A 243,251-nucleotide genomic window follows, 5' to 3' on the forward strand; every position below is an offset into this window, starting at 1 on the left:
GTCATGAGGTGGAAGTCATATGCTGAATGTCATTCTTCCTCAAGAACATTTGAAAGTCGGCAGATGGAAACTGAGGTCCGTTTTTGCTCTCAAGATGTTGTGAGACAGCTGCTCCGGAAAACAACTCCACTGGCACATCGACAGTGTGAGCAGACATGGTGGAGCTTTCGGTGAAGACTACTACTGGTCACTTTGAACAAAGGTCTATAAGCACTAGGAACATTGTGTCTCTGAATGTCCAGAGAAAGGCCTGTGGATCCATTTCCATGACGATGTCAGCCATTCCCATGGGTATTGTAGCTCACAGCTGAGTGTTTTTTTTTTTATAAACCGGCACCCTGAGCACTACATTGCCAGTTGCTAGCTTCTATTCCTAGCCACCACACAAAACATCTGGCTAGTGCCTTCATTGTCATTATGCCCAAATGGTTCTTATGCAGTTCTTCTAGAACTCTGGGTCTTAGCTTTGCAGGAATCGGAGTCTTTAACCTCCATATCACCCAGCCAGAGCTCAAGAGCAGCTCATCTCACTTCGGGTAGCACTCGGCTAGCAATGACTTCTGCTTAGCTGTCCAACCCTTTTGTGTTGCCATGTACACCAGTGAGAGAATCCTGTCAGGTCTAGTGTCAGATGTTACCAAGCCTGCTGTTACAAGAATGCTTTCAACTTGTACAACCGGAAACATGTCCACAGTTCCCTCCTCACCCAGTTCATCCTTGACCTAGCCCAAGGGCAGGTGGGACAGCCCATTTGCATTGGCATGACAATCTCTGGGCTTCTACGGAATTTTACAACGTCAACCCAAAAATAATGTCCAGCACTGCATTTCTGAGGCTATCCCCTTCTGTGGATTAAGAGCTGAGGTCATCTGTTGTGACACCCTTCTGCCCTTAGGGTCACAGATTCAACTGAAACAGATGTCATTGGACTACAGAAGGAAGCAGAAGCACCTGAAAGAAATCCATGCATCAATGCACATACACAGTCATGCATCGCTTAACATCCGGGATACGTTCCCATCCAATAGGACGTTAGGCGACTGGGATGTTGTGCCAAAATCGTATATCCTATGCAAGTGCCACAGGTGCCTATATCTGATATGGAGAAATTGTTGATGGCGTGGATTCAGAACCAGACCCAGAAGCGTACCCCCCTCAGCACCATGATGTTCACGTGCCTTGGCCAGTAACATAGATGTTTAATATCGCTATCAAGTATTATGCATAAATATGTACTGTACCATTACACACCTGGCAGCAGAATCACTTTGTTTACATAGGATACATGCATTGCGTGAAGATGCACTACAGCCGCTTACATCTGCTACATCCTGTTAGCCAGTCGAATTTTCTCAACACTATTATAACGTTATGGGTTGTTGGACGTATATGCAGTCGGATGTCGTGCGGAAGGACGTTAAGCGAGACATACCTGTACTCTACTCACTTTGGCAATGGCTAACAGCTTAATTATAAAATTATCCACCATGCATGACAACATCATGGGAAATATACCTGTCATACTTATATGACTGATTGATAATTTTCTGAGTAGAACTTAGGTCATAAACAAACGTTCCTTAAGGGTACGAGCGTAGTTGAATACCTCCACACAATACATTATATTCACCTCACAAAGAATCGTTGCCTTTTAACCACCGTAATTTCTCCAGAATGACAGGAATCAAGTAAACCTATCTGTTTTACGCAGTTCTTATCCTGATTTACTGCAGGACATTGTGAAAGGCAAACAGACATTGCATGAGACCAATGTAGATGTGAGGTATACTCCAAAGACATGCTGTTCAGGTTCACCCATAGTGTATGAGTGACACAGAGTGTATTCCACTGATATATGGATGAGTGACCCAGTGTAAGTAGTGTATCTAGCACTGTAAGTCACCCTGGTGAATAAGGTGTATGGGCTGATAACACTACATGGAGTTCATTGGAAGTTGCTTTAGAGAAAAGTGTCTGCTCAATAAAGAAATGTAAATGTAAATGTAAGTGAAAAATATCAGTCTTCACTTTCTACTGAGGACTCTTTCAGGCTGAAAAACATCCCCTCACCATGTTCTGTGTCTCAAAATGTTTTGTAAATGTCGAATAAAAGGCCGTAAAGGTCTAAAACTCATTTTCCTTCAACTCATCTAATACACTGTTGCATAACATCAGTACTTCCCCCCCGTTAATAGTACTAATATTAATGGACTTTGAATTGCAATAAAGAGGTAGATCGGACAAGAGTTGTGCTGTACTGGTGTTACCCTGCTCGGTCAGACTTTATCAGCACGCACAGCCCACTTCCGAGCCTGCTGACCAAATCCCATCTTACTTTCTGTTGTATATAGGAAATCATTGTCCAAAACCCAGTGTGGCGTACGTCTTGAAATCATATTTGTGGTGAGTAATAAAATATTATTGCAAAATACTGTGGATTTGTTGCTTAGGTGACCATTTTATCCAATAAAGCATACGATGTTTAATCCATTTATACAGTCTAACGTTCAACAGGAGCCATTCAAAATGATGATCTGTAAATTGTACAAATTGCTTTAGTTTCCCCTGAAGTTAACGGAAAACGTTACAGTCAGAATTATTCTACAATGCAAATATTGTGAGATCTGTCTTTGTAGAAGTCACAATCTCCATGTCATTGTTTGATCACTAATAAATATTCTTACATCAGTGTTTTATGTCACTTCCTACATACAGTAGTCCTTCTATATGAATAATATTTTATTGTCTTTTATATTTAACACCAACTCTCCCTCCCTTTAAAAACATTTTGAATACAGTAAAATTGTTTACAGTATAAAGTATAACTGTTTTATACAATATGTAGAATGCTTGCCTTTTAGAAAAGTTGACAGTTTTTCACTTTAACATGAGTCTTCAGCATTCGTGGGATGACCTTCCAATTTGGTCACTCCCTGCCAGCACCGTGTGCCACAGTGTTAGGTTCATATGCCACAAATACATTATCACAAAAGCTCTTCTCTTACATCTTTCCTCATGCAGCAGTCCTTCATAAATCTTTTTCAGAATTTCTTTGCACATGGTCTTTTGAACTAGAAATCTTGTCCTTTAAAATATTAATCTACTACTGTCAATTAAGGGGTCGCGGTGGCACAGCGGCCTTGGCCGGGTCCTGCTCTCTGGCTGGTCTGGGGTTCGAGTCCTGCTTTGGGTGCCTTGCAGCAGACTGGAATCCCATCCTTAGTGTGTCCCCTCTCTCTAGGTTAGGTTCTGGTTTGCCGTGACCCTGCTTGGGACAAGTGGTTTCAGACTCTGTGTGTGTGTGTGTGTGTGTGTGTGTGTGTGTGTGTGTGTGTGTGTGTGTGTGTGTACACATGTACTGTCAGTTACCCTCTGTGCATCCAGCAAACTTGGGTGGGAAAAGGATATGCATTCTTCTGCACTAGGCCAGGTATTCAAAGCCATAGCTTTCAGAATGTTCATTAATCCATCTTTCTCAGCTTTATGTTATATTTGTTTTGATCTTGGTGCTGTACTGGAAGATATGCAGTAAGAATATTTATATACAGTGATGTGGAATGAATATTTGCCTCTGTTCCAATTTTCCTTTCTTGTAGTGCAACCCCAATTCCAAAAAAAGTTGGGACAGGATGGAAAATGCTAATAAAAACAAAAAAAGCTGTCACGACCCACAGGGACAATACCCATATTGGCCAGAAGAGGTGCCACTCGGTGCCAATAGGCCAAACCCATGCACCTGTCCACAAGCTGGTGGCTAGTAGGGCATTAAAAGAGCAAGTGGCCTTGAACAGTTCGCGGATTCTTATTCAGCGTTTCATTGTGCTCTCTTTGGTGATCGGTAGTTACCTGTTTCCCAAGTTTTGTTCTATAGGTGTTTATGTTCCAGTCCCGAGTGCTCGTCCTATTTACTCCTGCTTGTTGTTCTCCAGTCCAGGTCCAGCGTTCCAGTCTGCTATTTCGTCACGCTTCCGAGTTGGAGTCCTTTTTTGTTCCATCCTTTTCTCTGTTCACTTTCGTGCGAATGTACTTACGTACTTACTACCCGGTACTTTACAGTTTGCACTGTGTACTTATACGTAAATATACTCTGCACGTGGGGGCATTATTATACTTTTCCTCCGTGTTCGGACGTCGTTACAGCAACGCGCGTCCGTGTGTCGGACTTCTTTCGTCCTGACACGGTGACGCTACAAAAGAATTTGACGAGTCAAGAGATTTCGTGTTCGGGCGCATTGTTTTTTGAAGATATACATTTATTCTGAAATTGATGTCTGCACGTTCCAAAAAAGTCGGGACAGTCGAATGTTTACCACTGTGTATCATCACCACGTCTTTTAATAACTTATTAAGCGTTTGGGCATTGAAGACACCAGTTGGTTAAGTTGAGCCCCGTTCCTCCATTATACTGCCAGTCTTCAGCTGTGCAGTTGTACAGGGCCTTCATTGCCGTATTTTGCGCTTCATTATGCGCCACACAGTCCCAGTTGGAGATGGATCGCTGCAGGCAGACCAGTCTAGTACCCGCACCCTCTGCCTACGCAGCCATGCACTTGTAATGTGGGCAGAATGTGGTTTGGTGTCGTCCTTCTGGAAAATGGAGGGACATCCCTGGAAAAGATGGCATCTCATGGCAGCATACGTTGCTTCAAAATTTGTACATATCTTTCTACATTTATGGTGCCCTCACAGAAGTGCAAGTTCCCCATGCCATGGGCACTGACACACCCCCTACCATGACAGATTCTGACTTTTGGACCTGACGCTGATTACAGCCTGGATGGTACTTTTCCTTTTTTGGCCCCGAGAACGGCAGCTGTTTTTTTCCAAGAACTATTTGAAAAGTTGAAATGTTTGTGGTCGTCGGACCACAAAACACAATTCCACTCTACTATTGTCCATCTCAGATGAGACTGAGCCCAGAGAAGTACGCGGTGCTTCTGGACCAGTTGATGTATGGCTTCTGCTTGCATCTGTGGATGCAGCAGCAAATGGTGGTGACTGACCAAGGTTTACCGCAATATTCCCGAGCCAATATCATGATACCCATTAGACACACAACACTTTTTTTTTGGAAAGATGTTCAAAGTTCAAGTGTACTTGAAGTTGTGATACACTTCTTCTAGCACAGAAAGAAATCCTATACAAAAAGCAAAGAAATCTGAATCTGTTAAGAAGCATTGAAGGTGCTCAACTTGGAGCTTTCTTCTGTCAACTTCTTGTAGCGGAAGTCTGGGGATATGTCCAACTTACTGAACAGCTTAGTCCCAGTAAGCTTTGCATGATTTATTCCTTTGTAGGCAGCTTGAAATATTCAATTTTAATAGCCTTGAGGGCCCAGAGATTTAAACAAATTCTTGCATTTATTAATTTAGCTCATTCTTTTCTCCGAGTGATTTAGAATATTAATCTACTTACACTTATTTAACCATTTATACAGCTGGGCAATTTTATTTGAGCAATCTAGGGTAAGTACCTTGCTCAGGGGTACTACAGCTGAAGGTATAATTCAAACCTGCAATCTTCGGGACCAAAAGCAACAGCTCCAAGAATTACACACAATATGCTGTGCCTTGCTATATTTTTCTCCATAGTAACCCAAAAACTCTAAGTCATTAGTTTCATCCAGTCTTTTGATGACATTCAGTTTTTTCCATTTTAGTGAGCTCCTCCTTCATTGTACCTTTCCATGTGAAGGGTACCTATTGACAAGGATGCACCACAGGTATGAAACTGAATCCTCTGAAACCTCTTCATTTGGTCATATTGCACTTCAGTTGAATTCTAATCTCAAAAGCTTGAGATTTCATTTTAGGAGCCATTCATACTGAAATTCAAACAATTTCAAACTTTTTCTCACAACTCTACTGTATGTTCACCAGTCAAGCATTCTAGACCTCTGAACACATTTTGGTACTCTTCAGCTTGTCACCTCCTGGTTCCTTCAATGAATTTGTCTGACATGCAGTAATGCTAAGAGTTAGCCCAACTTAGCTGAATCTTTATCTACAGTTATTAATGACATGTTGTCTACCTTTATAGTTGATAGTTACCAAGCATTTTTATTTTACACTGATCTTTTGATCTTTATATCCCATTAATCTTATCCTTTGCTGTTTGTGTTACGTGTCTTGTTGTCAAAGCATTCTAATCTTTCTATGAAATTAAATTCACTTGTGCTCCAGTGTGAAGCTTAACCTTCACAGTTGTGCTAGTCATTACATCAACCATTACTCATGCTTTACTTGCTGAGTGTATATGTAAGTTTGTACCACACACTCGTATGGACTTTTGCCTCATGTCTTTATGTACCATATGCACTTTCTTGTGGTCATGCATTATCTAGCAAAATGATAATTTTTTGTCACTTTTCTTGCATGTTTTCCATATGGCGGACAATCTCTGCAATTTTTGTTTTCATATCTTTCACAGTTATGGTCATTTTGTTGCTCTCTGTTTTGGATCTACACTGCTCCTCCACAATAATTGTTTCACCACATGCCCTGTGCCTTCACTGGTATTGTTTAGATCCTTAGCTTGCATCCTGGTGATTTCGTCTACTCAACAGGACTGTGCTGCTTTAATGTTTATCTAACATTAAATCCTGTTCTCTTAGCAGCTTTTCTTATAGTTCATTAACTGCAGCAGGAGATATGATTCTGTCTTTCAGTGGATAGACCATTAACTCACAAAAATTTCCATGGTTTACTAACAGTGAGCTTCTTTGTCAAGTATTGATCAGATCCTTTGTCTTTTTTTTTCTCTGCACACACAATTTTGGCCAGATCACCTGTCACACACATTCTTCTAGGTTGACTCAACATGTTACAGCTTTTCAGATTATGTGATTTACTCACAATGATATTCTCAAGAGTTCCACCATTTTCTCCAGCAGTAAAAAAGGACAATAAGCTTTTTGCAGTTAGCTGTTTTTAAGTGGCACACCAACACGTTTGACACCTTGTTAGGCTTGTTTCTTATGAAACATATAACAAACTGTTATGGGTTTCTTTAAATTCATCATGTTACGACAAAAAAATAACAGCACAACCTACTGGCAGACAATGTCTATTATGTTACTTCCTAGGTGGTAATGGTACATAATATTATATACAATCTTGGATCTTTAATATTTAATCCTAACTCCACAATGTAAAGTGCTTTTTAGCCTTTAGATGCTCAGAGACATTACTTGTGGATGAGCGGGTCAAATATCATCATTTACATGTGTTATAATCCAGGATATAAAACAATTACACCAATAATAATGACTTACTTGCAAGAGTTACTGTTTCCTTCAACTAGCTGATTTCATCTTCAGTGTCAAACAGACTTTAAACTTATACCAGAATGAATAACATTCACTGACTTCTGCCATCAAACATCATATAGAGCACAAATCAGTGAAAAATCTCAGAGAATGCTCTGGAATATGCCCACCAGTTCATCTCTACAGTCTTTTGGTCACAACATTAGCAAGAAGTGGCACGTACTGCCATGATAAAGACAAGTACTCTCCAGTCCTTGGGTTAACTATGGACCCAAGCGCTATCATTTTATCACAACCATTTGCCACAATGCCCCACCTTTAAGAAGCTTCTGAAATGTGCATTGAGCCAAAAGATAACTAAACTCATTAAGCCCAGCAGTTCTTCCAGATCCCTCACCCTCTATTTCTCAGCAGCACTATAGGGTATGAAGCACTGAAAGACTTCCTAAAAGGCCAACCTGAATTCAGCCACAGTCTACTAGTGCTATTCAGGAGATGCCAGTTCCATACTTTACTGAAAAGTCTGCGCTAACAGTTATGTGTCACTGTTGAGGTTTTGTCAGGCTACTGTAACATCACAGGGACAGAGGCTGGCATTCTCACAGATAGAGTATTCATAAATCAACCAATAAATGAGTCATTGAGTTACACATAGCAACACTACTAGAATTATGGTTTTGTATGGCCATAAAGGCTAAGCACATATTACTGGAATATGCAGCATTCCAAAAGTGAACTTCTATGACAAACACAGACTCAATTATTGGAACATCTTCCGAAAAAGTTTAACCATTAAACCAAAGAGGAAGTCATATCTTGATAGTCTAAAGAAAAATCATTACCTTCATCTTCTTCCCAAAGCCTGTTTTTCATCAGCGTTTCAGCTGGCATTGCCTTGAGAGGTGTTCAAAGTAACAAGAGAAGTTTTCAATGGCTTTTTAATGGATTTGCATATCACATCAAAGTGAAAAGAAGTTGTCCAATTCTGGTGTGATTTATCTGGCTGTAGGAGAAGGGTGTCACACTTTGAAAGCCCATGTGAAAAAGGACTGGATAATACCTGATGGGGTGGGGAAGTTTGTGTGGGTGACCAGCAAGACAGAGGACCAAAAGGAGGCACTGGGAATCTCTCACCTGTTGACCGCTGCAGCACTGCATAGCCACAGAATTTCAATGTCAAACACTGACTTCTGCAGCTGTTTAAACATGGCACCCTTGGTATTTTTTTTATTTTCAGAAACCCACCCAGCATACTAAATGATTTTGACCTGCCAGGTGCACCTTGTTTGATCAAAGCCAGAAGGCAGGAGAGCTCCAATGTTCTTCCAGTCCACGCTGCAGTAAACTATCACCTGGTGAAGCAGTAGTATCAGCAGCACTTGTCCCCGCCCCTCTTCCTTCCCTGGCTTTATGAGCTCTTGGAAATGCAAAGTGCTCTCTGCTCTCTGAAACAGATAGCTGCGACTCTTCAGCTGACAACATGGGTGGAAAATTATTTCTATGGTTCCTGGGTACTGTCTCCTGCCTCACAACGACAGGTGTCAGTACGAGGTAAGTCTTTATATCTTACCCTCAGTGCTAGACACAGAGTGTCTGTGACAACCTCGTTACCACTTTTTACATCTGTGTCAGTTCTGTAACCGTTCTATCATACCTACCATGGTGGATTTTCATTTATTCGAAATTCTTGCGCAGCTGAAGTTGTTGCTGTTTTCTTTTGCGATTTCTTCACATAGAATGTGCCAAGAGAAACAATTTATGTCCTGTATAGTTATGTGAATGAGTTAAAAAATATATCTTTATTGAATCCTGTAAATTAGCTGCTTTTCCTATTGATTTGTCCTTTTATTTATAGCAACAATGACACAATCCCACTGGTGACCCTTCCAGGATGGAAGCAAAATGCAGGTATCCTTGGAATCTAGACTATCAGCACTTCTAATACAGTACCACTGATGTGATTAATGATGTTACTTTTTTCTTTTATGCCAGTATAAATTTTTTTCTGAATAATAAGATTTAAAATGAGAGATTGCACTTTAGAGAAATAATGTTGACTTTATCAAGAGAATTATTGTCTTTCTGTTGCTACACGTGTTAATATGTAACAATGGGTTTGATGCCGTTTTGAACATATATTGTACTGCTATTTCTTCTGTAGCCATACGATACACTTAATTTGAATCACTTGGAAAGATCGTAGTGATTTTATAGTGAGCTCTTTGTCCTGTTTGTAACACTCATTAGAGTGTCAGTTTCAACGCTTATCGCCAATTTATTGCTACAGTAAGTAAGGACAAACCTGCACAATGCAACAGGCTTCACATTATTGCAGTTTCCTGAATACTATGATTTTCCTTTTTCTTTTATCCTTTTCCTTGACCTAATTTCCTTGTTTTAAGAGTATTTAACAAAGTGCAACTTTAATAACAATCTGGCTCCATTTTGTGGGTGGACATACGAGAGCCAAGAGAGGACTCCAACTACAGCAGGTATTTATAGTGTCCTGTTTATCAAGCATATTGCTGGAAAAACCGCTTTCTGCTCTGAATTATCAGGACTTGAAGTTTCTGCTACACCATGGAAAATTGATTTCGTAAAAAATGTGTTATGCGGTGTATGCTGTGCTACTTATCGAGAGATTTTTCTAAACGTGTGACCCTGTACACTATGTGTCCATAAGAATCTGTGTGCCATGTGTCATTCTCCCAACCTGTTATACTGTGCACCTAATCTGTTATACACCTTTCCCTCCACTCCAGAGCAATTTCACCACGCTCAGAAGAATGTCCTCTTGAACCCCTTTGGGAACGGCCGTCTAAAGAGCGGTTTGCTCAATGTGTCCGATGATGTGTGCGTGGAGTTTTGGTTCCACAAGCCAGGGCAAAATAGCCCAGACATTAGAATGCTTACACAGGATGGTTCTGGGAAGAGAGAACACTGGACTTCACAAGGCAGTATAGCTTCTTCATGGCAACAAGTGTTCATCCCTTTGTCCTACAGTGAGGGGAATAGCATACAGGTAAACTCTTCAAATATTTATACAGTACCAGTTCTTGTTGTACCATATGGAATTCCATAGGTATTGTAAGTAGTCCAAAGGATGAGAATATTGTGGCCTTTCAAAACAAAACACAACATCAAGTCAGTTCCTTCAGTGATCAGTCTCATTCATTTACATTTCACAGTATATTATGGCGGCACTGTAGCTGTTCGACTGGACCGAGGTTTGATCCCTGCTTCATGTGCATGTTCTTGCCATTTTCATGCGGGTTCCCTCCCACAGTTCAAAGATATCCATGTCAGGTGGACAGGTGACTCTCAGTTGCCCATAATGAGTAACCGTGTGAGTCGCTACACTATGGTGGACTTTCCGAGGTGTACCCTGCCTCGCTTAGTATACCTCTGGGATAGGCTCCAGACCACTGCAACCTTGTAGGTTTGTTTTCTTCGGCCTGATCTTCCTGTTCTCTGTTGCCAGGTGGCCACTTCATCCTCCCATCTTCATTTTATCATCATGAAGTACATCTGTGATGACTGTACAGTTTTTGTTAATTTATTTACTTGTTTGGTTTTGTCCTTATTATCTTTATTTTCTTTCATGTATAATGGCTCCACCAAATTTGTGTTATATGCGATGGTCTGTCATTTGTTTTGTCTGTAACCGTGTGTCCGGAATGTCTTCAGTATGGACCACCGCGTAAGAATAAACTGTATAATTGTATGAATCTGATGTGGCATTTGCAGATCATATTTGAGGCCATGCAGGAAGTCTCTGAAGATGGTAATGTAGCCATTGACAATGTAGGAGTAAGAGAAGGCCGATGTGGTAGGTGTTCATGTGTTTTCTTCTCCTTAATTCTAGTAACTTTTCTATATGCTAGGTACAAGTAAACATAAACATCATACATCAGTGTTATTTGTTCTACTTGTTTTCCATTATCTAGGGCTGCAAACTGCATCAGAAGTTCAAAATGCAAATCTTCACTATAGCTTTCAGGTTCACGTTCACAGGAACCCTCGATAATTTATCATTTCTGTTTGACTTAAAAAATAGGCTGAAGTGTAGTGCAGTAGGTTAACTAAACTGTTTTGGGTGTGATTTACTAGGAGAACAGTGTACCCAAGGCTCTGAATTCTGGGTTGATGATGCCTGCACCACCCAGTGCAAATGCTCCAGCCTTGGGTTAACCTGCTCCCCAGCCTCCTGTCCAGAGGAATATATCTGTGAGGCCAACAATGGCCTGTTGGGCTGCTACCCATCCACCTCTCGCACCTGCACTGTCCAGCACAATTCTCATTATAGCACTTTTGATGGGGCTGAATCCCACATTATGAGTACTTGTACCTACAACCTGGCAAAGGTGTGTGCTGTCTCATCGGGCCTACCCTATTTCAGTGTGGAAGCCCAATATAAGAGAGGAGAAAATGGATCAGCCTCCTCCATCCAGCAGATCAGCATTGACCTCCAAAGTTTGAGAGTCTCAATGCTGCACAGAGAGAAGCACAAAGTCATAGTGAGTGGTCCATTTACTATTGGTCCATAGAGAGATCCATCTAAAAACTATTGTTCTATGTAGATGTAGAAACCTGGGTGGCAAGATGAGAAGTAAAAATTCATAATAAGTTAACATGCCAGTGATGTCTTCTTTCATGTTCAAGGTCAATGGGATTTGGAGGAGGCTTCCTTTGACTCTGAATGAAGACCGGGTGATAATTCAGCTCAGGGGAGATTCAGTCATCTTCCAGACTGATTTTCAGTTGATTGTATTTTTCAACAAAGACAATGAAGTACGCGTGACACTTCCCATGCTGTACTCCACCAAAGTTTGTGGTCTGTGCGGAAACTTCAACCGCCTGAGAGATGATGATTTTATGCAGTCAGACTCATCAGAGACAGATTTTAATGTCCTTGGGAGGACCTGGCAGAAGGAAGACCCCAAATGTGAAACATCCTTTCTTCCTCAACTATGTGCTGACCAGGAAGAGGCAGAGTATGAGAGTGTGCTTGGCTGTGGCATCATGCTATCAATGGAAGGCCCATTTGCCAAGTGCCCGACTGTCCTTAGTGCTGATCCCTTCTTTAGATTGTGTGTGTTGGACATGTGCAGCACAGATGGCGATCACAATACTCTGTGTAACGCCTTACAGGCCTACGCAGAAGCCTGCAAGAGGGCTGGTGTGATGCTTCCAGCTTGGAGGAATGAATCTTTCTGCCGTAGGTTATTTCTTCTCTTTGGCCAACCAATTCAGTATCAGATGTCTCATAGTGTTTCCGTTCAAGCTGTAAAGTCCTTATATTTGAATCTGCATGTACAGTTTATTCCAGGCTGCTGGTTCTCTCAGTTATTGAGAGCTCATCTTTGAGACGCTGTGTCTTTGCTATCTGCTGTCTACAGCTATGGTGTGCTCGAGCAACAGCCACTACAATGTGTGTGCCAGCAGCCATCCTGCCACATGCTCAGCAATGGACACTCCCCTGGGCTATGGGAGCTGTGAAGAGCGGTGCGAGTGTAATCCAGGGTTCATGCTTAGCGGGGGCTCATGTGTATCTGCAGAAGACTGTGGCTGCTGGATGAACAGCCAGTACTATAAGGTATCATTACAAGCAAATATACAATTTAATCCTCCACTTTTGAATTCACACAAAAACTATATCGTTTTTAACTGCTACATGGAAGCAGGAAGGTAACAATCCTTATATAATGTGCTTGACTCATTTCATTTTCAAACAGAAAAGAGAGACATTCATGATTGGAGAATGTGACAATCTGTGCCAGTGCATGGGACAAGACCAGATACAGTGCACCCCGACCTCCTGTGCCAGTGGTGAGGTGTGCAAAATCAAGGACGCTGTCCTTGGATGCTTCACCTCATCCGTGGCTATGTGCCAGGTCTTTGGAGATCCTCATTACATCACCTTCGATGGCAAGTTTTTCGATTTCCAAGGTCCCTGTAACTACACACTTGTGAAAACCTGTGGAAACAACACCGTCCAGTTTGAACTGACTGTGCGGAATGAAAATCGAGGAAACCCAGCATGGTCAGCCCTAAATTCTGTTGCTCTGTCAGTGCAAGGGCTGCACATAGCCCTTCGGAAGGAGAGGAAGGTTTATGTAAGTATTGCTTTTTCTATTTGTTTTGTTTGCTTGTTGAGAGTTTATTCAAATCATTGTCAGGAGAGTAAATACTCTGATTAAAACAGGTTAACGGCCATCTGGCAGAACTCCCAGTGAAGCCAAACAGCGAAGTCATAGTGTCCCTAAAGGGACCATATGTCCAAGTTGAGACCACCTTCGGCATGAAGCTCCTGTTTGATGGGGCACACAGGCTTTTTGTGCAAGTGGATGAGCGATACAATGGCGAGGTGTGCGGACTCTGTGGCACATACTCCAATTATCAATTCGATGACTTTGTAACACCAGACGGCATACTCCTGGACAATGCTCAGGAGTTCGGAAATAGCTGGAAGACAGGAGACCATGAGTGGGAGTAAGTGCCCTAAACTCACATTGGAGAGTTTTCAGTTCAGAGCTCAGCAGCTGCAGCCTGAATCTTTAACACTCCTACAGCTATGCTCTTGGAAAACGGTTAATTTAGATATTGTCATTTGACAAACGTGCGGCAGACCTATCATAGTAAATTACGTGCTTCTTCTTTCCAGCTGTGAACCCAACCCCCCTCCACTGCCTGAATGTGATTCTCAGCTGTGGGATGCTGGGTACGAAGAATGCAACATCCTGTTCGAGGACCCTTTCAAACCCTGCCACTGGTTTGTACCTCCGCAGCTGTATGTGAAAAGCTGCGTATATGACTACTGCGCCACTCTGGGTGATATTCAACAGCTTTGCATCTCCCTGGAGTCATATGTGGCAACATGTCAGTTGGCAGAGGTGCACATGGAACAATGGAGAGATGGCACCCTCTGCGGTGGGTCACTGTATGTGGGAGGGAATGTCAGAGGGTACTGGGCAGTATTTTCACATTCTCCTGTGTATAAAAAAACACTCCTTCATGCTTTCGTGCCTGTTATTAAATTTAAAAAATCAATATTTACAGATAGTTTTACACCAAAACCAACAGATCCATCAACTGCAACTCCTTCGCAAGAAGGTAAGCAAACATGTGTATTGTCCCATGTTATAGTTTCAAGTTTCAGTGATGTATTAAGTTGTCCCGAATTCAGAAATGTCCTTTGATGTAATTTCATTTAGCTTCTCCTCTGGACTGCAACTTTGACAATGGTGACTGTGGATGGGAACAAATGATAACCGACAGCTTCGATTGGTTAAGACACAGGGGACCAACCCCCTCAGATCTCACTGGGCCATCCCATGACCACACCACTGGAGGTGAGAAAGCAACAATTTAGCATGTAACATCTAGCATGCAAGATTCACCTCTTACAATCTGTGAAATAAAAAACACAGGATCCAACAAACAAGTTTTTAGGGGTGGCTACAATTAAGCAGAAGATGGCTCACATTTTCAGATATAAATATATGTTATATACACACACACACACACACATTTTCAGAACCGCTTGTCCCATACGAGGTCGCGGGGAACCGGAGCCTAACCCGGCAACACAGGGCGTACAATATCTAAAATATATTTATATTAATACATATCTGTAGAAATATTTGCAACAAGGCAGCTGATTCTTTTCTTAAATCCAGGTTAAACACAGTGAGTAAAAGAGATCTTGGAGCACTGCATCCGTTGTCCACTGTGATGTCAAAGATAGTTTTTCAACACTTTTTGTGAAAATACTGAACAGTTGCATTTCCAAAAGAAAATGAAATTAATGTGAGTGAAAATGACCATCTTGCTTTTGAAGTTTGATATAAATCTTGTTTCCAAATCCATGATTTGAAAACAAGATAAGATGATAAGATTTGGACCAACTTCAGTCCAAGTGTCACTAAACCAGAAGATTCCAAAATGTAACTGGAACCCCTCAGTGAAATCTCAAAAACCACCAGATAATTGTACCATTAATGTGGTCTACTCATGAAGTCTTTTGTGCGGCTTAGCTTCTCAGATTAATGCCTCCAGCTAGAAAATGTGACATGTTTTTTCCACCATCAACAGATAGTCACATACAATGTATTTTATGTTAAGAGATGTCTAATGCCGCCTTGTCATTGACCTCTAAACAGCATCATCCAGTGGACACACATGACAGAGATATATGTGTATATGCAATTAAAACCATTAGAGTATTGATTCAGATTTGTCTATATGTGTGTTTGTGTTTGCATGGCCTCAGATGGGTACTACATGTATATAGAGGGAGATGAGCCCCATTATGGAGACTCCGCACGCATGCTGAGTCCAGTGTGCTATGCAACGGGTGCTGTCTGCCTGCGCTTCTGGTACCACATGTATGGGACTGCGAGTGCTATGGCCTTGACCCTCTACCAGTTGCAGGGAAACACAGCAGTCAAGATCTGGTCAAAGGCCAACAACCAGGGAGATCAGTGGCACCCAGCATATGTAGACTTAAGCATTTTTGGCAAAGTCCAGGTAGGTCCTCAGTTCCAGACAACATTATAAAACCTACTTGTAGTATAAAACCTACTTGTAGTTCAGTAAGTTCCAAGGACACCTGAAATCTGACCAATATTTATTTTCTGTATCAAAAAAAACATTTCTAATACCATGTTTTCTATAACAGATTATTGTGGAGGGGATCAGAGGTTCAAACAACCAATCTGATGTTTCCCTGGATGATATTTCTCTGCAGCAAGGAACTTGTTCAGGTATGGCAGGATCAGTCTAAGGATTTAAAGTAGTGTATTATTGTATTGTATTGTATTTTATTATTGTATGTATTGTAATGCATTATTTTATTGTATTGCTCTCTGAAATTAAGTTGCTATGGAGAAAAGCGTCTGCTAAATGAATAAATGTAAATGTAAAGTAAGTTTATGATTATCCTGTTACTAGAGAAATGATATTTCTGCTGCTTGCTATATTTTTATATGGCAACAATATAGTAAAGATGATTGACTGTACTCAAGAATCACGTGTCTGCATCCAAATCTCTCCTTCTGTTGGTGTAATGCACTCAATGTATTTGTCTGTGAGATGTGTGTCGCTTTGGAGAAAAGCACCTGGTAAATTAATGAATGTAAAGGAATGCAAATGTAAGACGCATTGGTCATTTTCTGGAACTCACTGTTGCTCATAGCAGTGATTTACAACACAAATGGTACCAAGGCTCTTTCATCTTCTTCTTGGGACAGGCTCTTCAAATACAGTGCTGGAGACCACAACTCATTCTGCCATCAGTAGATCAGGTATTGTTTGCACAGATTTATTGTTTTAAGGGTGTTGCCTTGACAGAATTCATGACAAGTACAAAACACACAGGTTATCGGGTACACTGGACCCATCAATTTACGAACAGAGATTTGCCAAAGGCCTGTTCACAATTAATTTTGTTTGTGAGTACAAAGTCACTTTTCCTAAATGACAATCAATGAAAGCTTAATAATAAGGAATAATTTACAGGTTAGGTTACATTTAGATATACACAAGCCGTAAACACGGTGGAAGAAACTTGAATTAATCTGATCTCACTTAATATCTTAATTACACACACACACACACACACACACACACACACACACACACTGCCTGAAACCACTTGTCCCAGGCGGGGTTGCGGGGAACCAAAGCCTAACCCGGCAACACAGGGCGTAAGGCTGGAGGGGACACACCCAGGATGGGACGCCAGTCCATCGCAAGGCACTCCAAGCAAAATTCGAACCCCAGACCTGCGAGAGAGCAGGACCTGGTCAAACCCGCTGCACCCCCCCCATATCTTAATTAATCTCAGTTTATCATTTTGACAACTAAACATACTGCATTGATTTAATTACAAACTTAAACTGTTGAAATTAGGCAAAAAAGTTTTAAAAAACCTATTATTAAAAATAAACCATCTGTGAGATGTTTTAATCTTGTTAAAATTATAACTGGTCTACTCGTAACTTCAGGAGTCAATGTATTGGCTTGTTTCTTTTATTATAACTATTATTATATGCAAATGTTGTACTAGGTCTAAGGTTAGTGGATGACTAACTACAGAATGCACCTTCTTTGGAGTACCTTCAGCCTTTATTGTAATTCACATATTCATTGTGATGTTTTTTGATCCAATACAGTGTGCAGCTTCCACTGTAGCTTTGACAAAGACATCTGTGCTTGGAATCAGATCCAGACAGACAGTTTTGACTGGACAAGACTGAGAGGGTCTACCTCAACCTCCATGACAGGGCCTTCTTCTGATCACACAACTGGAGGTGAGGAGAGATCAATTGCCATCTTATATGGGGCGTAATACATGGGGACATCTGATCTGGGCTGTGACTGTGTGTGTGAAGCAATAATGGTTGCTCTTACAGGTGATTTTATTCCCACAACCATCAAACACCAAACAAAAACATTTGTATGGAGAGATAAAAATAGATAAATAGATAAATGACATTAAACTATTCTTTCACTAGCCTGGCACAGATTTTCTGCATTGAAAATCAAATTAATGGCAGACCTAGTCTGGTGGAATCATGATTTAGCACAGTTCCATGTATATACCCTATACTATGAAGATGTTTTTAAAGCAAAATATGCATAGTTTGGTGACAGACTGGAAAAAAAAAAAAAAAAAAAAAAAAAAACGCACAAAAACTTGCAGGTAAAATAGCAGCAGTGGTGCCATGATAAGAGTGCACCATAACAGAGTTGTGGGTATTGACATTTTTTCAATAACCATCAGGAAAAATTTTTTTTTAAAGCTGGTGGTGAGAGCAGACAAAAAGGTATTCAAAGCTATTATCAGAATTAAGTGAAAAAGAGTTCAAATATTGACTCATTATTCTAATGCATTTAATATGTTTCTAACTGTTAATTTGTTAACCGGCATGATTTAGGGCAGAGTGTCCTTAATATCACTGACCTCACATTTTAGAGAGGAGAGTATAGAAAGGTGGGACAAACACAAGAAATGTTGTTTCCAAGCCTGTTATTTAAATACTGAATGTGTTGTAGACCTTCACTGTATATAGCTTATGGTATTGTTAACTATGAATGCAAAACTGTCAGGATTTGAAAATAAATTAAATCTAATATTTTACAATGGGACCATTCATTTTGCATAAATAGAAGAGGAAACTAAAAGTAACTGAATCAAGTGCTCTTTCTCCTGTTCAGATGGGTACTACTTGTACATTGAGGCCAAGAATGTTTACGACGGGGACACCGCTCGTCTTTTGAGTCCAGAGTGTCCAGAGCCAGGTCCTCTCTGCCTTCACTTTTGGTACCACATGTATGGTACAGCCGACAACATGGGTATAAGCATATATCTATTGCAGAACCACACAGCGCAGATGATGTGGTCTCTGCAGGACAACCAGGGCAACATGTGGCACAAGGCACAGGTGGAGGTGAAGCCCTCCAATATGTTCCAGGTAAACTCATCTAGAGGTGCTATGGATTGAGATATACTGCAAATCTTAATGTTTGCAGGTTCTTTCATATTTGCCTTTTTGTCTTTTCCTTCTTCTGGTTACACTTACCACTTTAATGATGTCTGTTTACAGATTATTTTTGAAGGACGGAGAGGAACTAATGAACACTCGGATGTAGCAGTGGATGACGTGTCCCTTCTGCGAGGCCGGTGTTCAGGTAGGAACGGCATTTATATAACCAGTTCAGATAACCAAGAAGATAGACCCTCAAATACATGCATGACCATTGCAACCTAATTCAGACCCATGATGGACAGAGATTACTTTCAAAATGTCCCTCTTGACTTTTTCTGGCTTGGTTCCTTTTAAGAACACAAAGTGCTTTGCTCATTCCAGTTTGTATTAAGATCTATTAAAAGAAAAAGAGCTCTATCGCATTGCTTCATATTCAAAATTGTCATTTCAGTGTCAAACCTTCATACTACAGCAGCTTCACCAGAAACTACATCAACAGGTAACACATTTGCACTGTGGACATTAGCCTGTTCCAAGAGCTCATCATTGTCTGTGTACCAGACAGTTCACTGCTGTAATCTGTGAACGTGTTCCTCCTCATCCCACCTGCTAAGCCTCTCCTTCAGGCCCCTCCTGCCCCGAGCACAGCCACCATTCCACATGCATGCCCCTGTGCCCAGTCACGTGCAAGACCCTCAATGGTGCAGATGACTGCCCTACTGAAGAGTCCTGCAAACAGGGTTGTGTGTGTGATAAGGGCTTTGTACTCAAGGGGGACCAGTGTATCCCCATCACAGCCTGTGGCTGCCAGGACAACCAGGGTAACAACTACCGTGTAAGTCAATCGTCTCCTCACACATTCACGTATGGCCTGTTAATCATACTTAAAAACTAGAGACATTTTACAGAATATAGAGCAACATATAGATAGATAGATAGATAGATAGATAGATAGATAGATAGATAGATAGATAGATAGACTTTATTGATCCCACACGGGAAATTATGTTACAGCAGCAGAACACAAGTCAGATAAATACTTGCAATATATATTTAAAAAACATATAAAACAAGTGGAAAAATACAAGTTAAAAATACAAGATAAAAATATATGTGCAATTATGTATACTGTTGGAAAAATAAAAGAATAAAAAGTATATTAAATAAATTAAAACAGTATGTAGTGCAACAGTAAAGTGCAAGTTGTACAAAACGGTAATACAATCAGTAACAAGATGAACTAACAATAGTGCTGAATAGTTCGTCTGTCACACAGAGGTGAGCTGTTGTACAAAGTTATTGCGAACAATAGAAATGATTTCCTGAACCGTTCTTTACGGCAGCGGAGCTGAATGAGTCTTTTAGAAAATGAGCTACGCTGTCTCTGCAGCGTGCTGTGCAGTGGGTGGGAAGGAGTGTCCATGATGGAGAGCAGTTTGTTCAGTGACCTTCTATTCCTCACTGACTCAGACATCTCCATGTTCTGTCCAATGATGCTGCCGGCCTTACGGATGAGCTTGTTCACCCTGCCTGTATGAATATATGAATCCAGTGTCAGTGTCTGGATATGAAAATATCGGAAATTGATATTTTCCCACAGAGGCAGTATATCTTACAATAACGTAAATGTGTGCCATACTCATTAGTAAACCATTTTCTAATTGAAATTAATCTAAAAGGAAAGTGATGGGGTAGTACATTATGAACTTTTCTTATTCTTTGACAGTTTGGTGAATTCTGGTTGACCAACCATTGTCTCCAGAAGTGTATGTGTGAGGAAGAGGAAGGTGAAGGGCAGATCACCTGTGAAGACCATGAATGTGAACTCAGTACAGTGTGCCTCACTGACAATGGGCAGTTCAGGTGCAATTCCACAGGTATGGCACACCATAGCCCCTTAGCTATAGCACCAAGTGATACCATGGCAATCCCCTACTCAGTGGACTCTTCTTTTAGGCTTCAGTGAGTGTTCAGTGTCTGGAGGCCTCAAGTTCACAACATTTGACAACCTGGAAAATGAGTTCAAGGGCAAGTACTCGTATATCCTGGTCCAGACGACACCACAGATGACGAATCTCCCACAAGTCTACATTGAGGGCAATATTGAGCGAACAGCAGATACTAAGGACAAACGCGAAGCTGAGGCTGACGATGAGGAAGACAGCAGTGAAGAAGACGATAGCAGTGAAGAGAAGGAACAAAGCGAACTGAAGAGTGTCACACTCAGCGTGTACAACCACACTATAAAATTCATGGCTAAAAGAAGGATTGTGGTAAATATGGAAGAATATTTACGCATTTTCATTGTGAAAATGAAACACACATACGGTATATATATATATACACATGCATACATATATATGTAAGTATATTTATGTGCATATGGTAAATCGCTGTGCAGCACTGTTATTCTTTCCAGTGATTCTGTGTGTCTGAACAAAGCAAGCCATATTAGTTCAGGAGCGATAGCACAATGATCATTTCAACACATACACACACACACATTTTAATGTATCACACCTTTGGAGTATCCACTTGGAAACAACATGACAAAGGTCCTTTTGTTTCAAACAGCAGTCTTGCAACACTTCCGCTATTCGCGTTGCATATGTGTAGTGCTTCTTCTATTACTTTGGGTCAGCGAAGAAGTTCAGCCAATGCAAACAAAGGACGCCAGACTGAATGTGTAATCTGAATTGGAGCTAGTCCAGCCGACGAGAACAGAAAGGATGGAAGCGAGATTCACAAATGCAGCATTATAAAAATGTTTGCCACTCTTTGTTGTTCCCTTTGTGTGTCTCAAAGTTGAATGGAGAAATGGTACATCCGCCAGTCCTCCTCAACAATGGGCTGAAGATCATGGAACGTGCTTCTCGAATTTACCTGAAAACAAATTTTGGCCTCTCAGTGGAGTTTTACAGGGCCAAGGCAGGTGAGGCAGGAAAGTTTCAGTGATTTCAGATGAGTACTGATGCTAGGGATTATTGATGTCGGTGCCCTCTCCATTGAAGTGCTCCTGTCTGAGAGAGAGAGGCACACCTCTAATGAGCACTAGCTTTTTTACTCCTTATAAGATGGTGAAACTAGCATGAGTTTTAAAGGCATGGACAGACATAAAAATATTAATGTCCCACAATTGTAGAAAAAAATGCCCCAAGGAATTTGACTTACAAAATCTTTTATTTATACCTATCTCATGCTCATGTGTTGTTTGTTGCGATTATTTACAGAGATAATCCTTCCGCACACCTACAAGAACCATGTGGTGGGGCTCTGTGGTAATTTTGACGGCAAGAAGAAAAATGACCTTGTGAAGCCAGATAGGAACCGGGCTCAAAATGTGGCAGAGTTTGGAGACAGCTGGAGGGTGACAACACAGCTGCTAACTACCATGGACAGGTACCTTACGTTAACCAGCTGTTCTGTCCACATATACCTGCTGGTTTGTTTTTTTTTTTTTTTTTTTAAAACCAGGTAAAAGCAACAGTTACATACTCTCATGTGGAACATGGATATAGACAGGATAAGTTACTGTATATGACCATGGCAATGAGGTAGAGAAAGAATTACTCCACGTATCCTGTTTGCAGAAATGAGCAAAGTGATAATCTGAGCCCCTACATTTGGAGTTATTGCATGATGTGCAGCAAAATCTAAAATGTCATCCAAAGCAAATACTTCAGCACTTTCATTCAGGAAATTACAATTCCTTGTTCCAATTTCTTGCAGAAAATCAAGTTTCATTAGCAGTGATCTCAGTATCTCAGAGGACAGCAATCCTGACATCGATGCCACAACAGAGAACTAAAAGCTAACCACGTAAGACGCTTTTCCTAAACTGTGGATCTTTCACATGAGCCACATCAAGCACTTGGAGGAAATCAGATCCTTGCGAATACAGTGTGTGTTGTAGTTCCAGCCGCAGTCCAATAAGGGAGTTTCCAGGAACCAACAACGTGGTGGTTCTTCCTCTCCTCTCCTCTCCTGTTCTTGTTATATCTTAGCAGCAAAATGCACTGTGCTTCTTTTCCTCACAGACAGTTGTTATGTGTTCATGCAGTAATGTCACCTAATAACCAAACACACTTGCATGGTGATATTTTTCCCAGTTTTTTTTTTTTTTTTTTTTAAATGTCAAAAACTCAAGAAGTCCTCATATCAACAGCTTGATTATGAAAGAATTATACTCACTTTTGTGGAAATGAAAAAAAATAGCTTGACTGATTTTATGGATGAAATCCAGTTGAAACCATTGTGTGAAATAAATCTGTGAAAAATCAATGACACTTTTCAGTTTTTGTTTTTGTTCAAAGAGGAAATTTTGTAAAATTACAGGGTTTTGGGCCATTTGTATGAAGTAGAAACTATAGATAATTTAACAATAGCATAAATATACTGTATGTGATTTATAACCTTCACCATTATTGCTCAAATGCAATAGCTGCACTTCTAAGATGGTCCGTTACAAGTACAATCCTAATATTTGTCAAATTACCCCACATTTTTACTTATCAAATACTTCACATCAACAGGATGACTACACTTATTGATTTAGCTGAATGAATACTTTCTCCAAAACAACATATAAGCTACTTATCATGTAAACAGCTGGGCAATTTTACTGGAGCATTTAGGGTAAGTACCTTGTTCAGATACTACAGCTGGTGGTGGGATTCAAACTGGCAGTGCTAACCACAAGAGCAGAAGCTGTCTTGTAAACAACTTTGTAGATTTCAGGGTAGCAGTTCAAATGGTACTGAGATCACATATTCTAAAATTAAAGGCCAGAGCCATTTTCATAGTCATTATTTAGCTGAGACCTTAATCTAAAGGAACTTAGAATGTTGAACAAATGGCCTTGCTTTTTTGTCTTGGTAGCTCCTCGGTGAAGTTTGGGCTAGACATCAACAACTGTTTTTTTTTTTAAAGAGGACTTTTTGTTTTCCAAAAGGTTCTATACAATCTTTTAATACAGGTGTGGACAGGAGCACAATAGTCAAGTTTATATCCTGGAAGGGTCTTAATAGCTCAGTTATGAAGTCACCAGCTGTCTGATCTTAAACAGCTTGATGCATATATAACATAGAGACTCACCTTTGTCCTAAGTACCAGAATAAGTTTAAACCCTCCTGGGCTGCCAAATCTTTCCTGTAACTTCAGCACCAGTGCCAGAGGGCTTCTTATTTTCAATCATAAAAGTTTAAATTTTAACCCCACTGAAACTTTCTCTGATCCCAGAGGCAGATTGCTACAGGTTATTGTTAGAGGAATTAAGTTCCGGTGCTGCTAGTTAATGTCTATGCCCCTACTTGGAAATAACTGGCAAATAAGCTTCTGCCCTCTCTCGTCAACATTCACTCATCACCTGATTCATTACATTACATTTACATTTATTCACTTAGCAGACACTTTTCTCCAAAGCGACTTACAATGGATACTATGTAGTGTTACTAGCCCACACACCTTATTCACCAAGGTGTTTCTGTTGATTCTCGGAGTACATCCTAATTTATGTCACTGACCCCCAATTTGATCACTCATGTACAAAGAATCACTTTCAGCTTTGTCCAAGGCTTTTTTTTTAAAAGAAATTTATGACAGAGAATGGTATCACTGATCCATAGCAGTACTTCAGCCTGAATGTCAAGGTGCTCTTTTCCCTTCCACCAGGACACCAATAATTCTCTAGTACTGATTACTTTTTTATTGACCATAAGCTAATAACAGCTGTAGAATCTACCAACTGGCCACTGTTATCTCTGTTCACAATCCTGTATCATTAAACATCAGATTTTCCTTGTTCCACAGAGTGTGACCTATAGAGAGACTCAACTTCTTGAGAAGCGAGAAAATATTATGTACAGCTCATATGATTAACGCTCGGAGGAATAAACTGACAGACCAAACAGATTCCATCACTGAGCTAATCGAATGCTCTTAATCCTGATACAGAGCTACTCAAGAAGTGTTTGCTCTCCAATCTTGGCATAAAATCTACATCCCAGGCAATAAAATCTGCTCCTTCACTCCTCCCTTTATGGATATGGGAACAAAAATAATTGCCCATGAACTAAAGCACAAATGCAGATCCAAGAAAAGTTAAGCACACCTGTGCTACCAGTGGGACTCACTTTCAGCTGCAGACTGACACGATGCAGACCGACCCTAGTAGTACTGGCACCAGAACAATGAAACGCTGTAACTAATGTTGCAGTCACACCAGCAAACACTAACTAATAGGCTATTTCACATAACAAGGTACATGAAGACCTGCAGTTCAGGTGAATAGGCGATGCTAAAAGGACTGTTGTGTGTGTGTGTGTGTGTGTGTGTGTGTGTGTGGGGGGGGGGGGCTACCCTGCGATGGACTGGCATTCCGTCCAGCTAGATGCACCCCCACCAGCAAATCATGTTTTCATGTGGTTCATTCATTGTTCTACTGTAACTTTTTCCAATAAGAAAACATTCAGAAATGAATTACTAAACTCTTCCCTTCCCTTCACAGAATCCAGGAGGAAAAGTGATATTACTAAGGAATGTTAGGGACCAGCGCTACTTCGTGCGGCACCTTGCCGTCGAAATGTATTATGCATTGTTTACATTAGAGCACGTTTCATGAAAGATAGCGTAATGACGTAGTCGCGACGCGTCCAACCCTGCGGTTAGGTTTTTGCTTGCACAAATACTCGTAGAGGTACGGCAGCGAGGGTAAGGCTCGAGTGAGGATACGCCCCCTGCGCTGACAGGCGGCCGGACGCCATCCAGGCTAAGGAAGAAAGAACGAGGTGACAAGTTAATCCCTCTCCTACACATTTCCTGGCGTATTGTTGGTGTTTCGCCGTAGGTATTTGTTGACGGACACAATGAATGCTTTGTAGAAAAATGAAATTCCCCTGTCCGCAGAGCTAGGTGAGCTGGGACGAAGGTCAGGCCTGTTCGATCAATGACAGGTTAATGATCGGCTGTAAGTTACAAACAAAAAGACGGTCGCTGCTCCCTAAAGCAGCTCTTGGGATAACGCTGCAGTGAGCCGGAGGTGTGTCACATTCCCCAGAGTGTGTGACCTTGTGTCAGGGTTACTCACTTGGATGGAAATGGCTGTTGAGTGAACTTTCTGTGGTGAGAGGAAGGGGTCGCTCGTGGGTGCGCGTGCGCGCGCCTGTGTGTGTGTGTGTGTGTGTGTGTGTGTGTGTGTGTGTGTGTGTGTGTGAGTGTGAGAAGTGTCTTAATCTGCAGTCTCTGAGAGGCATCTGCATGTCGATTTCTTTTCTTTTTACTTTTATTTTAATATGCATAAATGCAAAATAATATGCAAAAATAAAATATGCAGAAATATTTAACATAGTGTGTGAGTGTCACAGAGAGAGTGTTTCACTAGTCTGATGTATGCATGAGTGACCCAGTGTAAGTAGTGTATCTAGCAGTGTTAGTCACCTTGGTGAATAAGGTGTGTGTTCTGGTAACACTACATAGTATCTGTTGTAAAAGAAAAGTGTCTGCTAAGTGAATAAATGTAAATGATATCTATTCTTTCTGGATTTAATGTCATTTAATTAAGTCATTGCAGCCTTTGAGGCCCATACCTGTTGAATTTTTTGTAATACAAGAAAAAAATGATTTTGCCATGGTAATTAGTAGTGGGGGCTTTTGCATACTGTTTTGCCGTGTGTGTGTGTGTGTGTGCGCGCGCTCTTAGCAGAAAGTGATAAAAAGCATTAACGGGCTCCAGTATATTGTGTTACAGGTATTAGTGTTGGATAGGTTATTTTTAGTGTGCAGGATGCTGCTGGCTGTCTGCTGACAGCCTGCTCCTTTAGGGGTCTTCGGTGCAGGATCGCACACAGCGCCACTGTCCCACAGCTCCAAGTCTTAACCGCGGCGTGGAGTTACCAGTTGTAGATGTTTTAATATTGTGAGATCGGTGAGGAAACGCCTGCCCTGAGGCATGTAAGTTTGTAGCTTGTCAGCTCTCTGTGCGTTAACAGTTCCTGCGAACCTGTTCCAGTGAAGGTCCGTCTTCCATCGCAGGTGGCCAGTAGCTGTACGGGTGAAATCTCTCTGCAGTAAGGACCGTCAAGATGCTCCACAATAAGCAGGTCAGAGTCCTGATCCTCAATGACATGGAGAAGCTGGAACGAGCTTTGTTTCGACTTGACCAAGGTATTGGAATCATACACTTAATGCTGCAGACAACTGTCCTCCGTGACATTTAAAGCACGGTTTAAATATCAGGCCTGCAAACTAGTATGTAGCTGCTGCTATTTATAGATAGTTTAACATTTGTGTGTTGCCAAAACCTATGTAGAGGCAAATGGTCTTTGGGGTGTGTTTTTAGTAACGATAAAAGAAGTTGGAGGAGAAGATCACAGGAAATTTCCATATTTAATGCTCAGTTTCAACTGTAGTGAATATTCATGTTGGTTTTCATTCTCAATGACAGTTTTCTTTAAAATATTATTTTTTTACGCTGAGCTAGTTTGCATATTCTTCATTTGTCTCTTTTCAATAGTTTGTGTTGTGGAGCGAACGTTACCCTTATGTACAGTTGTCAAGGGCAGATGGTGGTATAGCAGTTAGAGCCATGTAGCTGCTATTATTCATCTTACTGCTGGAAGGACCCATGGGGGTTGATCCCCTGGCCCCAGTGCTGCACGCTTGAGAAAGGCACGAATTCTTATTTCTCCATGAAAAACAGTATAATTGGGTAAATTATTGAAAGCACCTCAGTATGGAGTGTGCAATACTGTAATGTGCCTTGGGTAGAAGTGTCAGCTCAATATATTAATGTAAAAATGTGCTTCGGAAAAATTAACTGTTTTTTTTTATTGTTTGTAATTGAAAATCAGTTCAGTTGTCTCCCCCCCACTTCCCTTTGCAAGGCTTTGAGCTCCAGTTCCGCCTGGGTGCAACTCTACAGGGGAAGAATGTAACGGTTTATACCAACTACCCAGTTCAGGGAGAGATATTTGACCGGCACAAGTTCCAAGCTCTAACATGGGTCAACCCCACGGGAAAGGAGGATGATTCTGATAAGTTTTGTGCGCTTGATCTCCAGATTGCCGGGTCATATCAATATTATTTTGGCTATGGGTGAGACTTTGCCACTCACATATATACTATGTTTTTTTTAATGTTCTGCATTTCTGTTATCATTTTATGTCATAGAATTTTCTGAAACACAGCACCTCAAAAGTATAAAGTTCTTATCTGTCCAAATGTTTAATACAGCATCCCCTCTTACGTATTTCATTTTATATATCTCATGGTGAATTTAAACCAAGACTAAAATGTCAGACACTGAGTAAGACCTAGAGGACGATGCCTAACACAGTTCTATATTTCCAGGAATGAAGAAAAAAATGGCGGTGGCTACATTGTGGTCAACCCTGTCCTGCGTGTGGGAGTTGATAATCACATCCTCCCTCTGGACTGCATCGCTATTCAGACCTACCTGGCCAAGTGTCTTGGGCCCCTGGATGAGTGGCTGGACAGGCTGCGTGTGGCCAAGGAATCTGGTAAGGGGCAGCTGGCCCTCAACAAACTGTCATTGACAAAGTGACTTCATAACAGCTTCAGTTTTTCAGCCCTTTCCAGGCATTTTGGCTAAGAGATGATCAAAGCATGTTTATATAAAATTTTCTGCACAGAGGTGCTATTTCTTGAGCTACATACAGAGTTCTTGAATGAGTTTTTGATTTTTATAGGATACAACATGATCCATTTCACACCCCTGCAAACACTGGGCCTGTCCCGATCCTGCTATTCTCTGGCTGACCAGCTAGAGCTAAATCCGGACTTCTCTCCCTCGAGGAAGAAGTACACATGGACCGAGGTTGGAAACTTGGTGGAGAAGCTAAAGAAAGAGTGGGAAATGCTGTGCATCACTGATGTGGTCTACAATCACACCGGTATGTGTGCCTTTGAAAATCCCAACACATTTTCCCGTTAGAGATGAGGTCAAACTATCATGTCCCACTGCTGTTTCTGTGGCCCTTCAGCCTTTACGTCCCAAAGAAATTTAAATATTTTAAGTTTGCCTTTACTAAGCAAAAGTTCATTATAATACATTTGGAGGGAAAACCTGTTTTGGTAAAATATTGTACATGTATGGCAGCACTCCTCCAGTTCATGTGAACCAGTGTCTGAGAGCTGGTATATTACCAGTGTCAGTTTTGTAGTCTGCTTTGATGGACTGCCATCCTATTTGTGCTGAACCCTGACTAGTGCAGCTCCCTGTACTTCTGGGATAGGCTCCTGACCACAGCGACACTGCAGTACAACAAGCAGTTCAGGATAGTCAGTGAGTGAATGAGTGAGTTTCCCATTAATTGCTTTGATGGTGAATTTTGAAACAGTGGAGTATGACAACTGTGTTAAAAATAACTGCTATACCCAGCTGAGGACTCTGAAACATCTAAGCTCTTGCAGTTGCAGTGCCTTTCACACAGAGAACAGGAGGGTGTGGGGTCCACCTGTCGCAGAGGGGTTTTACACAGCTATGGCACGACTGATAAATGGGTGCACTGACTAGAAGGTGAATTTTGCCCTCTTTCCTACATACATTACTAAACATCCAAATGCTGCCAGTGATTATAGTCACAGTTTGAAAGAGGCTGTTTTGAAGCCGTTCATTATCCATCCAGCTGAGTATTCATGCCGAGCATTCTAAAGGTCAGCCTGTCTGAAATGTCATGTGATCCAGTTTCCTTCACGCAGTTGGATCCTAGTTTCCGTTGAAATTAAGAATATGAAACCAAGCAAGGCCACTGCTGGACTGTATTTCACCTTTAGTGAGCAGAAGTCCACACCCACATTATTTCTGATCTATACTTAATGTTCTAAAGGTCACACAACCAGTGAAATCCACAGCTCTCTATAGCTTAGATATCAGGTTCTGGTATCATCCCAGAACCTAGGCTGAAGCACAGTTCCACATATAGCCTGACAATGATGTATTTATGACATGATTCTGTGAAATTACCCCATCAGGCTAGTTCTCAGTGTGAGGGGATCAAATGAACGTTATTTTTTAAGCAAAAAAAAAGTTTGGTTCCCAGATGGAAAGACGTGTCTCATATGGTCTGTTATGTGTGACAGCGAGGCTCTGTGCAGCATTACAAATAAATGTTTGACTCCAGATTATCTTTGTTTCACTGCAAGCTGTATGGACGTGTGTGTAACGGTATTCATGTTATGAAAGCTGTTTATATGAATTTTGCAGTGTGCATGTGGTTGCAGCAGTACGATGGGAGGATGGACAGTGTCACCATACCGCTTTATTTAAACATGTACATTTACATTTATTCATTTAGCGGACTATTTTTTTTTCAAAGCGACGTACATCTCACAGAAAATACAATTTGTGCATTACCTTAGGAGAAAAAGACATAGCTGCAGATGTGTGTAAACCTTCCCTGACGTAGAAAGGCTTACAACCCCACGAAGGAGCCCAGAACACATGTCCCTCCCAGCAAGAATCTGCTTCCCAAACCTTCCCTGTGTCCAGTCCCTCATTGTTATCCTCACCAGTGACTGTTTGTGTAAATGGCAAGAATAAAACTAAGATTTGTATGCACCTTGAGTCTGCCCTGCTCCCTGAAAGAACCTGGCCTATCACAAAGCTTTAAGTGCGTGATTTAATAGTGACACATTTATCATTTAATTCTGTAAGGACTCAAAGGACCCAGGGTAGTGTCCCACCTCCTGGTATAGTACCCTTGAGCAAGGTACTTTACTCTGAATTAATACACTAAAAGTGACCTGGATTGGTTGTTATTTTAATTGTTACAACATGAAGCTATTAATTATTTTAAGTGGCTTTGGAGAAAAGCATCTGCTCTTTCAGCTGTGATATTAGATTGACATTCAGTGATGGTAGTGATTGTTTCAGACTATTGACATGAGAGGGTGTTGTTGCCCATGTTGCTTTACATTAAGCATTAGTAAGTTTCTGTTAATTAAATTTGTGTTTTTATCATTTTGTTTTATGTGCCAATGAGTGTTTATTCCATGTTTATTTTGTTGTTGTGTTGAATGACTGCTTCAACTCATAACCGGGAATGGCAGTTGTGCTGTCAGGAATGTGTGTGTGTGTGTTAGTGCTCTCATATTTATTGACCTATTGTGAAAGTTGCTCAAAGGATGATGATTACATTTTCAAGTGGTGCATTGGTCGTCTTTGAATGCTAGACTGGAAAAGGAGCGGTGTTTGCTACAGAAGTCCAGTGAAGCCACTGAAATGCATCGTGTTAAGGATCAGGCCAGTTTGATCGGTTACTATGTTGTCTATATGGTATTACATGTAAATGTATGTTGTGTTACACTCTTTTACTTCTCTTCCAACTGTTTCTTCTCTCTCCTGCTTAGCGGCCAACAGTAAGTGGATTCGGGAGCATCCGGAGTGTGGTTACAACCTGGTCAACTCTCCTCACCTGAAGCCTGCCTGGGTGCTGGACCGGGCCATCTGGCACCTGACCTGTGACCTGGCTGAAGACAAATATGTTGACAGGGGTCTTCCTGCGCTCATACAGAGTGATCGGCACTTGAATGTGAGTTGTCGTCACAGGAGCCTGCCAGTGGGTTCAGCCAGGCCCGTCACCTTTTCCAGTGAACCTTGTGTCTCTTTCCTTCTCAGGCCATCAGAAGTGTCCTTTGGCAGGATGTTTTTCCCAGGATCAAACTGTGGGAGTTCTTTCAGGTCGATGTGGAGAAAGCTGTAGCCCAATTTCGGACTCTTCTTCAGAGCGGTAGGAACCAGTACATTGGATATTCCTGTCTCTTAGTCACGGTTTAGAAGTTAATGAACCTGCCTGATTGCTTTTATGCTGAATGGCAAAAAAGTGAAAAGGCTTCTTTACTCTCACTTTGTATATGTGTTGAACAAGTTTTCACTAATAAATGGTCTTTAAAACTTCTAATGCCCTTTTCTGCAGGCAGCAAAGTAGATAAAAGTAAATTGAAAGGCAAACAGCTGAGGATCATCCAAGACCCTAATTACAGGCGCTATGGGAACACAGTGGACATGAACTCAGCTCTAGCACTTTTTATTCCACATGGGTGAGTACCAGTGTCATCTGGTTCTCTCCTCAGCAGATACAAGAAGGTGGAAAAAAATGTGGGTTGTCCCGACATGTCACCGTGGTCAGTCATGGTTAATAGCATCGGAATGGCAATTTTGAAGCACAACATGGGTTAACACTAGCATTCCACTGGTTTCTATTCTTATTTTTGTAATATTTCTCAGAAACAGCCCTTCTGCTGTTGAGGAATGTTGCAACTGGTTTCGAAACAGACTTCAGGAAATAAATGAAGAACGGTACAAGGACATGCAATATCATCAGGAACAGGTAACCTTCTGATGAACGTCTCAGTATTTGCCCATCTGTAAGTATTTGCACTTCAAGTATTTACCATCCATGCTTCTACCCAGGCTGCAAACTGCATTGTGGGAAATGTAGTTTATGAACGGCTTGCTGACCATGGTCCCAAGCTGGGTCCTGTTACAAAGAAACATCCTTTGGTAACAAGGTACGTATTTATGTTAATGTGTTTAAATGGTCCATACTCTGTATTTTAGATAAGACGAAATATATTAATTCTAAATAAATGTTTAAAAAGTTAGTCAGTTCTGTTTTGACAATTTCTTACATTTTTTACGCTGTTTTATGAACATCTATAATTAGATACACGGAATTTACACATCCTAGACTTGACCCACAAAGTTATTGAAACGGGACCAAGAAGGATGGGTATGCTGCATTAATCAAAGAATAGATATTTTGAATCAGAGTGCGCTTTGTGGAAATTTGTGGATTGCACCACATGCTAACATTACTCAGTCAGATTAGTTTTATAGTATCGCATGTACTGGAATATAACTCGCACTTTCTTTCCCAAAATTCAAATAAAAAATCATGGTGCGAGATATATGCGGGAATTTTCGGAAACTAAAGTTTTTCAGGAAAAAATTAAATTGACGTTTATAATTAAATCCTCGGTATGCATAATAATTTATAATTACTCACATTACTTATAAAAATGATTGAATTTAAATTTTAATTATCAACGTTATTTACATGATCAGCCACTCACTTTCATCACAAGATATATTTGAATCTTTAGCGACAGTGCTTCTGTAATTAAATTAAAACAAACGGTTTCATTATTGCTCTTTACACAAACATAGCACATATTCAAATATCTCGTCGTCCAGTACAGGAAACTTTACACATTTAGGTCCTCAATGCTTTTCTTGGCTTATTGGGGCTTTGTAATGCAAGTTTCTGTTTACGCCAATATCACACATTAAACTGAGATACTGTAAACTCACGCCCTGCTGCTTGATTGCCATGTTTTTCTGCAAAATCAATAACTTTGAGTTCAAAACCAGTACTTTAATTTGAATGTGTCTACATATTTCAAGCAAAAATTAACAGTAATTTACAAGACTTCAGATACATTACGAACAATGCTTCGCGAATGACTTATGAGAAGTGATCTGAAAGGTGAGCATGGAATGGACAACAATGGTAGGCCGTTACGCATATGTTTGCGGTATTGACAGAAGATCACGCGACTCTGACGATTGTTGAAATGTTTAACCAAATTCCGAAATATCTGAAACTGCCGTAACAACATTATCTGTTTCTTTCTTATTTCGTATCTCTTCTTTTTTCATGTGCGAGGTATAAGCAAAACGTTTTCATTTCTTTTTCAGAAAGTAAAATTAAGGGTGCGAGATATACGTGAGGGCGAGTTATATTCGAGTAAATGCAGTCATTGCCTGCTCATGCTAATTTATTTCAGTTTTCAGTGGGTTCAATGGTATTTGTATTGGAACAGGTATTTCACGTTCCCTTTTAATGAGACCACCCTGGAGCAGGAGCTACAGCTGATGCACCAACCGGACAAAGCGTGCCACTTCCTGGCACACAATGGCTGGGTGATGGCCGACGACCCCCTGAGGAACTTCGCAGAACCAGGTCCACAGCTGTGCTCAAATCTGCAGTTCAGCAAAGCCCGCAGAGATTTTCTGGATTCTAAGATGTATAATCTGTGTGGTCACTCTCATCTTCCTGTGAGCTGAAATCATTCATTAAATGCTACTGGTAACATTAGGCCAGCTTTTCATAGGAGACCCCTTTCCCTTTATCAAATGCAGAACAAACCAAAAATATGTGACCTTGTCCCTGCTATTCCAGGGTCCAATGTCTATCTGAGGAGAGAACTGATATGCTGGGGTGACAGTGTGAAGCTACGCTATGGCAACAAGCCGGAGGACTGCCCCTACCTCTGGGCTCACATGAAGAAGTACACGGAGATCACGGCTAAGCACTTCAGTGGCATGCGACTGGACAACTGTCACTCCACCCCACTCCACGTGGCAGAGGTATGGTCACTGAAGTGGCAGCGCCCAGGCAGTCCAGTACTGTCAGGTATACTGAAGTGAACTGATGTGTGGAAAACGATTCCTAAATGTAATCTGCTGTTAAAGGAATACATACTTTCGTAATTATAATGCGTCATTCCAAACATCGTTAAAGTTTCAAATTCTTGATGCATTAGGTTTGAATATAAAAAGGTGTTGATTAATGAATACAAAGGTGGTGTTTAAGTGTCCCTTCCCACGTGACCTGTGTTGTGCTCCATAGGAAATGTTGGCTGCGGCCAGGGCAGTCAGACCCAATCTGTATGTGATAGCCGAGCTCTTTACGGGCAGCGAGCTGATTGACAATGTCTTTGTAAACCGACTGGGGATAACCAGTCTTATCCGAGGTACTGCACTGTAATGGCTGCAAAAACGCTTGGAGTGAAGCATTCAGGCATGGCACTTAATTTTGTCTCTGTGTTTGTCTGTTTCTTTCTGTTTGTCTGTGTTTGATTCAACCCCGATGTCTGTTCATGACTTCTTAACAATCTCCGATGACCCTGCACTTACTGTCACTAATCTTAATGGTTTTCATTTTGGTGCTTTTTTTGTTTGTTTAAACTGTATTTTCTCAATTTATTACTTCACGTATAAACTTGAACACGTTCTTTTCCTTCTCTCTCTGGTTCATGCCTTTCTTCTGTTTTTAACACTGGTCTTTTTTGCATTCTTTCTAATACTGTGTTGTTGCCTGGGCTGGTTTTCCCTCCTCCTAATTCCCATACTCTGTAACACCCTCCCCCTCTTCCTGGATACCTGTGGTCCAACCACTTGCGTGACTGCAGTACATGCTGGACACCGCCCGTACACTGAGGCCTGACCTGTATGTGGTGGCCGAGCTGTTCACAGGAAGCGAGGATCTGGACAATATCTTTGTCACTAGGCTGGGCATTAGCTCTCTAATCAGAGGTAGGAATTAACCAGAAATGTCCAACAGTCCATCAGATTGTTAAATTCCGGTCTGCCTGTCACAGCAGGTAGCAGAGTTCTTCAGTCCCCATGAGGACTATGAGATCAGTACTTTGTCCTGAGAACAGTACTTTGCTTCAATAAAAGCTTTGATTTACTAAAATATGCATGATAATATGTTTTTACCTGTAATCAGCTTGTATAGATGAATGCCATAGCTCTGTGTTGTTTGAGCTCATCCCTTTGTGGTACTGGCTATGTAGGGGGTGATACTCTGCTCCAAACTTTTCCATCTACATAGAGGCCATGAGTGCCGGTGACAGCCATGAGGAGGGACGGCTAGTGTACCGCTTTGGGGGAGAGCCTGTTGGAGCCTTTGTCCAGCCTAGCCTTCGACCACTGGTGCCTGGTATTGCTCATGCCATGTTTCTGGACGTCACCCATGACAATGAGTGCCCCATTCAGGTGAGTATGAACGGAGCTGAAAAATAGCGCTACAGTAGATGGTGATTCTCTGGAAGTTCTTGGAAGGTAATTTACCATCATATTCTTTCATTATTCTAACATTATTTCAACAGGTACTGTAGGATTATTTATAGTCTTCAGTTTTGATGGTATCCTAGGGACTAGGTCTGAATCGTTTTTACATGTAACCAGATTTGCCTCAGGTTAGTCGTCCCTAGATGACCCTTACCCCATTCGTAGCTGTCGCCTCAAGGATGAGTGACCTTAGTAGATATGAGCCAGTTATCTCAAAGTTGATGGCATGGTTACAGTTAGCATCATGACAGGGTGAAGATCAAGTGTATTCCAACTGTGGTTGTCTGTTTACAGCTGCGCTCAGCGTACGACTCCTTGCCCAGCTCTGCCATTGTTTCTATGGCTTGCTGTGCCACTGGAAGCACCAGGGGTTATGATGAGTTTGTCCCACACCAGGTAGGTTCCACCAAGCTCCAGATGCCACAGAATCAACGAAAACAAGTGGTACAAGTAGTAAAGCTACATGTTGCTTTGTATACAGTACATACAATAACTTACTGTGCTAGCAGTGAAATGACTAACGACAACAGAAAGTAATCAGTATTGTATTTCATCAAAGGTAAGTACAGTATATAATTCTGCTAATGAAGCCTTTCCTCAGCTCCACGTATCCCATGTTGTCTGCCTCAACGGAACATTAGTTCACTCTTTGCTTTTAGTGTTTTGCGTTGCATGTTTTTTCTCCTCACAAAGTGCTCAGTACAACCCAGTTTTCTATGTTTACTGTGATCATCCTCTATTCATGGTGTCTCGGAAAGTTGACAAAACCTCAATGCCCAAGCTTAAAAGTTGAAAACATGTACATACAAACTGTGGCTAAATGGCCAACATGGAGAGGTTAGACTGTTGACTGACTTCCATACATTGTGTGTCCTTCAGATCTCCGTGGTTACTGAGGAGCGCCTTTACTCCAAGTGGAACCCCCAGGCCACACCCGCGGTGGCAGGGGAGGTCAACCTACAGAGTGGGATCATCGCTGGGAAGCTCGCGCTGAACCGGTTGCACCAGGAACTGGCAGCCAAGGGCTTCATCCAGGTGTGCAGTTAGTGTGTTCTGGGACCAACTGAGAACAATTGGTGCTTTTGCGGATTCTTTTCGGTATAATGTTCTCTATCCCGTCGCACAACCTCTACCCCATTTTAGAAGTTTATGTTGCGTTGATCAGCCTCATTCCTGTCTAACACATCTTTTCATCTCCGTAGGTGTACGTAGACCAGGTGGATGAGGACATTGTTGCCGTCACTCGGCATTGTCCTAGCACGCATCAGTCGGTGGTGGCTGTGTGTCGCACTGCGTTCCGGAACCCCAAGACCTCCCACTACAGTGACGATGTGCCACCCATGTTTATCCCAGGTACTTCCCAGTTGTGCCCAGGAAGGCAGACTTTATTCCATGGCCTTAATTAGCGGTGGCATAGAGATGTAATTTCACTGGACCGTCATTGTGGTGGTTTACACTGAGAGCTTATGCACTTTTGAATATGGGCTTGTTTTCATGACAAGTCCCATTTGTATATTCCATGTGTTGAACTAGATTGTCTGGCTTTATCTTACTCTGCTTCTGTTTGACAACATTGCAACTCTCAGGAAAATAACTACTCTCCCTCTTGCAGGTAAAATTGAGGAGATTGTGCTGGAGGCCAGGACTGTTGAAAGGCCTGCTGGGCGTTACAAAAAGAACGAGAAGAGCATTAATGGCTTGCCAGAATACACAGTGGAGATTAAAGAGCACATCCAGGTAGCATAACAGCATGTGTGAGGTGTCCAGCCGTCTTGAGAGTGCTTTGTGCCCCCTAGAGAACATGGGTCTTTGCTTTTATTGGAAACTGCCTTTGTCCACATAAACTTGAAGTGTCCTTCTAATCCTGCCTTTTTGTGAGTGACACCGTATCATTTGCTTGAAGGCAACATAAAGGGATTGTAAACATTCTTCAGCAACCACCATTTGGTCTGATATGTGGCACTATGTGTCAGGGTGACAGTTTAATTATTTGAATGATTGCTGCCTGGAGTGAAACACTGGAGTTGAATTGACAAAATTTCTCTAGAAATCAGCAGAGAAAATGTGCTTCACTTCCAGTCACTGCAACATGTCAGCTAGTTATCCTGTGATGCGAATTCTCTCTTCTTAAAGCTAAATGAGAGCAAGATCGTAAAGCAGGCCAAGGTGACGTCAAAGGGCCGCAGCGAGTTTGTGCAGGAGATTGCATTTGAGCACCTGACGCCAGGCAGCGTGATCGTGTTCAGGTAAAAAGATGAAAACAGAAAAAATAACCCTTGGAAAAAAATGAGCACCGATCTGCTTGTGCCAAGTATTTCAGTACAACAGTAGACGGAGTTGCATTATGGTGGATTAATCTGCTCTGTGATACAAAAAATTATCATGAAGTGGGTGCCATGGTGCCACAGCAGCACTACTGCCTCACAGTGTCTATTCGGGTGTGGGTTCGAATATGGTTCTGGTCATTAATGGATAAATATTTTGAAGTTTTCCAGAAGAAAAGAGAAGTTAAAAAAGTGCTATTCTGGTTGATTAGTGGTGTTCAGCTTATGATATGATGAATTAACAGCTCCCACTTGAAGCCAGTGTAGGGCTTATCATACATCATGCAGGCACTTACTGAATCACCTGTTCCCATTGATTCCATCCACATCCTTGGTAGCCACTTCCTCCGTTTCGCCTTTTGCAGGGTGAGCCTCGACCCGAAAGCCCAGGAAATAGTGGCTGCGCTGCGAAACCTCCTGATTCAGTTCAGCCGTCACTACGAGTCAGGAAGCGCCGCAGATGATGAAGCAGCAGCCATACTCAGGATGCCACTGACGTCGTAAGTGTGGGCCCTGCTGTCACGCTGCGAGTTTATCTGCATCAATTGCTCTGCTCTTCTGGAATCTGCAATGATCATCTGTAATCGCACCATAATGTTCCACTTCCACCAGGATTATGTCCAAGCTGACACTGGCAGACATGAACGTGCTGCTGTTCCGCTGCGATGCTGAGGAGCAGGAGGATGGTGGCGGATGCTACAGCATTCCGTCCTGGATGGCCTTGAAATATGGTGGCCTTCAAGGTACAAAATGGACAGGAGTGCTGCATCTTCACATATACTTCAGTTTTCTCAGGTGTTGAGCGAGTGAAATGTATGGATCTTTACTGGTGTGCTGTTGTTGCTTTTAGTGTCTCACAGTTTGTAGTTATTCTTTTTCTATGCACTGTTTGTCTTTAACTTTGTTCGCAAAGGTTTCATGTCAGTACTGGCAGACGTACGTCCGAAAAATGATTTGGGCCATCCTTTCTGTGACAACCTGAGGCAAGGGGACTGGATGATTGACTATGTGAGCAACCGTTTGGTCTCCCGTGGAGGTGTGCTGGCAGAGGTGAGAGAGGAGAAGGAGCTCATTGTGGCAGATACTGAAACACATTTTAATCAATACGACATCACTGTTACTGCAACTTGTTATGGGATATTTGTTCATTTTCCAAGACATGTTTAATTGAGCAATTCAGCCTATGTACCCTTTTCAACAGTAAAACAGCAGGGTTTCTTCACATTGACCTTTAAATCATAAGCCCGTGTCTGTATCGATTCCCGTTCTGTCTGTGTGGAGTTTGTATGTTCTCCCCAAGTCTGCGTGGGTGTCCTCTGGGTGCTCTGGTTTCCTCCCACAGTTCAAAGACATGCTGTTCAAGTTCCCCCATAGTGTGTGAGTGAAAGAGAGTGTGTTCCACTGATGGATGGATGAGTGACCCATTGTAAATAGTGTATCTAGCAGTGTAAATCACCTTGGTGAATAAGGTGTGTGGGCTGAAAACACTACATGGTATCCATTGGAAGTTGCTTTGGAGAAAAGTGTCTGCTAAATAAGTAAATGTGATGTAAATGTAATGACTGTATTGCTCCTGCCTGAACCATACTAAAAAAACAGCATGGGCTCTGGTGGCACAGCAGGTAGCTCTGGTGCCTCACAGCACCTGGGCTGCACATTCGGCTTTTGTCACTGAGGTGGTATTTAGCTAAAGACAGTTTGCAGCTCTGAAAATAAACTCCAAACTGACAAGAGCAGTGTGGTAAAATTCATATTCAAATGTTCAGATTAGGTAAAGATTGTTACAGTCTGGAACTCACCTTATGTTTTAAGCGTTCCGATAATTTTGTGTTGTGTTTTTTTTTAAATTTTGTGTTGTCAATACAAAGTTGAATTTATAATGAGGCTGAGAATGCTGTTTTTTCCGACCAAATTAACTCAAAATTCAGCTGTTGAATTTCAGTGTTAATTATTAAACTTGTCATACAATTTAACATTTTTTCTTCAGTACAGTTCAGTATGATTAGGTTTCTGGTTCTAGCATTAGTGTTACTGAAGATGTTAGACCTGTAAGCCAAATAGCATGCAGATTAATAACATAAAATGTGGTTATTTGCCTGTTCATGATTAACCTATAAACAAAAACTAAAGTCTGTCACTTAAAAAATCCCAGTTGGAAAATTGATTTTTATAATTTTTCCCTTTAGGTTGGCAAGTGGTTTCAAGCCATGTTCAGCTACCTAAAGCATATCCCTCGCTATCTGATCCCATGCTATTTTGATGCTATCCTCGTCGGCGTTTACACCACTGCTTTGGATGTGACTTTCAAGAAAATGTCAAGGTTGGATTTAACTCTTCTATTTTTGCTACTGCAAAACACGATCGAGTTATTTATCACGATACCCTATGTTATGACTTCTGATAATTAGATGTGTTTTAATGAAACACAGGCAGCTAGGATATAAAATGTTTTTTTTAAATTCTATTAAACTGATATTCAATGTGGTAGAATAGAAGTGTATCTTCTGACTGAAGGCCTCTTGGGTGGTTAGTTTTGTGCAGAATGGGTCCACCTTTGTGAAGCTGCTGGCCCTGGGCTCCGTGCAGATGTGTGGGGTGGGCCGCTTCCCAGCGCTGCCACCGCTTTCCCCTGCCCTGAAGGATGTACCATACCGCCCGAACAATGTCACCAAGGAGAAGGAACAGTGCTGCGTCTCACTAGCGGCAGGTTGGTCTTCTAGACCCAACCACCAATACCTTATACGCCAGCCTCATCACACGAGATACCAGCCACATAAACTCAACACACTCTTGTATCTCCAGAACCTCACCTGTAGCTAACTGCCAAACTCCTTCCCAACTCTTCTAGGCCTGCCTCATTTTTCGTCCGGGATCTTCCGCTGCTGGGGGCGAGATACCTTCATTGCTTTGCGTGGCCTGATGCTCGTGGTTGGCCGGCACCTGGAGGCAAGGTCAGTGTGTGCAAGTGCCCTAGAAGTTCTTTAAAGTACAGATGTCCTGCCTTGATTTTAAAAAGAGTAACTAGCAATGGCACAGAGGTACAGCAGATACAGTCATGTGAAAAAGAAAGTACACCCTCTTTGAATTCGGTGGTTTTACGTATCAGGACATAAAAAATCATCTGGTCCTTTGCAGGTCTTAATCAGGTAAATACAACCTCAGATGAACAACACCGTGTCATGATTTATTTAACAAAAATAAAGCCAAAATGAAGAAGCCATGTGGAAAAACTAAGTACACCTTATGATTCAATAGCTTGTAGAACCACCTTTAGCACTAATAACTTGAAGTAATCGTTTTCTGTATGACTTTATCAGTCTCTCACATCGTTGCGGAGGAATTTTGGCCCACACTTCTTTACAACGTTGCTTCAGTTCATTAGGGTTTGCAGGCATTCGTTTATGCACAGCTCTCTTAAGATCCCGCCACAGCATTTCGATCGGGTTGAGGTCTGGACTTTGACTAGGCCATTGCAACACCTTCATTCTTTTCTCTTTCAGCCATTCTGTTGTAGATTTGCTGGTGTGCTTGGGATCATTGTCTTGTTGCATGACCCAGTTTCGGCCAAGCTTTAGCTGTTGGACAGAGGGCCTCACATTTGACTCCAGAATACTTTGGTATACAGAGGAGTTCATGGTCAACTCAATGACTGCAAGGTGCCCAGGTCCTGTGGCTGCAAAACAAGCCCAAATCATCACTCCTCCACCACCGTGCTTAACAGTTGGTATGAGGTGTTTGTGCTGATGTGCTGTGTTTGGTTTTCACCAAACGTGGCACTGTGCATTATGGCCAAACATCTCCACTTTGGTCTCGTCTGTCCAAAGGACATTGTTCCAGAAATCTTGTGGTTTGTTCAGATGCAACTTTGCAAACCTAAGCCGTGCTGCTATGTTCTTTTGAGAGAGAAGAGGCTTTCTCCTGGCAACCCTTTCAATCAAACCATACTTGTTCAGTCTTTTTCTAATTGTACTGTCATGAACTTTAACATGCTAACTGAGGCCTGTAGAGTCTGAGATGTAACTCTTGGGTTTTTTTGCAATTTCTCTGAGCGCTGCACGGTCTGGCCTTGGGGTGAATTTGCTGGGATGTCCACTCCTGGGAAGATTGGCAACTGTCTTGAATGTTTTCCACTTGTGAATAATCTTCCTCACTGTAGAATGATGGATTTTAAATTGTTTGGAAATGGCTTTATAACCTTTCCCAGATTGAGTGGCAGCAAAAATTGCTTCTCTAAGATGGATCATTGCTGATGTCTTTCTTCCTTGGCATTGTGTTACCACACACCTGAATGCTCCAGACCAGCAAACTGCCAAAACTTCTGCTTTTATAGAGGTGCTTACACTTGCTGATGATCAATTAATCAGGGGCATTTGATTAGCAGCACCTGCCTGCTACTTACCCTCTTAATTCCTATGGAAGCAATAAGGGTGTACTTAGTTTTTCACACATGGCTTCTCCATTTTGGCTTTATTTTTGTTAAATAAATCATGACACAGTGAAATATGTCATGTGTTGTTGTTCATCTGAGGTTGTGTTTACCTGATTAAGACCTGCTAAGGACCAGATAATTTTTTATTATGTCCTGATACGTAAAGTCATAGAATTCAAAGAGGGTGTACTTTCTTTTTCACATGACTGTAGCTTGCAACCTTTGCAAGCTGACATGGGTTTGATCCTTGCTCTGTCCTTGTAGTTTGGATGTTCTCCCTCTGCTTGCTTGGGGTTTCCTTCAGGTGCCCCAGTTTCCTCCGACAGTCCAAAGACGTCTTTCAGAGGCATTGATTACTCTAAATTGCCCTTTATATGTGTGTAGTCTTTCTTTGCTGTATAAATGTGTGACTATAGAGAGTTTGGAGCAGTGTATCTATCACTGTAAGTCATGGACAAAGGTGTTAACTAAATACTATATGATGAACGTCTTACATTGCTTTTGAGAAAAGTGTCTATCAAATTATTAAACGTAAATTGCAGAGTTTGTTGTTCATGCAAGAGAGGGCTCTTCAAACCCAACTCGGGGAGAAAGTTGAATGAGTTTGGCAAAAACTGTCAATTAAATTTTTGGTTTACTGCTGTTCTGTGGGCTCCTGGAGTCAGCTCTACACAATCTCATTTAAATAGCTTTATTTTAGGGACTAATTATACACTGCTTGTTTAGAGCAGTAAACTGTGATTGACATGTACTGCACCATAAAACTGAGGGAAAAATTGATCTGTACTAGGCTGTGATAACTGTGATCTTGGAAATGCACGTGAAAATGTGTTTTTTTGGGCCTCACAGGAACATCATACTGGCGTTTGCTGGAACCCTCCGCCATGGTCTGATTCCCAACTTGCTAGGTCAGGGCATCTGCGCGCGGTTCAACTGCCGCGATGCCGTGTGGTGGTGGCTTCAGTGCATCCAGGACTACTGCACCATTGTGCCAAGTGGCACAGACATTCTCACATGTCCTGTGTCCCGCATGTACCCTACGGATGACTCCTCGCCCCAACCTGCCGGGGTGATGGTATGTTCTAAGCCCGTGTCTCTTGTGTCTTTTGGCAAAATACTTTCACGGTATGATCGTTTCTGTCTTGGATTCTTCCAGGATCAGCCTCTGCATGATTTCATTCAAGAGGCCATGCAGCGTCACATGCAAGGAATCGAGTTCAGAGAGCGTAACGCTGGTCCCCAGATAGACCAGAACATGAGGGATGAAGGTGACGGAGGCACAGATTCCTACGTGTTCTGTACCTGTCTTCCATACAATAAAGTATATCCATTTATTCTGGTTTTCTGCTTTGAAAATGTCTTACAGGCTTCAATATCCAGGCTAAAGTTAACCCTGACACAGGCTTTGTTTACGGTGGAAATCGTTTCAACTGTGGGACGTGGATGGACAAAATGGGAGAGAGCGACAGGGCCCGCAATAAAGGAATGCCAGCTACACCGAGGCAGGAATTCATTAATTTGGAGTGCACTATTAACATGTTAATGCAAGGAAATGTGTGATGTCTGTGGGAGCGTAGAACCCTAACTGCACTCCTGACCCAGCTCTGTGTGGCTCTAGGGATGGCTCTGCAGTGGAGATTGTAGGCCTCAGCAAGTCTGCTGTCCGCTGGCTAGCGGAACTCCACAAGCAAGGGCTGTACCCCTATGCTGGGGTGACCATCCACAGGGACGGTAAGCTCTGCCCAGGTAACATTATGACAGTAGTCCTGCTGCACAAAGCTTGACAATAGCACTGATAACAGAGCCTTGAGTGGATATATATATATATATATATATATATAGGATGGCTGCTTTTCATCAGTGCACAGCTGATATTGACTCTTCCTCAGGCACACAGCTGAGTGTGACATATGAGGACTGGGACAGAAAGATCCAGGACAACTTTGAGAAGATGTTCTATGTGTCCCATGACCCCATGGACCCGAATGAGAAGCATGCAGACCTGGTGCACAAGAGGGGGATTTACAAGGACAGCTTTGGGGCTTCCAGCCCCTGGTGCGACTACCAGCTTAGGCCCAACTTCCCCATCACCATGGTGGTGGTAAGTTTCCAGTTGTTCCCAGTGAAAGCCTATTCCAAAGCCATCTCTGAGGAGACAAATAAATGGCATGGCCATTTTGACTTGACCGATACTATCAGAACTATTGAAAGGCATGCTTGACTCAATAACAAAAGACCAATAACAAGCTTAGGTGGTGGAATTCCAAAAACATAGTAAAGTTTATGAATCAGTGACACACAAAGGTAGAACAGATAATGTGAAATATTTTTTTGAGTGCAGAGTTAACAGAAAGTAGCAATGATTGAAAAAGATGTACATATGCATGTGTAATAAAACAGAACTGAAAAGGCAGAGGAGCCATTGGTGAAAAGCATTGCTTAGAAAACAGCATTTATTGATGCCGAGTTACAAAATGTGTAAAGATATCTCTTCATTAAGTCCATTCAGTGATTCTGTGTTTAAAATAAATTAATGTACCATGCTGTACAAAGGGGTTTCCCTGTCACTAGTGCTCCTTGGGAACTTCACTAGTTCGACTCATAAAGCAGAGAGCACCCACATCCTGTCCCACCATATTAAAATGTCTGGTCATGGCATGGAAAACACAAGATGTAGACCACGTACGTAGCTACGCAGTAATCTTTCCCTTTACCTTCTTCACTCTGTTCGTGTTGCGTGGCAACCACGGTAAGTGCTGCAGTAAATGCAGTTATAGAGCTTAAACTTGCTGTCTGGAATAGAATACTGTACATACAGGGTTGTTTATAAATATCCCCCTGAACCAGGATGTCCCTTAGGTTGACAAATCTCATGTTTTTAATAATTTAGATTCACGGCTACGCCGGCGTAGCCATACCTCTTATCTGTGTGGTGTCCACCCCAGGCCCCTGAGCTCTTCACTGTGGAGAAGGCGTGGGAGGCTCTGGAGATTGTGGAGAAGAAGCTGCTAGGGCCCCTCGGTATGAAAACTCTGGACCCTGAGTAAGTAAATCCCTTATCCCACCGTACATCGGAGTTCTTTTGCTATGTTTTGACAAGTACAGAGTCTCAGGATACCATGGGTATGAGTGAGCACTGGAGGAGCAACATCTTCCTCCTGTACTCATTCATATCCCAAAACTTCTGTTTGAGCCATTTACCTTATTTACTCCATTCTAAGATGCTCCCTGGCTTTAGAGATGCATGTTTGTGAAAACAGAAAAATACCAACACCTCAACACACACACACACACACACATTTTCAGAACCGCTTGTCCCATACGGGGTCACGGGGAACCGGAACCTACCCGGTAACACAGGGCATAAGGCCGGAGGGGGAGGGGACACACCCAGGATGGGACGCCAGTCCGTGGCAAGGCACCCCAAGCGGGACTCGAACCCCAGACCCACCAGAGAGCAGGACTGTGGTGCAACCCACTGCGCCACCGCACCCCCTCTCCTCAACAAACATATGAAGCAAATTGTGAAACTTTATTTAAGCTCTGTATTGCATTAATTTTTCCAATAAAACTAATAGTGGAGAAAGATGAACTGCAAAAATAAATGGACAAAACTCATCAGTTTATTTGTGGATTTCCTCTCTGTTGGCTTGTGAGCCTTCTTCAAAATCACATCTTTCTGAATCAGTATTCCCTTTAGAACTCCCGATTCCTGTCAGTTTCTTCCCACAAAATATCATTCTCTGTGCTAAATTTAGGTTACATGCAACATCTGGTACTAAAAATAGACAAGTCAGCTGACACAGTAAATAAAGTAATGAAGTGACACACATGTGATTACATCAGCAATTCTAAGGATGCAAAAGATGACACATCCTGATTTTGAAGTTAAAAATGGAAAAGATCTGTATCTTAGAATCAAGGAAATACGGTATATAGATGTCAGCAAGGCAGTAACAGATGAAATGCTATGATGAAGCAGTTAACTTTTTTTTTTTTTTTTTTTTTTTTTTTTTTGGTACCCCTCACTCCCCCATTGCAGTGACATGGTGTACTGCGGTGACTATGACAATGCCCTGGACAATGACAACTACAATGTTGCCCGGGGTTTCAACTACCACCAAGGGCCTGTAAGTTGATTGTGTAGGCAGATGCCACAATGCACAGTGGAGCACCTTGACAATGCTTGCAATCAACTGTGAGGACTGACTGTTTTCTTTTAGGAATGGCTTTGGCCAGTCGGTTACTTTCTGCGTGCCAAGCTTTATTTTGCCCGGAAGATGGGGAAGGACACCTATGATAAGACTGTCTACTTGGTGAAGAATGTCCTGTCTCGACATTATGTACACCTGGAGAGGTGCGTAGGTGCCTTGTTCCTTAATCTAAAATTTTTAACTTGCAAATGATTGAAATGGAATTAATAGTGGAATTAAACATGTCTTTCTCTGTGTTACACTAGACATTAGTGAAAAGTTAATATAATGGTTCATAGTAATAGAGTCCTGTTACATTAATAAAATGTGCCCAGAGTAGAATCAGAAAGCATTGTGCATGTTTCACTCTCTGCTTCCAGATCTCCCTGGAAAGGTTTGCCGGAATTGACCAATGCGAATGGGCAGCACTGTCCATTCAGCTGTGAATCCCAGGCGTGGTCAATTGCCTCTCTTCTGGAGGTCCTGCATGACTTGTAACGCTTCACTTCTATCAGAGCCTCACTTCCTTCGCTGCCCAAGTCTTCACCATGCCTTTCCAGTCAAGTGAATGTCAGACCTTACTGAGTCCCTCACTTCTGCACTTTGTGCGTTTTACGCAAGTAGGAAATTCCGGTGTTAATACAACTGTAGTCTATAGCACTGGTAAACGCCACCATGCTCAATGTTAATCCTGGGTTAATCTTCAGTGTCAGTATTAACGGGATGTGTCACATGTTACCCACTGTCGCATGTTAGAAATCCTCACAGTGAACCACACGTTACTATAACCTATTTTATTTTCTTTATGTGTTTGTCCAGCTTGCTTTCATTTGTGATCGATCATTGATTTCAGCAATTCTGGTGCTAGGAAGATGCCTTTCGTAGTATCACATTTCACAGGTTTGTAGATAACCTATAAAAGTACTAAATGTTGCATTATTATTGTGCTCTCTGTGTGTGATTTAAGAATAGACTACATTTCCTACTCAGACAAGCATTAAAATAAAATGCTTTTTTTTTTTTTTTTTTGTAAAGTCACTGTCCAAATGAACAGTTCACACTAAGGCAGTACAGTATTCATCCAGTCACATGTTGAGAGGTTCAAATAACATTTTATTTCCTATGCTTTATCATGCTGTCTGTATCTGGTATTCATTTCTAGCTAAAAACAGTCCAGCACAAGTACAGTGAAGTCACTCAAAGGCTCATCCCACTTTTTTAAAAATTAGAACACTAATCACAGCAGAGACAATCCACTGGGAAACTGCAAATACATACAGATGTATAGATAATTTAAAGGCAGAGGTGGTCATGTAGCGCTGTCTAAAAGGGTGACTATATGTTCCACAATTCATTGGAATTATAATACAGTTCAGGTGGTGCTTTTTTTTTTTGTTTTTTTTTTTTTTTTTTTTTACCACACCTTGGCATTTCTCAATCCAAATACTGCAATTTCCTATTTCTGACAATGTCTGCAATACCCCAGTACTGTATTTCATTTAATAATCAGATCAGTCCTTATATTTGAATCATACAGTGATGAGTTTAACCTTGTGTCTATTACATTGGCTCCTCCCCTTACAAACACAATTGGGACTGGAAATGGGGCAGTCAAAAGTCCCTTATCACTAGGTCATAATGAATAAAAGCTTAATACAGATGTCACATAATTTAATTCCAGAATAGGTTTTGTAAAAACACACATTTTCTGAACCGCTTGTCCCATACGGGGTCGCGGGGAACTGGAGCCCACCCGGCAACACGGCGTAAGGCCGGAGGGGGAGGGGATGCACCCAAGACGGGATGCCAGTCCGTCGCAAGGCACCCCAAGCGGGACTTGAACACAAGACCCACTGGAGAGCAGGACCCGGTCCGTGCCACCGCGCCCCCCCACCCCCCCTTTGTAAAAACATGTCTAGTGAATAAAACATGTTAACTTCAAGTTACAGTAAAACCAGTTTAAAATGGTTAAAACAAATTATATTGTCTTCATAAATTCTTATCCTATTCATCCTATAAACGTGTTATGTTCCTCGTCTTATTGATCGGGAGCTGTGAACACGAGTTGAGTTGAAATAATGCAATACCACCTTATTGTGTTTGACTTTTACTGCTCTCAGCAGAGCAGGTAATCACGGGTGCATTTGTTTCACCAATAAATAAAATTTTAAGAAATGGATAACTGAAGAGAACAGAATTACAAAGTCAATGTACTGGAAAAAGATTACCTTCAAAAATGTGTAACTTGACCCTTTATAAAACCAGGAGGCAGTGCATGTAAGAACCCTTAATTCCACAATATGTTAAATACTTTTAAAGCCACACATAGAAATTTTATTAAATTTATATTTCTAATAATACAAATTATATTATAATACCTAATATTATCCCAAGCAGAACAAGCAAGCAGAAGTTGAAGTGAGTGAAATTCTGAAAACAGAAGAATAAGAAATATTTTCAGCAATGTTTAAACAGTTTTTTTTAAAATACAATTATAAAAGCAAAATGGAAAAGAGTTTAAATCAGAACATTTACCACTTGCTGTGGTGAGGAACTTGCTTGGATCGTTGAACTATTCACTTGTACCCAGAACTGCTCAAAATCACGGACAAATGTTGCACTGGAAAAAATGACACATCCATATTGCCCGAGAGGCTGTGAAAGGCACATCAGTTTGGGAATGTTTCTCACTTGCGGGATGCAGAGCGCAATACCTGAACTGAACGTCCCCAAGGTGCGGCTCATTCGGAGCCTCCCAAGCAGCTTGAAGCTTCGTCTTCTCTGCTGCAGATGAATGACTCACTGAAGAGTTCTGGAGTAAAAACGAGCAGGTTTATTAAGGGACAGAGACACATGGCTTTACAGATTCTCAAATATATGTAGAAATATACTTGAACCTCAGCAGCAAAATATTTTACGAACTAGGTGAGTATAAAACCTATAGTGTGTGCTGAACTAATATTTAAATGCTGTTCATAATCCCAGTGAACAAAGATTTTAAATGACTGCAATATCTGGGCTTACAGTGATGTTGTTACAGTCAAGGCCTTGTGACAGAGAGGTGTCAATGCCAGTGAATCGTCCCACGGGGACCTTTCCTCCCACTGTCCGAGCCTGCAATAGGAACCCCTCGAAGACCGTTGAATTTCCAATAGCTTCAAGCGTCACTGCAAACGGAACAACAACTCTGTACAGGCAAAGCTTGTTTACACTCATATACACACTGGTATTTATTTGCAAGTTAGAAATTACAGCTAATTCACCTTTTAGGAAATCAACTGCGTGTCACATTTTTGTTGCTTTATGGTTTTGAGGAAAAATATTAGGTGGAAATACAGTATCTTAACTGTCATATTACATCACTTTTACCATGCAGGTTTATTCAAAAAGCAACTGTATTTATCTCACAAAATATAGTGCTGCTTGAAGGTGAAGCCCCTGTGTCACTTAGTCTTACCACGTAATGGTTATTTAATGAGAAGCAGTCTTTGTCATCAAACATAAAAAGTGTCTAATGACCAGTTCCATATGTTGCTTTAGAGGAAATCATGTGTGTAGTAGAAAGGCAGAAGTAGAACAGGTGCAAAAATAAGCGAACAAGTTTCAATAATTTAACCAAGAAGAAGGTGTGTAAATCATAATCATTTATTCATTTTATACATTTAACATGTAGATTTGATACAAGAATAATGGCCATCCCTACAGGGTTCACATACTTTCAAGCAGCACTGTATACCAGCCATTCATTGTATCTCCACTGTTAATCCAGAGTCCACTCAGCAGCAAATCTGTGTACATGTAAAGAATGTTAAATTCAGGGATCAGATTTCCCTTCGCTTGTGCCTGTATGTGGAATGGAGAGAAGTCATCGGCGAGTTACAGTGTGTGGGGTTGGGGTTGGGGTGGTACCGCTGCTCACCTGCGACTACACCCCCGGGGCTGTAGGTGAGGTCGCTCACAGATACGCTGTAAGGAGCCTGGGAGGTCTGGGGCAAGTTGGGCGAGTGTTCGGGGACCATGGAGTAGCAGGCTGGTGTGACCAAGCCACTGGAGAAGGCTTCTGCACCAACAAGCATCAGGTGCAGAACAGCCACAGCAGGCAGCCACCAAAACATCTGCAGTACACATGAAAAGAAGTCCAAAAATGTGATCTTGACACACAGTAACATGCTTGTGATCTGGAACTTTCATAAGCACATTATTATTTTCACATAGGCACCGCTTAGAGGCAGTGATGGATGAGCTGTTTTGGGAAAACAAAAGAAACCCATAAACATGTAAAAGTTCAAAAGGAGCTGGATGGAAGCAAACTCAAGACAAGCATGACATACAGAGGACATGGAGGGAGACAATAGAGGGCAAGAAATCCTGCAATATTTCCTCACAAACTAATGCATTTCTAATGTATTCTTCTGCCGGGTTAAACATTGACCTGTAGAAAGACTTACCATTAATGCCGAGAGGTGAAGACAAAGGATGTAGGCACACCGAGTGTCTGGACAGTGGTCCCCAGCCCAGGGGAGAATGCGTGACACACACACACACAGAAGCTTTCATGTAGGGGTGTGTCACGGAGTCAAGTGGTTATTCCATGCATTATGCAGGTGATTAGATTTCACGTGAGGAAACTCAGGTCGCCCTCCGCAGCAATGGGGCCAGTTCTTGCTCTCCTTCCAATGCCTTTCTTTCACTGAGCTCAATTAATACCTTCCGAGTTCTGCATTTCATCATGGAAAAACATTCCTTTCACACACAAATACATTTTTTACAATCATACGTTATCAGAAAATAATCCTGCTGTTCTGGCTGGTACTGTACTGCACTGGGAATTTTTAAACGGATGCATTTCATATATTTGAAAAAAACACACTTATCCCCCCCCATTCTCTGGTCCTTATTCATTCCTGATGATGGAGAGATTACTGAAAAACCTGCCAACAAAATTACTTGTTTCATTATTTCTTATGGGAAAAAAATCAATTTGTCCTAACCCTATGCCAAGTTCACCCCAAATATGTCTGTCACAAGGAAAAAAATGTGTAACTCTTTAAAATAACAATTAAGTCATTTTTTGTATTTTTTGATCTTGTCTGAACCACTTTTTTGAATAATTCCAGGAGTTATAGTAGCAAACGTGGGCCTGTGTCTAGAAAGCATATTCATCATTGTACATTTGAGTTTTTTAGTCTAAATTTGGAATAAAGGCAAGAGCAATTAATTTTTTTCATTACATTTTATATTGAAAGTCATTCTTCATGTACTGTATAAATTAAAGCAAAACTGCAGAGCGACACAATAGAGCTGAAATGGTACATGGTGAATGAGTGCACTCACACTCACTTGCCGGTAACTGCTTCTACTGGTCAGGGTTGAGGCAATCCAGAGACTTTTCCAGAACCAATGGGCCCAAGATGGGGGCCAGGGGCGGGGTGGGGCCACCGGTCCATTGCAGGGTAACCACATACACAACAGTTACACAAAAAATGGGCAATTTAGAGTGTCTCATTCCCCTGAACTGCATGTTTGCGGACTGTGCGAGGAACCCGGGAGAACATGCAAACTCCACACAGACTAAGCTGGAGTCGATCTCATGCCTAAAAAGCTTCCCACAGGTCATCGGTTTCAAGTGCAGTCTCAGTTTATCACACCGTAGTAAAATGGTTTCACAGTTGGTCACTCCACCGAGATGGCCCTTCTGGCGATGCCTGATGCTCTCCAAGCCACTAGAGCCACCTCCCTCTCCTCAGTCCTCATCCTCCTCAATCTGTCTGCAGCGTTCGACACAGTCAAAGGATCAAAGGAGCAGCACTAAGATAGTTTGAGTCCTACCTATCTGACAGATCCTATCAAGTGGTCTGGCAGAGCTCTCGTTCTTCTCCTCCACCTCTCAACCGGTGTCCCACAGGGCTCGGTACTGGATCCTCTGCTCTTCTTGACCTACACCTCCTCCCTCGGCCCAGTCATTGCCTCCCATGGATTCAAATACCACTGCTATGCTGATGATACCCAGCTCTTCCTCTCCTTTCCACCTGGTGCATCAGACATCTGCACACGCATTGCTGCCTGCCTGTCGGACATCTCTGCATGGATGTCTGATCACCACCTACAACTCAACCTCTCCAGAACAGAGATTCTTCACCTCCCAGCTGGCCCGTCCTCCTGTCACGACCTATCGATCAAATTGGACAACTCACTCATTTTGCCTACCTCCTCAGCTAAGACTCTGGGAGTAATGATTGACACGAGTCTGTCTTTCTCTCGGCACATCGAAGCCACAACCCGGTCCTGCAGATACATCCTGCATAATATTCGTCGGATCCGTCCCTACCTCACAACTGACTCTGCCCAACTACTTGTCCAGGCCATGATGACTTCCCGTCTGGACTCCTGCAACTCTCTCCTGTGTGGCCTTCCTGCTACTGCCATCAAACCTCTACAGCTGATACAGAATGCTGCTGCACGAGTTGCATTTGACTTGGCAAAGCATTCCCATGTATCTCCTCTACTCGTTTCTCTGCACTGGCTTCCTATAGCCCCCGGATCAAATTTAGGACCCTGGTTATTGCGTACCAATGCATCAATAGAACTGCTCCCAGCTATTTACAAGACTTGATCAACTGCTACACCCCAGCCAGACCCCTTCGCTCCTCTACTTCTGCTCGGTTGGTGGTCCCACACACAAAAGGTAAAGCATGGAGGTTCTCGGTTCTGGCTCCGCTGTGGTGGAATGACCTTCCCCTCTCACTCAGAACTGTGGAAACTCTGTCTACATTCAAGAAGGGTCTGAAAACTCACCTTTTCCGGACCCAATTTGCCCAAGATCTCTCCAGCTCATGTATGGTGTAGATATTCATGCTTCGTAACTTTATGAGCATCCCCAGATAAGCCTTTATACAGCTGCTACTCCAGGATTTTATGCGATTGTTTGTATATCTTATTGAAGGAAAAAAAAAACGATGGGAGGTTATTAGGATTTATCTATCCTGCATTTTATGCACCTACTCCAGCGATGAAAATCGATGCATCAAGTGGTAGGTAACAAACTAGGTTTACTTAAGTCATATGTCTGCAGCCATGTCTCTTTCTCTTAATGTAATGATAAATTGTATTTTTGCTGAGATGTACGTCGCTCTGAACAAAAGCATCTGCTAAATAAATAAATGTAAATGTTGCAGATGTGATACGTAAAAATTGGATCAATTGCCGATAAGCGCTATTGATGATCTTGGACTGGATACGTGAACAACCAAATATTGGAAAACTGAATTATGGAGGATGATATATAAAACAAACAAGAAGCCAAGAGAGAATATTTACAAACATCAGACTGTCCTCGACAAGAAATATATCTGCTAGTCTGTAAATTACGTTAAATTATTACATTCACTACAAAAGTTTCAAATAAGGAACGATGTGTTTTTCTCCCTTTGAAATTGCTGGTATACATACAATGTAATAAACACTACATTTAAACTTAATGAGAGTGAAAAACTGACCAAAGGACAGTCTAACACATAAATGGGTTTCAGTTGGGAAGGTGAGATAATATAATCTCATAAATAGCTGGAAATGGCAAGAAGGTGGATTAAGACCTGAATGAACATGAAACGGGTCTACAGTTCCCTTTCCTTAGAGCTTGTGTTGTGAACAATCTGGGGAGGAAACACATACACACACGGGACACTTGTTTTGAGTGTCCATACGCATGCATGCATGTGTGTCCATGAGCATGTGAAAGTAAACAGCCCAGTTTCCTAAAAATAGCCCATCTGGTTTTATTTCAGGTTTTCTAGAACAGTTACACTTAGAAACAATTACACAAAAATGTGTACAGGTAAAATAAAAGGGACAAACTAGGCAGCTTCACCCCAGGTAGCAGTCCATCCAGGAACATGTTGCCCCATGAACCGTCCTGTTCCCTCCTGGGCTCTGCGATCCACTCTTTGTCGGCTGACCCTCAGGAGCTGCCCGCTGGGAGCGGACCCAGCTAGACTGGAGAGCTATAGAGCCCGTTCACTTGGAGCTGCTCCATCTCCCAGGGCAACCCTACAACACACTACAGCGGCTCGCAGGAGGAAACCCTACTGGGCCTTGTTCTTGCATGACAGGCAGCAGGCCTTCCTGTAATACCAGTGTGTGCACAGCTTCACCTTGAGCACCAGAGCGCAGTTCGCTGTCGCCTTGTCCTGGCACGCCTCTTCTGTTTCGGAGACACCGTTATTACAGTCAGCATTAAAAAAAGTAAGCCACAACTGGATTTTTCCGTCAATCCAGTGAATTTACATGCGAAGCACAAGGACGAGACCTGCCGCCCACGTGAGGGGTGCGTACCTGGCGCCTCCGTCGGGCAGGATTGTTCCTCACACACCCGCCTAGCCTCAGGTTTGATCTTGGAGTCGCAGCTGTGGCCCAGCTCCTCACCCTGGTAACACTTGACCTCTCGGACCTTCACCCCACTGCCGCACGTCTTGCTGCACTGATGGAGGGAAAGAGCGTTCGCTGGCGTTCCGCTCTGCCTTGCTCCGAACTAATAAAGCACCCTCAACCCCATCCGAAAACAACTCAAAGCACCTGACACTTAATACGTTTTCACATTTCACAGGGAACAGCTCACCGCATTGTTAAAAAGGGCATTTTAGTCTGTGTCGTTTTTTTTTTTTTTTTTAGAATCGGTCTTTGCGGAAACATTTTATAAAAAACGCGCACAGTTACCTGGGACCACGCTGTGGTAAACCATTTGGAGCAGGGCCTCTCAAAGCAGGCTGCCGTCTCCTCGGGCTTCAGAGCCGGATCACAGGCATGCTCAGGGAACTCCTTGAAGACACCGTTCTCTAGGCCAGAGCAGACCACCTGCCGTGTTTTCGAGCCGCGCCCACAGGTGGCATTACACTGAAACACACACACACCTGCACTGATTTCATTTTTATAATATACTGTATAATAATATAATACATAACTATAATAATATAACAATATTATAAATTATTTTATAATAATGTTAATTTAATCCTCTCACAAAGGAAATTCACCTATCTGGGGGCTAACCTAAGAGGCGAGGGATGGGTGTATTGACTGAGCTGTGAAATGAGCTGAAAGATCAAAATTGAAACGTAGAATTTACTCGGCTCACCTGTTCCCACTCCTGTTCCACCCAGTGGGCGGGACAGTTTCTATCCCCACAGGGGTACACAGCCAGGGGTTTGAGGTCGAGGTCACACTGCACATCGGAGATGACGCTGCCGTGGCTGTTCTTGCACACCACGTAGCGCGTCATGCGGCCCTTTCCACAGGGCCCTGAGCACTTGAGAGCGGAGCGAGCGAGCGAGAGAGACAGACACAGACAGCGATGCTGGACACTGTGACCAAGGAGGACGACCTGCTCAGCCGATTACCTTCGATTCTGTCAAAAATGTCCATTTTCTTCATAGTGGACAATACTGGTTTTCATTCAGTTTGGAGAAGTTGAAGTGTGGTGAAAGCAGACCAGCAACATGCGAACGCTGATTTAACTAGCACGCACAGGAAATATAAACCATGCTGCCGCGGTGAAGCTGTGGTCATAGCAAGAGCAGTGAAACTCACAGGGCCCCAGTCGGACACGGTCCATCTGCGGTCGCACGGCGGCCCCTTGCACTCCCGCTCGGCCGGAGGGCGGGTCGAGTTATTGCAGAGCCGCGTGTCCATTGAACAGCGCACCTCACGGGTCTGCAGGCCCACGCCACCGCAGCGCGCTGAGCACTGACACATTGCAAGGGAGAGCGGCGACCGTCACCAAGCAGCAAACCTTTGTCCGACTTCTTGCGTACACATGAGCATGTAGTGCTTACAGCCACCGCCTCCACATCTGAAGAACTGAGGTTCGAGTCCCACCTCCACCTTTATTACCGTCAATCAAGGCAATTACCGTAAAGTGCTACAGTAAAAAATACCTAGCTGTATAAAGTGGTACTTTAAGTATAAGGATGTTAGAACTGTTACGCACTTTGGTAAAAGCGTCTAAAAAAAAAAAAAGAAAATGTCAATATCTCGCGTCACACATTTGGTTCTTTGTAATATATAACAACAGCAGATATCCAGATGCCATCAACTACCCAAAGAGAAAGTTTAATTCTCTCCTACAGAGATTATAAAAGGGCACATATGATAAAAATGGCATGGTTATAGAAAAGGGATCATAAAAACTGTACAGAAAGGTAAAGGTCTGCAAATACACAGTGTGGTTCTAAACAGGGCCCCACCTCAGACCAGGCAGAGATCTCCCACTGCGGTCCACACGCCTGGCTCCGACACGCTTTTCGAGCCATGGGCTTGGACAGATCAGCTGCGCGGCACAGCTCATCGTACACAGTGCTGTCGAACCCAGGCGCCATCATCCGCCAGCAGCGCACCGTGCGGAACTGGTGGCCCTCGCCACAGGTCCTGGAACACTCGCTCCAACGGCTCGTCTCCCATCTGCACCACACGAACAGGAGGTGTGGGCCGCGCCTTGTGGAACTCAATCCCACCCGTTCAAAGCAACACAGGCTGACCACACCTCAGCAAGCAGACACACAGATCATTGTAAGTGATCTCAAACAGGGATCAGTTTTACATGCCACAGATCTGTGTCTCTCACACACACACCCCAGATCTTAGACATGAACATAGCAACGGGACCATTAAAGCTGTACGGTAACCTACTCTCTTGGATGGAGTACGATATTCCCGGCAGTTATGGCAGCATCCACCTATATCCATCCATCCACCCACCCACCTGGTAATTCTCACCTCGGGGGACACTCTTTCCCTGTGCAGAACTCATGGGTGGGCTCCGGTCTGGTTAAAGCATCGCAGTGGCTCTCGTCTACTTCAGATCCATCAAAGCGAACACACAGGGCATAGGAAATGCTTATCCCTGCGCGAGAACACCATTTTTCTTTAAGTAATGTAAGGGTGAGTGTATCTTCAATATAACTAATATTATTATCCCAACAGTAAGTGTAGCTGTGAGAGCTGCTGCCTTTGGAACCAAAGGTTGCAGGTTTGAATCCTATCTCCAGCTGTACTACCCTTGAGCAATGTACTTGCCCTAAATTGCTCCAGTAAAATTATCCAGATGTCTAAATGGGTAAATAATTTCAGGTAGCTTAACATAGTAAATCGATTTGGAGAAAAGCGTCAGCTAAACGAATAAACGTAGATAATATATGTAGAGAGATAAACGTGTTCTAGGATTTATTTAAAAATGGTGGAAACTAAAAACCTTGAAACTTTCGAGATGCTGCTGTTAATAATCTCATAAAACAACATTTGCTATTTTGGAATTTTAGAGCCAGATTATAAGCAATTATGAACTCTTGCCATCACCATTTCACAGTTAATGGGCAACGCTGAGAGACTAAAAATCTAGCAACTACTCAACAGTTGCTTACAAAAACAGGCACTTTTAGAAATCCAGCAATAGGCTCAAGCCACTGTAGATCTGTTTTACTAGAATTCTGCACATTCTCATTTCTTGTTCCAGGAAATTGTAATCTACTTTATCTTTAGCTACTTCAGGCATTACGGAATATAAAAATATCCTTCTTAGAAGGGGAACAACTAAACAAAATTTAAAGCGTCATACAGCCAGTTGAGAGATTCAGTTAAAAGTTTCTTCCTAACAACTTCTGGCACGAGAGACAGACATTTTGCCAGGATTTTAAGTTGGATCAGTTAAATTCTAGTCCTGCTGGGGTTATGGGATGACAGCAATCTGGCACGTCACCGGCGGTGAGAAACACATGTGAATTGTTGCTAGGGCTAGCAGGGTTTTGGCAACAGAGAGCACGTCAGTGTGGATCATAGCTGCACCTGTGGTACATGTTGAACTGCAGGGTGCATACGCAGATACCTTCCATCTGTACATGTCAGCCAGGCTGATGTCATGATCAAGAGATCCCACCTCAAACTCATTGCTGCTGGCACAAGGAAGAAGGGGTGAGGGACAGAGAGAAAGTGTTTGCAAGGAAACAACTATTCTTCTGAAGCTAAGGAGCATGACAATATTTGAAAGAACCAGCTACGGCTGATAGAAACTTAAGCATGGTATCGCAGCATCACGGTTCCCTCACCTCTCAGTGTCGTGTGCTAGTGCTGGCACCACCTGCTGGAGCTTGAACAGACTGCCCTGCTGAGGAAATGTTCTATTTTGTAGAGGCCCCGTCTCCACTGAGGGTCCAGAAGGGTTCCCATCAATGGGCTCAGAGTCCAAACCCACTGGGCGCACGTCCAGTAACAGGGTGTTGCCTGGGGAGACACCGTTCCGTACAATCTCCGAGTCCTCAGTGCCTGGGCAAGGTGAGGCAACGGTAGAGCCGTTTGCACACAGCTGCTGGGGTGGCCCCGGGCGGGTCAGGCTCCTTAGGAGGGACTTGGGAAGATTATGTGTCCCATTTTGATAGCCAGCATTCCTATAGATTAAGTTTGCCTCCAAATGTGCTAAACAGAAGAAAAAAAGAAAGAAAGAAAGAAAGAAAGAAAGGTTCTGATTGCCACATACATCTTATCATTAACAATTTTACGAGAACTGAGAAATGCACGATTTTAACAAGATCACAGAGTCCCATCCATGGCGCAATATATCATACCAATACAGTGCGTGATCTCTATGTGTCTGTATGCATAGAGTCTCCCAAAGGACTGACATTATGACCTGGAATATGGATCCTAGTCCAAGTACAGTAACATTATATGTTCAGAGACTACAGTAAAGCACACAGTTGGAATACAGGATGACAACAAAGGTGACCACAGGGTGGCTGGGGCAGTTCTCCCAGTCTGACTCACCAAAATCCACCTGGCCCTCAGTACCACGTAGGTCACTCTCCACATTGTTCGGAAGGGATTCTGTAATAGGTTGGAAGGGAGCGATGCTAGGCAGGTTGGTGAGGTTCAGCAGGGGTTCCAGCTCCCACTCTGAGCCCACAAGTTGTGACACACCATCATATGGGGCCTGCAGCATTGTGTGGTTCCTCACCCTATACTCCTCACTAACATTAATCTCGTTGCTGCCATACGAGACCTCTACCATGGTGTCATTGGTGTCCCATTCTGGACTCTGCTGGGCCTCAGGCAGCACTGCCGCTGCCCCATGCTTTTGGAGGAAACCTGAGTCAAGTACCAGAGGTGTTGCCATCTTAGGCTCCACCATTCGAGGAACAGTGTACTCATATGTGATGTGCGGCATCTTCCCATTCAAGTTGTAATACTGAAAGGGAGGCAAAGACAATTGAAAATATATGAGGCAGTAAACAACTAACCAGCTTTCAATGGCAACAGAGAAGACAAAAAGGGTTTAAAACAGCAGAACTACGGGGTATGGACAAAATAACAGAAACATCAACAATAATTAACATAAAGGACCTAACAAGGAGTAGGTCCACTTTTTATCTTTCGAACAGCTTTAATCTTTTTTGAAATGGTGTCATAGAAGTTGAACTGTGTGTAGTGGGATATTGCACCATACATCAAGAAAAAAAGCCTCCAGTTCCTTGACGGATGAAGAAGCCATAAATCACCTTTGCACTCTGTGCTACAGAACGCCCCATAAATCAATGGTCAATCATGGTCAATTGATCAAAGGATCAATGATGTTTAGATCTGGTGACTGGGGAAGCAACGGAAAGCATTTGAAGTCATCCAGGTGTTCATGAAACCATTATTGAATCTGTTTCATGAAGCACTGGGGCATTTCTATCAAGGTATATCATGACAACATCATGAGGGACCAGTATTTGCACTGTAGGGCGCACCTAGTCCTGTAAAATGCCTCATATGCTTTAGCTGTTGTATGAGGCTCCCACAAAATGGTTCCCCATATCATTACAAACCCTATCTATGTTTAACACTTAGCAACAGATGTTGTGGGTTGACCCATACACTTTTTGTTGAGACTGGGTCACAAAGGCACTGATTCAACTCTGTGGTAATTTTTGAGGCTATAATTTTGTGGCATTTAGCAGCTAACCCGTGAAGTGTCCATATATTCTTGTTGGTGAGTTTTGAGTTGAAACCACTGTTCCTCTTTGCCAGTATACGTTGTCCATGTTTGGTGTGTGCTGTCATTATCTTTGAGATTGTTCCCCTTGAGAAATTAAGTTTTCAGTTTTTCTGAGTAATGTACCTGTAAATTGCACACCCACTATTTGGCCTCTTTGATACTCTGTTAGTTGCCTCATGTTACCTTGAAATATCAAAGGACTAGGGCAGTTGGTAGCATACTGGTTAAAACTGATGCCTTTGGAGCCAAAGGTCACATGTTTGAACCCCACCTCCAAATGTTCTTGAGCAAGATACTTACTCTAAATTCACAGTGACTGAAACCACTTGTCCCAAGTGGGATTGTGGTGAGCCTAACCTAGCAACACAGAGCACAAGGCTAGAGGGGGAAGGGACACACCCAAGACATGATGCCAGTCTGCCCCAAGGCAACCCAAGCAGGACTTGGACCCCAGACCTGCCAGAGAGCAGGACCTGGCCAAACCCACTGTGCCCTCTCTACTCTAAATTACCCAGCTGTATAATTTGTTAAATAATTGTAGGTAGCTTATCATTGCAAGTCACTTTGGAGAAGGGTCAGTTAAATGCAAATGTACTGTCAGACCTCTTTATATCTGACACATACTGCAAATTGGCAATCAACCAAGAATGACCCAAGTTCACAGCTGTCATTTGTAACTGATGTAGTTAATTCAAAGTTAAACTTCTTTTAATGTCATGTTTCCACTAGGCTCCGGTTTCCCGTGACCCCGTGAGGGACAAGCGGTTCTGAAAATGTGTGTGTGTGTGTGTGTGTTTCCACTATTTTGTCCACCCCGTTTATGAATGTTACAGTGCAAGACTACCATAAACCCCCAGAAAGAAAATACAGTAAGAGAACTGTCGATAGTTAATTCTCTACGTACATTAAAGTTATCCATTCAGTAAAAATAAACATTTTAAAAATCACATATGAAATATTTTCATTTTTTCAGTTCTAGTGTGTTTTATCGGCATGACAATCTACCAAGGCCATGGTTGAAAATTCTGTGAACAAAATACTTTGTAAAAAATAAATAATAAAAAAAGTATACACGCACATTAAAAATATAGTAGAGAACCAAAACAGAAAAAGCAGTAAAAAATTTGGCATGCCAAAAAAAAGCACACTAAAACTATCAAATAATTCTTTGTGCCTGGCCAACACACTTCCCTGTAGTCAGAAGTCTTATATTTAAATGCCCACCATAACATTCAGTCCCTGGTTGGTGGGGCCCTGGGAAATGATATATTCCAGACCATCAGAGAAGATATTAGCAGGTCTCCTGTACTTGAAGACTGTACCCGCCACATGAAAGTTCCTGGGGTTGTCGATGATAAAGTTCCCATTGAAGAAAAAGTGTCCGGCTTCATCAGAAAGAGCTGAAAAGATGGTGAACGCTCATGCTCACAGCAACGGACATGCCAAGCAGCATAAAGACTTTCAAAACTTTCTCACTTTGGGCCCTGCATTCATGACTGTGGCAACAGTTACACATGTTTAAGCAGCAATTTCACCTTTAATGCACCAACCTCATTTATCGTTTATTTTTGCATCTTGGCTGATGCTCCTGCTACCTGTAATCTGGTCTCAGGTCAGTATGGGTGAACAGGAAGCAACTTGGCTTTTTTCGCAAAATATAATATGGTTGCAAGCCTGAGCACCTACCAAGAATGTTTTCAGTCTTCCGCCTTTCAATGATCTGGATGTCAGTAGCTCCAGCAGGAATACTGGTTATGAACAAGTAACCTGGTTAGAGAAACGCAAACATAAACGAACGAATCTGCTGGGAAAGCAGAGATCGCAACTGTTCAGGCAAAAAACGGGACTCTGAGGAAGTACTTGGGACAGCTAAGAAATAGCAGACAGTTGGTAGCGTAGTGGTTTGAACTATGGCCTTTAGATCTAAAGGTTGCAGGTTTGATGCCGGCTTCCCGATGTAATACCCTTGAGCAAGGTAAATTGCCCTAATAAAATTATCCAGCTGTATAAATGGGTAAATAACTGTAACCTTAACATTGTAAGTCACTTTAGAGGAAAAAGCATCAGACAAATGTAATTCCTTTGAGTCTATAAACAAAAGCACACTGAGAGGTCTGAATTTTAATACAATACATTGCAAGACAAAAATAAGTTTGTGACGTGGCTTGAAATAGCAAGGGAGCATTTCTTTTTTTTTTTTTTTTTGTTGACAACGAAATGTATACCTAACTGTGTGATTCCCTTTCGGTAGGACCCTGAGACGCGGTAGCACGAGTTGCCGGTCCCACCACACACTCCACACTTGTCTACCTTTTTACTGGAGTAGAGCTTCCCGTCACAACCCACCACCTACAATTCATCCACAGGAAAGATGTACAGCAATTAAACTCACGCCACATGCAAGACATGGAGCAAGGCGGGCTTTCGATCCAAGGCCCACCTGACACTGGCCTTCGATGCACACCCCCTGGTAGATCCCATCCCGACAATAAGTGCCATCATGGGCTGGGACCAGGAGCTGTCTCTCCCCAGTGGTGGTGGTACACTGGAGATCACATGGCTTACTGGAAATGCTAATGTAGTCATCTGAACAGGAAAATAGCAGCATTTGACAAGAAAACAGAAATCCAGTAGCTTTCACTTTTAATTTCTAAAAGCAACTTAAAACCTTTCAAGGCAGATTTCTTTTACATCCTCAATTTTATATTAAGGATATTTTATTGTTATTCATCTACCTGGACAGGGAATATGTGATGTGGACATTTTCCAGCACAATGTAAATAATATAAAGACTCATTGTATACCATGGAAGCATATAGATTTTAAGATCACTACAGCAAAAAAGGCCAACCTCCAAGTTCTGTATTAAACTCACTTCCCAAATGACAGGCCCACCTGGGTACAAGGGGACCCATACGTAGTGCCTCTTGCCAAAGGCTTTGCTGTTGAAGGAGGAGCACTGCTGCTGTTTGAAGCTGATTCTGCTGTAGGGACATGGCTAGTGACAAGAGACAGATTTAAAAAAAAAAAAAACTATGAATGAACACTCATTCCAACACCATCAGTGGAATCTGTAACATTTTCAAAATACAGTATCACACCATAAAAGAAATTTACCAAGCCTACATTTGGACTTAAAAGCAAAATAAACCAAATAACAGATGATTAATAAAACAAAATAATACCTAATCCACCTTATTGCCTTTGTTGACAGTGAGGTCATATTTACTGTATAGTTTGAAGCCACCAGTACCTGATGAGGGCACAGCTGGTACTTCTTTGCAGCCCCAACACAAATGGAGATGCTCACATTAGGCACTGCTGTAAGCCTGGACAAAAAAATGATAATCAAAGGCATATTGAGTGGGAATTAGCAAAGGACTTCAAATCCTTTAGCCTCCCTCTGAAGCTTTCATAACCCACTTTTTCACCACTGCCTCCTTCCACCATTTTCCCCAACCCTCAGCCATTCTGGATTGTCTTCCACTGTTGGCCAGGTGTGGAAGGAGCTCAGTAGACTCTACTAGGGCAAGATGGCTGGACCAGACAGTATTATTCAAAGGGTGCTGAAGATGTGTCTGGAGCAACTATATGGAGTTCCTCAGCAAATGTTCAATGTCAGCTTGGAAAATCTCCCAAAGATGTGGAAAACACTCTTTTTGTTACGTACTGCCAAGACAGGGCAACTTACAGATCTAATGACCATCGTCCAGGAACCCGAAAGTCCCACATCACGAAGACCCTTGAAAGGCTGGTTTGGACACTCCTCAAATCCCTGGTCTGGATTGCACTAGATCCTCTCCAGTTTGCCTACTAGGACCACAGTGGAGTGCAAGATGCTGTCATCCATCAGCTGAACAGAGACTACTCCAACTTAGACAAGTACTGCTGCAGTGTGAGGATTGCGTTCTTCGACTTCTCCAGTACATTCACCACCTCACAGCCTGAGCTATTGGGGAAAAGCCGCTGTTAATGGAAGCGGACACATTCGTTACGTCTCGGATTCTGGACTACCTGATGACACCAGTTTGTTAGGGTTCAGGGCTATGTGTCAGACACAGTCTCAAACAGCTCAGGGCCCTTTAAGGAACGGTTCTGGCTCCCTTCCTGTTTGTTCCGCACATTATATATTTCAGGCACGGCATTCAGTGGTGTCATCTACAGAAGTTCCGAGATGATGCAGCAGGTGCATGCAAGAGGATGAGTACGAAGACTTGAAGGACTGAAACAATTACAGCTCATATTTACTTTCTGAAAAGGCTCAGATTTCAGGGTTCCCGACTGAGTTACGGCGAAAAATATTAATTTGCAAGCGATATTGGGCCGTGCAGCACCATGGGTTTGGATAGGGCAAAAAAGGACGCAAAAGCAGCATTTAACTCGAACATTTTATTTTAATACCAACACACAGGGAAATATGGCTTTCGGATCGAGAAGCCCGGCTCAACCAACAGCTACTCTTCTTTTTTTCCCCGCGATCGCAGTCCCCCACTACCAGAAATTGGGCAGTCGAGATTCCCATGTTCGAGGAACTCACAGAGGTCAGCACAGCCCCTTGTACATGGACGAACCGACTTTCTGATCACAGTATCCCCCTCCAACAGATAAGTATCTAGCTGACCTTCCCACACTACTTACTGCACCCCAGCTTCCTCCAACCATACTCGTAGGCACAGTCACCCCATTATTTCCCCCAGAAGTGGCCCAAGTGGTTGCACACCCACATTTCACATTTTTTCCCACAATGCAACTATAACTATTAAGCAAGTCTTCCCGCCTAAACAGAGCAATGCGGGTCGTCACAATATTTTTGCTGAGATCGACACTGGCGACAATATAAATTTGCATGTTATGATTTTTTATGTGCGTGTTCTGTGAGGAGTATCCTATCACATAATTTGTATTGACTTAATTCATAAAATGAGACGCTGCGCGTGAAAGTTTCACTAGAGTGCCAGAATACGGACGGATAAAGGCAAAGCGAGAAAACCTTTCCGCGTCAGGAAAACCATGTCAAAACGAAAATATCAGACTTCTTTCAAAGAATCCTCGTTTCTGTCAAGCGCCAACGCTGATGACACACCTGCTAATTTAAAAAAGCAAGCTCCAGCTGTGCCAGCAATGCGAGAGAGAACGACCGAGACACGCGATCATCTTTCCGTGTCAGTCAATGAACACCTAAGTAAAAGTGCCCAAAGGCATTTCAAAACTTCTTGGATTCAAGAGTTTTCATGGCTGAGGTATGATCATGAGAGAGACAGAAAATATTTTGTGACTTTTGTTCAAAAGCGGGCAGAGAAGTAGCGGGGAAAACGGATTTAATTACCGGAACGAACCATTTCAAAAAGAAAAGAGACTTGAGAAAATACGGCGATAGTCAAAAGCATAAAAATGCTCATGATCATGTAATCGCGAAGAGGGCTCCACAAAAAACACCGTTAGCGCGCGCAGCGTCTCGTGCATGCGAACTGCATGACGAAAATGAATGGAAGGAGCTAAAAGAAAAATTCAACACAGCCTATACGATCGCTCGCATGTGAAGAGTTGCCTTTCACTAAATTTACCTCTCGTATTACTTATGAAGAAAAACGGACTTGATGTGTGCAAGACTTTATGACAATAACACAGCATGTGCTGAGTTTATAGGATGCGTTGCAGATTCTTATGTGGCCACTTAAAAAAAAAAAAAAAAATTATTTGACGCCTGTTTTTTTTCCTATAGGATTGGCTCCTCAGTTGATTTTTTTTTTGTCTGGAGCCCTGGTATGTAGGTCACTGTTGCAGATGTCCTACTGGTCTACTGTACTGGGCGCAGTCTTGCTATGCAGTTGTACATTGGAGCAATGCTACGGGTTATTCACACACACACACACACACACACACACACACACACACACACACACACACACACACATTGTCTGAGACCGCTTGTTCCAAGTGGGGTCGCAGCGAGCTGGAGCCTAACCCAGCAACACAGGGCGCAAGGCCGGAGGGGGAGGGGACACACCCAGGACGGGATGCCAGTCCATCACAAGGCACCCCAAGCAGGACTCGAACCCCAGCCCTACCAGAGAGCAGGACCCGTTGAAACCCCCCTCCCCCCCCAGCTGATTCCAACAGATCAAACAAAGGGTTGACTTGGTCCTGGAAGTTAGTCTGATGCCTCTGGAAGGAGGTGGTATATGGAAGGACATTAAACAGACATTCATTCATTCCATTCATAGACAATAGCCCTCGCTGTCTGCGCACTACCTCGGCTAAACAGAGGAGCATCTTCAACAACGGATTGGTCCGCTTGTGAAATTCTAAGGCAAGTCACCTGAAGTGAGTTCTGCCAACAGCCACTAGGCTTTATAATGAGTACTCTCACTGTCATAGTGACCTCTTAATGGTACTCATCTTGTTTTGTACTGCAGCATGTTCTCTTTCTGTGTCTAATTTCCATATATTTTATTATTTATATATTTCTTTTCTTCTCATTGCATGTGTTTATGTTCTCGCTGAACGCTGTCGCAACCAAGTTCAGTTTCGCTCTGGATTAACAAAGCTTTCATTCATTCATTTTAAAATTGATGCCTAAAACTCTTTTCTGAGCAAGACGACGTGCAATGAGGTATTAACCGTTTCCATTTCACACACATTCTGCCGGTTGCTAAATTTGGCACTGCGGAAAAGGGTTTTGTGCTTACAGGTCTCACTGAGACTACAGATGCTGTATTTTCCCCGGCTCCTTCGCTGTGATCCTGCACCACTCAGAGAGACCAGATGTGGCCCCAACTTCCCCCATCCACCCCTACACAGGGGAGTGCTAATAGGAACCAGCTGGAAGATCTCAAGTCTGGCACTTATCAAGAATGGAATCCCCAGCAACTATGTTAACATTTGCTTTAAAATGTATTTTCTAAATGTACATTCACTTCTGAAAAGGGGGTTCATAGAGACTAGTCACATTTCTCTACCTGCAAAGATTTACAATCATTTTTGTATGATTACGAAGTCCTTAGCTACTCAGTCTTTTGCAGGAACCAGAATGTTTAATTTAATTAGACAGGGGAAGGTTTGAGAACAGAAAAAACAGTATTTGTATTTGTAACACAGAAAAAGAATCAAAACAGATACTTCTATGTGGCTTACAGATAACAGCTGAACATACATTTGAACTTTTTTTTTTTGCTCCAAATGTGACAGATTGTGTAATGAGATTTATACATATTGTCTCATACTGGCAAACAAGTTAAAATTTTAAATTTCATCTTGGACAGAGAAGTGACCTCCAAAGTCTAACCCTATATTTGTCGTGTGATTTAATTGGAGACTGTCCTAAAGAAAAACTGTAGTATCCTAACCTAATGTCCTATACTGGCCATCAATGTGAGGTTTTTATTGAGTTTGTAGTTACTGAAGCCTAATGGAGCTACTCTAATGTAATAACTTAAACCACATCAAACAGGTTATGTGAGGGCTCCCAATAATGAAATAATGTCTGCAATGGCTGTAAATTACACACCCTGGCTTTTGACACAAGTTTGTACATTAAATGTGGTTTATGAGCTACTTGGCAGCTACGAGAAATGCTTTATATAGGCAAAATACACAACTCAAAGACCCCGTCTCCCTCATGGGCCAGAGGAATAAATAAAAAGTGCAGGCTACATAAGGACCACCCAGCTATCCTTAGTTCTCAAGTACACACGTGATAATGGTTATCCTCCCCTAACTGAGGTGTACTCATTTCCTTTTGAATCGGTTTTTTTCCGAAACATTTAACTGCATGTTACACCTATGCCGTGTGTTAACATCTGTACTAAATATCATTTTCTCACAAATCAGATGTGGCATGTCCCATTGGTAGCAATGCAGGGGACAGACCAGGCCCACCGGAATACCAGGCAGTAATGAGCCAAACAGCTCAGTGGTACTCAAACACTTTTTAATCAGTGTATTGAATATCCACAGGGAAAGCAAAGTGGAAGGAGGAGAAGAAATAGAGACGTCGGACTACATTCACAAATGTGATCATCCTGAGCTTTTTTTGCTTTGTCGTTACTATTGACACAAGTTTATATCTTGGATTTCACTGTGAAATACCTCTCCCAGAACCTGTGTATCAAAGATTTAAGAATCCTTTCCGCACTCCCACATTTTACTACCAAACCTGTGTTCAGTGTGTCTGCCTCCTCCACTGTTACCCAGTTACAAAACAGCTCAACACTGGGACATTATGACACATGACATATACCCAATGAGAGCTGCTTTGTTACACGATAACACACCTAAAGCAGTGAAGTATCATCTTTGGTCACATGATCAGACTATAATTTGGAAAATTTAGATAAGAAGGTGACACTGATCTCAAGATCGTGTTATTTTCCCTATTTAACTGAATGGTTTTTACATCCCAGTTTGACAATTGGATATGAAAAATGCATTATGCTCACAAACAAGGTAGAGTGTAAGATAGGTGCCTTTTTGGTCCGAGGAGGTATTTGGATAGCCATCACTTTTTTTTTTTTTTTTAAGAAGACATTTATCATTTCAGCATTCGATTCACCTGGATTGGGGCAATGTAGGGCGAGTATTATTCTTAAGGTCTGTATCGTAGAGCCGCCCCATAAGCTTTTAAAAAAGGCAAGACTGATGCACCAAATAGCACCAAGACAAGTCATACTGTCATTTGAAGTGTGATGCCCAACTAGCAGGAAGGTGAGAGTTGTGCTGTTCCTGTGTTAACCTTAAGCCAGGGTGGGTGTGTCGGTGGGTGGAGGGACAAGAAGGGCTACCTCTGCTGCAGACAATGGCGCTCCTGGGAACGCACCCCTCCTCCACAGGTTCGAGAGCAGGTGGACCAGCTGCTCCACTCCCCCCACCACTGGGCTACCTCTTCAGACTGCCCCGGGGGCTCCTCACTGCTGTCCTGGCAGAGACAGAAACACAGTGCTTCACTTCCACCCTCCAGCCCCCCATCTCCCCTGGAGAGCGGGGGAAGGTTCTACACCCACTTGAATCCCATCTGTGATGCCTGCTTGCTCCTCCACGTAACCTCCCCCCTATTGTGTGAAAGACACTGAAACACAGTTATACTGCTGTTCAGGCAGTCGAAGCAAATTGCCAGTGGAAACAGCAGTTGGATGTTACATTTCCTCAACTACAACAGTCCCGACTTAACTCACTGCTTCTCATATTCTATTGCACCAGAGGGCCGATGTCTGCGTGAGCATCTCGGATAAATCCATCTTGAAATATACACGCTAATTTCAGCAGTGAATTTTAAAAATGGACACTTTAAAGGGTCGTATTAACATTAACATACCGATACACAAGTTGAAGGAGTGATGGACCTGCTGTCTGGACAAGAGCAGTTTACCTCTTGTTGCTCCCTTTTCATCTGACAGGCATGTAGGAAGCTGCCCTCCTTTGTTTCATTGTAAACTACCCATTCGCCATGTCGTTCTCTAAAAGTCCACACACATCTTGTAATGCTTAAAATGCTGACAAACTGTGCTGAACAAAATACTGTGCTTAAACTGTATTTCGACTTTGCTCGTCTTTGCATTTTATTTAATACTGTAAGTTGCTGCTACAGTAACCTGGTTTACCCTCGTCTGTCAAACCCTCTACCCCGCTTCAATTTCTCCATGGGACTCTGGAACTGGCAGGCTGCTGTGAGAAAGGCTAACTTCATACCAGCCTATACCTCTCATCTCTCACTGGACCTCCTGGCTCTAACCGAAACCTGGATCACCCCAGACAACTCAGCCACACCTGCAGCTCTCTCCACTAACTACTCCTTCTCTCACACTCCTCGTCCCTCCGGCAGAGGGGGAGGCACAGGCTTGCTCATCTCTCCCCGTTCGGAATACCCTGTTCTTCCTCTATACCTGCAAGATCTGTCCTCATTTGAATGACATGCTGCGTCTATCACTGCCCCAATCACTCTTGTTGTGGTTGTTCTTTATCGCTCTCCTGGCCCTCTTGGCTGCTTCTTGGAGACCTTGACATCTTGTTGAGCTCTCTGCCAGGGGACAACACTCCGTTGATCCTCCTGGGTGACTTCAACCTACACGTTGATGATATTCATGCAAGCGGCCATCTGTTGCTCGTACAGTCCTTCGATCTCTCCCTGTCCCAATCCCCTGCTACTCACAAAGCAGGCAATTGTCTTGACCTTGTATTTTCCCGTAACTGTGGCTGTCCCGTACTCTCTGTCACTCCGCTGCAAGTCTCTGACCACTTCTTCATTTCCTTTCAACCCTGCCTCACCACTAATTCCTCGCCTCTTTCTGCACCCGTTGTCACCTTCCGCCACAACTTAAAATCTTTCTCACCTTCCTGCTTTGCCTCTGCTACACTGTCCGCTCTCCCTTCTGCTGCACAATTCTTGGATGTATCAACAGACGATGCCACTAACATTTTCCTCTCTGCCCTATCGCCCACCCTTGACTCTCTCTGTCCACTGTCTTCTAGACCAGCACATCCCAGTGCCACCCCATGGCTGACTGATATGTTATGAGCTAACATAACCAAACTCCGGGCTGCAGAGCGAAGATGGCGAAAATCCAAGACTCGCTCGGACCTGTATACCTACCAGTCACTCTTAGCTACTTTTCACTCTGCTGTCTCCCCAGCTAAAACCTTCTACCACAACAAAATATAGTCTGCATCTAAAAAACCACAGACTCTTTGCCACCTTCTCACCCATTCTGTGTCCTCCACTGCCTCCTTCTCCTTCTTCTATCATTGCTGATGACTTTGCTTTGTTTTTCAGAGAAAGTCAAAGCAATCACTGACAAGTTCTCAGCATCACCCGGCCCGATTTGTGCTGGACCTCCCTGCAAAGCTATGCTCTCCAAATTCAAGCCGCTCTCCGAATTTGAAATCTCTGACCTCCTAATATCACACAGAGCCACCACGTGCTCGCTTCATCCGATCCCATCGTCAAGCGGTCTGGCACAGCTCCCGTTCTTTTCCTCTGCCTCTCTCAACCGGTGTCCCGCAGGGCTCGGTACTGGATCCTCTGCTCTTCTCGATCTACACCTCCTCCCTCGGCCCAGTCATTGCCTCCCATGGATTCAAATACCACTGCTATGCTGATGATACCCAGCTGTTCCTCTCCGTTCCACCTGGTGCATCAGACATCTCCACACGCATTGCTGCCTGCCTGTCGGACATCTCTGCATGGATGTCTGATCACCACCTTCAACTCAACCTCTCCAAAACAGAGATTCTTCACCTCCCAGCTGGCCTGTCCTCCTGTCACGATCTATCAATCAAATTGGGCAACTCACTCATTTTGCCTACTGCCTCGGCTAAGAGTCTGAGAAAAACGATTGACTCGAGTGTATCTTACTCTCAGCACATCGAAGCCACAACCCGGTCCTGCAGATACATCCTACATAATATCCGCAGGATCCATCCTTACTTCACAACAGACTCTGCCCAACTACTTGTCCAGGCCATGGTGACATCCCATCTGGACTACTGCAACTCTCTCCTGTGTGGCCTTCCTGCTACTGCCATCAAACCTCTGCAGTTGATTCAGAATACTGCTGCACAAGTTGTGTTTGATTTTCCAAAGCATTCCCATGTATCTCTTCTACTCATTTCTCTGCACTGGCTTCCTATAGCTGCCCAGATCAAATTTAAGACCCTGGTTATTGCATAAAAAGGCATCAACAGAACTGCTCCAAGCTATTTACAAGACTTAATCAACCGCTACACCCCAACCAAGCTTCGCTCATCTACTTCTGCCCACTTGGTGGTCCCACGCATGAAAAGTAAAGCATGGAGGTTCTCAGTTCTGGCTCTGTTGTGGTGGAACAACCTCTCCCTCACACTGAGAACTGCTGAAACTCTACCCACATTTAAAAAGGGTCTGAAAACTCACCTCTTCTAGACTCACTTCGCCCATGATCCCTTAAGCTCACGCGAGGTGTACATGATGTGTACAACTTTATGATCATGCCCAGATAAGCCTTTGCACAGCCACTACTCATGTATTGTACACCTTAAAATAATTTTTTTAAAAATTGTAGGAAGGTGATCAGCAATCATCTATTGTGAGTTTTATGCACTTACTCATGTGATGAACGTCAGTGCATAAAGTGAAAAAAAAAACTAAGTTTACTTAAGAATCACATCTGCAGCTACGTCTGTCTTTCTCCTAATGTAATGCACAAATTGTATTTCTCTGAGATGTACGTCGCTTTGGAGAAAAGTGTCTGCTAAACGAATAAAGGTAAATGTAAGCAGCTTAATGTTCAAACATAACATTATAAGTTAAATCCATGATCACTTTAAAAATATTAATCCCAGTAGTTCTACCCTGTATCAATATACCAGTCGCCAATATAAAAACGTTGTATTTTAGAAAGACAGTGTGAAAACACTGAGGGCAAATATTACTTACTCATATTAGTTTAATTAAGCTATTCTGGCAGTATCAGCTTCTATGGGGCTGTCCACAGTAGCACTGGGTCTGTGGCACACACACCTACGCAGAAAGACACACACCTACAGTCTGTCTTATTGTTATTCCCCTGGCGTTTGACTGGGGTCCTGAAGCCTGTCCAAACACGAATGTGCCAGACCATATGTTTTGTGTCTGGATACCCTCTGGATGTTAAGGAATCTAAATACACAATAGCCCTCCTGACGTTTCAAAGCAGCAGCCAAGGTTTCCCAGCGCTACCCCCGGCTTCGCATTCCAGTACATCATGTACATGAGAGACAGACAGGCAGAGGGACACACAGGCATTTGGGCTCTGTCACTTTTGCGAGCTGGTGCAGGAGCCCAGGAGCCCAGGAGCCCAACCCCCCCCGGAATGTGCTGAGAGGACAAGGAAAAGCCCGGTAATGCGGACAGTGAATTACCAAAAGGGACAGTCGGCACGTCATCGGTGCAGCACTTTGCTACTTTTGTATCGCAATCCAAACGATCAAACGATGTAGTTGTACTTTGTTAAGCGTCATTATATATCAGAAGCGCTTGTCAAAATGCACGTTCTCCCACACTTTTGTTTTTCTCCATTGCTGCACAAATGAAACACTGGTTTTGAAGCGTGCGTTCTGACACCGGCGAAATACTGTACAAGACAAGTGTGTAGACACGCGCTCACACAAGCCACATTGCAATCTTTTACATAAGCCATGATCTGAGCACCGTCGGTGTTTTTTTTTCTCTTTTTTTTTTTTTTTTTTAAGTCTGCAATCAGTGTAGCGAAGTTCGGGGTGAAATCGCTGAATTCGGTGCGTCCCACAACGGCTTCGAGCTGCCCGGCCGGTGATGCAGCCTCATTAGCCGAAGCCCAGTGGACCACAAAGCCTCGTCGTTCTATTGAGGCGCACGAACCGGACGAGCCGTGTGTAGAAATTCCGCCCAGACGCGGAGACTCCAGAAGGGCTTTGATCTCCGATCTTAACGCCCGAAAACACACACACACACAGAGAATCAAGAGTAAAAAGTGAATAATATCACACGACCTAAAAGTCACAAGCGACGCCGCGCGCGCGACTTCTGAAGGTGAGCGTGAAGGGAGCCGCCGAGCGCTGCTTTGTTCGCGGTCCGCTCTGCCTCTTCTCCGTGGGGCTGCAGCAGTGGGCTTGTGGCGCTCACCTACCTACCGCGGCAGCTCTCGCCAATTTCACACAACACGAACGGCCGCAACCTGTGCCACAGCGCACATGGATGGAATAGGAAAGTTAAAGATTTACCTTGAAGCTGGCGCTGGATGCTTCTCCGATGCCGAGAAGTAAAAGGGAGGCGCGGATGAGGGCAGCAGCGCAAGAGCCCGAAGTGGAAAGACAGTGCATGGCTAATGGTTCCAAGGAGGCTCACAGCAGCGGCTCTAATGACAGCAAACCGGACTGTATTAATGGCTTTACAACCTGCTGGCCCGCGGCAGAGGGGGCCGGGCGCGCTACACTTGCGGAACTTGCACCGAGGCGGCTGCGCTTCGTTGCCATAGACGTGCCCTAACCCTAACACTCCGTGTGTGTGCGTTTTATCTGCAACACTTCTCACAAGTGGAGTTGCGACCTACAGCTACAGGAGCTGCGTGAGGAAGGTGGAGAGTAAAGAACCTTTTCCTGAGCTCAAGAACCAAAGTAATGAGAAAGTGTAGATGGAGAAGAACGGTTCAGCCCTCTTAGTTCCCCACACAACGGGAAAACCACTGTAAAAATGCATAGCCTTTTTTCGTACAACGGGATTACTATTCAGAACAACGACATTTTTAACGCTTTATTTTACACCAACTACTCTCAAACAATGGCGGGTTTTTTTAAGGAACTATTCCGTCAGTGCAGCTCAGTTCCTGCGCGGCCTTCAGTCCACCTTCTACACAGGTATAAAACTGTGTAATGAGGTGAAAAGCCATCAAAGTGCAGGCAATGAGCACGATTAACGAAAGAAAACCATTGTCCTATTTATTTCAAATACTTCTGAGAGAAAATGAGTGGGCAGCATAGTTTCTGTGATGCTTTCAGGCTGTCCTGCAAAGTAGTACAAGGACATGAGCTTTAAAAACAAAAAGTTTAAACATTAAAAAGTGCAGTCTTCTTAAATTGAATTTCCAGTGCCTGTTGAGAGTATTTGCAATGCAGTGATTCACAACGTAGTTCATACAACCCCTCTCACCTCTAGAAAATTATAGTGGTGTGCAGCGCTCTGGTCTGGGTTGGATGGGGCGGAAAAAGACAGCGTTTATTTCGAACCTTGTATTAGTACACCGACACAGACCGAAATAATGCGCTCAGGCCAAGGATCCCATTTCCTGAAGAGTGTACACCTCAGCCTGCTTAGGCACCTTTAGGCTTTTTCTGTCTCTCTTTATCAGTCACTCTATTATTTTCCCCATAAATCCCCCCAGTGGTTGAACACTTTATTCACAATTTTCCCATAATCCAACTACACTAGATCCGTCTCCCGCCCGAACTCATACTAACGCGGGTCGTTACCTTATCCTCCATAAGTTAAAGAAAACACCTTTAAAATAAACAGAAAGGGGTATTTTAACAGGCAAAGCACACAGGTTGCTCCATACCTGCAGCAAAATAAAAATGGATTTTAGGAGTAATGTCCTTAATTGGAAAATATTAGAACAGTAACTGGTGAAGCACTTATTAACCAGTCACGTAGTTTAAAACATAATCTGTCCGTGAACTGGTTTAAAACAGTTCAGTTGTATTAAAACATAATATTGTAAAAATAAAACATAAATAAAAGATGTTTTCCCACCATTGTTAGTGCAGTCCTTCCACTGAAGAACGGATTTCGGGGACAACAGAAGGCAGCCAAAAAACATAACCTGTAAAAAGTATAAATAGATACAAATACATACCTGCGCGTGCACAAATATTTGTAAAACACCCCTTAAGAGCTATACGTGTAGACCTATCGCAGCTGTTGTTACATATGGGCCAATCAGAGCAAGTGTTGCACATGACGCAACCAGAGTGCCAACTCGCAAAGTTAGGCTACTATACACAGGTATTTCGCAGCGCTCGTTATGCGTCGTTTTTTTTTTTTTTCGCCCCCCCCCCCCGGAAACATACGTACATATGTGCATATTTATTTACGTTTTAATATCATCAAACATTGGCTACAACGAACTGAACAATATGAATTTTCAAGAAAAATGGACACTGTCTCTCATGTATTCCGTTTTTCCCAGGATACTATAGTCTATATATCTCATTTCCCCCCTGCAAAAAGCTCCTTGGTTGTTTCTTCAATTGTCCAAACTTTTTAAAATATTAAAAAAACTTAAGTAATAAATAAATAATGAAAATGGCCTTGTTCAGGATGTATCCTGCCTAGCCGCTCCATGTTTTCTGGATAGACAATTGATCACTGAAAAAATGACATTAAAAGACAGGCTAGAAATATTTTTTCCTTAAAAATATTATAAAACATGTTTGTTTTAAATTTGTTATGCATAAAATACCTTTTATTTTGGAATCTTACTTCATTTTTGGCATTTGTCCAAAATGATAATTTGACCAACAAAAGTAATTCAACTTATCAGGTCAACTCATGGAAGAAATTAATCTTTTATATAAGGAATGAGTTCAATCATGAACAACACACCTCGTAGTATAAGGCAGGTCTACAGGTTCTTCTACCATGGTACAAAACATTGACAGACTAATGGTACTCCAACATTTTGTTTTGCTAAAAGACACCATTTTCTGGTTCAAATTAGCATCATGGAATAGAAGTCACCTGTATTTGGACCATATTACATTAAAGTTGCAAAACAGCCTAAAAATAAATCTCTCATCTCTTGGAAAACAAACGACAAATCGGTAAAAGGTTAAGCACATGTCCCGTCAGAAAAAATGGTTTGCTGTAGTCACTTTCTGTGCAAGTAAGAAATGCATTGAAAATAGAGGAATCCAAACATTGCATTTAAATTACAGGTAGTCCTCAAGTTACAACACACACAACCACCTAGACTTACAACAGCTGTCCCTTTGTTTGATCGTTACATCTAACATCTAACGATGATCTCTGCTGAACAACTTGCCAGCTGTGCTAAAAAAAGAGAGAGAGAGAGAAAAAAAAAAACAGCATTCTATAACAATCTATCTAGCCTCGAATGTCATTAAATTTCTGGAATGACCTGAAAATAGTTGTCAACGAAAGTAGTCCATATAACTATGGTTAGTGTAACTAATTAGTTGGTGGAAATTTGAAAAGAAGGAGGGGAGGCAGTTCTGAAACCTACATATGCAACACTTACACTGGCAAATGCACAAAGACTTGGAGCTGTAATTGTTGCCATACACCTTTTTATGAAGTATGGAGTTGCATCATCCATCCATCCAATTTCGACAACCACTTGTCCTGAGCAGGGTCACAGTGAAGTGGAGTCTATCCTGGAAGCACTGGGTGCAAGGCTGAGGGGGATGTACAGTGCTCTTTAGTAGCTATTTCCAAAATATATAGGCCTTCAAGGGGGGGTACAGTGGGTTGGACCACAGTCCTGCTCTCCGGTGGGTCTGGGGTTCGAGTCCCACTTGGGGTGCCTTGCGATGGACTGGCGTCCTGTCCTGGGTGTGTCCCCTCCCCCTTCGGCCTTACGCCCTCTGTTACCGGGTAGGCTCTGGTTCCCCGTGACCCCATATGGGACAAGCGGTTCTGAATAGGCCTTCAAGTACATACAAATCACTCCCTATTTATTTCATAATGCTAACAAATACAACACCTGGAACTTAATGAAAAAGAATTTACATGACATACATAAATGCAGACAACTTTCATGAGCATGTGATACCTCCCTATTTTCATAACAAAAATCAAGTATTACTTATATGACATCATGAGCTGGCTAATATGCAATGCTTAGAAATGCAATTAGTGTCATAACAGGTTTAACTGCTAAAAAAATTAGTTATAAAAATAAGTCTAACCAACAGCAATATGCAATCAACTGTACATACACATCTTCCAGGATTTAAGATGCAGTGTCTTGCCTGTATAGCATATGAGCCATTTGTCAATATATCCATAAAAAGGAAACAGAACAGGTGAAAGATGTTTTAAAAATTCCAGCCATGTATTTCCAATGAAGGGCAGTGAAATTTGTTATGAGGTTTATACTTAATATAAGTTTTTAAGCAGAAACAAATAAACCACTGACTAAAGACTGAGGAAGTGCATTAACTGAGCTTAGAGTCATTTCAGCTGTGAATAACCATAATGCAGTATATACCAAATCTATAAATGCAGGCTATTTAGTTGCACAGAAACCACCAACATTTCGAAACAGGGAGGCTAAATTAGTTACGTTAGGAATTTGTACTGAAGTCAAGCAATAAAATTCTGAGGTAATATGAAAATCCGTATGAACAGTAACCTATCATTTCCCAGGCTGGGGACACTTCTATCTACCTGACACGATTGATTATCTTCAGTTTTGATTTTTTTTTCCACCAGAGTTAATACAGCAGAATCAACTGATGAGCTGTAACATCATATCAGGTGCAGTTCAAGTCAGTTATTGCAGCCATTTTTCTCCATTTGCTCCTCTGCAACCACGGGTAAGACAAGGTGAGCGATTCGGCTCCAGAGCCCACCAAACTTGTCCAAATCCATCTGGTTGAATGTACCCGGCAGAGCCGAGGGGAGAAAACGAGATTGTATGTGGTCGCGCACCATTTCCTCCACAGCAACCAGGCTGAGTGTTGGGTCGAGGACCTCCACAGGGAGCAACACGGTGAAAACAAGTAGCACACCTTTGTATACTGCATTCTCATGGTCACAGTATCTGTAGAAAATGAGTGCAGACCCTGGTGGGAGCTCCTCAAACCGGTGAACAACAGCAGCCATCCTTTTGCTTTCAAAGGCACCTGTCAGCTTATGGTCAATTGCCAGCTTTGCTTCGTCACTGTCTAAAGAAGACCAACTGGTCCCATCGATGTGCAGAACGGAGGCATTGGTGCCTGATGAAAAGGCAGCTGCTAGGTGACCAGCCAGGCAGTGAAGCGTCCTCTCAGCTGACCAGCCAGCAGTTAAGATCATGTTGACTGGCCCAGTGGGTTTGGTTGCTCTGAGGTTTTGCTGCAGATGGATCAAGCTCTTCTTCCATAGCTGCTCTTGTTGGCTGGGATAGGCGGATTTCACATCTTCCATTAAGGTACTAAAATCTTTTTCCATGACCATGTCAGTGTTGTTGGTCACACGCATAACAAGGACGAACAGAATCACCACAATCAAGAGAACCACCGTCCATAAGAACCTCTTCAAACCATCTGCTTTGACAAAACAGAACAGGCAGCTATGAGATTAGTACAGAAGCAAATGTTAGTTGTATATGCAAGAGCACATACAGTCTGTAAACATATGAAAAAACATAGGGGGGGGGGGGGGGGGGAATGGGACAGATACCTCCAAAGCATGACACAAGATGCATCTTCACCACAGTTGGTCTTCCATGAAATTCTAGAAAAATTGATTTATGTTCAAGCAGCACTTTGCAATGCTTATTTGAATCAAAGTCAACTAAAATGGTGCAGCATGATTTGCAAAACTTCATGAAAAGAATGCTAAGCATCTACACAAGAGCAAATATATTTTATTTCAAACCAAAAAAGATGTTAACACATGTGCTGCTACCTGAAGAGTTAAAATACAATAGATGATTCTACCTGTTTTTTTAGTTTCAGCTTTCAGGTGTCTGTAGGGGCTGCTTTTCTCTTGGTAAGGAACCGTACTGCTTCTCAGTGAGTAAGAAGCTTTTGAAAAACAAAGCGAATCCAGTTTTGAGGCTGCTTTATTAAAATCGCACACACACACATTATCAGAACCGCTTGTCCCATACGGGGTCGCGGGGAACCGGAGCCTACCCGGTAACACAGGGCGTAAGGCCGGAGGGGGAGGGGACACACCCAGGACAGGACGCCAGTCCGTCGCAAGGCAAAAAAGTATCTGAGGTCATGGTACCTTTAAAAGGAAAAAACAAATATGAGGCAAATTGTAGTTTGTTACCGTTCATACAATCCAATCGGTTCACTCCTTTAGCTCCAGTGACAGACGGTAATGCTGGATCACTCTTGGCTCTGGGCATCCAGATAGGCTGAGACCAGAACTCTGTGGATCTCTTTGAAGAATGGAGGGATGTATCTAAAACAAATTTTCAAGAACTCACTGGCCCTTCTGTTTTTTCAAAAATTTAGTGTATATACAGTATACCGTTTTTCAAATGTATAGGATGACCGAAACTGAAAATTCTTAATAATTCAAAAACGTGACTTAGAGTAAGCCTTATATAACAAAAGGCTGATTGCACTGTCTCAACCGAAGAGGATATACACTGACACGGATTAAAACTGTCTTGTAGGTCTTCATGTATCTAATAAATGTTAAACTACATAAACAGAAGATGCAACAAACCTCCTTCCTGAATTTTAGAATGAATAGGTCTGCGCCGCAAGCTCACAATTTCCCGCTCATCCATTAAAAGTCTGGCTCCATATTTCTCTCTTTTTACTGTCAGGTGTTCTTCAACAGTAGCTGAAAACAAAAACATTTCACATTTTCACATTTCAAGTCTGAGTACTGTTATGTGGGAAAGTGTTGCTGTGGGCCTCTTCCATATATAATGGCTATAATGTAAATTTGAATGGTTTTTAAACAGTACATACTCTGCTATCACAGGTAATTGTCAATAACACTGCAGTTTGGGTTTCTGCTACAGCATAAATGTACTAATTAAGCTTTAGGCCTCTCTTCCACCACAAAAAAGGCTGCCTTCCCTCAGATTAAGTGCTCATGCTCAGTCAGATAGTCAGAAAAATGTCTGTAGAATGAATCAAATGAATCAAAATACACAAATGCATGGGTACGACCACACACAGTGTCGTAGGTGTTATATTTGGCAAGCATTAGTGTACATTCCACAGTCATTTCATTCAAGGGGGTAAAGCCAGCACCAAAATACTGTATCTACAAGTGTGCAACTTCACACAAATTAATGGTGGCTAAAAATGTATTTAGCTGTTTGCTTTCCAGGCACTGCAAATGTCCAACATTTGTTAGTCCAGCTATCCTCATACAATATAAAACCAATGGAATCAGTTATCTACTATTGACTTATCCTCAAAAAGTCACCAGAAATCTTCAGGACTGGACATTGTCTTACACTTACATTCTGAATCTCCTCGACTGTGGTACTGTGACACATTTTTGGTCTTCACTTCACCTCCTTCATCCTCATCGAGGTGCACATACGGAACAACCATGTTCTTGCCACTGTCTTTTGTAGTCCTGTCTTCACCAGATTCTGTGAGCTTACTGACCTCACTTGGAGAGCCTGAATATAAAGGTGGTGTTTAAATGAGACATCCTTACTAAGTACACCACATTTTCATCCAAATTGAGATCGCATATTCTTCTACTGTTTTCTTCCTACCCGTCATGTATACCCAAACAATGTATTTACTCATGATATTCACCTTACCTTCTTTTGTATCTGAGTCTGCCACATGATCCTCAGAGCTGTCACTTTTTTGGATCTCAGCTTTATTTTCCATTTTGGTTGTAGGCAATCTTTTCCAAGTTTTCTTAGCATCTGAAATGACATGTCGGACAAATAGCTGCTGAAAAGAATGAGATCATTGGCTGATTCTGGCGCTTACCTTTTCAGAAACTCAACGAAAGCACACATTATCATGCAGAAGTCAGTGAAACTTCTCAAAATCACCACACAATCGAGACGCACAGGAATACACTGCTGAAACTCACCAATAATCTAATTTACAAAGACATGCATTTCAAGTGAACTAAATCTAAACTGTTCTTAGTGTGTAGGGTTTTTTTTTTTTTTTTTTTTTGTGATGGATTGTTGCAGGGTATATCCTGCCTCATGAGTCCCTGGATAGGCACAGCACCCATCAATGGAATGACAGGTTTCTGGAAAAAGATGGATAGATGGATGATGATGATGATGATGACTTGGGGGAACCTCTGGTCAGTAATGACTTCTAGTTAACTGGACATGAGCTAATATGACCTCAATGGGCTGTACTTCCTCCAGTCAAGGGCATGTTTCAAACACACTAATTATCTTTCAACTTAATAAACACCTTGAACAACTATAGAAACAACTCAGCAAGGTAAACGTGTCACTGTAAAGGTCAGACACGAGTTCGCCTGGACAGGAGGACTGGAGATGAACCTCAAGCAGATGTAGAGCCACCTTCTCTACCACTGCCCACTGCTAGAAAAACCACTTTTAACAGCAGGCCACTTTATGCCCTAAACTAAACTAACTTAAATAATAATTTACCAACGACAGTTTTCACTGCTTTTGTGAGGTGTGCCCACTCTTTGTAGTACAGACACCACGTGCCCGCTCCTGCACACGCGCGGTAAAAAGAGCGGGAAACGCAGCACCACGGAGCGCCTACCCTACGCCTGACACAGCGCGCGCTTTTATGAACTCTTTATGAACAGTCCTTTCATGGATGATGGAACTTTTTCTTTCGAAATGGGTAGTGTGTTCTCCGCAGCGCTTCACTAACCATATTTTGTGTCTCGCAGCTTCCTCCGTATCATTTTCGCCTTAGCTGTGTTAGGAAAATTTCGGCTGATTAACTACGTGCTCTTTATTTCGTCACAAATTCAGAAGAGCTTGAACTTCTGGCTCATGTTGAACCAAGGGAAAAAGTTCGCGGTAGGATCCTTTAAATGGGTGAACCGGAAATAATCGGAACGAACAACAGCGCCCCCTAGTCGAGCGCCTCTATACAGCAGCTACAGCGCGCAGAGCTGACGGTGGGGGCGGTGTGGGGGCGCACACTGCACGTATAAAAGTCTTGGGAGAAGGAGGCCCCTAGATGGCGCTGCTGGACAAATGGAGGCGATGCGTCCGGGCTGTTTAGGGCGTGGAAATGTCAAAACCAAGATGTTCTTTGTACATTTAGCTGACGCTTTTCTCCATAGCAACTTGCACTGATTTACCCATTTATATAAGTAGGGTTTCTTTTTTTTTTTACTGGAGCAGTTTTTAGGGTAAATACCCTACTCAACGGTACTACAGATGGAGGTGAGATTCGGACCTATGACCAGTCAAGGCACCATCTTTAATCACTACGCCCTCTGCTGTCTTTATGGTCGTACTTTATCGTTTTATCTTCCGTTAAACCCAGTGAGGCTGCGTATGGCAGTAGGCTAATAAGGGATTGTTAATTATGCGGCTTTTAATTGCTTTAGGATATTCAGTGTTTTGTGGAAAACTAGGAGACCAGCTATTTTAAGAGATCGCTGAAAGCTTGAAGAAAATGAATAAAATTTTGATACGCGCTTGGAAATATGATGCCCGCGTAACAGTGTCCTGCTACGAATTTAAATAAGACTCCTCCCTAGTTTAGACCGAGCGCTCCTTCCTCCGCACCGGTTTTTCGCGGACCTCATTCGCGCCTTTCACGGAGAGCGGAATACATTTTGCTGAATTTGAAAGTCGCGGATTTTATACCTCATGCAGAGACTGCTCGAGATTAAAAACAAAACAAACGAAAAAGCATAAGAAAAAAAAAAAAAAAAAAAATTTAGCGTAAAAGTGCGGGTCACTGAAATACACGCGCGGGGCGCTCTCTGCTGGGACACAATATGGTAAAAGTGGACTTGTGCTACTTTCTGTTTTTCACTGCACTTACTTGCGGTTTAAACAGGGTAAATGAGGTGGCGTGCAATGACAGGAACCATGATACAGGGTCTAACGAGGAATTTAATGAGCGAAATGTGACGCTTGAAGAGGAACTCGATAATCAGGAAAACATCTTAAGTCAGGTGGGTTGTTTTTTTCCCCTGAATTTAACAGCAAAACAGTAGCATCATATCAGCGTAAATATTAATATGTGCTGTTTTTAAGCGAACAATCTTAGATTGAATCTAACAATTCATATATGTAATGGTGCCTGCTGATGTACGTCTTTTATTATGAGCCGAAAAGATGCGACTTACACGGAAACAACATATCTCGGGACTCTTTTTTTTTTTTTTTTAAATCCCCCATAAAGAACCAACTAAGTGTTGGAGGGGTACAACGAGGGCTGAAATACTGCTATAAATAATAGCTACTTACTATCTCTATTCCATTGAAACCTTCCATTCCTGTGTCATACTACTCTACCGCAGTTTATAACTTCCTATCATCATTCCTTTTCTTACAAATAACGCAAAAGTAGTGAATTTTTTCCACAACATTCTGGTAGCAGAGCGAACCGAACACAGAAGTGGCTGGAGCGAAGAACAAACGTGTCCTGTGTGAAATGCAAAGTGGCGCTGCGGTGTTTTCTGAAAAACACATTTTTTCTAGTGATAAAAGACGAATTATTATTATTATTATTATTATTTATGATGATGATAATAATAATATAGGGACACGTTTTTAGTTTTGTTTTAAACTACATTTCGAGTTAAATCTGCACCCCCGTTTGGGCACAAATAAAAACGACCGAGCGCCGCTACTATCTATCTTCACTACAACGCCGGACAGCGGGACTCACGCCGCCCGGCCGCTCTGTCTGACAGTCAGTCAGGCTTTGACCAGATGATCAGATGTTGCCTGTCATCATGTGTGCTGTGAAACTGTGCCTGTGCTGAAGTGCTACACAATCACAATGCATCCAACGCGTCTTCTCTCCATTGTAGCTGCTGGCTGATTATGACAAAGTGAAAGCGCTTTCGGAAGGCTCTGACTGTCGCTGTAAATGTGTTGTCAGACCCCTGAGCAGGAGCGCCTGCCGGCGGATCGCGGAGGGCAGCGCCAAGGCACACGACTTTTACACAGTGGAGACTGTGACCTCGGGGTCCGACTGCAAATGTGCGTGCATTGCCCCGCCTTCGGCTCTGAACCCCTGCGAGGGGCAGTTCAGGCTGAAGAAGCTGCAGGAGGCAGGGAAAGATGATGTCAAGGTAAAGGGGCACTGGTTTTCGTGGAAATCAGTGTCAGAATGCGTCGTGCAGTGAATAAGTTCTAAGGCTGGCCGCCGTGTGTCGCTGCTGAGTCGCTACGTCGTACGCGCATGCGTGTTGCATGGATCGCCGCGAAAGTCCTATACAGCTGGTCCCCGACTTACGATGGGGTTACGTTCCGGACAACCCATGTTAAGTCTAAAATGTCGTAAAATGCATTTAATACACCTAACCTACCGAACATCATAGCCTAGCATACGTGAATGCTTTTACGCCTTCATGCTGGGCAATTATCTTGAGTTTTTCCCTCAAGAGTAATCGGCCTCCTCTTCTTCTTCCCACCAGTAGCAGGAGACACAGATGCGTTTCACAAAACACAACCGCGTGGCAGACTGGGAGATGCGGATCGCTGCCACTGCCCAGCATTGTGAGAGCGTATTGCACCGCATATCCCTTGCTCAGGAGAAAATCTAAATTTAAAGTACAATTTCTACTGAATGTTTATCGCCAGCTCACCATTGTAAAGTTGAAAAATCATAACTTGAGGAGCATCTGTAATAAACACTGCAATCATGCAGCAGTCTGTCTTGGAACTTAATCACTGCACCTTGCATAAGTACAATCAGTTGACAGCTGGTAGTGTAGTAGATAAAGCTGCTGCCTTTGAACCCATAGGTTGGAGGTTCAGATCCTACCTCCAGCTGTAGTACCCTTGAGCAAGGTACTTACCCTAAGTTGCTCCAGTAAAGCTACCTAGCTGTATAAATGGGTAACTGAGGAGCTAGGTAGGTAGCTTGATACATTTGCAGAAAATTGTCAGGTTACTGTAAATCAGTACTGCATTAATTGATTTCCACATTCATGAAAGGAAAAACTCTCACCCCCATACTAGCTCTCAACCATTATGGATCTACTTGAAGGGTCTTTTTATGGAATGGATCTATTAAAGCTGCATTCAGTCACAACTAAACTACTGCATCGTGTTGAAAATATAGAAAAGGTAAGACCATCTTCCTTAAGCTTTTTAAATCAAAATTGACTCTTGTGAATCTAATTTTGCTGAAACATGACATTTTTAAGATCCAAAAACTGGCAGTGAATCATTTTAGCGACAGCATGTGACATTTAACACTGTTAAAGACAGATTTGTTACAGTGCTTGTTTGTTCAAGTCCCCTTCAGCAAAGTACTTAACCTGATTTTCTCCAGTAACATCTAGTTCTGTAAATTGTTGTGTCAATTATGATAAAGATAAGGCCTTAAAATTTCAGTGAAAGTATACAATTGTGAATCAGGGACAAAATACTTTTTTATGAGTACAACTGTCCATGTTATGTATTGGTCTAAAAACAACAGCTATGATAGTTCTTCAGAAGACATTGCAGCAATAAGACAAGTAGACCAAGGCAGTGAAGTCGTTACCAAGGATTTTGAGTGAATTTAGACAGTTAAGAGAAAATGCATTGCTGTATCATTAATTTATTTATTTATTTATTTTATGTTTGTTTTTTTTTTTTTAAACAGGCGGTGTCCGAGAAAGAAATGGAACAAAGTGTCAGTGTTCATGAGTGGGCTCAAGAGAAGGAAAGAGATTCCAGTGAGCTTTTGACAAAGAAGAAACCTAAGGGCAAATCTGGGTACCCAGTCCAGGGTGATGTAGAAGCATCCAGCACAAGCAAAGAGGTGGGCTACATCCAGGCAGTGCTCTTTATCTGTCTCCCACTGCAAGATGCAATGTTGATATCCAGGGAATCTGCTTCACAGGCTTTTAGAATAGCACAAAGGAACATTAGGACATTCATCCCACACAGAGAGTGTAAGGAATCAATTTTTCACCTCAGGCAAACATGAGATAGTTTGGAGCTGAAAGCTTTATGGGCTGCAGATGCACCTTTCAAACTTCTTCAGTCCCCATTAGTTTTTTGTTATTTTTTTTAATTTATTCATTGGGCTATCATTACATTCAATTTATACTGAAAAGTATAGTCTAAAGACTGTGAGAGCTGAAGAGCTGAAGACGTTGCACAAGTGATCACAGACTATTTTCAGTTTTTCATAACTGTGAGCTAAAATCTACAAATAAAGAAGAAAAATATAGAAGATGAAAGAGAAGTACTCATTGTGGGCAAGATCTAACATTCCCAACTAAATTATCTGGTTTCAGAAACAGGATGTTAAAATACTGCTCAATCCAGCATGTCTGAGCCAGTTTTGCAACTTCTCAAACTATTTTCATTAAGAAACTGTGAATTTGAAAAAAACTGCAGGTTTCCCCTTTGCACCGCTGAACAGGTCCCACTGAAAAAATAGTTTTATAATTTTGAAAAAATAAAATAGTATGATGGGTCGGCAAATTAATTTTGGGTCAGACTAATTTTATTAGATTTTAATAATACAGGTGATCCCCGATTTACAATGCTGTTAGGTTCCGCAAAACCCATCGAAGTCGAAAATGCATTTAATACACCTAATACACACCTCTGCGTGACAGACTAGGAGATGCGGATTGCTGCTGCTGCCCAGAATCGCGAAAGAGTACAGTCTCGCACCGCGTATCACTTGCCCGAGAAAAAAATCTAAATTCAGAATTCAAAGTACAGTTTCTGCTGAATGTCTACCGCCAGCTCACCATCGTAAAGTCGAAAAAAACATGAGTCAAACCATCGTAAATCGGGGACCACCTGTAATAATTTTAATATAAGGCATTTTCTGCATGCATATCTCAACTAAAACTCCTGGCCTTTTCCTTCCAACTTCAGAAAATTTGTGTTTTATTCCATAGCAGAGCAAGTATGAAGAGAAACCTTCCAGAACCCCGCCGAAGACGAGCCAACCTGACATGCGAACTAGGAGCAGAGCAGCTAAATCTGGTCTCCAAGGCGTTGTCGTCAGAGGAATGACGTATTATAAATCTGAAGTGGAAGAGAATGGCGACATGGATGAGCGCAGTAAGTCCACTGCAGTAACCTGCGGACAGCAGTAGGCTTACCCAGGACCATGCTTGAAATTTCTACATCAGCTACCAGTACTAAGCTTCTCATTCAATGTAATTTGTAGTCTGCATTAAGGAAGCTAGACTAGTATCAAATGTATAGGGAGTGGTCTTTATAAAAATGTTGTGAACATCTTGAAATGTTCCAAAATAAACACATGCAGTGCCTGGCCAGGTGCCATGCTAGCAAATTAATTTCAGAAATTAAATGTTTCCCCTAAAAGAGTAAGATGAAACCAGATGATTTGCTGGATTTCATGTTCTACACTATTGCATTTGCAATAGCATCAAATACAGAGTGTTGTGATTCTTTCAGTTAACCATGCTCTCGATGGTCTTAGGGACATGCACAAAGATGCTTTGCTCGTGCTTTTATTTATGGTATTTAAATGCCTGAATTTTAGAAGATTAAGGAAAGACATCATGTGATTTTTCTTAAATTTTATCTTGATGCACTATGAAAACAGTTGAGACTAAAGCCTTTTCTTCTCTGAGCAGCAACAGCTGATGAGGTTCTCAGTGGCGATGGCTCTGTTGACTTGTTAACTGACAATCAGATCAAGAAAAGACACACCTTTTCCCAAGCCAACGAGAAACTAAGGAAGGTGGCTAGTGGGGATGAAGGATCTTTGGGTGCACTGGATCACATGGCAGATCCCACTGCCCAAAGACATGCCTCCACTACAGTAGAGAAGGAGAAGACTGAGCGCTTACCAACCATGGTAACTGTTCCAGTGGCAGAGGAGGGACTCACAAAGGACACTTCTGGAGTTATGGGCCTTCCCCTGAATACCATTACTGGTCTTGAAAACACCACTGCCACCACCACCACCATTGCACCGGCCACGGTGGCCAGTCATGCGACAGCCACACTGAACACAACTGCTAGGATGGCAGAACCTGATGTCACTATACCACCTAATGCTACTGCTCAGGCTGTGCCTGCTAAACCCAAGTACCGCATCAGTTGGACCGAGAGTCCAGAGGATCAGAATATGGCCCAGGAGTTACAAAACAATTCTGGTAATTTTGAAACCCAGGTCTTTTGAAGTTATATTGATTTTGTTGTTGTGAGTGAAGGGCATATTGCAATACTCATAGGACAGGACAGACAAGCTATTTGATTGCACATTCCTTCCATTTAACTCACCTTTGTTGTGTTACTAAAAGAAGTTCAACACTGAGCAAATGAGTCAGCCCAAGCACTATATGTATTTTCTCAGGGCAAGTGGAAGAGTTGAAAGTGGTGAAATTAGAGAGGAATTGGTCATTGTTTGTGGGTGTGGTGGTGCAGTGGGTTGGACCACATTCCTGCTCTCCGGTGGGTCTGGGGTTCGAGTCCCGTTTGGGGTGCCTTGTGATGGAGTGGCGTCCCGTCCTGGGTGTGTCCCCTTCCCCTCCGGCCTTACGCCCTGTATTGCTGGGTAGGCTCCGGTTCCCTGTGACCCTGTATGGGACAAGCGGTTCAGAAAGTGTGTGTGTGGTCATTGTTTAGCCATGTCTGCTTTACCCAGTATTTCCACTGAATGTGAAATTCTTAAGGAAATATCCAGATGAATGTAGAGTGTTCAAAAGCAGTAACCTTAACTTGAAATATGTAATTGGATGTCCAACACATTTGATGGGTAAAAGAAAATGAAATACATTTTTTGAAACAATTTAAAAATAAAATCTGAGGAATGAAAATTTAAAGTGATGATTGGTTTTGAGGACTTGTATAGCTGAGCAGACTTTCATGTTTACAACTTTTTAGTGTCCGAGTCCCAGCTGACCAGGTCTGCTGTTGTCATCTACAGGCATATGTAAAGACACTTTGGCCACCATCTCTGATCCTGTGACTCATAACACGTATGGTCAGAGTGAAGGAGCGTGGATGAAGGACCCCAAGGCCAGTGATAATAAAATATATGTCACAAACTACTACTATGGAAACAACCTGCTGGAGTTCAAAGACTTGGAAACCTTCAAACAAGGTATTTTGGCATTGGCAGTTGTTCCAATTTCATTCACATTATTCTTTTACAGGCCTACTGGTAGTGTAGTGTGGTGTTAGAGCTGTTGGCTTACAAATAATAAACCCAGGTTTCAATTTCACCTCCCACCATCCTACCTACAATCAAGGAACAATTGCTCAGTAAAAATTTTACAGCTGTATAACTGGGTTTTAAAAAAAAAAAAAATTAAGGTGCTTAGTACATAATCGTCTGATTTTAAGTCATTTTGGAGAAAAGCATAAGATTAACTGTTAAGAATTAATGTATAACAATAATTTAAATAAGAATTTGTGTTGATGTCGCATGTCTGCTGGAAAATTCACAGGGCAGGCCGCCAACTCCTACAAACTGCCTTACAACTGGATGGGCACAGGTCACGTTGTCTATAACAAGGCCTTTTTCTACAATCGGGCCTTCTCCCGTGACATCATCAAGTTTGACCTGAGGCTGAGGTACGTGGCGACATGGACTGTGCTCCACAATGCTGTTTATGAGGAGGACACACCCTGGAGGTGGAGGGGTCACTCAGACATTGAATTTGCTGTGGATGAAGGTGGCTTGTGGGTAATCTACCCAGCGATGGACGATGAGAGCTTCCACCAGGAGGTCATAATCCTGAGCAAGCTGAATCCCTCGGACCTGAGCATCCAAAAAGAGACTTCCTGGAGGACTGCCTTGAGGAGGGACTACTATGGGAACTGTTTTGTTGTGTGCGGTGTTCTGTACGCTGTGGACAGCTCCAACCAAATGAATGCTAACATCTCCTATGCCTTTGACACACATACAAATACGCAGATGATACCCCGGCTACCCTTTGTTAACAGCTACACTTACAACACACAGGTTGACTACAACCCTAAAGAACGAGTGCTGTATTCCTGGGATAATGGTCACCAGGTCACATATAATGTAATATTTGCCTATTGAGATTGACACTAGGCAAAAACACAAATATGCAGCACTTTTGTAGAGAAAACAAATATTTTCATGTCTAAATGGATTTTAGATCAGCTTGGAAGCCATTACTATTTTTTTTTAAATGCAATACAAGTAAATGTCTTATCAGGATACTGTGTCTACCAAAGGTGTGGGAAATGTAACTAGCTATTGAGGGAAAAATGCATGACAAGGTGTTTGTTTTACTGCTCCATATTCAGTATATATTGTATATACTCAGATTTTATAATATAGCAAAGTGGAATGAATAAATGTTGGGTAAGGAGATACTCTGGCTATTTAGTTTCTCCAAAGGCACCTGTAGGAAGTTTTAGTATTTTTTGAAAGCTCATATTTTCTTTAACTTTCAGATTACATTGTAAAAAATATTTGCAGCCACTGGCCTGTTCTGTATGCTTGCTTTCTGGACTCATAAGATGTAAGTCAGTACGTGATAATAAAATACTAATTAGCACAATAACAAACTAATTTTTGCTTCTTCCCAGGTTTTATGCTTTTTAAAGTCGTTCTTAGTTAAGTATTTGTGGCTCTTGACTATACACACAACAGTTGAGTCTGCTAGGAGGTAGACACCTGATGTGTGCCTATTTTAACAAGGAACACCAATTAAAAGTTGGAGATTCTTAGAACTATTACCTTTTGCAGGTTTGAATCCCACCTCTAGCTGTAGTAAAGTTACCCAGCTGTATAAACGGGTAAATAATTGTAAGTCACTTTGGAGAAAAGTGCCAGCTGAATGAATAAATGCAAACCAGATATTGGACCAGACTGAATGTATTACTCTTGTCATCAAAATGTCATACAATTTCATTGCTTACAAAAACGAGTAAAATAGTTATAAACATGACATTATACATTGTGTATGTGAAAGATGAGCCTCAGAGAAACTTAAATTTGAAAAGTGCTACACATGGGGCAAGTGTAAAACACACATACACACACACATTATCAGAACCGCTTGTCCCATACGGGGTCGCGGGGAACCGGAGCCTACCCGGCAAGACAGGGCATAAGGCTGGAGGGGGAGGGGACACACCCAGGACGGGACGCCAGTCCGTCGCAAGGCACCCCAAGCGGGACTCGAACCCCAGACCCACTGGAGAGCAGGACCTGGTCCAACCCACTGCGCCACTGCACCCCCATCAAGTGTAAAACAATGCCAGGAAATTGTTGCTCAAAGGAAACTTCAGTATTTTTTTCCCAACAAATTAATTGTAAGTAGCTTAAGTAATTACTTATAGGAACACTTGAATTTAAATACTATGTTCATCATAAACCCAGTCAAGTAAATTTTTCTCATTTGAGAAGCATGATTATTGCATGACTTGGAACCACTGAAATTCCTTTTCCAAAGAAAATACATTCACAGTTTTACTATTCAACAAAGAGTGCAAAAAGTGATATACAAGACTTAAAAAATTTACAAACTGCATATCCTATAAATAGTGGTTACAACATTAAAGGATTTCTACCTGTTGGCAGTTTAACAGTTTTATCGTCGTGAAATCCTTTAACATTACTTAGCAGCCTTTACACAGTGTAGTAAAGGATTCAATTTAAAGCATTTTACATCTATTAACTTGAAACTGGCCAATGATGACCTCCTGATTCTGTTCAACTGAAAATTCTCTTGATAATGAAGTAGCCAAAGGAATACACTTGTTCAGAAAGAACAAAAATTAAAATACAGCAGAGTTCAGTACTGGGACCCATGCCATTTCTCATCAGTTACCCTGAGTTGAATTTAGTAGAGATATATCATATGAAGCCAACTGATACACAGCACTCAACGAACATAAAGCAGCTGCTCATCCCAAAGCTTCTGTTTTACAGCAGTTCAGATGAAAAAATGATCCCGCAGACGAACAGTTTCATTTAACACAGCCTATGTTTAAAAACAACTAGAGAATATTGGAAAGTGTCTTACAGTTGACACCAACAATTTACCCGCTTGAAATGCCTGGAAGTATTAGTTTTGTTTCCAGATTGTATGCTTGTCTTGACTTAGTTTAAGCAGAACCTGTGAGCACTTCTACAGAACCTGTGGGTTTGCTCGCAGTGGGGGCAGAGGGATAGGAGTCACTGTGATTGGCACGAAGGAATGGTGGAATATTGGAGGACTTAATGTGAAGAATCCTTGTGTCCATGACTTCACAGTCAATCTGCATCATGATTTCATACTCTCCATCTTTTATCACAGTCTCTGTAATAAAAAAGTATGGGCACGACAGACAGAAGAGGAAATTTTCATTAACAAAAATACGATATCAACAGTAGGTCAAAGAGAAAAATCAGACCTCACTAAAACGTGGATTGAGACAGTGAGAGAGAATGTGAGAACCAGTAATGTAACAGAAAAACCAGAGTGAAGGAAAGAGAAAGAAGCAGTGAAAAAGGTCATGGAAGAGAGAAAAGAAAAAACCGTGAGAGACACAGACATGATATACAGCAGACGGACTGCTATTAAATAACTTGTTCAAGAGCTGTCAAAACCATTTTCACATTGTCCTAATCTAACACATTTTCAGCAAGGGACAGAGAATTGAAATGGTGCTCAATCATGTGACCTTTTTTTTCACCATCTATATCTATCATGTATAACAGGTTATTAGTAAAAGGGTTACAACTGCAATTCTAATTTCTATTAATGTGTTTGTAATAAAACATCTCTTGTTTAATGACCAAGAAAAAGGCACAAAAACACAGAAGTTCCACACCATTTTTAACATGTGAGGATGTCACACCAGCAGTCACACTGTAAGGACATAAATACAGTACTAGCTTTCAGGGATGGCCTTGTGAAATTCAGGCTAGCCAACCCCAGGGGTGTCCAAGAAGCATTTTTTTTGGCCAGTCTCCCACCAGAGTTTTTCCTTGTAGGAATGGACACCAGACATACCAGGCATACAGTTCAGCCCTTAAGCTTAAAAACACACCTAAACAGGTCTCAGAAAGCATTTGCTGAAGCAATCACTCACCTCATGCTAAAACATATGAAAGATGGCATAATGTTAGCAAAGTACCATAATGTTTTAAATATGAGCCCTCAAAGTATCACTTGCATGCTTTTTATGGTTTTCTGCGAAAAAATACTTATTATACATAGCACGAACTGGGAAACACACTGATTTGTTTGGCATAACCTGTTTTTTTCAAGGGGGATGCGGTAGCGCAGCGGGTTTGGCTGGGTCCTGCTAGCTGGTGGGTCTGGCGTTCCGAGTCCCACTTGGGGTACCTTGCGACAAACTGGCGTCTCATCCTAGGTGTGTCCCCTCCCCCTCCAGCCTTGCGCACTGTGTTGCTGGGTTAGACTCCAGTTCACCGCAACCCCGCTCGGGACATGCGATTTCAGACAGTTTGTGTGTGTTTTTTTCAGTCAGAAGTTACATTTTCCAGTCTCTCATTTATGAAACCTGTAGCAATTGCCATGGCTTTCCAATTTTCGTAAGGCTTTACCTTAAAGGACAGAGTTTGACAGCTCTCTGCTTCTTTTAATCACTTACTGTGTTTATCACCTCATACTGGAACATCTCACGTGGTTCAACACTTACCATTTACATTCACTGCAGGTAGCACCAGTGACATCTTCGGTCTGGTCCCCTTGTTGTGACTGGTGGCAGGAAGAAGAAGATGATCCTAGGAAAAAGAATATAATGTTGATCTATTATGTATTCTGTTCTGGAGCATTCTGCTAACCCTTTGTTCTCACTAAGCATGCAATAGCTACGTATGTGCAACAAGAATGCTGTACCATTCTATAGCTCCTAGAAGGTTGTTCCCCAAGTCAAACAGCGAATGAATTAAGAGTAGAAGAGTCAATGCTGGAAAAGCATGGGGTTAAAAAATGCCTGCAGTTTTCCACAGACAAGGCAGAGGACAGAAACACCAGAAAGTATAAATGGAGGGTGCACTGGTTCTAATTAAACCTGTCAAAAGCCAACCACACAGAGCTAAATAAAGCAGAGTGTGGGGTCCAGACATGTGCAAGCCGGTCCTTTGTCCTTTAGCCAGAGGTGCATCACAGACCTTTGAAACCACGCTTGTAACCTTGACAGCTCAAAAAAAAAATTGATTACAGTGGAATAACAGTAAAATAAGTCTTGATGTCTGATTCCGAATTTTTTTTTGCCAATGAATAAAGAGTGCTGAAAAGTCATCAAGTTGCACTGGATAGGTAGTGGGCCCCTTATTACACTTTTTGTCTGTGGTGTAAGATTCTGTCCTGCAGAAAACGGCTTCACTGGTTGTCAGCCATCACACAAATGGTGACTAGGAGTTTCATAAGAGCAGATGCCAGTAAAGCAGACCTTTCCACCAGAAAAGCACATCTGGAGGAATAGCCATCACCAAGTCCAGGTTTTCCACTCCCACAGCAACGAAGCCGGCCCACAGGAGCCACCATCCTTATGTTTCCATCTTGCAACATGCACAGGCTGAAAGTTGAAGCCCAGCAATTCTCTACTCCTTTATTTAGAAAAGATCTTTATATGAACAGAAGCTTTCACAACATTTTCAGACCGTTTAACACAACTTCACACAGCTGAAGTAAAACAGGTTAACTGAGTTCCTAAACAATTCACTTCACTGAAAGAACACAGGTTAAGTTTTCTAAAGTGTACAAGATCAGGAAGCTGGTCACCACCTATTCCCTAAAAGGCACACAGCAAAAAGAATATGATTTAAAGTATAAGTAAGTGGCACAGCGAGCAGCACTGTGGTCTTGCAGCACCTGGGTGGTATGAGAGGATGTGGGTTGGATCCCTGCTCAGTGTGGCATTTACATGTTCTCCCTGTGTTCATGTGGGCTTCTTCCAAGTGCTCCAGTTTCCTCCCGAAGGCATGCAGTTCAGGTGAATTAAGTTTCTTTAAAATTGCTCATTGTGTGTGTGTGTGTGTGTGTGAGAGAGAGTGTGTTTAAGTGGTGTATAAATGAGTAACACTGTAAATAGTGTAACATAGTATATCCAGCACTGTAAGTCACCTTAGGTGAAAAGGTGTGTGATATTAGTACACAGTGTTCATTGGAAGTTGTTTCTGTGAAAAGTGTCCACTAACTGAATAAATGTAAATGAGTTATGGGGAGGACTAATCTAGGAGCCTTTGGATTGCTGTGAGAGAGCTTGTAAGGAGGACATTAAGATCCAAAAAACACAAGGCTGATGAGAAAAAAGGGCACATTTTTTCACAGCTAGACACAGTTGATGGTTTAAATAAAATTGTGTGCTGAAGAATAACTGCAATCAGACTGCCCACTGAGACTATCACAGGCAAAGATTATACACTTGACCCTTAAATAAAAAATAGCCTAAAAACAAAACAACATTCATGCTTTTAAAAAGCCAGAAGTAAGATCAAAAATTCAGAACACAAATCAACTCACCCTGCGAAATGACACCACATAGAATGTGTCCCCCCTGCGATGAATCTCTTCAAAGAAGTCCTCATAATAACTGTAGCGGGCATAATATACCTGCAGCTCGCTCCCTGAGGTCCTGTAGTAAAGATGTAAAAAAGCATTTACAAAATAATTATTTTTTGCATAGTGTATCTGATCACAGGGATTATCTTTATTTCTGTGGAACTATTTGCTTCTCTCTTTTTCTCCCAAGATGTAGAATGACTTTCTACTCAACATTAGGTATTTTACTGATCTTCTGAATCCTGCTAGATTTTGATGACTTTCCTCTTACTATATTGAAAATGTTTAAGTGTTTATGACCCTTCTTACAGAATCTCACTGTTCTTTTTTATTATGTTTATAATAGATTTACTGGCTTGTAAGTTGTTATTCTTCCATTATTCTGAAATACACATGTGGAATTATATTTCTGTTGTTCCAGAATTTTTAGACCACTACATATTTTTATTTATTGTTTTTCCAATTTTTTTACCTCTATATTTTTATCTTACTTTTTTTTTAAATTTATTCTGTCCTATTTTCATCATTATACAGTCTTTATACTTCTGCAGTATGTTTCTAATTTCTACTTTATTTGTATTGCCTTATTTATATTATTTCTTCTATCAGTCTGTATTATGGACAGTCGGAAAAGCATTTCACTGCATGTCGTACTAAGTATGGTTGTGTATGTGACAAAAAAAAATTGAACTTGAATTACCTTCTATATCAAAAAAATGGTTAAGATTTCTTTAGCTTTCATCTTCCTACTATTAGAGATGCATCAAGATAGACAGTATAGAATCAATAAAAAAAAGACTTCACAAATTAAATGTAACAAGCACTGCTGTTCATGTAATTCAACATCAGGATAGGATTTTTTTATTCTTTATGTTTTAGAGCTAGCACAGTGACAGGATTAACAATGCATCCAAAGACTCAACACAGTCACACCATTTTGTAAAATAGAAGGTGGAAACCATCAATTTTGAGGTTGTGCTGCAGAACTGGGGCAGAAGGAAAGCAGCACTTAGAGCCGCTGCCATACACTCAAAAGAGCCATGGCTGAATTCTGCCTTCTGCTGTACTACACTTCACAGTACTTACTTCAGATTGCTCCAGTAAAAATACCCTGATTTATAAATGGATAAATCAGTATGAGTACATTAACACTGTGAGTAACTTTAAAGAACACACACACACACACACACACACACACACACACACACACACACACACTGTCTGAGACTGCTTGTCCCAAGCGGGGTTGCAGCGAACTGGAGCCTAACCTGGCAACACAGGGTGCAAGGCTGGAAGGGGGAGGGGACACACCCAAGATGGGACGCTAGTCTGTCGCAAGGCACCACAAGCAGGACTCAAACCCCAGACCCACCAGAAAGCGGGACCCAGCCAAGCCTACTCCGCCCCCCCACTTTGAAGAATACTATCAGCTAACTAAATAAAACTAAAGTGGCTTGGTAGATTGGATAGCAGTAAACATCACCACAAACATGATATACATAGAAAACATGAGGTATATCACAACTACCTTTTTAGACAAGTCATGAGTGACAAAACATCAGCATTTCTTACATAGTGATCAAATGCTATTTGTTTTTGTGAATTAAGCAACTGAAATTCTGTACATTTTACTTGTGATGAAGTACAATATCAGTAGCTCTGTAACATCCAGGCATGAAAGGGACATGGACATCTTTTACTGTAACGTCCCGACATGGACGTAGGGTGAAATCATCTCAATAGCAGAGTGTACATACAAGTGCACAGTGTGAATTTAGGAAATAAAGTGCAATGGTGACACAGTGAACACAGAACAGAGACACAGTGTCAGTATTCTGACAGTACGTGAAATGGGTTTTTGTGCACAAAGCGAATACACCAAGACGAGGCGTGGACAGACTTGGGATACAGGATCAGGACAGAATGACAAAGGACAGGCGCAGATGGGACAAGAGAACAGGACTGGAACAGAACCCAGGAAAGCAGTCAGTGAATTCATATTTTTAGGGAAACCATTATAACACACTGATCAATAATCCACAAAGGCAGGATGTGACTTCAGCCTTTTTTATAGGAGTGGGAGCTGGGCAAATGAGGCCAGCTGTGTCAATACAGTTAAACTGATGTAACATGATGCAGCTGGTGGACATCATGGACTCTGCTTTTGGGGTTGTGACAAGTACCTTGTCAGTTCTGGACTAAATTCCTGCTAGACTGCTAGTAGTATGTAAGAAATGCTGATGTTTTGCAAGAACCATTTATGTCACTCAAAAAAAATAGTTTTGGTATGCTCCATATATTTTCTAAATAAATCATGTTTGTGGTGATATTTACTGCTAGCAATAATTTAAGGTTAAATCAGAAGCCCATTTAACAAAGCAAGACACAAATAAATGCTCTCAGAGCCTGTTTTCTAGGTTTACATTTACATTTATTCATTTAGCAGATGCTTTTCTCCAAAGTGATGTACATCTCAGAGAAAATACAATTTGTGCATTACATTAGGAGAAAAAGACATAATTGCAGATGTCGTGTGATTTTTGAATAAACCTAGTTTGTTTCTTTCACTTTATGCACCGATGTTCATTGTGTTTAAAGTTAATGTTTAGTTCTCTACTGAGTTATACAAGCTGTCTCAGTTATACGTGTCAAACCTCTATTGCATCCACCAAATACATTTACATTTAAATCTGTTAATCTGGTAGACTGCTTTCTCCAATTCACATCTTAATAGCGTAGAAATCTAGTAAGTGCGTAAAAAGAATGAGAAAAATACCAACAGGTACAGCAAGTACTATCAATTAAGAGTAACCTCTCTTTGCCTAATGCAACAAAGTGCAGTCCACCTGGTCATCACAGTGATGAACCAAATATCACATTAGAGCAAAAGCTGCATCGTGCAAATCCTTTTTGCATGGCAAACAAAAACTCCGGTACAGTGAAAGTTTAATTTGTACTTTCCTAAAACTACTTACCATATCACCTGTACAGGCAAAAAAATACCAAAAAAATTCATATCAAAACAGTTCTGGAAGGAAATTAAACAAACAACAAGAAGAAAAAGTAAAAAACACTCACTTTTCCGTTGTGTCAGCATACTGGACAGTGACAATCTGAGAGACTTCAGCCTCCTTACCCGGTGTCTTCTGGGAACATAAGTAGAGAGACATATGGGCCATGAACATTGAGCATGACTTCTTTACAGTGTAAAGAAACCACAGTGCAGCGAAGCACTTCCATCACCACTCTTGTTATCATTGGCCTCATGTCACACTGCCCCGGAAAAGCAGACGGAGCCAAAGGATACAAAACTTTTGTATTTACTTAGTTGCTGTGAGTAAATTACTTGTGTTCCACGTTATATCAGGGGACCCAAGGCCAGTCAAAAACTCCTGCTTTGACAAAAGGCAACACATGAGCCAAGTTCTAATTGCTGCAACAGATGTGACAGTTTCCGGGTAGGTATGACCAAAACACATTTAACACATCTAAATCATAATGCACCTCAAACATTCCAGACATTCCCAAAACCTAGAGCGGTCAGCATACAACCATTTCATTCACAGCTAGTCTCAATTCTTATTATACGGTTTCTCATTTACACATCATGAATTACAAGTTGTGAAATGGTGTGTCATGATGCCGTAATTTATAGAGGACGGTAAATTATCAAGGTCCATCCTGAATGTTGTCTTTTACACAGGAAAACAAAATGGTAAAATGTTGTATTATTGTATTTGAAGCCATTATTGAAAAACTATCTACAGTGACCTTGAAGAGAAAATGACAGGCAAGTAATAATAAAAATGCTGCAAACTATAAAGAGTGGAATTGAAAAATGAAAAATAGTGGTGCAAAATAAAAACAGCAAACAAGTACACTTAGCCATACTGAAAACCAAAAAAGCAAAAAAGCAAAAAAAAAAAAAAAAAAAAAATACAACTGGGAAGTACAGAAATGTAAATTAAATGATGCTGAAAACTTAAAAAAAAAAAAAAAAAACTTAAAAGAAGACAGGCCAAGCAATAAGCATGAAGTGTTTGATATTTATTCTTCTTTTTCCAATTTTATCACATTAATTTGTGTTTTTAAGATTAGGACTGTTCTAGAGTAACATAGGACTGAGTCAAAGTGTGTTAATACTTCTTCTATCAGTTACAAAGGTCCCACCCACCAACTCCTATCACAATTTTCCAGCCTTGTTTAGAATTTCAGTTTAATCTGCTTATTCACATTTCTTAAATTACAGTGGTTCCTTTATTAGTTTTTATTTCCACTTTCTGAGTTTGATTACCTTTTTTAATTTACATTTATTAATTTAGCAGCCACTTTTCTCCAAGGTGACTTCCACTGAACTCTATGTAGTGTTATCAGCCCACACACCTTATTCACCAAGGTAACTTACACTGCTAGATACACTACTTGCAATGGGTCACTCATCCATACATCAGTGGAACAAACACACTTTCTCTGTCACTCACACACCATGGACGAACCTGAACAGCATGTCTTCCGACTGTGGGAGGAAACCCCCACAGACACAGGGAGAAAATGCAAACTCCACACAGACTGAGCGGGGATTGAACCCATGTCCTCTCGCACCACCCAGGTGCTGTGAGATAGCAGTGCTACTCGCTGTGCCTTATTTATTTCTATCATGCATACAAGGTGCCCAGTCAAACCTGACCCATAGCGACCACTTGCGTGGATTCCAAGGCAAGAACCAAGGTGGGTTACCAGATCCTTCCTTTGCATGTTGGGGGAAGCAAATGCAGGGAGAAACATGGAGCCACTGTGCACCCCAAACAGGACTTGAACCCAGACTCGCCACACAGTGAGGCACCGGTCAAACTTGCGGCGCCACCACTATTTCTATCATACCAATCCCCAAAAGCAAAAAAAAAATGTGAAAAACACTAAAAAAACTGACCAAGCTGAAAATAACAGCAAAGAAGTGGCTGTTGGTCAACAACCACAAAACACATTCCCTCATCTCTCAGTTCCTCCCTTGACTCTGCTTCCTTAAGGTCTGCATTCCTGCAGTAAAGATCCAGCGAAGTAGGCCATGTGGATATACCATGCCAGACCAACACTGGGCAGGTCATGCACAATGTAAAGTAAATAGAGACTGAAGGATGACCGCTATGGGACTCAGGCCCAGGCAGCGTTTCCTATCGGTCAAGATAAAACCAAATTCATTTTGGGACAGTCCTAAAAATCCCTGTCTGACTTGTTTGGTTGCCGTGGTTCAAGCACAAAATAGACTTCAGGAAGGTGGGAAAGAACACAACAGTGCCCATCAACACTGACAGGACACAGAGCATCACATCAAGGGCAGCTGGCAGTGCAGTGGTTAGAGCTGCTGCCTTTGTATCCAAAGGTTGCAGGTTTGAACCTCATCTACTGCTGTAGCACCACTGAGCACAATAGTTACACTAAATTGCTCCTGTAAAATTATCCAGCTGTATAGATGCGTAAATAACTGTAGGTAGCTTAATATCGTAAGTTGCTTTGGACAAAAGCATCAGCTAAATATGTAACAAATGTGGAGTATCTAAGAATGAGGGCATGTAACAAAAAGTTTGAGGTACCCTGCAAGAGCACTCTTTGATGGAGTAAGGTACTTTAATTACAAATATAAACTGAAAAGATATGCAAGATGTTAATGACCATTTGGAAAACACATCCACTAACCAAATGAAACTAAATACCTGACATTGTCTGGCATAAATGAATAACAGTTCTTACAACAGTTAATACCTTTTGTCCTGAAAACCCATCTGTCAGTAACAGCAGTTTGCTTCCTTGTTCCCAAGACCCAACAAACAATACAACAGCTCATGAAAACATTCACCTTTTTATACAAAGTACTTATTTTCTGTACAACAGCATTTTTGCCCATTATGCTATCATTTTAGTTGCACAACAGGTTTTTATTCTGTACAATGGCATCACTGCTTGTATCAGACCATCTGGGACAGAGTTACACATTTGGTGTTTCAAAAACAAAATGTTTTTTGTTCTTCATTGGTGTCAGTCTGCAATTTTCTAGCTTTCTATAGCATAAGCTAAGTGATCCTAGAAGCAATGACCAATAGCATGCAAGTTGGGTTCAGTGGTGGTGATTGGACTCCTTTTTTAAATATATCATAATGACTCAAAGGAGTTCGGAACCACATTAGGGGTACTCCCAACAAGACTGGGATTTATTAAAGTTCTGAATCATAAGACAGACCGCTGTCTCATCTGCAACCAACGACGGGAACACTCTTTAGAACAACTCTCACAGACCATGCGCACTCCCAACTCACACGGCTCACCTCCCTCAAATCACTCACATGCTCACACGCATTCTCTCAACCACGCCCCAAGACAAAGAACAGACAAAACACAATGTGACAGCAAACTATTTAAAATTAAATAACAAATAATACCGCAAGGGATTATGATATATTTTTGAAAATACAGACATTGGATGGAGTCAGGTATTCCTTCAGGAAGTGTATTAACAGAGTCACATGTTTCATTACAAAACCAACTACACAAGGTCCATGTATTACAAATATCTGAGTTATGAAACTATGAAAATACAAACATTTTCAGTGTTTTTAATTGTATTTTTTTTTCATGTGTCTGTTTTCAAAATGTTTTTATAAAAGAAATAATTAGATGCATTCAACAGGAAGCCACCTACAAGGGTGACTTGAATTGAACAAATTAACCCTCCTAGTTATGGCATGGGTGTGTTGCCTTTCTGTACAGATATTTTTTTCTTTATTTTCTTTCAGGCTTGCACAGAAGCCCTAAGGAACTATAAATAAAATGTGAGCAGTTTCAAAAATCAACTGGATAGAAGATGGTCTCTACTGAACTATTAAACTCCATTTATTAGGGGCCCCAAGAAGTTCAGTGCTTCCCAGGCTCTGACAAATACAAAGAGTATTTTGTCCAAAACATGGCCCTATTGAGTCTGCACAGCTCCATGTTGTTGAACTCGTATACAGTTGTCCAGACCCAATATATGTAATATCTGATAGCTTCCTACCTGAAAGTCACATACAGGGTGGGGACTTTTTTTTTTAATACATGAGAAAAGTTAAGTCAACTGGGGGGGAAAAAAAAAAATTGAAAAATTATTGAAGACTATGTAAAGTCATCAGAACATAAGATAATTTACAAACAAAATGAAATGAGATTGGCCAACATTTCTTCCAAAATTAAAATCATATATTACACTAAAGAAGTAATAAAAAAACAATTTTTTTGTTTGCTTGATGCTGACCTTTGCCTCAGTGAAGAATATTAGTGGACAACATTTGCTAACAGTTCACCACAGTTTTACTTCCCTGCAATAACATAAAACCCATACAAGATTAGAGAAAGCTTTCCATCTATATAACAAGCCCTTGAAGCTTCAGTGTCCAGCACTGATACCTAACTATTCCTTCCTCAATATCATCTAAACAGGAAGTGAGTCACAGATCAAATCTTTAGAAGAAGCTGTTTCACACCAGTTCAGTTAACCTTGTCCTTTCAGGTCAGTTCTAAAGTATTGCATCAGATATTTAATATTTTTCTCATAGCTAAAATAAACACTCATCATTACTTTCAACACTGCAAGACAGACGTACTGAGGCAAGCAAGAGAACCACAAATCTAAAATGATAGATTACAATTCGAAGGGATATGCCACTAATTTGTAGTTTGTTGCTTCCATGATTTTTTTTTCTCAACACAAATGTAGACAAAAGGCAATTTCTGTAAAGCAGCATGCAATTACAATAAATTAAAAACATACTGCAACAAACAAAAAGCATTCAGTGAGGTCAAACATATAAAGCCATTTATCTTAGAAATAGGCTAAATCTGATAACTAAATCTTTCACTGGAAATGTGTTGCAGCTGGAAAGCTAGCATGATCTGGTGATCGGACACTTGAACTTTTTTGGTAAAATTGTTCTGAAGCTCTTCACTGAGGTCATTTGTCATGGCAAGCATTCCAAAGGCTTCAGTAAGGACCCTGGTGATACAGAGGGTAAACAGATGGACGCTACGTAGAGAAAGCTTGCTTTGTCAGTAGTGTATACATACAGTATGATCCTGAGACAGCTAGAGAGCATTCATAGTCACTGAAAACTATCTCAGCACAGACTGAGCGCAAACAGGCTTCAAAACCAGTTTGAAGAATGTAAACTACAGAAAGATTTGCAAGGTCAGAAATGCTATTGTATGAACACACAAAACCTATTTCCTAAAAAGACGAAGTCTTATGAGCATGTAAAACTGGCAGACAGAGCTACACTTGCCTAAACTCATTGAAAAGTGGGGTCACATTCAGAAAAAAAACAGATAATCAAGAGTCGCTGAAGACTAAGGGCCAGCTGATACACAAACATACCAGAGTTGTTTTGTTTTTCTGTTTGTTAGTCATCAGCCTTTTTTTTGTTCTTTCCACTTCGTGACGGTGGACCCAGCCTCTCAGCTCCTGAGCCAGCCTACAAAATGGAATATAATACTGACCACGAATCCATCACAGATACAAGCTTTACTCTACAAAGGGTACTGAATCTGCAAAAACTTTCCATTCGCCTGCTTAAAGATGAGTGAAAAAGTAAAACTGGTTTCAGATAAAACAGTACAGAGTCCCATAATGGGCCTTTAGGATGACATAGATAAATTTTTGCCTCTGATATGGGCTACTTATACTTTTATACTGATGTGTTGAAGACATCAGCCAGTGAGCTTACACTCAACCTACTTTACACTTACACATTTAACAGATGCTTCCCTCTGCCAAAAAGTCCAACTCAGAGTACACATTCATTTTACAAAAAGATACCTTTCAACTTGAAGATTATCAGCATTCACCAGAGACGTAAGATGGTGGAGAATATATTAACCTGATGGACTTGGTTCTGTTAACAGCCGGCTGGCAGGGAGGAGGGGAAACAAATAAAAGAGGGTTCTTCTTCACAACCATCAGAGCCTTCTCCTTGGGTACCTCCCACCTGGTAAGGAAAAACATGCACAGGCACTCATTTTTCCACCATCAACTCACGAACTTGGCAGAAAGTGAGGACTGTACAGGAGTCTACAGCCTTCTGTATACCACACTGTTTTGTGAAAACAGCTTCTTTACCAACTGGGACAGAAGCACTTCAGAGGAGTTACCAGTAGCCTCTTGGCAGTTTAAGTAAGGAGGGAAGAGCAGTGAGACCACACGGTTTGCAAACGTCACAATCATTATGAAAGACAATCAGCAGACACAGGAGCATGGAAAGATGTTCAAAAATGAGAATATATATGTACATAAATGTTCACCGTTTTTTTTAACCTGTATCAAAAATGGCAGATGATGATAAAATGATATTACAAGTTGAATTCCACTCTTAGAATTTAAAGAAATAAAGCTGAAAAAAGCACAGCGCAGTAAAAACAATTACATGTGGTTTTCAAGGTAGGGAAGAGGTTTACCATTGTCTTCTTCCGTGCACATCTTTGGACTGCTGAAGGAAATTCACACCAACATGAGGAGAACATGAAACTTCCATATGAAGAGAGCTAAATTCAAAGCTAGCTCTGAAACCACAGCTCTGGGGCTCTGAGGCACTTCTTTATATGCAAAAATGACATATTTACATGCAAAAAGTGGACAGCATCTTTGGTTCACTTTGATATTAAAGCCAGTACCAGAAAACAAGATCATCCATAATGTGAACCAAGTCTAATTTAGACAGCCAACAATGAACACTAAAGCCCTGACAGTAATTCTCCATTCAAGTGAGTCCTCAATGGATGCAAAGAAAACAATGGACACAGAAAAAAGGTAAGGTCGCACTCAGAGTGAGTTTGAGACGTTTTCTTATTTCAAAACAATTACAGTTTATCAAGGGGCTATATTGGGGAGGCAGTGTCCATTGCTCTGAAAATCTGTTGTTCCTGTAATGTCCTCCCATGACATGCCTCTATGAATCTGTTTGACACCATGACATTTGCTGGAAAGGTGGTGGTACAACAGTTGTAGGGCTGATAACCGACAACGATGAAACGGCCTACAGAGAAGGTGTGCACTCTGACACACTCTCACCAGGAAAACAACCTCTCGCTCAAAATCAAAAAGACCAAGGAGCTTGTAGTGGACGTTACGAGACAGGACAGGGAGCACACCCCAATCATCATCGACAAAACACCAGTGGAGCGGGTCAAAAGCTTCAAGTTCCTCAGTGTTCATTATCACTGAGGACCTCACATGGTCTACTCACACTGAAGTAGTGGTGAAGAAAGCTCATCAGCACCTCTTCTTCCTCAGATGAAGGAGGAAGTTTGGTATGAATCCCAACACCCTCAAATCATTCTACACCGGCACCATGGAGAGCATCCTGACTGGATGTGTCACCGCCTGGTATGGAAACATCTCCATCCTCAACTGCAAAGCTCTGCAGAGGGTGGTGCGGACAGTGCAGCACATCATCGGAGGTGAGCTTCCCTCCCTCCAGGACATCTACACCAGGCGGTGTGTGAGGAAAGCATGGAGGATCAACAGAGACTCCAGCCAGTAGTTGAAAACTATACTAGACAGGGTTCACCCAAAACAGGCCTGATAGTATTCAAACAGCTGACTGTAATTGGCCCCTTAAATAGACTGAATAAAGTTAGCAGGCAATTCATTTTTCACACACCTTTCACATTTCATTTTCTTCAACAGAAAGGAAATTAATTTAAAAAAAAAAAAAAAAAAAAAAAAAAAACTATCCTGGCACCATTTTCTTCTCAGGTGCCATTTTTCTCCTCTGGTTGCATTTTTTTTTTTTTTCTTAGGCTCCATCCATATACTACAAGAACTGACAAAAAAAAAAAAAAAAAAAAAAAAAAAAAAGATCACATTGAATGTCAAAAAGATGGAAAAACAGAGAAATCTGAAATGGGAAAATACTTTTTCCACTAAAAGGGGAAAAAAAACAAATTTCCCACATCATAAAAAGAATTTATTTTGGAGAAAATACTATACTGGTGCATGAGCGTGCTATGTTTTGTAAAGAAAATTAAAGACACCATGCTGTATGATTCATCATAATGTACATTTTCCATCCTAAATAAAATTACTCAAATACAAGTGTTATTTGGTATTACATAAATAAAATAAGCATATGAATGGGAAGTACAAAGGTAGAAATTATTAGATAAATGGAATAAGACGGGGGGCGGGGTGGTGCAGCGGGTTTGGCCAGGTCCCGCTCTCTGGCGGGTCTGGGGTTCGAGTTCTGCTTGGGGTGCCTTGTGATGTACTGGCATTCTGTCCTGGATGTGTCCCCACCCCCTTCAGCCCTGCACCCTGTGTTGCTGAGTAAGGCTCCAGTTCGCCACGACCCCCCTTGGGACAAGCGGTTGTAGACATTGTGTGTGTGTGTGTGTGTGTGTGTGTGTGTGTGTGTATATATATGTGATAAGATATATAAAATATAGTTGATGAAGCATTTTTTTAGACTTCACATTTTAAAAAAGTACAGCACTGTTTCCTGTACAGCTCATGTGCTACTAAGGTCTACTTACACACACACACACAGTCTGAACCGCTTGTCCCATACAGGGTCGTGGGGAGCTGGAGCCTAACCCGGCAACTCAGGGCGTAAGGATGGAGGGGGAGGGGACACACCCAGGATGGGATGCCAGTCCGTCACAAGGCACCCCAAGTGGGACTCAAACCCCAGACCCCCTGGAGAGCAGGACCTGGTCCAACCCACTGCGCCACCGCATCCCCCCAAGGTCTACTTAGTGTTTTTAATATATAATTGAATTAAGTTTATTTTTATAGAGTGGTCTTCTCACACAGTGACACAGAGTACAATATATAATGTAATTTATACAGTACAACGCAAATTCATCATTGTTTGTCACTTCATTCACTGTGTGGCATAAAACATACAAAACCTGAGAGTATTAGCAAACTGCATAAAGTGGCTTTGAGTTGCCTTGGTGACTAGTGGGGGATGCTACATACACTCAGAAGGAGGAGGAATTTAAAACATTTAAATATGGTTAAAGAAGAGCGGGCAATGCAAGCCTTGGTAAAGATTGCAAAAAGCTTTTTTATACATTCTTTCCTTTTTTTTTTTTTTATCTCGCTGCATTACAGAAGTTCATCCACTTTAATCTAGCCTGATCTTGAACTTTCTTCTAATAGTGATCCTACCCTGCTAACTGTTAAAGCTGATTTCCAGATGTTAAATTACCATCATTAAAATTCCCATAGACTAAGAACATCAAATCAGATTTCCTGAGAAAATTCTTTCAAGTCTGCAAGGGGTTCTGTGGAGAGACTTCCAAAATGCACAACCACCATTCATGAGTTCTCACAAAAGCAGTGGTAACTCTTGTATTTTTAACTGTATTTTATGATTTTCAACTGCAGCACAACTGAAAACACAGATTACACATAAATCAATTTTGAAAGGAATACATATCTCATCGATGTATTTGTTAAAGATAGCTGGGGGAAATTAAGGTTAAACAATGAGAAGCCATACGAATTCGCATGGCTTTTCCTTGTTTAACAGGCTCAGACTAGCCTCAAACGAACTATGCCCAGAAGACCCTGTGTATCACATGGCGGTAACACCATAATTACCTGTCTGGAGACCCAGTGTTGGTAGAGTCAGGGGTATCCTTATCATCAGTTGAGAAGCCCAGCAGATGTCTGCTGCCATGTGTGGCGCCGAAAGGGGTGTCTGGGGTAGTCTCACTGTCAAACAGCCTGTGGAAAGAAGTGCTACATCTTACAGAACGAGTAAACAAAAATTCAAGCAATGCTAGAAAATGAAAAACTAAAGAAAGGCCCCTGCCCATGGTAAAAATAAGGTAAGAAAAACAAAATGGTCACCTGGTAAGACTTAAAGATTATCATGCCATTATAAGCATTTAACAAACACATCAGATGTTTCATGAAGACAACTTGACTGTTGCTAATGGGAAAATGTTCAAGAGGTGATTGTGAAACATCATGTGAAAATACACACGCTGGCCATTTTATTAAAAACACCTGCTTTTTAAACAACAGCCTGCACCTCCAAATAGCAAATCATGCGGCTATAACTCAGCGTAAAGCATGCAGACTGGGTCAAAAGGTTCAGTTACTGCTGGACTAAGCATTAGAATCGGCAAGGCATGTGATCCAAGTCATTCCAAATGAGGTAAAATTGTTGTTGCCCGATGTGGTGGTTCAAGCATCTCGAAAACACCCACAGTTTTGGCCTTTTCACACCCTACAGCGCCTATAGAGAATGGCATAATGAACAAAAAACATATCGTCAGTGTCACTTTTGGCAAAAGCACCTTGTTAATGAGAGAGGTTAGACTTGTTACAGCTAACAGGGAGATGACAGATGCAAAAAATACAAACACAGCTCAGTACAACAGCAATGTGCAAAAAGGCATCTCTGAATGCACAACATGTCAAACTTTGAAGCAGATCAACTACCGCAGCAGAAGACCGCTGTGGGGTTTATCTTCCGTGAGTTCAGAACAAGATGAAATTTCAGTGAACACGCAGTTACCAAAACTGGACAACTTAAGAGCTGAAAAACGTTGCCTGGTGTGTAAACTCTCACTTTCTGTTGTGAAATGCTGATTGCAAGGTCAGAGATTGGCATAATACAAATTCATCCATGGATCCATCCTGCCTTCTGTCAACAATAAAGATTGACGGTGGTGGTGTAAGTGTGTGAGAAATGTCTTCTAGGCAGCCATTAGGCTTTTTAGTATCAATTTACCATTATTTGAATTACACAACATACCAAAACATTGTTTCTACTGAGATGCATGCCTCTGACTGGTTAGTCCAGCAATTCTCAAATGTTCACATCTCTTCCTACCTCAACTCAGATTCAAAAACATCTAAATAATGTTCCACGTGTGTTGGTATTTACACTATAAACAAGCAAGGATGTTTTTAAGGATATATATGCTTTACACAGTGCATTTGGTCTATCAGTAAATACATGCTTTCAGTTCAGTTGCATATCACTAGTTCCTCAAACTCTGAGACTATGGAAAACTGCAAATGCCCCATTCCCCATTCTTGTCCAACTTTCCAGAGTCCATTAAGCCTGCTCCTTTCTGAAGCAGCCCTTTTTCCAACCTAAGACTAATAGGTACTCTTGGTTGGCCATACAATCTGTGAGCACTAACAGAAAGCTGAAGAGAATAAATTTTCCAACTGTAAAAGTCATTTTGCAGTTATTATACTGATGCTGGAAAAAATTACCAAAACCAATCTGTAATGCCTTGCAGCAATGGCAGACTGACTGGTGCATCAGTACAAAAATTTGTCCTGATAATTTACATTTATTTAGCTGATGGATTCTTCTAAAGCAACTTACAATAATAAACTAATTACAATGATTTACCCATTTATACAATGATTTTTACTGGAGCATTTCAAGGTAAGGACTTTGTTCAAGGGAACTACAGTAGAAGGTGAGATTTAAACTTGAGTCCTTCAAGTAGAAGGCAGCAGCTGTAACCACAATGCTACCTGCTGGTAGCTATCATATTACAGGACTATTTCACTGTCATCCCAAATTAAGCACAATTATAGTGCACAAGTAAATTCTTTCATTAAATCCTGACTGCATCCAATGAGCTTAATGTTTCTTAAAAATTATGGCCAGTTTTATAAACACTACTGTAAAGTGATTCTAAGCTATGACCCTAAATTATACTCAGAGGGACAGATTGCTGGAGGGATGAACCCCCCAGGGATGTAGGGACACTTGAGAACATGACCCAGACGTGAATCACACACAGTCTTCAGTGCCCAGGTCCTGGCAAACCGAATGCATGACCTCCATTTGATGCTGTGATTGGTTATACTCAGTGAATAGAGTAAATGTGAATTCCTCACACATCCAGCATTAAGAAGAACAAGTCTGCTTACCTAAAAGGCCCAGCATTCAACATGCCAAACATCAAGACCACCATCAGACATACAGCTCGTCTTTTGGGGGCTGTCACTTTTAGGACATTATTCTAAGACAAAATGAAAACAAAAAAGAAACATTAAACACTGTCAAGCAAAGGATATGAAGTGCATTTAAATAATGATAATCCACTTTCTTTCTCACTATAAATTCATTTTAAAATATATGTAAAGGGGATTATTATTCTACTTATAGTATATAGACCATACCTTTAAGTTATTTAGAGAAAAACCTGGAATGACTTAAACGATAAATATTTATTCCTTCTGCATTACCAACTTAAAGTGGGCAAAGTACGTTCCATTTTCCTGTGAGATCACATTAAAACGTTTTACAATGCCTGTGACAATTTAGAATCCACCTACAGTTACTTGGATGAGCTGAGAACAAGTGTCTCAGTTTGCGATGTCCAGTCAGTGCAAACATAGTTCATGTATGTTATGCTGTAATTTGGACCAATTAATTTCCCATGGAACTTCAAAAAGCATGTACTGTTGATCAGAGAAGTTGTTGTTGGTGAAGTGAGTGGCCCAATCATAACACTAACAGCTGTAAAACTCACTGAATGGAAAACACTGTCCAGAGACCAGCACCCTCTGTAGAATTAGACATTTGATACTTTTAGTATAGTGGCCAGATGTAAATAATTTCCATGTAAGATCAAAGTCATGCTGGGAGCTGACCAGAAACTATATGACACACACTGTAACTTTATGGAAGGCCAGTCTTCTGGAACAGCTATGCCAAAGCCCAGAGCTGAAAAGTGATCCCATTTGAAAAGCATGGTATGACCTGATAATTCCTGAACACCAAGACTCTCAATTTAACTTGCCTGGGTTAGAGCAAACATACGTACAGGGCAAAACTTCCAAAATTCATACAGACATGCCCACAAAGACTTGCTTTGGCAAATGTAACTCCTGCCAAAGATTTCTCTACAAAGTATTGATACATCGGGTTCCCTCTGCCAGTTTGTAGGTAATGGTGAGACAACCTGCCTTTAATGAGACATTTAATGAGGCATTGCCTTACATCAAAACATTACATAAGGCAGCTGACCAGAGAAAAGGTTTGGAGGGAGATCACAACTCCCTGTCCACAGCAAATCTGTTTGTTGAAAGCACTAGTTATTTTTGCACGGTTACTGGTTTTTGGTTTTCCTTTCATTAAACGACTATGCCCCTGTATTACGTTCCTTCATTCTGGAGTAATAACTACCTTTGGTTCAAAACCAAGGGGGTGCGGTGGCGCAGTGGGTTGGACCACAGTCCTGCTCTCCAATGGGTCTGGGGTTCGAGTCCCGCTTGGGGTGCCTTGCGACGGACTGGCGTCCTGTCCTGGGTGTGTCCCCTCCCCCTCCAGCCTTACGCCCTGAGTTGCCGGGTTAGGCTCCGGTTCCCCGTGACCCCGTATGGGACAAGCGGTTCTGAAAATGTGTGTGTGTGTGTGTGTGTGTGTGTGTGTGTGGTTCAAAACCCTAAAGTCCTGTGAGTCTATCCTTCCCACAAAATTACCAATATTTTTAATTTTTACAGAACTAAATGTGAAAAAGTCCAGGGGGAAAATGCTTTATGCACATATTATATATGTAAATTCACACCTCAGAGCAAACTGCAAAGCTTTTACACAATTTATGTAAAACAAACCCTATTGTTAATATGCAAAGAACCTGGGATTGCAATTCCATTCTCCATTTCCAGTGAGGACAGCTTCTGGAGACTCACCTCACTTATTAGGCCATCCAGCTGTATCTTTAGTGAGCAGTTCTCCTTTTTCAGCTGCTGGTTCTCAAACAGTGCCACCTTCAACCTGGCCTCCAAGGCAAGCAGATACTCCTTTTTCTTCTTGCGGGAAAGGGATGCAGACTCTCGGTTCTTAATCATCCGCTGCTGCCTCCTTGCGACAGTCTGGAATACAAGGTATACAGGTCTCTCACACACACACACACACACACACACACACACACACACTTTCCAAACCGCTTGTCCCATACAGGGTCACAGGGAACCAGAGCCTAACCCAGCAACACAGGGTGCAAGCCTGGAGGGGGAGGGGACACACCCAGGACAGGACGCCAGTCTGTCGCAAGGCACCCCAAGCAGGACTCGAACCCCAGACCCACTGGAGAGCAGGACCCGGTCCAACCCACTGCGCCACCGCACCCCCAGTATACAGCTCTCATTCTCAAGTTATTGTGATCAACCGTCATACAAAGACCCAGTGCATAAAGCTCTAGTATCCTTTAAGGGTTATTGCAGGAGTTCAGAGAAGTCACTTGTTGAAGACAGGTACAAGAGCAGAAAACATGATAGCACAGCTGGTACAGCACAGCACAGAGGATTGGAACAGTCTGTGTTTATAGTCCCATATGTTTAGAGTTAAATGTTGTTTAGTGGCTGGTCAGTAGAGGGTGTTCAAGAATGGATGAGCATAATGTAAAACAGTGTCTGGGACCTCTGACCCCTGTCCCATTAACTTCCAGGATCCACTTAGAAGCTACAAATCTTCTACGTGTCCATGGCAATTCGAAGTCCAGCTGGACCTCATCAAAAATTGCGACAACCAAGGTGGAAAAATGACAACTCCGAAGCTGCACGCCCTCAACTATAAACAAAATCCACTATGTTTGAAAATGTCTGCTAAAAACCTAAAAAATCCCTGTATTATTCTCCAGATTTAATTTGAGTTCCTTTGTGCTGTCTGAAATCTCTTTTAACACTCAGCAATTCAGAGCATATTTTGAACAGCAAATGAAGCCAGGTTGTGGCATTTCTGTCTAGTCCTGTAAACAATGTTAGATTGTTAAAGCTTTGTGAGGTTCAACTAAATTTTCAAATAATTTAAACTGAATGTACTTTTCAGTTTTTATAAATGCTTAATTTTTCTTGAAATTTTAAGTGACATACACTTCCATACATACCAGCAAATAAAGTATAGCAAACCAGGGATAAGTATTTAAACAGATATAGTTTAAATGAGAGGGGTGCGGTGGTGCAGCGGGTTTGGCCAGGTTCTGCTCTCTGGCGGGTCAGGGGTTCGAGTCCCGCTTGGCGTGTCTTGTGACGGACTAACATCCTGTCCTGGGTGTGTCCCCTCCCCCTCCAGCCTTACGTCCTGTGTTGCCTGGTTAGGCTCTGGTTCGCCGTGACCCCGCTCGGGACAAGCGGTTTCAGTCAGTGTGTGTAGTTTAAATGGTATGTCTTGAGGGAAAGAAATGGGCCATAAAATAATGCTTAAATAAAGTAAAATATATTTTATTTTCTCCTGAGAGCAATGCTTTTAGTATATATTTTTAACCACAGGCGAATCCGACATACTTTAATACTAGTAGCGATTTCGGAACAGACGTTGCATAATGTCTAATAGCTTTGGCTATAAAACTGCCTGGATTCTGACCATAAAGTTTTATTTGGTTTCCAAAGATGCCATTTACATCTGGGATCCTCACCACTGTGTGTTCTACTAAGGAAAAAACATTGAGTTACAAATTCACAGAATTCATAAGGACAAAGTGGTGCCAAAGTGGTACCCTCCCCATAAATATTTACTGCAATTTTCATACTGTTATGTCTGGGTAAATAAAAGTTTTTTGACAAAATAGTTGCCTCCAGAGCTGCTTTTAACAAGATCCTGACCCTGAGATTTAAAATTACCAGAATGGGCACATTTGATCTCACTATTTCATGCAAATGATTATTTTGAGCATATTCAGAATAAAAGCAGATTCAATGGAACAGACAGGTAACCTGAACAGACAGGATTTCAAGGCACTTTTTAAAGTTCAGACTGAACTGATTAAACATAGTCTCATGGAACAAGAGCAGAACAATCAAGGGTATAACATCCCTGTTCAAACAGATTCATCAGAGCAAAAAAAAAATACAGGAAAACACACACACACACACACACACACACACACACACACACACACACACCCCCCATGCCACTTTCATTCTGTACACTGCCACGTAACAGCGGACTCACTATGTGCCTTTTATACTCCTTTGTAGGAAAGGGAAAGCCACAGGAAACTGTTCTGTAAGCCTTAAACTGCTACTGTGAATAGGGAATGTCAACCTGAAACACAGGACACATAACAAATGCTCCAGCCTAGAAACAAATGGTACAAATTTGTCAAAAATGGCACAAATTTTTATATGATTAATTAAATATAATCTAAGATATGTTATAGAGACCTACCTATTGTCAACAGTCTAGCCACAATTAGTACACACAGGTAAGTTAAAGTAATTAAGAAAGATTTGCTTAAATTTTTGTATTTAGGCAAACTTAAAATGTCAAGATTTTTATTAACTCTATACAGTTATTTTCTATTTTTCTGATTCAACAATAAAGTTTTTTTTCTCTTTTCTCTCACTAAAATAAACATTTCAAACAAAAGACATTCTTGCTTTCCCCAAGTCTGTAATGAAGAGAACAAAAACAACTTTTACAGATTTTTTTTTTGGAAAAACTGCAGTGGTATGAGATGCCAACCTATAAAGTCCTGGATCCTAGCATTTTATGCCAATTCTCTGACAGCAGTCTTGCATATAAACTTAACAGGCAAGAACAAACTAAAGACAAACACAAAGTGAAGCTTGAACATCAGCCAGCACAGCTGGGTTTACATCACCTCACTTTAATAAAAGAGAAAGATGGAATCTGGCAAGACACCTTTGTGTGTGAGTCATGTGATCCATTTCCTCAACTCGAGACAGAAAGACAACTTTCTACATCATACCAATGCCCTACACATATACACTCAGCCCTCAATAAACTGGGATAGTGTGCTGAAGTACCCTTTGAGCAAGGTACTTGAACTGATACAGAGTGAAAACTACCAAGCTGTAAAAATGCATAAATCACTGTAAATAGCTTAACAATGTAAGTCACTCTGGAGTAAATGATCAGCGAAATGAGTTAACACTAATAAAAAAGTGTTGTTTCAGAATTGCGATTAGATTGCCGTTAACAGAGGATTGTGATCAGCTGAGACTGCTGATGTGACTAAGCATAAGATGCTGTAATGTTCTTAAAGGTTCCCATGAGTGTTTATTCCATGTTCACGTGGTTGTTGTGTTGAATGACTGTTCAAACTGACAAAATTATAAAACTCTGCTGCCCGGAACTGACTATATGGGGCTGAGGATCTGTGTGGGTTTGTATTGCCTGTTGCATTTTTTTTTTTAATCTCAATAATGTTAACAGCAAAAAGTGCTGTGAAGTTTTAAGCCTGTTGTATGATACAGGGCTATACATATTGTCATGAGCTCTTTTAGTGGTTCTTCCTTGTGCGGGACCCCACTGTGTGAGGAATGGGTCTGCTATTCATGAACTGTTTCTACATCTCAAAGCCCTGCCTATTTAAATGTGTTTTACTGAAGCCATTCAGTTTAATCACGTTCCCTAACACTCATATGCAGTTAACAGAGCATGTGTTTCATAATGTTCCAAACGGACAGATCAATAAATAAATATTTTTTTCACGAGTAGAAATAACCCAAGTAAATCATGGTATTCTCAAATGAATGTCTAGTATAGAGGGAAGGAAGACAAAATTTTGCAACTTCACTTTAATAGGCTACAATTAACCTTTAACAAACCTGCATGCAGTAACAGTCAGCTATAATTTGAGCATGAATATGTTGTGATTTAGGGTGTACTTGGATATTCCTCGAGAGAGGAAATGAGCGTTACATGAGAATTCATCAACTGAGCCTGGGTGTTCTCCTCCACCTGGCTCTGAGAACTGCAAAGTCTATGAAGCATGTACTGCGCATTAATCTTTTCATTTCAAACTTTTCCAGATGGAGCACTGGGTTGGAGCAGTGGGAGTACATCAAAGCATCAAGGCCATCATGAAGCCTTTTAACTCTGTTACAGAAGAACCTGCCTGTGCAGTTTGATTTTATGGAACCTTGGAGAGCTTTTTATATTATCAACACTTCATGACATGTGAGCCACACCTGAAATGTGTCCAGTCCTATGTGTTACACACCCAGCCCTTACTTTCACATAACTGTTCAACTTCTTCATATATATATGGTCCTCCCTGTTGAACACCAGCTCATCCCTACTATAAACATGACTCCTCCTGTCACCCTTTCACCAGGCACCTGCTCCACCTCATTAAACATCAATCACACACCCAACCCTCCCAGGAAAACACAACAGTGTATAACAAAAAGGTTTATACCCAAAACATATGTGGGCTGCAAACATTCACACATACATACATGTTCTTTCTCAAAACAGAAATGATGCTATGAGAAAGCACTTGCTCCCTGACTAGATTTTTTTTCCCATTTCTGCATGTCTGAACATGTTAATGCACCACCAAATACTGCTTCGTGAAAAACAGTAATTACAGTCAATAACTGGCTGCACCACCTTTAGCTGCAGTGACTGCAACTAAACATTTCCTGTAACCACTGATCAGGGTCATTCGTTGTCCAGAGATTTTTGTCCAGTCCTGCAGAACTGTTTGAAATTTCCACTGACAACACATGTTTGTAGGAATACAATACACACACAAACGCACAAAGAAATGGACAATCAAGGAAAAGAAGGCACTTACATCTCCATCAGCTGTGGTGCTGTGAGCAGCCATAGAAAGAACAGGTTGCACCAAGGTAGAGAGTACTCCACCTCCTTTAGACGGGGAGATGTCCTGTGAATGGGTGGGTATCATGACTGGGCCTTCGCTGAGCGTAAGGTTAGGCAGAGCAGGGGCAATCGGTGGGCTCCGCAGTGGGGCCATCCTGGTCTGGGGTGCCAGCACCATTGCAGGTCCTGCAGTGGCATTACAAAAAGAGAGCACCCACCACAACAATGTTTCTCTGAGGCACAGCTGAAAAAACATTACATTTAGTTACTTTGACATTTTACTGAACCACAATGGCATAAGAATAGAGTGCCTCTTAAAACTTGAAAGTGCAACACTTAGGTCTTAAGTAGAGTTCCTTAAATAAAATTCTGCAATGCATTTTTAGAACCCGTACTAAGGGTATCATAAAGAAAGCACCGGACCACTGTAAGAGGGTCAACTCAGCACCTAACTCTAACCCTAACCCCCTGAAGGAGAGAAAAAGTCATTCTCTGGAATAATACAAGTCCTTAATATATCCTAGTAATAGCAATCATCTTTTGTGCCGTAAAGTGAATTGATAAAACGCTGTTGCTTTTCACATTATATTGCACCGAACTTTACTACAAATCAAATGATAAACAAAACGGGAAATTTCTCAAAATACTAGATATAAAACTCATAGATTATTCATCAGTGAGAAACAAGCAATGTAGTGTTTTGATGCAGAACCGGTGTGTCAGTCATATTTACAGTAAACAGCGCAGCTGAAAACAGATTCAAGCCAAAGTAAGCACAACGAAGCCAGGGGAATAGGTACCCTTGTTACCTGTTCTCAGTGGCAACTGGCAGATCATAGGTGGTGCCAAATTTGTGTCTGTGAGGAAGTTTGTCAGTTCTACAGCTACATCCCCTCTGGCTTCTCAAATCATGCAAGCACACAGATCCCACAGACACAAGGCCAACAGACAGGGCAGGGTGGTGCCCTTGTGTGACCCCACATGCATTCCGCTGCTGACAAAGCACTGCTGTGCAAACAAAGCTCCCCTAACCTCCCCATTGGCTTAACCGTTGAGAGCACTTTAGTCTATTTCTGAACAGGCTACTCTGTAATTATGATACAGTAACCCCCCCTCGATGATCGCTGTCCCCATGAGAGATTGTGTGCCTCATCCTAAGGATCTTAAAAATGGTAGGAAAGAGGTCAGCTGTTCAATGCTGAAGGTCAACAAAACATATATGCCACCCCCATGGTGATCATCTTCTAAGTATCTTGCAAAGATGATAATGCTGCACTGCTTAAGCAATGGTGGGACAATGGTGGATTCCATTCAGGGTTATACAGATCAGTTTTACACAAAGCAGCTGGTAGCGTAGTGGATATAGCTGCTGCCTTTAGCCCCAAAGGTTGCAAGTTTGAATCTCACCTCCAGCTGTAGTACCTTTGAGCAAGGTACCCTAAATTGCACCAGTAAAATCACCCAGCTGTATAAATGGGTACATAGTTGCAGGAAGATTAACACTGCAAGTTGCTTTGGAGAAAAGCATCAGCTACATGAATAAATGTAAATATATACAGCCCCTACCCCAGTATGGTAGCTTCACAGATCTTAACATACAATTTATTAAGACTGGACAAAGATGGATTCTTACTTTGACATTTTTTCATATTTTCTCTAAATATACAGAGGGAAATATGCTGACATGTACAGACAAAGACAAATTTGCCCCTGAACTGAGAGTTCCAAGTACCACTTCAATGTCTGAGAAAAGGTCCAAGTTTCCCTACTGCCACAGAGCCTAAAGTAATCACTACACAACTGAGCCCACAGGTTATTTTTATTACAGTTCTACCAAGACTGCAATTGACCAGCATTGGCAAGAACCAGCAGATCACTCTGGTAACACAACACAAAACGCTCAGTTCTCAAGATTTCTGCCTTTTGCACAGACCAGCAGATCACACCTGTAAAAGGACCCAAATTGTTGATTTCTTCCAAATCATGAGTACACCAGCAAAACACAAATCTCTGGTGAGGGTCAGTACAAAATGCTGCAATTCAAAGGAAAACTGTAAAAATGAAAGAGCTACCACCAGATAACCAAAACAGAAAACTGGAACCTACACTGACATCCTTTCAAAGTAAATTGTAACTATTAAATCTCTCGTACAATTGCAGTTACTTGGTGGAAAGCATGGAACATTAGTAACACACTGACCACTGTTGTACTGAGTGAAATTAATCTCCAGAAACATTCTGCAGTCATTTCAATTTCCATTATTCCAGTCATTTCATATGCCCAACAATTTTTAAAACTTTTCAAAATAATTATTACACCTGCTGAGTCTGAACCTTGGAACTCTAAACCATCTGCTTGAAGGCATAACAAGGAATTTGCTTATAACACACGTGAGGGTCATCAAACAAATGACAAATCTCACCTCTTGCTGTAAAACCCTTGAGTATGGTACTTGCCCCTAAATTGCTCCAGTAAAATTTCCAAGCTGTAAAAATGGGCAAATACTTGTAGGTAGCTTAACATTGTAAACTGCTTTGGAGAAAAGCGTCAGCTAAATGTAGAGTGTATGAAATAATGTAATGAGCATCCAAAGTATTTGGACGATGTAACAAGCTTAATGCCCTCATTGTGATTAACACTGGTGAAGGAGGGAAATGAGGAGAAAGACCAAAAATAACTTCCTTGGTTTTCCTGGTGTTAATAATAAGGGCTTTTGATCACACCACTCTACTAGGAGCTGCTGGATGCTAATGCTGCTGAGACATACAACTCCATACTACATGATCCACTTGACAGATCAGACCACAACCCACCTGTATATAAGCCCACTGCACAACTGGTGAAAAATGGTACAGTGATTTCACAGGAGGCCAATGTAGCTTTGAGAGGCTGCAAGACAACTTACTGGGAAGTGCTCTGCGAACCATGTGGGGCGGATGTAGACAGAATGACTGTGTCAGTACTGTCATAGCCCCCACCAATGTTTGCTGCTTCCCCTGTAACATACCTTAGGTCACAGGTGACCTGAAGGATTTTCCTCATCTTAAGAAGAGAGTCCTCTGGGCAATGGATAGGGAGGAAGTCAGGGGTGTACAGAGAGAACCAAGGCTGAGAATCAGGGATACCAAGGACATTTACAGGAAGAAAATGGAGGGCAAGCTGCGATGGAATGAAGTGCAAGAGGAGTGGAAGGGCCTGAAAAACATCACAGGCTACAAACAGTGCAGTGGCTGCTCAGTAGAAGGTGACCATGACAAGGCCAATGAGTTAAACCAACTGGTTCTCTGCTCATCATCTCTCGAGCCCATCAACTAATCCCTGTGGACATACCATGTTGTAATTGCTCCCACCCCCCTTCACCCAGCTAACACTTCTGCTTATGAAACCCCTCTGTTGTCATCAACTCTCCTCCGTTTACATGGGAAAGTACTCCTCACACCAGCCTTTACAGCTCTAGCCACAACATCTCATACTCCCTCAGAGCTGAGCACTTCAGTCTGCAAAGAGCCTAGGAGACCTCGAAAACCTGCTGGGCCTGATGGCATTAATCCAAACGTACTGAAGGCATGTACAGTGCAGCTATACAGAGTTTTACAGCATATATTCAAACTGAGCCTGAGTCCAGAGTGGGTCCTTATGATTTGAAAACAGCTTGTCTTAGTTCCCAAGAAAGGGAAATTGTCAACTTTGAATGACTACTGTCCAGCTGCTCTCACCTCCTACACCATGAAGACCCCTGAAAGGTTATTCTTGGCATACCTCAAACCTTTGGTAAGCACTGCACTGGACTCTCTTTGGCTAGCAGGACCACTCTGGAGTAGATAACGCTGTCATCCATCTGCTAAGAAGCTGCTCAACAACTACTGACAAGTAATATGCACCATATTAAGAGGTTTGTCGACATCTTGTGGTGGTGGACTACATGCATACTGATTTAGTGCAGAAGACTTTCCCCACAGGTGACATTAATCTCATCCTTCTTCGGATTCATTTTTTCTTGATTTATTTCATTTTACTTAGTATTCCACTGTGTGTGAGACAGTGAGCAGAATAGTCTGAGCTCTCACCGGTGATTTTTGCTGGACAAATGGTCACAGGGGTGACCTGGTCAACAGCAAGCAGGCTCTGCACAGGCTGAATGACAATGGTCTTTGTCTGGAGAGGGGCAGCCGACTGTGCGATGGGAAAAGCGATGACTGGTTTCGGCTGGATGCTGACCTTAGGTGTGTGATGAATGGATCGCTTCACAGGTGGGGAGAGCCTGGCTGTGAGGACAATAAAGTCAGAACCCTTTCGGAAAAAAAGAGGCAAACTACAGCATGAAAATCAAGTCAAAATACAGCAAAACTTCCCTGCGTCATACGCTATGGACCCAACAAGATTATTATGCAACACAGAACTGCAATATGAAAGAGTTCAGACCTTTTATAACTGTTTGATACTTTTCCTGGAGTATTCCTGTGAAACAACTGAGTAAACAGTTTAAAGCAAATTTCTATTAATAAAAGCATCAGTAATATAAAATAATAAAGCAAGCAAACAAGTGAAATATTGATAAATCCAAACCAACCTACACATTTCTCATAGTAATGCTTATCTTTTAGATTAGATTTGAAAAAACTGATAATTGATTCCAACAAGCAATTTGACACCCACACACAAAATCATTCTTGTACATTCAGTCGTCATATAACAAAGTCCCATACAATTTAAAATGTCCACCTGCCACCATTATTTGGCAGAAATACAATCAGGACCACAAGACAGCCTTCATTCCATGTTCTTCCATGTTTGCAGTGCTTACAACTTCTGTCTAATATTCTTGAATTTGGTGATCAACAACAAGACAAGGAAAGCTGTGGATATTTATGAGATGAACTGGTCAACAATTTTTATTGAACAAGAGTTTTTGGAATGCTTTAAATATACACATAGGCTTTAATTGTGCAACTGAATGAAAATCTAGCATAATTCATTTATAATGCTACACAGCCCCTCTAATGGCATAGTGTTATGTGCTTTCTAAAAAGACATAAGCAGTGATCTTGTGAACGTAATTTCTTTCCACTGTAAATATAAAAAGTGCCATTTTCTAGGCTGCACTCTAGTTCATGTTCTGTATGTCCTGCATAAATCTTGGACTTCCACAACCATGTACTGGACAAGTGTTTACTGAAAATTAACAAATGAAAACACATTTATAACTCCATCCATCAGTAAGTCCTTTTTACCACTAATTAAAAATCAATTAAACATTGTTAATATAAAAATCCCTCAGTTTATATACTAGTTAGGTTCTGTAAAAACCTCAGATGTAAGTATTAAAAAAAACTCCCTGTATGACAGTTTTTATTACACACACACACACACACACACACACACACACATCATCTGAACCGCTTTATTAAGAAACATAATCATTTATTAATAAACAACCTTTCAAATTACTGAAAATAAAAAGATCTGTAATTTCCACAACCTCCTAAATAATCAGTTAACTACTTCATCTCATAAACATGTGCAATGTTTGTCAGCTTCTGGCCATTTTGAACTTTATTACCTACATCATCAAGAGGTTAATATTTCAGTTGTGCCTTGATTCATTTACCAGTTGGGCCTTGCAGAAGCCCCACATAAACTTATAATGTATTTTAAAAAAGGATAATTTTTTAACTCGCATTTGTGCCAGATTGTTCATGACAAAAAACATGCGCAGCTTTCATCATCTTATAAATCATGGACACTTTTGAACATCAGACATGAGCTGTAAATACAGCGGAACAGATGTGAATGGATAAAGTCCGACACTTTTGATTTGGTACACTTTGCAGCCAGCTAACTGCTAGATACCGAAACACAGGTTGCTCTGAAACTGATAGGTAAAGAAAATGATATTAAAAATAATCTGTTTTTACCTCTGCAAATGCATAAGATTCGTAACATGCAGAGCCAGCATATAATATTAAAAGACGAGCTAAAATGAATCATATTTGTTATTAATATTATGCTCCTCACCTCGAGAGACCCGACTTCTGCGCCTCTGCTGCTTAATTTCCTGAACAACATTGGAAGAGATGATCTCAGAACAGGCAGAGGTGAGGGACAGGGCACACTGGGAAGAGAGCACTTTCTCCTGCTATGGAAAGTACAACAACACACTTCACACAGTGCTACCATTTTTCAGTTAAACAAAAACACAAAAATTATGTTCCTTTTGAGAATCACACAGACCATTTTTGTTTTTACCTTCATTACCTACATTTTAAATATTTTACAAGGCTAAATTAATGATCACCTATGTAGTTTTATCTTGCTATGTACTTGACAAAGAGGTAGGAATAAGCTGCTGTATTTACATGCAGGTTAAAGGGCGACAGTGGTTCCCCCCAGCCAGGCGAGGAAAGAGAGTGCATGACAGGGCAAGGGGAGAGAGAGTCCACACTCACATCTGTGTCTGCAACAGGACCAAAAGGAAAATCAACTGCATACTGCATCACCATTTCAGTGTCTGTTACAGAACTGTTACTGCATCATTAAAGCAAGGATCATCAACATTGCAACATCTTAACAGGGCACTGATGACTATTTTACTACCAATGAAGTTCAGATTATTTTATTTTTTACATGAGTCTGAACATTAAATAGGAAATGATTGTTAGAACAATATGCTGCTAATTTCACCGGTTTTTTTGTAATGAAAAGCATGAGCCAATTTCTCTTGACTCTAAATATAATTTGAAACAAAGTCCATTTTTACCAGACGATTAACATAACAAATATGTTCTATCCAACAATACAGACTTTGTTTTCCTGTCAGTCTATACAAAAACAACAAAGGTGAAGCAAGTCAATCTTAATTTCTATTGCTCATATTCTGGAAAGGATCCCCAACACACTCCTAGGCTGTGGAAATATTGTAAAAACCAACACACCTAAAAATCTATGGCTGAACTGTATCAATGAGTTATCAAAAAATTTAAAGCATCCTACTGTACTCTAGATAGCACTACGATGCTCTCCATGATGTGCATTGCTTTGGAGAAAAGCATTTGCTAAATGGACAAATGTAAATGTAAATGTAAATGCATTACATCCAGTTCAATTTGCACTTGGAACAAACAACAGGAGTTGGGGAAAGGAGACCTATTAATACATTTACATACTTTATACTCTCATGCATGCAAAAATCTTGCAAAAAACATTGTTTGCAAGTCATTACATATTAATTTTTTAACCCCTTGTCATGAATGGACCTAAGAAACAAAATAAACTTTTGACACCTCGTAAGTGTACAAAACAAAGTATATAATTTCTTTTCATTCCCTGGACTGCAAAGATGATTTACAGAAAACAGTGCAGAATATGTTCAGAAACTTATATGTAGATAACAAAGCAAGCAATCAGTAATTGATAAGGTAAATAGATAAATACTACTAATATAAATGATATGCTTTGATGTCATTATTTTGCCAGCTTTTCTTTAAGAATTGTTATCAAGGTATAAGGCAGTACTTCAACCTGATGACACACCTACTATTACCCAAGCCATTTAACAGATGACGTTGTTCAATTCTGAACCAATGTCGACGGCATGTTTAAAACACTGAAAGCGCTCTACTGCTGCTGCGCATGAGTATGAGCTTCCGTTTCAGTACATCACTTGCTTTTACTATCTCATGTCATGACTCAATGGTTTGCCAGACAGACATGACCCAGACATGGTCCCAGAGGTTTGTGCTACCTGTGCAGGTGCTGCTGGCATCCCCGCAGGTGTCGGAGCTCCAAGCCAGGAGATCGAGGTCATAGTCCAGACTGGGTACCTCGGTGAGCTGGGGAACAAGCACACTCTCAGCATCTTGGACACCACATTCATTCACACATGTGAACAGCTGACTTCATTTCCGTTCAGCTGTTTTCCCTTGGAGACAAAAGCCTCGGAGAGAAGCAGCAGTAAGAGTCATTCGTCTGATGACCATCACAAAAAGAGGGATTAATATCGGGCAGTCAGGAGAAGAAAAATGTCAAATCTATGATTACAAAGACACAGTGTAATATATAAAGAGGTCTGCAGCTAACCTGGAGCAGGAGAAATGAAGCAGATGTAAAGCTGGTCAGCTTTTACTAACTCAACAACTTATTTGTCTCCACCGTGCTGCATAAACAACCCAAGTGCAATCTGTATGCCTCAAAATCGCCTGTTCAAGTACTCCACAGGGTAGCAGTGTTTCATTTTAAAAGACGAGACACGAGCAGGAGCAGATTACAGTACTGACCATAACTAATGACAAATTTCATAGAACTATATATTCATTTAAATAGAATGAAGTAGCCTGCAAATAAAATGTTGTTTGCCTTACATACTAGTTCTCCCCATATACAGTACACACGACGTACATATACGTATATATATATATATATATATATATATATATATATACACACACACACACACACACACACACACACACACACATATACATAAAAAAATACACAGACATAGCACGAAATGTTGGGAACTACTTTTTTTGGAATAAGAGACACTAGCAACCCTCCATAAGAGCAGCTGGTAGCCTGGTGGTTAGAGCTGCTGCCTTTGAGCAAAAAAGTCGCAGGCTTGAATCCCACCTCAAGCTGTACCCCCTGGCGACGGTATTTACCCAATATCGTTCCTGTGAAACTACCCAGTTGTATAAAATGGGTAAGTAGCTTGTTGTAAACTGGTTGGAAGTGTCAGCTAAAATATAAAATGTGACTTTTTTCCTGATAAAAACCTCACTAATTTATTATCGTTGATACGTGAGATTATAGTAAGAATATAGAACTTAATATACAACCATATATAAGGTGAAAAATGAAGGCATAAGGTAAATTATAACAAAATGGAAAAGAGCACGTCACGACCGTGCCATTCTTTCTGAGGCGATTATCATTATCATCAGACGGAAGTGTTTCGCGCAGGGAGACAGTCAGAACCATCGCTGTGTGTGAAGCGTCCGGGCGGCGCACTCACACAGGGCACGCTTTCCAACGCCAGGAGAAGGTCTTCTGCGTCTTTCGGCTCTCCCGGACGGTGGAGGAGGCTCGCCTCTGCGCCATGGAAACGAAAGACGACAAGACGATGCCTGAGTGACAGTGCGTTCCGGTCCCCCCTGCCAGTTGCGCGCGCGAGAAGGATGCGCGCCTGCGTCGTCGTGATCGAGAGAGCGGATGGCACCGCTCTATCATACGTCACCCCCGGGTCTGGTCCGGTCCACTTAGCTGAAGCCTGAACTGCAACTGGCGTGCAGTGCCGTGCCTTCAGAAGCATTCGAACATCTATCCATTTTTTGCATTTCTCTGTCTCGCACAAGTTGAGCACCAGTAGTACACGGATGTGTATCGTGCAAAGAAAATACCTAACTTGACAAAGACACTTAATAAACTACTAACTATAGTATAGTGTAATAATAATAATAATAATTTTCAGTGGATACATACACCGAACAAGTGTCCACGAGGAGGACAAAACAAGATGGATAGAGCCTGCCAGTCAGTCAGTCAGTGTCACATCAACTGATGCTGTTTGAGAGCGGGTTCGTGCTTTCGTTACTTCTGCGAACATATACAACAATTTAAGTATTTCTAGGACCACCAACAGCCAGTCTGAACTTACATAACTAACAGCGCCCACTCATCCCATCTACACAAACAAAATTACCCGTGAAATCACCGTCCACAGCCATTCCTTCTTCAGTTGTGTGTTTCTCCATATCTGGCATTAAATCCTGAGGCATTTTGTCTTTTTATACATATTAAATATGTGTGCATGAGTTCATCCAGAGTCCATGCCTCCCTGTTGCGGTGTCGCTCTTGCTCCCCTGTGTAAATACACGTCTGTCATCCGCGGCGAAACTACGGCCCCCGCCGAGGGACAAACTGAGCCACTTGCAAGAAACGCGTGAGTTGAATGAACGCTACCTTCTGTCTCCTCCTATGGAACGTGCAAAATAAATGTTGATGCGAGTGTTACAACAACTCAGTGCCTTTTTTATATTCTTTTAATCAACTCCTTTTTTTGGCCATAAATCTCTCTGTCTTACTATGCAGTTGTAAGACTTTGTTTTCTGGTATAGTATTGGCCAAAGAATGCCATTTGTCTGAAAAAAAAGTTTTGGTAATATACACACTCACCTTCTTAGGGTATCACACTTACTTCCAGGTAAATAAAGGGTCAGTGATGAGGACAATGCATACAGATGTTTCAAGGTGTCCCTCACCTTTGCTGTTGTCGTAGCCACATGCCCACAATGATCATCAAATCCAAAGATCATTTAGTGTCAAACACACATTAGTAATGCTGCACAGGGCCTCTAACAGTGTAGTGTCAGCGCTTTACAGAGTGAAAGCCATAGACGGTTATCTCCATAACTATAATTATTCTGACCATAAACATCCATATGCAATATTATGAAAATGTCTTTATCCAGGCTGTACCCTGTCTCACACAATAGTCCTGCAATGGACAAGCAGTTATTGATGATAAATGAAACATTTTAAAAGACAAGCAGGGAAAAATAAATGTTTAAACAAATATAAAATTTGTGTCATGAACAAAAATACATTTGTTTTGATATTTTAATTAATTCCAAGTGCTATATTTTTCACCCAGCAACTGATTTTTTTTTTTTTAAAAGAAACAAAGTATGACTGCCTCACAATGGGAATTTACCTATCAAATTAACCCTGTAACATGAGGAATGGGTGTATATATAGAACAAGAACCTAGACAGGACAGTTTTGACATCCTTTATTTACTGAATACTACATCTGAATACTGTTGATATATCTGGAAAGAGTTCTTAAAAATGTAATAAAAGTTAGAACTGTACATGAAATACACGTAAACAGTGGGAACTAAATTATCTTTGTGCTGAACAAAGAGTTTACTGACAAACAAAAAATGGCTTTGAAACATGACTAACAGCCGACAGTTTGGCAAATCCTTGCTACGAGACTCGAAGGTAGGGCTTGAAATCAATTCTTTGTTCCATTATTTAAGGGCAGATATGTTGATGTGCTTGATTTCATCAACTCGGTTTTTATGAATCTGGAAAGCGGGCGTCACCCATCGACCGCAGGAGCACTGCTCGCCGTACCAGTTGAATGAACCGAGCTTGGAACTACACTTTGGGCACAAGAGCTGCAACACAACAAAATCCATAAATAGCATTCAAGTGCATTTTCTTCTTAATAGTGTCCAAAGAGAAAACAAATCTTACATTTCTACAAAGTAGTAAAACAGCTGCAAAAAAATAAATGGAAAAACTAATAAAGTGGTTGAAAGAATAAGCGTTAAAAGAACAATAGCGTTACCTGTCCATCCAGAACACCCAGCAGTGCCTGTTCCATCCACTGAACAGGCTCAATGAAGTAGGAAGTGCACTGCGTTGGATCCATACACCCTGCGTCGTTGCGGGACCCTTTCAGTGACTTCTTATGAGCAAACGCAGCAGGACCACCCCCAGCATCGTGACTGAGAATACTAGAGCTGCGAAACAGGGTACGTCTGGAGAATACGAAGGAACTAAGTTACTGCCAAATTTTAAATGTTACCCTATTACTTTGCACCCCTCCCCTAAGAGTGCACAGCAAAGCGCACTTAAAACTGAAGGCTGCCAGTTACATTGCTTCCCTTGATCAACTGTACTACTATATTATAATACCCAGCTGCGCGCACACACACACACACACACACACACACACACACACACACACACACACACACACACACACACGTTGTCTGAACCACTTGTCCCACATAGGTTCGCAGGTAGCGGGAGCCTAACCCGGCAACACAGGGCATGAGGCTGGAGGGGGAAGGGACACACCCAGGACGGTATGCCAGTCCGTCGCAAGGCACCCCAATCAGGACTCGAACCCCAGACTCACTGGAGAGCAGGACCCGGTCCAACCCACTGCGCCCCCCTTCCAGCCGCATACAAGTGCGTACAAGTGTAACGATACAATTTATTATTAGCTAAAGCTAGGCAACAATCAAAAACCAAATGAGAAAAATAAGGCCTTAAAACACTCACCGACATTTCCTGCATCTATAAATGACCTCACTGCTTGGAGCGTCTGCGGTCGAGGGGTCAGTGGCAAACACCTCCTTTGGCACGGACTGAAGCTCTGATTGACGACAGTCGTATTACCACATGCATAAGACGTAATTCAACTGGTCACAGAACAACTCTGGAGCTTTAATTACATAAAGCCATGGCCAACAATATTTGCATGTGTGTTTATACCTGGGTATTTCTCTGTGATTTTCTGCAGTCTGTATTGTTTATACACAGGGCTGGTAAAGTCCACTTCACAGTTCATTAATTCGTACAACTCCAGCTGCCGCAGAAACTCTTCATTTATCCTACGGTATTGTTTGCATACATCCAGAAGAGGCGTGAATGGAACACGTAGCATGAATTGTGATTAATTAGAACAAGAAACCACAGGCATCACATCCATTAAAAACAATCTGGGCCCTTCCAGTTTTGAACTTTTGAAATTTTATAGGGGGGCCGCAGTGGAGCAGCAGGCTTGGCCAGGTCCGGGGTTTGAGTCCCACTTGGGGTGCCTTGTGATGGACTGGCGTAACCATCCTGGGTGTGTCCCCTACCCCCTCAGCCCTACGTCCTGCACTGCCGGGTTAGGCTCCGGCTCGCTGCGACCCCGCTTGGGACAAGAGGCTTCAGCCTGTGTGTGTGTGTCTGTGTGCCCATTTTATTCTAATTTGTCTTACATTACACCTGGAGCCTTGAACTGCTTTGTGTTTGAACTACTACAGCAGAACAGAAAAGTGCTGCAGGGAAATTAATTCAAACTGTTGAATGTTGTGTTAGTTATAATATCACATTTTTAATTAGCCCACAAATTAAAAAGTAGCAGCAGGTTTCTTCCAAAAGGGTCAGAATGAACAGAGGACATTTTGATTTGTAAGTGGGAAATTAATCATCTACTGCGATCAGATTCACACCACCTAAACCATCGCCAGTTCAGTCTCCTACTCACTGAACGTCGGGCTTGATGGTGCGCAGTCGAGAGCGGGCGTCCGTCGCGCTCAGCCCGCGCCTTTTCATGAGGAAGGCGGCGACCACGGCGGCGCTCCGGCTCTGGCCCGCGTGACTGCAGCCGCAACAACAACAACAACAACAACAACAACAACAACACGTGTGTGACTGTCAGCGCGAGGGCAGCCCATGTCTGCTGCAGACAGTACTGTACACACCGCAGCATGACGTGACACACACACCAGTGCACGAGGACTGCCCCGCAACCCGTCCGTAGGGCGTCCGCGATGAAGCGCGCGCACTCGTCGAAAGAGCTCAGCAGGTCGCACGCGGGCTCGTCCAGAGCGCGGACGAAGTGCGTGCGGAAGAGCGCGGCTACGTGCGGCTCTTCCGAATCCACAGTGAGGACGTGTGTGACCCCGGCGCCGAGCAGCTCCTGGCAGTGCCGCAGGTCCGAGGCGGCTCCGATGTACAGCCCGCTTTCCACAGCAATCATCTCCCCCTCCGCCGCGCGCTGTGGACGCTCCCACTCCGAGCGCGTCCCTGTGGGCGACCGAGCAGCTCAAAAAATCTGCAGCCGCACTGACTGACTCTACCACTGACTGATGGTACAAAACTGCACTGTGTTACAAGAGTAAAACCACGAGCGGGACCGCTGATGCTTCGTAGACAGATCATCATCATGTCATACGGCGCGGACAAGCACACGCGCATGCGCAACTGCCTGCCCGCCCGCCCGCAGCCGTCATGCAGTTCCATCTCTGTTTGGATTACTTGAGCAAACGGAGAAACAGCGATACAAACCCACTTTTCTTCAGCGTGTTGACAAAACGATAGGCGCTGACGTCCACGGCAGCAGCAGCAACAGCAGCAGCAGGCGGGGAAGGGGAAGCACTCACGTGGCTGCAGTCACTCCTGTTCCGACTCGAAATCGTCCGACGTGACAGCCGGTACGTCCAACAGTAGTTCCGGATAGACGGCTGAAGTTTCAGAGTAAGAGGAAAAACTCAAGTCCGTTTCGGGAAACTACTGTGTTGCGACGCTTTCGAAGAGGCGCTCCCACAGACACCGTGTCAGCAGGCCCGAGGAGGCGCTCGGCGTCTCGCGCCGTCTCGTGCCGTGCGCTGACTGTGACTGAGCGAGAGCCGCTGGAAGACGAGGGAGAGACGGGCGAGTCGGCGGATCCCGATCGCGCGGAGCCCCCGCGGGCCGCCACGCGTACAGGTGGCACGCGCGCGGGCCCGGAGGCAGCGGACCGGGTCCGAGGGCCTTGACAGGTGAACAGTGCGGCTGTCAGTCTGAGGCCCAGATCAGCGCCACCGCGCTTTAGACGCCGGGTCCAATGTAACTCACTGAAACGGGCAAGAATTGCAATGACATGTCATGTTGACCCGCCTAGGCTAGTACGTCGAAAGCTGAACTTCCCGATTGTGCCACTTTTTGCTCGCCAGTTTTGCTTTTTAAGCCGCGAGGAACTTAATAACAGTAGTTAATTCACACGGATTAACCAGTTTACGTGGCTGCGTGATTCGACTTTTGAGTTTTCATGATTCACAAGCGCAGCGATTCTGGATAATAAAGTCACGCCCATCACATGTCGACATGATGTTTCCTGCCTTTTTGAGAACCACTTTCTTGCGGGCGAAATGCGAGACCTGCTGTGTTTCTCTCGCGCATAAATTGATTTGATTCCACCAGGTGGCGCTAAATTAGGAAGCAAGTCGCGTTTTAAGGGAACGAGCGGAGGGCGCTTCCTCACTCGGAACTTGTTTGAGCGCCAGGTGGCGCAGTGGTGCGCGTTCCCTGCTCTTACTCGCAGGGTCCCGTTTCAATCCCGCCTTTGTTAAACGAGGAAATCTTTCGATCCTAAGTCGGTAGCCGCTTAGTTTTATCCCAGTCGATAAAAGCTTAATAATAAGAGTTAAGTCAATAGAAGCTTAAGTCAGTCACTAAAAGCTGAATGATACTGATTGCTGCTTATTTTTATTTATTTTTTTTTTTTTGTGAAAATCTTGCATGATATAGCTCTATGATTTAAATCAGTTTAATTTTTCAAAACTGAGGTTGTATTTTTGAATCTCGGCTACATGAGCGAGGTATTCATCATAAATCGCTGCAGTAAAATTCCTTGCTATATAAACGGGCAAATACTGTTGTAGGCGGCTTAACGCTGTAAGCTGTTTAGGAGAAAATGTCAGCTAAATGAATAAATGTGAAACAAAAATGCAGGTTTTTTTTTTGCAACTTTCTGTTCAATTTTGATTGCTGGTTAATTGATCCAATAATCATATGCAACATTCCTCACGTCTCCATTAGTAGTTGTCACAGTGCTCTTTTTTTTTTCTTGCTGCGTATTTGACCAAAATGGGATGCGGTGCCACGCAGCTCCTGAGCCACTCGGTGGGTGTGGGTTTGAAGCCCAGCTCAAGGTGGGCAGAGTCTGCATCCTGCAGGCACACGTGGAATAAAGCAATGTCAAGCCACTCTCGACCCTCCCTTGCCTTGAAAACAGTGCGTGGTCGCTGCGAGTTGGATTCAACCCAACAGCACGTCGCATCCATCCATTCATCCAGCCATTCGACTAAAGTACAGGTCACTCTTGACCATAACTAAACCAACCAAGAAATGTTAAACTGTCAGGGAGGATGCAGTGAAATTAGTCTAACGGGGTGCACAGCTTTGTAACATTAATGAGAACCTGCGTTTAGGTCCGTTGCTGTGCCGGAAGCGGCCCAGACCTTACCTTCTCCTAAAGCTCTTCAGTGGGAACCCAACGGGCAAATGCATATTTGTGCGCTTAACTGGAAATGTAGAAAGTGCCAGCGCTAAAGGCTAAGGAGTCCGTTCTAGCACAAACTCCCAGACTCCTAATCAAGCTGTTTATTAAAGGTTGCGGTTGTGCCCGGATTTAAAAAATACCAGCAATGTGCAGCCACCTTCGATATGCGCTGGAGGCTGTTATGTTAAGGTACACATACAAAATAAATGTTTTTTTTTTATTATTTTTATTAAATATTGTACTTGGCATTTCGCTGTATGGTGTGGAGGTGGAAGATGAAAGTGACATTTGACTTTATACACTTCAGCAGCTTTGAACTGTCATTTAAAGCAGTGATCCTTCAAAATGATGTCATTCCGTGCAACGGTCGGTTTTGGTCGATATTCTGAGCGCACAGAGCACTTTCAGGCTTCACTGGCTGCTCAGAATAATATTTCTTTTTGATAGTCGGCATCATTATTTGCTATCACAATTTAAGAGTTGGTGGTAAGGCAGTACGGTTATAAAATTAGCTTGCTCTGTTGCGATATATTCTTAGTTATGATTCCTGTATTACACACGAACGGTCACATTGAGGCTTGGATGTTTTAGAGCAGATGCTTAAATGGTAATCTCCTTGGTTTCCTCAGGACAGGTTCAGCTTAGCCTGAGGTGGTCTGTCGCAATCCTTCCCAAATCTCATCTACTGACTCATGTGTCGGTGTACTTCTGCCCAACTGCTGTTGGATTTACATTTTGTTACATTTTTTCATGAATGTCAAAACAGAGGCATATTTAATTTTCAGAGAAATTGTGGGCATTGTAGTATCGGGTCAGAAAAACAAAAAGTGCTGGTTACACTTGTACTGGCCATTTTTTCATATAGATAGATACATTTATGAAAACTTCGTTGATTCATATGGAAGTTGCACAAATCAAGGCATGCGTCCTCTGTTTCATAAATGCAAATTTTCCTTAAGTTTTGAGCTATATTCTCACTTTTATTAGGCCATGCCTTATTAAAATTTTATTTTAATTGTGAAATCTTTCTCCTAACAGTAACTTACGAAAAGAGACCAAGCTTTGCAATATATGTGGAAATTACCTGTGGCGATTATCCTTCTGTCCAGCTCACTGTGTTAGATATACTTTGTTGCAGACTGGGGATTAACAGGTCAGCACAATGTAGTGACAGATTGTTTTAAAGCTAAAATCTGTGCAGAATGGATTATTGTCTCTGTAGCCTCAAAGAAGACGTAAGAGTTTTCTCTGTGTGACTTCTGCAGTTCATATTCCTCTTTACTGCACAGTATTTCTGTAGTGCATCAAATGTCACTGAAGAGACACTAGACCTACAGTACATACATGTTGAATTTTGAATTATACAGCTTGGTTGGAAATTTTGTAATAAATACAAGTTTTAGTGCAGCTGATCTTGTGTGTCTCGGCGTTTTGCTGTGTTTTTCATTTTGTCATTATTCTTCTCATGCCTTCCACCCCTCCTGGGGCATAGGCTGCCAACAAGGGCTCTCCAGGTGTCCCTAAGAGCTGAGATGTCATGAAGTTTCCTGTTGGCATTTCTGTAGCTGGCAAGGTTTTTATGGTGTGGGGTAACTATCCCCATGTCCAACCCTCCTCCTTTCTCAGCCAGGCTTGGGACCATCCCTGCCGGAGTTCATTTTGTCATTACAGTATTTTTATTGCTGAAACCAAGGAGATGGTTGAATCCCAGCAACACTTTATTTTCACAGCATATTATCCAAAGGATAGCTTTCCTGTCTCGCGACCTGTCTTGTAATTATATTCTTGCCTGGTTCAGCTTCTTTATTGTATTCTTTCGACTTTTTCCTGTTGCTTCACCCAAGGGTGGATTTATGATTGCTTTTTCTTTGTGGTTCAAAGCCAGTATTTCTTTGCAAGTGTGGTTGTGGACTACTGGGGAACTTTTCCACGCCTCTGAAACAGGTTGTACATGGTGTGTGAAATGGGTCGACACTCCGCTGCGAGGCTCTCACTTTGTACCCTCCTATGGAAATCCCACTTCCACCACCACCGTTGTTCTCTTTTTTTTGTCTGGAACAACATTGTCCAAGTTAATGATTGATGTTAACACCCCTTTCTTAGCTGTGGTATGATTGTGTAGAAGTAACTCGAGTGTCTCACTATGCCTGAGCTGCACAGCTGGGTGTAGGTTTGAATTTGGCTCAGGGGGTGTGGAGTTTGCACGCTCTCCCTGTATTTGCAGCCCAGTGACATGCATGGAAAAAGGCAATGGAAAACCCCTTCTGTACCCTACCTTACCACGAAAGCCATGAGATAAGTCGCTGTGAGTTGAGGACCCTTACCTAAGTAGCAGTATTTGTTTTGAGGTGCATCTACCTTTCCTTCTTTCATTGTGGGCTTTTGGATCTTTGAGCTCAACTGAACATTACCACATTACATCACATATTTGTTTTTTCCAGCTCAGTAACTTATTCTCACTTAGCTTATTCTACCATAGTGGCAGCGGATGATACTGTGTCTTCATAAGTCCAGTTAGTATATTTCCAAAGTAAATCTCATATCGTAATTGTCCCAGCCAAATAATTGAGCTAATGCTGTCAGAAGGATGGGAAATATACTAACTGGCCTTATGAAGACACATCAGAAGGATGGGAAATATTTACCATCTGAAATGCACAGTCATGTCTACAAGAATGCTACCATTCAAAAAACAAAAGACACGAGCAGTTGCAAAATACATTTGTATTAGGGCATTTCATACACACATGCCTCAGCATTAGGTGTAAAATAAATTGAATGAATATACGTATATCACAGTGTGTATGACATGTATTGGAGGTCTTTACAAATGCAAATAATAAAACATCACAAATAAAATTAAATTATTTAAATGTTATAATTGTTGCAAATTCCATTAGAACCATTCTTCTGAGGACCTCAATAAACAGAGGATTTGAAACTGAAAAAGGCTCATGTCATCATGCTTCCGTGACAACAGTATTACGGTTACTACCTCTCATAACACATATATCACTCTAAACAGAGTTTTTAACTTCTTAATATGTCTCTAGGAAATCACTGATTATAAGCAAAGAATGGTCTCGCAGTAAAGATGCAAGCCTGTTCTCTCCTTTGTATCAAAGATTGATCACCTATGAGATTGATGATTCTCAACATCTTGGTCTAGAGTCTCATCACAGTGCCTGTTCAGCAGGGATTCCCTGATCTTCTTGACTTGTACATGGGCTTTATGGAGTCTCACAAGCTGCAAGAACATGCACAGAGCAGACAGATGCAGAGCTGCACTGTTGCCAACGCTGCTGTAGTGGTGTAAACAACCTGGTGTTAGATGGCATTTCTGAGAAGTGGCAATGAGAACAAATGATGGGTATGAAAATACAAAGAGGGACACCATACATGCCTCTTTCTCCTTCTGCAAACACAAAATGTCCTGAAGTGACCCTCATATCCCATGTATAATTCCTGAAAAGAGGTTCATCTTGCAGCAATGAGAAAGGGTGGTCTTTCTGTAGCGCAAACCCATGGGTGGGCAACCCTGACTCCAGTTGCCATGAAAAGTGTGGCAGATTTGAATTTGTCATATTTTTTGGCTCTTTGAGATCAAGCATTTCAAAATTGTTGTCTGTCTTTGAACCAGTGCGAGTGTGTGAATTGGCGTCGTCTTCGACAGGGTTCTTCAAGTCTTAACACAGATCTGGAATAGTTGATATAAATTTTGACATGTAGCTGACATGCGTACCGAGTTCAGATATTCAGTCAACTTTCGTGCAACTTGTCAGACTAAAGAACTGTCGAATTTCACATTGAATTCTCTAATTTTTTCGATGTGAAGAATTTCTTTTATCAGTTGCGCCCAAGGCAGTTGCAACCGAGTGGTCAAAATGTACATGTTTTGAATTAACTGTGTCAAACGATGTGTTTTTTTTTTTCATTCTCAATTGAACAGCCTAGTTTAGCTATTTTTTTCCACTTCTTATTTGCTAAAGCTGTGGCTCCAGGGAAAAATAAGTTGCCCACCTGTTGTCCAACATTTGCTGTAACCGGGCCTGACGGCGTTGTTCTCTGAACAGAACACCTCCTTTCACCTCCTAGAAGTGGCCAGTGTGCTTGGCCAGGCTGTACCGTGGTTCGGAGAATGCCGTTCCGCTGGAGGAGGAGGAGGAGGAGGATGATGATTTTTTATCAGTCACATGGAGCGGCTGCCCCCGGTATGCGGCGGAGGTCGGTGGGGCTGGATGAGGGATTAGACTCTGGTCATTGTTTGCTGGGGAGGCCGTTGTGTTGCGAATACAAAGGCGTTGCAGCAGGAGGTTCTCTTTATTGATTAGGGGGTTGAAATCTTAGGTGATGATGGATAGTTAAGAGCGTGTGGTGAAGCGCTACGTATTGAATGATCTACTGCCTATTGTTGTCGCGGTCCTGTTTATTCACTCCTTTTCCTTTTGGCAACTTTTCCCAGTTATTTTCCAGTAAAATATTCAATTTTTTGCTACCTTATAAATTAATGGTTTTTTTTTTTCTTTTCCATTTCCTTTACTGCACATTCGTGCGAGATGTCTTTTTAGCTGAACTTGATACTGAAAATGCATTGTCCTGAAACTCACTTGTCACTCAAACATATTCCTCTTGTCTTTGTAGAAGTTACTAAATAATGCACGTGATGGGATATTCTGTTAAGTCCTTAGTATTATTCCTGTTTAGTAAACACAAAGGATGACTTGAATCATATTCTTTTATTAGGGGATGAAAGGAGGCAATTGATAAATTATCCTGTTATTCCCTTTCTTTGACTTTCATGAATTTACATTATCTAATGAGAGAAACAAATGGAGCGCCTTCTGTGGGCCCAGTTGTAAAGAAATCCATTTATCTCTGTTAGCGTCCCCCTGTGTTCATTTGTGGCCTAGTTGTTCCAGGAACAAGGGCTGGCGTGGCGTTCCCATTGGCCTGCCGAGCGCAGCCATCCTCATGGCTGCCTTGGGTCTCCCGAAGCGGCGATGGACACTGTGAATGCCACTGACTCCTCGGTGACCTTGTGAGGCTCTCAGAGCTGACCCTTAGATGACCCCTTACTCTGAAGAAAGACTTGGCAGGGGGCAACCAGGGGGACTTGGGACCCCCGGTCCGAACTTAGGCTCGAGCGTGGGGGCTGTCGGGAGGTTTTTCGAAATTCCTCGAACGCAGCCCCTTTTTTTTGTGCACGTGGGATTAAAACCTCCCTTAAATGGGCATTTATGAAAATGAGGTATTAGCTGTAAGGACTAAGAAATTTCCGTTTCTTCGTTAAGCTGTTTGGATGTATAATTAATGCAAATGGAAACTAATTCAAATTCCTCCCCTCATTGCAGATGTAGGGGGTTCGTGTTAATTGCAGAAAGTGGTGCACCGTAAAGGTAAAGGGGGGGATCTTCGAATTCCGTCAGCGTGTAACGTAACGTGTGTCATCCTGAAGCGATGTTTGATACGGGTATCGGCAGCTGAGATTCGCTGTAGTGTTTCCCCCACGCGTTACCGGCGGTGCGCGAGTAGGGCTGCCACAGTAAAGCGCGTGCGTCCATGAGAGAGTGCGCGCCGTGGCCACTCCCCTGGCAGGGCCCCATCCGTGCTCCGGGTTCGGAGGTGGCTCTCGGAGTCCGGTGGAGGAGCAAACAAAGACGGAGATGCTGACATGACCGCGACAGCACAACACCCACGGCACCGCGACAGCAGCACAACAACTCGTACGCTATGGACGACAGCGACCCGTATGTACACCTCAGTAAGTACGGCTTCTGCGCCGCCAGAACGCTCTTTTGTTCGCCGGTTTCGCACTCGCATGGCAGGACTTTACCGTGGTCAGCTATAAATCCAGCGTGTCCATCGTACCGGCGCTGACACTAATTAGTGTCCAATACAAAAGTCAGGTGATGGTGGCCCACACACTGCGCTAGGTCAGGGGTTGGCACTTTAACTGCGCTTTTCTAATATATGGCCTTCAGAGCAGCGTCTGCTTCAACTGTTTGTTATTTATCTCTCCATAAATACTGAAGGCAGTGGAGGGAAAACAGTAATGTTCCTGTCTCACACACACACACACACACACACACACGTGCATATATATAGATGACTTCATTATAGTTTTTTACACTTCTGATGTCTAATGAGACTTTTTTTGTGCTTCTAAATCATTACCTGCACTCAGCCTTTGAAATGATGATGGCTTTTAATAATTCAGAGTTGTGGCAACATAGTTGCTGTAAGACTCGCCTTCTAGCTCTTTCAAAATTATGTTGACTGTCTTCTGAAATGTGGATTACGTCTTAATTTTTAGTTGAATATTTCCGTGTTTAAAATTGTTTAGGTTATTAATCGCAGTGTTCCTAAACCTAAATTATTTAGCAGTTAATTTTTTTTTCCAAAGATGCATAATTTGGGCTAGTCTTAATAAAATTATTTTTGGATAATTTCTATATTTTTTTTTTACTTTTCATTGTCTCACAGGGACAGGTAATTCTAGGACTTACCGTAATTGCAAATGCAAACCCTATAATTGTGATAATTGAAATTTTAAAAATTATTTCTTCAATTAGTCATTTGGAGTTATGTGTAAGATGTTTGTATAACATTATATGTATTTTTTGCAGACATTTAACTTTTCCTGTACTATAATTTAAAAAAGTACCCAAATATTCATTCCCATATTGCAGTATAGTTTGCAGATAAATTTTCTTTTAGAATGTTTTCGATTGCAATTTGCAAAGCTGTGTTTTTGTATGTGTTTGAATGGTGGAGAAGACTTGCAATCCATCTATCGGTGTAATTTATAGCTAATTAGCTTCGGTGGTCTAATATACTACTGCTTTTCTAACACATTTCTGATACTAATCATCATTTTAATATATCCATTAGTATGTTCAGTTTCATTGCTGCTGTTTTATCATATGCAGTTTCCTTGCCGAATCAATAAGTAATAAGAAGTAAAACAGGTTTGTGTTTTTTTGTTACAGTTGTATCGTCCAAATAGATGCCTCTAAGGGAATTTTTGCTAAAACTGCATTTTCTGTTTTTTGTATGGACTGTTAGTGTTATAGGAATAGGAATGTCTATAAACTATGGGAACCTTTATTATTTTCCGTCTCTCTGCTGGTCTTTCATCGTGTCTCCGAGCTGGGAATATCTGAGCAGCGTTCTTAGAGACGTGGTAGAAGCCCAAGTGATCCCCTGGGCTCATAGACAATGTGGCCCCTTAGAGACGCAGAGTCGTGTTTCGTTTGCGTTTGTTATATACCGACGCACCTCGGCCGAGAGCACAGAGAGCGCTCTTGTCGTCCTTCTCGTACACTCTTTATCGGGTGCTTAATGAGAGCCGATGTCTTGCTGCAATAGTAACAGCTTTTCGGGGTTTGTCTCATCCTGGCTTGGCTCCTTATAACACCTTGCTGTCTGTGAGGATGCTCTCTGTGTGTGTGTGTGTGTGTGTGTGTGTGTGTGTGTGTGTGTGTGTGTGTGTGTCTGTCTACTGCTTTTATTATACCACAACTCTGTGGGTTTCCTTCTCTCTCTAAGTAGTGTATATACTTAGTAACTTAACCACATGCTTTCCAACATTATTAACCCAGTTAATTAAGGAGGTTCACACCCATGAACACACTCTTGCATTCTGGACAGTTAAGAGTGTGACAAAATTGCTTGGGGCCTTATGGAAGAATCCGTTTATTGTTTATCTCTGTATGTAATATAAGGGCCGTTGGACTGTTAGGTCTTTTTGAGAATTGCAAAAGCTATGATTCTGGAATTTTACACCCAAGCAGTCAAATGCAAAGGGAAGCATGAGTTTTACTGTCAGCGTGCAGGCAACTGTTAAAACTATTACATGAGCTTTAGTTATACCAAAAATTTTTCTTTGGCTTCTTCCCACATTGCAATAATCAAAGGATGCTATATGCTAAACCATGAAACATTACATTATTAAAATGCAAACAAAGCTTTAAAACGTGCATTGATCTAAAACAGGATGCGGAAGTCATCAACAGTCTTACGTGCGATGGTTCGTTTTGTACATCAACGAGAGAGCAAGGTATTTTTTAAAAGTGTAGTTCTAAATTTACAGTGAAGCTGTACAGCATGAAGAATAAAAGGTGTCCCGTACAACAAAAAAGCTGCTGCAATACACAATGAAAATATAGACCCTTTTTTAATTTAACAGATTTTTTTTTTTTATTCTGTACAACAGCGTTTTTGGCCGTTATGCAGTTATTTTACCTCCGCAACGATAATTATTTCTGTACAATGGCCCACGTGTTTTGAAACGCAGGTACACACTTTCAAACCCAGAAAGTATGTGTATACAGTTTTATTTGCTATTATTTGAGGTGTTCCACATTGCTTGTTTCATGTCTTGCTGTTCTTTGTGTATTATTCTTTAATTGTTCTGAGCTGAAGGACTGGCAGCTATACAAATAAACAAGTAAAAGCAACAGGACACAGGGCACACTACTGCTGCAGCAGATGTTCCCAAGCACTAGTTTTAGCTCCACTCTGATCCTGCTGAACCTTAATCTGATCCGCGTCAATAGAAGGTTTCCTCTGGGTCTGATCTGAAGATAATCTCCATAATCCAGTAAGTGGACTTGTCTTTAGCCCCACCGAAGCAATGGTCCGGATAGAGGCAAGATCTAGAAATTAGCATATGTTTCCATTCTAAATGTGACATCTCCCCTTCATGTAGGAGTCCCGTTGGGTCTCGCTGTAAACAAAGAAATTATGAAAAATACCAAAACAAAGGGTATTGTATGCATGTCAATAATAGCAATAATATTTTTAATATTGGTAAATATTCATTAATTTATTTGTAATTAGTACTTGTTTGGAGTAGGGTTACTTTTTGGTTAGGAACCTTCAGCCAGCCCGTGGAATTCTCTTTGGTGACCAATCAGTGCCACCTGCATAGGCATCTCTGGAATTTGGTCAGCAGATGACATTTCCCATTTAGTGGTCCTTTCTGCATGAGAGTGGAGGGACGGAAGTGTCATCAGGTGGAGTTCAACTCACAGTGACCACTTCCTTGTGTAATTTCCAAGGTATGGGAGGAACAGGGGTGGGTAGACAATGTCTGAGGGGTGTATTGGTAAAATACCAATGGAAAGGGTATTTTATGCATGGAAATAACATATTTGTACACTTAGCAGTAAATTGTAAAATTGTGTAAAAGCATCTTCAAACCGCACCCAACAGAATGATTCAAGCGTTATGGTGGGTCAATTCTGGAACCCCAGATCCCATTGCCGACAACTGCTGGGAATTTGTCACCATTGGCCATGTACATTAGCTTATCTTGTCAAAAAACATTTTTCCATGTCTTTAGGGTGCAGCTCAGGTTGTTGGATGGAAGGCTCTTTTTCTTCTGGCTATCAAGTGTTCTATATTCTATACATTCACTGAGTTTTACTGCAAGCCCCTTTGGTCTTATGCGCTGTAGATAAAGCACTGCTTATAAACAATGAAGGGTAATGGGGTAAAGACATGTCATAATCTATGACTGTGTTTAATTCAGTTAAGGTTTTCATACAAAAGCAAGTGAATGCTGAGAGCTCAGAAAATATGGATCAGAATGAAAGCAGCTGTGTAAAAGGAATCGACTTGTCTAGGTGGCTGTATTTTAGGTGATGCTGGTCACAAATGCTGTACGATTTTAGTTGTTTCACACTCTGTCCAGGACCAATAGGGTAAACAACATAAATAGTTTGTGTTTTTCTCTTTCATGTTATAGTCTGTTTTTGGGGATTAAAGGTGTTCATGTAATCAGGTATGATACCTGGGAAGCCCCCCCCGTATAAAACATCTGTTTTGTGGTGACCCAAAAGGACTGTCATCCTTCACCAAGGCTGTGAATGATCACTCTTCCATCTTGTTTACAGACAAGTAAACACTCCCCAGGGGACCCAAATCAGATGGTAGAACAGTGGGTTTCAGCTGAGCATGAACAGTTCTGGGGAACTGCGTTTCATTTCCATTCGTTTATTAATTTGTTTCTGATGTCTTTATTAATCCATGCATAAAAGCATCTTCACAGTACACCCACAGATTACTGTGGAAGTTGTTCTCAAGAGATGAACATTTTAGATGAATACACACTTCTGGAATGTCGGTAGTATCCAGTAAAAGCGTCTTTTTTTTTTTTTTTAGTAGCACTGAAGCTGCTTGAGCCTCTGTTTGTGGTACTCCTCGCATCCTCTGCTGTTGGTAGGACTCTGAGTCCAAACCCTCTTGTCCCTGTTTTGTTGCTCATTAATGCTGATATGCGTTCTTTTCAACTTGATAGGAACTGGATAGCACTGATCTTTGAGCAAGGACACCAGTGGTCAAAGGACACCAGCATTTCTCGTGTTTAGAAAACAAAGCACGTTGGCAAGAAGAATAGCGGGATTCATTCTGAGAGCTTCTTTGTGTCTTTTTGAATCAAAGTCAATAAGTACAGCAGGGTACAGAAATAAGAGCTTCCACACCCAATACAGTCCAAGCAAATACAGAGTTTTCGCATAAAGCGCAAGTTGTAGAAATGACACGTTGGAAAGTGTTACTTGTTCATTTCTTGTCTGTGACCTTCCTACATTCCATAAGCTAAAACGGAGTCACACTCTAATTATGTGTCGCTGTTCTGTAAGGCCACTCGCTGTAACGTGATATTTAGTGTGATGAGCATTGACCCCTTGCTGTGGTGTCAGGTGTGCGTAGATCGGGGAAAGTCTCTCATAACCCCGGCACATCCTAGTGGATGCAAGACCGTTCCTCCCAGCGTGCGTGGCGCTACAACGGGACACACGCACATATTTGCTGGATGGGATCCCTGCAGAACAACTTGGACCTGAGAGATACACAAGCGACTCCTTCCTTTCCACCCTCGTTGAAAGACTCGTGCGCCTCTTCTTGACTCAGACATGTATGGCAACAGCAAACCTATGATGATGCCACAGATGTGCACAGAATGTGAGTGAAAACACAGTGTGGTTTTGGTTAATACTCACTGCAGTTTCAGTGCAGAGCTGCTCTGCTTGCTCTGGAATGTCCAAGGGATTTTTGGAAGGGTTACAGACCGTTGACGTGTTGATTGTAATGGACCGCAGTATGCGCAGCTAACGTACCAGCCCGTTGCTGCGTTCCACTCTGCTATGAAGAGTGTGAGCTCACCGTGTTAAGACATGCCACATTTTTTGTGTGGCAAATCTTTCAAAACCTTTCTGATATCTGTTTCACAGAATCCAAGAAAGGTCTTTAGTTGACAGTTTTTGGTGAAGGTGCATCATCCTCAGTGAGTTCTTCTACATTCCTGTGTTTGTTGTTCCATACTCCTTGTCTGTGGAAGGACCTCAGCAGTAGCAGATTGGGTGAGCCCCTACACTTATTCACCAGGACCCTACACGTAACATAAGAGTGGCCCTCAGACCCTACAGAGACCAAGTGACTCGGACCTGCAGAGGGAAAATGCCATGTTTGGCTCCCTCTCCCCTGCTTCACAGGTCCAGTGAGAATGGTTAGGCATCTAAATGTTGGCCTGTGCTCTCTGACATACAATAAGAAGAAAATGCAATGCTATGCTAGAAATAAGCAGATAATTAAGATATATCAAAGTTCAGTATGAAGTATGTTTTGTGTTCAGTGACTGATGATCCCCTCCTCTCCGATGTCTTTTGTTGCAGTTCGCATCACAGTCAAAGTGGTGTTAATGGTTAAAGGGCTTTAGTGTGTTGTATTTTTCAATTATTATTGGAGACACTTGATGATAAATTAGTGATAAACAGGTCTGGAAAACCTGTAGTTACTGTTTGCTGAGAATGAATGAATACATTTACACATGACTTTTGGGCCTGTGACAGCTTTGAGAATCACATGTCTACTTTTGTAACTCTTCATCTGTTGGTGAAAAGTACTTTTATTTTTTCAGAGTCATACGTCTCTTTGGAGAAAAGTTCCTCCGTGTGAAATGAAATGTAAATTTAAATGTGTGAGGGAACCTGGGTTGATTGATTTGATTGGTGGATTATAATTTTTCTGAACCCACCCCCATTCTCTTGAACCAATCGCAGACGCTCCTGTGCACGTGAATGCGGAGCACATGGCCTCATCTCCCTCCCAGCCGGCCATGAGTGGTGTGGCGGGCCACCCATCTGTCATCAGCACCCCACTGAACCCATCACGACCCCTGAGCTCATCCGTCAGTGGCCTGGCCTCTCCCTACTCCGTCATCACCTCCCCCGCTGTTTCAATGTCCTCCACACCTGGGATCAACTTTGGAGCACTTAACAGTCCACAGGTGGGTGCCCCCACACCCCTATGATCTTCCAAGAGGTTGCAATCAAGTATCACCATGAAATGGCAGACAGCGAAGATGCTTAGCAGAAATGGACGATGCCTGCTTTTTCATTCACCATCATCTCTCCGTCTTCCCCTGTTTAAGTCCACAATGCCTTACTTTCGCCGCATGCCTCTCCTCGCTGTCAGTGCAACCTTTTTTATTTCATGTATTTCAGTACGATCACCTTCCAGGGGATTAATTCCTACCCTTTCGTGCCTTTTCTATGATTCGGGGTCCTCCTTCCTCTGTCTGGATTCATTACATTAGAAAATATTGACCCATCGCAGCTGAAACAATGAACGTCTCAAACAGCTGATTCGATCACTCTGAAGAGACTGAGTTCAACACTGACCAGTGTAATCTGGGCCTTTCTCTTGGAGGGGGGGTGATATTACTGTGCCATGTAGTGCCATGTCGTTTGATGGCAGAAAGTAGAGTTTTAAAGAAAGAAAGGCTGCATTTCCAGTGTAGTCCTTCCATATTTCAGATGGTTGCTTTTCACACACGTTGGTTGTAAAATCACACTCAGCATTGCCACTGGTACATATGTTAATTATAAGAGAAAAAGGACAGTCGAGTAGGATGTCCCTGGCCTACTTGTTTATTCAAGTGTAAACACACAAACCTAAGGTATAAGGTGAAGGTCAGCTGGGTTCAAACCAGATCTTTGGTCTGCTGTCCAAGATGATATCTTGCAGTGTTCAAACACACAACAGAATTAGGCTGGAACATGCACACACAGGATGGAATATATACACACACGACCTAAGGTTAAACTCATCACACACTAGCGCTCCTCTTTCTCTCTGTGACGTGTGTTCTGTGCTAAAGTAAAATGCATATTTGCTGAAAGTTGACATTTTCAACTTAACATTTTTTTTTTTTCTCGCAAGTAAAACATTGGCCTGAATTTCTGTTGTGTTCAGTCACCAACTTTGCAAGTTAGACTGACAACAAAGGTGTAAAATAAATGAAATGGAGAAGTTATCATTTCCTTTGAAAATACAGTCATTCTCTGAGCTACAAATATTCGGTTTGCGAGAACCTGAGGTTGCGAATGCTTCCCTTTAAAACCCCTGCATTCAGAAGCTGAGGAACACAAGACCAGAGGCACCATGCAGGTTCCTTTGCGGTTATTGTTCGCCTTGTGCTGCGTTAAGTTCCCAACCTCCTTCACCCCTTGGTTGGATGTTTCACCTACGGTAGTTATAATCTCAGTAATTATGGCCCTCTCTGGACTATTCATACCATGTCATCTTATTTCAGTGAATGTCAATTACTTTTTATTGTTTTCATTGATTTCCTTTACCTTTCTTTTATGTATTAAAGGCTGATTTAATATATTAACCTTGAGTGTCATATGTATGTATGCTATGTTTGTGAGCATTTGTGTACCATACTTAACAGGTACAAAAGAGCTGTATGAGTGCATATAGGAAGCCATACAGTATTACAGAGTAATTAATGAAAGGAAACTGCCTTTAATATTTTTTGCGTTATGGTAACTAATGTCAACTGTTGAAAAAACTCTCCATTTGAATTGGGTGTGATTCTATTTTAGCATAAATGACTGTGATTTTTGGGTCTTGGGAACACAACAATTTTTACCATTGAAACTAATTAGTAATTATATCTTTAGTCACGAGAATTCACCCTGCAAAAAGTTTTACAGTAACGAATTGCCTAGTAAGGCAGATTGTGTTAAAGTACAGAATTATCTTGGATCCATGTAAAACAAGGAGGGCTGTCCATTCTGCGGCCCCACCCAAGACTAGTAGACAGACTGCTCTTCGAGACTCTTATATCACCACCTGGTGCCTTAGAAAGGAACAAAATATAACTTTATGGACCAGTACTCTCCCACACAGGAAATTGCATAGGGGCGTAATACTGCAAGTTGCTTTGGAGAAAAGCATCAGCCAAGTAATAAATGTAATGTTAATTGTAACGTTAATGTAAATGTTACCGTGGCAGTATTATTACTGAGAATGATCATGATTCTCTTGCCCTTTGAACACTTGAGCAAAACATCAATAGTATGTGTTATGGCAGAAGTAAAACCACCCCTGAACTAAATGCTGATCAAGCTAAGGTAGCGGGAAGAGGTAATAATGTCATTTACTACTGCATCCCACTTGAGCACTTAAGTAACATAAAACATTAATTCTCTAAATTTGTTCTTTTAAACCGTTTTTTTCATTGCTTTATCTTATTTTTCACAATTTAATCGAGCAGGGATCCTGTTGCAATGAAGGACTTAATAAATCCTCACATGAAGGCACTGCGGAATTCATAAAATTATGAGAACTGAACTCTTGGTCATTTCTCTGAATACAGCCACCTCATGTAACAATGTATTTAAAGCGGTGAAATGGTTATTAATGAGCACTCGAGGTCACTATACTAATCCAACATGCCCTATTGGTTGAGTGGTTGTGTATCATCCGTCAGCTGTGCTTCACGGGCCGGAATACAGTGCGCGGTAATTAATCGTGTCGGTACCATCGCATGAAAGGCCGTAGGAAAAAACTTGCATGGAAAAAAAAAGCTGTATAATGACAAGGAAGGTCTTGTTCCCACACAGATAAGCACGCTGAGCAATGTGAGCGCGGTGGACGTCAAGCCGCCGCTGGGCCTGCCGGGCCTGGGAAACCCAGGTGGCTACCAGTGCACGAGCCCTGGCTCTCTCTCCAAACACATCTGTGCAATATGTGGGGATCGCTCCTCAGGTAATGGCCATGCCCCGCCGCCATGGCCTAGCTGGTCTCTGCAGTGACCTTCCCCAGTACTGCCCGCATCTGCCCCGTCTCTCTCCTTCATGTGAAAATATAGGTTAAAATTTAAATTCTTAGAATCGCGTAGCTAGGAGCAAATAACGTTTTTTTTACCGTGTTTGCTTCTGATGTCATTGCACTTCCAAGGCGTGCTGGATAGGTAATGTGGAAATTTTAACGTTGAAAGATGTATTGAAGGTGCGGGACAGATGTAGCTTATCTCGGTGGGGTTTGGTTGAGGTGCAAATGAGCGGTTTGAGTCAGCGGGTATCTGTTTTTGCTCATCTCTGGCTCACTGTGCGTGGACAGGAAAGCACTATGGTGTGTATAGCTGCGAGGGCTGCAAAGGCTTCTTCAAAAGAACTATCCGGAAGGACCTGAGTTACACATGCCGGGACAATAAGGAGTGCCTCATCGACAAGCGCCAGCGCAACCGTTGCCAGTACTGTCGCTACCAGAAGTGTCTTGCCATGGGCATGAAGAGGGAAGGTGAGTGGATACAAACTCAGCTATGCGCAAGTCTTGGTTTATTTATTGCACAAAATTTCTAGAAAATGCTCATCAATTTTGTGTGATGCATTGGTGTTGCTTGGTGCATATGACAATGTAAAACACACAAAAGGCACAAAGTACACAGTTTCCTAAATAATTGCTTGGTGGAGCTCCAGTATCCAAGAATAAATGATAATTGATGGTGACTGATCTATGGTCACTTGTAGATTTTTTTAAATGGTAGTTTATTACATGTCACTTGTTACTTCAATAAAGTAAAATAATATATTTTGTTCTTCCTTTCTTTCGAACATAACAGGTTACGTTTCTCAGTATGTTACTGTGTGACAGATATATGCAAAGTACACTCCACAGGGGGGTGGGGGGATACAGTACTTATTGATAATTATTGATTCTTGCTCGCCAATAATTTTGCCAAAGCCTTATTCTTCTACACAAAATGCTGAACTTTGACATTTTAATATTAATCTGTGCTGGTTTCAACTTGTGTGTAAAATAAATAAATAATAAATAAAACGAGGAGTTGGTTTTTTTCCTTGTTTCTATGTATTTGAAGAGAAATGGTTGAAATTGTTCAGCGGCCAATAATGTGACCGCAACTCGGTGCTTGTATCAAACGCGGATGGAGGAGTACTAAGTTAAGGCAAAAGCATTGAATAATGATAGCACAGGTGTGTTACTTATTTTTGAAATACAGAAAGTAGCTTTTTGTGTTTTAACTTTTACATGTGTTCAGATGACCATTTCCGTGTCACAAAATCAAATGTGCATAACATGATGACTCATAGCGAATAATTGAAATGGGAGGAGTGCAGACTATTTGGAGGTGTATTCTCAGCCGTCCAGGAGGAGAGGCAGCGCGGCAGGGAGAAGAGCGAGAGCGAGGTGGAGTCCACCAGTGGCTCCAACGAGGACATGCCCGTGGAGAAGATCCTTGATGCAGAGCTGGCTGTGGAGCCAAAGACAGAAGCCTACATGGAAGCCAGCTCAGGGAACTCGGTGAGTAACGTTGAACTTTACATCTGTAGTTGCTGACTCTAGTTATGGAGAGATTCTTTCCAACTCATTGGAGGTGTCCTATCAGTCTGTTTTTCTACCCTTGCATTCTGCTCTGTTGTGTCCTGTTTTACTAGACAAATGACCCCGTCACCAACATTTGCCAAGCGGCAGACAAGCAGCTCTTCACTCTGGTAGAGTGGGCGAAGCGGATCCCACACTTCTCTGAACTACCTCTAGATGACCAAGTCATCCTTCTGCGAGCAGGTAGATACCCACAAGCCCTTGCTCATTCGTCTCTTCCTCGAGGCAGTCAAACCGTTTGGGCTTTCGTATGTGCTGTCTGCAGGAAGGAGGCAGCATGACCTTGCCAAATATTTCTACCTGTCTTACATGGATTATGTATGAGCACTGATAAGGCTAGATGCTCTCCTAGACAGCACACAACACCATCACACACACACATCATCTGAAACCACTTGACCCTTCTGGGGTCATGGGGAGCCAGAGCCTAACCCGGCAACACAGGGCACAAGGCTGGAGGGGGAGGGGACACACCCAGGACGGGGCGCCAGTCCATTGGAAGGCACCCCAAGCAGGACTCAAACCCCTGACCCACTGGAGAGCAGGACCTGGTCAAACACGCCCCTCCTACCAGCACACCAGTTAGCTCTTAACATGGAAGAAGCACAGTTTAGCACCGCAAGGTCATACTCTGTTTGTGTACATTTCAGGTTGGAACGAATTGCTCATCGCCTCCTTCTCACATCGCTCGGTGACGGTGAAGGATGGCATCTTGCTTGCCACTGGTCTGCATGTACATCGCAGCAGTGCCCACAGCGCTGGTGTCGGATCCATCTTTGACAGGTTGGAAAGGGTCTCGGAGCTCCATTTAGTGACCTGATACTATTTCTGTGCGTTCATTGTGAAGATGTTCTGTGGACTGACATCGAGACCTTGTGTAGGGTGCTCACAGAACTGGTGTCCAAGATGAAGGACATGCAGATGGACAAGACCGAGCTGGGATGTCTACGTGCCATCGTGCTCTTCAACCCAGGTCCGTAAGTCTTACAAACCTGCATTTAGGAGGAGTAGGAATATGGTAGGAATATACCGAACAGCCGCACAGATCCCTGGAGACTGCCGAGAAATTTTTCTTAAGTGACCCATTGAGAGATTAATTTATGGATTGCGATAACCAGCCTGTCAGAAGATAAAAATGGTTGTTCAGCTGAGGATCTTCCGATTCTGTGACACTTTCGTGCTTTCTCCATTTTAAACAGAGAAAGATGAATGTTGTGGGAAGAATTTTAAAGCTAATACACACAGAATTTATGATATAACCATCAGAAATGAATAAATACAAAGTAACTCATTAGCCGTAAGCATCTCATCCATTACATGTATAATTTTGTTTATAAAAAACTGACTCAAAATTTTATGAAAAAGCAGAAATTTTAGGTGAGTATTGTTCAATTAAGCTTACGTTTGCATTCATTAATTGCAGTAAATAAAACACTTTCATTCCCTTTTTTTTTAGATGTGTCTTCATTTCTCAATGAAGAAAACCATTTCCCAAAGTTTCATTGAGACTGAAAGAGCTAAAAATCACGGGCAGTTCATATCAAATGTCATGATCCCTGTGCAGCAATTAGAAGCCTGGTGCACTTGCATGATGGACAAAGAATATTGTTGGTGCGTCTGATTTAAATTGAACTGTGCAGCAATAAAGACAGATGTGGTCCGGAACACGTAGCAGACACAAGTATGTGGCACAAGTTCAGTGACGCTACGCAAGGCCGAAGCTGTTCATAGTGCTCTTTCCTTAGATGCAAAGGGTTTGTCCAACCCCACTGAAGTGGAAGCCCTGAGGGAGAAGGTATACGCGTCCCTGGAATCCTACACCAAGAACCGGTACCCTGAGCAGCCTGGCAGGTGAGTCCAGCAATCTACTGACATGGGACCCGTGTCTATGTAGACATCAGGGAGCACCAGGGCCACATTTTGATGTTTGTGCTCCATGGGCTCTTTCGCTCCAAATTTTGCAAAAAGAGGGTAACGCCAGTTGAATTATGTTGACTGACATGGTGCACTTTAAATTGATTCTAATGCTAAACCACATGACTGACGGATAAGCCGACGGAAAGAAACGTCTTTCGGAAAGGCCTAGGAATTCTGGAATTGTGTTTTTGTTATTTAATTTTGAAGTTTTACTTGTATTAGCAGTCTTTTTCGTTATTTTTCGTGGTTTTTAAATTTTTTCTCTCCTTCATCGGCCAGAAAAGTTTCGTAGGGAAATCTGGATCTCCGCTCTTCACGGAGGGCTGGACTCTGGCTTCTTTCTTATAAGAAAGCATTCAGTTTAGACACTAGGGAGCACTGCTGAGTACAATTTCAGAAGGGTGTTTCAGTTGCGCATGCACTCAATTACAGATGGAACTCTTTTTAATGTTCTGTTTATGTCATTGATGCTTAAACAGGTTAAGCTTTAAATAGTGAAAATTTCCCTTCCTTCTTCTCTAAGATTTGCCAAACTCTTACTTCGTCTGCCCGCCCTCCGCTCCATCGGACTGAAGTGTCTAGAGCATCTCTTCTTCTTCAAGCTCATTGGAGACACACCCATTGACACCTTCCTCATGGAAATGCTGGAGGCACCTCATCAAGTGACATGACACAGACCTGCTCTTTGTAAATGTTTGAATAATAATGTAACTGATCTAAACGTAAAGTGCAAACATCTTACGTTTTACCAAACGTGATTATTAATGTGAACATTTGTACCGGGGCTTTAAAAATACACTGTTGACAAATGTCATAGAGGAAAAATTTCTCCTTTTTTGTAAATAGGTCATTTAAATTGCAAAATAATGCAATGTATTTTTTTCTGTGTTCAACTGTATAAATCAAATCGCAAGTTACCAGCCAAGTATTTCTAAATACTTATTGGAATTTTGTGAAAGTAAAAGGAAACATTGAACATTTTTTTTATCACTTCTTTCATATACTTTTTGTGTGTTTGTGTGTTTTGCTCTCTGTTAAAATGTAATTCTCTACCTATTTGTTGCAGTTCAAAGAGGATGTTTCACACACTACTATGTCAGAGTAGCCTGTATAAAATAATACCCAGCTTTATAAATGGGCAGTTAATTGCGAGGCACTTAATGCACTTTTGAGAGGCGGCTCACTGAATGACAGTGTGTTTCAGTGAGGTGGGAACAGTGGTTTTGAACAAATATCCCTATTGTAACTGTTGCATCTAAACTTCATCTGGCTACTGTGAAGAGTGCATGCAGTTATTACCATTAGCAATATGTAAAAGTATAGTAAACCCCACCAAAACATCAGATTCTGAGATAGTATTGTAGTAATTAACTATACCTTATTTTCTTCATTTCCTATAAACTGAAAATTCAGAAGTGAATTGAAGATTCTGGAAATATATTTATTAGCAAAGATGCAGCTTTTTTTAAATGCAAGTATGCATTATTGTAACACAGGGATTTGTAGATTTAAGAGAAGCAGAATTATCTCTGCTAATTGATACAAATGACAATCTGACATATACTATAAAACAATCAGATTGAATTAAAACATGTTGAATACAAATGCTTACCTATATTATATGAAACATTATTTTTCAGTTATGTCATTAGTGTAAATCGTTGTATTATACATCCATCCTTTGCTTAATGGGTTAATTTGTTCTGTGAACCCCCCCATAAAGTAAAAGTTTTGCTGTAAAATCAAATTAACATTATGTCTTATGGACAGAAGAATTAATTAGTTCCCAGATGAAAAACGTGTCACCTAAAAAAAAAAAAAACTGAAAAACCAAATAAAAGATATTTTTATGCATGACCATGACAACACCAATATATTTTGTATTTGTAACAAAAGTTATTATTTCAACCATGTCTTTCAATTTTATATTTTCATTAATTCGCTATCAATCACTGCTTGTCAAATGCAGGGTTGTAGTGTTCCAAAGTTTACCCCACAAGCACAAGGTGTCAGTAAAGCTATGCAGTATGTGGCAGTACAAAGCAAGGAGGGAGGAGGGACAATATGCTCATGACAGTCTGTTTACATTTCCCCCAGCAGCGGGAAGGCATGGAGCCCTGAGAATGAGCCTAGCGAGAGCACATCCGTGTCACATCAAATCTAGGCCTTCTCTGCATCAGGTCTATCACTGTTATCCCTCACCAATCACCATTTCTGTAAATAGCAAAAATGAAGCAGGATTTTCATTCAGACTTTGAATCAGTCCTGCCCTCTTACAGAGCCCGGCACGTCTCTATGATTTAAGTAACCGAGTTAATTCTTACATGTTCGGATCCATTTCTTTCTGCTCGTCCTGGTGGGGGTCACAGTGGCAGAAGGTTGAGTAGACGGGGCCCTAATCTTCCTTTCCCCAGCCGCGGGCTCCAGCTCCTTTTGTGGAATCCCTAGACGTCCCCATTCAGCTACGAGATGTAGTCAGCAGTGTAAAGAGATGTATAAAACTCCGCAAGTATTACTAATCATCAAAGTGACTAGACCTCAGAGTGTCTCCGCAGTTAGAAGAGACCTCTCATTCTGTTGTGATTTCAGCTGGTAGACCAGAAGATGACTCATCTAATTCCCAAGATCATAGTGATTTTGTTTTACAAGGAATAGTAGCTGTTTATTGCGATTTATATCGTACAAATTGAGCTTTGTCTTTATACTAGTTAGCTGGTTCCAGTTTTCTTGAACTGGTGACCATTTATGTTCTTGCTCCAAGTGTGTTGTTTCTATGCATATTTTGCCCGTATTACGAAATAGTAACAGGTAAAACAGGTGACTGCTGACTCTTGGAAGTACAGAGGTGGGTATTCTCGAACATTCATGCAGAATACAGGTCGTACCCAATTTACAATGGTTCAGCTTGTGACTTTTTCGACTTTACGATGATGAGCTGGCAATAGACATTCAGTAGAAACCGTACTAAGAATTTTGATTTTTTTCCCGGGCAAGTAATACGCGGAGCGATACTCTCTCGCGATGCCGGGCAGCGACAGCGATCCGCATCTCCCATTCTGCCATGCAGAGGTGTGTATTAAATGAATTTTCAACTTATCATAGGTTTCAGGAAACGTAACCCCATCATAAATCGGGGACCACCTCTATGTTATTATTCAAATGAGTACAGTTAAATCTCCATTTTTAAAACTAGGAGGCATCCTCTGAAAATTGTCTGCTAAATACACTGGTCCACTCTCTTAAAGCACAACTGGACCAATCTGGTGAGATATAATTGTATGACTAAACTATGAGGGGTAAAGATTATTATTGAGAACTAGAATAGAATGTATAATCCCTATTGGCATGGTGCAGTCCTTTCTAGATATCAACCAAACGGTTATGGCACTCCTGAGATTTTTAAGGACTGCAAAGGACTTTACATTTGACAAAAGTGGCTGGTGATAATTTATCTAGGTTACTATCTAGTATACAGTGAAAATCACCAGCGAGGCACCAATATCCTTTGCAATATTGTTTAAATAATAACACTGTTATCTGATCATTGTACCTCTGCATACTTTCTATATCAAAGATATGAAAGAACAATGGTGCTTTATAATGTCTTTTTGTCTCTTTCTTAGGCTCCCCTCATAAAAAAGTTGAACTAACAAAAAGATCTGATCAAGTTCAATGTCAAATAACCTCAAAATCGGAAAGAAGGCAAAAAGGCAAATTTTTGAAAAACATTTTTCTTGGCATACAAGTACTTTTATTGGAAATTGCAAAAATTCTTGTGTGAATATGAATAAAATGTAAAATCTGTCTGTGTAAAATGTTATAAATTAAGGATTTTTTGGTATCAATTCATAAATATTGTGGTACCAGTACTCGTATAAAGCTTTTGAAATCTGAATAAAATTTTATAATTTTGTTAACCTTAAGAGTAATTATTTGTCAGTGTGTTACGTTTTCACATTTTTAAAACAACATAAATACAAAAAACTACATTCCACATATCACATAACTGAATTTAAATACAGATACAGTATATTTTTAAATATTATGCACATCCACAACATCTGGACAATATTACAAAATAGTTCAATAGAAGAAATACTTCACATTAGTTGTAATAAAAAACATAATAAAAGCATACACAAGAAAATGTGCTTTTTGTTATAAATTACACCTCCCATAGGGAGGAAGACAGGCACAAGACATCTGGGCTTCATCTGTGTTTTCACATCTGAGACAATGAACTCCATGTTCCAGCATATAGATCAACTATTCTTCACATAGGGTGTTTCTGGATGTAGGGTCACTTGCCCCAGTCCTGCTCAAATACTGAGATTTGTTGCTCTCCGTGATCAATATTCCTGCACACAAAACATCAAGATTCTATTTCAGCTCCATTGAACTAACCTATGTGTTGTGCAGATTTCTAGTAACATTAAACATGTTTCATGTCAAATTAAGCACACAAGTTGTCTGTAACAAATCAAATCTGTAATAGAATTAACTGGATGGTTTAAGACAGTCGATGTTATTAATAGCAAAATCTGTGCAGCTTTAAAATAAAAGGAAAAATATTAAGAATATGTACCTGTTTTCAGAAAAATTCTAAATGAGACTGTCAATACTGTTCTTGTATCTCTGAGGGGGGTCCTCTTCAAAGTCATCAGCGGTGGAACTGGAACTGCCATGCAGACAGAAAGAACTCTACTTATACAATGAATAGTGCAGAAAGTGTGTGCAGTCACTTGACACAATGGCAAAATTTAAAGGTGCCCTTTGTCAAAACTCAAGGTACTTACCTACTGAGATCGAACTTTTTAGCTGCAAAAGGGAAGAAAAAAGGGTGGAAAGGGGAGACAAAGGGGACTCGGTCAGCACAGTGAATTTCACAAATCACAGGTAAGGGTGCAAAGGAGATGTATTGGTGGTGAACAAAATAACGGAAACACTATATGAAAAGAAGTTTAATTTTGGAGTAACTAAACCACAATTACAAAAGCAGATGTGAAGATGAGTCTAACAAGGTTTATTGCCAATTTGCACTATGTGTCAGATATGAAAGAAGTCTGACAATTACTTCTTTACAAAGCTGGTATTTATGGCAGGGCTGCCATTTCGGAGCCAATGCACAAAAGCTGCACCCCTGAACAATGGAAAAAGTAATATGGTTCGATGAGTCCTCTTTCACCCTACGTCCTCTGACGTGTTTTTTTTTTCAGAAAAAGTCAAAGGATGCCTCCAGCCCATAATGTCTTTTGTCAACAGTGATGTCATGGTGGGAGATTTGCAATCGTATAGCCAGTCATCTCATGGGAGTCATAAGGTCCAATAATAGATCTGCATGGTCATATAATGTGCAAGGAATATGAGGGCATTTTACAGGACCAGGGGCACCCTATGATGCAAAAACTGTTCCTGCATGATGTTCCCATATTAAAGCATGATAATGACCCCATACACACTGCTGAACCAATTCAAAGCCTTTTGCAACCTTTTCCCACCACCAGATCTAAACATCACTGAACTTTTATGGGATTTTCTGGAGCAGAGAATGTAAAGTAGACTACCATCTCTTTTGTCCCTCAAAGAACTGGAGACATTTCTTCTTCAGCAATGGTGCAATATCCAACTACACACAGTTCTGAGCTTGAATGACAGGATTCCAAGAAGGACTGAAGCTATTCGGAAGGCAAACTGTGGCCTCACTCATGATTAGGTCCTTGATATTAAGATATAGTTGGGAATCTCTATTACTTGTCCACCTCCGAATGTGGGTATGTGATCTGCGTGCTGTTATCATGAGTCACTGTCATCTCAGTTGCACAGATAATCAGGAGGGAGGACGTGATCCATACCTTTCTGCCGCAAGCGCTTTAAAAGCCATGACGCCAACATCAGGCTGCTGAGCCCAGCAGCACACCCTGCTGTCAGCATTATTGCGTTCAACAGCGGTGTGTCTGTAGCTGTGGGACACAACAGCAAAACGTGTGATCGCATGTCATACCTCACCATACACAGGGTGCAAGCATCACTGCAACACACTGGGTGACACACTTAACTGTTTTAACCTTTCATGACCCATTTCATCTTCCAGTTGGCTTCACCTTTAATTTGAACTTGAACTTAAAAACAGGCCTCAGCTTTTCTTTTTTTATTTTTGATAATTGTCAATGTTTACGTGTATCCGTGAATGATCACCTTTCATTACAAAAACAGCAGAAACATTGAAAGTTACTCTTACCCTTAAAAAATAAAAATTTTACACCAAAAATATTTAGTGCAGCTGGAAACAGTGGTGTACCTTTGCATCGCGGCATCTCCTCACTCCACTGCGCAGACGCTGTGCAGCTCACACTGGCAGCACCCTGCAACTCAAAGCCATCTGCGCAGCTGAAATTGCAGGTGGAGCTGAAACTAAAAGGCATGTCCAGGTATGAGCAGCTCATGGTGGAGTCCTGAGGAGCTTGCAGGGGGGGACACTGAACAGCTGTAACACAGGTAACCAGACAGGGGGTCACCGTCAACATGAGCCTTGCATTGCACCATATTGATCGTTGTGTTCCCCCAATAAAGTGCTAAGTTAGTTACACTGAGATTGGAGCTGCGTCGACTGTACCTTCACATTGGGGCTGCTGGTCACTCCACTGGCCCTGGGATCCACACTGAAGCTTGCTGTCTGCGGTTAGCTGGTACCCCTCCTCACAGCTGAAGGAGCACTCAGCCTGGTAGCTGAAGGGGCCAAGTGGCTCGATGCAGTCCATAGTGCCGTGTGATGGGGACACCAGCTCAGCACACTTCACCGCTACGGGGGAACGGAGGGAGGGGGTCAGTGTAGCCTGAGTTTAAACACATTGTTTTTGTGTCATACACAGTCACTTGTTAAGGTCCTCATGCATGTGGCACATGAATACGGCCACACTCAAAGCAAAGACACAAAGAAACGCCTCCTATGCTCCTCTGCCACACATTTAATGAAGCTTAGTTAAGGTTTTCTCATCACCTGAGACAATATTCTCCCATACTTCTGAACGCTTGTCTTCAGTAATTCAGTAGAACACATATTGTCCAAAACCACATGTCCCAACCGGGGGCTTGGCAAACCGGAGCCTAACCCGGCAACACAGGGTGCAAGGCTGGAGGGTGAAGGGGGACACCCAGGACAGGATGCCAGTCCGTCATAAGGCACCCCAAGCAGGACTCGAAACCCAGACCCACCGAAGAGTGGGACCCAGCCAAACCCGCTGCACCAGCACGCCCCACCATTCAGTAAACAGAGTTGCTAGAATACAGTACCTGCACAGGTGGGGGGGGCACTGTCCCACTGTCCACTCCTTCCACATGTGAGTGTCTCCACACCCTGCAGAGCAAAGCCAGGATGGCAGCGGAAGCCACATGTTGAGTCTGGCCCGAGGTCTTCTGCAGGGTGGCTGCACTCCATGACTACTCGTGGCCTCTCGTCCGGCCTTTGGCACCTGACAGCTGTGCAGCGAAAGAGAGTTGAACAACTGAGATTCTTTCCAGAATCATTCAAACTTACAAAAAAACAACAAAAGCAAGAACAGCTCAAAGTGGAAGTTGACACTAAAACTTCTCAAGCTGCTGCCATGCAGCTGGAAACAGTGGTGTACCTTTGCATCGCGGCATCTCCTCACTCCACTGCGCAGACGCTGTGCAGCTCACACTGGCAGCACCCTGCAACTCAAAGCCATCTGCGCAGCTGAAATTGCAGGTGGAGCTGAAACTAAAAGGCATGTCCAGGTATGAGCAGCTCATGGTGGAGTCCTGAGGAGCTTGCAGGGGGGGACACTGAACAGCTGTAACACAGGTAACCAGACAGGGGGTCACCGTCAACATGAGCCTTGCATTGCACCATATTGATCGTTGTGTTCCCCCAATAAAGTGCTAAGTTAGTTACACTGAGATTGGAGCTGCGTCGACTGTACCTTCACATTGGGGCTGCTGGTCACTCCACTGGCCCTGGGATCCACACTGAAGCTTGCTGTCTGCGGTTAGCTGGTACCCCTCCTCACAGCTGAAGGAGCACTCAGCCTGGTAGCTGAAGGGGCCAAGTGGCTCGATGCAGTCCATAGTGCCGTGTGATGGGGACACCAGCTCAGCACACTTCACCGCTACGGGGGAACGGAGGGAGGGGGTCAGTGTAGCCTGAGTTTAAACACATTGTTTTTGTGTCATACACAGTCACTTGTTAAGGTCCTCATGTATGTGGCACATGAATACGGCCACACTCAAAGCGAAGACACAAAGAAACGCCTCCTATGCTCCTCTGCCACACATTTAATGAAGCTTAGTTAAGGTTTTCTCATCACCTGAGACAATATTCTCCCATACTTCTGAACGCTTGTCTTCAGTAATTCAGTAGAACACATATTGTCCAAAACCACATGTCCCAACCGGGGGCTCGGCAAACCGGAGCCTAACCCGGCAACACAGGGTGCAAGGCTGGAGGGTGAAGGGGGACACCCAGGACAAGACGCCAGTCCGTCATAAGGCACCCCAAGCAGGACTCGAAACACAGACCCACCGAAGAGTGGGACCCAGCCAAACCCGCTGCACCAGCACGCCCCACCATTCAGTAAACAGAGTTGCTAGAATACAGTACCTGCACAGGTGGGGGGGGCACTGTCCCACTGTCCACTCCTTCCACATGTGAGTGTCTCCACACCCTGCAGAGCAAAGCCAGGATGGCAGCGGAAGCCACATGTTGAGTCTGGCCCGAGGTCTTCTGCAGGGTGGCTGCACTCCATGACTGCTCGTGGCCTCTCGTCCGGCCTTTGGCACCTGACAGCTGTGCAGCGAAAGAGAGTTGAACAACTGAGATTCTTTCCAGAATCATTCAAACTTACAAAAAAACAACAAAATCAAGAACAGCTTAAAGTGGAAGTTGACACTAAAACTTCTCAAGCTGCTGCCATGCAGCTGGAAACAGTGGTGTACCTTTGCATCGCGGCATCTCCTCACTCCACTGCGCAGACGCTGTGCAGCTCACACTGGCAGCACCCTGCAACTCAAAGCCATCTGCGCAGCTGAAATTGCAGGTGGAGCTGAAACTAAAAGGCATGTCCAGGTATGAGCAGCTCATGGTGGAGTCCTGAGGAGCTTGCAGGGGGGGACACTGAACAGCTGTAACACAGGTAACCAGATAGGGGGTCACCGTCAGCATGAGCCTTGCATTGCACCATATTGATCGTTGTGTTCCCCCAATAAAGTGCTAAGTTAGTTACACTGAGATTGGAGCTGCGTCGACTGTACCTTCACATTGGGGCTGCTGGTCACTCCACTGGCCCTGGGACCCACACTGAAGCTTGCTGTCTGCGGTTAGCTGGTACCCCTCCTCACAGCTGAAGGAGCACTCAGCCTGGTAGCTGAAGGGGCCAAGTGGCTCGATGCAGTCCATAGTGCCGTGTGATGGGGACACCAGCTCAGCGCACTTCACCGCTACGGGGAAACGGAGGGAGGGGGTCAGTGCAGTTTGTTTTGTCAAACACATGCACACTGACTGACACTAAAAAATGTCTTGGTGTTATTTCTGATAATTAAAGCAAAAATTCTAGAAACAAACCCAACATTGTCATTCCAGTCTTTAACATGTCATGCAAAGTAAAGGAGGGACTGGTAACAGTACCTTCACACAGTGGTGGGGGAGCTGACCACTCCTTTGTGGCAGTACACTGGACTGAGTCTGATCCAACCACCTCATAGCCATGGTTGCAGTGGAAGCTGCATTGTGACCCATAAGAGAAATTCCCAAAGCGATGTGAGCAGCTCACTGAGCCATGGGCAGGCTCACTCACCTCCTCGCAATGTACAACTGCAGAGAATAAGTGTGTTGTTTACAGGACACGCCAAAAAGCATGTTGTGCTATGAATGAAGTCAACAATGACTCAATGTTTACCATTTTCACATTTGTCTCCGTAGAAGCCATCGAAGCATTGACATCTGTGGTGGTTGATCATTTCAATACATTCCCCATTGCCACTGCAGGAGTCCATCTTACAGGAGGCTAAAAAAAAAAAAAAATTGTCAATGGTTTGCTTTATAACAAAAGCTTTTATCCCTTACTCATATATGTATTTACTCTAAATCTAAAACCGCGTTTTTTTAAAATTAAAAATTTAACAAAATTTTATTACTTGTATAAATTTCATCAGTTCATACACCTGGACATTTTAGCACTGTAAAGCTGGCAGTATAAAATCAACACTGAGTTTATCTCTTTGGAAAATGGAGCATGATTTAAAACTGCGTTGATTAAAACCTTACATTGTTACTGTGCTAAAACCCTCGGGCGAGACGTTTGCTCCCAATATTTTTTACAATATTTTCTTCTTTTCTCAACACACCTGTGAAGCATAAAGCTGTTTTACGCTTTAAACAAGATTCATCATTCCATTTTCCTGCATCTTGTGCCCTCTTGATATATATCTCCACGCAGTCTTCATTGTTCTTCCCATTATTCGGCTCTCCGGCAGCCCAGTTTACCGCTTCATCAGTCAGCGTCTTGTTGGTTCCAACCCAAGTCCAAACTTTGTTTATTTTGCGGATCCCAATCCAATAGTAGCAGGGACTCTTTGGCAAAATGTTGTTGAGGTGAGCAATCTCTTCTTGGTTCTGAATGGCTACCATGTCTGTGTAGTGTTCTGTACACCATCTCCGAGCTTCGTTCCAGTTCATAGGCTGCTCTGAGTAATGGTAAGACCAAGCGTGTGTTCCTGTCCCTGATATTAATACTGAAACACAGAAACATTATTTAAATACTGGCAAATATACAGCACAATACATCCCTGCTTACAGTATTTTTGCATGCAAATACACAGCAAGTGCAGTAAAATTATTTTAAAAAGCTGATGATGACGGTTCCTTACTCAGAATAGGGAGACATATCCAAGAGTTCAAACACCAGGCAGAGTGAGCATTTTTCTTCTCAGTGCAGAGACCCTAAATAAGTTGGAAAAAAATCAGTATTATCATCTCATACAATAAACAAAGTTTTATATTTTGCATCATTATATGTAAATATGTGTTCGTGCATCTCAAACTGTATGTGGAAATATTAAATAATCATCATTAAAATAATTCACAATGTTTACATACCATTGTCAGTTATTATGTAGTTTCTTTCAGAAGCAATGTCCAGCGTCTCACAGGCAGCTGAAATGCTGATCCTCTCTTGAAGATCACTAATATATATACTGGTCTCACTGGGAGAAGCTCTTCTCTTCCCGGTACTTAGCGTGACATTGGAAATGCCAGCACCGGAATTCCCACCACTGACTTTTCCTCCTCCATTCTGATAATTTTCTTTTTGAAGCCATTGTTTTTGGCCCAGTAACTGTATGTATGTGTGTGTGTGTGTGTGTGTGTGTGTGTGTGTGTGTGTGTGCGGAAGGGAGAGAGAAAGTTGTTTGCTGTCAGAATGAGGACGCCAAGCCAGGCGCTCAGGAAACAAATTAGCACACTGCTGCGTATTTGGAAATTTCTGCCAATTTTGTTGTCCATTGTTCAGTCCTCCATTTCCTCCAGAATACACATCTTCTCACCAAACAATTCAGCAATATAGCTTGTGAAGAAATGATGGTATTCCCCTGATCTGTTCAAATTTTGTTCCGTAAGGCTTCCTGGCCGAAGCATCTAGCGCGATTGCGATAACCCTGAATTCCACCAGAGCAGGAAGCTGGATGAAGAACAGAAGGACGTTGAGGTTCTGTGGGTGAACTAGCCACAACTTTCAACTATACACCTTTTTACTGGTGACAAAATAGATGAGGGATAGGGATAGGACAGAAACGAAAGAGAAACGGTAAATACCCTCCATGATTGGGTTTAATGAGATTTAAATTTGTGCCTAGAAGGGGTCATTAGGTCATTAAGTTTTTTTATTTCACAGTCGACGGGAACTCTTCTTCAAGGTCAAAATGGTCACTTTGGAAAAACTGAAATTTATCTATTAAAATCCAGGAGAAAATGATATAACCTCGGTGATCTTTTTTATTTCAAGATGAAAATAAAGAAAGTAAAGATTATTTACAAGAGGGTTTTCTCGGTATTTCAGTGCCATTCATATAAACTTTTTATCTAAAAATACAGTGATTCATACTCCAGTAGACATCTCACTATATCTAAGTATAAAGGGAAATCTGTGTTTTTTGACAAAATAACCTTTTTTATATGCAACAAAAGACAAGGAAAACGGGGTCTTTGACACTGATATCCGTTCCCAGACTGATTTGTGACTGAGCTGTGAACAGATTGATTGAATCACCATTCTACAAATTTTCCTCTCACTCTTTCATGTGTTATTTTCACCTCAGTTTTCTTCGCAAGAGACTGGATCAAAAATAGTTCTGGCTGGCCCTTAGCACAAAAATAAAAAGTGCTGTTTTCTCTAGTTTTCATTTATTATCTGAGCTTTAATAGCAAAATGTTACATAAAAAGTCACAGCAATTCACTCTGTAAAGTGTAAAACATTGCTTGTCAAATTACATCATTATCTGACCGCTTTGAATAAGTATTTAATTCAGGAGAAAGTTGTAATTGTTCTGAAATTTCAGTAACTATTTCAAACTGCCACTCAACAGATTTACCCATTTTACTGTATTATGACTATGGTGAATTTTACACTGGTTATTATTATTTGTAAACAACTATGACAATAGCAAGAGTACTGTGCTTGAAATTGTGTTACACCAATAAATTTCCATAACACAATTATTATTGATTATGATTATTATGATTACTGCTGCTGATTATGGGGCAGCTGGTAGTGTAGTAGTTAGAGTTGCTGCCTTTAGGTCCAGAGGTTGCAGGTTTGATCTCCAGCTGTAGTATGCTTGAGCAAGGTACTTACCATGAATTGCTTCACCAGAATTGCCCAGCTATATAAATGGGTAAGTAATTCTAACCTTAACATTGTAAGTTGCTTTGGAGAAAAGCATCCACTACATGTATATTATGATGTCTCAGTTTCTATACTCCTGATGGATATGTGGAAAAGGGGCCTTTTCCAGCTGCACAAAGCTTTTTATCATAATATTTGTTTTTAGATTCTGGTGTGTTTTTCAGATCTTTACTTTAGAGTTCTTCTGAATATACCTGAAAAAACAAAGCATGTGTCTGTATTGCTGACTCATACAGTGGGAGTCCCCGCAGGTCATTCTGATTAACCAGAATTCATGGTCTCTATTTCCTTTCAGGCTTCTGGCGCCAGGCGTATTTCTGGGGTCAAACAGCACAGAGACAGGTAGTCTGCCTCCTCTCAGGCCGAAAGCACAGAAACGTCACCGATCCACCGTTGTGGACACGCAAAATTGTACACATTTTTTTTTCTCTGGAATAAAAATTTGTCTGTGATTACTGAACCTTTAGTAAATAGAATAGAAATACAAGTAGACCCAATCCCCACTAAATGACTTAAACCTGCATTTTGTGTTCTAAAGGAATTGGATCTTGAGTAAAGATACCCAGCTGATTGTAGATCTCTCTCTAATCTGCTGTTTTTCTTTAAAAAATTTACAAAAAATTGTATATTGTAGCGTGGTGATGTGGTGGGTCTGGGGTTCGAGTCTTGCTTGGGGTGCCTTGTGATGGACTGGTGTCCCGTCCTGGGTGTGTCCCCAGCCCCCTTCGGCCTTACGTCCTGTGTTGCCGGGTTAGGCTCCGGCTTGTCGCGACCCCGCTCAGGACAAGCGGTTGTTAATGTTTGTTGTATGTTGTAGATTCCCAAAAGACTGTCAGCATGGTTTTCACCCTGGTCAGAGAACTGAAACAGCCCTCAACTGTGTTGTTAATGATATTCTGATCTCATCCGATAATTGCCATACCTCAGTCATTAAGTTATTGGACTTGAGTGCTGCGTTTGATTCTATTGACAATAGTATCTTACTCAGTAGACTTGAATCCCTGGTCAGACGAAGGGACACTGTTCTGGATGCCAGTAAGACAGAGGTACTTGTGGTGGGCAGAGATGCTGAAACCCTTGGCACAGTCACATCAATATTTAACACTCATGGATTAAGCCTCACAAGTATGGAAAACATTTAAGAACTTGGTATTTGTTGGATAGAAACCTGTATCATGTTGTGCTTCCTTCAGTTGAGAAAAATAACTAAATTAAGGTGATATTTATGTAGGCAGGATTCTGAAGAACTGCTTTATGTTTTTGTTTAGGCTGCGCTATTGTAATGCTCTGTTATTGGGCTGTCCATACCAGACCGTATTCAGGTGACTGCCACGCCCATGCCCTCGAGCCAACACGGAACACCTGGGACACGGCGTAGACTGGGGCATAAAAGGCTGCGTCAGACCAGCAGTTGATGTGGAACCTTGTTCAGCCTTGTTGTTTGCGACCTCCGACCTCCTAGCTCCTAGCTCTTCTACTTCCTGTTCCCTAACGCCTTCCCCGATCCCGTCCCTTGTTCCCACGATCCCGTACCTCTTTATGATCATCGACCTCTTGCCTGTGTACCGACCTTGCCTTTCGGATTCTCCCTGTAACGACGTTTGCGCCTCGAAGACTAATTGCCTGTCCTTTGACCACCTTTCTTGGATTTCCCTGAATAAACCACGAAAACCGCTCTGCACTTGAGTTCGCCGCTTCCTTCCGGAACCAGACATGACAGTGACAGTTAATATAGAATGCTGCTGCCAGAATTGTTATAACTAGAAAGAAAAGACACATAACAGTTCAAAAAAATCACTCCATTGGCTTCCAGTTAACTCGAGAACAGATTATAAAATCTTACTTTTGATCTATAAGGCCCTGAATGGCGTTGCTCCAGTTTTCCTTAGCAAGATTTAATAATAAACAAACTGTTTAATTAAAATCGTTACTCTTTGACCTGGGGGGGTGTAGAGGCATCGTGGGCCTGGCCAGGTCCTACTTTCTGGCAGGGCTGGGGTTCGAGTCTCGCTTTGGGTGCCTTGCGACAGACTGGCGTCCCGTCCTGGGTGTGTCCCCTCTCCCTCCAGCCTTACGCCCTGTGTTGCCGGGTTAGGCTCTTGTTTGCCATAACCCTGCTTGGGATGAGTGGCTTCAGCCAGTGTGTGTGTGAATAATGCTATTCTATTGTTTCACTCAACAGACTGTTTTAGAGACTGGGAGGACTGAACTGTTTCTTAACTGATGCAGTTTGTGTTAATCCAATAATTCTAAATCCAAAATAACTTGGACGAGAGTTAAAATGAGTCATTATGCATGCTCAGGAAATCTGTATTTCAAATAAAAAAGAACTGACATGAAACAAAAGCAGGGAAAATTATCTTTTACCTACCCCTAGGCTCCCTGTTGCGCCCACACCTCGGGCAGTCAGATCACACCTCGATCCTGCTGCTCCCGGTCTACAAGCAGAAAGTGAAGCGAGAGGAACCTGTGACGCGCACCGTGCAGCGCTGGACACCAGAAGTGGAGGAAAGGCTCCAGGCCTGCTTTGACTCCGTAGACTGGGACAAGTTCAGAAACTCATCCTCCAGTCTGGACGAGTATGCCGGGCAGCGGTCACGGACTTCATCCGCTACTGTGTTAGTGTCTGCATACCCCGTGAAAGAGTCTGCTCATTCCCCAACCAAAAACCGTGGATTACCGCCGAAATCCGAAATGAGATCCGCACGCGAACTTGCGCGTTTCAGTCCGGGGACACGGACGCGTACAAGAAGAGCAAGTACGAGCTCCGCAAAGCCATCGCCAGCGCGAAACGGGAATATAGCAGGAAGGTGGAATCAGAGTTTAACTGCACTCAGGACGCACGTAGTCTGTGGCAGGGAATCCAAACTTTAACAGATTATAAACCACAGACGCGAATATTGACAGGTGCCGCTGCATCTCTCCCTGACGAACTGAACGCGTTTTATGGCCGTTTCGAGCTTTCGAACAAAGACCCCCCAGTGGGAATCCCTATAGCGCTGAATGACCCCAGTCTCACCAGCTCTGCGGCACAAGTGAGAAAAACTTTCAGCCGAGTCAACATCCGCAAAGCTGCTGGTCCGGACAGAGTTTCACGGGTTTTAAAAACATGGAGCGAGCAACTGGCTGCTGTGTTCACTGACATATTTAACACCTCCTTCTATAAAAGCTCAACTGTACCCACCTGTTTCAAAAACACCACCATTATCCCCGTTCCTAAGAAAAACGAAGTGAGCTGCCTTAATGACTATCGCCCAGTGGCACTGACCCCCCCATTGGAATGAAATGCTTTGAGAGGCTGGTGCTGGGACACGTTAAGGACACCATCCCAGACACTTTGGACCCACTGCAGTTTGCCTACCGCCACAACAGGTCCAGTAAAGACGCGATATCACACACCCTTCACAGCACTCTGGCGCACCTGGACAATAAAAACTGCTACGCAAGGCTATTATTTGTGGACTATAGCTCGGAATTTAACACTGTCATCCCAACCAAGCTGATCCACAAACTGCTAGGACTGGGACTGAGTGCCACATTGTGCAATTGGATCCTGGATTTCCTCACCAACAGACCCCAGCATGTGCGGATTGGCAGTAATACCTCCTCCCCACTGACCCTCAACACTGGCACTCCACAGGGAAGCGTCCAGAGCCCAATGCTGTATTCCTTGTTCACACATGACAGTGTGGCCAGGCACAGGTCCAACACCACCATAAAGTTTGCTGACGATACCACCATTGTGGGTCTGATCGCCAACAACGCTGAGACGGCCTACAGAGAGGCCGTGAGGCTCCTGGCAGAGCGGTGCCAGGACAACAACCTGTCTCTCAATGTCAGTAAAACTAAGGAGATGGTGATTGACTTCAGGAAACAGGATACGGTTCGTGCACCCGCCTACATAGGAGGGGACATTGTAGAGAGGGTCAACAGCTTTGGATTCCTAGGGGTCACCCTCACTGCCAAACTCACATGGACTGAGCACACAGCATCAACCATCAAAAAGGCCTATCGACGTCTCCACTTCCTCAGGCATCTGAAGAAAGCCAGGATGTCCACTACAGTCCTCACCACTTTCTACAGGTGTGCCGTGGAGTCCGTCCTCACAGGGTGTATTACATCCTGGTGTGGTAGCTGCTCCATACAGGACAAAAAAGCCCTACAGAGGGTGGTCAAAACAACTCGGGAAATCATCGGCACACAGCTACCAGCAGTACAGGACACCTACACCACACACTGCCATAGGAAGACGATGCGCATCATGAAGGATCAAAGTTACCCCCCACGGGCACTTTTCTCTTTTCTGCTGTCTGGAAAGCGGCTCAGGTCTATTCGAACCCACACTGCTAGGTACAGGAACAGCTTTTACCCAAGTGCTGTAAGAGTAAACAACAATCACCAATGTGCCACCTTTACTAACTAGAGTTAGACTGCTCCTTCCAAGCACATTGGTAAATTACACTGTCACTTAAGCATTCTCATTCTCTCATTCTGAGTTCTCTGGCTGTCAACTGGTATTATTGTTACTACTGTTACCATTATTTATTGCTATTGCTGTTGCACTACTCACTGTCATTGTCATTGTTTTGTTTGTACAGTATTTCTATTGTCTCTGTCTTGTGCATAGTCTGTAGAGAAGTATTCAAGAAGAGTTTCATGATACTTGTACCTATGACAATAAACTTGAAACTTGAACTTGCCTGTATGTATACACTTTTTTACTGTTTTACAAGGTGTCACTTTCTTGTTCTTCCACACATTTAGAATTTAATTTATTCACTGAGCTAATGCTTTTCTTCAAAGCAACTTAAAATATTAAGCTACATACAATGATTCCCGCACGTATGTAACAATGTAATTTCTACCGGAGCAATTTTAGGGTTAGTACCTTACTGAAAGGTACTACAGCAGGAGGTGGGATTTGAATCTATTATCTTCTGAGTCATGAATGGTCAGCGCTAATCGCTATGCCACAATGAAAAAAAAAGGTTTACAGGTGCATTTACCCAACTGTTCGACTTTGCATACATTTTACCCCCATAAAAGTGCATAGCTGAACTATTTTTTAAACTGCTTCTGAGATCTTTCACTTTGCAAAAATCAACATGAAGCTTACAGACCTCACTTTGACCAGAAATGAAGTCAATTTCAAAACAAGAGGAAAGAAAATGATCAAAACAGAGATTGGTAGGACTCTGCAAAATCAACCATGTGAAATACTGCTAAGAAAAAGGAAACCAGAATACAATGAGAACAAAGCGTTAAAAAAAAACATGCCAGTGGGTGACAAAGAAATATATCTAAGTGTCAAGAAAAAAGTAAAAGTTTGCAAAGTCAAATTTGCCGGCAGTGAGATGGTGCCAATCTGAAGTACCACAGTCTGTGGAAGAAATCATGGAGGGAAACTCAGAGGCTGTACTGCAAGGTAAAGACACATTGTCAGCAGCAACAACAGAAGGATTCAATTAGAATTTGCAAAAGCTACAGATATGAGCCATAAAGAGTTCTGGAGCAAGGGTTGATGGCTAAATGAGACCAAATTAGTCATCTATTAAAGTGATCGAAGGGCTAAATTGCGGAGAAAAAAGAGGACCAAAGTCATTTATTGATGATTTTAGAGAAGATGGAAACAGTGAAATGGAATCGGAGACAACCAAAACGCTGCACATTTAGCAAAGGTTCATTAGACCAAAAAAGTGCAATATTTTAAACTGACAGAGTCAGACACCAGATCTACATCCAACTGATCATGAATTTCATTTATTCAGATCAAAAGAGAGTGAGCGTAGAAAGCCTCACCAACAAGCAAAGATGTGAAAAGGGTGTTTAAAGACTGATAAAGCATCTCAAGAAGAGAAACAAAGAGTTGAGAAATGTCAGTGGGAGGGCTTGATGCTGTTGTTGTAAATAAGGGATCTGCAACAAAATACTAACTATAATAATTCTTTAATTCACTTGAAATTGTCCCAGTACTTATGATTGTCTAATCTTGGCAGAGACTATTGAAAAATAATAGTTTTTTTGCAACATATATCCTAAAATAAAAGGCATTCCTTTGAATGCTCCCTGAATAATTTGTTGATTTTGAATTAAAAATTTTTGCATGTACAACAAGGAAATGCCAGTTTTACAGTTTCTCCCAATACTTTCATAGGGCACTCTATATCTCACCCAAAGAATTTGAAAATATTCTGCAATACTTATTATGAAAGCATGACTTTAAGGTTTGTTTGAATTATGTTTACTTTGTCAGTTTGTGTTAGTCTGGTGTAGACATCCATTGCCACCCCTTTTCTCACTACAGATGTTTCTGCACTAATTACTCAATAAAAGATGTCAGAATTTCATATCCACAGCAATCCTTTCTTGCACAAGCAGTTACCAGTAGTTAATGAAAGTGAATGAAATTTCAAGATCCATTTTTAAAATGCACAAGGATGTCAAATATTCTGGCCTGAGCACTTTGATCCTACAAAGGAAAAAGATCATTTTCAGCAGGACTATGTGCAAGGTCACAGGGGGCGAGGGGGTTTTTCTGTCTGCTGGCAGGATGGCGCTGCCTGTGGGGAGAGTCCGCACTGGAGTCAACACAGGAAGATGAAGGTGATGAGCAAGCACAAAAACATGTCCGGGTGCAATCAGCATTTACAACTGTTTAGAGAGATAGAGAAGCAGAGAGACAGTATAGGGGCTGCAGGCTGCCTTCATAGGTCACTTGAGTAAGGTATTACAGAACATTAGTGTGCCGGTCTAATGGTCCCAGGCGGCTTTGGCTAATTCCTGTTCTCTGGAGGGTCTGGGGTTCAAGTCCTGCTTGGGGTGCCTTGTGATGGCCTTGTGATGGACTGGCGTCCCGTCCTAGGTGTGCCCCTCCCCCTCTTGCCTTGTGCCCTGTGTTGCCGGGCTAGGCTCCAGCTTGCCGCCACCCTGCTTGGGACAAGCGGCTTCGGACCGTGTGTGTGTATCCAATGGTGCAGTACGTATCATGGTAATCTTGAAAAAAGTGTATTTTGTGATGATGTTAACAATGCTGCACTGTAGACGATCTGGTTACACACATTAATCCTGGGTATTTGAAACATTCAGAACAAACATAGGATAAGTCACAGGACTTGGAATGTCATGTGTTAACTGGGTCTTTGTTGAAATTGCAGGCAAAACCCTGCAAGACTTTGGCCTTCAAGGAAAAATAAGCCCCGATTTACATTTATTCATTTATCAGACACTTTTCTCCAAAGCGACGTACATCTCAGAAAATACAATGTGTGCATTACACTAGCAGGAAGAGAGATTTAGATTCAGTTGTTTGATTCTTAAGTGCAGTTAGTTTGTTTCTTTCCACCATATCAACCAATGTTCATCACACAAGTAGCTGCATAAAATTTTATCCGAATATCAAGGATTCCTAATTACCTTCCTAGTAATTATTTTTCTTTGCGATATCTATTAACATTTACATCACATGCATACGATTTAGCTTATGTAAGTCACTAAACTGTATTAATTGAAATCTAAATTGCATGTTGTTTTATCACTTACATGGTAGCCTGCATATTTCCACAAGGTTGGTAAATAATGAAAGGATCTGCACAGCCAGAAATATCTTTCCACAGGATTTTAAGGTGAAGGACAAAGCTCAAACCTGGGTTCTTAATCAATTTTACTTGAACTTCTGGCTCCAAGAGATCTTCTCGATGACATCTGTCAAAATTGTCGGTAGTATGAACTCTGGCTCTTTGCTGAAATGTTGCACATTAAAGAACAAGTATTCCTTTTGTTTGGTCAAGCCTGGCTTCCTTCCTGAAGAAGCAAAACAGGGGGAAAGAAAAATTCTCGAAGGACGTTAACCCACATTTCCGTTTGGCATGTGTTTGGCTATATAAAATGAAAAACGGTGTCAAGGTTCTAGGAATTATCTCAGTTTAATACAATTGAATCAAGGGGATTTCTCTGAAAGCTGACATCCTGAATTCTTGTTACTCATGAGGAGACCTGTGATCTTTTAACAACTTCACCTTTGACAGAGCTTGATATAGCCCTCGCTCTTGACTGCTCTCGTATTCCCGCTTTTCATCACGGTTATATCTTTTACAGTGCATTATGCTGGTTACCCACATAAAAGACCATGGCTTCCAAATGAGGGAAGAAATGTTTCTGATGAATGTAGGACATTTTGAGCAAGATGGACAGACTTTGACTTTTTAACTGAAATGAAGAATGAGCCCATTTCTTTGATATGCAATGAAGTGGCTTTAGCTGTTGGGAATAAAACACCTGAAAGGCTTATAGCACAAAACATGCATCTACATTTGACAAATTTCAAATCCACTTTTGTGATCAAGGTATTGGAATTAAAAATCAAAGTATTATTATTATTATTATCATTATTATCGTTGTTGTTGTTGGACTCATTCACTACCCTTAACTGCTTGCTCAAGTCAGGGTTACAGTGGTCTGGAGCTTATTCAGGAAACACAGAGCACAAGGCTAAACAGGGTGCACCCTGGATGGTTCGCCAGTCCAAGGCAGCATCATCACTGGATTGTGTTTATTTCTGCATATGTCCAACTTAAAGGGAGAGCTCAACAGTTTCTTCGGATTTTAACAAGAATTATGTCAGACGAAAAAGTATCCAGTATCATCTATATATCATACTAATCATTTAATAATTATACCTTGTTGAAGCAGCTAATACATTTAATATTGTTGCACTCTAAAATAAATTGTATTTTCTCAGTTTAGACATTTAAGATACAGTATGTCACTTACTGTGATTAAATTACACATGTAGCTCTTGAACCAGCTCACAGTAATGATTGCCACCCTTGGCCAAGACAGGTGGGACACCCCTCACCTAGATAGTGTGATTCAATGTAGGTTCAAGCCCCAGTGAATTTATGTGGAGTCTGCATGTTCTCCTTGTGTTTGTGGGGTTTTCCTCTCGCAGTCTGTAAATATCCATTTTGAGTGAATGGATGACTCTAAATGGTCCATAGTGTGTATGCATGTGTGTGTGTCTTACATTGCTCTTGTGCATTTATGGGCAAATGATTGGTGTCAGCAAAGACTGCATGGTAATCATTGTATGTTGCTTTGAGGAAAAGCATCTGCTAAATGAATTAATGGAGATGGAAGTCAAACAAACAAAGAGGTAACAAGTATAAGTATGGTAGAACTGTAGCCATGAACATTGAGATTGAGCATGCGATTGTCACTTGTACCAACTTTTCACATTTGTCTAGTCAATGAAAACTATTTCATGTAGGTTTGCAATTGCAAAATGTGTTTGAAAACCAGTATTTATGTGCAGCAAAGAGATGGTAGAATTCTAAGGAAAAGTTAAAAATACACATTTAAATCTGAATAATTTTGATAATTTGGCTAACAAATGCTCATGATAAAGTAAGAAATTTCACAAAATCACTGCCTATGTCTCCTACTCTGCAAAGCATGTGGATACTATGCCATTAGTACAGCATTACTAATAAATGTTGGTGGTGATATGATCTTCATCTGATTGCAAGATTAAGGCTTTATTTAAGCAAGCGGTCCTTGTCTCCAAGGGAATGTAGAACGTATTACACAAGTTTTCACTAAAAATAGTCAGACTGAGTGACTAAGAGACCTTCTGAGCTTGAGAAACCATATGTGTATCTCTGGTGATTCAAACATTAAGGAAGGAGGAAGTTTACAGATGGATTAATTGACTCCCTTTTCCTCCAAGACACAATGCTCCCTTTCCTGGATGAAATGGGCACGCGTTTCAACATTTACGGGAACAAAACCTTAATGGCCAAGAGGTGTTGCATTTCATTATTTCAAGATAGTCTTCCATTGTGCTTTCCCAACAAATGGCCAGAACAATTTTACTAAAATCCCAAATGACACAGCTTCCTTGAGACCATACGACTTCAGCTTTATCACCCTAATAATGCCCATAATTTCTTGCCTATTCTGTCATGAACATGCATGAAATTTGTATTTAAGACAGTTTAAAATGCATACTTCACGCTATTTGTGGGTGAGTAAACATAAACTCAGTTCAATTAGATTTAGCTCACGCCAGCTCGGTGGAAATCCCCATAATTGTTCTCGGTGGGTAAGGCAGGCTTGCAAAGCAACTCTCCAGAGCACTTCCAAAAACCACAGCCAGCTCTGCTTACACTGCCCCTCACAGCGAAGGTGTATTTCCCATAATGTCAACAATTACGCTTTACATTTAACCCATCACTTTCAATTTTTGAAGTTCCATAATAGACACGATCCTGTCCGAAGCGGATTTAACGGAAGTGTAACTCTCAACAGAATTTAAAACGGGCTCACAGCTTTCTTCATTTTAGCATTACTCTACTTGTATAACTATGAAAAACTAATTGCATACAGGGTTTTTACATCAGAATGTGTAAAACTGGAGTAAACTGATAGAGGTAAGTAACAAAAAACCTGCAGTAACAGAAAGCTGCAGAGCAGGGCAAGTGGCTGACATGGATTTATTACAATCTCATTTACTCTTTTTGATGGCAATGTAAACTACCTTTCTCAATGGGGCAATCATAGTATAAAATCTCATTATTGATCACTGCCAGAATTAAGCAGCAGAGGTCCAATAAAGAATTTATTACATAGCTGATACATTTACAGGGGCGTGCGGTGGTGCAGCGGGTTTGGCCGGATCCCGCTCTCTAGCGGGTCTGGGGGTCAAGTCCTGCTTGGGGTGCCTTGCGATGGACTGGCGTCCCGTCCTGGGTGTGTCCCCTCCCCCTCCAGCCTTGTGCCCTGTGTTGCCGGGTTAGGCTCCGGTTCGCCGCAACCCCACTCAGGACAAGCAGCTTCAGCCAGTGTGTGTGTGATACATTTACATTTATTCATTTAGCAGACGCTTTTCTCCAAAGCGACGTACAACTCATAGAAAATACAATGTGTGCATTACATTAGGAGAAAGAAAGACACAGCTGCAGATGTGTGATTCTTAAGTAGTTTGTTTCTTTCCACTATATCCGCCGATGTTCGTCACACGAGTAGCTACATAAAATTCAGAATATCAACGATTCCTGACCACCTTCCTACTAATTCTTTTTTTTTGAGATACACAAACATTTGAGTTACACTGCAGGGGTAGCTGTGTAAAGGTTTATCCGAGCATAATCTTAAAGTTAGAGTGCATGAACTTTTACACTTTACATGAGCTTAAGAGATCATGGGTGAAGTGAGTCTGTAAGAGATGAGTTTTCAGACACTTTTTAAATGTGGACAGAGTTTCAGCAGTTCTGAGTGAGAGGGGGAGGTCGTTCCACCACAACGGAGCCAGAACCGAGAACCTCCATGCTTTACTTTTTCTCCAAAGTAGCACTGAATGTTTTGCATGCTGAACTACTTTCAATCACTTCTCTATGTACTTATCTTGGTCATTTCTACTGGAGTAATTCAAGATAAGTGCCTTGCTCACAACACTAACAGGGGTTTAAACGTGGATCCTTTGACTTAAAAGAAATGGCTCTACCACCATGCAAATTTATCGCAGTAAAGTAAAAAGTATTTTGCCAAAAATATTTCCACTCAGACGTAGAAAACTGACCACTATGCAGGTTAAATTCTCGTTCCCAAAATGCAAAGTGCCTCTCTACATCAAGACACTCATGGGACCCTTAAAAAATGTTGTAATAAGTTGAGTTCGTTGGACTGCCATCCAGTCATTTGAGCTTTAGAGCGCGCTTGTCCTGTTATTGTTCTGATGTCACAATGGGAGCCACGTGCTCGCCAGACGCAGTTGTCGTACTTTCTGGCATCACGAATAAACAAAGCATTTGATCGCAAACAGACTGAGGCAGATGCCGAGAGTGCGGTCCCCATTCTGGTTCCGAGCAGTTCCACACCCACACGCTGCGGGTCTGAGAGCTGTGAAATCACACACCGGCAGGCGGGCGTTCCTGCAAACATCACAGGGAGGTCATTGTATTCAGGCCCTGGAAACTTTTATTTATATTGCAGTAATGGGTGTTGATGGGGAGGAGGAAGGACCAGGTCGCTCATGATAATGCAGTAATTTTTTTTATTCTGGGTAACAGAGTTACATCAATTCAAGACGTTAATAATATGTCAAGTCCATCTGCAGGTCAATCATCCCGCACAGACTGTGACCCAAAAGCCAGACCTGTGTCCATTCCAAACATTTCTTCATTGACACAGTCCGTTGTTGCTCTGGCCTCCAGGTTGAGCACGGCATACACCTCTGGCCACTTGAGAAAGCAGTCCATGGCTACAAGGACGTACCATTACACCTGGTGGGAAGGAATGGACTCGGGACATCAACAGCCAGCCTTTCGGTAGGCATCGCTCACCGGAGCTGCTACATTGGTACCTGAGATGGTCCCAGTAGCCCATTCTTAAAACTGGCATCACACCGCTGCCGGAACCTCTTCACATCCTTCCGACCCTAGCGCCAGAAGAAGCTCCATTCTGAACCTCAAAAAAGGTGGTGCACCCCAGGATACCCATGCACCATGCTGACAACTATTTCTTGGAGAGGTGACGTGCTGCACAAGCAGCACACACTCCTAGACAATGCTCACATTGGTCCAAAGGTGGTAGAGGACCCCTATGTCAACCTGAGGGTGTCCACAATGCTTCCAGCCTCTTGGTTGCCACTCTACGGAGAGCTAGTGCTCAACACATAAACAGTAGGTCTTGAGTACTTCTAAGCACCGCGGTAGCTGGGGTAAGGCACCAAAAGAACGCTGTAGCAAGTGGGAGACTCCAGTGCCATGCCGGGTTGTCGCGACACGTGCTAGTGCCCCGTTCTGGTTTTTCATCCCATATGGGCAAACCGATGTCGATTTCAGAGGCTCTTTGGAAAACCATTACAGTCCAATAAGTTTTGGTTTTCTTTTATCTTGATGAAGCAGGAGACTTCCAAGTGTTGTGAGATGTTTGAGCGAGCGTGTTTGCGTGCGCTCCCACTCCCACTCTCAGCTGCAACCCATCTGTACGTGTCCCTCGAGCCACTGAGAACAGCTGGTGGAGGCGCACGGCTCGAGACGCGGGGAGACGTTACCTCAGTACAGAAACGGTCTGACCGCAGTGGGTGGTAAGTTTCCTTCCCGCCACAACTACTCTCACACCACTACGGGCCACATGTTTTTGCCAGTAAAACAATTTTAAACGTCCAGGCCGCTTATGTAAATCACTGCTTCCTGTGCTAACAAAGATGTTTGCTTTTTCAGTTAGTGATGAACAAAGGCAGGAATTATAAGATTTCACTTGGCTGTCCAACACTACTTCCAAAGCTTACAGAATATTTTGACTGTTTGACTAGCTATTTATTTAAAGACAAAATAAGGGTGCACTTGCTTTTGTCACAAAACTTAAATTAAGATTTCTAATTCGTTGTCAGTTTTTTTTTTACCAGTTGTCCACACCAGAGGGGGCACGGTGGTGCAGTGGCACAGTGGGTTTGACCGGGTCCTGCTCTCTGGTGGGTCTGGGGTTTGAGTCCTGCTTGGGGTGCCTTGCGAGAGACTGGAGTCCTGTCCTGGGTGTGTCGTCCCCCCCCCCAGCCTTACACCCTAAATTGCCAGGTTGGGCTCCGGTTCCCCGTGACCCTGTATGGGACAAGCTGTTCAGAAAGTGTGTGTGTGTGTGTGTCCATGCCAGGGATGTGGTAGTCTGGAACCTATCCCCAAAGGAAAGGATACAAGGTACATCCTGGACAAGGCACCAGTTCAGTGCAGGGTAGGGTAGCCACACACAGTCACTCTTGGCAATTCGGAATCACCAGTATCCCTGAAACATCTGGACTGTGGGAGGAAACCAGAGCACCCAAAGGAGCTGTGCCAAAAAATGGCAGACTCTGAGGCAGCATTACTTAATACTGATGAGTGGCAATATTAATTAAATAAAGTGAATATTGTTAAAATGAAAATTACTGAAAATAACAATGGCAACATGAAAAACAGCTGTTTTTCATTTTCAAGTTTGGCATTAGGTCCTTAGTTTTCTCTGCACATGAACTTCAATGGTTGTGCAAAGCATAAACAAGCAAGTGTTTCCAAGAGTCTATTAGAGGAAGCATAACATGCCTAGGAATCTGAAGAACATTTTTATTTATGGAGAGAATTAGTGGTGAGAGGTTATCACTGAAATCAAGGTGAAGATTCAGAGTTTAGTACCTGCTTCCTAATCTTTGCCACTTGTGCATGGAGTGCTGTACTTTATATTGATTCATTTAGCTGATGCTTTTCTCCAAAGCAACTTACAATTACTTACCCCTTTATACAGCCGGGTAATTTTACTGGAGCAATTTAGGGTAAGTACCTTCCTCAATTTACTTACCGCAAGCCAGAAGTGGGGCTTCATGACCTTTGGAGTCAAAGGCAGCAGTTCTAACCACTACACTACCAGCTCCCCCAATAGTAGTATGGTGCCTTTTTTACTGCATTAAAATGATTATTTCAAACTGATCACACTGGTCATATTTACTTGAAAACATAGTAAATTATGTAATACTTACTCCATAGATTATTTTTTTATAGTACTCTTTCACTTATTGAAGGCAGTAAGTATTCCGTTTACTGTAGAATTAAATAAAAAGTAGGAATCTGCAGTTTGCAAAGTAAAAGGGGCTAATATTCATTTAATATTACAGCAAATTTTTCAAGTGCAGTTTAAAAGTACAGTACAGTTTGTTAAATTAGAGACAAGGCAATGAAGAGGAACTATAAATTAACTATAAAAAAATACATTTCATACAGAGAAGATGAGAAAAGTGCAATAAGATGTTCTCAACTTGACACTTAAATTTCCCGAGATTTTTTTTTTTTTTTACCATTGTATCATGGGTATGGAAAATGAATGTCGCAAACGACAAGCACCTAATGTTTTCAGCACAATGTGCAGGATTTGCCACGCTCAGGATAGGATGCAAGTAAAATTTGTCATAATTGCTGCATGCTGGAGGGAATAATTGACAGTCATTCAGTGTTGCCTACATTAAATAGGCTATTGACAGCTGTCAATAATAAAGCAGAAAAAAATTCATAGGATGACACATTCTGCAAAAAACATCACCAAGTGAGTCACAAGAGACATGACTTCTCCAGTCAAAGAAAATGTTTATTTTGTTGTGTAATGACTCTAATAAAAATTGAGATGTTAGTTATGAGGTAACCGAGCTGCTCAGTCTAGGTTTTGGTCTCATTGTTACGTGAGTCATTTTTGGAAGAATTAAAACTTATAATATGTGGCAATGATTGTTGCCCAGAATAACAATAAATATATTACTTGAGGCAGTTACGCTCAAATGAAAGAGGGGTTATGAAGATGGGATGTTGGTAAAAGTGTGGTCCATTTTTGTGGACCATTTAAAAGGTCATGTAAAGTGATCTCTCTGTCTGCGTGAAGATGAAGTATTTCCAGGCTAAGCCCCCGTTGAGTACAGTCTCACACTTTCAAAGTGTGTGTAGGAAGTCTCGGCTTCTGGCCGCATCATTTGTGTTTTAATTGGGCTGCAGTGGATAATTAGACAACCTACATTAGACTTCCTCGAAGCCAAACCCAACCCCTCCACACTGTATAAAAAGACCAAAAGCGTAGGAACCTTAACGAAGGTGACAGGAGTTTTTCTCTTGGACGGTAATTTCCTTGTATTGCTTCATGCCGAAATTACTTTACATGCTGTTTGTACCATGAGGAAACTGTCAGATCTGCAGTAAATCGGTGTATCTGGATGCGAGAGATAATCCGTAGAGGAAATTTCATTGTACCGCGTTCAGCTGAAATCACAGTCAGGTGCTTTAATTCATAGTTATTTTTACTGTTGCAGCTGAGGATTCGCACCATGGCCAGTTCATCAGGGATCGCTGGACTTTTTGCGCTCGCTTGCTTCCTCCTTCCACTTTGTGCTGCTCAAGGTATATGGGTTCCGGAGACATTTACAACACATTTGGCATTTCGAGGATGCGAGAGTGCATTTCTCAGTCGAGGAAACGCTGGCAACGCGACGCTCAAGCGATTAATGGCAATGGGGCAGAAAAGCGAACGGTGCCAGATGTTTATAAATCTTCATATATTACATTGCCATTTACGGTGTGTAAAAATGCAACGGGCCGTGCTTTAATTTCCCCAGCAACCTGCAAAGGTCGCTGTGGAGAGCCGTTCTCCAGGGGACGCATCTGCCACTGCGACCGCGACTGCCTTCTCCACAACGAATGCTGCAAAGACTACGAGTCTGCGTGCACCACAGGTGAGCACCCTGTTTTTCCCCTTGCCCTCCTCACTTTACCCAGAGCTGAACCTTTGCGGCATCTTTGGGCCGAAGCCACGATGCGAAAGGTATTTACAAAGCAACATCTGCAAAATTAACTCTTTTTTTGATTTTATTTTATTTAAGGGCAACCATTATATACCCTATGTTACCACGACACGCACCACGAATGTGATTGTGCTGCACTTTTTTGAAATGTATACCGTTACAAATATCTTTATTGCTCCAGTAACCACTTCAGGACACATTTTAAAAATTGTACTAATTTATATTTATTTATTTAGCAGATGATTTTCTCCAAATACCTTATGGATGAATACTGTGTAGTATGTAGGTGACACCATTTTATCCAAGGTGACTTATACTGCTGGATACACTACAGTAAACTACGTTCAGTGAATCATTGTGCTATACTCCAGAGCAACACACACACAGGGCAATTTAGAGTCATCAATTCACCTGAAAAACAACTCTTTGGACTGTGGGCGGAAACCAGAGCACTCAAAGGAAACCCATGCAAACACGGGGGGAACATGCAAACTCCACACGGACTGAGCAGGGATCAAACCCATGTCCTCTCGTACCACCCAGGTGCCTGCTGTGCCATCGTACTGCCATTAATGAAAGTGTATCGCTATGAAAAGAGGTCATATGTGATGGAATCACGCGGTCAATGTGTTGTAGCAACACGCTGGTGAAAGGGTGTGTCCGCAGGTGACTCCTGTGTGGGACGCTGCGGCGAGCCCTTCAAGCGTGGCCGACTGTGCAACTGCGACCCCAGCTGTGCGCTCTACGACCAGTGCTGTCCAGACTACCGGACGCAGTGCGCTGCAGGTTGGCACTTCATAAAAAGAGAGGAAAAGAATAAGTATGTGAAAAGAGCAAATATTATTAATATTGTTTTATTAAAATTCAAGAAACATGATTCTGGTGTGTTACTTTTCAGAGACTACAACCACACCGTACCACACGAAGACACCCGAAACAGCAGAGCAAAGGATGTCGCACATAGATGCGGGTAAAAACAAGGCTCAAGGTTTGTTCATCTGAAAGAAAAAAAACAGATAGGATAAAAGTATGGAAAGAAAATAAAATGCTTCCACATTTAGTCACTGCCACTGCGATACTGAGGAAGTAGCTTATTTAAGACGTGCTGGTGTTTCGTTCTCATGATGGTATGTTTCTGGCCCAAAGTTAGGGGAGAGTTGGTAGCATAGTGGTTAGTGCTACTTTGTGTGGACCCAAATGTCACGGGTTTGATTCCTACCTTTGGCTGCAGTACCCTTGAGCAAGATACTTATCCTAAAGTGCTCCAGTAAAAATAAGCCAGCTGTATTAATGGGTAATTGTAAGTTGGGGGGGGGGTGTGGTGGGTCTGGGGTTTGAGTCCTGCTTGGGGTGCCTTGTGATGGACTGGCGTCCCGTCCTGGGTGTGTCCCCTTGCGCCCTGTGTTGCCAGGTTAGGCTCTGGTTTGCTGAGTCCCCACTTGGGACAAGTGATTTCAGGCAGTGTGTGTGAGTGTAAGTTGCTTTGGAGAAAAGTGTCAGTTAAATCAATAAATCTAAGTTTCTCAAATTGCCTGTGTAGAACTTCCCAAGAAAGAGACAGTCAAGAAGCCAGGTTCGAAGCTCTTTTTGTCCAGTCCTAAATCACCTGACAGCGAGAGCGAGGAAGTGTATCCAGGTGTGTGTACGTAGCACCTCTATAACACACAGCGTGACACACATGCTACGGAAGCATAATTTTGCAAAAAGAATTTCGATTCTGAAAATGAAATTTTTCCATCAGCCACATGACCCCCGTGTCCTCTAGGCAGGCCTGTCCTGTACAGACGTTATACCATATACCATGGTATAAAAAGTGTTCCTTTTCTGTTGTATGCCATAGCAACTGTCTGCTGGGTTGTAACGAACTTTGCCATTTTTGTCAGTAGAAAACAAGCTCATGAACACCTTCCCTCAATCCACCCAGCAGCCTGGTGAGTTTGTATTGCCGGAGGTGATGAAGCGGTCAGGCACGGCCACGTTTTGCAGAGTCTCTTAATAGATTTCTTGTGGACAGAGATGCAAACCCTGCCCACTGAGGATACTTTGCCCCTCCCGAGTCTGAATGAACCTGCGCAGGCAGCAGGGCCTTTGCCCGATGGCACCGGGCACCGTGTCGACCCAGCCGCGCCAGGTGACGTGTGCACCCCGACCTCTCGCCAAGAAGGCGTTTCGGTCGGTGTATCTCACACATAGCTGCTTGTTCTCAGTCGGGAAACACAGTCCACGTCACACAATAATCAGTTTCTGATTAAGCGATCCTGTTCCGTATGATAATTATATCATCGTGTTTGTCAAAATATGACCATTATCATGCCAGATGGAGTCTCTACTCTTCATTTGATTCCTGTTGACCCGGCAACTGTGCTCCTTGAAAGCGCCGCCCACCAGTTGCTTCCATTTGCACCTGGACTGGGTCAACCTGCCCCTGACCTGCTGACCCCTTCCCCTGGAAAGCCCACCACCACGTCCCTGGAATTTGCGGTTTTTGCTGCTAGGCCCGTAGGCAGTCCAACCAGACCCAACACGCTGGGGGACATTGCAGCTGCCCTGGCGGCAGAAAACACCGACAGCTACCTTACGAGTAAGAGAAGCTCGCCGATTAGTAACCCATCCAGAAGCATTGCTTTATCCCAAAAACACTCTTTTTTTTTTTCTCTTTAAGCACCTTAAAAACTCAACAAAAAACTAAAATGACAGATTTGTGTTCACCTGTTGCGCAGATATCTCCAGCGACACAAACCTCTGCAATCTTCAGCCCATCGACGGAGTCACGGTCCTGTTCAACGGCACAATTGTGGTTTTCCGAGGTACGTGTGCGGGTGCCCTCCTCCCCAGCCCACCCAGCACTACAACTTAAAGGTAGCATTCCAAGTGAGGATGTGATTATTTAAATACCTCATTTGTCTGGGTTTAGCACGGAGGAAATTAAGTACGGCTGGATTACTCTCTTCACGGGTCTATTCAAAGAATTCATCGCCATTCGAGAGCAGACGGCATGCGAGAAGCTAGTCTCTCTCAGTTTTTTTTCTCTTCCATCAGGTGATTTCTTTTGGACCCTAGACAATAGCTGGGCCCCCAGCCCTGCTCGCAGAATCACAGAAGTGTGGGGTGTTCCGTCTCCCATCGATACCGTTTTCACCCGCTCCAATTGCCGGAGCAAAACCTACATCTTCAAGGTACTCAAACAGAGGAATGTCAAAACCCAACCTGTGAGGAAAAACCATAGCGTTCAATATCAGCCATGGGCCTTGTGCCAACGGTTACGAATGCTGCACTGTGATTTACAGACAGCCATGTTCACTGACATATCTTAATTACTATTCAATTAAGTTGAGTCGAACCGAGAGCTGGAGGAATAACTTCTCTGAAAAGTGACATTCTCTCTCTTGCAGGGAAATAATTACTGGAGGTTTGAAAATGGGATACTAGACCCTGGATACCCCAAATTCATTTCTGTGGAATTTGAGGGTTTCGACATGTCTGGGAAGATTGTGGCTGCCCTGCCGGTACCTGCCACGAGGAGGAGGCCGGAATCTGTCTACTTTTTCAGAACGGGTGACGGCCTCCTCCCTTTAACTGCGAATGCTTTGTGGAAGGTAGCTGGAAAGGTACACCCTGCTGAACATCTGTCCCATGCCGTGGTTCTTTTCAGGAGGCCGTGTGCAGAAGTACTCCTTTGGACCAGAGGCCACATCAAGCTGCAGGAGAAAGTTCCCCATTGTTGCCGGTGAAAAGCAACCTGCAGGACAAGCAGGTATTCTTCTGCAGGAGTTGACTTCTTTATATTCATTTTGCTGATATTTTCTCCAAAGTGAATTACAATGTTAAGCTACCTACACTTATTTACTTTACAGTGATTTTTATCAGATATTCAGTGGACACTTTGAATATTAATGACTGCAAGCCACTTTGTGAAGCTTGGGGAATTTTACCAGATACCTAGAAGTATAGGAAAAATACCAATGTTACTTTGCACAAAAGTTCTGCTACAGAGCTTAATTAGGTAGTACAGTCATGCAAGTGTTAGCAGGTGAGTTGAATATATTTGCTTTCAAGAGCAGAAAAGATGACAGAACATGACATTTAGCATATATTGTGTGATTAATGTTAAGAAAGTAATTAACTTTCACCAATGAGTAACATTACAGGAAAATAATCAACTTCCGTAATTTGTTGTTGCACAACAGCCAGCCCAGGCAATGAGATCAACATTAGAGTCAGCTGGAAAGGATTCCCTTCCCTTGTGACCTCTGCAGTGTCTGTACCCAATCCCCACAAACCAGATGGCTACGATTACTACATCTTCTCAAACGGTACACATTCATTCATTAACCGTGAAAACATGGCCAACTTTGAGATTCTCATCTTTGACAAGAAACCCCCCCCAAGAAGTTCATCTGTAGTGGGAAATTAACTGTTCATGACCTCCATGTTTTGCAGACAAATACTACATCATCAAGGTTGTCGGCGAGCGGCTTGCACTAGCCACCACCCCAAACCGGGCTTCCCAGGACAACTCTGCCCACAGATGGCTGAAGTGCCCACTGGCATCTCGCTGAAGAACGACTCGAACAATGTCAACTTTTCATAATCTTCACTTTTATTAACATAAAACATGGCTTCCTCTGCTGTCAGGCTTACGCAGACATCGAATAGAAAAAAGTAGCAACACATGAAGCAAAACTGTGCCCATAACATTAAAAACTGACTATGACTCTTCAAGCACAAGTGAAGCAACAGGAGTTATCTGGAGAGCAATGCAGGACTTAACGCAGGTTTCCTCTGGCAAACTGACCCCTTCCTCCCCTAGAGTAGCTCATGCCTGTTGAGTAGAGCACAACCATTTTAAAGGACACTGTAGCTGTGTAAACCATCATTAACAGCAACACCTTTTAACTGTTTACCACAGTGGAAAGGGGGAGGGGACTAAGATCAAATACATATGATAATCTGAGAATAATGTCTATCAAGGTACTCTGAGCAGATTTTGTATCACCTGAGGCTAGACTGCACTACTGTATTTTAATAAACTTCGAGCTTTCAGTTGTGTTATCTTCTACAATGTGGAACTCATTCAGTGTGGTTATAGGGCAGAACAAAATAAGGGTGGAAAAACCTGAATTTTTCACCAAGTTAGTTGCCTGTTCAGATATCAGAAGAGACCATATATTTCTACACTAAACTAATGAGAACCAGCACAGAGTTGTTTAAAAAGAGTCTAAAAATTACAAGTGTAAATTGTATAACAGTACTCTGTGTTAGTGTCGGAGTGTTTGCTAGGAAGCTACAACTAGTGAGGATGGGACGCTCACCTCTCCTGATGAGCTGCCGCCCTCGTGGTCCTGGGCGAGGGGGGAGATGGTGCTGCGTCACGGGGCGTCCAGAGGGCCGGGGGAGGCTGCTGCCACTGCTGCTCGTGTCTGATAGGTGGGGCACACAACATGCAAAAACAGGAAAAGAGTAGGAAAGCTGCAGGGGAAAATTCTAGAATGAGCCAACGTGTTGAAAACACCCAAAAAAGCAATGAGATTACAATGCTCTTCAGCCTGTCAATGATGTTTCTTGTTCTAACAGCACTGAAATGCTATATTTGGACTACTGACATGGACTAATTGGTTTTTCTGTGTGCAGTTTAACTGATAATTGTTTCAACATTTTTGCATAAATATTATTTGTAGACTGATCTTCACAGCAGCAGATCAAAAAGCCCATGAGGTAAAAGTGTGTACCTGCAGAACTGGAGGTTGGCTCCTGGCTGGTGGAGGGCAGGTTGCTGTCATCTGAGGACTGTGCCAACCCCAACTCTGCCTGACTCTCCATAGTGACCTCACCAGTCGTCCTGTGCCAGCAGCAAGATGTGTGAGCACCACAATTAGGCAGCAACAAGTGGCAATTACTCCATTATTCAAATTCTTCACAGGAATTTTTTGCACTGATAGTTCAAGAGCAGCTCTGACAGAAGTTAGTTATTGGGCAAGTCACTCATTTTATCAATTTAAGCCTGTTGTGTATGTTAACAGCAACATACAGAAGATGTCAATGTCAGAGTACATGAACTCCACATCGATTCTAATAGCTGATATTGCCATGTTAGAGTTATTGTCTTGTGTAGCTAGGGTGCAAATATTCAGTTGGATAACAAACTTTACTTACCTTCATATTAGAACTTCATTGTCTAGTAACTGACAAACAGTAAATGGTAAACAGCAATTGAGTATCATTAAAGTATCCAAGTTGGACATCGAGTAGCTCAGTGAATAAGCTGTATACCTTGTTTTCAAGCCAATACATGCTACTAATTTTGATGTGTTGCAAACCATTGCCACGCTATCGCAGCAGCTAGACTGAGTAAAGAAGGACCTCAGGGTTTTAGCTTGTCATTCTGAGCATATGAATTTAATGGCCTTTTTCATGTATTTCATAGTTCCACTGCTTCTGGGTCCTCTTACCTCAGAACATACAGTACAATAGAAGATAATTCCTAATAACCTAACATTTGCCAGTTCAAATTATATATCACTGCCATATTCCCTGTGAGCCATGTGCTTAACCTGAGCTGTTCCAGTATATATAACTTTTCGTACAAATTGGTACGAATCTGCTTTGGATTAAGATGCCAGATAAATGGAAAACTAATAACTACTGGGGCAGAGCGCACTGTAAATTGTAGAACTACTGCCTTGCAATCAGGACAAGTTCAAATCCCACCTTCTGCTGTTATGTGCATTTTAAACCTTCGTTGCAGTTTTGCACTTTATGGGACCTCAAGTGATACTCAAGTAGTTTGTTTGACTTGATACTTTGTCATAGTACATGTAGTTGAATATTGTTTGACTACTTTAACCACCTGTTGTGAACACCACTGCTTCCTGCTCCTCCCACCTGTTCCGAGTTCATCGGCATCTTACCCTTCATTCTCCGCCTCCATAAAGACCTCATCTCCATCATCTCCAGAAACTGCATCTACAGGGGCAGATGCACCCGCTGTGGTTGTGGTCACCATAGGGACTGACTGGGAGGTGTTCTCCGCTATATCTGAAGGGTGGCTATCTGTGAAGACTGTCACTGGAAGAGGCAAGATTAATTTCATAACTTACAGTATCCCAAGTCAGAAAAGTATAAGGAAGGCATAATTAGCTGTGTGGAAAGCTCCAACTCAGATGAGTAAGGGACGGGCAGTACAAGCTTTCCAGGGGTCTGTTAGTTTCAGGCAAAAGCACTTACAAATACAGATGATGTAACGAAATCAGCAGGAGCTGCAGCACAGCAAAAACCAGTAGCGCCTACAGAGTTAAAGGGCTGGGTTTGACCTTAAGTGCTTAACATCATTCCAGCTGCCTGTAGTGACATTATGATGACATGCATGCGTGTTGCATCTGCAATCTCACCTGGAGCAGCCACTTGCAAAGGTGTGGTGGGGACACTGCGGCCCCCAGACTCCTCCTCATGTGTTGCAAGGAACAGGGGACTTTCATACATTCCTAGGCCTGAAAATCAGGTGTGGGTCACAAAAGAGGACATTGTGTTCTTTCAAGTGCTTGCAAAAATTTAATATGCAATGCAAAATTTTAACAAAGGTATTAAAAATGCATAACAAAGCCAGTTGTATCAGTTCTCTAACATAAAAAGCCAAAACAAACCCACTATCTATTACTATCTATCTTTTGCTCACAAATTTACACATACAAGAACTAGAGTGCACCAGCATGACTGGAAAGTTTGAGAACGGTGGTTGTACCTCCTTGTGAAGCCAACTGGCCCAAGTCTGAATGAGAGGAGCTGGCTTGGGCCATATCCTCTGGTGGGCCAAATCGGAAGCGGGGAACACCTGCCACCTGGGGTGAACTGGTACACAAGGCAGAGAGGATGCGGTTTACATACATAAATCAGGACATGCAAACATTGAATTCACTCAGCATCCAAAAGAGAAGACCCGGTGAAACGTACTGGATTGCTTCAGCAAATCCATCCGTGCGATGGGGCACCACCAGGGTGGGTGTGCTGGGTACCATTCTATCATCATCATCAAAGAAGTGTTGCTTTGGGCAGCAAACAGGGAGAGAAGTGGAAATGTTTTCATCGGACAATATGAAATGGCAAGAAAAAGATACTGGTGGAGATGTGGTACACTTACCATGCTACCAATCCCAGGGGTGAGCTGGGGACCCCTTCCAACTGACTGTCGACGAATTGGAGCTGTTTGGCGCTGGTAGGAAACAAAGTTATAGATAAACACAAAGCACAAAAAAAAAAAAAAAAAAAATTACCAGTACAGTGAAACTCCATTATAACGCGGTCGTAAAGGTCCGTAAAATGTCATCGCAGGGTCGTGCTGAATCAGGGTTCAAGAAAATCAGCATTCAAACTGACCAAATTTTGACCAAACATCGTAAATCACGCCTATTTCCACCCTATTGGACCTGTTTCTTGCACGTTTATTTTCTGGCAAGTATATTACCTTTGAATTAAAGAATTCTGGAAATTAACAGTTGTTTTAGTAGAAATTAAAATAAAATTATTAATTGATCATTGAATCTTTTTACTTAAACAACAAAACAAACAAAATACTTTGGGCTTAAAACCATGTTTACATTCACGCAAGTTAGAAATATTAGTTTCATTCTCATTCTATTCAGAGTTCGTTCGATAAAAAAAAACATTCAAGAATACATGTACTGTATGTGTAAACAAGTAACTATGGTCGCGTATCAGCAATCATTATTTACAGTTTATTTTTTAAAAAAGCGATAGTGTTCCTTGCTTGAATGCAGCATGTCGCTGTTTGCGACTAAGGCATTTCAGCATTTCTAACCCACTTGTGCAGTAAGATGGTTTCCTAAGTTTTTAAAAGGTGGAAAAGTTTACACTTCTTAATGTAGTTTCTCACATTCCAGAAAAAGCAAAAAAGGATCCAATGACCCATCGCATTACACCCAAATTCATGGTAAATCGAAGCGTTTTACTGGGTTTTACTGTGTCTACTTACCTAGATAAGACATCAAAAACAGACTGAGTCTATGCTTGTGAGCGGGTGCCTGTGTATGGTACCTGTGCTGGAGGAGGTCCGAGCTCCTGAGTAGGGGGCTGAATATACAGTCGGGGGGGCAGTGGATGAGGTGGTCTTCTAGGAGACTGTGGAGGTCGTGGGGCTAGCCGGTCAGGGGTGGCAATGCCGGCGGCTGGCTGCTGCTCCCGGGGGGGTTCAGTACTTAAAGACTCACTGGTACTACTGCTACCCTCCCCTGTGGGTAAATACACAGAAGGACAATTAACACAAAACTTCATAGCTTGGAAAAGAAAAAGAAAATGACAGAAACATGAGTATAATTGCACAAATTCCCATGAAGTCCTTACCAGCAGACAGTGATTCTGCTTGTTTCTGGCTAGAGTCTGCTCCCCTGAAACTTTCCTCCTGGTCAGTGACTGTGTCTGAGGCCTGTTCCGTCTGGGGGAGAACAAGACCAAAGGTGTCTGTGGGGTCTCAACACATGAACCAGGTTTCAATGTAAACTCTGCTCAGACAGGACATGTCACAGGCAAGTGTGTCACCATACCACCTGGGGCAAGGAACTGGTTTATCCTGGGGATGGGGTTCACAACAGGCTTACCTCTGTGTCCTGGCCTTCACACAACTCGTTGTCAGCACCACTGCCTTCATTGCTCTCATCTTCATCATCATCCATTCCGGTAACGTCATCTTCATCTTCCTGATCATCTTCCTCCTTCTGCTCTTCATACCCCTGCAATGAAAAACAGGCGTGGTCCATTGCTGTGTTTTGGACTGAAAGTTTTTCAAAACTTGATGTTCTGACATTCACCTGATCTGCTTCCTGCTCCTCCTCATCTTCGTTCTCAGAGTCCGTTCCAATGATGATGACCTCACCTTGCTGCTGCTCGGCAGGAGAATTGTGAGCACTAAGCTGTGATTCTGGTACCTGAGGCACGAGATTTGCAGGAACAGCTCGGGCTACCACTTCTGCTTCTCCATCTTCAAGCGCTGGGACGTACTCCACCTCTGCAGGCAGCTATAATCACACACAGCTTAGAGTCCCACTCACCAATGAAACCATAAACTCATGTTACCCAAAGGCTAGCTGGTGGCCCCACCTGATCAACCCCTGGGTCCTCTTGGCTCTCCACAGAAATCTCCACCTCTGCTTCAGTGCCATCTTCTACTGCCACCTCCTCCTGGGGCAGAGAACATAAGTATTGAACAGGAAGCCAATAGTAACGGCTAACGATAAAAAGATTGTACAGTGCATGTGGGATGTGCCAAGATGCCTTAGGGCAAGCTGCCCACCTCAGGACCTACTCTTTGGATGATGCGCAGCTTCTTGGGAACTGGCAGCTCAGCAGGCTCCTCTTGTGTTGCCTCTACAGCCTCCGCAGGGCTTTCTTGCTCTTCATCACGAGGCCGCTTGGTGATGGAGGAACCCGGGGTGGCAGACACTATGATGGACAACCACTGGATTACCAACTAAGCTGCTGTGTCAGGAAAGGTCTCCCAAAGCACTCAGAGGCAAAAATGTCTGTCTGTACTGCATACAACACTGACAGGATATCTCTGTGCATCTAACATACAACACTCATCACTTTGTTAGATTATTAACAATAGGATGCTAACAAGGACAATACTTTCATAAAAAAAGGACCTTAAAATAAACCTGAACACCAAATGTTGAAAAAACTAACCCTGATGTAACACCATTAAAACACTGAAGACCGATGACAAATCTGTTGGTCTATTCTTGTTGCTAAAAAACAGCAATGTGAGCTCTGGCTAGCTGCTTCATCTAGGTTGGCCCCACTGATGCCAGCAACTCACTGAGCAGCTGCAGCTGGTCCATAACATTGTGCTCCCTTACATAGGTTAAAATATATACTATAACAGTGACAGGGGAAGAAACTACAAATGTCAAAGTTGTAGCTGTATTTCTTACCAATTTCTCCCTGTGCACATAACTATGTCAAAACTGATCACAACTTAATGGTGATGGGACTTCAGCTCCACCATTATGAAATATGAAAAAAGTATAAAATAGGTAACATGCAATCAACTTATTTCCTGAAGACAGTAGTGGGGGGGAAGGAGATGTGACTAACAGGATTGTGAAATCTTTTGTTGTACAGTGGTAGTAGAAAGCAGGGCTTTCCTTTTATTCTCACTCATCAGAATAATGACATGCTATTGAGAAGGGCTCTGCTATGCAGAGAAATTATGGTGAGGAGCTCTCCACCAAGTACATAAAAACTTGCTATAACAAATTCCTTCAAAATTAATGTCTTCCCACTAAGGTAAGAGTTAAATTCAAAATCTATGGTCACGTCCACAGCTGGTGACAATTTTATTTGTTGTAGCAGGACTTTTTGCTCCAGCAGTTAGGATGAAGAACTACATGACAGCACAGGCCTGTTTCCATTTAAAGTGCTTAGGTATGAGTACACAGAGACGTACCTGTGCCAAACACAGCTGTGGAAGTGGAAGGCCTCTCAACCTGCGCACTAGGCATAGTCTCCTGACTAGATGGTTCCACAGGGGGTACGCTCTGCTGGGTGGGCTGAACAAAGGCAGTGGCCTGTGCAGGAGCCAGTGGCTGCTGCTGCTGCACTGTCAGGATAGGCTGTGCCACTGTGGTTTGGACATTGGGGCTTGTGGAGCGCACAGAGCCACTAGTGTTGCCAAACAGAGTGACATGCTCCATGGGGCCCTCGGCAGCCTGCAGGGCTGGGTTCACAGACAAGAGTTAGCATCCACTCCGAACAGCAAAAGCACAGACCTACGTAACTACGTACAGAAGGACTACCTTCAACACTATCAGCTATCATAAAACATGGTGCACACCCGCTTGCACATGAACCTGTGCAGCCAACTTCTCCAGCTTCATTACCATCACACATACAATGCACTCACCCTCCTGTGTTTCCACCTGAGTGGTGGGCATGACTGTAGCTGTGGGAGTTGGAATGGTGATGGATGCTGGTGTGATCATGGGCCGGATGCTGGCTCTCGGAGTGGGCTTGTTCCCAGGGATAGCAGACGGCTTGCTGGGAGTTGCTGCTACAGGGGTAGGCTTGATGTTAGCTGTTGGAGGCTCCAAAACACTCGTGCTGGTGGACAAAAAAGCTCAGTTACCATTGTCACATATCATACAGTGGTAGTTTCAGACCCTTTGGTGCCATTTTGATTCTCAGAGAACTACCTTCCCCGGTCTGCTACTGGTGTGGTCTTCAGAGTGATCTGCCTCTGTTCAGCTGGTCTCTGCTGTTCTTGAGCCTGTGGGAAGTATACAATAAGCTTAAGTCTCCAGGACAATATCAGAGATGCCTCCTCATACCTTGATCACCCAACCCTGAGCACCTTGCTAGGCCCCTGATCCTGGGGCTCATCCCGTTGTTCTCCGTGCCTCTCTTGCTGCTCCCGAAGCTCTCGCAGCTCACGTTCCTGCCTGCAGAGGCGGCCTTCATACTGCGATTTCAATGCACTCAAGCGCACCTCTTGCTCCTCCCGCTGCTGTTTCAGCTCCTCCACCTCCTTCTGTAGCTGTTCCTTGACCGCTATGACAGAATCTCCATGTTAAAAAAAAAAAAAAAAAGTCTGGGTAGGCTGAAGGAATGGGACTCCACAACAGTCAGGGTCTGACTCACTATTGAGTTGATGGATCTTCTGCTTAGCTCCCACAAAGACCTTTTTAGTCTTCTCTTCCTTGTCAGCCATCTGCTGTCGCAGCTGCTCCTCCTGTACAGCCTTTTCCTGCAGCTCCTGTCGGAGGCGGGTCAACTCTTGTTGCAGTTTGCCTACTTGCTCCTGGTAGCTCCGCAAGTCTGTCTCACGCTCACTCACCACCTACCACAGAAAATGGCCCTTGGTCAGAATCAAAGCCATTCTGGATTCATGTCTCAAAGCATCTGCTGCCAGAGCAAATAATGAAAACCAGGATGAACCTAAAAATGACAGGACAAAACTCATAATACGAAACTGAAGTAATGAAGCCCTCAGAAACAAAAAAGGCACTGGTATCTCATTACAATCTTCCCCACTTCCTGTTATACAGGGTTAATATATATACCACCCTAAACCACAGCTTGACTATGAATTTTTTGTCTAATGATATTCACCAATGTGTAACTGTCACTTGACCTTTGTCTTATTAGCATGCCTGACTAACATCTGCACACCCTGAGGAAGTCCTGTGGCCAAAACACATCCGTGGCTCAATTTCACATTCATGCAAGTACCATAATACAGCTGTTAAGTGCCACCCTAGATGGATTCCATTTCAGGTTTTTCAGAGGATTCAGCACCCACTGAAGTAATCTTTCATCGACAGCGGTGGTATGTATTAAATTTTCTAAGTGTATCTTCATATTTGGCAATAACCTCAATCATAGGGTTTAACTGCTTCTATGAAACAAAAACCTTACCTTCTGTAGGTTCTCTACCTGGGTCTCCAGCTCCTTGGTTTTGTTCTCAGCAGCACTCAAAGTGTTTTTCAGGGCCTGCATCTCCTGGGCAGGGATCTGTTGAACTTCCTGATCCTGTGCTGACTTGGAAGCAGCTTCAGCTACAATCTGAGAAGCACATGACCCACTTTAAGAAAGTATTTTAGCATGAAATTGTGTGGATTCAAAGAGATAAGTGATTGTATTTTTAAGCCCACTGACACATTTGCAGGTTAATTCTCTTACCTTGTCGTATTGCACCTTAAGCTCTTCGTACTGTGTCTTGTACCTTCTGCCAATCTTCTTGACCTGGGTAATTGTTTTCAGCTTTTCTTGGATGTCCAACACTTTAGCTTCAAGCTCCTTCTTCAGATTATCTCTTTCTGCAGTCACTTTGCCTAAGTTCTCCTGAAGGTTCTTCACCTGGCTTTGCCCAGTGTTCATTGAGGCATGTGTCCTGATCAAAGATGAATATTCATAAATGCTTTGTAGTAGCAAAACATAAGACTTGAGAATTACCAATTTGCTTCGTGAGGGACGCTGCTGCAGTCTTAAGTCCAGTTAAAATTGTAGGTTATATGAGTCATGTGAGTAAAGTTAATAAACAGAAGGTGTCAATCTTAAGGTCACTATATTTGATTAGTTTATTTGTGACTATTTGGTTTGTGAAGCAAAGCTGCAGTTGCTGTGTTTCTTATTTTATTGTACTTAAATCAACTGTACAACAAATTAATGCATGATGTGACTTCTCAGATTAACACAAGTATTATGAAGGCTGTGTACAACCCCACCAACCTGGCAATCTCTGTCTTTAGTCTGCCAGTTTCCTCCGTGAGCTGGAGGATGCGCTTCATGTGAGCCTCTTTCTCAGCATGCAGCTTCTTGTACTCCTCCGAGTCTGTGTCCTTCTGTTGGCTTACCAGGTGCTGTACAATGTGTTTAGCCCAGAAAGGGAACTAAAAATTATTTACATCAACTCAGAACATGAAATATGCAACTCTTCAGGTGGACCCTGACCTGTGTTCTGGCTTTCCAGCGCTTGATGTCCTCCTCCAGAAGTTTCTTCTCAGCCTGGAGCATTCCACTCTTCTCACTCAACTCTGCATTAGACTCCTGTAGGGGCGTGATATCAGCTTCCAGCTTGCACACCTGGTTAGAGAGAGCACACTGAAGATGAGCAGAGGCACACCAAGAATTTTACACTGTATGCAGCTTCAAAGAGATACTGTTTGGTACATTATTTTGATCTAAATTCAAGTCCTCACTCCAAAAAGCTCAAAGTGGTGTTTGTGTGGTCTTGCCTTGGCCTGTGTTTGCTGTAGCTCCTGCTCAAGCCTTTCCTTCTCCTCCTTCAGCATCTTGTTGGTCTCTACCAAGACATTCATGGTCTCAGTCTTCTTCATCAGCTCATCATGCTGTGCCAAGGTCTTAGCAGTCGCCTGAAACAAAGAGATAGCAGTATGGTACGGGAATACCATCATGTTTCATTACTTCCTTCAATGTCAGTGGCAGCATCACCTGCAGCTTTTCACGCTCAGAATTCAGGCTGTCTTGCAACTCTTTCAACTCCTGCTCGAGGTGCTCCACCCTCTGGCGATAACGTAGGCTCTCCACCTGGGCCACCTCAAAGCAGGCCTCTGCAATCTCCTTCTCTCGCCGTACAAACCTGGCATAACAAGGTAAAGATGGTAATTCACAGATGTACAGTTATTGTTTACAAGGTAGCTGAAGCAGAAGGTTCCCCATAGCCTACCTGAGAATCTCTAGTATCTGCTCGTGTGACTTGCCTTCCTCAGTAAGGGAAACATTTAGAGGGCTTTCGTTTGTCGTCTGCTGCATGGTTGCCACCATTTTACCACTAAGGCTTTCAATCTGCTGGTGGAGCAGGCTATTCTGATTCTGCAGGTCTTCAGCACGGGTGGAGAGCTTAGCCATCTCCTCCTGAGCAGAAACAGAAAAAGCAACAATTGAACAGCTGCAAAGACCTGACCAGTTCACTGTTGCATTGATGGACATCCTCAGTGTCATCCAAGTACCTTAAGGATTTTCTCTTGCTCTTCCCAGGATGTACGGGCATCCTGGAGCTCTGCAATAGCCCGTTGTGCCTTCTCCTCCAGCTGCTCACGTATTTGTGTCACTTGCAATACCTGCTTCTTAGCAGCCTGGAGTGCCTCCACATCTGCTGCGTGAAGCATCAGCTCCCGCTCATACTTGTTCTGGGCCTCTGCCGCTAGCTTAGCCTGCCAACATGACACAGCAACAAGGGGCACAATGGACCAATAACATCTGCATCCAAAGGTTCACAGGCAGGCTATGTAATGGTTCCTAAGTAATGTGTTCAGCGCAGAGTACATACCTGCAACTGGCTATCCTGTGTGGCCTGCTGTTCTTGTGTCGCAGCAACTAATGCCCTCTGAAGGGCATCTTGAAGCTCAGACTGGATGCTTTGAAGATTTTTCTTCAGCTCATTCATCTGATTTGTAGCAAAAGTGAGACATTTGAAAAACCACACAATGCACCCTTCAATACTTTCATTTGTGATGTACACCAAAGTCTAGAACCCTTAAAGTTAAGTCTCTTTTGACTTAATGTTAAGTCAAAAACAAGAATGTTTCTGCATAAGAGATGAAAAGTGTACAAGTATGACTCAAATCACGACACACACCGTCCTTGTGCAAAATGTTCCAAGTTACATATTTTTGAAGATAAACTTTAACTGTACTTTCCCTTATCCATCTTGATAAATTTTGTGAAACAAACCCAACCTGTATTTCCACACCCAGCTTTTAGTGAGTAGTAAAATGCACCTAAATAGAGCAGGACCTCAGTACCACATGAATTCAACGCCAGGTTTATTTAAAATTTATGAAATTCCCAAAATCAACACTGGAACAATAAAATTTTTCACAAAGAATAAAAGATACACTAATTCTATAAAAGATAGAAAAATACTACACAAAACAGTTAAGACGGTCAGATTTTTTTAAATAATTAGTGATAAAATACACTAGAATATCTACAATTTCAACAAAGTAACAGATCTTTTTGTAAACAGGTCAACTGTTACTATTATTTCAGTAAACATTGTATTAAGCTTTTATCGATTGTGAATGTTAACAGTAATTTTAGATTGACAAATAAAGCTAAGAACAGATGTACCATTTGTTTTTATAACTTCAAGACCCAGGGTAGTGAATTTAGTTAGGTAAGTTACCTGTTGTTCCATGTCTTCTATGGTTTTGCGTTTTTCCTCCTCAAGCTCCTGCTTCTCCTTTTCTGCCTCTATGAGCTTTTTCTCCAGCTGCACATGGTACTCCTGAGCTTCTTTCAGGCGTCCCTCAATTACAGACCGAGTCTGCTCAGCCACCTAGCAAAAACAAGGAATTCAAGGAAGCTCAAGAACACTGAAACACACTGTCCCTGACAGAGCTTGTGGTTTGCACGTCAACCAGCTCGGTTAATTCTATCCTGTTTTATTAATATAGAGATCCAAAACCTATATTAAAACCTCAAGAAAATTTAAAAAGCAATAAAGAAATTTACAATTTACTTAATTTCTAAAGAGGAAGAACATTACATTTATTCATTTAGCCAACGCTTTTCTCCAAAGCGACTTACAATGTTAAGGTTACAATTATTTACCCATTTATACAGCTGGATAATTTTATTGGAGCAATTGAGGGTAAGTACCTTGCTCAAGGGTACTACAGCCAGAGGTGAGGCTCAAACCTGTGACCTTTGGGCCCAAAGGCAGTTGTTCTAACCACTACGCTACAGACTTTCCCCCATTAATATGGTAATCTGAAGGAGGACAAAGGCCAGAAATGCTCGAGAAAATGCAATGCAGCCCACCTGTTTCTCCTTGCTGAGAGACTCCTCTAGGCTGAGCACCATGGCCCGGTACTGCTCCACATTGTTGGTGGCATTCATCAAACGTTCCTTCAGATCACCTGCCTGTTCCTCTGCTTGCCGAAGGCGGAGGCGCAGCTCCTCTGCATCCTGGTCCATTTCACCCTGGCCTGCAAAGGGTCAGCAACTATGTTTCAAGAGAATTCTGCAGGAGCCATGCAGTCAAAGCCATAGCCACTATGTTAAATTACTTGATTTTAAAAAAAAAAAAAAAAAAAAAAAAAAAAAAAAAAAAAAAAGTACACATCTTTATATGACAACCAATGGCATATGACAATATATTTAACAAATAGTGCAAAAAACATTGGGCTAGACAAACTCAGCCGGGACTAAGCATTGGGAACTGAATTCTGGGTTAAACAAAAAACTGAGTAGCAGGATGCAATTAGTATAGCAGTGAACAATCAAAGACACTCAGAAGACACGATGTAATTACATAACTACAGTTCTTGGCCCTAAAGCTATTAATGCGGTTCAAAAAATTTCTGAACAGAAAGCTGGAGTTTGGAGATGTTTCTTTTCATTGACATTCATGTATAAGAAATTGTTTAACATCATGCTCACAGCAGCAAGTTAATACAGTATGTACAGACACCATTAAAAGCCTAAAATTGCCAAGTACAGTCTTACTGAGTTGTATCTGCAGTCTATATAGCCAGCCTAAATTTCCCACCTATCATCTAATGACAGCAACACACCATGCAAACAACTGCTGAGTGTACAGAACCCTCTAGTGGTCCCTAAATGCAAAGACAAACTAAAACAGGCATCTGTAGGTCTTCCCAGAAACTGTTATACCTACTTGCAAGAGCTGCACTCCGTGCTGGCATGGAGGCCACCTGATTCTCTATATTGCTGAGTTGCAGTCTCAGGGTACTGAGCTGCTGTTCCGCAGTCTTCAGTAGCTCCTTGGTCTTTTGGTGCATTGTAGTCTCAGCCTCCAGCTGCTTCTTGGCATCAAGTAGCTGCATCTATGAAGGAACAGCAGCAGTGATCAATTCTTGTAAATCACTATTCACTGAAGATGGAGTACAATTTGGGGTGAGGAAGACGTACATCTTGGCTGCGGCCTAGTGCATGCCTCTGCTCCACCTCCTGCTCCAATTTCTTTTTGAGTTGGGCAACCTCACATTCGAGATGCTCAATTTGGTTATTGAGCCTCTGCTTAGTCTCTGTCTCTGAGCGCTCTAGGGTAAGCTTTTGGGGTGATAAGAAAAGGAGGAGGATTATGAACAATCAACAAAAGACTGGTGTATTTACAATTATGATCAATCATACAAAGCTACAAGGAAAAGTTATAAATTAAAATTCTACAAACAGACAAATATTTACTGGCAGCAGCTTATATAGTGGATAAAATCATGTATTTATAACCTGAAGAGTGCTAGTTTACATCAGAAGAAAAAAAATTACATTGAACTGCTCTTGTACAAACAGGCTATACAATTCAGTTACTCAGCTGCTACACTATTGGTGCCCTTGTACCTGAATGGATTTGAGGTTGGTCAGCAGGAGATTCTGACCACGCTGCTCAGTCAGGATAGACTCCTTCTCCTGGTTCAGTCTGGACTCCACCATCTTCAGCAGGTCTCGCTCCTTCCTGAAGTTCTCTGCACGCACCTGCAATGAGAAAAGATGGCTATTTCCACAGCCATCCATACCAACAACTAGCTGGGCAGCCCCGCTGGGCAAGGTCATCCCTCACCTCAGCCAAGGCGAGCTTCTCGTTAGCTGCACGTAGATCCTGTGTCATGGTATGAATGATCTGCTCTTGCTTCTGGGTGGTGGTGTTCATCTTCTGGCACTTTTCTCGCAGTGAGGCAATCTCACGACGGTAGCCATCTACATTGTCTTGTAGCATTTCATAGCTAGAAAAGTATGTGGAAAAAGTAAAGTCATAAGCTCTTCTTACCAGTTAACCACTGAACAATGATGGCAATAACTGATGGTCCATGATCAGCATACCGTTTGGATGCAAATTCCAGCTGAGTGGAAATCTTGGCATTGCGGGCACTGAGCTCAGAAACTTGTTCCTGGAACTTTTCATTCTGCTCATTGAGAATCTTGTCATTCTCTGCCTTCTCCTTCTTATATGTGGAGAAGATGTCTTGCAGCTATTGAAGGCATTAAATACTTTACAACTCACCAGAAACTTCAAAAAATTAATCCTCAGTGCTTCAGACATTAACAAAAATGAGCTGATAAAAACATTTAAAAAATTTCCTGCTTTGATTAACATCTCTAAGAAGCCCAAGATTTAACAAAAATAAAAAAAAAAAATAAAAAAAAAAACCACCAACTTGGATGAAATTAAAGAGTTGCTTGAAAAGTTAGTGAGTTGCATTGAGGCAGTGAAATTTCACTTTTAATCATTTTTAAAACAAATCAGGTTCAATACAAAGTCATTTCATTTTCTATTTAGTGAAACTAAATGAATTCACCTGCTTGAATGCAGCATTAGTATCTACAGCTTCTGTGGACTCCACAGCCTTCACAGGGGTGACCCCTGTGGACTGGTGAGAGGTGGATGTGAGAGGAGCCCCTTCCTGCACACTGCCTGCAAGTAACAAAAGGGTTAAAGTGCACATTTGTACAGCACCTCTTGGAGACCTATTGAATTTCTATGGGTTTTTGTTAGACCAATAATGTGCAAACATCTTCTGCAATATGCACAATTCAAAGTAACCTCTGCATAAAGAGACTATTTGGATGAATGGCTCCGATATGCAATGTGGACATCATCTGGAAGGGTATGGTGGCTTGTTGTAGATTGATTCAACATTTTAACTGGCTACAGTATCATTTAATGTGTGGGTGACAAATTGGGGAAACCCCAAAGCAAATGCAGGACCATAGACTGAGCTCACCTTGTACAGGGAAGCTGACCCCTGTAGTCTGGGCCAGCAGGATGCGGTACATATCCCGCTGACGTACAACAGACTCTGTGAGTTTCATCTGGTGACTGTGCTGTTCACGAAGTTGCTCCAGGTCCTTCCGTGTCTTCTCCAAAGTCATCTCCAACTCTGCCTTCCTGCAGGAGGGAAAAGAGCCTTGGAGTTGTCTGAGAATGCAGAAGTGAGGGGAGGTAACCACTCGACAGAGTGCGGCCTCTTACCTTGAGGATATGGCCTCCGCCTCCTCCCTCTCATGTGCTTCTCTCAAATCTCGCAATGCCACCAGGAGGCGCTGGTTCTGTTGTTGCAGCTCCTCTACGCTACGGAAGGTGACCAAATGGTGGGAAGTGACCTCGGTGCTGCTGCTTATGTCAGCGGAGCTTACGTTCTCATCCTCACGGAGCACACGGTTGCCACGGGCCTCCTCCAGTTCAATCAGCAGGACACGAATCTGAAGTGCAACGTACAATAGTTTGACAAAAATTTCGACTAGTAATTTACACAGTATATTTCTCCAGGATGGCAAAGGGTGTTTTTGCGCTCACCTGCTGGGACATATCTGTGACCTGCAGCTCATATCTCTGGTTATCCCTCTCCAGAACAGAGGACCGCTTATTAGCCTCATCCTTCTCCTTCTGCAGGCAGTGTATCTCCTGTAACCACAAACACTAATGTAATTTCTGCACACAACATTAACTAGCTATCCATTCTGGGGGGAGGAAGAGGAATTCTCACCTTCATGGCCTGCTCCAGTTTTCCAGCAAGGCTGGCCAAGGATTTCCGCATGTTCTCATACTCCTCTCGCTGGCGCTTCAGGATTGGTGCTTTAGCCTCCACTTCCTTAACAATCTCATCCAGGCACTTGTTGACCCTCTTGCTTTCCAGTCGCTCCAGTAGAAGTTGGTCCTGTGCCTCTACATAGGCATTGTACAGCTAAGAGCAAACACATGAAACGGAATTTCATTTTATTACTCAATCTAGTGCCTTCCACCATCTTACAAAATACGTTCACACAAAAAAAAACTGTTTGAAATTCTCTAAAGTCGACGACTTGATTACCGTTTGTTTTCACTATAAATATATCTACATGTTTCTGAGCCCCAAAAGTCCTAAACTGTCACCAAATCCCATTAAAACTAAAATTTCATTCCCACAAGAGTTAACAGTTAGAACATGGCAGTTTCTCTTCATAAATTACTTTGTATTACTATATTGCTTTCCACCTGTGCACATTCAACTCTTTTGTAGTCATTAAATGCTATACACTTAAAATACTAGTTTCCAACAGGTGTCCCAAAGTCGAAGGACATGTTTCAGATGAACGACGACTCTGAATTGCCTGTAGTGCATGAATTTGCGTGTGCGTTACACTACTCTGCTGAAACTGCAACTACGCCAAAAATAGTATTTAACCATCACCACACAACACATAGCATGTTTCAATAACTTGTGCTTACACAAAAATTAACAAAATACACCAAAAGTGTATAAAAACATATTGTAAGAATTTAAAAATATATATTTAAAAAAAAAAATCTACCACCACTAATACATGCAGTATAAACGTCCCCTTGTGTCTCCCCACATGTGTGGGTTTCCTCCGCCAATCCAAAGACTGAGGAAAAAAGTGCCAGAGATGAACTGGAGAATCTAAGTTGCCTGTAACGTGTAAATATGAATGTGTTACTTTGCTGTACTGTATAAATGAGTGAGTGACTTTAAGGAGTTTAGTGCTGTGTATCTAACATTGTCAGTCACTTTGGGTTAGGGTGAGAGCTAATACTCCTTTTTCATTGTATGTCGCTTTGGAAAAAAATATCTCACACCCTTTCAACTGTCGGGGGGTGCATGAAAACCAAATTCAGTCCCCGTAAGAACAAAGAAATGCTCTTAAGATAAAGTAGGGCTATTAATTTGTATAGTTGAATTCCCATAACTCAAATGGGTCTATCTCGGGGAATGAATACATACACACCCCGCAGTACACTATAGGTGCAACTCAGGTTGTTAACTACACATCTAGAAGGTGCATCTATTTTGTAGCTCACAAATTCCTACCTCAGTCAGTTTCATGCCAGGCTTCACTATCCTGGCCACAGCAGCAGCAGTTGGAGACATTGCAGTGAGTTCTTCTTCAGTAAGTGCTGGGACACCTGCTGAAGATAGATGCAAGCAATGTCAAGTATGTCAGCAATCACAGAAGGCCAAGCGTACCACAGCAGAAATAGATACCTTTACGCTTGCAATCTGAGAGTAAGGCGTTGGCATTTTCCAGTTCTTTGTCCAAGTTTCTGATTTTCTCCCTTAGTTCTGCTTCCATTTTGTCCTTCAAATCAACTGCTTTGGCAAGCTTCACCTCGGTGGCTTTGTTAGCTGTTCAGTAGAAAGAGCTTTTCACTGTCAGTGGCAACCTTCTCCACCATGTTTTGCAGAACAGCTCATAGGTTAGCAGGAGTTTTACCTTCTCCAGCTTCCTTCAGGAGTTTGTGGAGCTCCTCCACAGCACGGCTCAGCTCCTCACACTTGGATTCCGATGCAGTTGCTGCTTCCTATACAGAAAGGAGCAACAGAATCTCACAGGACAGCAAATGTGCATTCCTACAAAGCATAATATATTTACAAAATCTTACCTTATACAAGGTGGTCAGTTTTATGTGGGCATTCAATTCATTTTGGAACTTCTCTTCCATGTTAAGCTGATGGTCTTTCGCCTTGTATTAGAAAAATGAAATTACTGGACTCTTAATAATTCAGTTTACCCTAACATAGTATTTACTTGTTTGTGATAAAACTGCACAGCATTTACCTCCTTCAACTTAATCATCAAATTATCAGCCTGTTTTTGGAAATTCTCTTTAGACTTATTCAGACTATCAACTTGATCGTGGAGCCTGGTGACCTGCAAGAACAAAGTACCAATATATTTACATTTAGTCATTTAGCTGAAACTTTTCTCCAAAACAACTTAGAATGTTAAGGTTAGAATTATTACACTTACAATTATTAAGCCTACAATTATTTACCCATTTATATAGCTGTATAATTTTACTGGAGCAATTTAGGGTAAGTACCTTGCTCAAGGGTACCACAGCAAGACATGGAGATCAAACCTGTGACGTTTGGATCCAAAGGCAGTTAACTCTTACCACTACACTACCAGCTGTCCCATAGATAAGAGATAGTATCCATACTGTGAAATCATTACTTTTCATGAGTTTCAATCAGGGGACCACACAAAGGCTCAACAGCAAGAGTTACAGAACCTCGTCCTTCTTGTTCTCCAGGTTACACTTGAGCTCCAGAATCTCGTTTCCCTTCTCACGAGACATGGTGAGTAGCTCCTCAGTCTTGGCCTTGAGCTCAGCATTCAACCAGGCTATCTGGGTTTGGAGAAGCTCCTTCTCTTGCTCCATCCTCTTCTCGCGGTACTAGATCACAGGCACAAGTGACACAGGGGGTTTTAAAACCTCACTGTATTGCAAGACTCTGACATAGCAGACAGAACAAAGTCAATTCACCTTCAGGGAAACTTCAGATGGCTGAAGCTCATCTAGTTTCAACTGGAGCTCCATCTTTGCAGTATTTGTTTCCAGCAGCTTGTCATTGAGACGCTTCAGGTCCTCTGGGGAGGGAAAAAAAAAAAAATGCTTGGTCATTAAATACTTTTCATTTTTTTTTTATACAGATAATGAATTCCCCTACAATTTAGCCTTTATATCATGGCAGCACCAATTTAACTCCATTCCAAATAATGGCATATAGGACAGCTGATAAACCTGCTGGACTGATCCCTCTATACTTTTAGATCGTTAAATTTTTTTTCATGTTTTTTACCCAATATTTAAAAAGTCAACGAATGTGACAGAGCAGGAATAACTATGAAACCATACCACTGAGATGTTCCACTTCTTGAGATCTCTTCTCAAGAGTTCGGACAAGTTCTCGTTTTTCTGCTTCAAGCTCATACTTTGCTTTGGTCAGTGTGCTCTAGAACATAGAACAACCCAGATCAATCCTTTCCAGTCTGATACACATAGAAACATATTTAATTCATTTTTATAAAGCGCTCTTCTCAGCAGAGTGCTGAACGAAAGATATACACAGGAATGTAATAGCAAGAAAGCCAGTTGGCAGTTAAGGGGAAAAGTTAAAACTCACAACCATGAAGAACAAGAATAAATTAAACTTTGGGGCTCCAGGTGTCAGTGGCTACCCACTCCTCACAGATATTGTAATGCGAGTACAAATGAAGTGTGTGTGTGTGTGTGTGTGTGTGTATGTATGTGTGTATATATATATATATATATATATATATATATAAAATATAACTCTGGATCATTCTGTGACACTAGTGAACAAGTCTAAAAATAAGTTAATCAGGGCAGCTTAGTCCTGTGAGCAAGACTCGACACTCTGGAGGAAGTGGTACAGAGAAGGAGTCAAAGCAAACTCCTATCAATTATGAGCGCTGACTCCATATCCTGTGCATGCCACCCTGGCTAAACAGAAGACCACCTTGAGCAGTATACTGGTCCAGTTGTGCTGCTCCAAGGAGCAACATCTGAGGTCATTTCTGCTATATAATGCGTCCTCTCACTGTCAGGGAAGTGACCTCTTAATGATTCAGTTTACTCAGTTTGCTCAACACTGCTGTAATTCTCATCTCATCTGGCACGAAATTAAATATCCAAGATTACACCCTCTGGGTGTTACGTGGTTTCACGATTCATTCAGAACGCTCTCGCGTATCTATACCTGCTCTGATGAAAGCTTCTCTTCGGATGTCTCGTGCTCTTTGTTCTTATCTTTTAGACTCTTCAATTCTTCAGCTGAAGATGAAACATGTAATTTAATGTCCTCCATAAGGTCATATGCATTATTATTATTAACATGAAGGATTTTTTTAAGAAAAAAAAAATCATTACAGTAGATTAATTCTCCAGACACTCACTGAGGCCACCGAGTTCTTCTTTGAGTTTGTTATGTTCCTGAGCTTGCAGCACAAACTGCTCCTGACTCTGGGCAAGCCGCTTCTCCACCTCAAAGTACTGTTGCTCTGGGGGTTACAGAGTTAGTGAATCATGTAAAGTTACGGTCAGGTTAGTAAAGACAGTCAGTATCCAAATAAAACATCAACAACCACAGCAACAAGCTAACACTTATAATTATATATATATATAATTATGTATTAGATATAACTGAGATTAAAAGATGATGATTTTTATTACCGTTTCATAAACTCTGACACAATGAATGTCCAGTTTAGATAAATTAGAGATAGGTAAAAAAATCTTGAAAAGGGCTCAGTTTGTCTGTCTTTACTTATCCTTCTTGTGTGTGAAATCTGTCCATAGTGAACTTAAAACATGATTTGATTCACAACAGATTTTTTTCTAAAAAGAGAGAGAAGTCCCCACACTGGCTGGAGAGGAAAAACTTACGTTCAGCGCTACTCAAAGAAGCTAGTGACCTCTTTACAAACATATCTTGAAATCTCTACGTGTGTGTGTGTGTGTGTGTGTGTGTGTGTGTGTGTGTGTGTTACTCACCGCTGTCCACCCTGAGGCGCTCCTGATTCGACCTGAGGGACTCTATCTCACACTGCTGCTCCGAAAAGAACTTCTCCAACTTATTCTGAACCGCTTTGGGAAGTTTCGAGACCTCAGCCCGCTCGAGGATTTGCAGCAGAACCGCCGCCGCCATCGTGGCCCGGTCCTGGGTCCGAGCAGATTCCACCTCGTCGGGTAAACACCACAGCTCCTATTTGGAGAACGAAAACGAGCCGAGGCGCGAGCGAAATGCGCGTCTTCCACGCGCCGGAAGTGGCGCGGTGCATTGTGGGAACCGCTGAGCTTTCTTCCATGACGTCACAACGGCGCCCTGTTAACTTACACACTCGTCATTAAGTGGGACAGAGCGGTATTTGATCCCGCCGCACAGTCAGGTAGAGTAGTTTGTGTGCAGGTTTATACTTGAGACGAAATTAATATAAAGTCTGTTTTCTGAACTGCGACTGTGTTTGTAATTTAAAGGGTAACTTGTTGCTGTGCTATTGTCTTTGAATATGAATATGATAATTTATTTGATAACTTTTTCTAATATTTGGCTGATAGAATAGATCATTTACCTCGCTGGCTGAGTGACTCTGCTGCTAGACAATACATGATGTGTTGTTAACTTGGTCCTCACGGGTGCTAGTATGGATCCGGAATGGTGGTATAATATTCTCCTAGCGATGACGTGTTGCTGTATATTAATATTATGCGCTGTCCCTACAAGAAAAGTCTGTGGAAATGTGCTTTAGGTGACTTACACTGCTAGATACACTACTTACACTGGGTCACTCATCCATACATCAGTGGAACACACTCTCTCTGTGTCATTCACACTATGTGGGAACCTGAACAGCATGTCTTTGGACTGTGGGAGGAAACCAGAGCACCCAGAGAAAACCCTCAGGGACAGGCAGACACAGGGAGAACATGCAAACTCCACACAGACTGAGTGGGGATCGAACCCATGTCCTCTCGCACCACCCAGGCGCTGTGAGAGAGCAGCGCGACTCGCTGTGCCACCCTGCTGCCTTAATTTGATCGGATCTTTTTGTCAGTTCGGTTGTAGTAGCATATGAATGAAGGCTGAGAGTGGGAAAAAGTGACACCAGCAGTGTTGTTCTTCTGTCATTTCCTTGGCATGAAAGATAGTGAAATGTGCAATTAGGTAGGGGATGCATGGCAGTGCAGCGGGTTCATCCAGTGCCTGCTCTCTGGTGGCTCTGGGGTTCGAGCCATGCTTTGGGTGCCCTGCGATGGACTGGCGTCCCGCCCTGGGTGTGTCCCCTCCCCCCCCAACCGTGCACCCTGTGCTGCTGGGTTAGGCTCTGGTTTGCCATGACCCTGCTTGGGACAAGTGGTTGTTGACAATGGATGGATGGATGACAATTAGGTGGGGGAAAAATAAAAGCCCCCTTCACACTCAGTAACTGGTTATGCCACCTTTAGCTGTAATGACTGCAACTAAATGCTTCCTGTTGCTGTTGACCAGGGTCTTGCATCTCTGTGGAGGAATTTTGGCCCACTCTTCCATGCACAACTGCTTTAGCTCTGCAATATGTGCAAGTCTTTGAGCATGATCAGCTATTTTAAAGTCTTGCCACAGCATCTCGATGTACTTCAGGCCAAGATTTTGACTAGAATACAGTGTTCCATAACTTTATTCAGCAGAAGATATGAGCAATGGCACTACCTCGTAGTGTAGCGCATTGGATTTTATTATTTCTTTATTAACTTCAAGCTGCATTATAGCAGCATTAAAATTAAGCCACCTAACGGCTCGTTTCAAGAACGCGGGCCATTATTTCTCTGCGACAGATGGAAATTTTCGAAAGTAGAATGCTGAAGAATATGCGATAAAACTTTTCCAAGATTATTTTTAAACTTGAACGTTCATAGCATGAGTAGCCAGTGTATTTGGCAGTTCTGGTCTACGCTGGTTACAGTAGTCTCGTTAGTTGTTTGTCTAAATGCTCAGTTTATTGACATGTAATATTTTTTCTACCTTCAGTGTGTTTTCATAATGGGAAGAGGTTACATTGTAGATGATTCAGTAGAAAAATACCTGGTCAGCCTCCAGACTGCAAGTTTATCCTCTCTTACTGGCCTCTTAATTGGACAGGTAAGGCTAATAATTGGTTTTTATATAGATATTTATCAATGCACCTCACCTTACTGAGACGTATAGTGCAAGGTGTATATTATTTGTGCAGTACCAGTACTGGATGGAGAGTGAAATGTGGTCATGTCTTAAATTGCTCTTACTTCTTTCCCACTCAAGAGCTTACCCCAGAGGGACTTCGTGGTTCTTGCAGTCCAGACTCCCCAGAAAGCGAAAAGTGAGAGTGACCCATCTGAAAGAAAACCTGTGCACTCGCTCTGTGACATCGACACTGAGTGGGTCACACAACACGCCAAACAAGTGAGCGCCTGTGGAGTTTACCTCATGCCTTTTAGTTTCATCTTCTTGTTTTGTTCAGAATTTACAGCTTTCATGTGCTTCTCCTTAATTTCTTCTCCTTTTCTGAATGCTTGTTTGACTGTGTGGTTTATATAGCGGGAAAAAAGCCTTCGTTATGGAATTCATGAAGACAGCAAGATGTATGTAGTAGCAGAGGCTGTATTCAAGCAGTTGCAAGGGGGAAAATTAGACCAATTCTGAAACACTCACAGCGAAGATATGTTGGAACTGTCTTAGCAGTTAGATGGCCAAACTTCGGAAAAATTTAGAATTTTATATCCAAGTAGATATAGAATGGCCTTTTGGTTATTAGTTCCCCATGTTCCTAATGTCAAGTCGACCAATACGTTTTTTCTAATCATATCGTGAGAGATCCTGGTAGTTAAAATATCAAGTTCCCATGAATGACTTCAGTTGTACAGACATAGAACCAGACCGTTACGATAGATCAGGGCTACAGTGAATTTTTATCGCCATATATAGGTATCCTCCATTATACAGACCTAGTTCTTTCTGAAAACGATCCATATACCAAGAATCTTTAAACCAGCAGGTCCTTTCCCATTATTTTAAATGGGGAGATTATTCCTGGACCTTATACACATGGCAAGATATTTCCACAAACACAGTCCAAACACTTAGACAGTCTCTTTTCATAAGGTATTAAAAATAATCAAAAAAGGAAATTAACAAAGACTAAATTAGGACTTTTTATTGTTTAGTAAACTATTGTACGTTGCTTTGGAGAATAGCGTCTGCTAAGTGAATAAATGTAAATGTTCTGTAGATGTTGTATGTTTATGTGTAAGTATATGTAAGAGGTTTTTATACATTGTTGATAAGTCTGTGTGTCATTGGCTCATCGCTTCTCCATCACCGGGGAAAATTTGCCTCAAACACCTGAAAAAAGTACGTAATAGCGGGAGCATGGATACAACTTTTCTAGGGCCGTTATACCGAAAGTCTGTAAACCGGGAGTCCTTATCCCGGGTATACATGTACAATGTATATGGGTATGTGTTTATGCAGATTTTTGTTTTTGTTTTTATTTTAAATAAAAGGTTTCCTGGACTTTACCAGGAGGTTTGTCTGTGCTCGGTGTGTTTCTGATCACTCCACCAGACCTGGAAAAAGAAGCCCAGAACACACTGAGACGGGTGAGAAAAGCAGCATCATTCGCATCCATTCAGATGCATACAAGTGATGGTCTTGTGTTATGCAGCCAAAGAAATATCTTTTTTTTTTTTTTTGGATCAGGTGCTCTCAGGTGTCTTATTACTACTTTATATTTATCATAGATGCGATGTAAAATGTTCTTTCACGCAAAATGTTTCTCTGCAGTAAATTTTTTTAACATTTTGTATCCCACACAGTTGGTCTTCTCTGTTGAAAAACTCATATCTAAGGGACGGTTATGGAGTCTCAATGAAGATGATGTGTCCGAAAGAGTAGGGCTTCACATTTGCTCAAAAACAAGGAGGTATCCTTTTCCAAATTAGGTAAGGCTGACTATTAACTGAGGCACTGTTTTGAAGAGTACACATTTTCTATGGTATTCAGTGGCGTACAGTACAGTCTTCCCCCACCTTACCAAGGCAATGCATGCCTGAAAAACCCTTCATAAGGTTAAATTTCAAAATGAAAAACATAATTACTATTAGTATCAACAGTAAAATATTTAATTAATTTCTCAACCTCTAAAACTAACATCCATTTATAGTAAAATATCACCAAATCCCATTAAAATAAACAGTTATTTAAATAGTTAATATCAGTTATCATAACACGACATAACAAGGCACTTTTCTTTCATTATTTACTATATAATACTGTTTGGCTGTGTACATGTGCTCGTCCAGCTCTTTCGTAGCTATTACCTAATCCACACTTTCCTACGTTTATGGTTTCGAAACTCTGGGTTCCCCCGTTTCTCCTGTAGACCAAAGACTGTGTTTCAGTTGAACTGATGACTCAAAACTGCCCTTAATGTGTGACTGTATGTACGTATCTATGTTGTGTTGCATTGCTCTGCTGTGTGTAAAGTAAAAAAAAAAATAATAATAATAAATAATTACCAAGTGGACCGTATGGATATGCTACAATAAAGTTCTCCTTACACAAACATTTATAAAGCCTAATGCTTAAAACATGCTTATAAAATTGTTTTGTAATTACAAATAAAATACAAAAAGGGAGCTATAAAACACCAGTATACACAGAATAAATCTGGACAAAAGCATGAAGCTAATGATCAGTTCCCAGAAAATTCAACCTTAAAACTGATCGATTACATCCCTGTGTCAAAGCACACTAGCCCCAAAATCATTAAGAAAGTTTGAACATAAGCATATCTTTGTTTTATGACAGCTGGCTGTGTTTATCTTTTTGGAATATTCCTAAACTGGTCTGGGAGGAGAATTATGCTATGCTTATTCTCTAGGGAATGGCTGTACAATGGTTTGACAGATCACATATCTAGGCACAGTACTTTTTCATTCATGACCATTAACCTGCTTCCACTGTGTATTAATGATTTAACCATATACTTCTCGATATATATATATATATATATTTTTTTTTTAACTTTGAATGCATATACTGTATATGCTTTAGAGTTTAAAGATTAACTGTGTGGAATTAGAAATTTGCAGGTTATTTCTTAATTAGAATACTACAGAGCTGTTTGTCGAACATTTGATGTGCAGGATGCCAAAGTGAGTATAATTTTTTTAAAAAATTTTTTTAAGGTTTTTAGTTCAGATATTGATATTATAGGTAATATTACTATTTTGATTGCTACTACTGGTTTACTATGTATTTTAATTTTTTTTCTGTACTAGTCAGTGCTCTTTAGAACATCTTAAGCATTCTTTTTCATTCTTAAAAAGCTCTGTGAAACTGGTGTCAGGTTAATCATCCCAATGATATTGCAGGGTGAGATGAGCGTTTATCTTGTCCTCTGTGTTTATAATGGTACTTTCAGAGCTCTGCTAAGCCTGCAGATTGGAAATACCAGCATGGAGTGTCTGATTCCTGGCTGGTCTTGAAGTGCTCAGTTGAGTTACATGTTCGGTTCCCCACACCGGATATAACCTTAGAAAATCTGGAAAAAAGCACAAAGGTAATGATCAATTCCCAGAAACTTCATTTTTGGCACAAAAGTAATAGCAGCTCATGAAACTATGTCCCACTTAGCTGTGGACAATCATTGTCTAGGCATACTGTTAGATTTTAACGTCAAGTATGCTGTATTTTTTTTTAGCTAGGTCTTTTTCAGTGCAAATAGATTATATTGCATGTTTTACAGCCATTGTTTGTTTTCTTTAGGTTAGTCTTCAGAAATGGGGAAACCAAATTGAGTCCAGTATTTGTCTTGTTAATGGTGTGCGTGTAAGCAGTGACAGTGAACTCATTTCAGGACAGGTGAGTAAATTCCACAAGTCTCGCATAGATGTTTTGCACAAACATGTTTCCTTCTGCTGTGAAGCTCTTTGTGAGGCAACTAAATTTTTTCTTCAGAAGAAGAACACCAAGGCCTTCCCATCAAACCTCCGGGCTCAGATCCTTATTCACAACGTAAGGAGTTCCACAGCATCCTCCTGATCGTTCATATTTGTCGCTTTTGATGGGCATTCACCTGGGCACTTGTGTGGTCTCCCGCAGCAAGGGCTTCAGCCAGAGGAGGTGCGGACCTGTGCGTCAGTACAGGTGTGCGGTGGCGTCCTGGCTCTGAGGGGGGTCGTGCACTGCAGAGCCTACATTCACAGCAACAAGCCTAAAGCCAAGCAGGCTGCAGAGGTGAGCCACCTTGAGCACCTTCTCGTCAGTCACCGCTCTCTCGGATTCTTCCATAAACTCTTTGACATTGCTTCCTCTCTCAATAGGCCTTAAAGAGGGATATAATGAACACGGTGTCCTACAGAACAGAGATGTTTTTTGAAGATCTCCTCATGAGCGAAGCAGATGGGGAAAGAGGTATATTGGGTCGTGTCCTGTAACTTTTTTTTTTTTTTTTTTTGGGCAGTACCATACTTTTTTCGTTATTTCTAATTTGCGCATCACTGCTGTTGCCAGAAACTGAAAATAGTATTCTTACATCACAGTGCAGGCGTCCCTCGCATAATGAGTGCTCCTGAAAATCGGCCCATAAAGTGAATTCTCAGAAAACAAGGGCTTAATTGCTATTAGTTTAAAGGGGAAAATAAAGTGTTCTTCACGCATTAAAGGTTCACCAATAGAAATTAAAGCTCTCTTCCTGTTAAACATGGGGAAACCTAATTTAAAAACTAAGTCCCAGGTATAAAAATCACTCTCACCACCTTAAATTGCAGCCTAAAACCCATATATTCAAAGTTGTTTATACATAAAACATTTGTGTGCTCCTTTTTTAATCCCCTTTCCATTTCATCATTTGTCTTTATTTTCTTTTTCCACTTTTTTTTTAATCCGTTCTTTGATAGCCCAACAGGTCACAGTGGTGGCTCCATCTCTCTGAATGTAGATGCTCTCTGTCTCGTCTGGATGCTGCAGTTTCCACTTACATTTCAAAGACATGTTTCAAGTGAATTGGTGAATCTTAATTCCCCTCAGTGTATACGTGTGTGTGTGTGTGTGTGTGTGTGTGTGAGTGAGTGAGTGAGAGAGATGGCCCAATGAAGGACTTGCATCTCATCCAAGGTTTACCCTATGCTTGCAGAGTAGACTTTTCAGCACCAAGACCCAGCACTGAACAGGCAGTTACTAAAAATAGGTGGAGTCAGTTATTGTTTTGTTATTTTCATTTTTATAATGGTGTTCATTTTTATTTTATTTTATTCTCATTTTCTTATCTTTTCAATTTTTAAATGCTAAGAAATACAAGATTTAAACTTTGCGTTAACATTGTAATCCATATCCCTGTGCTTTATTCTTAAGTGCTGCAAGAAGCTACTTTTAAATTTGTTAGTATATAAAATAAGGATCATGCTATAATCAGTAAATCCTAAGACCAGTGAACATATGGTGCTGCCTTGTTTGCAAACCATCACGCATACAGCACAGCAGTGTCAGAAGGCTATGAGTGCTAGTCTTAACTTACTGACTGTACTATGTCTTATTATTATTATTATTATTATAATAGTAATAATAGAAAACTACTAACATTAAATGGGCGCAGTGATGCAGTGGGTTGGACTGGGTCCTACTCTCCAGTGGGTCTGGGGTTCGAGTCCCGCTTGGGGTGCCTCGCGACAGACTGGTGTCCCCTCACCCTCCAGCCTTTCACCCTGTGTTGCCGGGTTAGGCTCTGGCTCCCCACAACCCCGGAAGGATCAAGCGGTTTCAGATGATATGTGTGTGTGTGTGTGTGTGTGTGTGTGTGTGTGTGTGTGTGTGTGTGTGTGTGTGTGTGTATCTTGTAATGCCTGTAACCCCCCCGCTGAACTATGTTTGTAGTCCATCCATCCATTGTCAACAACCGCTTGTCCTGAGCAGGGTCGCTGTCGTTGCTTTTAAGTGGCAGTAAATCAAGTCAAGCAAAGTCATTCCTAATGATATTGCCTGTGTTCTGTATTTTCATTTTAATATAGATATAGTTAATATATTAATACAATTTAATATATGTATATACATTCTATATAATATATTAATATATAGTAGGTTAGGTAAGGTTTTCTGTGTAACTGATGCACGCGAGAAGTCGTGGCCAGGGTGAGGCAGGGATTTTGCCTGGTATGGCATCACCAGGGAGCATATTTTGAACTGCAGATGTCTGTTTTCATAATGTGTTTCCTGTTAGACTTGACTATGCAAATTTTACTGTACAAATTACATTTCCTCATAACTGGGAATTCTCATAAAAGGAGCTGTCATTTTACAAGGAAAACCTGTACGTGTTTTGCCATGTCAAGGCAAATACATCTTTTTCCACCAGATGGGGATGTTGCCCTGTGTTTCTGGTTAACTATTCGAGCTCTGATTGTACAGTGTCCAAGCTTGCAGAAGCAAAAGTACTATACTGTATTACATTGAAATGATAATCTGTGCTGCTGTTTACTATTACTGTCCCTATCTGATTCTGTGGGATGAGAAGTTTTAATCTGACATTGCTCAAATAGGTAGTTAAATGCAGGAATTGTTAGTACTGCTGTTGAATGTGGGGACAGCATGGGCACTGTGTCATCAGGTGTGAGCGTGTGACCTGACTGACTCCTCATGGACTGAGAACATTTCTTGTGGCAGGTACGATCGGAGAGAAGCAACCCCTGCCGCAGCGGGTGTTTGCCTCTGTGCCTGGTGCCGGCTTCTGTGTGTGTGACTACATGTTCCCCGACGAGGGCACAGCAGAGGTGAAGGAGCGCTTGAAGGAAACGCTGGACTGTGACATCCCAGAAGAGGAAGTAGACCTGACCCAGGAGGTCATTGCTGGTGAGCTTCTGTTAGATTTAACTGATTCCTTGGGGGGGGGGGGGAATCCAATAGATCCACTTTGTACATGGGCTAAAAACTCTTGTATTTTTATGGATTTTTCAATTTTTTTAAATAATTTATATTTAGTGGATTTTGTCCTTTGTCCAAGGTGACTTGCAATACCAAGTACACCACGCTAAACTAGTTAGAGATGTCTGTCCATTCATACAGCAGTGTAAAACACATACATGCACACACAGTAGAGGCAATTTTAGAATTGCCAGTTAATCTGAAATACATCTGTTTGTGTTGGACTGTGGGAGGAAACCCACATAAACACGGGAATCACACACACACTCCACACAAACTGAGCAGAGGATGCACCTCCACCACGTCACGCAACCCTGCGATACACACCGTACTGCAGTGCCATTTGCATTTATGCAGTTTTTACTCATTATGCCAAATAATTTAAAGAGTGATGTCCACTATAATATAATATGTATGTGCTCTGTAGGTATGTCAGCACTCAGACTTACTAAACTAAACATTAACCTTTGGGGTTGAGCTCACTGTACATTTTTCTGTTTAAGCACACCACCCTGATAGGGGGTATTTTTTCAGCATTTAGAAACTCCAAATAACTTTCCAGTCAGTTTCAGCTGATCCAGAATGGAACCTAGTTGGTTAAGGCTTACGAGGGCACATTAATAGTGCCAGGTAGACAATAATATGAGCAGATTGTATTATAGTGAAGAAGTTCACTATAGTGCAATCATCATAATGCATTGAGAAAAGCTTCAGAAATTCACTTGTGGTTTTCTGCAGGAACACTGGTGAGTGGATTCCCACATTTTCTGTCTTTGACTAAGATCTGATTACTGCCAAATAGTTTTTTTTTTTTTTTTGAAACATTGTCTTTAAGGGGGGTGCGGTGGCGCAGTGGGTTGGACCGCAGTCCTGCTGTCCAGTGGGTCTGGGGTTCAAGTCCCGCTTGGGGTACCTTGCGACGGACTGGCGTCCCGTCCTGGGTGTGTCCCCTTCCCCCTCCGGCCTTACGCCCTGTGTTGCCGGGTAGGCTCCGGTTCCCCGTGACCCTGTAAGGGACAAGCGGTTCTGATAATGTGTGTGTGTGTGTCTTTAAGGCCAAAAACACTACAGCTGTAATTTTCATTGGTGCTTTCTTAGCTTATTCTGAAACGGCTTCTGAAGATCATGCAGATGATGCAGACCAGCAGGGTCTACCTGAACCTGCAGAAAACCAGAAATTCCGCCATCAATATTTCGGTATGTTTTTCCAGTATTTGGATGTGTGGAAAAGCTACTGGTTTTATCATATTATGAACGCTAACAGTTAGGGTAATTATATTAATATACAACACTACGTGTGTTTTACAGTTCATTCGTAAATTTTTCAGACATTTGTTACTTATTTAACCTTCTAAGGTTTGATATTAAATTTGTGCTCTAAAATTTTTTTAGGAATTCTCTGTAGAGTTGTGTTAAATATGGATGTTTTGGTTCTCCTTATCTCTGAAAGCTCCTGGGTGGAAAATCTAAGCCGTTATTTTATGTTTGTAGATATTATCATTTTCCTCCATCCTGCATTATGGTTACCACTGAGACTTTGCGTGCAAGCAAGAGTACAACATAATCTTTAGAAGCTCAAGAGGCGATATGTTTAACATGTATGTGTTGAGTAATAGTTGAGACAGTCCTTGCTGCTCTGTTTACCCTGGCTGTTACTCATCTTCTGTTCACCCTACAGGTGTGGTGGTGGCAGCTGGAGTTGCCATGCTTGCCACAGCAGCATCTCTGCTCTATCTGAGTGACTGACTGTAAGAAGAATGCATGCCTGCGCACATGTGGGTGCACAAACACAGATTTGAAAAGTAAATAAAACCTGAAATTCAGTTTTACATTTGGTTTCTTTTAAGTAACTGTTTATAGAAAAACCTTAACCGTCTACAGATGACATCTTTAATAGTTTATCCAGTCTTTATTTTGTTTGAACTGTGCAGTTTGAGTGCTGTATCAGTAAGTCCCAGAAAGACACACTGGCGGGATGTGAGCTAGAGACAGGATTCTAACTCTGTCACGCATTAATGTTGCGTTATGAACTGAGACTGTTGCATTTAATGTTGATTACGCCAATGTCATCGCTGCAGGAATCAGGAAATAGAATTATGTATCACCTCATTTCAGGGGTGTGACACCAACCAGTGGCTAAACCAAAACTTCAGCAATAATACTCAGAGTTCTGAGTTACACATATTGCGGGGCTTAACCGGTTTGCTTGAACCGGGGGGGGGGGGCATCCATGCCTCCCACCTTGCTTTGCTCATCCTGTATACTACAGCAGTAGGTGAGATTTGAACCAGGAGCTCTAACCACTATGCTACTAGCTGACCTTGGCCATATTGTGCATCAAATTTTGGGCAAGTTTAATTTTTTGTACACATTATAATTGTACGGTAATCAGTTATTCAGAAATGAAAGTTTTAATTCATGTTGGTCAAGTGGAGTTTTTGTGTTCACTGCTGCTGTTGTGTTTTAACAGATATGACTCTTTGTCTCTTAGTGGCAGGAAACACAGCAGGTCGCCTCTGAGACACGCACAGGGCAGGTGAAGCAGGGGTGTGTATGTGGGTGTGTGTATCCTGTTAGGACTTGCCTGTGCGTGGGGGTTAAAACACATTACATCAGTGTTGGTGGCACCCAAAGATTGCCTGCAACTCCTCCAGCTAACATCACGGATGAAAGGCATTGCTGCACAGCACGCACACACCCACCACCAGCCACTGACCCCCTCAGATCCTCATAAGAGGCACTTTAGATTCACATTTGTTATAATTGGTGTTGTTATCCCTTGTAATCAGTTGTGCATTAATGAATTTTGAAATTTAGAAGGCAGACAAGGATTTGTGTTTATTTTATATCATTTTGTTCTAAAACATATAACAGTGCCAAGAAAATACCAGTGTCATGGAAATAAATATGAGGGTAATTTAAAACGTAACCACAATAATGTTTTAACTTTTTTTATAAATATTTTTGCAGATAATTTTTGACTTGCCATTTTGAATATGTCTGTTGTGAGCTCTGTGTTAATAGTTATGGTGCATAAAGTTAAAAGCAGAATTGTCTGTAAGGGCAGCATGGTGGCACCATGGGTAGTGCTGGTGTCTCACAGCTCTTGGGCTCTGGGTTTGGATGTAGGTTGGAATCTGGCTCTGTCAGAGTGGTGTTTGCAGGTTATTCTCATGTTCATATGGGTTTTCAGTCACAGCCTGAAAATGTGTTTCACACTGAGTCTGTTTCTGGAATAGGTTCCAGGCCACAGAGTCCCTGCAGTGGGTGAGTGATTATTGGAATGGATTGAACAGTCCTTCTAGAATAGCATCACTTGACATTAAAACTGGAGCCCTGTCTGTCTGGTAACCAAACCGTTTCATGTAAAATTCAGAAGGAACCATCCTGGGAACGAAAAGATTTGATATAAAAACTGGGGGTGGCCTTTGAATGAAAACACTAGCTATAACAACCAGAAATGGGACTGTCTGCAAATGAAGTCGTTTAATATAAAAACAAACTAGAATTTTTCATCTCGATGAATTGAATTTACGTGCACTGTAAAACTTTTGCTCACTTACACTCAGAATTTGAGCAACAGATATCTTAATTCTGTAACCTCACACTGACACAAAGTTATACCAGGTGTTTTATGAATTTATTTTTCCATGTTTCCCCCTTTTCCTAGACACTTTTCTATAGCGACGGTCTTGTGACGCATCATTACATCAAAATTTTTCAAGCATTAGATGTTTGCATGAATGAAACATGGGAAGGTGTTTTTTGTTCTGAATTTGATTTGTGGTCAAGGGTGACAATAAGAATTGAATATGCAGTTAAACATTGTATACAGTTATTTTATCAGTACAAATCTGACATTTTTGAGAATGGTTTTACAGTCTTGACACTATGCTTCCAAAATGTATAAATATTTTGTGGCGGGAGCACAACAGAGTTGTTTCAGTCACGGTGCTCTAATGGGTAGCACTTACATTGCCAAAATATGCTCACTGATGTAATAATTTCCATCCAGTAGTTTCTGTTGCCAGTGAGATCAACAAAGAATCAAAGCTTTAACACGTAATGTCTTACTGAGACATGCTTTTGGCTGTACGTGTAACGTTGTATTTGCTGAATGACTTTTAACAGCCCACGTAGTGTCCCCATGCTCAAAGATGACTAACTTCTCCTAAGGGGGCAAATGCAGCAAAAATAACCTGCATTACCACAGCAAATAATAAAATAATAAACTATAATTAACCACTTAAACGCATCAGTAAATCTTTTTAATTTCATTGATTCATACAACTGCAATAATACAAGTGTTTTTCGATTTGAGCTGTGAAAGCATTATTCCTTCATCTCAAAGCTCTATACTAAAATGTGGATGTGATTTATCAATATTACTCATCAGCACAGAAACCAGAATGGAACAAATTCTGCAACCAGCTGCACTGATCATGCTGGCTTTGAAAGCAAAGCTCTCGCACATTTGTATAAATATCCACTTACAGCCCATCTGTCTGTGTAACAGTTAGTAAATGCATCTCTGTGCATATGCATATTATCACTCCACATCAGCTTCCTGCTCATCGTTGGGACAGGCAGCAAACTCTTTTTCTGGAAGGAGACCGTACTCGTTGAGGAAGGCTTCCACATCCACAGCGAAGAACTCTTCGTTCAGGTGCTGTGTGATGCGCAAGAAGTTGCCCAGCAGCTCACCAGCCTTGTAGACCAGCATGGTGGGCAGCACGTTGTCCGAGAAGCGGTCACCAGCACCTGTGCAGGAGGCTTTGATCCGGCAGAACTTCACGGTAGGATACTCAGCAGCCAGGCAGGTCAGGCAGTTGTTCAGGGCCTCGCAGCCCTCAACACCATCTTCGTAGATGTGTACCACCACCAGCGTCAGTCGGTGCTCCTTCTCGATGACGTCCAGGAAGGCTTCACCGTTCTCCAGCTCGTACACACCGTCAAAACGGGGTCCGAAGCTCAAGCGCTCGTGCATCTCCTGCATGCATTGCTTGCGGTACTTGCGTAGGCACTTCTCATCCTCCTCCTTTATTAGCTCATACTCTTGTGTGCTCATCTGTGGGGTGGTGGGGCAGAGTAGAAGGAAGGGTTCACACTACAAATGTTACACTCCTAATGCCAGGGAAGGGGACTTGCTCCCCAAGATTGGTCACCCTCTCGAAGGCTGGATTTGGGTTTTGCATTCCTCTCTACATCTGAGTGTTGCGAGACCAGAGCCTCCATGCAGTCTTCTTCACAGTTAGGGTTTGGCTCCTGCTGTTTTAAGTTCCAGTCACTCCTTCTTTGCTACTTTCACTTGTTATAATCGTTGTAATCATGACACCAGTTTGGACTATCTGAACAATTTCAACTTTTTTTACAGAGTAAATTCATTTACATTGTTTATGTGTCTTTTTTCTAATAAAGTATGAATTAATACATGAAAACTAGATATTATATGTATGTGTATTTTGTTTGTGAGCGTTTGTAAATACATAATAGTTACAAAGCAACTAATGAAACACAGGTGACAGCCATGGAGTATTATAGAGTAATTAATGAAAGGTAAAAGCCTGTTATGTTGTATTTTGATAACTAAGGTAATACTGAAGTAATTATATTCATTTTAATTTAACTGGTATGTTGGCATAAATGAGGGTCAGAAATGCATTTTTTTTTCCATTAAAACTAAAGGGATTGTAATTACATCTTTGAGTTGAGAATTCACTCAACAAAGGGTATTTCAGAAACACACTACCTTTGTAAGGCAGGGGAAGATTGTATTACACCTGTTCATCAGTTATGTGAAAGTCAGCCTACTTTGTGGTCTTTAGTGACTGAAGCTTGACAGACAGTACATTTATATTTATATTTCAGTCTCTTGCGCTTATACAACTTTCTTGGCTGACCTTGCGGCTGGCCCTCTCACGGGACTCCTCGGGCTTCTGTGGGTTGGACATCTGTCTCAAGAGTTCACGTCTGTTGGGAGTTACAGTTTCATGGTCCTCACTCTCCAACTTGAACTTTCTCCAGTCATGAATGACCCCTTTGGGACCTTGAAGCAATCAAATAAAAATACAGCGGACTCAGCGGTCTTGATCACTGTGTTAAAGAAGCGGTGGATCAGTACTGGACCGACGCTGTTGATCACAGTTATACATGGGCTGATGGTGATAGTCAAGATAGCGCTGATTTGTTTCTCAGGTGTGAACAGGTACTGAAATTCCCAAAATGACTGAAACTTGTAACAACATTTTTGAACTTATTTCAGACGTATTATGTGGGCTTTTTGAGTAAGAAGAAAAAAAAATGGTTTCATGATTGTGGTTTGCCACAGAACTACAACCTCACCTGTGTGTGTTGGTAGGTCCTCCTCTTCCAGAGCTGGAGAAGACATCTTTTCTGCAGAGAGAAGGGAGAGGAGACATAAGAGGAGTACCCCCCACCCCCACAGTCTTTGTTTGGACTCTTGTTCAATTATCATTCATAGTTCACAATGATTATAATGTAGAAAAATTGTTCTTGGAAAGCGGATGCCTGCAGAACGAACATAGTCATGCGATGCATTCATTAACATGCCTTGAAGATGAGTAATGCCTTAACTGTTCATGAAACAAAAAAGCTTTCAGTCTCACATCCTGGGAATGGCACTTCTCCCTTCGAAAAGGATGCTTAAACTGTTAGACCACCATGTTCAGTCTTGTTTTGCAGCTTGAACTGGTCTTCCGCTCGCAGATCCATTTCCTCAAGTAACCAGCACGATACAGTCGCAGCTGTACGTGTGGGAAAAGTGGGAAACTGCCAGCATCGCTTAGCACCGTCAAGGTTGATGCGGTATTAATGGATTATAATTATCCACTGTGGACACTGCCGCAGCTTGTATTGTAGATGTTCCTCAAAAGGCAATGTTACATGTGTTCATGGCAGGGGTTGGGAAGGGCCGTGACGAATGGATCACCACTGCTTACCTCCACCAAGCCTAATTAATGGTGACCAGCTGCACTACGTGGCAAACCATCAGCACTGAGTCATAAGCAGCTGGTCTGGGAAGAGAGGAGGGAGCAGGGGGTTGTGCTTCTAGACAGCTGGTTTTTTTTTTATTATTATTTTTGTTACTGGTTTTGTTGTGCCACGGTTAGTCTTTGCTTGTGTTCTGCCATAAAGTGGCCATGTCCCAGTTTGGTCTGGATTTGGCTTTATAAAACCTTTTTTAGTGAAAATCTGCTGTGCTTGGCCTTTGTCCCACCCATCTGTCCACTTCTACCCGCAATCAGCCACATGGGAAACATCATCCTCAAATTATATTACTGATAAAAAACATTTTTCAGTTGGACTCTGGGTCAGTAATATGTACAAGGTTGGAGATTTGGATACTCCCTACCTTGGCAAGCAAAATGATTATGCCACTAAAATGCAAGGAGTATCTTGGTGCTCACCTGACTTTAACCACACAAGAAGTTCATACTGAAGAAGGATGAATATTTTCCTAAATATTTTCGTTTGAAATACCTGTCCATAAAACATTGAAAGGCCCTGAAAATAGGTTACCTGCTACTAACATCTCAGAAGTATCTTAAACGGTCAAAGGAGCTTCTTGGTAAATTCTGCTGAGTTTGCAACATGATTACGTTTGAGCTTCAGTACAGGTGGAGGCTTGGATAAGCTTTACTAATCTTAATCCTCATTTTCTCAGTCCTAACATCTCCTGCTCATCTTGCAGTGCAGCAGAAGGAACCAAAGCCTCCCACTACAGCAATTTGAAAGATTCATTTGAAAGTTACAAGGATGTTCAGCTTTTCATTCAATTGTCTCCACCAGATATGTGTCACCAGCAAGTGCAAACATATCTGTGCAACTAATTACACATAAATGCATACAGTGTGAAACACTCACACAGTGCTGAAGGTGGGTTTTACCAGGATTGGATGTAAGGGGATAATATAGAGTATTGTTCCAGGGTATCCATATGTGAGACTCAAAACCTTCTTTCAGTGCTCTTTGTGTGTATGGATGCTTGAGATCTCTCTTTCCTTGTTCTTCACATACCAGCACAGGATGTAGTGTAACTTAACTAAAAAACAGTCTCTGGATAGAAAAATCACATCTGTAATATTAATTATGTGCAGAAACTGAAGAGGGGTTGAATGAAATCAGCAGAGCATGAGTGTAAAGCACTATTCCTCTTGTGATTAGTTTTTTCCTGGTCATTTGAGAAAACAGGAGTAAATAACTCTTTATCCTCAGTTTATTTTGCTATCAAAAGGAAGAAATTATCCGTAATTTTCTATAGGTTTATCTCGCTTTTGTACGTATATGTGCTCCATATATATTTGCCATATGATGTAGTGAGAGCACAGTTTAAATTCTCAAACTGTGTATGACAATTGTAAGTCAGTCAGGTTGATAAACTGTCTTATTGAGTTCTCTCTTGATTTACCTGATGCTTTTCTCCAAGGTGGTTGACAATGCCAGGCTAATGATGTACCCATTGATACAGCTATGTAATTTTTACAGTATCAATTCAAAGTACCTTGCTCAACAGTACTATAGCAATGAGTAGGGTTCAAGCCCCAGTCTTTTGAGTGCAGAGTGGAGGCTCTAACCACTAAGCTATCTGCCGTTAATAATCCATGAGGAGTTTTTTTTTTTTTTTTTACATAGCCATCATTGCTTAACATCATTAATATCATTAATTAAAGTATGTTTGGTCCATGTACCAAAAAATTACTGAATGCTTATTAGCTGGTTAGCAGAAAACCTATAAATATTATACTGTAATATATAAGCGGCGGAGTTTGTGCACTAACACGAGTGTCTCACAGCTTTTAAATGTGGATTGACACCTAGCTCAGTCTATGTCAAGTTTACATCCTCCCTGTATGTGCTCTGGTGTTTCAGGTAGAGCGTATGTCTCCCTTAGACTGTGCGTTAAACTGCTTTGCTATGTGGAATCATAAGTAGCTTAGTCTAGTGTTTCCAACATTGGAGGTTATAATATAATATAATGTAATATAATATAATATAAACATCTCCCTTACCTGAGCTACTGTTTCTTGGTCAGTCAGCTGCTCGTGCGGTTAGTGGCTCGTTTCCGGGCGGTCTTGGACACAGCAATTGGGGTGGGTAGGAAGGGCCTTCAGGGACTTTTGTGAGAATTAGACCTGAGCATCACAGTGACCCCCTTCAGTGTAAGAGAGTAAGAGGATTTGCAACACGGGAATTAGACGGCTGTACTCTTCAGCTCTTGTAGCGCTGCTGTCGCACATTGGTGCATCTTGCATTGTGTGACAGTTCTGCTGGCTGCCTGCATCTCTCTGGGATGATATGGTGCCCAGTGGTCAACAGCCTCAGGGACATGTATATAGCTGTCCAGCAGAGGTCCAGTAGAGACTGCAGCTGAGCTGACAGCGGTGACCGAATTGGGGCTAGATCCTCCTCAAAGAGTGAAGGAAGAAATTTTCTGCCTTCTTTACTGATATTGAATTCGATTTTATGTGCAGTACCGGACAGATTTCATTTCAAAGCTGGATAACAGCATGCTCCGTCCTGTAGATATTACGTGAGAGCAGTCAGTCCCCTTTAACACTCGTTACTCGTCACAGATGCAGTAGATCTACGAACACCTGTTTGTCCAAGTCCGCAAGCATTTGCTGGTCGCTCCGTGGTCCGTTCTTGGCTTTATTCCATTATGGCCACGGTTATTTATTTTAGGCTTTATATGGATTTTCAGTGACAAAGTATTTGTATGTGCGAATGTGTCAAACTCAGTCAAAAAACTTACATTTGCGGTCACATCTGCAATTGCTTAGCTGGATAAACATGTAAGCAAAACTTGGTTCCGCTGGGGCATTATGAGGCCGGAACACAACGAAGGTTCAGTGCACCGGGGATGTGCACCAGTATCCGACTTCCAGACTCACCTTTGCTACTTAGGTGAAAAAACAATACTGGTGTGGAGGTGGTTGGTGCGCAACTCTGCTTTCCACTGATTACTTTACTAAGTGTGTTACTGGGTGGGTAAGTTCCTGTCTTCCCGCTGCCGCTGGGACGCTGACATGTGTGAGGATCCAAGGACGGAGGGATTTACAAACAGAGGTGTCTACATTGGAGTTGCAGGATATCCCCGCTCCGTTGATGTCTAAAACAAGACAGTCAATGTGTACTTCTCTCTAAAAATTTTAAATATATGTGTTTTATTGTGTACTTAACATTGAGCTTAACTATACTAACGTCTTAAACTTGAAAACCTTTTTAGATAAAAAGATTTTCACAGCTAAAGCTTTTTTTTTTATTTTCAAGTTGACTGCCTACATTTACATGTATTCATTTAGCAGATGCTTTTCTCCAAAGCGATGTACATCTCATAGAAAATACAATCTGTACATTACCTTAGGAGAAAGAGCCATAGCTGCCGATGTGTGATTCTTAAGTGCAGTTAGTTTCCTTCACCATATGCACCAACGTTCATCGCACACGTAGCTGCGTCAGCTTTATCAGAACATCGCCGATTCCTAATCACCTTCCTAGTAGTTTTTTTTTTTTTGAGATGCATATAAACATTTACGTTACATTGTAGGAGTGGCTCTGTAAAGGAGCCACCGAGCCCCCCTGTCCAAACTATTAAACTGAAAAAAAAAATAAGACAAGCAATACAGCTGGGGCATTACATTTTATTCTGGAAATGGAAAATGTTTAGAAAACGAAGGGAAACTTTTCTAAATATATGCAATGTATTCGTATGATTTACGCTTGTGCTATTAAGTTAAATATATCTTCTCGATCTTTGTGTTTGTTACACAAACTCAAGATGCAGAAACTGCACGGGTGTACCTTTAGTGTGTGTAACTACGCTGAGTCAGTTTGGTAAATACACTCTTGGCCTTCCTGAGGAAGTTTACTATGAACATGGCCGTATTTATGTAAAGATAAACATTACCGGGGAGCATTAAGCGTAAGTAGCATTTGTTATATTCTGAGGGTGCCTTGTCATCTACACCAGGCTTTTCTTCCATTTCCCAAAGCAAGGAGCCATTAGTTTCACAGTAGCTGCAGTGATTTAGCAAACATTGGCACCGACTCCACATATGACTGCTCTTTGTAATTGTTTTGTGCGTTGTACAGTATTTGTCACATCTCCAGCTATAGCCCTAAGAACACCTGGAAAGAAATGTATGCATTAGTGAATCAGTTTTATTTCTCAAATGACTACTGGGAAGGAAAATGCAGCATCAAAGAAATGCAGGATTTCAAACTAAGGTATCTGATCAACATTTTAATACATTTATTTATTTAGCAGACACTTTTCACCAAAGCAACTTCCAATGAATACTATATAGTCTTACCAGCCCACACACCTTATTTACCGTGGTGACTTACACTGCTAGATACACTACTTACAATGGGTCACCCATCCATACATCAGTGGAACACACTCCCTCTGTCACTCACACACTAAGGGGGAACCTGAACAGCATGTCTTTGGACTGTGGGAGGAAACCCACGCAGACACGGAGAGAATGTGCAAACTCCGCACAGACTGAGCTGGAATCGAGCCCATGTTCTTTCGTACTACCCAGGTGCTGTGAGACAGCAGCACTACTCGCTGTCTGTCCATCCGTGCCAACCATATAATAAAAGTCACTGATGTCATTTCATTGCTGAACTGATTCTCGTATGCAGAGGGCATGGACATTGCACTGTTGTTGTGAAGTGCCATCAAGTCGACTCAGCAACCACATATATAAAGTGCCTACAGAATGTTTTGTCCACTACTTTCATCTATAGAGTTGAAAGCGGTATATTCGTGGTCACTGCACTTAAGTACATCCCTGTGGTTGCTCTTGTCCTCTTCTTCTTTTTCCTCTACGCTTTCCAAGCGTTACAGCCATTTCAACACAATCTGATTGTCTTATGTCTAAAGCATAGTAATCTCTGTCTCGTCACACACACACACACACACACACATTTTCTGAACCTCGTGTCCCATACGGGGGTCGCGGGGAACCAGAGCCTACCCGGCAACTCAGGGCATAAGGCCGGAGGGGGAGGGGACACACCCAGGACGGGACGCCAGTCCGCCACAAAGGAACCCCAAGCGGGACTCAAACCCCAGACCCACCAGAGAGGAGGACCCGGTCCAACCCACTGTGCCACCACGCCCCCCTCGTCATACATGGTTCTGATAGTTCTATCTTGATGTCCTACAAGAACCATTACAAATTTAGCTTTTCTAAATTATCTTTAGTAAATCTTATTCTAAGCCTCCACAAAGGAAATAAACTTAGACCAAGGTTTTAAAACAGCTCACTATCACACATGCCTAACCCAGCAAGATAGGGGCTGGAGGGGGAGGGGACATACCCAGGACGGGATGCCAGTCTGTCACAAGGCACCCCAAGTGGGACTTGAACCCCAAGACCCACCAAGGAGCAGGACCTGGTCAAACCCGCTGAGCTCACTATCACTGTAGAGTAATACATTGAGCTCTGTTTTTCAGAAATGTCCACATTTTCCAATCAAAACTGTGTAAATGAAGCACCTACACTGAACTTCACTTTTCTATATTTATTCATATCTGGGGGCAGCTGGTAGTGTAGTAGTTAGAGCTACTGTCTTTGGACGCAGGTTTGAGTCTCACCTCCAGCTGTAGTATCCTTCAGCAAGGTACTTACCCTAAATTTTTCCTGTTAAGTTGTCCAGCTGTGTAAATGGGTAAACTAATTGTAAGTTGCTTTGGAGAAAAACATTGGCTATCTGAATAAATGTATTCCTCCCAATGTCAGTCTTCAGACCATCTGCTTGACTGTGATTTTAGTCACTGGCAGCCGGTCTTCATTGCACTAAATGGGCAGGTAGTGGGAGCTGTACATCTTAATCCCACCCCATGCCAAGGCTTCACCAACCAGAATGTTACTTAAGTTTTTTTAAATTTATCGTCAATTGAACCACTTTCGTACTTCAGGCTTTCCTTGTGTGAGGTCTCACAGTATACTTCACTTCATAAGGACATAACAAATAATTCATCTTTTAAAGTTTTGATAGAAATGTCAGTTCTTGAACATTTCTGCTATCTTTATGCTCTGATACTGAATAGCACCTGAGTATTTTATTTAAAGCTCCCTAATCAGTTCAGTTTATTTGTACAGAGCATTCCTGTCAACGGAGTGACGCAGAACAAAAAATATGAAAAGAGCGAATGGCATGCAAACACTAACAAAAAACTACTAACCAAAAATTAAGGAAGAAATAAGCTTGTGGGAGGGGGGTGTGGTGGCGCAGTGGGTTCTGCCGGTGCCAGCTGTGTGGCGGGTCTGGGGTTCGAGCACTGCTCGGGGTACCTTACAATGGACTGGCATCCCACCCTGGGTGTGTCCCCTTGGCCCTGTGCTACCGGGTAGGGATCCAGCTCACCACCACCCCACTCAGGATAGGCAGTTATTGACAATGGATGAATAAACTTCTAGGAGTCCAAGTACCAATGGCTGTCAATTCCTGCTGGACATTCTACTGCGTTAAACTGGGCTAATGTAGGGCATGACTACAGTATATCTAATAAGACAAGCTCATGAAATACATAGACTTGTGTCTATGAAGACAATTTTCCACTGTCCAGTCTTCAGACAGCTGATCTGGTGGGTTTTGTACATAAGTTGTCAAGACTAAACATCAGGTGGCTCATCCAAGTTGACTCTTGTCCTGAGAGAGCTATAACACCCCAGAAGAAACTGAAAAACACAGCTGGTGAGTATGATAGTAATGATCAAGTGAACATGAACTGAACCCGCAACGTGGTCTTGACAGCAGATGTATGGATGCCTTTGGATAGCTCTGGGCCTCTGAGGAATCCCATTTTTTTTAATTTCAAAAGAATGTAATAAGAGGAGGGAGAGAGAACACTTAGCCCTTAATGAGGGGGCTCATTCTGTTAGTGATAAGCTGATATTTGGGCACCAGCCCAGCTCTGAGAGGACCAAATATTTATGCACAGCTTTGGCATGTTTGGAGACAGAGAACTCCGTTTTAAGAAGTACAGTTACGGCAAACACCTGCTTTCCCTCACCTTCTTTCTGTGTACATTGCTCTCCCCCCACACACACCCAACAGTTAATGCAATGCAGCTACGATTGCAAGTGAAAATATGACTGAATTTCTGGGGGATGTCTTGAAAGCTCTAAGCTGTTGTACACCAATAGACTCTTTTAACACTTGCAGTACTGAATCAAAACTGCATCCAAAACCAAAACCTGTAAAACTCAAGGAGACATACCCACAGAGACTCAAAACTGTAACTGCTGTCAACATTTCCTGTGTAGGGAATGAGGGTGAGTTGTTTTGGAAAAGAGATGTTTCATTTTGAGAAAATAATACCTTTGCATCACATTTTTTGAATTCATAGTGTCAATGGGAATGGGAATAACCACATGAGCTGGTTGATTGTGATTATATGCCAGGGGGTGGGAGGAATCATGACCATGACCATGATGGACAGCTCTACACTATCCATCCATGCCAAACCAAGTTAATGACAACTAGCTGCTACCACTTGGGCAAATCATCAGACATGTAAGTAGATGGTCTGAGAGACATGGGGAGATGAAAGAAAATGCAGAGTGAAAATCAAGATGTCTCCAATACCAGATATTTATACAGGTGGTCCCTGATTTACGATGGTTTGACCTATGATTTTTTCTACTTTACGATGGTGAGCTGGCGATAGACATTAAGTAGAAACCGTACTTCAGATGTTGAATTTTGATTTTTTTCCCGGGCAAGCAATATGTGGTGCAATATTCTCTCATGATGCTGGACAGCGGCAGCGATCCACATCTCCCAGTTTGTCACGCAAAGGTGTGTATTAGGTGTATTAAACGTATTTTTAACTGAAGATATTTTCGACTTACGCTGGGTTTCGTGGAACGTAGCCCCATCATAAGTCAGGGACCACCTGTATACTCAACGCTTATGCCTAAGGTTGAAAATATTCTCACTCAGTGCTCTCTAAATCTTTTCTGACAATATACTTGAAAACCAATGCAGAATGAATTCTCAGATGTTACTGATCACAACCGGAGTGATAAGGCTTCTTTTGAACTGCAGTAAAAATAAGTCCTTTTCTGTGAACAAAACCAGCACAAAGGGGTTTATTCTGGATCTAACTTAATTCGTGAGTTGCATGAAGCATAAAAGATTGTTTTAAGTCTGTGATGAGTCACTGAGTCAACCAGATGTCACCATAATCACAGTTAAAGCCTCTGCTAATACAAGCATACTTCCTCCAAGTTGGAGGTCTATCCTTCATTTATAAAATGGACTTATAGTGTAGAGTAACTCAACTCTTTTTTCTTTAATGAAAAAATATGTTTTATAGCTCGCAAAAAGGTGAGTTGATAGTAACCAAGTCCACTTGATAAGCCACTATATGTTGCATTACCAATTTGTATGAGTGGTTTCCAAGGCAACGGAGGAACAGAAGTGGTTTGCCAGGGCCTTCTTCCCTTCATGTTTTGCGGTGCAAACACAAGGGGAATCAACAAAACCAAGATACCCTGAGCTAGATTTGAACCAGAGGAATTATATTAAATGGTTAAATTTGGTTCATTTGCTCTCAGTTTTATTTGTCCAGAAGAAATACATATACGTCTGCTCAAAATTTCGCTGTCAGAAGTCAGTGGAAGACATTGTCTGTTCTCACTTGTGCTGGATGGATGAGGAAGGAAGAATTTCTGTGCTGTGCAAATTATCAGTACATTTCATTCTAATACATACTACATACACTAATGGAGGAGCAGAATTCAGTCTTGTTGTCCTATGTGATTTATTGAAGATCCTATGTGATGTGTATTGTACCTAAGATTTTTAAAATCAGTTTGACATGATAGTAACCGTATTAGTATAAATTTGTTGCGTTATGCTTGTAAATCCTTGAAATATTGAAAGAATGTTTGTTTTTTTTTAAACTGTGCTAGTATCCTACCACTACACAGAAAAATTACTGATAATCTTAATGAGATGGAGGAGGCTGGTGCAAAGAATACAATTCTTTCAAATTTTGAATTTCCAAAAAATTGTAATCTATTTATAGTTGCTAGAAAAATCTTTTTTAAAAATTTTGTGATTTTTTTGAATGTGGATTTTCTGTTTACTCTTTTCTCCAAAGAGACTTACGACATTCTGATACTACTTACAATTATTTACCCACTCATAATGCTGAGGATTTTCTCCTGGAGCAATTCAAGATAGGTACCTTGATCAAGGGTTCTACAGCAGAAGATTTGAGACTCGCATGCCTTGGCAGACAAAGAATAAAATGTTCACATAAGATGTACTGGATGTGGATGTGAAGCCAGTAACTTTCTACAACTTAGTTCTCAGTATATAATTTTTTGAAGTTCTTTTCAAACATATAAACTCCAGTGTAACATTTCCATTTAGACACTGGATGCACAGATGTCTGGCACGATAAAACCACAAAACAAACAATAACCAGTAAGAAATAGACTTAACAGTTCTGATTACGTGCGATTCCTCTAGCGGAAATAACTAAAGGACATTCTTGGCATGGTGCCCTCAATATTTAAAAATTTTTCAAGAGATAATGTCACAACTCGGTTATTACAGTTATTTGTGAGCAAAGAGGATGAATAGTGGTGCAAAGCAGTGAAAGTGAGTAAGTAATGAAAAACCCAGACCGTGCGTACACTGGCTGCGGTCCCAACACTGCAATCCAGGACTTTCAGACAGCGGAAAAATGCTTGCTCATTTCCTCGACTTCCTAAGTCAAATGGTACTGGTGCCTTTCCTGCCTCACGTAACCACAACACTTTCTACCAGCTTCTCTGAACTTTCTTAAGAATTTTTTATCCTTACAATTCATTTTAACTAAGCCAAAAACATTTTTCTTGCTCCGTAAAATGCCTTTCGAAGCTTTGTTGCATACCAAAGACCAGAATTCGGAGGAAAAAAAAAAAAACATGAAGTTAGATTATTAATTGATTAAAATGAATATTTAAAAATGAATAAAATTAATAAAACCTTTCTCATGTCTCTCCTGCTCTGGGGTGAGGGTTTTTCTGTAATTTGTAATTTCTGTGTGTGCTGGGACCCACATGCTCCTTTTCACACTAAGATTACTGCAGCATGCAGGGGCGTAGAACGCAAAATCATCTGCCGCATCATAATTAGTTATTAATTTATCGCTAATCCACCTGTTACCGCTACATGTCCAGTCACCCAGGCCAAACACGCATCCCTACATATCTCATACAAGCAACACATTTGCTGGCCAACCGCCAGCCAGACACACAAATTACCGTGAGCTACAAGGGTGAGTGAACCGACCGCAGCCGTGTCACACACCATTCGAATATTGCCTGATTTGTGTGTCCCAAAGATGCTCCCTTCACATGGCAACTGCAGCAAAGCTGATCCTTGAGTGACTACTGTAATACAACAAAAACAAAACAATTTTATATATATAACTTGCTGGAATGCATAAGACTTCAATAGGAACAACCTTTGTAAAAATGGTTAGATTGTGCTCTATAGATTGTGCTGTTCTGAGTCTTATCGTCATTAGTTGGCTTAGAATCTCTTCAAAATCAGAGGGAATTCCAGCATGAAATCTAAAAGTTCTTATTCCCTTGATTCCCCTACTAATCTCAGAGGCACTACTGTGTATGTGAAGGAAACATACAGTGTTTGCTGCCCATGTTGCCATTCAAAATTAAAAGTAAAAAAAAAGCTTGCAGTACATGTTTCAGAACTGAGAAATCAGAGTCATTCTTCCAAAAGAGTCCACATAGTTGTTTCTTTGTTTTTCACAAAAATGCATCAGCAGATTATGTGCACGCTTTGCTTTTGCAAGCCCCATTTTCAAGTCTTACATAATGATGTAGCCTGTGCGTGAAAACCACAGGAACTCCTAATGCAACCAGTGAAAAAACTGACTTCTTACAGCTAGGTCAGACAAAGTTGTACCTTTGTAACCTAATGCAAACTCACAGCATAGGCTAATAGTACAGTAGGTCTCGATACTGAATATTTCTGAGTATTGCTTTCCAGAAGTTATTTTTTTATCAAGCATTATTATTATTATTATTATTATTATTATTATTATTACTACTACTACTACTACTAGTAATTTTACTCTGTGCTGCCAGGTACAGCACTGAAAAGCCATTTCAATGAACCCTAAAATGCTAAAACTTAATGGTGGCCCTCGGCAAACTGAGAGTTGTGCAATAAGAGTCTGAAAAAGAGGATGTTATTATGGAAGAAAGGAACTCCCGTTTTCATGGGGTTATGAATACTGAAGAATGATTCAGACAGTTCTGTTTATTTTGCAAAAACATCATAGGAGTCAGAAGGAGGGAATGAGAGATCCTCACCTCTTTCCGTCTGCTTTCACGGGCCAACCATCATTCACGAATCTGGAATGTTTTCTATCCCAAACCACGGACCAGAAAAAGTAATGAATGAGGACAGAGCTGGAGGAGCCACGGCAAGTCAATTTCTCAGCCGGCAGATGGTGCTGGTTTGTTAAATACAGACTTAGGTCCAGGGAACATCAGGTCAATTTTTGCGAACTGACCCTGTGAGGTCACACAATAGCACTGTGTGGCTCCCATGTGAAGAGCTGTTCTTGCAGCTTTCCAGTATCTGGAAGTCAAGGCCAGAAGTGCAGTGTTCAGTGATTTGGAGACATGAAATAAAATTATACACAGTGGAAAGCAGGTTAGCACCGTGGTGTGTGGGCAGTGCTGCTGTCTTCAAACATCTGAGCTTTTCAGGCAAAGGTTTGAATCCACTTCATGCTCAGTTAGTTTGCATTTTCTCCCCATATTTGCCTGGGTTTCCTGGAAACTAAGTTGACCGTAATGTGTAAGGCGGCCTGTGCATGGCCAGGGTATTCTCTAATTAATCTTGCGCCCTGTGCTTCTGAGATCACTGTGACCCTGACTTGTGTTGTAGGCGTTGAATACCCTTAGCAGCAAATGGCAGGAAAGATATGGCCTGGAGTGGACTGCAGACAGTCTACGATAGCCCTGTCCAGATGAAAAATGAGCCGCAGAGGCTGGACACAGATGATACAGGGATAGCTGGCCTTCCAAGTTATATAAATGACATCATAAGCATTCTTCAGACAGCAGCATTCAGAACCCATCTGCTGAAGAGCTTAGAAGAATTACTTGCATGGGCCAAGATAAATATCAAACCAGCAAAGTTTTTCCAATTAACATAGATTCAAAGGTAAGTAATTACATCTGCAAATGGCTGGGCCTTCCTCAGTGCTTCTCCAGTGCAATAAGCAGGAGACCACAGGTGAAACAGATCATGGAGAAACAAAATGGTTTACAACAGTCAGAGGAGTAAAATAAGGTTGAATTCTTTCTTCTGAACTTTTCAACTTGTTCACGGAACACACTATGAAAGAATTTAGAGTAGAAAAGTTGATTCTTGGATTCTTGAAGAGTTGATGCTAGAAAAAAACCACAGCATGGATTCACAACAGCATATAGATAGTACACAGAGAACATGCAAACAAGTCGTATTAAAAAAATCAAGTTGGAGAGCAAAACAATTATGTGTGAAGAAAACTAAAATTATAACTGGAAAGCAGCAATCTATGGTGTTGATGGAGAAAATCTAGAAGTCATTAACAACTTCTGCCTTTTGGAATTAGTCATCAATATCAAATGATCTGCGGGGGGCGCGGTGGTGCAGTGGGTTGGACCAGGTCCTGCTCTCCAGTGGGTCTGGGGTTCGAGTCCCACTTGGGGTGCCTTGCGATGGACTGGTGTCCCGTCCTGGGTGTGTATCCTCCCCCTCCGGCCTTGCGCCCTGTGTTGCCAGGTAGGCTCCGGTTCCCCGCGACCCCGTATGGGATAAGCGGTTCCGACAATGTGTGTGTGTGTGTGTGTATCAAATGATCTAGCAGTAAAAAAACTTACTGAAGACTAGCACTTGGCGGAGCAGCAATGAAAAATGACAGTGAAATAACTGAAAAAATTTATCATATGTGCTGATGTGTCCACAAGAGAGAAGATTAGAACTGTGCAAGCAATGCTGTTTTCTGTAATACTGTCTCAGCTTGAAAAAACAGGAAGGGAAAAAACATTTTCATATTATTTGTACTGCTGGTGGAGATTTTAAGAACAACATGGACAGCCAGAAGAACAAGTAGGTGAACAGACTGAGGTTATCATATTTTGGACATGTCAAGTGACTATTGGACCTTCTCAAAAAAACCGTCGTCCTGGGAAAGCTGAAGAAGAAGGGGACCAACAAACACAGAATGAGGATTTTAGTTTCTCGAGTCACTTTATCTGGCGTTCACCAAGAGTGGACAGCAACTCAGTGGCACTTACCAACAACAACAAGAATACTTCCTTCATGATCTAAAGCCATCTTTTTTCCTGGACATTGTTTATTTAGTGTTTCAGTACTGAGAGTACCAGTGGGTTCTCCTGTACAGTAAAAGTGATAATGATAGTAGTCATCAATTTTATTTTTATTCTTTCACCCCTAATTTAACTTTATCTCTATTTCATAGTCTTGTGCGCCTTCCAAAAAACCAAGACAGCAGTTTCTGAAACATCTTCTTATCTGGAAATCTTATAGGCCTGAATATCTCCTTAAATAAGGCATTTCTGTTAGGTGATGCTCAGTTCTAGAGGTATGGAATTCTTTTATGGGCTACTGCTCCTCACAGCAACTGTATGGCCTCTTTCATGGACATTCCACTGCTGTAGATTCCATGATTCCATGATTCCATGAGTCCATGAGTCCATGAGTCCATGACATGGGCTTTCCACTGACATGACTTTCCGCTGTGGAGATATTTCTTGGCATATAATTTTTGCATTCTGCTGTCAGTACTCATTTTTGTTGGTCTGCATGGTTGCCTGTTCATAGGATTTCCTGAAATGGTAACTGAACCACAATTCAAAGTATTTCTCGTCACCATCTCCAGTCATAGAGAATCTAGCATCCCATCTCTCATTGCCACATAATGCTATTTCACATGCTCCAAGATTGCCTGTTTTTACAGAACATCTTGGTAATAGTCTATAAACCCTATGAACACGGCTTTCATATTTCATGGTTGTTCAGGTCAAGCTGCCAATTATTGACTTCACCCAAGTCCTTACAGGCACTCAGGGGGCACCTTACGTATTGTTTGCAACTTTTTCTGTTTGCCAGATTACCTATTCCAGTAAGTAGAAGGACCCAATACCACATGTTCTCTATAGAATTGCTTTCAACTTTGAAAAAATTATGTAAAATTTTCTCAAAGCAGACACATGATTCAGCAGTCCTCCAAAGCTCAGTTGCATTGATTAGAAACTATGGGAAGTCAGTCTAAACAATCAGCTTTTGAACTATAACGCGTAAGGAGCACCAAGGACACTCACTGCATGTCTGTCTCATTCTGGTGATGACTTTTACCACTTCACGAATCTGAGATCTCACACAGAGAGATGCTGGACATGGATTTACCGCTTCTCAATCAAATGTTTCAGTCACTCTTGCCCAAAAGACTGCAGCTGTCAAATAGCTTCAGTTGTATTCTGCTCTTCTTCCCTGCAGTGTTTTCAAAAGCAATTTTCTGTCTGAACTCCAGTGATGAGGGCCAGTCTAGGCCAGTTCTAGCTCTCATTAGGAAATAGCAATATTCATCCGAAGGAATCCATTGCCCTCCCCCCACCCCCTCTCATTTCCCACAGGCATTCTAGTGAGCAACTGAAAAAAATTCAGAAAATTAGCTGTTAATAAAGATTTAAAGCAAGTTTCCTAGATGTAAGTAATGTGTAAGTCACCTTGGTGAATAAGGTGTGTGGTCTGATAACACTACATAGAGCTCATTGGAAGTTGCTTTGGAGAAAAGCGTCTGCTAAATAAATAAATGTACAGCAATCATCAATCACCAACCAGAAGAAAACAGAAAAGGAGAAAGAGAAAAGGGGAAGTGAAATGACTGTCCACACATTCCCCACCCATGTGAGAGAACACTAGGCATCCTTCTGCATTCTCAAAATGAACTGAAGGCCTGTAGACATATACAGAAGGCAACAGATGCAAAAAGAAGTATGGTACACTTTAAGTTTAAAAGTCTTTAAGTGTAATGGAAAAAAATTTGGGATTTCCCATCACTTTTTTTACTGCACGCTTTTAAGCCATGGACTCCAGAACATTTATTAACGCATAACGCCCACCAACAAAAACTGGCAGGAACCAGTTTTCCAAATTGAACACAAAAAAACAGAACTACCAGCGGACAACCAAATATTACAAACATGCACAATACCCCAACCCAGTAAGAGTAATCATCAGCAAGACAAATATTAACACAAAAAATAGAAATATAAGGATAGACCTCTCTTTCGACACTGTTGGATCACTAAAGTTTAAATAAAACATTCTTAGCAGAACAATAATATGATAAATCTACAAAAAAGCTGTACAATTTCAAGATGTTGCATCAAAGAGTGTTTCTACGAGATTTTATTATATTAGTAGTAATTTAAGATTCATTTTCAGTATTCACCCCAGCAAGAATTCGTCCTAATCTGTATTTTAAGGTGTTTGTCTCAGTGTTGTTGATGTTGACTGACTATGAAGTCATGCATCATGTTTACTGATTTAAAACCATGAGGTCATTCAGAAAGAACCGGAAGTCAGTTATTCATCTGGATTTGTGCACTTCAGAATGATGCTCCTTTTCATCATCAGTGCCCCCGCAAACTCTTCCGCTGTTTTCAGCCTACAGATACGTCAGCTAGCGCACTTGTCCTTTCGGAGATGTAAACACACTGAGGCCACGATAAAACATGTTTGAACTACCAAACACAACTTTAACAGTGAAAATAAACATTTTCAAACTCACCACAGTGCTCACCACCGCTCAAAATCATTACTTCATTAAGACCGCGGAAGGACTGTGAAGAATGCATTTTTATGCTAAATTTCACGATGGTTGCTTCTACTTTACAAATTGTCATTATATTTATTACTCATTATTTACTCACTCTCAACATCACAGGGATTCAGAGTCTCACCAGTATCACTAGGGTCGGGGTGCCCCATAGATTAACGAAATACGTGCATTTGGAGTGTGGGAGGAAACTGGAGCACCCAGAGGAAACCAACACAGACACTGGAGAACATACAAACTCCTCAGAGAATGAGCGAGCTGGATTGAAACTCAAGTCCAAACACCCCAGGCACTATGAGGCAGCAGCGCAACGTGCTGTACCACCCGGTGAAGAATGTTGTCAAGAAATGGTTGCAAGCTGGGTTACCTCCAGGTTCATGACGACATGCATCAACAAAAACATTTGAATACAGTGATGTTTTTTTAAATACTGTGAAAACCTTGGGAAAAACACAATGAGTCACAGGGAGCTTTTTATAACAACTTACCCTAAGAGTTCTCCTTACGTGCAGAGTCTAATGACAGCCTGCTGACCTCAGACAACCTTGGCGCTGCAACCAGTTCACTGCGGATAGGGCTGATGTCCGAAACCCACCATGGAGATTGTTTGTTTTTACTGTTGCTTTTAAATGGAAAACAGATGTCAGAACTGCATCTGGAAAGCAGTTATGGCCATGTGTGAGTGAAAGTGAAATTATATTCCTGGCCCAAACACATCCATTCCATTTCTCAGTCAGCTTTTGACTGACTTTATTAAATATTTAAATAAATACATTTTTATATACATATATAATTAAGAAAAGGGGTGCGGTGGCGCAGTGGGTTGGACCACAGTCCTGCTCTCCGGTGGGTCTGGGGTTCGAGTCCCCCTGGGGGTGCTTTGCGATGGACTGGCGTCCCGTCCTGGGTGTGTCCCTTACGCCCTGTGTTACCGGGTAGGCTCCGCAACCCCGTATGGGTCAAACAGTTCTGAAAGTGTGTGTGTGTGTACATAATTAAGTAAATAAAGCAGTTATTAATCACTTATAAGAGAAATGCCTGTTTTTTATTATTCTTTGTAATAGTCTTCCAAGATTATACCATGACTGCTTGTTCAGTCCAGTTCAATTGAATTTATTTTAAAATAGAATTCTCCCCAACAAAGTAGCAGTGAGTAGCACTGGTGCCTCATAGCTCCTAGGCTGTGTGTCTGAATCTAACTCTTTGCAGAGCTTGCGTGTTTAGCCCATGTTCCCGTGGACATCCAGCAGGTGTTCCTGTTTCCCTAAAGCATGTGTTTCAGGTAAATATTTGAATGAATCAGAGTGTTTGTGACTGTTATGCGACAAATCGGAATCCCATCCAGGGTTACCATGCCTCATCCCCTGTGCTTTTGGAATAGACTTGGGGCCATTGGAACTATGTCTTGGAAAAGTGGTTATTGATAATAAGTAGATAAATGGATGGATGGATCCTTCCCAACACGGTTGCCTCAGAGAGATTAGTATGTGATCAAGAGCAAAAACTAAAAAAAAAAAAAAAAAAAAAAAAAAGCAAAAATATGTCAATGAGACCCTCACACAGTAACAGAATATTTTTGCTTCGGTCTAAATGTAATTATATACCTGAGATATTATCAGAATATTCACTGAAATATTTTTCTTTAGAATATTTAAATAATACATAAATATTACAAAGTGTGCTGTATTTTTCTCTAGAGTGGTTATACTGTATAATGGCAGGGATGCCCCATGTCAAGAACCAGCGTTTGGAAAGTTGAGTGTGCAAAAGCAGCTATGTAATTCTACGCTAGAATTCTACACTGGAATGATGGTGTAGCACACCGAGGCGGCCCGGGGAGCGGGCGGAGACGGGGCAAAGCAGCCACAGCTGGGGCTGATTACATTCCCTATTTCTTCCCCGGTGCCCAACAGTAGAGCGAATAGACCGAGGAGGAGAACGAGGCGGAGACGAACCCGAGCTCGAACCCGATCCCAGAGACGACGCCCGAGTCCCGACCGTCCCGACCGACCCGACTCTCCTGCTCTAAGGGCCAGTGAAAGCCTTCATCAAAGAGCAACTGCACCTCTTGTCTCCTGCCTCGTCTCTTGTAGACACTTCAGACCCACCAAGTTGTTTTTTCGTCAACTTTGTACTTCAGAATTGCTGTGGAAAAAAGAGAAAAAGAACATATTTACCGACTTTCCAGTTCTGCGTTAGGTGACACTGTTTATCTTCTTTGTTTGTTTAAGCCTGGATTCATAAGTTCAAAGAAAAAACAATGCATACCACAGGAGCAATACTGGCGATATTCCAAAGTGTTAATCGAGGTCTTAACTAGTATACAGTTTGTATGGCAGGTGTCACTGTGGTTATGGTTGTTGCCATCCAGTATGTAGGCTGCCAGTTAAAATCCCACGGTTGCTGTAGTTTCACACACACAGGCTACTTGACCCGAGGGGGATCGCGGCAAGCCGGAGCCTAACACCGGCAACACAGGGCGTAAGGGTGGAAGGGACACACCCAGGACGGGACACCAGTCCATCACAAGCAGGACTTGAACCCCAGACCCACCAGAGAGCAGACACAGGCCAAACCCACTGTGCCACAAGTACATTATACACCCGGAATTATTCCCGTAAAATCTTTTGTTCTGTATAATAATTACAATGTAAGTAATACACTTTACAAGCTTAACATTCTAAATCTTCTCAGACAAAGGAATCCCCTGGAAAACAGAATGTAACAATACTCTGTTGTTCATTGTCCCCACTAGTATGTTCTCAGCATGATTCGGAAGCAATCTGTTGGCACGCTTTCTGAGCGGAAGACCCTGTCCGCTGGAACCACTACTGCTGTCACATCTAACATGTACAAGTCGCTATATTCTTATCCTAGACCTTTTCATAACAGAGCCACAAGTGTGACTTTCCACCGATGGTTTTTGAGTATTACATCTAAGAAACCTTGACATTAAGTATCTCCAGAAGCTTCCAGGTTGTGTGGTTTTGCTGTCACCGATGAAGGCATTTTACTTTTAATCTCGCAGAACTGGTGAATCTCTTTCCACTTTTAAGAGGGCTCTCCAAACGCATCTCTTTCTGACTCGTTTTTCCCATGATCTGTTATGTGCTTGATGAACGTGTGTCTGTTTGTTATGTTTCATAATTTAACAAAAAAAACTTTTTAAAAATGAGTAAATGTTTATCCAACTACGTGTATACTGTATACTGGTTCATAAGTGGAATGTGACACACTGACTATACTCAAGAATCATGTGTCTGCATCGAAATCTCAATTTCTGTAGATGTAATGCACTTTTTGTGTTGTTCTCGGAGACATATGTCACTTTGGAGAAAAGCGTCTGGAAAAGCAATAAATGTAAGTCCTTAAATTCAGATCTATGAGCAATGACATCTTTCTAACCCATACCCAAAAGAGGAAATCCATTCATCTTATTCATGCAAAATATGCGAGTTCTGGAGAAGGACTGATTCCTATGAGTTTTCGTGACGCTACCAGTGACACCTGTGACAAAAGTGTGAGAATGGGGACACGTCACTCAGATGCCAGCCTGACTACTTTGAGCCATGACACTACCTGCCTGAAGGCATGATGTCATGTCTGGTTGGCCTAAAAAGTGACAGGACCACTTGGAAATTTGTCAAAGGGTGATGGCTAATCGACTAAGAATTATCAAACCCATCACTGACAAAGCCGTTTTTCCTTAACAGTTTCATCTTAGTCAGAGATGAATGACTCTCAAAGTACACTTGGACCCCAACATACAAACAATTGGGACAGGGCTCTGTTTTTCACTCAAATTGTTTGTAACACCACTATGTCACAGTCAGTAAAAGCTTAATAATACAGACATCCTTTGATTTATTTACTAATTAGGTTCTGTAAACAAATAACATAAATCTGTAACGAATTATAGGAAAATATAAAATTTCACTGTGAAGCATATTTATTTATTCTAATTT

At 42.0% G+C, this 243,251-nt stretch overlaps 13 protein-coding genes and 1 pseudogene across 35 annotated transcripts; 6 read left to right on the top strand and 8 right to left on the bottom strand.

The window, feature by feature from the left end:
• The first annotated feature begins 8,490 nt into the window (after positions 1–8,490).
• LOC108934964 (zonadhesin) lies at positions 8,491–22,916 on the top strand. Of its 2 annotated transcripts, none has more exons than XM_018753208.2 (25): positions 8,491–8,818; positions 9,123–9,175; positions 9,670–9,759; positions 10,030–10,289; positions 11,015–11,096; positions 11,378–11,784; positions 11,930–12,485; positions 12,667–12,863; positions 13,003–13,383; positions 13,473–13,759; positions 13,932–14,197; positions 14,327–14,380; positions 14,482–14,619; positions 15,540–15,796; positions 15,948–16,032; positions 16,519–16,572; positions 17,443–17,580; positions 18,488–18,744; positions 18,877–18,961; positions 19,386–19,594; positions 20,486–20,636; positions 20,716–21,032; positions 21,565–21,691; positions 21,990–22,158; positions 22,489–22,916. In XM_018753208.2, exons 1-25 carry the CDS (start codon positions 8,748–8,750, stop codon positions 22,565–22,567), a joined length of 4,770 nt encoding a protein of 1,589 aa, XP_018608724.2. In that variant the 5' UTR covers positions 8,491–8,747; the 3' UTR covers positions 22,568–22,916. The 2 variants fall into 2 exon arrangements, with proteins under 2 accessions (XP_018608724.2, XP_018608723.2); XM_018753207.2 differs by having other exon boundaries at positions 8,492–8,818; positions 19,374–19,594.
• Positions 22,917–25,464: 2,548 nt separating this feature from the next.
• agla (amylo-alpha-1, 6-glucosidase, 4-alpha-glucanotransferase a) lies at positions 25,465–47,520 on the top strand. Of its 6 annotated transcripts, none has more exons than XM_018753612.2 (34): positions 25,465–25,544; positions 26,788–26,919; positions 27,639–27,849; positions 28,105–28,274; positions 28,464–28,667; positions 31,126–31,307; positions 31,394–31,505; positions 31,692–31,815; positions 32,003–32,105; positions 32,189–32,286; positions 33,601–33,740; positions 33,960–34,147; positions 34,410–34,533; positions 35,397–35,560; positions 35,930–36,031; positions 36,515–36,670; positions 36,838–36,988; positions 37,248–37,372; positions 37,769–37,881; positions 38,325–38,459; positions 38,572–38,702; positions 38,873–39,009; positions 40,146–40,279; positions 40,491–40,666; positions 40,808–40,910; positions 43,238–43,463; positions 43,545–43,656; positions 43,755–43,890; positions 44,007–44,119; positions 44,278–44,489; positions 45,334–45,431; positions 46,431–46,518; positions 46,612–46,745; positions 46,962–47,520. In XM_018753612.2, exons 2-34 carry the CDS (start codon positions 26,838–26,840, stop codon positions 47,077–47,079), a joined length of 4,602 nt encoding a protein of 1,533 aa, XP_018609128.1. In that variant the 5' UTR covers positions 25,465–25,544; positions 26,788–26,837; the 3' UTR covers positions 47,080–47,520. The 6 variants fall into 6 exon arrangements, with proteins under 6 accessions (XP_018609128.1, XP_018609131.1, XP_018609127.1 ...); XM_018753615.2 differs by lacking the exon at positions 25,465–25,544 and adding an exon at positions 25,578–25,599; XM_018753611.2 differs by lacking the exon at positions 25,465–25,544 and adding an exon at positions 26,560–26,706.
• Positions 47,521–54,350: 6,830 nt separating this feature from the next.
• LOC108934933 (ADAMTS-like protein 2) lies at positions 54,351–75,854 on the bottom strand. 5 transcript variants are annotated; one of them, XM_018753159.1, is made up of 19 exons: positions 75,837–75,854; positions 74,312–74,445; positions 69,382–69,515; positions 63,855–63,930; positions 63,497–63,599; positions 63,042–63,187; positions 62,827–62,950; positions 62,288–62,368; positions 61,826–62,001; positions 59,389–59,809; positions 58,674–59,040; positions 58,414–58,520; positions 57,349–57,475; positions 56,820–57,033; positions 56,164–56,319; positions 55,712–55,882; positions 55,294–55,470; positions 54,913–55,057; positions 54,663–54,781 (listed from the first exon to the last, which is right to left on the bottom strand). In XM_018753159.1, exons 2-19 carry the CDS (start codon positions 74,408–74,410, stop codon positions 54,663–54,665), a joined length of 2,943 nt encoding a protein of 980 aa, XP_018608675.1. In that variant the 5' UTR covers positions 74,411–74,445; positions 75,837–75,854. The 5 variants fall into 5 exon arrangements, with proteins under 5 accessions (XP_018608674.1, XP_018608675.1, XP_018608676.1 ...); XM_018753158.2 differs by lacking the exon at positions 75,837–75,854 and having other exon boundaries at positions 54,351–54,781; positions 74,312–75,373; XM_018753160.2 differs by lacking the exon at positions 75,837–75,854 and having other exon boundaries at positions 58,414–58,517; positions 74,312–75,373.
• Positions 65,070–65,213, bottom strand: LOC114910306 (uncharacterized; annotated as a pseudogene).
• A 1,844-nt stretch (positions 75,855–77,698) lies between the features above and the next one.
• On the bottom strand, positions 77,699–81,401 carry LOC108935077 (torsin-1A-interacting protein 2-like). Its single transcript, XM_018753353.2, has 4 exons — positions 81,250–81,401; positions 80,496–80,615; positions 80,091–80,225; positions 77,699–79,354 (listed from the first exon to the last, which is right to left on the bottom strand). The coding sequence occupies exons 1-4, from the start codon at positions 81,341–81,343 to the stop codon at positions 78,597–78,599; spliced, it is 1,107 nt and encodes a 368-aa protein (XP_018608869.2). The 5' UTR covers positions 81,344–81,401; the 3' UTR covers positions 77,699–78,596.
• A 1,741-nt stretch (positions 81,402–83,142) lies between these two features.
• olfml2bb (olfactomedin-like 2Bb) lies at positions 83,143–91,630 on the top strand. Its single transcript, XM_018753221.2, has 8 exons — positions 83,143–83,148; positions 84,756–85,019; positions 85,912–86,019; positions 86,543–86,701; positions 87,801–87,966; positions 88,509–89,033; positions 89,807–89,983; positions 90,330–91,630. Exons 1-8 carry the CDS (start codon positions 83,143–83,145, stop codon positions 90,929–90,931), a joined length of 2,007 nt encoding a protein of 668 aa, XP_018608737.1. The 3' UTR covers positions 90,932–91,630.
• A 388-nt stretch (positions 91,631–92,018) lies between these two features.
• Positions 92,019–127,835, bottom strand: LOC108935180 (cyclic AMP-dependent transcription factor ATF-6 alpha-like). Of its 3 annotated transcripts, none has more exons than XM_018753575.2 (16): positions 127,663–127,835; positions 126,976–127,052; positions 125,707–125,794; positions 124,412–124,419; positions 123,981–124,020; positions 122,033–122,230; positions 117,936–118,150; positions 113,080–113,262; positions 111,313–111,404; positions 109,006–109,131; positions 105,281–105,388; positions 104,779–104,875; positions 99,459–99,526; positions 96,342–96,453; positions 94,513–94,597; positions 92,019–93,164 (listed from the first exon to the last, which is right to left on the bottom strand). In XM_018753575.2, the coding sequence occupies exons 1-16, from the start codon at positions 127,736–127,738 to the stop codon at positions 92,971–92,973; spliced, it is 1,767 nt and encodes a 588-aa protein (XP_018609091.1). In that variant the 5' UTR covers positions 127,739–127,835; the 3' UTR covers positions 92,019–92,970. The 3 variants fall into 3 exon arrangements, with proteins under 3 accessions (XP_018609091.1, XP_018609090.1, XP_018609089.1); XM_018753574.2 differs by having other exon boundaries at positions 99,459–99,523; positions 123,981–124,101; positions 124,322–124,419; XM_018753573.2 differs by having other exon boundaries at positions 123,981–124,101; positions 124,322–124,419.
• Positions 127,836–128,736: 901 nt separating this feature from the next.
• On the bottom strand, positions 128,737–132,111 carry dusp12 (dual specificity phosphatase 12). 2 transcript variants are annotated; one of them, XM_018753606.2, is made up of 7 exons: positions 131,820–132,111; positions 131,254–131,554; positions 131,013–131,126; positions 130,253–130,371; positions 130,040–130,133; positions 129,318–129,510; positions 128,737–129,144 (listed from the first exon to the last, which is right to left on the bottom strand). In XM_018753606.2, the coding sequence occupies exons 2-7, from the start codon at positions 131,505–131,507 to the stop codon at positions 128,995–128,997; spliced, it is 924 nt and encodes a 307-aa protein (XP_018609122.1). In that variant the 5' UTR covers positions 131,508–131,554; positions 131,820–132,111; the 3' UTR covers positions 128,737–128,994. The 2 variants fall into 2 exon arrangements, with proteins under 2 accessions (XP_018609122.1, XP_018609121.1); XM_018753605.2 differs by having other exon boundaries at positions 131,816–131,920.
• rxrga (retinoid x receptor, gamma a) lies at positions 131,892–153,900 on the top strand. 3 transcript variants are annotated; one of them, XM_029250265.1, is made up of 10 exons: positions 131,892–131,961; positions 145,856–146,082; positions 148,709–148,853; positions 149,208–149,387; positions 150,250–150,410; positions 150,545–150,674; positions 151,142–151,274; positions 151,373–151,464; positions 152,237–152,342; positions 152,932–153,900. In XM_029250265.1, the coding sequence occupies exons 2-10, from the start codon at positions 145,885–145,887 to the stop codon at positions 153,077–153,079; spliced, it is 1,293 nt and encodes a 430-aa protein (XP_029106098.1). In that variant the 5' UTR covers positions 131,892–131,961; positions 145,856–145,884; the 3' UTR covers positions 153,080–153,900. The 3 variants fall into 3 exon arrangements, with proteins under 3 accessions (XP_029106098.1, XP_029106097.1, XP_018609120.1); XM_029250264.1 differs by lacking the exon at positions 131,892–131,961 and adding an exon at positions 132,154–132,288; XM_018753604.1 differs by lacking the exon at positions 131,892–131,961 and adding an exon at positions 139,249–139,551.
• Positions 153,901–156,597: 2,697 nt separating this feature from the next.
• Positions 156,598–163,600, bottom strand: sele (selectin E). The gene is made up of 17 exons (XM_029250517.1): positions 163,519–163,600; positions 163,290–163,362; positions 162,768–163,154; positions 162,320–162,427; positions 162,049–162,234; positions 161,676–161,861; positions 161,361–161,546; positions 161,026–161,211; positions 160,349–160,534; positions 160,034–160,219; positions 159,699–159,884; positions 159,022–159,207; positions 158,707–158,892; positions 158,261–158,368; positions 157,205–157,226; positions 156,994–157,086; positions 156,598–156,766 (listed from the first exon to the last, which is right to left on the bottom strand). Exons 1-16 carry the CDS (start codon positions 163,519–163,521, stop codon positions 157,011–157,013), a joined length of 2,451 nt encoding a protein of 816 aa, XP_029106350.1. The 5' UTR covers positions 163,522–163,600; the 3' UTR covers positions 156,598–156,766; positions 156,994–157,010.
• A 17,555-nt stretch (positions 163,601–181,155) lies between these two features.
• On the top strand, positions 181,156–186,194 carry prg4a (proteoglycan 4a). The gene is made up of 14 exons (XM_029250159.1): positions 181,156–181,228; positions 181,444–181,560; positions 182,296–182,415; positions 182,528–182,617; positions 183,170–183,265; positions 183,513–183,560; positions 183,644–183,760; positions 183,947–184,210; positions 184,350–184,436; positions 184,669–184,805; positions 185,022–185,184; positions 185,282–185,383; positions 185,817–185,942; positions 186,070–186,194. The coding sequence occupies exons 1-14, from the start codon at positions 181,156–181,158 to the stop codon at positions 186,186–186,188; spliced, it is 1,659 nt and encodes a 552-aa protein (XP_029105992.1). The 3' UTR covers positions 186,189–186,194.
• Positions 186,195–186,208: 14 nt separating this feature from the next.
• Positions 186,209–207,671, bottom strand: tpra (translocated promoter region a, nuclear basket protein). 7 transcript variants are annotated; one of them, XM_029250203.1, is made up of 51 exons: positions 207,422–207,671; positions 206,824–206,928; positions 206,628–206,701; positions 205,763–205,859; positions 205,391–205,494; positions 205,136–205,300; positions 204,679–204,771; positions 204,503–204,583; positions 204,334–204,421; positions 204,105–204,245; positions 203,931–204,028; positions 202,608–202,805; positions 202,418–202,525; positions 202,094–202,323; positions 201,846–202,009; positions 201,420–201,535; positions 200,944–201,092; positions 200,684–200,846; positions 200,464–200,598; positions 200,035–200,175; positions 199,781–199,949; positions 198,922–199,088; positions 198,284–198,436; positions 197,426–197,542; positions 197,106–197,309; positions 196,823–197,010; positions 196,588–196,735; positions 196,371–196,508; positions 196,087–196,218; positions 195,865–195,995; positions 195,316–195,526; positions 195,052–195,198; positions 194,275–194,473; positions 193,988–194,184; positions 193,830–193,903; positions 193,541–193,737; positions 193,085–193,354; positions 191,930–192,078; positions 191,737–191,817; positions 191,448–191,654; positions 191,238–191,369; positions 190,984–191,074; positions 190,678–190,871; positions 189,764–189,835; positions 189,577–189,668; positions 189,368–189,474; positions 189,018–189,116; positions 188,538–188,694; positions 187,359–187,468; positions 186,942–187,049; positions 186,209–186,451 (listed from the first exon to the last, which is right to left on the bottom strand). In XM_029250203.1, the coding sequence occupies exons 1-51, from the start codon at positions 207,573–207,575 to the stop codon at positions 186,396–186,398; spliced, it is 7,101 nt and encodes a 2,366-aa protein (XP_029106036.1). In that variant the 5' UTR covers positions 207,576–207,671; the 3' UTR covers positions 186,209–186,395. The 7 variants fall into 7 exon arrangements, with proteins under 7 accessions (XP_029106036.1, XP_029106035.1, XP_029106037.1 ...); XM_029250202.1 differs by having other exon boundaries at positions 193,988–194,196; XM_029250204.1 differs by lacking the exon at positions 186,209–186,451 and having other exon boundaries at positions 186,460–187,049; positions 203,931–204,025.
• A 32-nt stretch (positions 207,672–207,703) lies between these two features.
• odr4 (odr-4 GPCR localization factor homolog) lies at positions 207,704–218,198 on the top strand. 2 transcript variants are annotated; one of them, XM_018753500.2, is made up of 14 exons: positions 207,704–207,816; positions 209,436–209,546; positions 209,706–209,846; positions 210,947–211,042; positions 211,259–211,365; positions 212,563–212,599; positions 212,869–213,006; positions 213,213–213,308; positions 213,405–213,461; positions 213,549–213,683; positions 213,770–213,860; positions 216,105–216,290; positions 217,461–217,559; positions 217,854–217,948. In XM_018753500.2, exons 2-14 carry the CDS (start codon positions 209,448–209,450, stop codon positions 217,931–217,933), a joined length of 1,362 nt encoding a protein of 453 aa, XP_018609016.1. In that variant the 5' UTR covers positions 207,704–207,816; positions 209,436–209,447; the 3' UTR covers positions 217,934–217,948. The 2 variants fall into 2 exon arrangements, with proteins under 2 accessions (XP_018609016.1, XP_018609017.1); XM_018753501.2 differs by lacking the exon at positions 217,854–217,948 and adding an exon at positions 218,041–218,198 and having other exon boundaries at positions 207,705–207,816.
• Positions 218,199–220,671: 2,473 nt separating this feature from the next.
• pdca (phosducin a) lies at positions 220,672–222,773 on the bottom strand. The gene is made up of 3 exons (XM_018753347.2): positions 222,705–222,773; positions 222,263–222,408; positions 220,672–221,430 (listed from the first exon to the last, which is right to left on the bottom strand). Exons 1-3 carry the CDS (start codon positions 222,748–222,750, stop codon positions 220,912–220,914), a joined length of 711 nt encoding a protein of 236 aa, XP_018608863.1. The 5' UTR covers positions 222,751–222,773; the 3' UTR covers positions 220,672–220,911.
• Positions 222,774–243,251: the final 20,478 nt, after the last annotated feature.

This window comes from Scleropages formosus, chromosome 3 (assembly GCF_900964775.1).
Source record: "Scleropages formosus chromosome 3, fSclFor1.1, whole genome shotgun sequence".
Classification (NCBI taxonomy): Eukaryota; Metazoa; Chordata; class Actinopteri; order Osteoglossiformes; family Osteoglossidae; genus Scleropages; species Scleropages formosus.

What these genes read in the sequence shown, in the direction of transcription:
- LOC108934964 (XM_018753207.2), top strand. Translation starts at nt 8,748, where the DNA reads ATGGGTGGAAAATTATTTCTATGGTTCCTGGGTACTGTCTCCTGCCTC. An exon ending in TGAACAGCCAGTACTATAAG is followed by an intron (nt 12,864 to 13,002) that starts GTATCATTACAA and finishes ATTTTCAAACAG; the next exon opens with AAAAGAGAGACATTCATGAT. An exon ending in TTCTGATCACACAACTGGAG is followed by an intron (nt 17,581 to 18,487) that starts GTGAGGAGAGAT and finishes TCTCCTGTTCAG; the next exon opens with ATGGGTACTACTTGTACATT.
- agla (XM_018753612.2), top strand. Translation starts at nt 26,838, where the DNA reads ATGCTCCACAATAAGCAGGTCAGAGTCCTGATCCTCAATGACATGGAG. An exon ending in TCCCCATCACCATGGTGGTG is followed by an intron (nt 44,490 to 45,333) that starts GTAAGTTTCCAG and finishes TGTCCACCCCAG; the next exon opens with GCCCCTGAGCTCTTCACTGT. An exon ending in ATGAAAACTCTGGACCCTGA is followed by an intron (nt 45,432 to 46,430) that starts GTAAGTAAATCC and finishes CCCCCATTGCAG; the next exon opens with TGACATGGTGTACTGCGGTG.
- LOC108934933 (XM_018753158.2), bottom strand. Translation starts at nt 74,410, where the DNA reads ATGCACTGTCTTTCCACTTCGGGCTCTTGCGCTGCTGCCCTCATCCGC. An exon ending in ACCAGGGACTGAATGTTATG is followed by an intron (nt 59,810 to 61,825) that starts GTGGGCATTTAA and finishes CCTCCCTTTCAG; the next exon opens with TATTACAACTTGAATGGGAA. An exon ending in GGGAAAGAGTGTCCCCCGAG is followed by an intron (nt 57,034 to 57,348) that starts GTGAGAATTACC and finishes CGTGTGGTGCAG; the next exon opens with ATGGGAGACGAGCCGTTGGA.
- LOC108935077 (XM_018753353.2), bottom strand. Translation starts at nt 81,343, where the DNA reads ATGGTTGTTCCGTATGTGCACCTCGATGAGGATGAAGGAGGTGAAGTG. An exon ending in CAGTCGAGGAGATTCAGAAT is followed by an intron (nt 80,616 to 81,249) that starts GTAAGTGTAAGA and finishes TTTTGTTTTCAG; the next exon opens with CTACTGTTGAAGAACACCTG. An exon ending in CCGATTGGATTGTATGAACG is followed by an intron (nt 79,355 to 80,090) that starts GTAACAAACTAC and finishes TTGTCAAAGCAG; the next exon opens with ATGGTTTGAAGAGGTTCTTA.
- olfml2bb (XM_018753221.2), top strand. An exon ending in CAGGGAAAGATGATGTCAAG is followed by an intron (nt 85,020 to 85,911) that starts GTAAAGGGGCAC and finishes CCCCCATACTAG; the next exon opens with CTCTCAACCATTATGGATCT. An exon ending in CTTGGAAACCTTCAAACAAG is followed by an intron (nt 89,984 to 90,329) that starts GTATTTTGGCAT and finishes GAAAATTCACAG; the next exon opens with GGCAGGCCGCCAACTCCTAC.
- LOC108935180 (XM_018753573.2), bottom strand. Translation starts at nt 127,738, where the DNA reads ATGCCTCAGGATTTAATGCCAGATATGGAGAAACACACAACTGAAGAA. An exon ending in GCACCACAGCTGATGGAGAT is followed by an intron (nt 113,263 to 117,935) that starts GTAAGTGCCTTC and finishes CTTGTATTCCAG; the next exon opens with ACTGTCGCAAGGAGGCAGCA. An exon ending in TGGATGGCCTAATAAGTGAG is followed by an intron (nt 111,405 to 113,079) that starts GTGAGTCTCCAG and finishes ATTTTGTCTTAG; the next exon opens with AATAATGTCCTAAAAGTGAC.
- dusp12 (XM_018753606.2), bottom strand. Translation starts at nt 131,507, where the DNA reads ATGATTGCTGTGGAAAGCGGGCTGTACATCGGAGCCGCCTCGGACCTG. An exon ending in GGGGCAGTCCTCGTGCACTG is followed by an intron (nt 131,127 to 131,253) that starts GTGTGTGTGTCA and finishes TTGCGGCTGCAG; the next exon opens with TCACGCGGGCCAGAGCCGGA. An exon ending in AATCACAGAGAAATACCCAG is followed by an intron (nt 130,134 to 130,252) that starts GTATAAACACAC and finishes GTCGTCAATCAG; the next exon opens with AGCTTCAGTCCGTGCCAAAG.
- rxrga (XM_018753604.1), top strand. Translation starts at nt 139,521, where the DNA reads ATGGACGACAGCGACCCGTATGTACACCTCA. An exon ending in AAGCCAGCTCAGGGAACTCG is followed by an intron (nt 150,411 to 150,544) that starts GTGAGTAACGTT and finishes CTGTTTTACTAG; the next exon opens with ACAAATGACCCCGTCACCAA. An exon ending in CATCGTGCTCTTCAACCCAG is followed by an intron (nt 151,465 to 152,236) that starts GTCCGTAAGTCT and finishes CTCTTTCCTTAG; the next exon opens with ATGCAAAGGGTTTGTCCAAC.
- sele (XM_029250517.1), bottom strand. An exon ending in CCAGCAGCCCCAATGTGAAG is followed by an intron (nt 158,893 to 159,021) that starts GTACAGTCGACG and finishes CCTGTGTTACAG; the next exon opens with CTGTTCAGTGTCCCCCCCTG. An exon ending in AAAGCGCTTGCGGCAGAAAG is followed by an intron (nt 157,227 to 158,260) that starts GTATGGATCACG and finishes TCCCTTTTGCAG; the next exon opens with CTAAAAAGTTCGATCTCAGT.
- prg4a (XM_029250159.1), top strand. Translation starts at nt 181,156, where the DNA reads ATGGCCAGTTCATCAGGGATCGCTGGACTTTTTGCGCTCGCTTGCTTC. An exon ending in TCAATCCACCCAGCAGCCTG is followed by an intron (nt 183,561 to 183,643) that starts GTGAGTTTGTAT and finishes TCTTGTGGACAG; the next exon opens with AGATGCAAACCCTGCCCACT. An exon ending in GCAACCTGCAGGACAAGCAG is followed by an intron (nt 185,384 to 185,816) that starts GTATTCTTCTGC and finishes GTTGCACAACAG; the next exon opens with CCAGCCCAGGCAATGAGATC.
- tpra (XM_029250198.1), bottom strand. Translation starts at nt 207,575, where the DNA reads ATGGCGGCGGCGGTTCTGCTGCAAATCCTCGAGCGGGCTGAGGTCTCG. An exon ending in CTCAGATTGCAAGCGTAAAG is followed by an intron (nt 204,029 to 204,104) that starts GTATCTATTTCT and finishes ATCTATCTTCAG; the next exon opens with CAGGTGTCCCAGCACTTACT. An exon ending in CCCCTGGGATTGGTAGCATG is followed by an intron (nt 189,669 to 189,763) that starts GTAAGTGTACCA and finishes TGCTGCCCAAAG; the next exon opens with CAACACTTCTTTGATGATGA.
- odr4 (XM_018753500.2), top strand. Translation starts at nt 209,448, where the DNA reads ATGGGAAGAGGTTACATTGTAGATGATTCAGTAGAAAAATACCTGGTC. An exon ending in ATTTGCTCAAAAACAAGGAG is followed by an intron (nt 211,366 to 212,562) that starts GTATCCTTTTCC and finishes AGAATACTACAG; the next exon opens with AGCTGTTTGTCGAACATTTG. An exon ending in CGAAGCAGATGGGGAAAGAG is followed by an intron (nt 213,861 to 216,104) that starts GTATATTGGGTC and finishes TTCTTGTGGCAG; the next exon opens with GTACGATCGGAGAGAAGCAA.
- pdca (XM_018753347.2), bottom strand. Translation starts at nt 222,750, where the DNA reads ATGTCTTCTCCAGCTCTGGAAGAGGAGGACCTACCAACACACACAG. An exon ending in GGACCTACCAACACACACAG is followed by an intron (nt 222,409 to 222,704) that starts GTGAGGTTGTAG and finishes GATTGCTTCAAG; the next exon opens with GTCCCAAAGGGGTCATTCAT. An exon ending in GTGAGAGGGCCAGCCGCAAG is followed by an intron (nt 221,431 to 222,262) that starts GTCAGCCAAGAA and finishes ACCACCCCACAG; the next exon opens with ATGAGCACACAAGAGTATGA.